This window comes from Microcaecilia unicolor, chromosome 1, assembly GCF_901765095.1.
Source record: "Microcaecilia unicolor chromosome 1, aMicUni1.1, whole genome shotgun sequence".
Classification (NCBI taxonomy): domain Eukaryota; kingdom Metazoa; phylum Chordata; class Amphibia; order Gymnophiona; family Siphonopidae; genus Microcaecilia; species Microcaecilia unicolor.
Window position 1 is genome coordinate 188769844 of NC_044031.1, and position 288358 is coordinate 189058201.

The 288358-nt window shown below is 42.6% G+C and overlaps 1 protein-coding gene across 3 annotated transcripts; it reads right to left on the reverse strand.

Annotated features, from left to right (window-relative positions):
* Positions 1 to 37569: 37569 nt before the first annotated feature.
* TRAK1 (trafficking kinesin protein 1) lies at positions 37570 to 178494 on the reverse strand. Of its 3 annotated transcripts, none has more exons than XM_030203331.1 (15): positions 178257 to 178494; positions 145124 to 145200; positions 130220 to 130336; positions 118912 to 119012; positions 114757 to 114865; positions 109819 to 109897; positions 108051 to 108181; positions 106146 to 106220; positions 102945 to 103082; positions 100850 to 100926; positions 100060 to 100290; positions 91637 to 91953; positions 87351 to 87506; positions 65455 to 65557; positions 37570 to 38863 (listed from the first exon to the last, which is right to left on the reverse strand). In XM_030203331.1, the coding sequence occupies exons 1-15, from the start codon at positions 178363 to 178365 to the stop codon at positions 38071 to 38073; spliced, it is 2613 nt and encodes an 870-aa protein (XP_030059191.1). In that variant the 5' UTR covers positions 178366 to 178494; the 3' UTR covers positions 37570 to 38070. The 3 variants fall into 3 exon arrangements, with proteins under 3 accessions (XP_030059191.1, XP_030059180.1, XP_030059169.1); XM_030203320.1 differs by having other exon boundaries at positions 87300 to 87506; XM_030203309.1 differs by having other exon boundaries at positions 87186 to 87506.
* Between the last annotated feature and the right edge of the window lie 109864 nt (positions 178495 to 288358).

Consider the following 288358-nt stretch of genomic DNA (forward strand, 5'->3'; position numbering starts at 1 on the left):
TTCTTATAAAGTAAAGTTGAGTGATATGTGATGTGTGTTAAGAGGTTGACCAGACTCAAGTCTACTATAACGGTAAAGTTTAAGTTATGGAATAATACAACTTCATTTAAAAATGTCAGTGTTTCCAAGATTTCCATAAGTGTGCATGTGGTATGTTGATGAAGTCAGGCTGTTACTTAGAAATTCGTTATCAAGTACACTCTAAGGAATTATTTAGGAGTATACCAAGCACTACTCATGCCTATATGCCTAGTGCTCCCCCCCCCCCCCCATGTTAACTCTGCCCCCCCCCAAAAAAAAATGTCAGGTCTAGCTATAACCCTGGTGTACAGTACGAATAAATCAAACAGAAGCAATAGACGTAAAAATATTCAAATAACAATACAAAGTATGGCATAGTATACTTCTTACAATGTCAACACAATACATAATAAAACATTTTAATAAACAGCATAGGGTAAAATCAAAGATGGAAAATATAGATAGGTAAGAGAGTAGGAGGAGTTAGAAAATAAGGGGACTAATTTAAAGAGAGTTGCACTTGAGGTCCGAGAGGTGATTAAATATTATCTCAGCTAGGGTAGGAGTGGATAAATATGTCCTGCTGCTGTATGTGCAGCCCATGTCACTCCTTGTTTGTGTGTGTGAGACTATTGTATTTCATGGAAAAAATACATTACAATTTCTACAGAAGGCAGGTGCACAGGCCAGTACCTCTGGAACTGATACCTTCATTAGTACTTTATTTTTTTTTTAAGTTCCTCAGACTTGAAAGCTTCCTGTTCTGCCACAGGCAGCTTTTAAAAAAAAACATTCCTCAGATTAATTACAAAGCTATCAGTGATTTTCCAGTCAAATGACTAGTGACAACAGCCAAACAGGAGTCTCCACAGTAGCCTTAAGGGTTAATACAACTACCAGTTACCAGGTGGTGTTTGTTAAAGCATCAGCTTCAATCATTAATTATTTGGATTCTGTTTTCACAAGCCTTTTGCCCTAGGCAGGGAGCCTTTTGAAACAGCATCCACATGTAACAAGGCATCCCTCTGGGACAGAGCACCACCTCCTTATTTTAATAAATGTCTATTTTAACTGTGATGCCAACCAAAGACAAGAAAGATACTGTAAGAAGATGCTTAAGAAGTTGCAATAGTTTGTGAAGTCATAATGTGTCACAGCGTTTTCGACTATGTCCTGAACTGTGACATTCTAATCTGGTATGAATGTAACACATGGGAGCAGAGCCCAATATTTCTAGAACATTGTACAGATACAATGTTCTGTCTCGCTGAAGGCGTACAGATACGCCTTCTGTCTCGCTGCACCCTACGCCTGGAATAAACTTCCTGAGCCCCTACGTCTTGCCCCATCCTTGGCCATCTTTAAATCTAGACTGAAAGCCCACCTCTTTAACATTGCTTTTGACTCGTAACCACTTGTAACCACTTGCCTCCACCTACCCTCCTCTCCTCCTTCCTATACACATTAATTGATTTGATTTGCTTACTTTATTTTTTGTCTATTAGATTGTAAGCTCTTTGAGCAGGGACTGTCTTTCTTCTATGTTTGTGCAGCGCTGCGTACGCCTTGTAGCGCTATAGAAATGCTAAATACTAGTAGTAGTAGTAGTAGTAGATAACTAACACGGAGCTCATTTACTAACGGATAGAAAAGAACATAAAGGAGTCAATGGCTGGATAGGAGCAGCTCCTGCCTGGTTAACTCCCAATGACCCAGTCCTGGTCATATAGGGGCCCTTTTACTAAACTGCGTAGATGCCTATGCACGCCAATTCGAAACTACTGCCTGGCTACCACGTGGCCCGGGCAGTAATTTCATTTTTTATGTGCATTCACTACGTGCGACAGTAGTCAGCAGTGTACGCGTGTGCTGATGATTGCTGCCTGGTTAACGTGTGAGACCTTACTGCTAAGTCAATGGGTGGATGTAAGGTCTCAGGCCCAAAATGAACATGTGCCAGTTTTTAATTTGTTGCACGTCTATTTTCGGCCCCCCTCCCCCCCCAAAAAAGGGCCTTTTATGCAGGTGCGCTGAAAAATGGACCTGTTTGCATCCAATACACATGTCTACACCAGTGCAGGCCATTTTTCAGCGCACCTTAGTAAAAGGACCCCATATTTAGTTGCATTTAACTGGATAGTGCTGCTGAATACCTGATGAGACCACTCAGGCATTATTCGGGTAATGCCAGGGCAGACTGGTGATCGAGCAAAAGCAGAGCCAGAAAGTATCCAGGCAGTTTGGGGGTGAAGCTAAGGCAGAGCCATAAGTTATACAGACCAAGGAGGTTGAAGAAAACAGGGGTTGGGATGACGTTGAAAAGTTTAAGCCAATTTGGTTAGTCGCTGTTTCTCAGTCCCCACGCACAGTCGTCATGTAGTACACTCAAAACAAACCAAGCAAACCTATGAGCTGCTGCATCTGTGTTGTCATTCTTTATTGTTGGTAGCATTTTTATTGAATCTCACTTATGTTTTCAAATATGCCAGTTTGTGCAGCATACAGATTTGCACAGAGGAAGTATAATAACAAAATTACTTTTCATAGGTAGAGTAGTGATTTGTTATAAATTCTAATCAGTGTGTCATTTGGAAGGGCTGGATATAGGGACACCCTAGCACGCGTTGTATTCATGAAGAGATTTTTTTCTCCTTGTAAAGAGCCACTAAAACAGACATCATGTTATGAGAATCAGGTGCTCAACATTCAGAGTTTCTATCTATTTATTTATTTACTTATCTATGACAGTTATATCCCACACTAAACATGAATTAGGTTGAAACCTGCAAGCATTTAAAATCTTTTTTTTTCCCCTGTGGCTAGATCAAAAGAGAAAGATGGTTTGTGGAAACTTGCTCCTTTTGTTTTGTGGAATGCAGTGGTATATTATACAAATGCACTTAATACTGTTTATTACTACTATTTGTAAGAAAGATATCAAATAATGTATATAGATGCGTCCTGGGAATAATGATGGCTAAGGGAAAGCAGCACTGACAGTTTGCTGATGCTCTATGACTTGCTGATTGGTAAACCTGAATATAAAATGAAATTCCTGTATGCCTTTAAAGTAAGCCAAGATCATTTGGAGAGTTCTTTTTTTTCTTTTGGATAATCAATAGAAATAAAATAAAACGTAGAAAAGAAAATAAGATGATACCTTTTTTATTGGACTAACTTAGTACATTTTTTGATTAGCTTTTGAAGGTAACCTTTCTTCATCAGATCCGAAATAAAAATTTGGTACCTCGGGGGCAGTAACAACAACCCATCAGCTAGGCAGTTCATTGCTGCTTATAGAAAAATACTTGTGCATAACGATCTGCAGGTTATTCTCTGAGGTAAGTGCCTGCCTTTGGAAAATGTTCCCATTTTAACTGTATCAACCAATTATATAGCCGAAGTAACACCCTCAGCATCAGTCCTTAACAATCCTACCAGTAGAAGTCTCATTGATCCTGTTGAAAGTGTAATACCAGGACCATGATCTGGCCTATATTTCAAGACCTGACCATCTGGTCATGTGTTCAGAAAATATTGTGTTATATATTGCTTGATTTGTTGGTTTTAAGTTGCAAACATCTCTACATTGTGAACCCTGCATAAATGCTTTGAGTGATGATAGTGACGGCGAATTATGTTCATTGATAACAGAATAGGAAAGGTGGCCATTTATCCCTCAACATATGTTATTGAAATTTGTATGAAGTGTGAAAAAATTTTTAGATGCTATGTCTCCAATCCAGCAGTTTACTTTTCTTGAGTTTCTTGTTTTGAAATAGTGCAGTCTGTGTTAACAAGCTTCTCAAAGAGAACTATCTTCCCAGTTTTACCAGGTCACATGTATAAATATGATCCAGTAGGAAATCGTGTGCTTTTTTTAATTAAAGCTGTTGCAGAAAACTATTTGCAAGTCTGATTTTATTATGCAGGCAAACAATACACCATCAAAATACAAAATAGCAGCCACAGAACAGAAAATAACTGTCTTTTAGAACAAAATGTGAACTTTGCTATAATCCTTTTTAATGTTCTTTGGCTGTTAAGTTTCTACATGTAGAAAAAGTTTCAGTTTAAAACTATGGGAAAAGTGACTACCTCTAGAGAAAATTTCAGTTTAAAGCTATAGGAAAAGGGTTGTACACTATCCAGCTTATAATTGAAAAAGAAAAACGCCTGCTGGTCGTGGGCGTTTCCAAGATGGCGGATCTGTGACCGCGTCTGGGAAGGGAGCTCCCTGCTGCACGAGTGAGACAGATTCCCCTACTGCAAAATGCCGCATACAAAGCGGAAAGGAGCGGTGAGGCTTCCTCCGCGACCCGCAGCTTCTTCCTCCCCACTTCAAGGCAGCATCGAGCCCTTCCTTTCGCGTTCATCTCAAAGATTAGAGACGGGGCTGCCTGCTTCAGGGGTATCCGGTGGAGCGGATCCCCTATTGGGCCTTGAAACATCATTATCCCCGCCTCTGGAATCAAGTTGCCCTCCGTGTCCGGCTTCTGTGATGGTAGAGGGAGCAGGCGTCCGAGATCCCATGGAGGAGATTAAGGAGCCAGTGCGCGGAGACCCCTTGCCACAAGAAAGAAGCCGAGAAAGAGAAGTCCCTGTGTCTGAGGGTCCCGGAATAACTCCGGAGGTGAACCTGGAGAGGATATAGCTGATGCTGGGTAAAATTGATTCAAGTCTTCAAAATACCTCTGAAAAGGTAAATACTTTATCCCTGAAATTTGAAGATATGGTGAAAAATTTAGAAACGGTGAAAGAAGATTTGACTATACAAGTTAAAGACTTAAAAAAAGATGTTGTACAATTGCAAGAATTTAAAATGACGGTGATAAAAAATCAGTTGGCAATGCAAAAAAAAATTGAACAGATTGAGAACTTCAATAGAAGACTAAACCTCCGAGTACTGAATTTTCCTAAAATTCCTGGTAAAACACCTATTGACCTATTCAAAAAATACTTGCTGGAAAATTTGAAAATACCTCAAGAACTTATTCCTCCTATAAGTAAAATATATTATTTGCCAACAAGACCTGGCGCAAAAGAAGGAAATAAAGACGGTCTTGGAGTGGATGGTATAGATCTTAACAATCTGTCAGCAATTCTAGAACAATCTATTGAAATAGTTCCGGAAAGGGCTACCCTTTTGGTTTCCCTGGTATTTGAATAGGACTTACAATATTGAAGTTGTACTTTAAATATTCAAAAGAACTGTTTTATGGAACTAAATTGTGGATATTCCCGGATGTTACCAAGGTAACTCAGGAACGAAGGAAATTATTCTTGATAATGAAACAGGATGTCCTTAAGTTAGGTGGCTCATTTCTGTTAGCATATCCTTGCAAATGCCTGGTCAAGCTCAATGGGATAAAGTATGCATTTTATGACCCAGAACAGCTGAAATCCTTTCTGGATATGAATCAACTGCATGTAGATTTAGTAAAATGATGTGAGACGAATTTGTACACATAAACCGCATTACGTATAATTTTGTAATAGTATCTTTAAATCTCCACAGATTTGTAACTCCCCCCTCTTATTTGAGGTCTAAGAAAGCTGTTAAATTTACTTCTTGTTTAAATTTGTTGCTTTAAATATTTAGGATTGGCTGTTTTTCTGTAACAAGTGTTATACTTGTAAGAAATTGAAAAATTCATAAATAAATAAAAAAAAAAAAGAAAAAGAAAAACGCCTATATTGCAACCCAAATTGGGAGATAGACGTTTATCTCACAAAAGTAATAAAGCGGTATAATCGAAAGCCGAATTTGGACGTTTTCAACTACACTCCGTCACGGATGCGGACAAAGTTGATGGGGCGTGTCAAAGGCGTGGTGAAGGCGTAACTGGGGCGTGGTTATCGGCCGATCAGAGATAGGCGCCTTTCGCCGATAATGGAAAACAAATATGCGTTTTTAGCGAGAATTTAGGGCACTTTTCCTGGACCCTGTTTTTCCACGAATAGGGCCCCAAAAAGTGCCCTAAATGACCAGATGACCACTGGAGGGAGTCGGGGATGACCTCCCTTGACTCCCCCAGTGGTCACAAAACCCCTCCCACCACAAAAATATTCCGTTTCACAACTTTTTATGTTCACCCTCAAATGTCATACCCACCTCCCTGGCAGCAGTATGCAGGTCACTGGAGCAGTTATTAGGGGGTGCAGTGGACTTCAGGCAGGTAGACCCAGGCCCATCCCCCCCACCTGTTACACTTGTGCTGGTAAATGGGAGCCCTCCAAACCGCCCCCCAAACCCACTGTACCCACATGTAGGTGCCCCCCTTCACCCCTTAGGGCTATAGTAATGGTGTAGACTTGTGGGCGGTGGGTTTTGAGGGGGATTTGGGGGGCTCAACACCCAAGGGAAGGGTGCTATGCACCTGGGAGCTCTTTTACCTTTTTGTTTTTTTAAAGTGCCACCTAGGGTGCCCGGTTGGTGTCCTGGCATGTGCACTACGAATCCTGGCCCCTCCCACGAACAAATGCCTTGGATTTATTCGTTTTTGAGCTGGGCGCTTTCATTTTCCATTATCACTGAAAAACAAAAACGCCCAGCTCACAAATTGTCGAATTAAACATGGACGTCTATTTTTTTTGAAAATACGGTTCGGTCCGCCCCTTCACGGACCCGTTCTCGGAGATAAACGCCCATGGAGATAGACGTTTTTGTTCAATTATGCCCCTCTATGGAAACTAATTAATAATGCTTGCTTTTCTCATTCTATTACACAAGGCCAAGAATAGCTTTCACCATTCCTGGGTCTCCCTGCATACATCAGGAAAACATCATACATTCTTTCCTATAAACATTTCAGCTCTATGCTGAAAAAATGAAGTAAGAACATGATTTCTATCAACTTCAAAAGCAAATGTAACAAGCAGAGTTGTCCGATTTTCCATACAATCCAATGATGTTTTTAATAGATCAGTAACATTCAAGCTATTGGGTGAAACACCTGATAATTCCCCATCCAAGAGCTGTTCAGTACTTATCCACTTCTTATAGGGTAGATAAAACACTTTGCTCATTGGTAGGAGAGCTTCTATGGGTATTTCTTAGGATTTCCAGCATATATTTCTTACTAAGATGTGTTAGCGTTTTTAACGAACCAGTAAATTTAAGGCACGTTAAATGCTAATGTGCCTACACATTTCTATGGGCATGTTAGTGCTTAATGCGCATAAACCATTTACGTGCGTTAAAAATGCTAATGCGTGCATAGCGCCGCTTAGTAAACCTAGCCTTAGGTGACATAGAGGGGCATTTTTGAAAGGTCATCAAAGTATGAATTAGGGCGTCCTCGCAAAGTTGGCCAAAATCAGGTAGGTATAATCAAAAAATAGTATGGACGTCCTTAGACATTCCATTATCGCTGTGCGAAAAGTCTAAATCAGGGATGCCCAAAGTATAGTAAAAAAGGACGACCATCTTCCAGAACCGTGAAAGGACATCCCTACAACATTCACTGTACAACATTCAATGTCCTTCAACGGGTCTACAAGAAAGACGTCCTTATTACTATACTTTGGAGTTCTCTGATGTATCTGGTGTGAGGAACCCTTGAGGGTCAGGGAAGAAGGGATCTGGGAGAGGAGCAAAATTGGTAGGTTCCATACCCGTGATTCCAACTACAAGGCCCAGGATCCTAGGGGCTGAGAAGCCATGCCCCCACTGAGGCATAAGGTTCCCAAGAACCAGAGAAGGGAGGAAGACTACAGTTCCCAAGAACCCCTGCAAATTCCTTGGGGGCAAGCAAAGGGAGCAGCAAGGGAACTACAAGTCCCAGGATCCCGAGGGAGAGGAGGGAGATTGGCTGAGGAAGAATAATCAGGAGGGAGAGGACCAGCTGGGGACCATAAAGGGAGAGGAGCCCATGGAATGGGAGGTGGAGAAAGAGGTTGGAGAGGAGATCCAAGCCCAAGATGACTGGGGAAGTGAGCCCATGGAGAATGCTGCTCTAGCTCAGGTACAAGGGAAGAAGTTGAAAGGCTTCATAATAAACCTTCTTCAAGGCTGGGGAAAGCTTGGAGGAAAAGTTAAGCAGCTGTTCCACTCAAGGGGGAGAGAGGTGCCGTGCTGTAAAGCAGTGAATGATTTCAGCTGTGGCCAGAAGTCAGACCAAATTATACAGAATTTTAACAAAAATCATACCATCATCCATATCACAACAAACATAATCCAGTCCATATTTTAAAATTTAAAACCCATTTTCTAGTACCAAAGTACATAATTTTACCCCAAAATCACAACTCAAATCCACCTAAAATTCACCAAATGTTCCACACAATTTAAAATAAATTTACTCTTGTGGACACCACCATCAGATTCTAAAAATCTGCATCCCGTGTGGCATAAGGCGCTCTGCACTACAACTAACCAAAACAGCAAAATATAATTTTTTTAACCACAGACCACCTAAAGGGAACCTCAGGATCCCCTCAACTCGACCACAAAAAGAAAAATGTTAAAACAGTTCTAGAAGACCTGAAAAATAACCCATTAAAAAAAGCTGAAATAAAACAAAATAAAGTTAAATCAAGGCAAAGAGACCTCCTACCTTACTCCCCAGGGACCTTCCAGGTTGCTCCTGTCCTTCTTCAGGGTCCCCCGGTGCCAGCAACATGGCACTGCGAAGACCCATGGAAGCCCACCGGGAAACCTCAAAAATCAAGACCCCAGCTTCAAATGCAGTCTACCAGAGCTTTCAAAGCCTCTTCTGCACATACACTGGATCCGGTGGACTCAGTGCACATGTGTTGAAGCTCCAGGTCCAAAACCAGGTTTTTCCCTGCCGGGCTGCCCTCTTCATATGCAGTGGCGCTTCCAGTTTCGCCAGCCGCGTTTGTCCTCCCCACTTCCCTGGGACCTGGACTAGACCCGAAACGGGTTCCAATGAGATGGAAGTTGGCCCAGGGCAATGCCACAATACCAAAGTCCAGCTCACACACCACCAGAGGCTCCAAACTGGCCATTGGCCAGCAACAGAAAGCTAAGGGGGTCTTTTGCAAAGCGACAGTAAGCCCAATGCGGCTTACCACTCACTAATCTGGAATTACCACCGCGCTACCGCAGCAGCCTGGTGGTAGTTCCCACCTCCAGTGCACGCCACTTCTGGCTATACAAAAATATTTGTCTTTTTTTAGCGTCAGTGTTTACCCGGCGGTAATTACCACCGGGTTAGTGTTGGAGCCCTTACTGCCACCTCAATGGGTGGCGGTAAGTGCTCCCCCAACCCCAGAAATTGCCATATGGCCATTTCTTTAAAAAAAAAAAAAAAAAAGATAGCTATTTACCCACTGCGGTAAAAGGAGGCCTCAGCACACATCAAAAACACGTGCTGAGGCCAGTACAGGCTCCCTTTTACCTCAGCTTGGTAAAAGGACCCCTAAAATGGGCCAAAATACCTCCAGACCCACAAAGCTGGGGTACATCTAGGCCAGCCGCAAAGTGGACCACCCCAGAGCTCAGGTAAGCCCCGGAGAAGGGCAGACCTTTTTTTAAAAAAAAATTTTAACACCACTTTACATTGGTATAGATGGTGAACTTAAAGGGTGAAAATGGTTGATAAGAGTTGGCAGTCCTAAAAGTGACCACCTTCTGCTTCATCTCCTCCCTCCCCCAAACAAGAGAGTCATCAAACTCATTAATGCAGGTAAAACACTTTTTACCCATGTGAATTGCTTTGAAGATTAACCTCTTGGGATGACAGTGATCAATCATTTGGAAATAACCTCCCTAAACTAATAGATTATGTCATCTTTCTGGCAGTGACCCATTAATCATGAGATTTATTTTGTACAGTACTATATTAAATATCATATTATTTTTGTTAATTTTGCTATTTATCTTACCTGTGATATAAGTATAACATATTAGAATTTTAGATGAGACAGTTAAAGGAAAATGGAGATATACAATAATTACTGTCATAGTCAAATATAGTAGTTTTCATTAAGTTCAGCATGAAGAAGTCGTCTTTGGTGTCTGGGTTTAATTAATTATGTATACTTCTTTTGTTCAGTCTTCCTTGTATGTGAGAAACATTTTCTGATTTTCTGCAAGGTGGTCCATGAGTGCCCTCTATTGGAAAGAAGGGCACAGTGGCTATAATTTAATCAGTGAATATGTTTGAAAGTTTTTCTGGGGATGGGAGTTTGCATGTGGCAGGATTCTGAGTTTGGAATGCAGTATGGGTACAGCTACCATGTACCACGTGGCTGCAGAACATTAAATGGAGAAATTTCACATATTCTGTATGTTTCTAAACAATTTATAGAAAACATTTGTGAAGGTGCTCAGAATCTTGCAATTGTTTCAGCTATATGCTGAAAGCTAGAAATTTAACCATCACACCAGTAACAGGATCATAGCTAAAGTTCTTCTTAAATATCTAACAGTATATAACAAGAATTTTGAACCAATCACTTAGCTGAAATATGTGTTCCCGGTACCAAGTGCTTCTATTGGCTTGAATCCCCACTGAAACAAACTTTTAAACTGTTGATCCTCAAAGTGCTCGTGAAGTTCATCATCCCAAATTGAAACAAAGGGGCCCTTTTACTAAGCCACTTAGGCACCTATGCGCACCCAATGCACATCAATTTTTAGTTACCGCATGGCCTTTTTTTTTTTTAGCCAAAAATGGACCTGTGGCAAAATAAAAATTGGCGCATGTCCATTTGGGGCCTGAGACCTTACCACCACCCACTGACTTAGTGGTAAGGTCTCATGCGTTAACCATGCGGTAATCGTCAGCATGCATACACTGCCGATTACCACACGGTTAGCACCACACGCCAGTCAGGTTTCTAGGATATCCACAATGAATATTCATGAGAGAAATCTGCATGCACTGCCTCCACTGCATACAAATCTCTCTTATTAATATTCATTGTGAATATCCTAAAAACCTGGCTGACTGGGTTGCCTCCAGGACCAGGTTTGGTAACCGCTGCTATATAGAGAGCTTGTTGGGAATAAGGTAATATGAAGATAGGATGTATATCTTGTTTCTTATTTCGGAGTTGAAATAACCAATCTCTATGGGCATTATAAGTCCATTTATACATCCTACATACTATTTTGGGGGGCGTCCCTGCTGTAAAAACCAAGTGGGCATCAAATAGGAATGTTGTAGAAATTCTACTGGAGTGGAACACAATTGTTTCAAATGTGAAAATTGACCTGTGGGTATACTATTCCACAAAATACGTGAATGAAAACTTTTATAATTTAGACAGAATTTCTATCTGTGGCTTTCCTAAATATGGTAGTATCAAACTCATAATGCAAATTAATATCAAGGTCTATAAAATCTGCTTCCTAGCCTCCTATATTAGATGTAAAAGTGATGTTTGAATCACAACTATTTAAATGCTGTGTAAACTAATTCAAAAGATTATCATCTCCCGCCCAAATGAAAGTGTCACCAATAAATCTTTTCCAGCTTATGATGGCTTGCATATACTGGGAATGTATATATGGTGGCTCATTTTTGAAAGAGAAAAGCATCTAAAAATTGACATAAAGCAGCATTTGGATGTTTGTCAAAACATCCAAATCAGTATTTTCAAAACCCATTTTCCAGATGTTTTTCTATGCTGTTCATCTGCATTGCTTCCAAATCTCAAGGGGGTGTGTTGGGGGTAAGTTAAGGGCAGGATTTGGGCATTTCTAAGCTCTGGACATTTTGTTTTGTTTCATTATGGCTGAAAAATGTCCAGGACTAAAACTAAGATGTTTTGAGCTAGACCTCTTTTAATAACAGCTAAGCCACAAAAAAATGCCCTAAATGACCAGATGACCACTGGAGGAATAAAGGAATGACCTCCCCTTACACCCCCCCCCCCCGTGGTCACTGACCCCCTCCCACCCCCCAATTGTGAGAACATACTGAAGTTTCTGTCAGCCAATCACAGCTCATTTAGCTGACATCTGTGTCAGCTAAACAGCGGTGATTGGCTGACAGAAACTTGGAGGGACTTAATGGAAAGGGAAGGACGTCTAATCAGTGGTACACTGGCTAGAGCACTGAGCTTGCAATCAAAAGGTTGCTGGTTCAATTCCCTCTTTTACTATCTTTTAATTTGGACGTCCCTGACTGCACTTGCTTGCTTGTTTTTTCTTCTTCCGATTTTTCCTCTCTGCATGGGTCCCGCACAGCACTAACTAAACTAAAATTACTTCGGGGACCTGCATACTGCTGTCATGGAGCTGGGGATGACATTTGAGGCTGGCTTACAAGTTGTGAAAAAAGTGTTTAACATTCGTTTTTTTTTGGTGGGAGGGGGTTAGTGACCACTGGGGGAGTCAGGGGAGGTCATCCCCGGTTCCCTCCGGTGGTCATCTGGTCATTTAGGGCACTTTTTTGGGACCTGTTCGTGAAAAAAACGGGTCCAACAAAAGTGACCTAAATTCTCTCTGAAAACGCCCTTCTTTTTTCCATTATCGGCCGAGCACGCACATCTCTGCTCAGCCGATAACCACGCCTCAGTCCCGCCTTCACCACGCCTCTGACATGCCCCCGTCAACTTTATGCGTTCCCGCGACGGAGTGCAGTTGGAAACGCCCAAAATCGGCTTTCGATTATACCGATTTGGGCACCCACAAGAGAAAGACGTCCATCTCCCGATTTAGGTCGGAATTTGGGCGTTTTTCTCTTTTGAAAATAAGCCTCTTTGTGTACTAGGGAGCAGGTTTTAAATGTGATGCGATCCTTGACAGGAAGCCAATGCAATATCTCTCGGAGCGGTTTAGCACTCTCAAATTTGCTTTTACCATAAATTAATCTTGCCGCTGTGTTTTGGGCGGTCTGCAGTTTCTTAATAAGTTGCTCTTTACAACCTGCGTATACTCCGTTACAATAATGCAAATGACATAAAACGATTGACTGTATCAGATGACGAAATACCTCTCTCAAGAAAAAAGGTTTTAACCATTTTAGCTTCCACAGCGAGAAGAACATCTTCTTTGCAGTGGAGTTTATTTGGCTTTCAAGTGAAAGGTTGCGATCAAGTGTTACTCCCAATAATTTTAGGCTGTCCAAAATGGGAAGGTTAAGGGTGGAGGTGTTTAAGGTTGAAGGTCTGTACTTGTTGTGTTGTGATGATAGGATAAGGCAGTGCGTTTTTTCAGTATTCAGTTTTAGTTTGAAAGAGGTTGCCCAAAAGTACATCGTGTTTAGTCCGTGATTGATTTCATTAGAGATCTCGGACAAATCATATCTGAAGGGAATATAAATTGTAACATCATCAGCATATATAAACGGGTTAAGTCCTAACTTACTTAAGGTCTTGGCCAATGGAATCATCATTATATTGAAGAGTGTGGGAGATAGTGGTGAGCCTTGAGGTACTCCGCAAGTTGATTTCCACGGAGGTGATAAATCCGAGTTGGTGGTTACTCGGTAAGATCTTGATGATATATGCCACATTTAGTATTGTTGGTTGAAAAGATATAAAATCGAATACTATACAAAAGGAGGAAGAGGAATTTGAATAGGACTGGAGGTTTTCAGCCAATGAAGAAGTCTTGCTCGGTGAGTCTGCAAATACAATTAACTCAGATCGCTGACATACAGAGGCATTTTCCTCCTGAATACCTTTGTTTCTCCTGTGTATCATATAAAAGTTACAAAGTACTAACACAGTTACTACTGATATCACTACCCATGTATGAGTTTTGATTATTTGATCTGTTTTTTTTGGTGGAGTAGTTCTTGATTTTTTTAAGTGCACATATCTTGTCCCATAGATTGTAATTCTGCTATGACTAGTCATTGAGATGTATCTATTGCTGGATCTACTGGCCCCAGTGGTAACAGTAAGGATTGGGATTTATGATATTTCTGTTCAAATGTCTTTTCAGACATATAAGAGCTGGTACCAAAAAATAATCTCAACCTAAATTTTCTGAAAAATATTTGTAAATATAACTGTGTTGAAAAAGAATTATAATATATGGCTGGAACAAATGATAAGCCCAATTCCAATACAGAAATCTGTTGTAAAGTGAATACCATACTTAACAATTGTACTTAACAATTGTGCGCTTGGTGGCATCCTTTGCTCTTATTTGGCTGATGATTGAATCTTTGGATTCATTTCTGGGAGATGAAAAAAAGATGCAGGCAATACTGTTTGATCTATAACCTGATTATTCTCTGTGCTAAAAGTGACTGATTCTTCTCCGGAGGAATCACTTGAAGAATTAATGAAACCTACTTTCTTATTGAACTTGCGATTTTTCCAGGATCTACAGTTTTTATCCATCCAGTCATATGCGTATCCCTTATTGTAATCCATATCATCTCAACGATATTTGGCTATCTTTTGAGTTCAAATTTGCTGTTCATAAAGTTCCATTTCTTTTTGAAGTTGTACAAGTTGCTGCTGATATGTCACCAGATCCACTGATTGATTGAATCTAAATTGTAATTGAATTTAATCTGAAGCTCTAGTATTTTTTTATTTAATTTATCTATTGTCAACAACATAAGATCTAGTGAACATCTTGAAATAGTCTCATTCCATTGTGTCATATATTCTGGATCATCCAAAAAATGAGGTTCCTTGTTCAATCGTAATCCCCTGGGAATTTCTGTACATGAAAGTAGTCTACCAAAGTTGCTGAGTGCATCTCAGTTCTAATGAGGAACTCGTTTAATCTTGAAATCTCTGCCCACTCTAGCACAGGAATATCCTGCACTGAAGAAAATAATCTATGCTGAAATCTCAGCCAAGAATCCCAGTTTGGAATCCAAACCAGCCGTAGCCATCCTACCCCTACACCCTTTGATCAGTGGTGTGCTGGTAAATTTTTAACAACAGGCTCTCTCCCCAGGTATAGCCAGCCCTCAATTTGGGGGGGGAGGCACAGAGGTGAACTGGGGGCCCCAGTCCATCTATGTGCCCCCCAAATTGCAGGGCTGGCTATACCTGGGGAGAGAGCCTGGGGGGGGGGCAATGTATTACTCTCTCTAGAAAAAAAAAAGATTTTAAATGCTCCCAGGTTCCAATTTAATTCATGTTTAATGTGGGATAAAATGCCATAAATAAGTAAATAAATAGACAGATAGAAACTCTGAATGTTGAGCACCTGATTCTCATAACATGATGTCCATGGGCGTAGTTTGAGGGGGCGAGGAGGGCAGTGCCCCCCCCCCCCCCAGATGAGCTGAGCTGCCACACCATCCTCCAATCCCCTAAGCTGCCAGTAACTTCTCCAATAAAGCAGCATGCACGCTGCTTTAGACCTGCCCCCAGAAGCCTTTCTTTCTCCTTCAACTTCCTGTTCCCGCATAGGCAGGAAGCTGTAGGAGAGAGAAGGGCTTCCAGGGCAGGTCTAAAGCAGCATGCATGCTGCTTTCGCTGAGGCTGCCAGCGGATCAAGGGATTGGAAGACTGGGAGGGGGGGCAATACAGGGTGCCACTGGAAGACACCAGTGCTGTGCTGGCGGTGGCGGCAGGTGGAGGGGCTTGAAAGAGATTCAGAGAGACAAGGGAGAGCCTGGGCAGGAAGGGTAAAAAATATGAGACGGGAGTGAGTAAGAGAGAGAGATGGAGAAGGAGCAGAAGATGGATGGGATGAGGGGGTGTGGGGGAGGGAGAGAGAGCAGAAGATGGATGGGACTAAGGGGGTGGGTGGAAGGGAGAAGGAGCAGAAGATGGATGGGACTAGGGATGTGGGGGGAAGGGGAACAGAGAAGAAGATGAGTGGGGCTTGGTGGGGGAGGGAGAGAGAGCAGAAGATGAATGGGACTAGACAGTGTGGGGGAGCAAGAGGGAGCAGATGATGGATGGGACTAGAGGGTGTGGGTGGGGGAGGAGAGAGAAGGAGCAGAAGATGGATGCAACTAGGGGGGGAAGGGGAACAGAGCAGAAGATGAGTGGGACTACTTGGTGCTTGAATGGGAAAGGAAGACAACAAGAGGAGAGAGAAGAAATGGAAAAGCCAACCTGGAAAAGAATTTAGAAGACTGACACATGGAAAGCTGAAGAGAGTGGGACCAGCCCAATCAGAAAAATAAAAGTGCTCAGACAACAAAGATAGAAAAGAAAAAGAAAATTAATTTAATATTTTTAAAAGATTGAGATGTGCCTGCTTTGTGAAATGTACATTTATTTATTTATTTATTTATTTATTAGTTTTCTATTTTGCAGAGTACAGGAGAAAAAAAAATATTTCTGTTTCTCTCTAACCAGTATTGCACTGCTGATCTCCTATTTATATACACATTTTTATATATATGCTGACTTCATATTCAGTGTTCTAGGCTTATGTGTGTGTTTTGAATAACTATAATGAATATGTATAAGATGTATGTATGCAAATGAATATGCTAATGTGCCATGCCCTACCCTTTGTCCCCCCCCCCCCCAAATGAAACTGTTAACCTAGGCCTATCTGTTTTAGTGGCTCTTTACCAGGAGAAAAAAATCTATGCAAGAATATAACACGTACTAGGATGTCCCTATAACCAGCCCCTCCAAATGACACACTGATTATGATTTATAACAAATTACTACTCTATTTATGAAACGTTATTCCATTATTATACTTCCTCTATGTACATCCTTATGCACAAACCGGAATGTTTGAAAATATACGTGAGATTAAATACAAATTTTAAAAAACATATTTATAGTATCCTCCCCACCACACCCACCTACGTACCTAACTATTCTGAACCTCCTCCCCGCTCCCCTGGACCCCGGAGCAGCAGGGTCCCGGCACATATCTGAACTGAAGCCACCCTGGTGGTCTAGTGGATTCTTCGGGGCAGGAAAGATCCCCAGTCTTTCCTGCCCGCTGCTGCACCTTCTTTAAATTATCTGCCGAGACTTATAATGGCGGCCTCGCAAGACTTCAGTGGAAGTTTCACGGGGCCGGCGCTAGAAGTCTCAGCAGCCATTTTTAAAGAGTGATGTGGCTGCAGGAGGGACAGCACCAGCAGCAGGTAGGAAAGACTGGGGATCTTTCCTGCCCAGAAGAATCCATTAGACCACCAGGGTGGTTGCCTTCAGGTATGTGCCAGGACCCTGCGGCTTGGGGGAGGGAGAGCCCTGCCTGAACAACAACAACCAGCTCACCCTGGCTGAACAACCGGCTCACAAATGTTAAAAAATTTAACAACTGGCTCTTGGGAGCCAGCTCCAGCACATCACTGCCTTTGATGATCAACAGTTTAAACATTGTTTCAGTGGGATGCAAGACAATAGAAGCACCTGGTATCAGGAACACATATTTCAGCTAAGTGATTGGTTCAAAATTCTTGTTATATACAATTAGATGTTTAAGAAGAACTTTAGCAATAATCCTGTTACCAGCACAATGACTGAATTTCTAGTTCTCAACATATAGCTGAAACAACTGCAAGGGTCTGAGCACCTTCACAAATATTTTATATAAATTGTTTAGAAACATACAGAGTATGTAAAATTTCTCCATTGTTTGGCATTCATTAAATATAGGGAGAACATTTATTATTTATTAATACCCCAGTATGTTTACAGTTTGATAATGTCCAGAACATTAAAACCAGTTCTGGACTGAGATGGAGATCCAACTGCAGAGTCTGATTTCTTGTCCTGGTTTTCATAATGAAATCATATACTATGCAAGTTCTTAAACATTGGGCTGTTCTGTGCACTTTATACTTTGAGGTGTGCTATGAATTTGCAAAGAATTGTCATGACAACCTATGATTAGGTCTATTGAACTCAATTTGCTTTGCCACCGCAGCCTGCAAAGAGCAATCAGTGCAAGCAATGAGGGAAAAAAATGAAACATTCTCAGCCTCTTTCAACAGCAAGGAGCCATCTCATAAATCCAAGCATTTATTGGCTGTTCCAAATAGTGTGTGAAGGGAGAATGCCATCCCCTTATTTAAGGACCTTCATTGGCTACCGCTGACACTCTAATTACATTTTAACTCTGAAGCTTCAAGGCCTGAGAGTTCCAGATTCTTTATACCTGTCTGATATCTTCATACCACGGAAAGGATATGCAGAAGTGTAGCTTAAGAATATTTGTGGGCTGGGATCATGCATTTTCTCTACCCCCTACCCCTCCTCCCATCTTAACAATTTATATTTTGGCTGGTAGAAATCTCCATGCTCTGCCAGCTAAAGACATCCTCTTGGAGTGAGCACCCAAGAAAAGGATCTAAGTGTCATCATTGATGGTACGTTGAAACTCTCTGCTCAGTGTGCAGTGGTGTCTAAGAAAGCAAATAGAATGTTTAGGAATTAATAGGAAAGGAATGAAAACCAAAAATGAAAATGTTGTAATGCCTTTGCATCACTCCATGGTGCGACCACACCTCTTATACTGTGTGCAATTCTGGCCACCGCATCTCAAAGAAGAATATAGCAGAATTAGAAAAGGTACAGAGGAGGACGATGAAAATGATAAAAGGGATGGGACGACTTCCTTATAAGGAAAGGCTAATGTGGCCAGAGCTTTTCCGCTTGGAGAAGAGGTAGCTGAGAGGAGATATGATAAGAGGTCTATAAAATACTGAGTGGAGTGGAATGTGTAGATGTGAATCACTTGATTACTCTTTCCAAAAATACTAGGACTAGGGGGCACGCTATGAAGCTACTAAGTAGTAAATTTTTAAAAATCTGGAAAAAATATTTGTTCACTCAACATGTAATTAAGCTCTGGAATTTGTTGCCAAAGAATATAGTAAAAGCAGTTAGCTTAGCAGGGTTTAAAAAAGATTTGGATAATTTCCTAACAGAAAAGTCCATAAGCCATTATTAAGATGGACTTGGTAAAATCCACTGCTTATTTCTAGGATAAGAAGCATAAAATCTGTTTTACTGTTCTGTGACCTGGACTGGCCACTATTGGAAACAGGATACTGGGCACTATGGACCTTCGGTCTGTCCCAGTATGGCATCACTTATGCTCTTATAATCCCCTTGAGCCGCCTAAACAGGGGGAGAAGCTGGTGCCATGAATTGAGCCTGCACAGGAGGAAGGGGAGTGTGCAAGTGTTGGCAGCTGAAAACATGCCACCAATGTCTCCACTGGCCCAAGGGGCTCCAAGAGGATGTATTCAGCTAGTGGGGCTTGAGGATCTCCACCAGCAACACCAACAAGGTGCACCACTTCTGGGTGGGCCTGAACACAAGTGGGATGGTCCCTGCCTGCACAAGGCCACCCATGGCTAAGCCATTGAAAATCCTATAGATGCTGTATTTTGCGCAGTCTTAAAACATACCAGAATTAAGCCCTACATTTTGTTATCAACAGGCGCTGAACTCTGGAATCAGTTTCCACATGATTTAAGAGTCCAGTTATAGTGCTTTTAGAAAACATCTCAAAACTTGGGGTTCAGTTTACTAACATGCGTTAACCAGTTAAGACATTTTAATGTGATTTAACGCAAGCTACACAAATCAATCTCCATTATTATCCATAAAGCCTATTCTCTAACTATGGGGGAAATTCTGTAACTTGCCACCTCAAGGCCCAGATACACAAAACCTAATGAGCCAGCAATGTGGTTTTTACACTGGTTCTAGCCAGTTTAGCGAGCAAGGAGAAAAGCAAGACGTGCACAAAAGGTTTCTCTAAGCTCTTTTCCTGTCACAGTAGCAGCTAACGAAAATTGTAAGCAAAGCTATTACAATGAGCTAATTACTATACAAATGTACATGCAAAGTGATGCACAGCCATTTTCCCAGCGATGCACTGAAGCAGCTCCTACCTTTACAGTGGAAAATTTAATGGGTGGTCAGGAGCTGGCAGAGCTGTGTACCAGCCAGTTGTGCTGAAGGAAGACAATTTCTCCTTGATCTCCCACCACTGCCCCTGCTCCTGCCACACTAGTATCTCTCTCCCCCCCCCCCCCCAACAAAGAAACGGCTGTGCATGAGACAGATCCGAGAAACACTGCCAAAAATAAATAAAGCAAGACTCCCCTACTACTATACTACTACTATAAATCACTTCTATAGCGCTTTACAATTGAACATGAAGAAGACAGTCCCTGCTCAAAAGAGCTTACAATCTAAATCAGGACAAACAGAAAACATCAGACCAGAAAAACAAAACACAGAAGGATACAGCCGCTTTTTCTCTTACCTACAACCAGCTCCCGTGTTGAGCAGGATGTAAAAGACAAATCAGGCAGGCACGTTCACTAAAGCAGCAACTCAGCCTCGTCCCTACCCCCTATATGACTTCCTGGCCTCCTGCAGACACCAGAGGTACAAGAGCAACAAAAGTGTAGCCAAAGCCATCAAGAAACACTGGAAGGCACCCCTATACAGCTCCTGGCATCAGCAACATGGCCACGGTAAAAAACAAACACAAAAGCTACGCCAGCTTTCCTACAGGCAGCTTGTCTGTGTGTAGGAAAGCCGTCTGTAACATGTGCAGAGCAGCCACGCATGCTCAGCTAGCTTCCCGCCTTATCTCACACAAATGAACTAATCAGGTCATTTGCATGCGATTTGAGAAACCCTCTGTATTTCCAAATTGGTAATTTTTTACCGAGGTGGAAATACAGAGGGGACCTTTGTGCATCTGGGCCAAGATAGGTGCCGTGGAGGGGCATTTTTGATATGCACAAAGCTTCCAAAATCCAAATAAGAAAGAAGATCATTTTCAAAAAAGAAAAATTTATCTTTTTTTCTTGTTTTTAAATACTCTTTCAAACAAGGTTTTGTGCTTTGGAATTTTTGTTTTTTGATCCATTTTCAAAAATAAAACTGCAAAACATAGAGATTCATGCCATTGGGATGTAGGAGGAGCTAGCATTTTTAGTAGACTGGTCCCCCAGACATCCCAGAAGAGCAATGGGGCACCCTAGAGGGCACTTCAGTGCACTTCATAAAAATGCTTCCAGGTAAACATCTCACCTTTTCTTCCTTATCTTGTCCCCCGAGCCCTCCAAAACCCACCCAAAACACACTCTCCCCACTGTATACTAGTCCTTATGGATGAAGGGGGCACCTATATGTGGGTACAGTAGGGTTTTGGTGACTTTGGGAGGGGTCACAGCTTCCACCAGAAGTATAGCAGGTAGAGGGAGATAGGGACCTGAGTCCCTCACGTCATAGTGCACTGCACCGACCACTATACTACACCAGGGACCTGCATGCTGCTCTAATAGGCCTGACTTAAATAACTGAGGCTGTCATAGAGGCTGATAAGTCATATTTTTAATCACAGATTTGGGGGGGGGGGTGAGAGGGGGTCAGGGACCACTGGGGGGGGGGGGTCAATCCCTCTAGTGGTAGTCATTTAGTGCACTTTTTTGTGCCTTATTCGTTCTGAAGACAGGTCTGGACCAAAATGTTTTAGATTTAGTCCTGAATATTTTTGTTTTGTTCCATTATGGCTGTATAACATCCAAATGTTAGACATGCCCTAATCCTGCCTTCGCAACTCCCCTGACATGACCCCTTGTGATTAGGCATTGCTTATACAGTACCCTTAGTCAGAAATGTTTACCACACTGATTTTTTAGGTGCCATATATAGAATCTGGCCTGTAGTACCCTTGCATGCGTAAATGTCAATTAAGGCACCACTTATGTACACAAGGCACATGTAACTGCACATGCCCGGTTATAGAATTGCCCTTCATGAGCTTAACTTAAATTCATGTGCTCTAATGTGTATTAAGGCATGTTATCTAGTTAACACACATTAGTAAATAGAGCCCTTGCATGATGTAGCACTGTTTAAGCTTTGTACAACGTAGAAAATTGTTATTACAGGTTTTTTGTTCTTGATCATATTTATCTTACTTTCTGCTCTATTATTTATTACTTATATATATATTTAATATGTTTCCTCATTTTGGATGGCATATGTCTTGACATTTGAGATATTTTGCACTATGTGTTAGAGTTGTTAATGGGGTTTTTTTTTTGCATACAATCTCAGTACATTTTGGGGGGACGTGGAAATGTATACGTTAATTTATTATTATTATTATTACTACTATATCTTCATGAGTAGCACATCAAAGCCATTGCTGACTAGGCTGAACTCCATTAATTCAGGTCCAACTCAAGGAACTAGGAATTTCAGAGATTTCGATGTAAAATGTATGTTGTTCTGCGTAGGCTCCTCTTTATAGAGCAACACTCTTTCCCCTAAATACTGTATATGATGCCTTACGTTGTGCGCACTAATTTGGCCATATGACCAGGTATTTAGGCCTGGTTTTAGGTGACCTAAATGGCTTGCACCTAAGTTTTACTCACAAGAATGGCACGTGTGCTTAGTTTATAGAACTTTCCAATTCGCATCTGGAAGTTTGAAATCTCCCAGCAACAGTACCTCTCTTTTCTTTCACAACTTTTGGCTATCTGTAATCAGATCTTTATCTAGTTCCTCCAATTGTGTTGGAGGTCCGTAGACAACACCCATGTGGACAGAGGTTCCATTATCTCTTTTCAAGGTGATCCATATTGCTTCTTCCTTTCCCAAGGACCCTGGCATTTCAGACACTGCAATATCATTTCCCAAATACAGAGTTACTCCTCCACCTTTACGACTATATCCAGTGCTTTTTTTGTGCTGGTACACACTGGAACGGCGTACTGGCATCTTTTCCCCCTCCAGTGAGTCCTGCACCCTTCCTCTCACTCCCCTACTTACTACTACGTTGGACTCGGCAGCGCGATCGGTGCAGGCAGTGATTGAGAGAGGCTGGCAGCATCGGAGCTTCCCTCTGCGAGTCCCGCCTACGTTGTTTTAACTTCCTGTTTCTGTATAGGCAGGACTCGCAGAGGGAAGCTCCGATGCTGCCAGCCTCTCTCAATCTCTGCCTGCACCGTTCGTGCTGCTGAGTCCGACACTGGCAGGCAGTGGAGAAGGACGGGCTGGGAGAAGAAGAATGGGCTGGGTGAAGAAGAATCACTGGACATGGGAGAGGGGAGGGTAGGGGAGAAAGGAGAATTGCTGGACATCATGGGAAGGGAGGGCAGGGAAGAGAGAACTGCTGGACATCGATGGGATGGGAGGAGAGGACAGAAAAGAGAAAATTGCTGGGCATGGAGGGGAGAGAGGAGAATTGCTGGACATGGATGAGAGGGGACGGCAGGGAAGAGAGAATTGCTGGGCATCATGGGAGGGTAGGGGAGAGAGGAGAATCGCTGGGCATGGATGGGAGGGGAGGGCAGGGAAGAAAGAATTGCTGGACATCGATGGGAGGGCAGGGTAGAGAGGAGAATCGCTGGACATGGATGAGAGGGGAGGGCAGGGAAGAGAGAATTGCTGGACATGAATAGGAGGGGGAGGGCAAGGAGAGAGAATCGCTGGACATGGATAGGAGGGCAGGGGAGAGAGGAGAATCGCTGGGCATGGTTGGCAGGGCAGGGGAGAGAGGAGAATCGCTGGGCATGGATGGCAGAGGAGGACAAGGGGGCAGAGAAGAATCGCTGGACTTGGATGGAGGAGAGGGGAGAGAGAATTATTGCTGGACATGGATGGAGGGGAGGAGATAGGAGAAGTGCTGGACATGGATGGAGGGGAAGAAAGAAAAAAGAAGAAGATGCACATGGATGAAGATGAGGGAAAGGGAAGAAAGAAGAAAAACTGCACATGGATGGAGAAAATAGGCAAAAGCTGGATCGAAGTTATACCTCCTCCAGTCAATTCCATGGAGGAGGACCCAGCTTTTACTTATGGATGGAGGGCAAGAAATGAAGAAGAAAGTAAAGAAATAAATGGAAAGGAAGCCCTGGAAACGGAGTTAAGGGAACAGATAGAGAGCAGCAGAATCAGAGACTGGGACCAATAAGGATAGAAAAACGAAGTCACCAGACAACAAAAGTAGAAAAATCATTTTATTTTCATTTTAGTGTTTGAAATATGTCCAATTTGAGAATTTACATCTGCCGTCTTATTTTGCACTGGGTATACTGGAGCTGTAACAGCTTACAAAAATTATTTATAATGAAAAAAAATCACATTATTTTTTTCCTATGCTAGTATAATATTTTCAATGATGTCTGTTTATATGCGCCATGGCTGGTATAAGGGGTGTGGCTATCATAGGGGTGGAGCCATATGTGGCGACCCCACTCATAATGAATACCAGCACCTTTTTTTCTAAAAAAAAAAAGCACTGACCACATCTATCGTTCCTAAATAGATTGTAGCCTAGTATGTTTCATCCCATTCATGGAAATCATTGAACCATGTCTCTGTGATAGCAACCATGTCTAAGTCTGCATCTAACATCAGGGCTTGAATGACTGAGTTTGAGCAGCCTGTCCTAAAAAAAGAAAAGGTCCAAAAGGTTTGCAGTCTGGTCTTCACCATACATGTTAGTAGGAACTAATCATGTCGTAATTAAAAGAAATTTCAGAGATCTTCTGCCAAAGAGTGAATGATGCTCATCTGTGGACAGGGCTACATGATCGTTTCTAAATATTTGGGCTCCATTCACCGTCAGATATACAAATAGGAAAAGTCTAAGATTTAGGGATGGGTAGATGAAAAAGTTTGTTTTTGTTGTTTCCTGTGAGTTTTCTTAGCCATTTTGTTGTAGCAGTGCACACTCTTTCCTGAAAGGGCACATATGCCTGCTCTAATTAGCGCATGCGTGATGGTTTGCACATGCATGTACTTTTGGGAAAGAGTCCACACTCTTTCCATAACAGTGTGTCCTATGAGCTAAGAGTGTGCCGTATTATCAGCAAATGAAAAAAAAATACACAAATGTTTTTTTCTGTATGTTGGTATGCAACAATATATGATATGTCATTCACATTTCCTATGTCATTGCAAATGACAGCACATACCTGATAAAATTACAGTGACTCTCTGCTGGTAGCTGTAAATACGAGAAACTGGGATCGTACTGTGCAAATGCTGGCGGTAGCGAGGTTCATTACTGTTACCATGTACACAAGACTAACACATTTAGGAAACTAGCATCGAATGCTAAGACAAAGTTAACAATTCACTTATCTTAGCAAGTATTCAAAATGTGTTAGTTTTCTGCACATAATAATCTGCATTTTGAGTTATTGTGGAAAGACGAGGAAGAATTTCACCAGTGTGAAATGACCAGGCATGTTTCTGAAAAATTTAAAGCACAGAATCTATGCATTGTAGCAGACACCTGTGTTACACAGAGAGGTGTATTTTCAAAGCACTTAAACATACAAAGTTCCATAGTTACTATAGGGTTCATTTTCAAAAGAGAAAAATGTCCAAAAAGTGGCATAAATCTGAATTTGGACGTTTTTCTCAGAAAACACCCCAATTGGTATTTTCAAGACCAAGTTTTAAAAGTTTTTCTATGAAGTCCATCAGAAGTGTATTCAAATCACAAAGGGCATGTTAAGGGTAGGATCTGGGATTTCCTAATACTTGGATGTTTTTTTGTTTGTTTTTTAATTATTATTTATTTATAAATTTTACATTTTTAAACCAAGGATTTACACTTGTATAGAAAAATGTTGTTTAAGAAAATTATTACTTCTCATAAAGAATCAAGAAACAAAAACATTATAAACACTCAAGTCCACATTATTAAGATCCAAGATTAATGAAAAATGAGAAGATATAAAGAAATAGATTTTTTAAGGCAATATTATACCTAAGAATTAAAGGTTGGCAATGATCTAAACAAGCTTATTTATTCTCCTAATGATCTTTAGTTGCTATAAAAGCTGATAAATGAGAGGGCTCTGTAAATACATATTTAACTGCATTACATCTAATAATACATTTGCAAGGATATCTTAAGAAGAAAGTTCCCCCCTAATTGTAGAACTCCAGGCTTTAATATCAAAAACTGTTTACGTCTTCGTTGGGTTTCCCTTAAAACATCAGGAAATAATTGAATTTTGAAGCCTAAGAATAACTTTTCTCTGTTTTTGAAAAACATGCGAAATAACCATTGTTTATCAGGTGTTAGTGCCACTGATGCTACCAAAGACGCTGCAGTGGCTAAGTCTGAGTCTGGGGTATCCAGTAAAGCAGAAACATCCAAAGAATTTTGCTGTTGTTCCGATACTTTCTTCGGTAAATAATACGCTTGCGTGAAAGGAAGAGATTTATCTTCTGGGATTCCCAAAATTTCTTTCAAATAACGTTTCAACATTTCCAATGGCCTCACCAAAGTGACCCTTGGAAAGTTTATAAAGCGAAGATTATTATTCCTCAAGTAATTTTCAAAAGTTTCAGATTTGTTCCTCAAATTAGACAAATCCTTGATCATTGAAGTCTGTATATTTTGAATGTTTGAGATATTCTTATCAACTTGTTCGAGTCACTCAATTATAGTTTTAACTTCAGTCTTGGTTTTACCCATTCTCTGTTCAATACGAGAAAATTTCTGTGTGAGAATAGTAGTTTGTGTAAGAAAAGTCTTACCTAATTCAGAAATTAGTACTCCATAGAGAATCTAAGGTTACCTCTTCAGGCTTCTTACTCAGGAATTTGGGTAACATTACCAACATTGAATCAGTTGTCCTCTCATGCTCAGTAACACTTTGATCCCCCACTTCAATCCCTACAGGCTTGATCTCTCGGGAGGATACTCCTTGTCCTTCTCTAATCTTGCCCTGTTGTAATAGAACCTCACTCGATCTGGTGCCTGCTTCCCAGAGGCGGCCCCATCAATTCTGGGAGAGGACAGCTTGAGCCTTGTGGTTGCACGGGAGATCTGTAGTTTGGGCTGAGCGTCGTCTCAAGCCCAGAGGGTGCCAAAAACTCCTCTCTCAAGCCGGCATCTTCTATGGGACCACTCCCGACTTCTTTAGCCCCCAGAGTCCTCACATGTTGATCCATAGGACCTGCGATTGGGGATACCGGCAGCAGGGAGGCTTGAACCACTTCTCTACCCCATCGTTTAGGCATAATTGTAGAAGTAATAAAAGAGGACTTCTGCTATTTCTCAGATATGTGCGGCCATCTTGGATCCCTGTCCCACATTTTTCAGCTATAATGGAACAAAACGAAACCGTTCAGAACTAAAACTAAGACGTTTTGAGCTAGACCTGTTTTTATAATGAATAAGGTACAAAAAGATGCCTTAAATGACCAGATGACCACTGGAGAGAATCAGGGATGACCTCCCATTACTCCCCCAGTGGTCAATGACCCCCCTCCCACCCCAAATGTGATTAAAAACATTACTTGCCAGCCTCAAATGTTATACTCAAGTCCATTAGAGCAGCATGCAGGTCCCAGGAGTAGTCTAGTGGTGGATGTAGTACACTGCAGACAGGTGGACCCAAGCCCATACAACCCCCTACCTGTTACACTTGTGGTGGAAACTGTGAGCCCTCCAAAACTCACTGTACCAACATATAGGTGCCCCCTTCACCCATGAGGGATATTGTTGTGGTGTACAGTTGGGGATGGTGGGTTCTGGGGGGGGGGGGCTCAGCAAATGTGAGATATGTACCTGAGAGCATTTATTTGAAGTATCCCCTAGGGTGCCCCACTGCTCTCCTGGGTTTTGTGTGTGGCCAATCTACTAAGAATGCTGGCTCCTCCTACATCCAAATAGCTCAATTTTGTGCATTTTTCACTTGGACTTTTTTTTTTTTTTCGAAAATGGACCAAAAAGAAAAATGCACAGAGCACTATTTTTTGTGAGAAGTAAACATTTTCAAAAGTAAGAACCTCATTCTGTCACTCAAGGTGGTGGAAGCATCATCATATGGTATTTTCGATCAGAAAATCCTAGAGAAAAGTGCCAGGTCATTCATCCGTGAGCAAAAACTGAGTCAAAAATGGATCGTGTAGCAGACAACAACCATAAATTTTCAAATAAATTTACTACACAATGGCTGAAGAGATTTTATGTATTGGATTGGCCAAATTAAAATCTCAACCTGAACATTATGGAAATGTTACGGCAAGACCCAAAGTGAGTGTCATGGCTCCACCATGGCTCAGTCCGAGACCCCAATGGACTTAACGGAGTGGCCTGTGCGATGGCGTTCTCCCAGCGTCCAGCACCCATGCACATCCTCCTACGGCATGTGCGCCACAGCCTGCTGGACATAGGGCTAGCAGTGAGATGTCGGGACACATCTTTGTGTCATCACAGGGCTGGTGTTTCCTGGTTCCTGTTTGCCAATTCCAGCTTGTCTCCTAGTTCCTGCTTTCCAAGTTCTGCTTGTCTCATGATTCCTGCTTTGCCAAGTTCCAATTGTCTCTTGGTTCCTGCTTTGCCAAGTTCCACTTGTCTTCTGGTTCCTGCTTTGCAAGTTTTGCGTGTCTCCTGGTTCCTGCTTACCAAGTCCAGCTTGCCATCTGGCTCCAGCTTTGCCAAGTTCCACTTGTCTCCTGGCTCCTGCTTTGCCAAACGCAATTTGTCTCCTGGTTCCTGCTTGCCAAGTCCAGCTTACGTCCTGGTTCCTGCTTTGCAAGTTCCGCTTGTCTCCTGGTTCCTGCTTTCCAAGTCCAGCTGGTCTCCTGGTTCCTGCTTGGCCAAGCATCAGCCTTGTCTCCTAGCTTCCTGCTGTGCCAAGCTCTTGTCCCTGCCTCCTCTCCTTCTACTCCAGAAGTGACCTGTCTTCCATATCTGGAAATCCTGCTATGGTCCTAGGGCTCACCATCCAGGATCACAACATAGCTCTTCTCATAGAAGGAAGCCCTAAAATGTCACAGAGCTGAAACAGTTCTGTAGAGAATAATAGACCAAAATTCCTCAAGTGCAATGTGAGAGACTGATCAACAATTACATGTGGGCTATGATCGGGGTATTTATGTAAGCTCTATGTTAATAAAGTTTGTCTGATTCTTTATTATACATGTTTTTATGCATTATTTTATAACCTACTACAAACTTTGGATCAGCAATATAAACATGTTTTCAAAAAATAAAAGTGATATCTGCTTAGCAGATGCCAGTTACAGAATAAAGGGTTCACATACTTTTTCACACAAAGGTACATACTATTGAATCCTTTTGTTATATAATCAAAAGATAACTGCACTGAATAAATTACTCAGACCAAAAAAGACAAAGAATTTCTATTCCTTTTCTCTGGGTTTAGATTAGAATCATTTTTTGGACATACTTTGTGCTAAAACACAGATTATTCATTGGTTCTCAGAAATGTTCCCTCATTCCTTTAGCCAGCTACACTAAAAATAATCAGCTTAGTATCAGGGAACCTAGGCAGGATGTGGGTAGCCATCAAAAAGTGGCAACTTAATAAGGAAAGAAAGCAGCCTGCAGACCGATATATGTTAGCCCTTTCATGCTCATAAATGCTTATTTCATATGGCAACAAAGGACATAAAAGGGTTAATGTGACCCCATTTCCAAAAGCTGATCATCTGCCCTACTGTTAAAAGCCATGGTGGCTAATTTACCTCAGACAGGTTTTCTCTCTAGAAAAGGGGTGGAGGTTCAATATAAAAACTAACCTCACTCCAAATCCTCAAAGAAAATAGGAGGAAATAGATTTTAATCTAAATATAGGTTTCAGCGCAAGAATGTTACCGTTTTGTGTCTATAACAGAAAAGCTAAAATAAGAAATTACGAAAGTATCCTTCACCAAATATAAATTGTTATTACACCAGATGATATTCAACTGTTAAAATTTAAATTGAACAGGTTCTAGTTAACATATGTATTAGGATAAATTCAGCAGAAGTTTTACAAAATAAAAGTACCTCAAACAAATTTTCACTGTAAACAGAGCTAAAAGCTAAACAGTCAACTCTCTTTTCATAGGAACACATTATGAGGAATAAACTAAACATTTTTCAAGTTAGCAATGCAATACCTCAAACATCAGACAAGTAATCTTAGTAAAACTAGTTTATTCTTTAACTTTCAATTTTAAAGTATCTATATAGAAAGAACTGAGTCTTTTCTTTTTCAAGCTCTCCTAGAATTTTCAGCTGAATTAGGTATACCAGGTAAGCATTCTTTATTTTTTCTATTCTCTCAAATTACATTTAAGTATTTTTCTAGTGTATCAAATAATGCTACTTAACCTTCCCACAGATCATTTTTCTTGAGTTCAATTCTTCATCTTTCTTAAGGTGGGTGCCTTGCAGAGATGATGGTTCCAATTAGTAGCCAAGGTAATGGTAGCAGTACCTACTACCTATCTTTACAAATTAATAAAGAAGACTGTGTGTGTAAAACATTTCTTTGTATTTCTCAGAATTCATTTTTTTTTTTTTTACTAAAATGGGAAAACTAACCCCAAAAATGAAAGGATAATTGTAAGTCTCTGATTATACCCCTCCCTCAAGTAGGGTACTCTCACTCAAAACAGTCAACAACTGAGTAGGTATAGATTGGAATTGCAGTGTCCACAGTACCTTGTTCTGATCGTAAGTTGCTGTTATTTACGTTGTTACTGCAGGATGTAGACGTGCCTATTTTGAATGTGGCTGTAGTACGTAAGCAATTACCATTTCAGTTGAAGGATTTGCACACAGCTTTACTTCCTGCTTTGTGTGAGTTTGAATCTCAAGCGGATCTTTCCATTGATGAGATAGTAGCTACATGGCATGGTACTTTGGAGAATGCTTTGAATCATGTTGCACCTGTACAGGCTTGTGAAGTTAGGCAGAGAGTGTGCCACACTTGGTATACATGGAAATTGTGTGAACAAAAGTGTGTTTTGTGGAGGAAAGAGCATGTTTGCCTGTGTAAATCACCAAGACAACTTCTCCAGATTATCTTGGTTGTTTGGAGGAATATAAGCAGGCAGTTGTCTTGGCGAAGTGCTTTTTTATTTAACAGTTGGATTGAGCAGGCGCCTTCTCAAAAAGAGTTTTTTTCCATGGAGTCATTAATAGTTCCGCGTGTTAATGAGGACTGTTTTCCTTCGAGTGAGGATTTAGCTGACTTTTTTCAGACAAGACTGTGTGCAATTGTTCCATCTAATGTGACAGATTCTAGCTCTAATACAGGTGTTGAACTTTAGACCGAGTTCCAATCTGTGGAATTGCAGCAAGTAATCAGGGTCATTCAGGCACTTCTTTTTGTGCACTGGATTCATGTTCTACTGTTATATTTAAGGCTTTGAGATCAGATATTAATCGGATGATGGCTCAGGCTATAGTTCCTGAGACTTTGAAGAAAGCAGTTGTGCATCCTATATTGAAGAAGCCAACATTGTGTGTGGATAGAGTTGATAGTTTTTGCCCTATTTCTAATTTGAGTTTTCTTGCGAAGGTGCTTAAGAAGATTGTGTTATTTCAGCTCAATGATTTTGTAAAGGAACAATCTTTGTTGGATGCATGCCAGTTTGGCTTTTGAGCTAAGCATAATACGGAAACTTTACTTCTTATAATGACTGATGAAATTTGTCTTGGTTTTGAGTAGGGGCAACAGTATTTGGTGATCATGTTGCAGCTGCTATTGATATGGTCATTCATGCTATGCTGTTAGAATGTCTAGAATGGTTTTGGTCCTTTTTGACAGGCCGTTTTTTTCAGGTGGTTCAGTGTATTTCTGTTTTGAGGTGGGTACCTGTGGTTTCTGGAGTGCCGCAAGACTCCTACTTGTTGGTAATTTTGTTTAATTTGTATATGCATCCTGTGTATCAGGTGCTGGTTGATCTGGGGTTTAGATATTGTCTTTATGTGGATGATCTTCAATTTTTTTCCAGTTCCTTCTATGAAAGATGATGTTATTGCATTGGTGACTTCCTTTCAGAGAATGCAACTTTGGATGCATGCGAATGGTCTTTCTTTGAACGTAGTAAAGACGCAAGTTTTGTGATTGTCCCATTTAGGGGAACCATGTCCTGTTTCTGGACTTGAGTTAGATTCTGTTTTTGTGCCAGTGGTTTTCTTGCTTCATGGTTTAGGGGTGATTTAGACTCGAGGCAGTCTTTTAAACCATAGGTGGCTGCTATGGTTAAGGTTATTTTCTTTAAACTGAGGATGATATCTAGACTTCAGACACTTTTTTCCATGGAGAACTTTCATACTGTGCTGCAGAGCTATGTGTCACCTTCTATTGATTATTGTAATGCATTGTTGTGCGGTTTGCCGTGTACAACTTTGCGGCCCTACAGGTTGCACAGAACTCTGCTGCACGGGTTCTTTTGAGTTTGGGTCGGGAGGCGCATATTATGCCTCAATTGAGGTTGTTGCATTGGTTACCTGTGGCACAGTATATTGAATTTAAACTTTGGTATTGGTGTTTAAAGCATGGCAGGGTGTCACGACCAAGGCCTTAGTGTGCAGTCTTATTGTCCTTCTCGGGCATTACAGTCTCAAAACCAGAATTTATTGGTCGTTCTATCTTTTCATCTGGTATGTTTGGAGGAAGTTCGCAGTCGAGTTTTTTTTTTTATTGCTGGTCCTTGTTTATGGAATTCGTTATCATTGGTTATGTGCCAGTTGGCATCTGTTCCCCAGTTCAAGAAATTGCTAAAAAAACCTGGCACTATTTTCTAGGGCCTTTGGTTGATGAGGGTTCTGAGATTTTAGAGTTTGTACTTTGTAAGACTGTGCATTGTTTGTGTTTTTTAATGAATGTTTTATTGTACATCACCTAGATGTTTGGATACGTGGGTTATAAATGTAATAAATAAATAACTCAAACAGCACAGAACTACTTTTGTTCTACTGTCTCACAATTTTGGTTAACTTGTACAGGAGCTTCTCTCAGTTTTCCTCTTATAAAAGAAATCACTTCAAGTCTCCCATAGAAAAACTTTAATGTCTGTTAAGCTGACCCTTGTAGGACTACTCAGCCTACAAGGGTGACTACATTTTAGTTCTGAAATACAACTTCACTAAGAAGAATCAATCTTGCACATAAGCTGTTCAAATACACAGCAGTTTCAAACGCCAGTGTTTACATACCAAACATTTCAAAGTTTCAAAATTTAGAATACTTTTCTTTTCTCACACTTCTTAAAATACCAAATATATTTCTTCTATTTTTTTTTTTTACTGAAAGAGAAATAATACAAAATATGACTTTGCCTTTTCAGTACCAGTTTACAAATTTCCTGAATTTTCTCAGGGCTTAGAAGTAAGGTTCATTCCTTTCCTGGCATGCAAAAACTGACCCATTTAGAGAAATTGCCCCCAGGACATATTGAGGCAGAAGATATCAGAAAATACACCCACACCAGAAAGATTCAAAAGGAAGGGAGTCTTTGCTGAAGGAGTGGAGGCACATGTTCTTCACAGCAGAAGTCTATACCTTGTGCAGTGCCTTATGGTCAGCTGGTGTATCATTGTGTTACCACAGCAACTTGTCAGTCTTCTACTATCCAACTTCATTGTGACAAGTAAAGTCATCTGTAACATGCATAGGTTTGCTGTCTTAAATCAAATATCTATTCAAAACTGCAGCCAACTTAGCTCACACTCTGCTATACAATACATGAATAGTCTGACTGGCTACATCTTCTTCAGGTTCTACCTTGTCTTGAGCCTGAGCCATTCTGCCTTCTGAGAGACAAAAGCAGGCAGCCCAAGGCACACTCTGCGGACACTAATTCCATTTAAGATCTCATTGCAACACGTGCAGGAAACCTGCATCCTATACTTGCTTGAGAAGTTGCTCCCAAATTTGCCATGGGCCATTCAAATATTGACCAATTATCAATTGCACTGTCACAGCCTTAGCTTTATATTCCTCATTCATGGTATAGAAATCAGTCAAAAGAGAGCTGTTTCAGGAGCAATCAGGAATGTAAGCACAGGGGTTGCCAGCCTTTCAGCTGTCCCCTGGTCTGAGCAGGAGCTGTCACATCCTGATTTACAGCTGCCCTCTGAAGTATAAAGGGTGCTCAAAGGAAAAGAGATCTGGTCATGGGGAGACTGGATCCTGAACCTCTTGTCAGGAAGAAGTCAAAAGAGTAAAGCTCCTGACAACATTGTCTCCTACCAGGGATAAAAAAGACCTGCTGGTTGGAGGCAGTGCAGCTGCTGTTACACTTTCCACTAAGAATCAAAGGGATAATACACCACTCAGGTGCTTATTCTTAAACTGGCCATTTCAGAAGAAACCACAGTACTCAACAGACCTAAGGCTAAGGAGGGTAGCTAGAGGGACCACCTACATAGCAGAGAACAGAAATGCTATTTGCTACTTAGAGAGAGATGGAAGACATTTGACTAAACCTTTGCCTACAGAGATCAAATACATCTGAAAGGAGACAAGGACTACAGAACAATAGAGAGAGAGAGGAAGGCATCATCTTAAGCAGTAAGGAGCTATTTTGTAAACTATTCAATTTGAAAAGGCATATGAATGATGTAGAGTTGGAAGTGGAAAAAAGAAATCTGTACCCTGGACACTAGGATCTTCCCATTTAAGTTATTTGATTCTTTTTGTAACTATGACCTTGTTATTATGGACATTCTCTCATTGTTTTGATGATTCTTCTTTTCTACATAGTGGTTCATTATGGTGTGCCAGCTAAAAGGAGATTTTTTTTTTTTTGAATGCAAAGATTGATTCCAGTTCTCTTTTTGCCTTTTATCGTTATCATGCCTAATAATTTGTACTCACTTTAAACTTTTAAAATTACTAGGGGGGCACCCTTTACAGTTTGTGTGCCTGTGGGTGTATATTTTTGTCCACAGACACCTTTTATAATTACTGTACCTACCTCTAAAGTAACCCTTAGTTGCTTTATACAAGGTGGCTGCTACACATAGAGATGTACACATACACAAAGATATAAAAATGCTCAACTCTTTCATTTCATTTTGGTTTTATTGATATTTGTAAGTGGAGAAATGTTTTGTGTCTTTTGATGTCCTATGATCTACTGTATTGTAGCACATTGTCTACTACATAAGTCATACATTATGATAATGAGATTGATTCCAATTGTTTGTCACTTTTGACAAAGTTATTTATTGGAGGGGAAGCTTTTTCTATATCAGGGTACACAAACTGGTCCATAAGAGTCCATGATTCTCAGCTTTCATTGCTACTCTGCTGTTTTAAGATACATTCAGATAAAAATATATTTAAGTTTGTTGCAAAGAGTCTATACATAAAACAGCAAAGAGGGTAGATGGCAATATTAGGTAAAACATTTCATGTTCTGAAAACAAGCAGACATCACAAAACTCATGCAATTGCTCATGTATTGTCTCTAAATATGTCCTTTGTGACCATAATGCTGAATTTTAACTTATTCAAAGAATAATGGTTCTAATGATTTCCCAACTCATTTTTGTCTCAGATTGAGACAATAACACACAAACATAGAAGTGCTGATGATTTAGAAACAGTATGGTACAGATTAAATGTAGTGCAGTATGCAGTTCTCAAACTTACCCATTTGTGGAAATTTTCACAGGTTTAATGTTATGTAGGTGAGGCTGTAAGTTTACAGGTATCTATAAAGTGCTCTCGTTGCTTGGCTTTAAAGGATCAAAACTCTTGTGAAAACAACTAGGAGGTTTAGATGTATGGTTTGGCAATCTAATAGTAGTCAAGACATTTTCTGTGAATGCATTGGCCCAATGGCTCAGTGGCACTGCTGTGAACTGCCATGTGGGAGATCTGGATATGATTCCTCAGCCCTGTAGGTTACATTCACAACCCCTTGGAACGAGATCCCCAGCCATGATACACATGCACTGGGTTCAAAGGGTGCCTTGACTTGTTCCTCCAGCACAGTCACAACAATGACCTGGCTAAACAAGAAGTGTTAAAATGAGGGGGGCTCTCCCCAGTAGTCAAAAAATAAAAGCTCATAGTGCTGTGTTCCCAGTGCAGGCTAGTTCCAAATAAACTGGAAGGTCAAAGGAGGTACCAGCTCAAAAATTGATTGCTTGGATTAAGGATTGCATGATAGGTGGTATGTGAATGAGGGTCAGTATTGGGGATAAGGGCACCAACCCATAAGCTTATTAAAAGATCAAATATGCCTTGAGCAGTCAACTTCATTCAGCTTTTTTGTAAGCAGTTACAAGTGCTTGTGCATACAGATCTCTCTGGAAAGATATATCATATTTCCATGCTCTACCACATGAAATTATTCATTATCCTACCTTAAAGTCATGTCATAATCCCCATAAATAATCTACTAGTAATAAAACTAATTTCAAAATTTAAATTAATGCCACAAGAAAAACATTTTAGCATTGATAATGCCAAAGACTAAAGTAATAGTTCTTAGGCTACTGTTCACAACTCAAAGGTGAAGCTGGAAAGAGTAGTGAGCTTACCACACATCTCAGTAAGAAGGAAGACTAGAAGATCATCATTCACAGAATGACTGGCTTTGCTACATTTGTACTGTGAAAATTTGTTGTGCATTTGTGGAGGAGGATGGCCTGTTAAAAATGGGGTTAGGACGTGAATGGGATTTGATGCTGGGTTTGGTCACTATCCATGCCTTTAAAGTGGATTCCTCAACTGTAAAGGGTTGGGAATGAAAGTGATAACTCTCAAGTTGTTTAGAAAGAAAAATATTTTCTCAGAAATCACAATGGCCATCTCTACACATACAGCAATAAGACTTGTAAATAAAGTAGCAAAATATATAAGATAAAGAGCAGTGCAAGTTTTATTGTGACCAACATTTCATCTGTACCATTCTGTTGCTAAATTCAATTGTGGTTCATCCCCTCATGTACACACCTCTCATTAACACTGCATACAATCTTCTCCTTGTTAAAGAACTTTCATTTTCACCCCTTCCCTTAAAAGAAGGATGTCATGATCCCTTCTGACACATGAAAACCACCTGAATGCCTCTTGAAAATAACAGTCAAGAACAGTGTTTTCATTGTAAGTGGATTAACTCTGTGATAAAGCTTTTCCTCCACAGTCCAGTGTACAGTCTAAATACAACATGGAACAGGGCTGTGCAAGCAGCTAGCACTGCAATGAAGAGCAGGCCATTTTTCTATCTGGGCAGCAAAAGGCACTAACTCTCTCACTGCAAAGCACAAAGATTTTTCCTTGTAGCAGGACTTTCATTTGGCTTCATGATTCCATCTGTGTTCAACACTGAAAGAGTATAGTATGGTATGGTATATATGCATGTGGTTCCTTATACTACAGTGATCTCTCTCATTTATAAATAGTTTAGCTGTAAAGTATGGGTACATGTAAGACCTCGCTCTAATTACCTGCCTTCTTGATTTGTATGGAATATTGCCCAAGTTATTTGAAATGCTTTAAGAAAACAACTCTTTGCAAACATATCCTATATAATAATTTGCACCTCCAACGTTCCATCGCTGTCTGGCTACCTGGGTTTGTAACATCTCATGACGTCAGCCAGCCTCCAGCGTTCCATTCCCGCTCACTGCCCCGCCCTCGCATCAAAATGTAATGACATCAAAGGGTGGAACAGTGAGAGGGAAGGGAACGCTGGAGGGTGGCTGACGTCATGAGATGTTACCAACGGAAGGGAAGCCAGCCAGGCCAGCCAGAAAACAATGAGGTACAAAGGAAGAATCGCGGCACATCGAGGGGAGGGCAGGGCAGAGCAGAATCGATGGACATGGATGGGATGGGAGGAGAGGAGAGAAGAGAAGAGAATCGTGGGACACGGATGGGAGGGCAGGGAAGAGGAGAATCGCTAGAAATGGAGGGGAGGGGAGGGAAGAATCACTGGACATGGAGGGGAGGGCAGGGGAGAGACAAACAATCGCTTACAAGAGAGCCTTTCTAGGGCCCATTTCATTGTTGAGGAAACGGGCTGGATTCCACTAGTAGTATATAAATTTAGTCCTGACTGTACAAAGGTGACCCCTGCCTATGAAGAGGGCTACATTACCATGTCTAAGCCTTCAGCAGCTGAGAGTCCATCTTGCTGGGCTACTACTGGTAACCCTCTCTATAAACAATAATGTTACATTCCGTCTATCAAATCATAATTTATTCAGTGCATCTTAAAAAAATATGCTACCCTTCAAAAGTTTAGCATCTAGTACGGCAAGTGCTTCTTACTCCCATTTTAGGCAGTAAAATAATCAAGTTTAGTTACATTATGTCTGAAACTTATTTACATAATTATACAAAGTGTACACTATTTCAATTAGGCACAAAGTTGATTTGTCGAACACAGAGGGATGGGGAGAAAGAGAAGGGGGGTTATTGGTTTCTTAAAATAGCATGTATAAAACTATGCCTTTCATCGCAAGCTAGTTTGTTTGGGCAACTTGGTTCCTATTAGTATGTCCGAAGTTAGTACCGCAGCACCTTTCATTTGCATGCTGGAACCCACCATGGTTGGAAAACTGCGATTCCGGCGAATGCCAGTGTTCAACTGAAGGCCTCCAATAGCAGTAGTTACAACAGGGCAGCCTAAAGGAAGGCCTTCTTGTATGTGCACACCAGAAGCAAAGCCCCTCACAGGTCCCTGTGCTGCACAGAGAACAGGCCCCTGGTCGCCATGGATGGTGGGAGCTTGTGCTAGCCCAGACACTTTGGCAATTCCAAATTTCTTCACTTTGTCCACTAGGTTAAGGTTGTTGACGGACACATCAGTCTGACTCTCACTGCTCCTTTTACTCTTCTTTTCTCTGACCTCTTTTAAAATGGAACTGGCAGGTTTTGAGGCCAGAAAGTTGTCATAAAGTGGACTGGTGCACTTAAATTCATATGAAGGAGGGGAAGAGCTTGGAGTCTGCATAGGTGAGTTTGGAGGAGTGGATGGGATTATGGCCATTTTAGGGAGATATGGATTCAAGATGGCACCCTTGTTGGCCCTGTCCCAGGTTTGTGGGGTATAGACTGCTGCTGAAATTCCCCGTTCCTTCAGAAGTCGCACTAGTCCCAAAGATGTGCTCATAGTGGTAGTAGAGTCTCTGAGATTAGTAAAGGATTCAGCCAAGCTTAAACGTCGAGGGGTGCATGGTGTAGCTACTGGAGTAGATTTCAAATTGTTAATGTTGCCACAAGCTGCCGTAGGAGCTGAGTTAAGGCTATAAGAAAATAAGATGCATTAATATTTGCATTCACATTTCAAAAATTAAAACTATATTGACAAATAGAAGGCATAACTTATACAAAAGACAATTCATTTTAGTAATGTATGCATTTAGTAAACATCTCAAAAGTACAAGAAAACATGCAACTGTATTAAACATCTAATGCTTGTGCTATACCTATTAAGAAATATCATTTAATAGCAATGATATAGTAAATTATATATTAGAAATATGTATAGCTAATGATTGGAGTAAAAACTAAGGTAGAAAATGACAGAACTGGTAAGTTTATGCCAGTTCAAAGCAATTAATTGACTTCTTGTGCTACAATTTTAACTCTCTCCACAATGCAAAAACATTCTAAGAAAGCATACTTTGCAGTTAAAATGTGTGTTGATCCAATGGCCTAACAGCAGCTGGTGAATCTTGCTCCTTAGAGCAATACTATGGAGGCACAGCACCAATGAGTAACACCTTCTGACCAAGCTGTTGAGCAGCATGAGTAAAACCCTGTAGAGGACTGTGGATCACCCTGGACATTCCCATTCAAACCAAAAAAGTTTATGTAAGAAAACTGACCATAGCGATAAAGAAGAAACACACGAGCATGACATTGATAATAGAAGTGTCAGTGCCAAGTGATTATTCAGTATATTGCTTGGAGAGATCTTGAAGTTATCGAGAAATGCAATCAGATACCACTTGGAAATACCAATGATTCTGATTATACCCCCTAATTCTATAAAAGTCATAAAAAATTGCACTCCCAATTTAATTGAGCAGCCAATTAGTGCCAATAATTGGCTTTTTAATAAAAGGACGTGGAAATGGGAGGGTCATGGGTGTTTTGGGGTGGAGCGTGGACGTAGATTCCAGTCATGTGCACAATTATAGAACAAGAGAGCTTCACGTGTAAATTCAGGAGGGTCATTTGCACTTTAGGCGTGGTTTATAGAATAGTGCTTAAGCGGGTTCTTGTGCTGATTTTTTGGCACAATTTATAGAATTCATCCCATAATATTATTGCAATTTATATGCTTTTATTTGGATTTACATTATTTTATGTGTAACTTCATATTTACAAATGTTATTCTATTTTATAAGGTCATTATTCTGTGGTGTGGCTGCCATTTAACTTTAAAATGAATAACTTCTACGTTTACTATATGTATTATCATCAGCATTATTTGTATAAGGACTGGTATTAAAAATCCAAGTATAAATTTAAATCAGTAGTTTTCTAGTCTCTACCCAGTCCTCGAGGCATACCCTGCCAGTCAAGTTTTCAGGATAGCCATAATGACTATATGTAAGATATATTTGCATATAATGGAGGCAGTATATGTAAATTTTTCTCATTAATATTCATTCTGGGAACCCTGGAAACCTGACTGAATGGGTGTGCCCCAAGGACTGGGTTGAGAACCACTGATTTAAATGGAGTTATTTGTTTAAAGGTAGGCAATGCTAGACCACAATAAACTAATTTTAAGTACTGAATTTAACGCAGAAATTCTCTTTTCACAACCTCTTTAGCTGTTGACCCTACTCAGCTACCAGAGAGGTGGTTTGGAAGAAACTAAGGAAATGCATCTTCAGACAAGGCACAATTAATTTGCACAGCTCGCTTGCAGCCAAAAGATGTTGTAGAGGAAAAAAAAAGGTGTACCTTGGCTCATGAGAGGAACTGGAAAAATTAATGGAAAAGGCACCAAGCATAGGCTATTTAAAACAGTCCAAGATGTCACCCTAACCTCAGGGAACTGGAGGAGTTTTGCCCAGTAAATTGACATCATGTTTCTGATAAAGTGGATTCCTGTTCTTGAAAATTTAAGTCTCAATAAATCGGTTCTTTATCCTTCATGTCCTATTTTATGGTCTTTCCTTAAGCCTTAAGTATTCGCTGTTTGCCACTGTCAGACATGCTGCAGGACTAGACAGATCTCTGCAATGACTAAGGGGGTCTTTTACAAAGGCATGCTAGCATTTTTAGCACACACTTATTTTTAGCGTGACATCTTAAGTTCTACTAGCATTACACAACATTATCTACCAATGTACAGCCTGTTCTCAAATATATGGAGAAATGAATATTTTTATGCATCAGTTAGGTGCAGCATGAACATCCATTTTAGATAAACGTCTAAAACATCCATGGGTCAAGACAGGCACATAAATGTTCATGTTGCAGAATAGCAACATCAATTTTTGAGTGACTGAACATAAATATTTATCTTGGCCATTTTTGAAACATAAAAGGTGTAAATCTTCACATGGATCTCCTAGGACATAGATGTTCATTCCCTTTCTGAAACAGGGAATAAATATTGATTTTTTTTACCCCCCCCCCCCCCCCCACCAGTCCCACCCAAAATATGCCCGAACCACGTTTTCTTGCTATTTGCATGTTCTTCAGTTTTAGATGTATCCTGATATAGGGCCCTGTTTACTAAGCCGCGTTACAGGCGCGTTAACATTTTTAATGCGTGTAAACTGTGTACACCACCTACAATATCTCTATAGTTGCCTACATGGTTAACGCGCATGCGCTAATTGTAGATGCGTTAAAAACGCTAACGCGCCTTAGTAAACAGGGCCCATACTGTCTAAAAATCAGAGCTAAGTGGTTTACAATCCATTACTATAATAGTTAAAAACAGAATAATGACAAAACACAAATAAAAGTTACATATCCTGATAGAAAAAATAAAAGATAAAATTTATTTCAACATGGGCCCATATCCAAAACCTGTCACCATTTTTTAAACTTCTTTGCTGATGCGTCTGTAGTAGTCAAAAACTTCTTCAAAAAAAGGGCCTATAATTTTTCATAGGAGGCTTCTAGGTGTAGACAGATTGGTAATGAGTTCAATAACACTGGGCCTACTAACTAAAAGGTGGCCTATGCTATTACTAGCGCATGGGTTTCCTGATCGCTGAGGCCACCTTTTAACACTAGGTAAAATGGCCAATTTTTGTATATCGGTAATAATGGCCATGCCCTAATTTTTCCATTAGCACATGGCATTAGCGCATGAACCCTTAACTACACCCATTTTCTAAGCAGTAAGGTCTCATGCACTAATTGCGGGATTATGGGTTAGCATGTGTCAACGCCCACATGCTAATCCACTACCACTGAACATGCCCCCCAGCGTATAGATGCCAAATCTACCTTGGGAAGCCTCACCTTGCCCCATGGTAGGCATTTTTAACCTGTGCTAAGCATGCGTTAGTGCTTACCACAGCTTAGTAAAAGGGCCCCTTAATGTGAGAAAAACACAAACAAAATGAAAGTACTACTGTGGGATTCCTATTATCATTTGCTAGCAAAGAGGATGAAGGAAAAAAATGAATCTGTGAGCAAGGAGCTAAGCAGTCAAGAGGAAGATCTCATGTAGACAAGCCCTACTTGTTCCTACACTTGTTTGCTTTCTCTTTCAGTCTTATTCCTGGTTCCCCTTTCTTTACCTATTTTTTTGTCCTATTTAGACTACATTGCTTCCACTTTTACATTATTCCTGCAACAACTATGGCTTCAAGTCATTCAAAGACCTACATGGAGACTGACCTTGAGACAGCCAGTGGCGAAACATGAATTCATGTTGGTGTGATGTGTCTCCTCAGTGATTTTTTGAGTGCCTCTTATGAAGGCTTTTGATGAAGCTAGCTAAGAAGAAGCTACACTGAGCTAAGTACTTGGATTTATTATACATGCTATATATAAGAAGGAAATGCAACTGAAAATGAAGGTGAAAATATATTTAAAAATCTACACTGGATTGATGACGATTACATGCTCACACTTATTTATGCCAGGCTCAAAAGAAACTAGTCTTGTGGTTGAAGCATGCATACCTGATTTGTTGATAAGAAATAGCGATAGGAACCGGGCTTATTATTTTGGTGAATTTTTTGCCTCCTCCTTTATAAATATCGTTGGTGCTTGGTTTACTATGATAGAATACAGGCATAAATCCGCATTTGTGCACACAAAGTAGGGTGCGCTCACTTGCACCAAATCAATGGCAGACATAACTGGGCACGTCTATGTGGTACAGTGTTTCCCAAGTCTGGTCCTGGAGTACTCTTTGCCAGTCAGGTTTTCAGGATTTCCACAATGAATATGCATGAAAGAGATTTGCATGTAATGGAGGCAGTGTATGCAAATCAAGTTAATGCATATTCATTACGGATATCCTAAAAACCTGACCGGGCAAGGGGTACTCCAGGACTAGACTTGGAAAACACTGATGTGGTATATGCCATGTGTGTAACTTACAGAATAAGTTATGCATGTAAAATGGGAGCCCTATCCATGCTCTGCCCACATATACATCTCTATACAAATATGCACTAATGTGCTACTTTATAGAATAGTCATTAGTGCACATACGCATGTTCCAATGATCTGAGCACTTAGGTGCACATGGTGTGCACAGTTATGGGATTGCCCTTTAAGGCTCAAAATCTTTGTGAAAAGGAGAGGCTTGGGTTCTATTTGGTATTATTCTCTGGCTAAGATCTGCTCTGTATTCTGTGTAAAATCAAATGATTACCCTCAAGCTACTGATCAAGGACAAAGGACTATTTAAGTCTGTGCTCCTCCTCCTCAACTAAAATATACATTATGTTGAAAGCCCAAGAAGATGCCTATTTTATTGAACACAACATAGGTGAATCTTGGTTTATACTCAAGTCTGCTGTCATTCTTCCACTTCCATCCTCCCCTGTACTGTCTGGTATTATTTTCCTCCCTCCCCTGTGCTGTGCCTCTTCCTGAACAAAGAGAGTTCTCCTCCTGACATGCTCGTAGACCCGCCCAGCAGTAGCTCCACCCCCGAAATGGCCGAGATGACCTGTAAGAGCAATCTTGTGAAACTGCTGCTGGAAGTCATGACAGACATTTTCAGTGAGGAAGACAGCATGGGCAGGAGTGTGTTTGAGAATAGCTCTTGCCCCAACTGTCCACTAGACCACCAGGCAAAATGGTAGACTGAGGGGGAAAGCAGTGGGCAGGTCTATGGGTGTGTTGGGAGGTGGGGTGGGGAGGAAGGAGGAAAGGAAGGGGAGGAATTCCGGACACCACAGAGGGGGAGGAGAACATAGTAACATAGTAGATGACGGCAGAAAAAGACCTGCACGGTCCATCCAGTCTGCCCAACAAGATAAACTCACATGTGCCATTTTTTGTGTATACCTTACCTTGATTTGTACCTGTCTTTTTCAGGGCACAGACCGTATAAGTCTGCCCAGCACTATCCCTGTCCCCCAACCACCTGCCCCGCCTCCCACCACCGGCTCTGGCACAGACCGTATAAGTCTGCCCAGCACTATCCCCGCCTTCCAACCACCAGCCCCGCCTCCAACCACCGGCTGTGGCACAGACCGTATAAGTCTGCCCAGCACTATCCCCACCTTCCAACCACCAGCCCCGCCTCCAACCACCGGCTCTGGCACAGACCGTATAAATCTGCCCAGCACCATCCCCGCCTCCCACCACCGGCTCTGGCACAGACCGTATAAGTCTGCCCAGCACTATCCCCACCTCCCAACCACTACTTGAATTTAAACCCTTGGTTTACATCTGAGTTAACATTTATCTTGGTTTATATTCAGATGGGTTTATATTCGAGTATATACGGTACTCTGAAGATGTGCTGGGAATGCAAAATGCATTTTTAACTGTCCATGTGAAAGTACAAGTGATCTTTTGCAACATCTACTTTTTATGCATAACAACTGCCGGGCAAGTTTATAAAAAGTCTCCTTTAACAAACTTTATACAAGGAAACTACTTTATAAAATCACCTTATTACCTGCTTATTGTCAGAAAATATCAAGAATAGGGAAAATATGGCTTAAAGCAAAAGTACAAGCTATAGTGCCGAAAATATCAAATTTTTCTTTAACTCTTATTTCTAAGTCTTCTTCCTTTATGTCCTACTATATTTTATTTCTGATATATTCAGGTTTTCTTGGGCTTGGTTTTATTACAGGACACCTATATTTTAAGTCCAAAAAGGCGCTTCTTTTATAAAGGAAACATAGGTGCATATATACCTTTATAAAATAGGCTCTCAGATCGAGACCTAATGGCACACAAATGCTGACACATGCATTTACAGCTACTCTGAGACAGGCATAAATGTGTGTGCATATACAATAACCCGCCTCCCGGATTCTATAAAGCTCACCCAAATTTGGGTGCCCACAATAATTAATGGGCTCCAATGGTTTAAATTGTTGGAGCTAACAAGCACTAATTATGATTTGGGGGGTCAATCTAGCTACATGCTATTCTGTAACAATGAGCGCCTAAATTGGATTGTGTGCAACTCAAAGCGAGTATGGCGTGGGAGGGCATGAATGGATCTGGGGCGTTCACAGAAGATGAGTACAGTGCTAAAGAATCGCGGAATTACACGCCCAGTTTGCACACCAGGATTTATATATAAAGGTATATAGGCGAGTAGAGGAGTGGCCTAGTGGTTAGGGTGGTGGACTTTGGTCCTAGGGAACTGAGTTCGATTCCCGGCACAGGCAGCTCCTTGTGACTCTGGGCAATTCACTTAACCCTCCATTGCCCGCAGCATTGAGCCTGCCATGAGTGGGAAAGCGCGGGGTACAAATGTAAAAAAAACAAAAATAAAATAAATACCAGGTTTCAGCTGGCCTTAATCCCTGGAACTAAAGTTGAGTGCTGAATTCAGAACTCAGTCCTACTCCATAAAGAGTGACCAACTCGAAGCATCCTTTACAGAATGGCATTGAGCGTTGAATTTTCAGTACCGTGTATAGAATCTGGCCCTACATGTGTATTTTATACAATATGCACATACATTGGAAATCTGCTTCACTCTGCGCAAATTCACCCCAGGGAACACAGACTACTACTACTTATCATTTCTATAGTGCTACTAGACGTATACAGCGCTGTACACTGAACACAAAGAGACAGTCCCTGCTTGACAGAGGTTATAATTTAATCAGAATAGACAAACAGGGCAAATAAGAGATAAGGGAATTAACTAAGGTGGGAATAATAAAACAGACATGGGTACTGAACAAATGAACAGGAGTTAGGAGTTAATAGTAGCCTCAAAAAGGTGGGCTTTTAGCCTAGATTTGAAGACAGCCAGAGCTGTACTTTGACGCACTGCTTCAGGAAGTCTATTCCTGGCGTATGGTGCAGCAAAATAAAGGAACAGAGTCTGGAGTTCGCAATTTGTGCTATCTTGTCAGTGTGCATACTTATACACACATATATCGCTAAACCCTTTACACAACAAAAACCAAGTTACTTATCTGTAGTAGGCAATCTCCACAGACAGCAGGATATATGTCCACCCAGATGAGTAATGTCATCTGGCAGATTTCACATGGAGAAGTTTCCCCAGCTTAAATAACTCTAGTAGCTTTAAAAAAGCAGCATTATTCATGCATGTACTTTCCTGCTCATTGCTGTCATGTGGGACCTCCCTCAGTCTCTAATAAAGCTAGGGCAGGTACTTCAGGTGGGAGGTATCAAATGGCTCAAAGGGAGCTTGCATCAGCTGGCTAAGGACAATGCTGAGATCCCATGTCACTGTGGAGGGCTTGATGGTAAGTTTTAGTAAAAGCAAGCCCCTCGTGAAGCGAACAACTAAAGGCTGAGCAGAGATGGGCTTACCCTCTACATGACAAGCTTTACTGAACTGGCCGAGGCCTGACTGATAGGTGTAGAAGGTATTCAAAGCAGTTTTTGTATAGTGCAGGTAAAGTGATCTAGGGCCTTGCCTTCACACCAAATGTCAAAACTCTTCAATTTGAAACCATATGATTTCCTAATGTAATCTCTCCTGGAAGCAAGCAATACCTGAGAGACACCCTCTGATAAGTTCAAGGAATCCACCACCCCTCTCAACATCCAAGCTGTGAGGACTAGGGACTGGAGGTCGGGATGTAAGAGGGATCCCTTATACTAAGTGATGAGGGTCAGAAAGCATTCCAATCTCCATGGTTCTTCAAAGGCTAGCTCCAGAAGTAGGCTGAACAAGATCTGCTGCGGCCAGTATGTCACAAGCTGTGGGAGGGAATATGTCCTTCACTGCTCCACAGAAAACAAAAGATTTGAGCTTGCCCAATGCAAGGAGGTGCATGTATGTTTGGGGAATCACTTCCAAAGGCTTCTGGAATAGACACTGGGAAGCACTTTCTGTGCCAGGATCCATTGGATGACATCAGTCATTAGTGAGAACACTTCATCCTGCAAATTGGGCAATGCTATAATAACGGGTGATTTCAATTACCCTGATATTGACTGGATAAATGTTACATCAGGGAGTGCCAGGGAGATAAAATTTCTAGATGTAATAAACGACTGCTTCTTCGAGCAGCTGGTCCAGGAACTGACAAGAAGGGGAGCCATTTTGGATCTAGTCCTTGGTGGCGTACAGGGCATAGTGCGAGAGGTGGCGGTGTTGGGTCCCCTGGGAAACAGTGATCATAACATGATCAATTTTGAGTTACTATCAGGGATGAACCCGCAAAGGAAATCTACTGCAGCAGCATTTCATTTTCAAAAGGGCGACTATAATAAAATGAGGAAAATGGTTAAAAAGAAACAAAGGATCGGCTGCAAAGGTTAGGACACTAAATCAGGCGTGGATGTTATTCAAAAATACCATCTTGGAAGCACAGTCCAGCTGCATTCCACATATTTGCAAAGGTGGAAAGAAGAGAAAATGTCAGCCAGCATGGTTAAAAGATGAAGTAAAAGAGGCCATTACAGCCAAAAGATTGTCCTTCAAAGAATGGAAAAAGGACCCAAACAAAGAAAATAAGAAGCAACATAAGCACTGGCAAGTCAGATGCAAAACATTAATAAATAAGGCTAAAAGAGAATATGAAGAGAAACTTGCCACAGAGGCTAAAACTCACAGTAACAACTTTTTCAGGTACATCAGAAGCAGAAAGCCTGTGAGGGAATCCGTGGGACTGTTAGATCATGAAGGAGCAAAAGGAGCACTCAGGGAGGACAAGGCCAAAGCAGAGAAACTGAATGAATTCTTAGCTTCTATCTTTACAGAAAAAGATGTAAGAGATCAAGATGTAAGAGATCAGCCTGTATTGGAATTGGTTTTCAAGGGTGATGATGCAGAGGAACTACAAGAAATCTCGGTGAATCTGGAAAATGTACTGAGCCAAATTGACAAATTAAAGAGTAGTAAATCACCTGGACCGGATGGCATACATCCAAGGGTACCCAAAGAACTCAAGCTTGAAATTCTGCTCTGAGGTTAGTAATATGTAACCTGTCGTTATAATTGTCCGTAGTACCCGAAAATAGGAGGGTGGCCAATGTTAACGCCGATTTTTAAAAAGGGTTCTAGGGGTGATCGGGGAAATTATAGACTGGTAAGGCCTGATGTCAGTGCCAGGCAAAATAGTGGAAACTGTTATAAAGAATAAAATTATTGAACACATAGACAAATATGGCTTCATGGGACAGAATCAGTATGGGTTCAGCCGAGAGAAGTCCTGCCTCACCAATTTGCTTCATTTCTTTAAAGACATGAATAAGCATGTGGATAAAGTTGAGCCGGTTTATGTAGTGTATCTAGATTTTCAGAAAGTTTTTGATAAAGTTCCTCATGAGAGACTCCTGAGAAAATTAGAGTCATGGGATAGGAAACAAGGTTCTGGTGTGAATGAGGAATTGGTTATTGGAAAGAAAACAGACAGTAGGGTTAAATGGTCATTTATCTCAATGGAGGAGGGTGAACAGTACTGGGACTGGTACTATTTAACATATTTATATATGATATGGAAATCAGAATGACAAGTTAGATGATCAAATCTGCAGATGATACAAAACTATTCAAGGTTGCTAAAACACATGCAGATAGTAAAATATTGCAGGAAGACCTTAGGAAATTGGAAGACTGGGTGTCTAAATGGCAGATGAAATATAATGTGGACAAATGCAAGGTGATGCACATTGGAAAGAATAATCCGAATCATAGTTACCTGATGCTAGGGTCCACCTTAGGGGTCAGCGCTCAAGAAAAAGATCTGGGTGGTGGTGTAGATAATACACTGAAATCTTCTGCTCAGTGTGCGGCAGGGGTCAAAAAAGCAAACAGGATGCTAGGAATTATTAGGAAAGGGATGGTGAATAAGACCAAAAGCACTGTAATGACTTTATATCACTCCATGGTGCATCAGCACCTTGAGTATTGCTTTTAGTTCTGGTCGCCGTATCTCAAAAAAGATATAGCAGAATTAGAAAAGGTTCAAAGAAGAGCAACCAAAATGATAAAGGGGATGGAACTCCTCTTGTATGAGGAAAGGCTAAAGAGGTTAGGGCCCTTCAGCCTGGAAAAGAGAAGGATGAGAGGAGATTTGATTGAGGTCTACAAAATCCTGAGTGGTGTAGAACAAGTAGAAGTAAATCGATTTTTTACTCATTCTAAATGTACAAAGACTAGGGGACACTCAAGGAAGTTACATGGAAATACTTTTAAAAAAACAGAAGGAAATATTTTTTCAATCAAAGAATAGTTAAGCTCTGGAACTCTTTGCTGGAGGATGTAGTAACAATGATTAGCGTATCTGGGTTTAAAAAAGGTTTGGACAAATTCCTGGAGGATTTGTAGTATGGAGTGTTGCCAGATTTGGGTTTCTGCCAGGTACTTGTAAACTGGCTTGGCCACTATTCAGAAAACAGGATACTGGGCTAGATGGACCACTGGTCTGACCTAGGATGGCTACTCTTATGCTATGTTCTTACACTCTTGTTCTCAGAGAAAATCTTTTATAAAATTACCCCTTATGAGGGTAATTTTCAAAGCTGTAACCACATAGAAGGGAAGAGAAGAGATTTAGGATTTAGCTCATACCTTCTTCAGTAATAGCTCAAGGCGAGTTACACTCAGATACTGTAGGTACTTTCTTGTCCCCAGACAGTTTATAATCCAAGCTTGTACCTGAGGTAATGTAGAGTTAAGTGACATGCACAAGATCACAATGCACTTCTATAGAACTGCACTTCGCACCCCACATTACCTACCTACCCTCCCTCATCTGGAGCTTCCAAACTCTACATCTCAGGTAGACTGCTACTATTTGTGATGTTCTCCCCTACTGTCCAATCCCAGCATTGCACCTTTTATCTTGCTTCACCAAATGCCTGGTCTGACTTTCCTGCATCAGAGCATCTGGCTCGCACCTAGCCACTTTGATATTCAAAAACCCACCTTATTGACACTGCTTTCAATTCCTAACTTGCCTCTCCCATCACTCCCAAAATTTCATGATTGTCACAGTTATGTGTCTTGGCCAAATCGTGAGCTCCAAGGGTTGAAGGGTAGTGGTAATAGTCACTGTCTTCCATCATCGTTTGATCTATTTCTCCTGAAATATAGTTCCTATTATAGTGATTCCATTGTGTTCTACTGTGATCTAGTCATCTGTAATTGGTTGATATTGAATGAGAAAGGTTGGGAAACGTTGGTCTAACAGCCACACTACATTTCTCCAGCAGTGATGCTATCATTGAATGAGCCTGGCAAAGTGCCCAGGGCCACCCAATAATAGGGGCTGCCTGCGATTGATCACTCCCCTCCCCCCCAGCAATTCTAGCATCCCTCCCTTGGCTCCCCCCCCAGGGTCCTTCCTCTGCCACATTCTACCCACAGGAATCTACATCAGAGAGGAAAAACGCAGCAAAGGAAAGATCCTGGCAGGCATTTGTTTCAAGGACTAGGGGGAGGAGGGAGAGAGAGGTTAGAGAGATGCTGCACCTATGGGGGGGGGGGGGGGGAAGAGAGAGAGAGACTGAGACCCAAAGCAAAGCGGAGGGAGAGAGAGAGAGAAGAAATGCTGGACCAGAGGGATGCAGGAAACAGAGGGATGAGGGAGAGACCTGGAACAAAGGGAAGAGATAGACTTGAAGCAAAGGGAGGGAGGAGAGATACTATATTGGGAAGGGGAAGCAGAAGGAAAAGAGAGAGAAAGAACAAAGGGCTGCTGGAGACTTGGGGGAAGGGGAGACAGAGATAGAGACATGACCAAGGGAGAGATGCTGGCTCAATGGAGAGAGAGAGAGAGATGCTGGACTATGAGGGGCCATCCAGGAGGAAGGGAACAGAAAGAGTAGAAGCTGGACATGGGGAAGGAAAGGTACACAGAGAAGAAACGTTGGACATGGAGGCAGCAAAGGGACACAGACACAGAAGGGCAATGCTGGACAAAAGAGGAGGAGGATAAGGACACAGAGAAAGGATGTTGGAGGGAGGATGGGGCACAGAGGACAGTTGCTGAACATAGGAAGGGAAAGGACAGAGACGGGGGATAGGATGGGAGACACTGGACAGGATGGACATGGACGCAGAGAAAAGATGGATAGTGGACAAAGAGAAGAAATGTCAAAATGACAGGAGACCCTAGAGAAAAAAAAACGGAGAAAAAAAGAAGAGACACTGGGACCAAAACAATGCTTAGAGAACAAAGGTAGAAAAGGCTTTTTTTTCTTAATAATTAGGGCTGTACCAAATACTTGTTTCGATTTGATTCAGCCCTGAATAGTGCCCCAAATACATTATTTGTATTTGTCCGAACAGTGATTTAAATTCAAATACGAATAATCCGAGGCTCTACTGTGCTAAATACTACTGAAATAAACATGATCTCCACTTTCGTGTTGCTTCTTTTATTATTTGTTATGTTAAAGCTCAATGCCCATTATTCATACTCAGTATTCATATTCAGCCGAATAATACTATTCATTATTCGTATTTGGCCCAATAGTAAAATATGCTATTCGGTACAGCTCTAATTGTAATATGTTGATTTGGGGAAATGTGCATCCCTGATATCTTGATTTCCAGTTTCTATTTCTATGACAGGTTTCCTATGTAAGTCTGGAATGTAATTTATTTCTGCAGTGCTTGTTTAATGGCGCTGTGAAGGGATCCCTCCTTCCCTACCCCCCAGTCCTTACTACCTTGGGTGAGTTGACATTATAGGGATCCTTTATTATTTTTTCTGCTCAGGGCCCCTGCAGTCCTAGTTATGCCACTGCATTTTACCATGTTTCTTCTTTATTGTCTATCTGTGCTCAGAGTCTGTTCACTGACTAGACTGTAAACTTCACTGTGTGTCTGTAAAGTTCCGCATACATCTTATAATCCCATATTTAATAGCAGTAGTACTTCATAGTAACAGGCTTGGAAGTGTATTCCAGAAAACTAAAAATTGGGCTAGTCTATTGGTTTAATGACAGTGAAGCATGCTACTAATGGAGAAGATCGGGAGGGGTTGGATCTCGGTCCAGTTCCTGAACATATCTTCTTTTTAAGCTGGCCAGATAGCAGGATGTTGCATAAAAACATATGCACTTATAAAACACACTTATGTTTTCTTCCTCCTCTTTGTATTCTGGCATTTTATTTTCTTGTTAAATCAGTCTCATGTTTATGGCCCAATGTTAGACTTACTTTGTTCCTTTGTAAGCAGTGTAAGCTCTCCACTTGTCTATTGTTTGGATATTTTCTGGTAGTAATCAAAGTGAAGACTACTTCAATCAATATTCATTTCTGTTTCATTACAGAGCCAAACAGAGTGACACCAAACAGAAAGAACCACAAGAACTCCATGCACAAGCAATAACCCGTGAGGAAAATGAGGCATACATAGTAAAAGCGCAGGCAACAAAGATTTTTTTAAAAAGTCAAACAAGCAAGGCATGCAAGAAATCAGGATGCTGCCTAATGGAAAGGAACAGAGGGCATTTGACTATAGCAGCTCTCCTGCATTCCATTGTTACTGTGGAATGAAATTGGTTTGTGAAAAAAAGATGGTGAAATTAAATTTTGAAAAAAAGTAAAAATAAAAATGAGAGTTATTTCTGCTTAAATAGATCTGGAAATATATTTATTGAGAAAAAAAAAGTTGGAATTAGATCACACAGAACACACATAAAAACGAGATAGTGTAGGTGGCATTACGACATCACAAATAACACTGACCAATCAGGTTCACTAAGTGCAATATCACTCCCAGTGCATAAGAGCTGCATCAGTCCTGGCATTGTGACATCACAAATAATATTGACCAAAGTGCAATATCACTCCCAGTGCAGAGTTCTAAAAGCTGCATCAGTCCTGGAGGATTGTGGCATGTTTTAAAGACGCAGTTTTCTACCTGGTCCTCAAGTACATTTGCAGGCACTCAGGATCCCACACTACCCACTAGATATGCGTGTAGTAGTTTTCCACGCATGGCCTCCTGAAAACCAGATTACCTAGAAGGCTACTCAAAAAATGGGTTTGAAATCCCCTACTTAAAAGAACCATAAAGAAGACGTTTCACACTGGGGCAGACTGACAGTGGTCTGGGCCCCAGAGCAGTAAGGGTCATTGTGCCCCCCCCCCCCCCTAGCCACTTACTGCTGCCCCACCGCTGCAATTGCAGCCCTCCTCCCCCACACTACAGACCTCTGCAAGTGGGTCCTACCTTGAAGGAAACTGGTGGTCTAGTGACTTCTTCGGGGGCAGGAAAGAATCCCACTCCTTCCTGCCTGCTGACGCTAGTGTGCCTGGGGCTGGCGCCGGTGTGTTTTCAAAATGGCTGCTGAAACTTCCCGCAGCAGTCTTGCGGGTCTTGGCAGCATCAAGAGACTGCTGCAGGAAGTCTCGGCAGCCATTTTTAAAACACAGCAGCACCAGCCCTGGCACACTAGCAGCAGCGGGCAGGAAAGAGTGGGATTCTTTCCTGCCCCCGAAGAAGCCACTAGACCACTAGGACCCTTCATGGTAGGACCGCCGGCGGGCAACCGGGCAGAGCCTCTGGGCCTCCTTGAGACTCTTAGCCCTCAGTCACTGCCCAGTTGCCCAAATGGTCAGTCTGCCCCGTATCACATGAGCTTTCAAGACCACTTCTGTACCATCCCTTAGATGATGCAAGGCGCAACTCTCTTCCAAACTGACCATGTTTGGAGACACTTAAGAAAAGAGCTACCCATTAGTAAAACCTGTTCTGTTCAGTGTTAGCTTTATTACTCTCTATCTACTTTTTACACACAATTTTATGTTTGAAGGCACAACTGGTAGTACACTGGATTATGCCCATGGAGTACTGATTTATCACGTCTATGCATTTCTGTCATAGATACTGAATAGAAGAAAAGCTTTAGTAACAGCAGCCCTTAGGTCTATACTGTGTCAGCTAAGTTAAACATCTTTTATTTTCTTTTAAAAATAGTAAACTTTTTGGCTTCAGTCCAAGGCTAATAAATGTAGCATTTTGCTTTGATATTTTAAATTACAAGAAAGAGGCGGTGGGAGTGAGGTACCTCTAAGACTCCATTTGTCACTTTCCCTTTGGGAGACACCAAACGATGCTAAGGTATGAATAATGCTGCTCAAAACAGTATTTGGTTTTTTTTTTGTTTTTTTTAGTCCCCACTGCATGTTTCAGCCTTAAATTCATGCCACTTAATTTTATTCTTAACCCCTTTCACATTTTAAACACCTCTCTCTCATTTTGTTAAATGAAAAGTGATTACGGCCATGCTGCTTATTTTTTTTTTTTTCAAAACTGACACCTTTCATCCGGTTCCATTAATCCCTCACATATATCAGCATGATGCCTTTATAAGAGTCTGATGAAGACAGATGGCACAACAGCATGACTTAAACCATGATTCAGAAAGATAATAGCAATCAAATAAAAACTTTCAGAAACTTTCAAAACATTTAGCTTTCCAAAGGAAGTTAAATAAATCCAGAACTCTCTTAATAGTCTTCTTTGTTGTAAATGCTAGTATTGCTATTTTAAACCCTAGGGTAAATGAGCAGCAGTACCAGGACGCTGCAGAAGCTATGAGCAGCCGCTGCAGCATGCGGAGAAAGAGTAACATAGTAACACAGTAAATGATGTGATACTTTATAGGTATACTCGAGTTCGATTTGTCATTGCCATTCTCAGGACACAGACCATAGAAGTCTGCCCAGCACTGTTCTTGTACTAAGAGTTCTGAAGCTAACATCAAAGCCCCTTACAATTTACACTTCAGCCCATCCATATCTATTCAGTCACAATCAAGGCACAGACCGTAGAAGTCTACCCATAACTGGTTTTGCTTCCCATCTGCCAGTGTTGCCACTCAATCTCCGCTAAGATTCCGTAGATCCATTCCTTCTAAAAAGGTACCATTTTCATCTCCACTACCTCCCGCAGGAGGGTATTCCAAGTATCCACCACCCTTTCCGTGATACTTCCTAACATTACTCCTGAGTCTGGCCCCCCTTCAACCTCAATTCATGCCCTCTAGTTCTACCGCCTTCCCGTCTCCGGAAAAGATTTGTTGGCGGATTAATACCTTTCAAATATTTGAACGTTTGAAGAGGAACTTAGAACAGCAATGGTTTCTCTGTACAGTAGAGGTAGTGTTTCTCAACTCAGCCCTAAAACATATCTAACCAAATTAGTTTCTGGGCAGCCACAATGAGAACACCGATGTATTCATTGGGGACATCCTGAAAACCACAGCAGTCAGGGTGCTTCTGGAAGACGTTTACGAATCACCATGGTAGATAACTTTACTGGTCTGAATGAGGTTAACACATTCCTCCTAGCAGAATTAGCTCTGTGCTTCACTTGCAGCCTCAAGGTTAGCTGTCTTGATAGTGACACCTTGCTGCTACATGAAATTTAGTCAGGTTAGAATGATGACCTTGTGTAAATGGCTAGTCTGCTGGGGTTAGCTGGTTTCACACACACTAAGCATTCCTTCTACGTGACCCTGCCAGCGCCGAGGCACCACTGGCAGCATTGCTCACCCCCTGCCATGTTGAATCATAGTTTCTGCCCTACATCGCCTGGCATCAAAGTGTGATACAATTCAGTTTCATCCTCCTGCTCACATGACCTGTGAAGAATCATTCATAGTTAAGAAGTTCCTCTTCACCAGCTAAGATGTTATAATTCACATTTTCTGAAACAGACCCATGCAGATCAGGGTGTCAAGTCATATTAACACTGCATCACATCTATCTGAATTTAAAGGAAAAGCATAGTGGTGACTTTGAGAGAAAGAAAAAAAAAAGGATTTTACCCCCAAGATTAGACTTATACAAATCTGTATACTGCTCCAGTAAAACTTATGGCAATAAGGATTGAAATTACAAAGACAGGCTTTTACCACATCTTGATTTACCATGGGAACTACCAACCTGTGGTATTGCAGTACTGCAGGTTCCTGACTCCCGTGGTAAAAGAATAACACTGCTTGCAAGCCTCACAAACAGAATTCTGGTACCACACAGAAGCACCGAGTCACCAAGGTGAAGCTTGATGCTCTCAGGCCACATGTTAAAGAGGTCAGCGCTCAGAAAAACAGAGAGGGGTTTGCACTCTCCACAGCAATCGAACACAGCAAAAAAATGGAGTGGAGAGGACCAAATATCAAGAGATCAGTCACCACACACAAGGGTAAGATGCTCCAGAAAAACCTTTATTAGAACCCAACACGGTCCGTGTTTCGGCTATATCAGCCTTCTTCAGGGGTCAATCGATGGATGTTCGTTAGTATATCAATTGATGGAGCATTAGATAGTCAACTGATTGAAATCACAAAAACCTTTAGTTTAGCCAGCTCCTCTTGAACACAATCCTCTGATAATCGTTCAGGGACTACCACCCCTCCATTCTTATTTGTGTTTGTCTTCTGCAGTCCTGCTCCCGGCCCTTCAGCCGGTTAAGTGGCTTTTGAAATTGCACTCTCTTGGCATTTTGTTCAAGAGGAGCTGGCTAAAGGTTTTTGTGATTTCAATCAGTTGACTATCTAATGCTCCATCAATCGATATACTATCGAACATCCATCGATTGACCCCTGAAGAAGGCTGATATAGCTGAAACACGGATCGTGTTGGGTCCTAATAAAGGTTTTTCTGGAGCATCTTACCCTTGTGTGTGGCGACTGATCTCTTGATATTTGGTCCTCTCCACTCCATTTTCTTGCTGTGAAAGAGGTCAGCACTCTTCATCAATAGTGGTGACCTCATACAGGAAAATGACCCCTAGCGGTAGTACCACTGCTAGGGGTCGCTGACACCATTTTGGAAGAAGATGCTGGCAAGGGCAGGAGCAACTGCGGAATAGTTTACTGCCTTGGGGAGGATCTTCACTGGTAGGAAGGGGCATTTGCAGGTGGGGGCTGCCCTTTCGATTGTAGGGGGGGGAGGGTCCAGGTTGGGGTGGAACAAGGGAGGATCCTTGATTGGGAAGGAGTCTCAGCTAGGGGAGAAGGAAGCATTCTGGGCTGGTCACAGCTATAGATGAATGGTATTCCTCCGTTAATATGTGGCCTGAAAACGTTGGGATGTGGCACAGTGGCCCAATGCTTTAGGTTGGTAAAATAACCCCAGATTTTAGCTGGGGTTATTTTACCGACTATAATGCAACTTGCAGTATGCACTAGTGCACACTGCAAGCCTCAATATAGTGCTTACACAGAAATGAGCTGCTTTACTTGCATTTGTTCATTTTGCATCTCGGTACTATGTAACGCAGGGTGACCTAATTATCATTGCATAAGGGCACAGCAACAAGCATTAGAGCCCTTTAGCACGCATTAAGGGGCAAATTGTACAGGTTAGTACCCTAACTGAACTTGATAACTGACAATTACATTTTTGAATATGTCAAATATTCTAGCTACTTAGTCAAACTTCAGTCTTTTTCCCAGTTAGAATGGGACAGTAAAGATTACGTTCTACTACACAAAGAAGGCCCCAAACAGTTTTGCACATGCTGTGACTTTTGTTGTGGCAAAGCTCCTGCCCTAGCTACACACAGGATGAGATATGGCACTTGCAGCTGGCACAAGGAACATCCTAATATTGGAACGTGGAGTCTGTGGTTAGGCAGCAGAGAAAAGATGACAGTGGATGGAATTACGCTGCATGCTGACACTGGGAAATGGAATCTGGATGGCAACAGGAAGGACAAGATTCCCCCTTCTATTCTTTTGGTTACGAAAGAAAAACAACTTGTAACCTGCTGAGCAAAAAGGTACCAAAAGTGGGGTTACAAATAACACAGATAAAAAAGGGCCAACTTTCATTTTTGAAAGTTTTGTGTAACAGAGTCAGTAGAATAGGACTATGTATTTTTTTTTCACAATTTTGATTCTTTTTATGTTTTACAGCCTAAATACTGCAGGTATCCAAAGAGGGGTATGATTTCTGGGGTTAATTACTTTTTTAAACTGATAAACATATCTTATTTTTTAAAGATGTAATTAGTCCATACCTGAGGCTGAAATTATGCAAGATTAGCAGTTGATATCCCTCTATCTTGTGGTATAAATAAGTCACATGCCCCACATTTGGTACCTTTTTGCTCAGTGGGTCACATTTGTGTTGTAAAAGAACTCAAAAGTCATTTAAGAGAGCTGGGAAGTGGGGGGGGGGGGGGGGGGGGGGGGGGGGGATATAGGCCAAAATGGACTCCTATGACAGCAATGATAAATGTCTAGATATTGGTGCAGAGATTGTACAAATTATTACATCATGGACAGAACATCCCTAATGAGTAATAAGAGACTGTAAAATGTGACTTTTTTTTAAGTGGTAAATGAAGGGTACTGTATTGAAAGTCACAGAATAGACATTTACAAGACCAAGGTGATTATAAAGCAAAGTTACTTACCTGTAGTAGGTATTCTCCGAGGACAGCAGACATACATTCTCACATGGGGGTGACATCATCCAGAGCTCGGTGCAGAGGACACTGTCACTTTAATCACTTTGAGGCAGTGTCCTCCCATCACGCATACATGGGTGCCTTCTCGATACTTGAGTACGGAACCAGCAGTATAATACGAAAGCTAACAAGACAACTCCAAGTGCAGGTAGGAGGGATGTGAGAATATATGCCTGTTCTCCTCAGAGAACACCTGCTACAAGTAAGTAACTTTGCTTTCTCTGAGGACAAGCAGGCATAGTATTCTCACATGTGGGACTTACTAGCTGCCAGGCTCACAATGTTAATAATGAACTTAGTAACTGAAGCAGAAAGTGAGCCTGGTGGAAAGAAAGAGCTGGAAGGTAGAGTTAACATTCAAATAGTAAAAAGATTTTGCAAGACTACTGCTCCAGACAGTAGTGAGCAGTGAAGGTGTGGAAAGAAGACCATGTTGCTGCTTTGCAAATTTCTTCAATGGAGACAGAGCGGAAACGGGCTACTGAAGCCGCCATGGCTCTTACATTATGAGTGAAGATATGGCCTTGAAGGGTCAGCCCAGCCTCAGCATATAAGTAGGAGATACAGTCAGCCAACCAAGTCAAGATAGTACATTTAGTGATGGGAATCCCCAATCTGTTAGGGTCAAATCATAAATTACGAATAGCATATAGCCGTGATAGGAACTTGAAAGAACTTTTGCAAGAACATGGAAGACCAGTAGAGAGGATTAAAGGTCATACCTATTGTGGGAAATGTAGTTTTTGTCCGAATATGCTAACCACTTATCGATTTATGAATCCTATTGACAACAAATGTCATGAATTAAAGTGTAATACAACTTGTGAATCCACTTATGTTGTGTATATTATGATGTGCACCTGTCCTAAATTGTATGTAGGAAAAACTACTCGCCAACTTAAACAGCGGTTATCTGACCATAAACATAATTTAAAGGTGTCACGTATGGAAGCCCCTTTAGTTAGACACAGTATAGATAAGACCCATAAATTTGAGGACTATAAATGCATAGCGATAGATCATGTCCCTATGTCTAGCCGAGGCGGAGATAGGGACAAGTCACTTATCCGCAAAGAACAAAGATGGATACATAGATTGTAAACTTTGAGTCCCATGGGGCTCAATACAAGAGTAGACTGGAAAGTTTTTTTCTAGTTTTTCCAGTTTTCTTCAGCCTAATTGATTACTTAGCTCTTTAAATAGCAAAGAGCAGATGACTGGACAGACGTCGACGGCGTCATGATAAATAGCGTCCGCCATTTTAGAAAGATAGGACGCTGCATCTTGCTAGTACAGGAAGATCTCAAGTAAGTCTCCTAGCTGTTAGTAAATGATTTCTTCTACCCTCTTTGGGATCATAATAATCTGCTTGTTATATATTCTTAGAGATAAGCGGTACTGCTCCTTAAGAAGCTGTTGGCGAAACGGGAGCTCGTTGTAGGGCGTGCCGGGAGTCCTGTATGAGAAAGCAGCAGAAGATAAGTGTACCTTTTAATGTTGATTGAAATAAAGCGACACTATTAAGGGTTAAAAAGTTAAAAAAGTACACAGAGGTTTTTTGGCTAATGAGGATGCTCGTGGTAGGCTAAGTTTGCAGAGAAATTGAAGCCGCCAAACGAGTCAGTGAGCCCATAAATTTTTAAAAAATCGGCTCACTGAGTGTCTGAAGCCTTTTCCACTATTATTTTTGAGCAAGGCATTTTCTATCCATTTTATTTTCGCTGCAATTTACTTCCTAATGATGTCCCTGCAGCGTCACAGTAAAACTGAAGTCGCTTTCTCGGTGATAAGGCTAGTAAACAACAGAAGTCGGACCTGGGCTGCCCGAGCAAAGAACCTTGCAGCACAGAGGAAGCGTGTGCAACAGTTCCAATGGGCATCAGCTCACAACTAGTACTCATAACAACTTTACTCATCGAAAACAACTCTAATTTCTGAAGAACGCTTAGTGGAAGCGAACTGCCATATTAGTAGCCTGGAGGACAGCCGTGCAATTTGTAAAGTAAAACAAAAGATGGCGCCTGAACTGAAAACCATCTTTGAAGACGCAGATAATCATAACAGACGCAACAACATTCGTATACTCGAAATAACAGAGGGTATGGAGGGCGAAAATACTCTCAAGGTTTTTTGAATTTTTCATTCCTTCATTATTGCAACTTTCCTTCGAAAGGCCATTCGAGATAGAAAGAGCGCACAGGGCTCCTTCACAGAGAAGTCCTAATCAAAAATATCGTAGACCAGCAATTTTAAAAGTGCTACAATATTCACAAGTGCATACTATTCTGCAGGCAGCAAAATCCAAAGGTTGGATTAATTGTAATTACAACTTCATCACTATCACTCCAGATTTTGCAAAATACACGGCTTTCACTAGGAAAGCTTTTCTCGCTCTTACACCGTGTCTACAGTCACTGAATACAGAATTTGTATTATTTGCCCCTGCTATCATGAAAATTACACACAACAACAAAACAAAATCATATACCGAACCTAAAGAGCTGGAGAAATACATAGCTTAGCATGAATCTACTCAATCATAAGTACATAAGTATTGCCATACTGGGACAGACCGAAGGTCCATGAAGCCCAGCATCCTGTTTCCAACAGTGGCAAATCCAGGTCACAAGTACCTGGCAAGATCCCAAAACTGTACAATACATTTTATGCTGCTTATTCTAGAAATTAGAAGTGAATTTTCCCCAAGTTCATTTTAATAATGGTCTATGGACTTTTCCTTTAGGAAGCCAACTGCTTTTACTACATTCTCTGGCAATGAATTCCAGAGTTTAATTACACGTTGAGTGAAGAAAAATTTTCTCCGATTCGTTTTAAATTTACTATTTTGTAGCTTCATCGCGTGCCCCCTAATTCTAGTATTTTTGGAAAAAGTAAACAAATGATTCACGCCCACCCGTTCCACTCCACTCATTATTTTATAGACCCCTATCATATCTCCCCTCAGCCGTCTCTTCTCCAAGTTGAAGAGCCCTAGCTGCTTTAGCCTTTCCTCATAAGGAAGTCGTCCCATTCCTCTTTAGCATTTTCGTCGCCCTCCTCTGTACCTTTTCTAATTCCACTATATCTTTTTTGAGATGCAGCAACCAGAATTGAACACAATATTCGAGGTGCGGTCGCACCATGGACTGATACAAAGGCATTATAATGTCCTCATTTTTGTTTTCCATTCCTTTCCTAATAATACTTAGCATTACATTTGCTTTCTTAGCAGCCGCAGCACACTGAGCAGAGGGTTTCAACATTTCATCAACGATGACGCCTAGATTCCTTTCTTGTTCAGTGACTCCTAATGTGGAACCTTGCATTACATAGGTATAATTTGGGTTCCTCTTTCCCACATGTATCACTTTGCACTTGCTCACACTGCCATTTAGACGCCCAGACTCCCAGTTTTGAAAGGTCCTCTTGTAATTTTTCACAATCCTCTTGCGATTTAACAACTTTGATAACTTTGTGTCATAAGGAAATTTAATTACCTCACTAGTTACTCCCATCTCTAAATCATTTATAAACATGATAAAAAGCAGCTGTCCTAGCACAGACCCCTGGGGAACCCCATTATCTACCCTTCTCTATTGAGAATACTGACCATTTAACTATACTTTCTGTTTTCTATCTTGTAACCAGTTTTTAATCCACAATAGGACACTACCTCCTATCCCATGACTCTCCAATTTGCTTTGGTGTCATTCATGATGTACTTTGTCAAACATCTTTTGAAAATCCAGATACACAATATCAACTGGCTCACCTTTATCCACGTTTGTTCACCCCTTCAAAGAAATGTAAAAGATTGGTGAGACAAGATTTCCCTTCACTAAATCCATGTTGGCTTTGTCTCATTAATCCATACTTTTGAATATGTTCTGTAACTTTGTTCTTCATAATAGTCTCTACCATTTTGCCTGGCATTGACGTCAGGCTCACCGGTCTATAATTTCCCGGATCTCCTGTGGAACCTTTTTAAAATATCAGTGTTACATTGGCTTCCCTCCAATCTTCCGGTACCACGCTCGATTTTAAGGATAAATTACATATTACTAACAATAGTTCCACAAGTTCATTTTTCAATTCTATCGATAGTCTGGGATGTATAACATCTGGTCCAGGAGATTTGCTACTCTTCAATTTGTCAAATTGCCCCATTACATCCTCTAGGTTTATAGAGATTTCATTCAGTTTCTCCAATTCATCAGCTTTGAATACCATTTCTGAAACTGGTATCTCTCTCAAATGTACCTCGGTGAAGACCGAAGCAAAGAATTCATTTAATCTCTCTGCTATGGCTTGTCTTCCCTGATTGGCCCTTGTACCCCCCCCCCCCCCCCCTTGGTCATCTAGCAGTCCAACCGATTCTTTTGCTGGCTTCTTGCTTTTAATATATCTAAAAAAAAAAATTACTATGTGTTTTTTTTTCTCCAACGCATTCTTTTTTTCAAAGTCCCTCTTTTCCTTCCTTATCAGCGCTTTGCATTTCACTTGACATTCCTTATGCTGTTTCTTATTATTTTCAGTCGGTTCCTTCTTCCATTTTCTGAAGGATTTTCTTTTAGCTCTAATAGCTTCCTTCACCTCACTTTTTAACCATGCCGCCTGTAGTTTGGTCTTCCTCCCTCCTTTTTTAATACACGGAATATATTTGGCCTGGGCTTCCAGGATGGTATTTTTGAAAAGCATCCATGCCTGATGTAAATTTTTGACCCTCGCAGTTGCTCCTGTAAGTTGCAAGTTGTTTTTTCACTGTTCTTCTCATTTTATCATACTATCAGGCATTTTGTGAAAACATGAAGAGCTGAGGCCAAGCCAGATGGCAAGACTTTGTCCTGATAATGCAGAGTCCAACCGCAGAAAAGCAGACACTTCCTATTACCAGGAAGAATGGATTTGTAGGTCTAGAGAGCAAAGCCAGTCATTGAATTAGATCATGGGAGAAGGAACCTTCGGAAACCATGCAAAACTTTTGTCCGAGTTGGTTATTTGTTCATAACCCTGAAGTGAGAATCAGTCTTTTTTGGTATGAGAAGTATCAGGAGTAAAACAACCCCCTCATTAGCAGCGAGACGTCTTCTTTCTCAATGCAAAGTGTAACTACACTGAAAGTACCCCATGTTCAAAAGTTATGAAGGGCCACCTCTCTAGAAGAAGCAGCGTTAGAGAGCTGTGGCCTGGAGTTTTAATGGGATCTGTATGTTTTTTAATCAGATTGGCCACTTTCTCAACTTTGTCACCAAATAAACTGTCTCCACGACATGGGACATCTGCTAACTGTCCTTATAAGCAAATTTGAGATTGGAAACTCTGAGCCAAGAAAAAATGTCTCATTGCTACTTCTAAAGCGGGAGATGCGAAAAGAGACGTTCAAAGTGAATGCAAAGGCCTTGTCTGCCAGATATTTGCGATAATCTAGAAGCTTCCTGTGGATTTTAAAAAACTCAGCAGCCTTGTTTGTAAAGTTTGTAAAGAAAAGAGCACTCTGTACTAGAGACTTCAAGTGGATTGTGGAAGTTGATAATCTAATATGCAGCTGGTTAGCACAGAGGCTTGAAATGTTCGCCTGCCGAAAGTATCTAAGGTTCCAGCTTCTCTGCCTGGAGGAACAGAGGCATGAGATCTCGCACCAGCATTAGCGCTTTAAAGTGGATTCCACAACTAAAGAACGATGGGGTAATTGTGTTTTTCAAACTCAGTGCATGTCTGTATCTTGTACCTGGGTATCAATTTTCTTTGAAGCAACCTGAACTATTAGTGGAGCTTCCCGGTTTTTTTTAAAAGAGCATTCTTAATAACTGTATGAAGGGGAACAATGATTCCCTCTTTAGAAGGAGAGTCATAATCTAGATCAGGGGTGTCTAATCTCAGCCTTCACCAGATTAGGTTTTCAAATTTCCACTGAGTATGCATGAGATCTATTTGCATATAGTGGAAGCAGTGCATACAAATAGATCTCTTGCATATTCATTGGGGAAATCTGGTGCTGAATCCCGTGCCATGCTCAATGCCAATGCAGAACTAAAGAGTGTTTCAGGTTGGACTCTGTGTGCTTTAAGTGTCCTCGATTGCATGTGCTGACAGAGGTCACACTGTATGTCCTGGTGCTCCAAACCCAGAATTGAACACACAGTTACGGGGGTCTGTGCCTGAGATAGTCTTATCGCACACCAAGTACACTTTTAAAACCACTCGCCACCCTCTGACATGGAGGGAAAAATGGCCGACACAAGGTCAAAAGGCTCAGTGGTCTGAGGAGTGTGAGTAAATCTCTAACCAATCCTCAGTCAAAAAAAGGCCTCAGAGGCCCCAAAGGCCGAAAAATGAAAAAGAAAAGAATTTGAAAAAAATATATATTTTGGTTGAACTTAGAAATGAGAAAAGAAAATATGACAGAAAAAATATCCCAAAAAGGGAAGGCACCAAACAGAGACAGTTTGACGCGCTGAGGAGAAATTAGAAATCCAACCTCTCTGCTCTGCGGAAAATGAAAGACTGCTGGTTCCATGCTCAAGCTTTGGGTGGGAAGGCACCTGCACAGCGGGGGCACTTTTAAAGGAACAGAGCAATAGAGCAGTGTCCGCAGCGGGCTCCATGGATGATGTCACCACCCATATGAGAATATTATGCCTGCTTGCCCTCAGAGAAGCTATAAGGCAGAAGTTCTCATGTGATATGGAAAAAAAATCCTTGAAAGCTAATTCATTTTGGAGACAATAAGATTGTTTCCCTCTAGAATGATTTTGCAGTTGTGTCATCCTTCCTCCTGGAACAAAGAGGTTTACAGTTAGCAATGCTCTCTGTGCAGGATTAAAGCCCCTTACCTTGGAGTGACTCGAGTCAGCTCATCAGAAGGATGCAGGATGCGGCAGGTGGTGAAGGTGAAAGTGGAGCTGGTTTGTGACATACACTTCCCAGGATGAGGAACTAAATTGCAAAAATAAAAAAATAAAAATAAAAAAAAATCTTGGTGAAGGCACAAGAGGCTCTGTTTTGCAAAAGCAGATGTAGCAAATGATGGAATACCCTTTTTCTGCGATATGTGTACAACACATGAAATACACTAGCAATTCTGGGCTGCCACACTAACTTCCTTCCTCCAGCTATAACCACACGTTTCTAAGTGCCATGTTTGGAGGTCCCAGAAGCACATGTATTTCAGTGTTCACTTAACTCTGTGTCACTGAACTACAAATCCCAATATCTCACTTAGGCTTGGAGGGCTCAGTGGTGGGCAGAACTTCCATGAATCTGTTGGAAGTAGCAGGGTAGGGTTATTTTGCAACCTTCAATAGACTACTACATCATATTGGTGAGGTGGGGGTGGGGGGGGGGGGGTTGTTGCTTTTTTTTTTTTTTTTAACCCTAGGACTTTCTCATGTCCACAAAGGCTCTCTTTTATAAAATTCTGGATTCACCACTTGACCCACCATAACAAACTTTCCTTTCTCAGCTGCAGTTTATAACAAGTTTTAATGGGTATTTACATACAACCATATTTGTAGGTATAAATGGCCTGAATGGCAAGGGAAGACACTCTCAGGGACAAACGGTGGTTTTGTTAAAGTGTGGGCAAAGATTGGACCTTGGTGGAATTATCAATGAAGAGTCAGTCTATTTTACACCAAATTATATTTGCCCTCATCAACATTAAAGTTATACAGTAGCTGCTGCTCCAGCAACTCAACATAATCCATCCCCTGCTCAAAGTCTGATTTTTGTTTGCAAAAGTTTACAAATTACATTGTTATAAAATGCAGCTCCCTAACACAGGGCATTCCAAATTAACTTTAAATATGTGAAGTCATGCATAATTAAAGCTTATTGAGAGAAACAAAGGAAGAACAGAATCACACAGTGCCATGATTGCATAGGTTTTCTGGCTTGAGAGTTGCCTTCACAGTGTTAGCCCACACGATCCAAATAAAACACCTGTCACATGCCACCTGGTCCTTCTCTCAGGAGAGTTTAAAACTTATTATGTGATTACTACTGTCAAACGGTAAATCATTTTTAGCAGGCAGAGAGTCAAAATGGTCATAAATGTTATATGCTTATTATAAGGTGGCATGCCCTAATTTGTTTCAAATTTTATTTAATTAATCAGAATCAAGATGGAATCAGGTGATTTTTAGTAAATTGGTGACAATTTAACAATCAGCTATTTTCATGTGTTAATTACAACATATACTTACTATTACTGATTCATGACCACCGACCTAGTGATAAAGTGATAAATCATATAACTAATTTTCAATAGAGGGGTTGATATTTAAAAGATGTAAGATGTAAAAGTGGGCCTCTTTTACTAAACCATGCTAGCAATTCCCGGTGCAGCAATGCCAACAAAGCCCATTCACTTTGAATAGGCTTTGTTGGCATTCCCGCGTGGGAATCGCTAGTGCAGTTTGGTAAAAGAGGCCGTAACTGGCTTATAAATGTTGTCATTTGCTGTGCACACAAATTTTTCAAGACAAAAGAAACTGGGCAAGAGATTCAAACTTAGCCAATTAATACTGTGTTAATTCATCTATCTACTTTACAAACCATCCTTCTGAGACTGAAACCAATACTCACTCAAGGCAGTAAACAAAAACTGACTCAAACACTAACTAGCTAAATTTGTTTTCCTAAATATGATTGCACAGCTGGCTGCCTTGTTTTTAAGTTTTGTGTAGTTAAAGAATACTCATAAGCAACTTTATCTTTTAAACTTTAGCTAAATAACTTGACAGCATTAAATTGGTTAAAATTCACTCATATTGGCTCTTTGAATACCTATCACAGAGTAAATCCCTGGTACCATGAACACCAGGAACATTGGCTCTAGTCCAGTGCTTCCCATACTTAACAGATATGACCCCATTTTAATAAAGATTCATGTGACACCAGATGAAAACAAAATGGCCAACTCCTGCTTTCCTCCCTCTCTCATCCATTTCTCCTCTCCCCATTTATCCAAAGCATGAAGGCAGCAGCATCAGTGGTGATGGCAACAGTAGCATTACTTAGCACAGGGCCCTGTGTCACTGTGTGCTCACAAACCTCAATGCTCTGCATGGGGTTTCCAATCTTACAGGAACCCACACAGGACGAGGGAGAAGGTCCTATGAACATTTGCTGACTCACAGGCTGACTGGGCATAGATCACAGTGGAGCTTGAGAGAAGCCCTGCGTCTGTGACCCTATCTACTGGTCATGTGACCCCTTTTGGGGTCTTTACCTACAGTTTGGGAACTACTGCTCTAGTCCTTAATGATCTTCTGTAGTTTTGTTTTTTAAATATCCAATGCCAAAATATTCCCCAAATGAAGGTCACAGCCCTATTATCACAAGAGCATTCAAAAAAAAGTTTGGATAAGTTCCTGGAAGAAAAGTACATAAACTGTTATTAAGGTGGACTTAGGGTTAACTCCACTGCTTTTTCCTGGGATAAGCAGCACGAATTCTATTTACTCTTTTGGGAACCTGTCAGATTCTTGTGACCTGGCTTAGCCACTGCTGGAAACAGGATACTGTGCTCAACGGACCTTTGGCTTGACCCAATGCAGCAATGCTTATATACTAACAAGAAAATCAAAAACAAGCTCAGAATGATTTTTGATACGGGAATTATAATATATCATGACTAAAAATAAATGCATAAACAATTAAGGCTTCAAAGAGGCCTAGCTATCTTTCAAATGTGATATAGAAACTAAAGAGATGGAAAAATCATGAACCAAAAGCATAGATTCTCCAGGTTTCAAGTTACGCATCTTCTTTTCTACAACATATTCTATGTTGACACAGATGGAGCATCGCCAGGGCAAACATAAAACCAAGTGCAAATATGTTTACCATGAAAAACAGAAGCATTTAACACTTAAAATCCTGAAGAATCCCACAGCAGCAGCCAATAAAGCTCTGCAAATGGGCAAAACTTGATGAACTATTACTAAGAATGGGCAGTTTTCAAAGTGAAAGTGAATGCATGATTTCACTGTGCAAAATAATGCAAAATCTGCTGAAAAAATATCCAAATCATTTCTATCTATGAGGGCAGTAAGAAAATTGCCCCAGGAGAGAGGGACAGTTTGTAAGTAATTATGGACATGTGTAGTAAGAGACAGACCCGGATTTACACATAAGCATTTGTCTCTGTTGCCAAATTTTCAAAGCCATCAGAGTGCAGTCAATGCTGCCCTATTGCCATCTTGGCCTGCCATTGTGCTGCTGTCCTTCATACTGGCATCTACCCTGTAGAAGCAGTAACTTCTAGAAGGAAATTCAGTGTGTGGCCTTGTAAACCCTCACTTGCTGACAGGTCTCGTGATGCACCATGTTGTACAGGTTTCCATGGTAACAAGATGCCCTTGTGGAAGAAAGGGGTCAGTCTTCCATAGGCACTGTCAACATGAGAAGGCTTGCAGGCCCTGAATTTAATTTCCATTAGGAATTACTGCTGTGACAGTGTAAAGTACAGAGGACTTGAAGTTGAGGGGAGATGCCATAACAAGCAAAAATCTTGGAAGGAGTGATCGGGGGAGGGGAGTTGCCCCCATCCAATTGCCTCAAGTGAGATGTCCTGTTCCAGACCGCTAGGTGCACCACTACTGGTACTGTAGAGGTCAAAAGAATTGAAGGTAATTTTTTTTAATGGGGGAGCCATTTGTATCAGAGAACTAGTAATTCATGCAGGGAAAGATTGGGTTTTTAGTGGATTTTTGCTGGGAGTTTTGAGAATTGAACACGCGATGACAAAAAAAGCTTACCAAATTGTTATCTTGCAGACACATTACATCAACTTTGTGTATTTGCTGAACAAAGGTAGGGTGGTCTATGTTTGCAGCGACGGTGCCCTATTTGTGTTTTCTTGGAAAAGGACAGCCAAACCAAGGGCCCCGTTTACTAAGGTGTGCTAGTGTTTTTAGCATGCACTAATTTTTAGCACATGCTAAAAACGCTAGCATGCCTATAGCATGGCTTAGTAAACAGGGCCCCAAGACTAAAAATGTAGAAAAAATAAATAAATAAAAATTTTAACTAAGGTGGTGGTGGTAGTTGGGGGGGGGGGGGGTAGCAACTGTTTCCTACTGAGCCATTTTAAGGTGAAATCTTTGTGATCAAACAGCATATAGTGGGCCTTTGACAAAGGCAAGCTAGTGTTCTTTACATGCCCTAAACCCTAGAGATGCCCATATATTGCAATCATTAGCGCATGCTAAAAATGCTAGCGCCTTTGTAAAAAAAAAACCCAAATGCCACAACTCTAATTCTTCCTGGTTTGTTATTCTTATTATTCTTATCTCTGCTTTCTTTGGGTCATTTTTAAAGTATGTTATTTAGCTTGTGAATTCAGGGCATGGTTTAATGTAGCGGTCTTTAAATGTGAACACTTTTTATACATTTTTACAAATTTGATAAACACAAAATTATTTTACAAAAAGATATAGCATGTTTAAAAATCTATCTCCTAACTGAAATATGATCATGTAGAATTTAAATCAGATGTTTCTGAGGTTATAATTTGGAGAGGATGCAAAGAGCATCCCATGAGTTGCCACCTAGCAATCATGGTTCAGTTTCATGTTAAAACAGCTTAAGAAAGTTGAAAAAGAAATGCAGGACATATCAGTTCTGGTTAGAAGATGAACGGACACAAAGCAGTACAGTGCTGCTTCTGAAATGCCTCCATTCCCTTATACACACTGTGAGACATGTTTGGCTCACACCCTTCACCCACAAACATGTGAATAGTAGCATCAATTTTTTTGAAGAAACCTGGTTTTCATCAGGTTCTAATCTAGGAATTGTAAAGATGTTGCATGCATTAGCAAAAGCAAAATCCAGTCTCTTGTGAGCAAGTCTTTGTGACATGTAAAGGCTGCTAAAAGTACAGAAGACACTTTCCTAGCAAAAGCAAACAACTTTAGAAGATCAGAAGGACAATGAACTCCAAGCAACAGACTGAACAAAATGTACAACTTGAACCTACTTCACCGTATCATCCATTGAGTCAGTAAGGTAGCATCTGGAATACTGCTGTAGCATTTACAACAACGCCATGCAAACAGAACAGCCTGTCTTTAAAATAATTCAGCACGTTTCATAATTTTGAAAATGGCCAGAGGATAGTTTTGGAGTGCATCTGATTGTATGTGCATGTTCAAGAAGTTTGCATTCACAAAGATAATCCAATGTGAATATACACAACTCCTCCACATACATTCAGAATTGTCTTATAGTATCTACTTGTTATACCACTATCATGTTTTTCTTTTCATTATCATGTTACCCAAGATCCTTCTGTAACACTAAATGTCTATTTTCTAATATATTTCCACCACTCATGATGTATTGTAAGTCACATTGAGCCTGCAAAGAGGTGGGAAAATGTGGGATACAAATGCAATAAATAAATAAATATCATGGTCTTCAATTAAAATAAGAAGTCCAAATAAGATGCATTTAAGCTGCAGGGGACTGCCCTGCCTAGGCTAAACACCCAACTATAAATGAATGCTGAGGAGGGATGTGCGTGTTTCTGTGCTCTTTGTTTTAAAGGTTGGTTATATGATCATTTCAAATGGTGACGCTCAATGATTTTGAACTGCTTTTGGTGAGCTTCTGAGACTAGTGATGTATGAGTATACTCCCTATTCCTAAACTCTACCAATACTGTCACAGTTTGCTTATTAAATCATGCAGAGGCAGAATTCAAATTAGGGACCCACAAGCAAAATATTAGAAAAGTCCCCTTAGCAGGGGGATCCGCATCAGAAGATACAGAAACAGCTATAAATGGGGTCCCTCCTTCCCTAGGCCTCCCTGCAATGTAATGGGCAACTTGGTTGGAATTTGCACCACTGAAGGTAAGGCATTATCTTCTTTCACTGATTTAATACTCTTGGGGAGCCAGAAACAAATTTAAAACCTTGATATATACAAACATGAACATGAAAGGGGGTGGACCTCCCCCCAAGATAATTTGTTATACCTTGTTTATATTTCAAGATAGCCTATAAAGTTCAACATGGTTTACAAAATATCAAGAAGTTGAATAAAATAAATTCAAGAATTAAAGCTCAGAAAACCATACAAAATATAACATTACAAAAAACAAGATTGAATACAATAAATCCAGAATTACAATGTAAGTATCTATCACTTCTCCTTCTGTTGAGGTGACAGAAAAAATTGGAAGGAAGTCAGCATGGGGTCTATGGACCACCATGGCAACCAGTTCAAGAAGCAGAGCTACCACAGAGACTGTGCTTTCATTTTGGCTTGCAGGTCCCATGCTGAGTCTTCAAGTTGTTGCTACTATTGCTAACAGGGCAGAATCAAGAGGAGTGCTGCAAGCAGACCCAAATGGTAGCATGACACTAGCATTCTAGCTTCTATCAAAATTTGGTGTTAGAAGGTGGCTGCCTACACTGCCTATGCCAAACCAAAACCCAGGCCTGGGACTTACAACTTTCTTTCCATTCTGATACCAATACTAACTGTACTTAAACTATTTATTTGTGGATGACGTTGGCAGAGTCCAATGCTCACAAAGTAAGAAGCTGAAAGTAATGAGGGAAGGCAGAACACACCTATTTGAGCACTGCACCGTGCTATTTCAGATTTCAACTTTGACTTCCTGAGTCCTACCCAAGGAGGTTTAATAACAGGAAATGGCATGAGCCTATCTGGCCTATAATCTGGGCTGAAGGGAAAGGGAATTGATATACCGCCTATCTGTGGTTTTTGCAACTATATTCAAACCTGGGGCAATGGAGGGTTAAGTGACTTGCCCAGAGTAAGTGGGCGGAGCTTTCCACCATATTGGGTCACTGAAAACAATAGCAAACTTGTGAGGGTTATACTGTTTTGCTTTCTTTCGGTTAAGAGGTGATCAGAGGGGGAAGGTGTAAGGGGAGTTAGGCAGAGTTGGGGGGGGGGAATGTTATATTCAAAATCTTGTAGACATTGCTGAAGAGCTTGCTTTATTTGCAATGCTGTATTGTACATTTCAGTGCTGTACTGTATGCCTTTATTTTTGCTTATGATGACAATAAAGATATGAAACCTCGTTGGGTGGGACGCCTCAGAAAGAGGGAAGTTGTGTCATAGGGGACGGGGCACCAGAAAAGGAAAGCTGCAGGACTGTTGGTGGGCCCACCTCTGGCACAAGTCTGACCCGGGGGGGGGGGTGCTTGAGGGAGAGTTGCCGGATCGTAGACAGGGATACATGCTAGACGGAGGAGACAGGAAGACTCGAGAGGGAGAGATAGCAGACAACAGGGAGGGGAGATCGATGCCTGAATGTGTGTGTGAAGGGGGAGAAGGGGAAAATCACTCTACCAATCAGGAAAACCAGGCAGCTTTTTTTCACTTCTCCACAGCGGGGACTCTACACACAAGAGGCCATGCTGAGACTGAAAGAGGGCAGCAGTGTCTCTCTCAGTGAGAAGCCATGGGGATGGAGAAGTCTGGTCAAGAGGTGCCAGATCCTGGTGTTGCTCTGTCCCTGAAGGCCGGCCCGGATGGAAGGATGACTGGACTCCTGAGACTTGAATGCTTATGACAGTGTGAGGTAGGTGGTCATCGAGAGGCTCAGTATACTCCCACAAGAACTCCAAAGGAACTACTTTCATCCCTGCAAACACCGTTCCCAAGCAGGAGTTGATAGTTTGTTTTGGGAGTACCAAGATGGTGGCTGCTGGTGACACCAGCTTCAACTTTTTGATGCCACATCGTCTCCTGTCATTAAACCTCCTTGGTTCTACCTGCAAACACAGGTTGCCAACTGTGGCAGCCAACAAAGAGTTTTCATGCAGCAGATAAAGTCTACTGGGGGGGGGGGGGGGGGGGGGGGGGGGGGGGGGGGGGGAACCACTAAATTCAAATTGCTCTTTTAAATCAGCTTTAAATGCAGATCTCTAAACTATGATCCCTGGGTGTCAGCTACCCCTTTCCTATGATTTCTTTTGGAACATTCTTATTTGTATAAAATAAATCAAATCAGAATAAATAATATTTTGAAAACTTATTTTATTTTACAAAGTGTTTTTATGATAAACAAAATAAAAGCTAATTTGTTATTATACATTTATTACTTCACCTTGTTTTTCAGTGCAAGTGTATTTATAAAAGTGCTTTGGGATGGCATAAAACTAACCCCCCAGAAATGAACATTACATACCAAAGTAGAGGCCAACTTGGTAAATAATTATGAAATTGGGAGGTGTATACAACCTAGGGGCAGAAAATGAGCCCCTAGGTTGTGTACCTTGCTTACCCATGCTGCAAAAATTATATACCTGGTGTGCAAGATTCCAGTGTGTTTGTAAGGCCTTTATTTATTGCTTTACAATTACATTCTTTTTCCTTCCATTCCCACACATGTAAACACGTGTGTTGCTGGACCACTTTATTCGGTTAGTCATCTTAAGGAACCAGCAAATGTTTGACCAGAGTATTCAAAAGCCCTCAATATTTCCAAAAAGCATCAGCTTCCCGAACACATTCTATAGTGAAAATCTTACAATGATTTACTGAAAAAATATCTATACATAAACATATACATTTTATCAGCCAAGTATTTAAAGTGTTTTTATGTTAAGTGGTAGCCGCCAAGATGGCAATTTTATAAAAGGGCACTGTGGATAGGCACCTACTTATATTCAACATTTAACTGGCTAAGTGTTAACTCTACCCTCTGAATGCCCACGAAGTAGCTATTTTTGGCTTAGGAACTAACCGGACATTTTCAGCAGTGTTGCTGAATATGCCTGGCTAGACTCAGACAAGTGATTTAAACGGTCAGGAGTCATTTCTGGCAGTTTAAATTGCTTTGAATATTGACCCCAAAATTACCTCCTAAATGTATAAACCCCATTCATGAATTTCCTGTGCCACTTTGAGGGTAATTTTATTAACCATTTCATAAAGGTGAATGATTAGGTCACATTTAAAATGACGTGCAGTGCATGCATAGGGATAAAGTTTAGACAGACCATGGGCAGAGCCACAATTTGCATGTATATTTTATAAAATACTGCAAAATACGTGCTGGTCTTTTCTTGTTTAAGAGATGTTTGTAGTCAGGAACAGGAGAAATAACAACTAGGGGTGAGAAAAGTTGTGGCTTTTAATGATGTATCTGTATATAATTTTTAAATTATTTTTGACTTTGTGTATGTCTTATTTATCAACAGCCTTGAACAAATAATAGTTTGACAGTTGGTATAAGAAGCATATAAATGTTTAAATAAAAATCAAGATCTGCTCTCAAGCACACATAATGGGCCTTATTCTAAATGTTGCTAAATTTATACTCCTGAAATGTATGCTCCTAATTTAGGAACATAATCTATTTTGGAGTATAGAGTATGCTCCTAATTTAGGAGCATAAATTACACTCATAAATTTAGGAGCATAAAACTTTAGGAGGGTAAATTTAGGAACATACCCTTTATAGAATAAGGCCCAATATCCATACCTTGAATGTAGGCATTACTGCTGATTTGAGCTAGATTTTTTTTTTATCAATCACATAGGTGTCTATGGAACTCATTTTCAAAGCACTTAGACTTACAAAGTTCCATAGGTTACTAAGCAACTGAAGTCTAAGGGGTCCTTTTACTAAGCCATGGTAGAAAGTGGCCTGCGGAACGTAGTGTAGGCGCATGTTTTGGGAGTGCGTCGGGCCAGTTTTTATCACATCTACAAAAAAAGGTCTGTTTTTAATGGGATGGGAAAAGGGCATGCGGTAAAACTGAAACCAGCGGGTGCCTAAAACCAGCCTGAGCCCTTAACGCCACCATCTTGCTGAATTACCGCTGGAAACGCCGTGCGTGGAAGGAAATAAATAAATCATACAGGCATTATGGGTGCATGGTACAATCTGAAATTACCACAGGTGGGGGTGCGGTAGCTTCATTTTGGCACTCGCTGCACATGCGTAGAATCTAACGTGTCTTTGTACAAGGGCCAGAAATGTGCTTTGAAAATATACCCTCCATGTGTCTTTAAAAACAATGCACAAAAACTGGTGGCTTCCTGCTCGCTTAGGGGTCCTTTTACAAAGGTACGCAGGCTCTACTCACAGTGCCAAAATGAGACTACTGACAGGCTTCCGCACCATATGGCAGTAATTTCAGATTTCCACGCGCTCATAACGCATTGATTTCGATTTATTTCTCCCCCTTTTCCACGCGCATCATGTCCGGGTGGTAATTGGAATCTGGCACCACGCCAGTCACCACACGTGTAGTGTGCGAGCCCTTACCACTACATCAATTGTTGGCGTTAAGGGCTCATGCCTGTTTTAGGCGTGAATTGGTTTCAGTTTTACCGCATGCCTTTTTCCCATCCCATTAAAATAAAGCCTTTTCAGAAGTGGTAAAAACACACGCCTACACTACCGCAGGCCACTTTTTACCACGGAACAGTAAAAGGACCCCTTAATCTAGGTGCCCTTTATGTAGTGTGCCACTAAAAATTCTTACAGACTGCCCCATCACTATGCTGACAGTGCCAGGGCTAAGCAAGGACAGAGTGTAGGAATTCTGCCTAACTCTATGGATAGTTGCCAATATTCAGCCCCTACCTGTATAGCTATGTGGTTTAATTTAGGACAGCACAAAAGCTAGCTGAAATCAAACTGCTTAGCTATATGGATAGTGGCTGAATATCACTAGCTGTATGTGTATATTGAGTACCACCATCTCTACTGCTTGAATTCATGTAATATATTTAAAGACCAGGACCAGCATTTAAAAACAAATGCTGATTGTGGGATTTAAATATTGACCTATATATATATATATATATATATATATATATATATATATATATATTTATTTATTTAATGTGTGTGTGGGTGGGTGTCTGTATATTATACATGTATGATACACACATGCATCTCTTTCTCTCTCTCTGAGAAGTTATCAGTGGTTTCAACTAAGTCCCTAGGGCACATATATCCATATATCCAGTTGAATGTTTAGGCTATCCAAAGTGGATATGTATAAAATAGATTTACCTAACATGGAAGCCAAGCACACAAATGTATATCATGCATATTCATTTTGGACATCCTGAAGTGTGTTCTGAAGCCTGGGTGGAGAACCTCAGCTCTCTCTCTATCTATATAGTTTATACAGATATGCACAAACATACATATATATCCCCCTGTTTACAAAACCATGCTAGAGGCTGTCGGTGCGGGTGTGGTAATGCCAACACAGCCCATTCAAAGTGGAAGGGCTGTGTCGGCATGTCCGCATTGACAGTCACTAGCGTGGCTTTGCAAATAGGGGTGGAGGTACTCTTCTACACATACACAAATATTACTGTCTACTCACTTCCAGGGGCTTAAAAAAAATACACAAATCACTTTACATTTTGGTTGATACAATAAAAAATATAGCAAAATGTCAGGTTTCCTCCGAGTCAAAAATGGCAACATAAATTTGAATTAATTTCTATGCATGCAACAGATAGATAAAGAGAGAGAAAGAAGATAGGGAGAGAAAAAGGAGAGATATTTTATGGCATTATGAAATTTATCCTGAAGAGATACTGGAAGTCTCTTGAATCAACACAGTGACTACCAATCAAATTGCCTACAGAGGATATGGTTAATTTAAAACTATTAGAATTATGACAACACAAAGCTGATCTATTTTGCTCCAAAATAAATCACTTGTGTGCAGGTCTTTTTTTGCCGTCATCTACTATGTTACTAGTGCTCAGAATCTAACAGATCTGGAAGGGGGGAGCAACTCTTGATCAAAGCAAAATTATTCTAAAAGACACTCGGTAATTTCAACATTCAGTAGGATGAGCTGAACTACCTATCTTGAAAGCTTTTCCTCTCAGGCTTATAAAATGCATGGCAATCTACTGTTACTGCCCCCTCAAACCTAGTTTTTAAAAAGCCACAGAATCTTACATAACATGATAGTTAGGGTGGGCTTTGGTATCTAATTAACAGATTATAACTTCAAAATATCTCATTTTGTCATCTTCTTCAACCTTTCTGCCACCTCTATGATAGCAAAGGAATAAATAGCTTACTGACCTCGTAGTTTCCCCCCATATACTGATCCCGTTTCTCTCCTGTTGGGTATATTCCACTACCAGTAAACAACTTGCTGCTTGCAGATGGTACACTGACAAATAATGCTAACAAAGTTTATGGACAACTTGAAAAACTGAAAACAGACAATGTCATGGGGCCAAATGAGCCACATCTCAGGATACTGAGGGAGTTCAGAAAGGGTTTAACCACCTACACAACCTTCTGTTAACAAACAGTAACTAGAGGAAAGATAAATGTCGATGATTTTTGGTAATTGATTTTAAGACAACGTCCTGATTTTAAATTAGAACCACAATATTCACTAAATGATTGGCTACAAAAGCAAACCATAATTTTAGATGATATAGCACCGATAAGAACATGCTCTATTTCAAAACGGAAAAGAAATCCCTGGTATAACGATCATCTACTTGAGATGAAACAGCAATGCAGGAACTTGGAAAATGAAGTGAAAAAAATGAGAATGTCACTAAATCTCTCTGGAGATAATGTTTTAAGTCCCATCATAATACTGTTATTATTAAGGCTAAAAGGGATTATTATACAGATTTAATTATTAAAAATTCATTTACTTCACACTTGGAGGCATATTTTCAAAGCATTTAGACTACAAGTTACATGGAGGGGCATTTTCGATATGACGTCTAAGTCCAACTTTGGACTTTTTGCAAAAAAAAATCCAAAATCTGAATAGGAAAGGAGGTCATTTTCAAAAAAGAAAAACATCCATCTTTTGTTTTCAAAAATACTGTTTTCAACAAGGTTTTGTTGGACGTTTTGTTTTTTGGTCCATTTTCAAACAAAAAAACATCCAAGTACAAAACACACAAAATCATGTCATTGGGATGTAGGAGAAGCCAGCATTTTTAATAGACGGGTCCCCCAGACATTCCAGGAAAGCAATAGGGCACCCTAGGGGGCACTGCAGTGGACTTCATAAAATGCACCCAGGTACTCATTTCACAATTGCTCCCTTATCTTGTCTGCTGAGCTCCCCAAAACACACCTAAAACCCACTACGCCCAACTGTACAGCACTACCATTGCCCTTAAGAGTAAAAGGGGGCACCTATATGTGGGTACAGTGGGTTTCTGGTGAGTTTTGGAGGGCTCATAGTTTCCTCCACAAGTGTAACAGGTAGGAAGAGGTATGGGCCTGGGTCCACCTGTCTGCAGTGCACTGTACCCGCCACTAGACTATTCCAGGGATCTGCATGTTGTTCTAATGGACCTGAGTATAACATCTGAGGTTGGCATAGAGGCTGGCAAGTAATGTTTTAAATCACATTTTTTGGGGGGTGGGAGGGAGTTAATGACCACTGGGAGAGTAAAGGGAAGCCACCCCTGATTCCTTCCAGTGATCATGTGGTCATTTAGGGCACCATTTTGTGCCTTATTCGTTATAAAAACAGGTCTAGCTCAAAACGTCTTAGTGTTAATCCTGGAAGGTTTTGTACTGCTCCATTATGGCTGAAAAACGGCTAAGTGTTAAGAACGCCCAAATCCCACCCTTAACACTTCCCCTTGTGATTTGAATGCACTTCTGACGGACTTCATAGAAAATGTCTAAAAACTGGTTTTGAAAATTCCAATTTGGACATTTTTTTAGAAAAATGTCCAAAGGTAGATTTATGCCACTTTTTGGACATTTTTCTCTTTTGAAAATGAGCCCAATAGTAACCTATGAATCTTTGTAACATAGTAGATGACGACAGAAAAAGACCCGCACGGTCCATCCAGTCTGCCCAACAAGACAACTCATATGTGCTACTTTTTGTGTATACCCTACTTTGATTTGTACCTGTCCTCTTCAGGGCACAGACCGTATAAGTCTGCCCAGCACTATCCCCGCCTCCCAACCACCAGCCCCGCCTCCCACCACCGGCTCTGGCACAGACCGTATAAGTCTACCCAGCATTATCCCTGCCTCCCAACCACCAGCCCCGCAAGGGGTCCTTTTACTAAGCCATGGTAAAAAGTGGCCTGTGGTAGTGTGGGTGCATATTTTTGGCACGCGCTGGGACAGTTTTTACTGCATCTGCAAAAAAAAGGGCTTTTTTTTTTTTAAGGGTATGGGAAAAGGGCACATAGTAAAACTGAAACCAGTGTGCACCTAAAAACGGCCGGAGCCTTTAACACCACCCATTGATCTAGCGGTAAGGGCTCATGTGCTACATGCGTGGTGACCGGTTGGCGTGCGCCAACTGCCAATTACCACTGGAAATGCTGTGCGTGGGAAGAAATAATCATCCAGGCGTTATGGGCACAAGGCAAATATGAAATTACCACCAGGGGGTGAAGTAGTTTGGCAGTGGTCTCGTTTTGGTGTGCACTCAATGCGGATAGAACCAAAAGCGCATCTGGGCCCCAGTGCTTTGAAAATTAGCCCATTTGTCAAACAACAGAATTACCTTACCATTCTCTCTGAGTCTATGCCATTGGCTTCACAGTTAGCCACTTCTTTTGAAAAAAGGCTTGTCTCCTTAAGTATGTCAGCATGTATTCAGAAAGTAATATAGCAAAATCAACATATAGCATATAGGCAGAATTTCTTCCTATCTCGACCGAAGATATTCAAAGCTCATTGAAATTATTATCAAAATTGAATTGTTTGTTAGATATACGTCCCTCTTAATTTTAAAATCTCCACCTTCTGATTTTATTTTCTGGTTATAGACTGAATTTTGTGAAAGTGGATTATTTCCCCAGTGACTAGGAGAAATTTTATTGACTTCTATTCTGAAAAAAGTCAATCTGCTGACTGTAAGAACCATCAAATTATATAGGCCAGTAGCCAACTCCTTTTTTTTTTTTCAAAATTAAAAGAATGAATAGTGGCACAACAATTAACATATTCTTTATGTGAGCTTTTATATAAGCACCAGTCAGGTTCTTGTAGGGGATACAGACCCAAGACATTATTGGGTATACTAATTTCAAAGATGATCAATTTTGCTACTGGATCATCAGATATTCTTTTACAATGTGACTTATCATTGGTTTTTGATCTGGTGGATCATGATATCATGTTACACTTGTTAAGTGACATAGGTATTACTGGAAATGTGCTAAATTGATTTAAAGGTTTTCTTACTTATCATTCATATAGTGTAAAATTAGTTGGAAACTTTTCAAATTCTTGGAAATCAGACTAGGGAGTCCCACGAGGCTCTCCACTTTCTCAGATCATATTTAATATCTTGATGTCAACGCTAGATAATTTCTTATCTTATGAAAAAATTAATTTATTTTCTTATGCTGATAATATAACGATTATCTTACCGGTCTCCACTAAATGTTCTGGTTTTGAGATAAGATGTAAATTTGATATTTACTAAAATAAGACATTGGGCCTCTTCTTAGTTACTGAAGTTTAATAAGGATAAAATGAAACTTTTATGGCTTGGTGCTTCCTTACCTGAGTTATCTCAGGGAAAATTAACTACACATGGTAAAGAATTTACTTTGGAATCACCTTTAAAATATTTGATATTTTCTTTCATACACATTTAACAATGGAAGTACAAGTCAATGCTCTAGTGAAAAAAGTGTTTTTTACGATGAGGATATTACAGCGTATAAAAGAAGTATTTGTTGTTACAAGATCATTATTCAAGTCTTAATATTTTTACACTTTGATTATTCCAATCTACTTCATATGGGATCCTGAGATAAATTGGTCAAGTGATTACAAACACTTCAAAATACTGGTGCTTGGTTGGCTTGCAATGCGTATAAATTTGATTGTGTGCCCCCCCTTCCTCAGTAAAAGTGTGTATAGAATTTTAAATATATACACTGATATTTCAAATCTCATCAGGTCTAGCTCCAAGTTATATTGGATCTTTGATTACTTGACCCTCTACACATAGACCAATACGATCAACTGAGTCACTGCATTTGTATTTCCCGCCAATACATGGGATAGAATCTAAGACCAAAACTAAGTCGCTGTTTTCTTATCAGGCTGTTTTACATTGGAATTCTCTTGCACAATCACCCAGAGGTCCATCCTTTACTCCATAAACATCAACCTCTCCTGTGGATTTCTGCAGAAATGAAGATTTGCAATTGACGTGGGTCCCTGGAGGGAGTGGACAACATGAGAAGGGATCTCCAAAAAGTACAAGCATGGGCTAATGCTTGGCAGTTAAGTTTTAATGCAAAGAAATGCAGTGTAATTTTGGGTACAGAAATCCAAAGGAAGAGGCTGATGTGCACAGAGCAAGAGAGGGATCTCTGGGTGATATGTAAAAGGACCTCAAAGTAGTGAAACAATATGACAAGTTAGTGGCCAAAACCAGAAAGATAATCAGCAGAAGAGAGGAAGTGATAATACCCTTGAGCAAGTCACTGGTGCAGTTCTCTGTTCAGTGTTGGAGGCCATATCTTGCGTAAAAGATATAAAAAGACTTCAGGCAGATCTGAAGAGAGCAACAAAAATGATATGGGATCTAAGACAGAAGACATATGTGAAGAGATTTTAGACCTGAATTTGTACACACTAAATGAAAGGAGGGACAGGGGAGATGCAATATAGACATATAAATACTTAGAATTATGCAAGGTACCACATTAGGAATCACCGACCAAGAAAGGGATCTAGGTGTCGTCGTTGATGATACGTTGAAACCCTCTAATCAGTGTGCTGCAGTGGCTAAGAAAGCAAATAGAATGTTAGGTATTTTTAGGAAAGGAATGGAAAACAAAAATGAGAATGTTATAATGCCTTTGTATCGGTCCACGGTGCGACCGCACCTCAAATATTGTGTTCAATTCTGGTCACCGCATCTCAAAAAAGATATAGTGGAATTAGAAAAGGTACAGAGAAGGGTGACAAAAATGATAAAGGGGATGAGACAATTTCCCTATGAGGAAAGGCTGAAGCGGCTAGGGCTCTTCAGCTTTGAGAAAAGACAGCTGAGGGGAGATATGATAGAGGCCTATAAAATAATGAGTGGAGTAGAACAGGTAGACGTGAATCATTTGTTTACTTTTTCCAAAAATACTAGGACTAGGGGTCATGCGATGAAGCTACAGAATAGTAAGTTTAAAACGAATCGAAGGAAAGTTTTCTTCACTCAACATGTAATTAAATTCTGGAATTTGCTGCCAGAGAATGTGGTAAAGGTGGTTAGTTTACCGGGGTTTAAAAAAGGGGTTGGACAGCTTCCTAAAGGAAACGTCCATAGACCATTATTAAAATGAGTTGGGGAAAATCCACTGCTTATTTTTCGGATAAGCAGCATAAAATGTATTGCGCTTTTTTGGGATCTTGCAAGGTATTTGTAACCTGGATTGGCCACTGTTGGAAACAGGACACTGGGCTTTATGGTCCTTTGGTCTGTACCAGTGTGGCAATACGTATGTACTTATGTAATGAACAAACCTTTAGCAAAGATGGGGGGAAGCTGAAGAACCAAATGACATGAAATGAAACTGCAAGGAGATAAGCTTAAGAGCAACATCAGGACAAACTTTTCTATGGAAAGGATGGTAAATACATGGTGACAGAAATAGGGTTAAAAAAAAAGCAGTGAAGGGATTCAAAAAGGCATGGGATAGATACAGAGGATCCCTATATAGCAAGAGGATAGAATTGAAGTAAAACTTGAATGACTTACACAGCTCAACAAAGGCACAGAGAGGTGTAACCTGCACAGAGTGGCTAGTAAAACTCTAGTCGCCTTATTGAGCAGACTAGATGGACCACTATGATATTAGAGAAAAGAAACCCTTCCCCAAGTAAGAATTTAGGGAGATCTCCCAGTTTTCCCCTTTCTCTGTCTTGTCTTTATCGACTGCCATTCCAAACCAGAATAAAGCTTGAGAAGGATTTGATTGCCACCTACACAGGAAATTGCTTGTACGTATTGCTGGTGGACAGCAACCCATAATATTCAGTTTTAAGTTCCCAATGGTATGAGATAGTACAAATGAAGTGGGAATATCAGCCATCAGTGCATTTTCTGCACTACCCCAAATATTGGGAAAGCAGTAGGACCAAGCAGCAGAACACCAATACAGAGGTACTGGGACTCTTTATCATGAGTCTCTTGCCACAGCTATTAGGCAAGGACTCCTCTAAATTCCCAGATAGCTTGCTCAAGGTTATACCGGAGCTGCCGAAAATGGGGGCCGGGAGGGGGCAAGAATCCCCTGGGTCCAGCCTCCAAAGGGAGCCCAGCACCGGGGTCTGTCTCTCTCCTGCTCTTGTGATTGCATAGGATGTGGGAAGAGGAGGAAATATTCCTATAACTAAAAAATATTTATTTACTTCAGTTCCTTCATCTGTATTCTCCTTCTAGTGGCAGTCTACCAGCAAGAGAAAGTTTTACAAAACACTATTCTATTCTATATGCCGTGTTTGTGGATCCAAAATGGCACAAAAATCCCCTAAAGACACATTTTATAACCTTCCTCCAAATCAAAGCTATAATTTATAGTGAGGCCTGCTCTTTTTTTTTTTTTTAAATAACATTAAAAAGATTTATATTCATAAACCAGCACCCATTCATACACACACAAAAACTGTACCCAGAGAAGAAACAACTAGCATAGGGCACTTAAATCACAGAGGATTTCTGCTCATAGTAACGTGATTACACCTATTTAACCTGAAAAAAGAGGGATTTTCTATGGCATCTAGCTCTTAAAACTGGCAAGCCTCAAATTTTATTCTAGTTTACAGAAATTCTACAAAAATAACTCTCAGATGTCAAAGTCTGTTTCAGCTCTGTAACAAACAGCTGAAGAACTAAAGCTGCCTCTATTTTAATTTCCTTTTAATAACCTAATCTGTTTAAATATGCAGGTCTTGGGATCTAAGATGGCACCTGGAGCAGACGTGCGCTTTTAGAGCTCCTGAGGCCCCGTGAGAAAACCAAGCGTTTGGCTCTCCCCGTGGTGATAATGGGGAAAAGGAAAGGGAAAACCAACGCTCTTACCTCTTTGAGCCAGGTTGTAGTCCCTACCACATGCCAGGCTACGCTTGACAACTTTGGAGTTCGAGCGCTGGGAGCGCTGACACACACGCTTCAAGGGGATCTGCAGTTGCAGACGCAGACCATAGCATTGAGGGAGTTACATTCAAGCCCTCCCTCGAGCACAGCCCCTCTGCGACCCGGAAGCAGTTTTGAGACAACGGCACGACAGCATGCTGAGGAACCCAAGCTGGGACAAGCTTCATTTGCTGCCCGAGGAGGGCCCATCGCCACATCGTCCCCAGGTGTTATAACATCAGAAGACAGACAGGCTAACCAGCCTCTCTCTTCATTTACACAGGGTACTGCTTCCAGAGGGTACGGAGGTTCAATAAGACCAGCTGTGGTAACAATGGAAGTGCTGTGGGACGCAATTCAAGGTTTGAACTCCTCCCTTCAGCAGATATCCAACTCTTTTAGGGGAGAGGTAAACTTAACAACTGTCTGGTAAGATTGAAGCTCAAGTAAATAAGACTGAATCACTAGAATGTGAAGTTAAATGTCTTCAGAACTTTGCATCAACAGTTGTAAAGGATAATAATATTCAAGCTCGTAAGCTTGAATATCTGGAAAATCAGGCTAGAAGGAATAATCTAAGATTCTTAAATTTTCCTAAATCACCGCTTATTCCAGCACTGGAGATGTTAAAAAAATACTTTTGTGACGTACTGGACATTCCAGCTGAAGGCTATCCGCCTATAGTTAGAGCCCAGTATATAATGGGATTTCCAAGAGTAACAACAGATCAACCCCCGCCGGATTTAAATTTGACTGAATTCTTAGAAAGTTCTTTAGAAGTTATATCAGAATGGACTACTCTTCTGGTGACTTTTGCTTTAGAGCCAGGCAGAAACAATACATTTTGCTCTTATTTTCGCCATATTAATGCTCTTTTTCTGGGATCAAAAATTCAAATATTCCCTGATTTAGCCAGGGACACACGAAAAAAGAAGGAGAATTCCTGGTCTTAAAACCAAGAGTTCTCAACCTAGGTGGTGTATTCTTGTTAAAATTTCTTAGTAGACATATTGTGTCTCTAATGTTTTTTTTGACCCTAAGAAACTACAGGAACTTGTTACCAATAAGGAGGGAGAAAGCGAGCTTTCCTTGGCTGCACCCATTAGTTAAAGAATGCTATATCTTGACTGCGAGTATTAGCAGCTCCTTCTGCTCCATTAAAATGAGTTTTATTTTACATTTTACCTTTTTCTTTTTATCTATTTTCCCAGTATCTGGATCACGATTTGTGGACAAAGTTGACTAAGAAAGTTTCTGTTTATTAAATCGCTTATATTGTAATTATTGCTCACATTGCCATACATTTATGTTTATTATGTGAATGTAAAATTAAAATCTATAAATAAATAAAAAATATGCACATCTTGCCACATAACTTGCCAAGTTAAAGAGATACTTGAAAATTTACCTCCTTATATTTTACAGTATATGAAATCATGCCTTAAAAAAGTATCGCACATTAAAATGAAAAAAAAAAACCACACTGTAAGTTGGTAGCATCTTGGCTTCTTTTTGGTTAAGAGTTGAACCATGAGCAAAGCAGAATAACCCCGGAATGAGGGTAGAGAGTTATTGCTCTGCCACCCAACACCTTTAGGCACATTAAACTACAACCATGGCCAAATCAACTTAAAAGGAAGATAGAATATAACATTTCTTTCTAACCAATCAAAAAGCTTTCCTACGGACATGCTACTGACTTACTTGGCACCGAGAAGAAACCAAGCTCATTAAACATCTGCAAATACACTTGCAGCAGATAAAGGACTTAAAGTATTCAAAACCTGGAACGTTTCCTTATCTCCAGCAACATTCAAAAAAGCTGAAAACGCTTTATAAATCTATTTCTGTTCTTTAAAGCTAATGTCCTGGTATATTCAGTACCAATAACGTAATAAAACACAGCTTCCACATCTACACATATGGAATATCTAAGACAGAAGACTTTCAACCAGTTTCTCCTTATCAGGGGGTGGTAAATGCATCTCATCTTTCAGTGCTCATAGGCAAAAAAACATGAATATGATTCTGCAGCCTCTTTTCTCACGTATGAGGTACTATAAATAATTTAACCACTTTGGGCCTCTTTTACTAATGCTTAGTGAGTGCACAAGCATCAGCATGTGATATCTACTGCCACACTCATAGAAATAAAATGGGCCATAGTGGCAGATAGCAGGCATTAAGAGTTAGTAAAAGAGGAGATTTGTTTTAGCAGCCTTCCCTGTCAGAACAAAGACCAAACACACAAAAAAAAATGCCATGGGCAGAATGGGAGAAAAGGAAAATGAAGAGATTAGGGTGAATGAGAGGCATTTACGTATTTGTGTTAAGACTGGCACATTGTGATTACGAGTGTGCAGAAGCTGCATGTAAAGTGCCAGTATGGATTTTGCTGTGTGATGATGAAACAATGGCCCAGTATTCAAGATCCTGTATACGTAGCCATTTCACAGGACTTAACAAGGATCTCTCACCAGACCCTTCATCACCGGCTGCCGCAGGCTCCTGTGTCTCCTCTGTGCATGACTGAGACTGGCTCGGACAATTCTTGGTGTCTGAAATAGTCACTTGTGCTTGTGACCTCTCACCTGAGGTCTGAACTGGTGTTGAGGTAGTTAGGCTCTTGAAAGAAATGTCACCTGTCTCATCTTCCTCATAGTCAGTGAGGCAGTACACGTCCTCCAAGTCAAGGTCCAGGGTCCTGAAACCCTTGGTCATGACCCCAGGCCTTGGGTCCAAGATCCCCCCCAGGTGGGGCTGAGCAAGCTGCTGCCAGTGATGTAACGTGACGGAACCTGGCATGAACAGAAGCAGAAACAGAAAGAATTAGCAAAAGTTCTCCTAGTTGACCTTTCACCCCAGCTCATCTCAGCTGGGGCTGGGACAGAGAAAAGAGGGTGGAGATGCCTAACTGGGTCAATGGACTACTCTACTGTTAATACTTCAACCATGTCATTTTTTAAAAATCTGTAATGAAAATTATAATTTGAATTTTCAAAAGCAGTATACGCACAAGTGTATCCCAACCTTACTCTCAGAAACACCTTTTCAAACTGTGAGCAAGCTTAAACAGAAACAGACTGGAGTTCAAGTTCAATTTACTATAGTAATCTGAGACTAAAAAAACTGATTGATCGGTTGGTCATTATAATACAAAGCTCACCAGAATTCAAAAAAATACAGAAAAGGCAGATTTAAATTCTTATCATGTACGACCTTGGGCCAACACAGCATTAGCCTTTTCTGATAAAGCATAAGAAGCTAGGACAGTAACAGAATATAATAGGATTTAATGACAGATATCCATGTTATAACAACACTCTCGTCATGATTTTTTTTTCCTTTTGGCAAATTGCTCTGTTGCAGTAGGCAATCAAAGTTCAGATATAACGAACAGTTTAGGCCAACATGTTCAAGTTTCTACGTCAAATAGCAGTAGTATACTATTTATTACTGCTAACAGCATTACCTACTAAAAAGCCATCCAAAGAGGAGTAGTCTAGTAGTCAGAGCAGCTGGCTGAAAGCTAGGGAAAACCAGGATTCAAATTCCACTTCGTCAATGGGCGCACCTTATGACCCTGGGCAAGACACTGAACCTTCCCTTATCTGATTTTATTTATTGACTTGATATACTGCATTACACAATCTCAACTACAAACTAAGGTGCCTGGCTACTAAGTCATCCTATGGGATTAATGTGCATTAAAAGTCAGTAATGTATGTTAATTGATATTTAATCCATATTTTGTCAAAACATGGCAAAAATCAGGCCCAATGTGCATTAAAACAAATGAGTTGCATCAGCTGTGAATGCATGCAAATCAGATGATGAGTTTCTAAACGTAAAACCTTACAAGTTGCATTATTCCAGGAATGTTACCACCACCTCCCAAAAATAAATTCATAAGCTATTCTTGAATGCAAAATATGGTTTTATATACATAAAAGAACTTTTATAAATTATTTCATGCCTAAAAGTATGCATGGTGCAGGCTGGCATGTACTTTATAGTGGCTGTGCTCAGGGTGGAGCTGCAATTTACACACACAGGGGGAGATTCTATATATGGCACCTGGAAAATCCAGGTGGAAATAATTTTCGCCTAAGCATATTCTATAAAATTTCCACACAGTTTAAAGAATAGGCTGATGGCCATCCACGCGACAGTATTTATTAGTGAGGAATTATGCCAAGTAGAACCTGGTGTAAATCCTGACGCCTAAATTAAGCACAGAGCAGGTATATTCTATAACACTGCGCATGAACTGTCAGAATGTCCATGATACACCCATGAGCATGCCCCCTTTTTGACAACACACATTACAATTTACGCGCACCAGGTTATAGAATGAGATTAGAGAGTTCTGCGCTTAAGTTCTAATTAATACCAATTAATGCTCCTAATTGCTTATCATCCAATTAACAGCACTGATTGGCTTGTTAACCAATTAAGTTATGCAAACTGTTATGGAATACGCTTGGATTTCCATGTGCAAATCTAGGTGCAATATATAGAATTTGGAGAAAAGACCTTATTCTATAAAGGTTATGGTCCTAAATTTATGGTCCTAAATTATGAGCGTAATCTATTTTGGAGTATAGATTATGCTAGAAATTTAGGAGCGTAAATTTAGCAGCATAAATTATGGGCCTTATTCTATACAGATTATGCTCCTAAATGAACGCTTCTAAATTACAAGCATTTGGGGCCTTATTCTACAAAGGTTATGCTCCTAAATTTGCTCTCCTAAAATTTATGCTCCTAAATTAGGAGCATACACTATGCTCCAAAATAGATTATGCTCATAATTTAGGAGTGTAAATTATGCTCATAAATTAGGAGCATAAATTTTAGGAGTGCAAATTTAGGAGCATAAACTTTATAAAATAAGGCCCATAATCTATGCTCCAAAACAGATTATGCTCGTAATTTAGGAGCATAAATTTTAGGAGTGCAAATTTAGGAGCATAAACTTTATAAAATAAGGCCCATAATCTATGCTCCAAAACAGATTATGCTCGTAATTTAGGAGCATAAATTCAGGAGTGTAAATTTAGGAGCATAACCTTTATAGAATAAGGCCCACTAGCATAAGTCCACATGTATGCCCCTAACTTTAGGCACCAGCACTTATGCCGGTGAAAAGGCTGAAGTAAATACTCATGTCTAATTGTAGGTAGTTAGGTGCGTAAATGCTAGTATTCTATAATCCGTGCATATAATTGCTAACGTGCCCCTGAACACCATGCCTCTTCCTGATCCATGTCCCGTCCCCCCCTCCTTTGCAATTGCGTGCTCTGGAATTTCAATGCGCAATTTATAGAATACCGCCTAAGGTATTAACACCAATTACAGCCAATAGCATCTAATTAATCTATTCAGTTATAAGTGCAAATGACCTTATTATATACATTGTGTGCACAAATTTGCATGCTAGTAGGACATTTGGGTGCACAAAATTTTAGAATTATGGAGATACTGTACAAAATATTTCTATCCACTCTCGAGGGCAAAAATTTAACATATGTGACCATCTTGGGGAAAAAGTGACTAAAGTCTCCAGAAACAAACAAAAAAAGGTTATACTGAATTCTGTTGGAGCAAACAATTTATAATACAGCAGTTCAAACTCCATTCTTTGAGGTGAAAAAAATAAAAAAAAATAAAGTTACAGAAGTTCAAACACATAACTTTTACAGACCACTTATGGATTCCTGACACGAAAAATCTGCCACTCTCAATATTTGCATCTGCTACTTAAGTCACCTTTTCCCACAGGTGGTCAAATATTGTCCCCAGCTCATCACCTCCTTTCTAGTGGCGTAGCTATGGGGGGCCATGGGGGCCTGACTCCCCCCCCCCCCCCCACAAAAAAAAAAAAATTGGCTCTGGGCCCCAGGTTGGGCTAGCGGGGGTCGCCAACCTCTGCCAGCTGAATCCTTTGTCCAGCGCAGGGCAGGCAATGTGGCGGTGCCGGAGACAAGTGCTGGACAAAGGCTTCAGATGGCGGGGGCTAGGTACCCCCGCCAGCCAAGGCATGTGAAGCGGCGGCAGTGGGTGGGGAGCGGCAGGGTGGTGGACCAAAATGTGCCCCCACCCCCACACACTTTGGGCTCTAGCCCTCTCCCACCTCAAGGTCTGGTTACACCCGTGCTCCTTTCAAATCTCTCTCTTCATCATCCCCATCAAACATTCCTACCCCCAACCCCGCCTTTTAACTTCCCCGAATATGTTCCTTCCCCAGCTTATCTCTCTCCCGATGTGTCCTGTGGACTTTCTTTCCTCTTCATCTCCTGAGCTCCAAGCACCCTTCCTTCCATCATATTCTTTCTCTTCCTACACTGTACAGCTCTCTTAGTGCGACTCCCATGGTTCCTGAAATGCAGTGCTGTGCTCAAAGTGTAAAATAGCATTTTTATGCACAGAAATAACCTATCATAACACTTCTCAGACTATAGGCGTGTACAAGTTCATCCAACGTGAGCAGAGGTGTTCCCGGGTGGTGGGGTTGGGGAGAGGTTAGTGTTTACATGCACACTTTAGATTATGTGTGTTTGCATGTACTATTAAGTAGCAGGTGGAACTGTGTGTGAGTAATTCCCATTGGCTAATTTTAAAGGGAAAGTTAGACAGGTGGTTATAAAACTACCCTCCCTACATAGTATAATGAGAGATGCTCATTCTAATCTACATTTGTTCTGGAAGTTATCTCACCAAAGAAAAGAACTTGTATACGGCAACATACTATTTCTAAAATGCTTAGGACATAAGTATCAGACTACTTCAAACCACCAATAGGGCAAGCTGTCTTTAAAATAAAAGAAATGCATATTAAAAAGTCTTCCTGACTTCTGCTGGTAAATCAGAGCCCATAGAGAGGCACTAGGAAGAATAGACAAAGGCTGGGGCCCTTTGCTGTCACCTTCGAGTGGCTTCACTATCTGCAGCTTCTCTGGCAGGTATGAGCGGCTGCTGATGGACATTCCCGAAAACCCCGTAAACTCCGATAACCTCGAGTGAGTCCCGAGCGACATGATGCTTTCCGTTGGTGTGATGGAGCCGCTGCGAAATTCGCCCTTTTCAGCCAAGTCCTGCAGCTTCCTTTCCCGCTCATCCTCAAAGAACTTCCTCTCTGACAAGTAATTCTCTCGCCGGAGGGACAGTCTTCGAAGGGCTGTCTCCAGGTCACTAGAGCCGGGCGTGCCTGGCGTTCCAGGCTTCTTGTTCTTCTCACTGATGCTGAAAAAAGCGGCAAAACTATTAAAGAACGTTTCAGCTTTGTTGCCATTAAGAAAGCCTTACTACAAGTCTGTTCTTCCAAAGAAGCACCATGAAGCACGGACACCTACACAACATAGAAAAGCAGATGGCATATATGTTAACAGCTACAGCAACGGACACAGAACAGTTGTTGTTGTTACATTTGTACCCCGCGCTTTCCCACTCATGGCAGGCTCAATGTGGCTTACATGGGGCAATGGAGGGTTAAGTGACTTGCCCAGAGTCACAAGGAGCTGCCTGTGCCTGAAGAGGGAATCGAACTCAGTTCCTCAGGACCAAAGTCCACCACCCTAACCACTAGGTCACTCCTCCACTCATTGCAACAGGTAACCCAAAGTGTTGTTGAAAAAGGAGACCCAGGAGACTCAGAAAATTACTGTGTTCAATTTTGCAGCCTTTTGCAGAACTTACTAAGTCAATTCAGAAGAGGATACAAAATTTCTTTTCTGTGCCCTGCCAGTGTGTATATTTTAATAAACACATTTTTAAGCTTGTTTAAACAGCACTACCCCCAATAAGCCTTAACTTGTCAAATTTTGGAAGTTAAGCTAGGTCAAGCTTGGCCGACACAGGGATGGAAGGCCCCTGGAACTGGATACTGTGGGTTGCAGAAAGCAATGGAAAACTACTGTGTATCCAGTCAAGAAAACATGAATCATGAGGGTGGGCCATGATGGGGCAACTTTCAGTCATTTCAGCAAATAAAGTAGGCATTTATACACAGAAAGGGCCTATTTGAAAACTGCCCACACTATGAAGGCAATTCTATAACTAAATGCTAACATTTATGTTTAGAATACTAGCATATATGCCTGTATGTGTGCATTTATGTGTGCAAACTAAATGCTATGTACTAACACTAGGGATACCAGAGATCCTCGATTTTCAGGGAGTGCTCACGATTTCAGATCCCTGTCCCTGATTCCTTCTTGTTTGGTAATCATCTGTTTCCAATTTTAGTAATGGGGATAGAGATGCTGTATGGTGGTCTGCCATTATCCTGCTTGCCTCCCTCAAAAGGTCCAGCACCTTCCCCTCTTGCTACCCTCCCCCCATGCTCATGGAATCAGTCCCTCCCCTCAAACTTCCCTTTGAGGTTTCCAGCTTCTTCTCCCCAGTGCCAGCATTACAAAAACACAGTGCAATGAGGAGCCTCTGTGTGTCTCTGCAAGGTCCTGCCCTCATGGCAACAGGACGTGTACATCAGAGGGGGTGGAATCCAGAAGAGATGCACAGCATGCTTGAGCATAGGCTACACATCACACCACTGTACTTTGTAGTGCTGACACTGGAGGAAAGATGGTGGGAGCCACAAAGGGAGGTTTGAGGGACCAGAGACTGGGGGGACAGACAGAATTAGATGCTGTGTAGGAATGGGAAGAAAGAGAAGAGAAAGGTGCAAGTACTGGACTGGGTCAGAAGGTAGAGAGAGAGATGAAGATGGTTAAGATGGACGGGGTGGGAAGAGAGAGATGGAGATGGCTGGGCTTAGTGGAAAGGCAAAGGAGAGAGAGAGAGAGAGAGGTGGAGATGGATGGACTGGAAGGGGGGAAGAAGAGAGAAAGAATTGGAAATGGCTGAACTGGAAAGGCAGAGGAAAGAGAGGTGGAGATTATAATTTTATGGTGGAAAATTGCCATGGGAAGGCCCTGCCCCTGCCTAGCCCCACCCACCCCACTTGGCCCTGCACAGGTGTCAGCAAGCCAAAATTCTGGTAACCTTAAATAACGTGTGCAACTTGCATAATGTGTCAGTGCAAGAAGGCATGGTCAGGATATAAGTGGGCTCCTATTTACATGCATCACTTACCAAATAGCATAAGTTATGCACATAGGCACTCGCATTTACATCAGCTCTACAGCTGCTGCAGGTGCAAGTGCTTAAATATCAGGTATATATATATACTGCATTAAGTTAATATTATATAATGATGCCTAAGTTCATGTATAGAATAGGCTTTTATCATGTGCCCAGTTAAAGAATGCATGCATGCAAACCTATGCACATAGTACCATCACTCACACAAGTTCAAGCACATATAAGAGAAGTGCTCCTGTGCATACTTACGTGCAAATGTTTGAAATTTCTAAAGTATGCGTTTAAGTTTATATGAGAAAAGTATCCACACCAATAATGGGTGCAAGTGTGTGAACATATTTTTCACAAGTCAATTTTCAAAAACACAATATTTTATTTTCCTCTGAAAACTGAAGTACAGAGGTGTGGTGCAAGTGTGTGAACATATTTTTCACAAGTCAATTTTCAAAAACACAATATTTTATTTTCCTCTGAAAACTGAAGTACAGAGGTGTGGGTGAAAAATATCAATAAACGTCATGTTATTTATAAAGTCTGAAAATTACCCCCATATAACCCACCTTTATCATTTACCATTTCTTCAGTTTTTTTCAGTGCTGAAAAAAAGTGATGACCACAATAGATGTAGTTCTGTAACAGTGTACCCATATTTAGGTGTCTTGTGGATGCTTATTTTAAAAGGAATATAATACAATACTAGCATAACTACGGACATATGCAATTAGGAATAAGCAATTATGCCAGCCACAGAGCTACTCTGTTTGCACCTACATGTCACGTATGTGTATGTTAGAGGTTTATAAAATCCTGAGTGGAGTGGATGGGTAGATATAAACCGTTGTTTCTCTTTCCAAAAACACAAGGACTAGGAGGTATGCAATGAATATAGTAAGTAGTAAATTTAAAACAAATAGGAGAAAATATTTCTTCACTCAGTGTGTAATTAAGCTCTGAAATTTGATGCAAGAGAAAGCAGTTAGCTTAGTAGGATTTAAAAAACGTTTGGAGAAGTTTCTACAAGAAATGAACTTGGTAAAATCCACTGTTAAACATCCATTTTACTCTTTTAGGATCTTGCCAGGTACTTGTGACCTGGATTAGCTACTGCTGGAAACTGGATACTGGGCTTGATGGACCTTTGGTCTGTCTCAGGCAATGCTTATGTTCTTATGTAATTTACAGCATTTTATAAGTCATGCACATAAGTGCATGTCCCACTCAGGTTCTGCCTAATGGTTAGTGCAGTGGGCTGAAAACCTGGGGAACTCACTTCCATTCCCACTGCAGCTCCTTGTGACCCTGTGCAAGTAACTTAACCCTCCATTGCCCCAGGTACAAACTTATATTGTGAGCCCGCTAGGGACAGAAAAGTACTTGCATATAGTATATGTAAACCGTTTTGGATGTACCCACAGAAAGGCGGTATATCAAATCCATGACCCTTTACCAGTAAAATATGTATTATGTATTTGTGTATTTACAGAATAGCGCTTAGGCAAATTTTTGGCATCTACACGTAAGCATGTATATGATATTATTCTAAACATTTATGTGCATAATCAGGCATAAATGTTGGCATCTGATTTACAGAATTACTCCCATAATGAATGGATAAATCTGTTTTTAATTGTATTACATTGTATTACATAAATATGGAAAATGCACTTTCTACCCAGTGGATTGCTGTCTCTTAGCACAAAGTAATGATACTTGAAGCATCAGGGTTTACTGCTGGCAACCTGGCTGCTCATTCTCCAAACACGAACAAGAAAGCTCAGCTATAAACAGAAACAGCAAAGTGGCAGAAGTGGAGGACACAACAAAGTGAAATTCAACCCTCTCAGATATTTATCTACACTGACAAAATCAGCTGATGGTACTAGATTTCCAGCTACCCTCCTTACAACTCAGGTCTAGCAGTCCAGAAGAGGGATCTTGGGAGTTTCACTTGAGCCATCAGCCTCCATATTAAGGACTCTGTCACTATGTTGGACACACATTTCCCATACAGAGATAGCAGGAGACATACAAAACCTAGGATCACTTTTTCTCTAAACCCAGTGCCTAAAGTATCTACTGAAGCCTTCAACATTTAAATTACTAATCTCACTGTCATATTACACATATGTACTGAACTTTGTAAATTGTTTGGATTGCTTTGTGGGTGTTCTGAAGCATTTGTACTATCAGCAATTTTATTTAATATTTACTTGTTCCCAGTATGTAAATTATTATGACAGTTAGAGATCATATTTGTGAACTATGCTATTTGCTACTTTTTCAGTTCAAAGTGGATTTATATTATCTGAGTTTTCAAAAATGATGGAGTGCCTGAGAGATAATGAACTTTTAATTAATTTTCAGAAAATAGAAGCGATGGTGGCTTGCTGGAATAAAAAGGTTAGTTGGCCTTCGTCAATGATGCCAGGGAGGAATAATAAAGAAATAACTACAGAAGTGAAATATTTAGGGGTCGTTGGATTCAGATTTATCAATTAAGCCACAAATACAAAAGGTAATTCAGGCAATGTTTTTAGAGTGAGAACGGTTTGTTGTTTAAAGCTGCTTTTGAATCTGGAGAATTTTAGAAAGGAAGTGCAAGTTATAACATACTGGTAATCATTTTTAGGCGTATTTCATCCAAGTGATAGCATCTACTGGGGAAACTCCATTCATCTATCTGTCTATTTGTACACAAAGACATTCACACACATGCACGCACACATCCACTGTCACCCTAATAAGACACACTTTACCATGTGCATTCTTGCCGTGTCATTTAACAGACATGCATGAGTTTGCAAATATAGGAAGGGGAAACACATCATTTTGTCATACTATCCCCTGGATTCTATATAGCGTGCCTAGTGTTCCACACCAAAATCCAAGCGTATTCTGTAACAGTGCACATAACTTAATTGGCTTAAACTAATTAGCATTGATAGCAGCACTTAAGCAATAATGAGCACTAATTGGCACTAATTAGAATTTACGCTAAGCATATTCTGTAATGCAGTGTGCCTAACTTCTAACCCGAGCAGGCAAACTAGGGTGTGGTTATAGGCGGGGGGATATGGGTGTTTAGTGGGTGTTCTGAAATTTATGCGTGTTGTTATAGAATGTGGCCCTCTGCACCTAAATCTCCACGCCAGGATTTATGCCATGTTTTCGTTGGTATAAATGGAGGCACACAGTTTTAGGCACTGGAATATCAACTAATTGTATTATATATACCATGCCTAAATCTAGGTGCCAGTTACATAATACACTTAGGCAGAAATGCTTTCTGCGCTGATTTATTTAAGCACCATATATAGAATATGGCCCTATAGGGGCAACTCTATTTGTGAGCACCTCACTTTAGGCTATGTGGTGGGAACCTATGCTATAAGCGCACCCAGGTGCCCACATTCCATTACAGAATACTAGCGTAACCTGACATTGGCATACCTTACATTTAGGCACCCCCAGTAGTCATAGACCTAATGTAACTGCAGGCACCACCTATCTGTGCCAAGGGCTCACATAACTTACACTATATGCCAGTCGCTGTTCAGGATTTCCACTATAAATAAGCATGAGATCTATTTGCATACAGTAGAGGCAGTGCATGCAGATAGATCTCATGCATATTCATTGGGACATTCCTAAAAACCCAATTAGGTTGCAACCCTTGAGGACCGATATTCAACTCTAAGATACACATGTAAGTGGCAGCACTGTACAAGCCACTCCTATGCTCCACCCCTTGCATTTACACATTATGGCTAGATTCCACATATGGCGCCTGAAAAATCCAAGTGGAATAAATTTTTTCCCAAGCGTATTCTATAAACGGCACCTAGATTTAAGCACAGTACACAGAATATGCTTAGTTGATATCCCAGCACCTGGAACTACATACGTCCGTTTACACCAAGAGAAACGTGGCGTAAATACCAGAGCGCAGATTTAGACACAGAGGGGCATATTCTATAACAGTGCATATAAAGTTTGGAACAGCCATGAAATGCACATTACCCCGCCCTTTTGGGGGTCTGCACATTAAAATTTAGGTGCTGTGCATTTAAGAATATACTTAGCGAGTTATGTGCATAAACTCTAATTATTGCCAATTAGTGCTCATTATTGCTTATGTGCTGTTAAAAACACTGATTGGTTTGTTAAGCCAATTAAGTTTCACACACTGTTATGGAATACGCTTGGATTTTGGCACAGAACGCTAGGTGCGGTATATAGAATATGGCGGTATGTCACTTACATGCCTATTGCTTTTCTTCCATTTAAGTATATAAGTATACATTTACTTGTAAAAGTGCTAGTATTCTGTACATTTATGCGCACAAGTGGCATGTAAACGTGGGTGTTCAGTTATAGAATAGTCCTTTTAAGCGTGCACTTCTCAACTTGATTATTGTACTGTTGTATATGTCAGGTTTCCTACCACACTGATATATTTTTACAAATAGCTTAGAATGCAGTTGCACGGTAATATGATATAAAAGAAAAATTAAACATTATTACCCTGCACTGCTCAAAGAGTGAGAATATACATACAAGATTTCAGACTTACAATCCTACTTGTGCTCTTCATTCTTATAAAAATAACGTTAACTTCTCATGAAAGATTAAAAACCTTTTTCTCCTGCTGCAAATCTAAAGGTTTTGTTTCAAAGTTGTGGACTGACTAACGATAGTGCAAGAGCACAAGTTGTAACTTGTTGAGCAATTGTTACCTATGGAAGTTGTAGTAACCTTTTTATTTGCAGTACCACATGCCTGAAATGATTTTAATACTTTGGAAATTTTATGCAGATTTAGATTATTGTGAAAATATATTCTATAACTCAAGTACTCCCGTTTACTAAGCCATGCTTCGCGTGGCTTACTAAACAGGGGGGGGGGGGGGGTTAGAAATATTACACAAAACCAAACCCCCAGTGACAGATGGACTCTATTAGGCTCGTTGAAAACACCTCACCATCTGCAGCAGCTGGAATGACTGATCTAAAATGTACAAAACTAAGCAGAGTATGAAATCCAAGAAGGTTCAGGGCAATCACTTTTAATAATAGCTGGCATATGCACAAGGTAATACTGGTCCATGTAAACACGGCAAAATGGAAATCCCAAACTCTGCTACAACTCCAGTTCCTGGCCAGCAGTGTCATGTGAATGCCACCAGCAGCGCAGAGCATGGAAAGAGAAGGCAAATGACTCAGAACTGCTGGCAAGGGGGAAGGAAGAAGTGGGAGAGTGTCAAAGCTGATGATTACGTGTTAACATTTTGTTAGCCAACAAATTCTCTCCACTTACCGCCTTAACAGCCAAGTAAAAGTTTAGATGAAATTTAATCATTGCTAACCTAGTGACAGATGTAGATCGTTAATCCTACTACTACTACTACTACTTAACATTTCTAGAGCGCTACTAGGGTTACGCAGCGCTGTACAATTTAACAAAATGTCCATCAGATGGACATTACTAACTGCCCCGATAGTACAGTACTAGCATTGGATGACATGTTCACTACTAGGAGGGTGGAGAGTGAGAAACGGATAATGGCTCTTCACAGACAAACCATGTAACTCCCAAATATAGAAGCACTCTTTATTGACGGTAGATAAAGACTCGACACGGCACCGTGTTTCGGCTAAGAGAGCCTCAGGAGTCTAGTGGTTGTTTATAATAGGGATATCAAGTGTCAGAAGTTCAATATACCAAAGAAGGCAATAGTATGATGGTCTTTACAAAGGACCTTTCAACAGTAATTTTTGAAAAGATTCAAATGAATGGACTGTGAGTAATGCCGTGTTGAGTCTTCAATAAAGAGTGCTTCTCCTACGTTTGGGTGTTCAATGGTTGGTCTGTGAAGAGCCGTTATCCGTTTCCCATTCTTCACCCTCCTTGTGTTCCACTGTGGGATTCTGTTGTTCCTCCTGTGGTTTCTCTGTTTGTGTTCAGTACTAGCCCAGGACTGGTAATCAATATCACAGAACAGCATGTGTGGTAAAGAGTTTCATGGACACCAAAGCAAAGGTGGTTTTTGCTACAGCATGTCAACAATATATTGAAATCCTGACTTGTTTCACTGCACTTGTTCAATGTCTTAGCAACCAAAATATGTTTGCTCTTATAATTAGTGTGTGTGTGGGGGGGGGGGGGGGGGGGATAAACACCAAGGAAAATAAAAATGGAATCTTTTTAACCTTTACTGTTGCCAACTATTTCATTGAAAGCACTGACCCAGTGTCCAATGCATCTGTTTGGAGGATGATGGTGTTGGTTTTGTTGTCTATTACAATGTTGGAGATATCACCACCATAGAAGCTGGAGCGTGGTGTGCTGGCACAGCTGGAAACCACCGAGGACTGGTTAGAGCCAGGGATGTTCATGGGGGATGGGGCAAGGGATCTCTGTTTAACCACATGGTTTATGTTGCGCACTGTCTCAAAGATCCGCCGTTGCTGCGTGAGGCTGAAAAACACCGAGAACAAGCGAACCCATAAGTAAAATGTAAAAATCACATTTAAAACTACCTGTCTTCACTGGACTGTGCAGCCTATACATAAATTTATCTAATGGCTCTACACTGTCAGCAACAAAAAGATTTGCCTAAGAGAACACACGACTCACTCAGCACCATGTTGCCATAGCTTCAGATTATAGCTTTCTGTATAATTTTTAAGACAGTGATAGTGTTCACAAGCGACTTCATTCTGCTGGCTCTTCATGTCCCATGTTAATAGCCAGTGGGTTTTTTTTAGGTACTATGGGGTCCAAAGAACTTATCAATAACCTTTGGGAGGTTTTGGTTTTCATATTTATTTCTCATATTCACTCAACTCTCCACAACATTAACTTATTCCAGATAAACAGTAAGAGAGGAGGTAGAACACAGGATAAGGATTCATGAGAGAGAAAGAGGAAAACAAAGTAGAAGAAATCAAGTAGTATAAACATGCTTTAGAGTTTTTTTAATCTCCATCACAATGACTAATAGTGCTGGGTCTTTCATAGAGTAGGAAGTGCATACTTCAGTTCAGGAGAGTCAGGTTCATCCATATGCAGTTCTTTACGCATCGATCCTTCGATTTCTGCTGCCAGAGAGTCCTAAGACACAGAAAATATACAAGCCAACAAATTCCTGGGCAAAATTAAAACAATTAGGAGCCGACAGAAACCTCTAGGCCCTTTGTATTCCACTCCAGTCTCGGAGGGCTACCAATAGCACAGGTTTTCAGGATATCCCTAATGAATATGCATCAGAGAAGTCTGTATGCAAATCTCTCTTATGCATATTCATTAGGAATGTTCTTACCTGTACGAGGCCCTTCAGGACTGGGAGTGAAGAGCAAGACTGTAGGCCAATCATTCAATCTGACTGCATACATTTTCTTTTTACAGCTAGCTAGTTCATGCATTTCCTCTAGAAAGAGTTAGATTGGCCTACTAACTTAGTCTTTAAGGTGTGTTAATATTTTTTTTTAATAGTGAAATTCTAAATTACACATAGGTAAACTGATTTAATTTATTCTGCTATGTAGCTTGCTCACTAACCTGTACTCTCAAATCTGTAATGTACCTCAAACATTACTAAGCTCTAAAAATACAGTCATGTTTGGCATGTTATTTTTCATGAAATCCCCAGGTTGAGGAATACCTGCAACTGTGACAGAAATATACGTTTCACAAGCAAGGCAAGGAAAATATTCCACTGGCCAAATAATGGCAGAAGGACATAATGTGAAGGGGATGTAAGTTGATAAAAGTCACACTACCAAAATGAGGAACATGGGCTCTTCAGGCGTTACTACTTAACGGTTACCTGGCAATAACCAATTGGTTAACTGAATAAAAGTCACTGTGGAGTGAGGGCTGTCTTTCTTGCACAGCTGTCAAAATACTTCTGGGCACTACCAGAGAGCAAGTATGGCTCACAAAGTCAGTTACATTACGGCCCAACTCTAGATAACAGAAGGGCTTGAGTAAAGCTCAATACTAAATAATCCCACAATCCCTTAGGAATAAGATTCAGTTAACATGCTGCCAGTTTGACTAGACGATGTCCCCCCCATAATGCTTACACTATAAAGTAGTCACTGGTGTCCATTTAGCTATGTCAGGTTTTCTATGCACAAAACACTGATTTATACATGTGGATAAGGCTTCCCACAAAATTAGGTCACATTTAAAAGTGCCATGGTCCAAGGGAAGAGTAAAGAAATGCATGGATAGAGTTACAATTTATGTACATATTTTCTAAAAGATGGAGTAACATTTACAGCCGTTTTAGAGTAGATGAACTGCTGCACCTTCAATCGGCATGAGATTTCTACATGATTTGTGCTAGTGTTTTATAAAGATGCATAGATGCCTGTGGGCCTTTAGAAGATGACCTAGGCACCCAGCTATAAAATTACTCTCATCTTGTTAAGGATCAAGTTGCTTCTTGGTTTTTCTGCTGGCTATTTCAGTAATGATCCCTCAGCCAGTAAAGAATACTCTCATAACCATAAGCATCATAACCAAGTATACCTTCCATTATAGCCTGTTAATATTCAGTTTTTACTGACAATGGGATGAAAACATTGTATAGCACATCAAAGTACAATGATGTGTAAGGCACATCTTATGATTAATCAAGATACACAAAGCCCAGTTCTGCTATGTCTTTAGGATTCCGACTGGGTCCCTGTGAGGAAAACTTTCAGGATCCTGTACCTTGTCTGTATTAAGTTAACTCACAAACCTACACAATACTGCTTACATTATTCTGATTTTCACAGCATAGCAACTACATATCAAAATTATGATTGTAACCTAGCAATTAAGAAGACAAGCCTAGAAAACATATCTTCGAATCAGTACAATAGAACACAATAGGCATTCCTGGAAGATTAATTAGATCCATAAATTCCACATTATCTTACCACACACAAGCCACCTGCAGCTGGCTACAAAGTGCACAATTCACAGTTCACACACAGAAACCAAGAAGCTTCCACAGAGAGGAGGGTCATGGTGTATGTGGAAAAGCATGGGTGAAATAGGAGAAGTTTCCCCAACAGCTGCCCAACAATCAATGTGAAGCACAATGACATTCCCTTGCCTTGGGCGAATCCTCTTACCATGGGGAAGAGGCCCAGGGAGTGGTAGCGCCGTGAAATGGCATTGGGCATGGTCTTGTTTCGGAGGTTCTTCAGCTCTTCCTGCGTCTCATGAAGCATTTCCATGCATTCTGCATACTTGTCCTCCAGCTCCCGCAGCTTGAATACACAAAGACAGGAGAGAGGTGCCATGACAGAGACAACACAAACATTGGGTGGACAGGCTTTACGGCTTTTTCAAATTTTTAATCAACATTTACATGACAACGGTCTAGGAAAAACTGGAGTACTTTCACTTGTTAATGTGGGTCAGAGAAACAGCCAGAAAACCCCTATTCTTTACATCATTTCCAAAAACATAATCTTGTGATGTCTTATCCAGCGAGTTTCACAAATGCCCTTCTCACAACATTGAAATTCACGCTCTACTTCATTCTGTATCTTTTAGGGCTGCATTTTGATTACAATTTTTAATTGTGATTAATTATGCTATAAGATAGATATCAGAACCAAGCCGAGTCTACAGTCCAACATATCTCCTTCCCTCTTTCCCCACCCTGGTCCAATATGTCTCTCTCCCTCCCCTCTGTTCCCCTCCACCAGTCCAATAGTGCTCTCTCTCTGCTCCCCTGCTTCCCTCCCACCCCCAGTTCAACATCTCTCCCTCTCTCCTTCTCCACCTCCACACTGGGTCCAACACTGCGCTATTTCTGCTCCCCTGCCCCCTCCCAGGTCCACCATTGTGTTCTCATGCTCCCCACCCTCCCGTACCTTCCAAGTTGCTTAGAGATCAGCAACAATGCAGCAATATCTATACGCTGTCTACATAAGTACATAAGTAGTGCCATACTGGGAAAGACCAAAGGTCCATCTAGCCCAGCATCCTGTCACCGACAGTGGCCAATCCAGGTCAAGGGCACCTGGCACGCTCCCCAAACGTAAAAACATTCCAGACAAGTTATACCTAAAAATGCGGAATTTTTCCAAGTCCATTTAATAGCGGTCTATGGACTTGTCCTTTAGGAATCTATCTAACCCCTTTTTAAACTCCGTCAAGCTAACCGCCCGTACCACGTTCTCCGGCAACGAATTCCAGAGTCTAATTACACGTTGGGTGAAGAAAAATTTTCTCCGATTCGTTTTAAATTTACCACACTGTAGCTTCAACTCATGCCCTCTAGTCCTAGTATTTTTGGATAGCGTGAAACAGTCGCTTCACATCCACCCGATCCATTCCACTCATTATTTTATACACTTCTATCATATCTCCCCTCAGCCGTCTCTTCTCCAAGCTAAAAAGCCCTAGCCTTCTCAGCCTCTCTTCATAGGAAAGTCGTCCCATCCCCACTATCATTTTCGTCGCCCTTCGCTGTACCTTTTCCAATTCTACTATATCTTTTTTGAGATACGGAGACCAGTACTGAACACAATACTCCAGGTGCGGTCGCACCATGGAGCGATACAACGGCATTATAACATCCGCACACCTGGACTCCATACCCTTCCTAATAACACCCAACATTCTATTCGCTTTCCTAGCCGCAGCAGCACACTGAGCAGAAGGTTTCAGCGTATCATCGACGACGACACCCAGATCCCTTTCTTGATCCGTAACTCCTAACGCGGAACCTTGCAAGACGTAGCTATAATTCGGGTTCCTCTTACCCACATGCATCACTTTGCACTTGTCAACATTGAACTTCATCTGCCACTTGCACGCCCAATCTCCCAGTCTCGCAAGGTCCTCCTGTAATCGTTCACATTCCTCCTGCGACTTGACGACCCTGAATAATTTTGTGTCATCGGCGAATTTAATTACCTCACTAGTTATTCCCATCTCTAGGTCATTTATAAATACATTAAAAAGCAACGGATCCAGCACAGACCCCTGCGGGACCCCACTAACTACCCTCCTCCACTGAGAATACTGGCCACGCAATCCTACTCTCTGCTTCCTATCTTTCAACCAGTTCTTAATCCATAATAATACCCTACCTCCGATTCCATGACTCTGCAATTTCTTCAGGAGTCTTTCGTGCGGCACTTTGTCAAACGCCTTCTGAAAATCCAGATATACAATATCAACCGGCTCCCCAGTGTCCACATGTTTGCTTACCCCCTCAAAAAAATGCATTAGATTGGTGAGGCAAGACTTCCCTTCACTAAATCCGTGCTGACTTTGTCTCATCAGTCCATGTCTGCTCCTGAGGCTCCCTCTGACCCGTCCTGCCCCTCTCCAATGCAATATTAAAGGCTGTATTTTGCTCCCATCACTTTCACGTGAAAGTAACATTTGCAAACAAAACGATAAATTATCATGAACCTGAAAAATTACAAGACTTTATTAACAATTATAAAATGAATAATAATCTTGACCTTAATACATGTACTGTTCTACTTAAAATTTCAGAAAAATTCAGTCTATCGAGGTTGCTATACTTTGTGTCTGAGGGAACCTTCTCGATCCAGTTATTTGGATTTCTACAATTTATTAGAGTTGAAGAACTCCATACACTTCTTCACATCAAACCTGTTTTTCAGTAGATTGTGATCGATGCTGTGTGGAAGACCTCTATGTTAAAAATTTATTGGGCACTTTTTTTTGAAGTCTCCTCTAAAGACCACCAGGCCTTCCCTGCTCTTTATGGTGACATCTTTGGACACATACTGACTGCTATTGAACCCTCACGTGGTTGCTCTGTTTGGCTACAATTGAATTTAATAGAGCGATCCTCATGACTTTCTGTGCTTTATTTTTCATTCTGGACCTGATGCAATGTACTTCAATATTTACAGCACTACCTGAATCACTTTCAGGCAAAACAAAATGGTGCTTAACCTGCTCCACACACCGTTAATGCATACTTTGTTCATTTCCTATCTTGCTTGTCACCACATGGTGAGAATATACTACTGAACTGGTTTTGTCCATGATAATTAAGATCAACTGCAATTTGATGAAATTTATTCTATTATATTGCATGACCTTAAGATATACTTATATTCAACTGATTTCTGATCACTTATTTTGGTGCATTCTTATTAATGTGATTTTCTTTCCATCCTATAGAAATGATTTGAAATAACTTTACTGCCATTCAGGTCAAAGCTTTTCTATCAGGTTTAGCAAACTTTGTTGAAACTGTGTTATTCTTACTTCCAAGCATGCTATGCCTGGTTATCTGTTGTGTTTTATGCTAGCTGAATATTGTTAGTTTGTACCTCTGCAGTGAGCTGCCGCTGGGCATCTTTAGCTGCTCCCAAATGCTGAACAAGTTCTTCATTTTCAACTGCGTACTGAAAAATGAAAATTAATTAATGGACCTGACAGACAAGAAGAGTACATTGGTCTTTATCTGCCACCCTCTACTATGTTACTAGGAAGCCTATTTACTAAACATTTTCTTCCATTTTGTATTTACAAGGAAAATGCTACCAACATGACCCTAAATTACAAAAGAAACAAAAAATATGAGCTGATTGTTATAATTATTTCACAAACTTTACATAACAAAAATAGGCTAATTTTTTATGAATATGTAATTCAGATAAACCAAGTGCTTATTCCCTAATTCCATAAACTTGCACGTAGAATTTTGCGTTAGGGCCTTAATCTATAAAGGTTATGCTCCTAAATTATGAGCGTAACCTATTTTGGAGCATAGATTTTGTTTGTAATTTAGGAGCATAACCTTTATAGACTAAGGCCCTTATGGGGTCTTTTACAAAGGTGTGCTGATGATTAGTACGCACTAAATGTTAGAGACGCCCATAGGAATATATGGGCGTCTCTAGTGTTTGGCACGTTTATTTTTCGCGCATGCTAAAAACACTAGTGCGCCTTTGTAAAAGGACCCCTTAGTGCGCAATGTTGTGTGCTCAAGCTAAATAACAGTGTCAGGTACAGACATAACTCAATTTAATGGTCAGCAGCTAATTGGTGTTAATTGGAGCTAAATATCTTTGGGCGTATGTAAATTGCAAACATAAAATTCATAGAGAGAGTGGATCTGCGGGGGGGGGGGGGGGGGGACATGTTTAGCACTTACATGCATGTCTTACACTCTAAAATATTAGCATTTAAATGTGCACTTACGCTATCAAACATATAAATGGCAAGAGGCATACTCACTCGCAAATGCGCAGTACAGACCCTCTCTGTCCCGCCCCCGCGTCAATACGTGATGACGGGGGCGTGACAGAGAGGGAACCTGCACACCTGCGAGTGAGGGAACCGCTGTCGCCACCGCTCCCCCCCCCAGGGTTGCCGCTACCGCTCCCCCCACCCACCTAGAGTCGTCGCCGCCACCCACCCTCCACCCGGCCCGGGTACCTGGCTTCACTATTCAAACCGCCGGAACGCAGCACACAGCTCATCTGAGCTGCCGTTGGCCCTCCTTACCTGCCTGTGTCCCGCCTTCGCCGACGTTACATCACACGAGGGCGGAACACAGGCAGAGAAGAAGGAAGGCCGACGGCAGCTCAGATGAGCTGTGTGCTGCGTTCTGGCGGTTTGAATAGTGAAGCCAGGTACCCGGCCTGGGTGGAGGGGTGGCGGAGGGGACTCCGGGGAGGGGGGGGGGCGGCGGCGGCGACTCCGGGGGGAAGGGGCGGCGGCGACCTATCCGGGGGGGGGGGGCCTTTCAACCCCCCCTTCCTTTACTAGCCCGTTTTTACGGGCTCAACAGCTAGTTATTCTATAACAATTGCCGAAATAAAATTTGCGCTTGGTGCCTAACTTTAGGCAATCTACAGTTAAATTACTCCAATTATGGGAAACACCTCATAGGACTGCACAGGCCAGAATCAGTCAGTCACATACTGCACAACAGCACATGTCACTGTTAGCCGCTAACTGCTAACATTTTCAACCCAAGGAGTTTACCCAGCTAACAAGTTACCTGTGCAAATTCCTTTGAAAAATGTCCTAAAAATCGCCTTCATTTTGACTAAAACGTTTCAATAAATTGCCTCAGAATTCAAGACTCTTCCCTGCACCCTGTTTGACCTCTTCCTGACATCACTGGTTAAGAACCTCTAGTCTAGGCCTCAGATACCCTTGGGCAGCCCTGCTACTTATGAGCAGTATACATTCACATCATCGCCTTTAATACACAGACTCCTTACAACTTTAGCCTTTTTCTGCAGATCCACTATCTGAGACAGGAGGTGCGTGATCTCTTCTTGCTGACGTGCAGCATCTTCGGTCTTCTTTGCCAGCTCCTCTGAGATGCTGGCAATCTGGATGTTTGCATCCCCTTGAACAAGATACAAGCAATGAGAAACAGAGGCAAAATTACTGGTATGTGAATGCAGACTCAGGACACCTGCAAAGAGAACTTCTAAGTGTGAGGTTCCTTAGAAAAGCTCTCAGTTTGGAATTTCCACCACTAATTTGGCATTAGTAAAAGTCCTACAAGCAGAGAGTCCCCCACTAAACCAGCATCTGGAGTCATCAGGGTTTATTTATACTTGTCAAACGTGAAATATAAATATGAAATTACATTTTCAAGGCTATCTCTTTTTAGAGATCTTCCAGCTGCCCTCTGCAGCCACTCTGATCAGTAATGTACTGCCATATCCATACCCATTAGAAACCATTAGGCTCATGAAATCATCCATTTTTAAATGCCCAACCTTGCTGTTGAAGCAACTCCTCTAGGCCCATGATTCTATAAACTGACTTAAAACTCTTACTTCATTTTCTGTAGCCTGAATTGGTTAAATATGTTATGTTACTCAGACCACAAATATGGGTGGCTGGGAAAGTGCTTGAAAGCAATGGGGGAAGAACAGTTAATTATAGTCAGATGAGGGGCAAAAGATGAATAATAATAATATTAATAAGTAAATATGTATTAACATGTCCTTGGTGGTAGATGCTGCTTGGGTACAATTTGGGTTGCGGTTAAATGTGTGGTTATTTACTTTTTAAAAATTTTTTACAGAGTTTTCAAAATACACACAAAGAACACTTTTTTTTAAAGCTATTTCTGCCTAATATAAATAAGAAAACAACAAATAAAGAAAAAGAATTATTACATCAGTAGTCCACAAACATGGGGGCAGGCCTATCCTAATATCCAACTATTATACTATCAAATTTAAATAAACACACATCAAGAGTCTAAAAAAGAGCGCAACTGAGATGGTTCAAAGAAATAAGTCACATTATTTAAGCTTACCACACATTTACATGGAAATCTCAACTGATATCCGGCACCATGTGACAATACTTAGGCTCTCATAAAAAGAAATTTCTTCCTCCTCGTGAGTACTTCCAGATAAGTCAGGGAACGTCAGTATCCTATCTCCCATAAAAGTTACAGTAGACTGACTGTCTACAATATAGAGTCGTAGGAAGTTATTTATTTAATCAATCCCGTATTTTAGTTGTTAGCTTGACCCATTTACTCTACTGCTGTAATATTGTGTTGCTAAAATGTTTTTTAATGAAACTTGGCTGAGTTATTTGGAAAGGGGTGGAGGTGGAAAGAATGGGGAACAGGGGAGGGGAGGGGTGCTGCAGTGTGGCTTCGCTCATGTAATTCTTGTATTTCTAACTGGATACTCAAATGCAGAAAAGTACAGTCAGATTAATCCTGTGTACCCAAGGCTAGTAGACATTCAGGGGCCCAGGGCAGAAACCGAGGAGGGGGCCCAAAAGCTGGCCTTCAGCCTATGTCTCCTTTAACTTGAGGAAGGTTTTGGGTCCCCTATAGTATGGGGGCCCAGGGCAACTGCCCTATTTGCCACCACTTCACGAAAGCCCTGTGTGTACCAGGTCACTTTACATGACTACTGCTACTAGGGGAGAGACAAAAGTAGAGAAATAAATGACAGCCAATGCTCCAGATGTAGTTGAATTTAAAGGAAACATTACAAAGGAACTTACTCAGCTCCTTCACACAATCGTTTACAAGCTGTTGCTCCTTCTCTTCATAGGTGATGGTTTCTGTCTGCAGATGGCATGCCTGTTGGAAAGTCCAAAATTACATGATCCAGGTTAATCTGATTCTATATAAGCCAGCAAATGGGCTTGTGTGTTTGAAATAGTCAGGTTAGTTTTACGGTATCTGTACAATAAAGGAAAACAAATCTCACAGTCAGTAATCACAGAAAAGAAAGTAGATCAGAGAATATGATATAAAATGGCTTTTATTAAAATGAGCCCCATCTTCTGTGATTCACTTTCTTTTCTGCAGGCTAGTGTTACACCATGGTCACAAGGACACACAAAAATACTTAAGCAGCTGTGAATAAATGCCTACAGTTAACAGATCTTTGTAGTGATTTGATCTCTTTATGACCACTAGGTGTCGCCATAAGTCTGTGGCATGGATGATAAACTTTTAGGAATGCAAGAAAGATAGAGAACTGAAGATGTACCATGTCTACTGCTGCACAAACACTGCGCTGGCAAACTAACGCAACATACTTCTGGTATACAAATTAGAAAACAATTATTGATAGACAAGAATTTTAATAATCTCTTTGGATTTAATTACCTTTTTCCAAACTTGAACTCAAGGCTTGTTATAATCCAATACACTATGTAGTTTGTACTCAAGGCAATGAGAGATAAGGTGATTTGTTTAAGGCAGAAATCTTCACTATTTTTCAAGCTGGGGTTAGTTTGTCAAAAAAGCTCAACATAAAAGGCAAGATCATCAGACACTCTGTCCATCTTCACCATCCTGTCTCCACCTCTATGCCCTTCAAGCTGGCTCACTCCCCTATACTTTCTCTGGAGATCTGTTTGTGGTGCCACCTTTTGAACAGCTATTGTTTCCTTCCAGCACCACACACTTGCAATAAGTATAAACTACAGAATTCCATAGATTACCATCAGGCTCATTTTCAAAAGAGATAGACGTCCAAAAAGTGACATGTCAGCATTTCGACGTTTATCTCACAGAAACGTCCACATCAGTATTATTGACACCTCTTTTTGGACGTCTTTCTCTGGAGTTTATCAGAAGGACATCCAAATCTCAAGGGGGCGTGCCAAGGGCATGTTTAAGGCTGGACTTGGGCATTCCTAAGACATGGAACAAAACAAAGACATCCAAGACCAAAACTTAAGACGTTTTGAGCTAGACCTGTTTTTATACCAAATAGTTGCAGTGGGAATTGAGCCCACTTCCCCAGGATCAAAGCCTGCTGCACTAACCACTAAGCTACTCCTCTGCTCCACACAAGAGGTGCCCCAAATGATCAGATGACTGCTGGAGGGACTCGGGGATCACCTACCCTTACTCGCCTAAATCACAAAACATTTTTCCAAACAACACTTTCAAAAGGAAAAGATAGACTTATTTTTTTTGTAGAAAATGACCTTTCCTGTTCTGATTTTGGATGTTTTACAAAAAACGTCCAAATTCAGACTTAGATGTTATATCCAAAAGTGCCCCTTGTGCGTTTGACTTGCCCAAAGTCACAAGGAGCAGCAGTGAAAATTGAACCCATATTGCCAGGATCAAAGCCCACTGCATTAACCATTAAGCCACTCCTCCTCTGTTTTGGACATCTTGCATTTGGACGTCCTTTTGTTCGAAAATGGACCTCCAAAAAAGGATGTCCAAATCCCAAATGTCCAAATCACAGGACATCCATAGTATTTTCGAACACAAAAGATAGACGTCCATCTTTTTCGAAAATGACCTTCTTTCCTGTTCGGAATTTGGACGTCTTTGTAAAAACGTCCAAATTCTGATTTAGACGTTTCTTTTGAAAATGCCCCTCCATGTAACTTTGTAAGTCTAAGTGCTTTGAAAATGCACCTCCACGTGGCACAGGTATCACAGTTTCTATACTGCGCTATCAAACTTTCTAGGCAGTTTAGAATTTTCACATACACAATAAAAACAGATCAACTTGCTCTTCCAGCAAAACAAACAAAAATCACAGATAGCAAACATCTCTAAGCCTCCAGATCAGTACCAAAGGCCTCCCTAAAAAGGAATGCCTTTAAACATTTTCTAAACTGACTATACATCTTCAACAGGCGAATTTGATCTGGGAGCTGATTCCACAGCCTCGCTCCTTCCACATAAAACATTCTCAATCTATGATCTTCCAATCGTATATACAGTAACAATTTGTTATTAGCGCGAAGGGACCTTTATGGACAATAAATTCATAATAGAATAACCAAACTGACAGGAGCCTCATTGTTCAGATAGTTATAAGCTAGTGTCAGAATCTTAAATTGTGAGCATCATGGTCACTATTCTTGCTAAAGCACTGAGGATGCAACAGGGTCCTTGAAGCATTACAGTAGTCAAATAGTGGAGTGATATGAGCAAAGAAAACAGACCTAAAGTTATCCTCTGACAAACTGGCCCTTAATCTACTCAAAAGCTTAATTTTAAAGAAAATTTGTCTGACCAGGCTCCAAACATGGCCTGAAAAAGACAGAAGAGTCCCTGAGTAACCCAAGATATTTCATTTCTTGTTTAATGTCAATCATTAAGCCTCCTAAATTGATTTGTACAGGAAAAAATAAATCAGATCTGACAAAATCATTATTTGAGTCTTAGCCATATTAAGTTTTAATCTATTGGCCAGCATACAGCTCTTCACTGTTGACAAAAAAAAAAAAAAAAAAAGACGCGGGCAATAAAATGCCTCTGTAACAGAATTCTCAATAGGAAAAAAAGAACTGGATGTTGTCGGAATAAAGCCGGTAGGAAACTCCCAAACCTTTTAGAAGTTTACATAAAGATAACATATAGATGTGAAACAAAGCAGGCGAAAGATCCAAACCCAGGGCACTCCTGAATGAATTTCTAGCCAACTAGATGTAGTCTGATTAGTTTATACTTGAAAAAAAATCAATTACTCAAAAAGGAGCCAAACCAATACAGAACCCTACCCCCCACTTCCAAATCTTCTAGGCGTCCCAGCAGCAATCCATGACAAAGTATCAAAAGCCGCTGAGATGTCGAGTCACCATAATGTAGCTCAAGCCCCTATCAAATCCAGCCCTAATACTGTCACACACTATGGTAAGCAATGTTTCTATGGAGAACTTTGGATGAAATCCAAACTGAAAATCATCCAAGATTTGATACTGGTCTTTAATTTCCCACCATAGAATTAACTAAATAAACATCCTTTAATAAATTTTTCTGGAACACCACCTTCTTCAAAAGATTTATTAACCAATTGTGTCAAAAATGGAGAACTATTTTTTTTAAAAGCTTTTACCATTTTAGTTTAACATACATCCAAAGCATTTGTGGAATCATTAACCACTTTCCCTACAGTCACTGGAGAAAAATCACACCATCTTAATTGTTCTATATCAATCCTTTCTACTTTAGGAAGAGGATAGGCCAGAAAAGAGACTCTGACCTCTTCAACATTTTAAAAGAAAACATCTGGAAATTGCTGACTTGAAATTAAATTATCCATAGATTCTCTCTTCTGATCTAACTCAGCAAAATTATTCACTGTCTTAAATAACTCCCTAGGAGTTGAATCTGCCTCTTTAATTTTCTTATTATAGAAAGATTTCTTTTCCAATAACGTTTTCCTCTGATAGACCGCTAAAGAATTCTTATACTCTGAGTATAATAATCAGGAAATTTCCTCCACTTTCGTTCAACCTTTCTTAACTCCTGTTTCATCTTAATCAATTCTTCTGAAAATCAGGGGGCTACATAGAGTCTATGAAATGATTTCTTCTCTAAAAGAGAAGTCCTTCTATTTTTCATTACATCCACAACAAACAAATCCTCCTTAAGGTCCACTATTTCCATCTGTGCAAATCTAGGCAGGAGGAGAAATGGAGATCCTGCCTAGGTTTGCATGGATGGAGATATTTATCTCCCAGCCAGTGCTGATTCAGCTGGATCAGTTGTAGTGGGCAGTCAGTAAACAATTTCCAGACCTTTGTAGTTTAAATCTATCCTCGTTCTCGGCTTGCATTCTCTCTCTTCATCCTACTTTTTTAAAATTTATTTTTCTTTCTTTTCATTTTCCTCCATGCGTGTTTCTATTTAAATATGCAGGTGATCTCTGCCTCTCCACAGCTTGTTGCCTTCTCTCACCTCCTCCTAGTGTCACTACTTTTGCCATTTTCATCAGTCTCCTCACCTCTTCATGTCTCTTTTCGCCACCACGATCTCACAACCCTTTTCTCACCTTTCTTCTTCTACCAGTCCCCTTCACTTGCCTCAACTGCTCCTTCTCTCTCAAAACCTTTTTGCCAAACCCCACATCCTCTTCTCTAACATAGCTTATACCCCCTCTCCCAGCTCCTCTGCCTCTCTCCAAGCTTGAATTCCCTTATTTCCTCTTCATTCTCTCTCACAACCCATGTCTTTCTCTTCCAGTTCTCATAGTGTGTGCTTACTCTTCCCTCTCTCTCACGGACATCTATCCTCTCTCCACCCCTTCTCATCAGTTCTTTCCCTCATCTCCCAGCCATAAATCCCCCTTTTAATTCCTTTGGCAGACCCTCACAACAATATGATACTTTCTTGTCAGTACCATCTTTTCCTGCTAGCCTGCTCTTTCTCCCTGTACCTCTTCCACCTCTGCCCTCTCTCAGCTCCTTCACTTTCCTCGTATCTCTATCAGCAGTTCACCCTCTCTCTATGGCAGATCAAAGCCAGAAAACTTGTCTGTCCTACACTGCAGCTGCTGTCTCATCCCCCTGCAGTTCATTGGTCAGTCATTCCTTAGCCAGCCAATAGGCTGCAAGAGGAGGCAGGAGCAGCAGAAGGAAGAGAAATACTGCAGTGCCTACAGTATGACGTTCTCAGCTCTTCACCCCAGATGAGGGACTATCGAGCCACAGCCAGTGCTTGTGTGCATTTTTCACCTCTGATCGAAGCACAATATTCTCATCTTCAAGGTCCTTCAATTTCTTCTGGAGAGAATCAAAGTGGAAATAGTTTTGGACTGAGGAGTTGGACTCATTCCTCTTCAACCTGGCAAAATAAAAACATTCACAAAATACTGTACATTGCATATAATAACAGAAAAAGATAGAAAAGAAGTCTTCTACTGTACACCTCTGACACCTAAGTGCCCTCTGCTCATGTCTCAATATCACAAGACCTGAACATAGACAGAGGGGTCACCAATAGCAAAACATATAGTTTTAGGATATAGAAATAAATAAAAACAAAACAAATAAGACATGAAAGCCAGTGTGTAGGCCGGTGTTCTTCACCGTAAGATCCAAAAGCCAGCAGTGGCCCCTCTTGACCCTATATGTGGCTGCCCAACTCTCTTCCTTAATATATGTCCTCCATCGCCTTCTCTGAAGATTTGCTAGTGATCAAAAACAACACAGATGAAACCTAAAGTCCAAGCACAACAAAAAAACAGCAAAGGCAACAAAAAGGAATCCAAATGATGAACGTGTAAAGATGTGATGCTAGTACTGATGTTCAATACCAGTATACACAGGATCGTTTTCCTCAGCGTCTCTTTGAGAGAGGCATTGTTTTTATCTGCCAAACTGTTTGTATCCCTGATGAATGTGTATGAGCATGTTTTTGATGACATTGGTTTATTGTGAGATGAGGTTTTAAAATCAGACTCCTGATGAAGAATTTTTTAGCCAAAAGATGAATTTGTGTTGAGTTGCTCCCTGAACATAATAAAGCATCACATCTTTACAGGTTCATCATTTGGACTCCTTTTTGTTGCCTTTGCTGTTGGGTTTGTTAGTGATACCATCTGTAGAACAGCTGCTCTGGGTTGTTTTTTTTTTTTCCTGCACTCTGCCGCTTCCAGATATTTTGAGCTACATACCTATTCTCAGGAGACTGAGAACAGTACAGTAGTTCAGGCAGTGTATGGTTCAAACTTACAGGGAGCCTACTACTACTACTATAAATCACTTCTATAGCGCTACCAGTCATACGCAGCGCTTTACAATATCTACTGCCAAAACAAAACAGAACTGCTGTTCCAGAGGTGGAAATAGCAGCAAACCTCCAGAGAAAATGGGGGAGAACAGAGCTTAAAATTGGGGAGGAGCTGGTTTGGAGGAGATGGGGGAAGACAGGATGAGGTAAGCTGACTGGTGGGAGAGGCAGGTGGGAATTAGGAATGGCTAGGATGGGGTTAGAGGAATGTGTGCACTAGGAAAAGAGTATGTGTTGGGGGAATGTTGGTCTTGGGGAGATAAGTGTATTGAGGTAAAAAAAAACAAAAAAAACTGAAGAAGTGTATGTGTGTGGGGCCCACGGGCAGCGGGAGAGAAAGAAAGAGTGAGGAGAGATAAGCTAAGGTGGAAAGTATATGTGCAGGAGACAACCTGGTTTCCTCCTGTATTATGTCCTGTGCTTTGAGGAAGCACACTAGCAGAGAAGCAACATAGCCATAAGAAATTATCACTTATGTTCACTGAACACTGCAAAGCTGACACTCCTTTACCATTTCTCAACATCTCACATACCATATCTTTCAAAGATTAGTTATCAACTATTTTCTATTCTAACAACTCATATATGCATCTCAGTCACAAAGAAGACTGCATTTATTTCAAACTGCAGCCTGCAGTGAAAGAAGCCCCCGCAAACTGCAAATAAGCAACATGAAAAGCTGATGAATTAAGGAACCTTATCCGAGATCAATAGCTTTGTGGCAATGCCCTATCACAGAAAAGGTAAGATGGGCTCTGACCTAAAAGGGGCAAAGGGAGAGGAAAGACAGCCCTATACATAGGAAGGGTAACTCATGCTGGCTTTCCAGGAAACACAGAACTTCATTTCTGAGACTCCCCTACAGCCTTGAGGAGGGTACCTGCCTTAAAAAATATCAGAAGATGGAAAAAGGATGGATGAGAAATTGATCTGAAAATCTGGTTAAAACCCCCAAATCATTGGGGCTCTTTTAAAAAGCTGCATCAAGCACTAATGTGTGCTTACCACGGGGCTTGCGCACGTTACTCACGTGCTAGAAAAATGCAATTTATTTTTTAGATCTGCAGATGAAAAGTGGGCATGTGCTAACAGTTAGTGCATGGGCATTGCCACATGCTAACCAATTAGCGCAGGTTTAGCGCATAAGTCCCTACTGCCTATGAAATAGGTGATGGTAGGGGCCCATGTGTTAATGGGAAAATCAGCGCGTAGCCATTGATATAAAAAAAAAAAATCTGAAATATCAGCCGTTTTACTCCAATGGTAAAATGACTTTAGCGCGTGGGAATGACCTGTGTAAGGGCGTGCTAAGGCCAGTTTGTAACCGCTGTTTGGTAAAAGGGCCCCTGTAGTGGGGTAACCTACAGAAAATCTCTTCCCCAACACATTCTAAACACTCAATATCCAGTTACCTCCTTTCTATTGACAGCTCTTGAATCTTTCACCTATGTCTTCCAGAAAGGCATTTGCTTTTTTTTTTTTTTTTTTTGTTTGTTTGTTTTGTACTGCTAGCCCCATCATTCAAAGCACCTGGTCTAAACCAAGAATTGAGCTTTGTGTGTCCTCATCTCCCCAGAGTTCCTGTGACAGAACTGGTCTGCACAAGCAGCTTTGGGCTACCAGTCACTTCCTCTGAGTTGTTTCTTTTGGAAGTGAAAACTATCCTTTCTGACAGGAAATGAATATCTCCTCAAGGGCTTCAGTGCCATCATTACAGCAGCCGTAGTAAAACAATGGAGAGCTCTACTAACCACTGGTCACCGCATCTCAAAAAAGATATAGTGGAACTAAAAAAAGGTACAGAGAAGGGCAATGAAAATGATAAAGGGGATTGGACAACTTCCCTATGAGGAAAGGCTAAAGTGGCTAGGGCTTTTTAGCTTGGAGAAAAGATGGCCGAGGGAAGATATGATAGAGGTCTATAAAATAATGAGTGGAGTGGAACGAGTAGATGCAAATCACTTGTTTACTCTTTCCAAAAATAGTAGAACTAGGGGGCACACAAAGAAGCATCAAAGTAGTAAATTTAAAACAAATCAAAGAAAATATTTCTTCACTCAACGTGTAATTAAACTCTGGAATTCATTGCCAGAGAATGTAGTAAAAGCAAGTAGCTTAGCAGGGTTTAAAAAAAGGTTTGGATGGCTTCCTAAAGGAAAAGTCCATAGACCATTATTAAAATGGACTTAGGGAAAATCCACTGCTTATAGCAACATTAAAATATATTGTACTGTTTTGGGATCTTGCTAGGTACTTGTGACCTGAATTGACCACTGTTGGAAACAGGATGCTGGGCTTGATGGACTTCCGGTCTGTCCCAGTATGACAATACTTATGTACTTATGCATACCAATACAGGAGCTCGAGGGTTACCAAAATATGGTCTGGAAAACGTATAATGCTTTATAAATCTGGATAGCATAACAGTTAAAATTTTATTTTTCCAGAACTAACTTTGAAACCTAATAAAAATAGCATCAGCAAATTTTGGGATGTATTGGCTCCAGTTGAACCAACATAGAGCACATATGGACAAGGAAGCTGCTCTCTGAAACTCAGAGCTTCCAAGGGGTGGGAGAAGTAGACATGCACAGCACTACTAGGGTACAGAAGGATTTTTGTAGGTGTCCAGCACTGCTTGTCCCACTACGAGATAACAGGATGCAGGGAAAATGAGGTTAGAGATAGGAAGGAGAAGCAGGGGAATGAAAGAAATGGGGAGTCAGGAAACTCAGAGGATGACATGACTGGATACAGAGAGGTTGTGGTAGAAAAGGGGATAAGTATTAAAACTCCTGCCCATCCTTCCACTCACTTTTACCTACCCTATCCCAAATAGGTAATATAGGTAAACATATTTAGATTTTTTAGAAAAATTGCTAAAACCAATTTGTAAATAGGAAAAGCATTTAGGAGGTGCTGTCTCCAAGGATTGAGATTGGTCATGAGGTAGCACACTGCTTTCACCAATCCAGCCACTAGTGTCAGATAGTAGCTTCAACATTTTGTAAGTTTCTTTCTAGAGATAAACACCCCCACTGGTGCCCATCTGAATAAGAAGTACAGAGTAAAGAGGCCAACTGGTTTTGCTGCCTTACGGCGTTGAGCAGATGGATTCGGGCTCGCTTTCTTCAGCAGCACTGGTGTAGAACTGAAGCAACTCATCCTTCATGGAAAGCTCATGACGCAACTGGGACACCTGCGCAAATACAAACAACACAGTCACATTCAGCACCAAGGCCACCAGTTCCTGCTCTCTTCTGTGGCCTAGCAAGCACAGCATCAAAAAACCTAGGTACCTAACTAAGAGTCCCTTTTACTAAGCCACATAAGCATCTATGCGTGCCAAAATGGAGTTACTGTATGGCTACCGCATGGCTCTTGCGGTAATTCCATTTTTGGCACGTGGCCGATACACGTGTCTGAAAAATTATTTTTATTTTCTGCCGCGCATATCAGACACGCGCCAAGTGGCATTTGACGTGCGTAGATCATTGCCACCCGGTTACCTTACGAGACTTTACCACTTGGTCAATGGCTGGCGGTAAGGTCTCAGACCCAAAATGGACGTGCAGCAATTTTCATTTTGTCACATGTCCATTTCCGGCAAAAATTTTAAAAAGGCCTTTTTTACAGGTGCGGTGAAAAATGATTCTGCGCACGCCCAAAACTGGCAGGACATTTTTTTAGCGCACCTTAGTAAAAGGACCCCTCAAAGAGCTAGGTGCCTAGATCTGGCAAACTGAATATTTTCTAGGAGTATCTAAATTTAAAACACCTAAAAAGTTGGAGGGCAAGGTTAGGGAAATGAAGCTAAGAGTTCAAGCTGATCAGGTGAACAGCAGGCCTCTGTTATAGGCACTTCTTTGCAATGAGCTCACACATCTGTCTGAAAATAGGGGCCTAATTTACTTTCACATATTAAACTCTGTAAACATCATTTGTGAATGTTGTATGAGTTTCTCAGTCAGAACCTTCATCAGCAGCAATGTAATGCAGGAAACCCACCACTCACGACAATCCCAAAGTTTCAGAAGCACTAATCTTATTACACAAGCACCACTTTCACATAATTTAATGCAGGACAAACAAAACATTACAGACTTAATATTCAAAAGGGTTTAACCAGCCAGGAGAGGCTCCTGCCTCAATAAGTCCTACTGAGCTGGCTGCCCCCCCCCCCCCCTCCCACACTGATATTTAGCACCTCGTAACCGAGTACTGCCCAACCAGCTATGTGCAAACCCACTAGCCAAGGTGTGGTCCATGGGCGGAGTTTGGGCAGAGCTGCCACTTAACCGATTAGCAGCAATGTTCAGTTCACTAGATGCTTAAGTAAGCGGATACAGTTAAGACAGGAAAAAGGCTGTCCCATCTTTATCTGCTAAGCAAACACTGGTCTAAATATCGACCAGTGCCCAGTTAACATCTAGATGATCACATGGCCTGGCATTGAATATCCAGGGTTAATACTGCCCATGGCAGTCAGCGGCTTAAAAACCACTGAGCCAAATAAATGAGGGAACTCTATTTTTTACAGCTTTATTCCCCATTGCAATATGGTGTTTTACAACAATCTATAAACTGGAGGTAGACAGTAGCAACAACAAACAGATGTTAATGATGTTGCAACAGAGCAAGAGAACATGAGAACAACTGAAGAAAAGGTGGGAGAAACAGACTTCTCAGTTTGGATTTGGGAGGTAGAGTGACAGGGTATGCTGTCTGACAAGAGACATACATTTTAAAGGAATGGAGCAAGGAGAGAAAACAATCAGAAGGAGCTGGGGGAGAAGGGTCCACTTAGTAGGACAAAATGACTACAGCAATTTATGCATTATCTATCTTCAGAAAATGATACTGTATAAGTACAAAGGCCCTGATGCTCAGAAGTAAATGCAGGTGCTAAAGGCCAGCAACGCTGGACTAGTGCTAGCATTTACCAGTGTACAATGCACAGAAGTCCTTACTGCAGGAAAGAAGAAGCTCGCAAAAGAACAGAGCAAATAGGATGCTAATGTAGTCAAACGGATGCAAACAGGGGCATTTCCTATTTCCTCTGATGATCAGAGAACAGAACTAATCACAAGGGTGGCCTTACCACTCAAAACCTTATGCCAGCTCAGAGATGACATTAGGTGACTGGACAGCAGCAAACCAGCAGCTTGTCAGAAGCAGAAGATAGGGAGTAGGTAGGGGATCTGCCAGACATGGACCGAAGTTCAATGAGTGTCGGCTCACTCGCTTCCTCCTTGGGGAAACTTTCCTTCCTGTTCTCTTTCACTCCTGTTCGCTGTTTCTCTGCCATCCTGTTTGCTGTTTCTCTTCCAGGCCAGGGATGGGGAGGGATAGTAAATCTTACCCCAGTCAGGAGGGGACTTCTTCCTCTACAGCCAGACTAGATCTCAACCTTCTGTGCGAGAAGGCGGCGAGAGTAGCACTTTCTGGAGGAATTTTAAAAGTGGTTCACATCCACCTCTTTCCCCTGGCCAGGGCTCCCTGCTCCCCAATTTGACTGCGCATGAGCACAAGAGCTGTGCTTATTACCAGTCAGGTTTTGAGGATATCCACAATGAACATGCATGAACTTGATTTGCATACACTGCCTCCATTATATGCAAATCTCTTTCATGTATATTCATTGTGGATATCCTCAAAACCTGACTTGACTGGCAAGGGGTACTCCAGGACCAGACTTAAACAACGCATTAGGGAGCTGTTTTGCCATGCTATTCTGGCATTATTTTTCTGGCGCTGTTCTGTACAGTGCAGGAGTTTTGAACAGAATAATTACAGCACAGTAGGTACCCATCAACCACCAGGGGGAGGTGTTCTAAACCTAAAAGGCAGAGCAATGGCTTACAAGTACACACTTCATAATCCACAGCATTTATACCATGGGTAGCAACAACCTTGTTAATTTTACAATGGCATTTCATTTGTTTGGTTTTAAATTTCCTTTAAAAACAATAAACCGCTGGTGTTTCCACTGTAAGTCATTTCTCTTATGGTTGTACAAGATGTTTGCTTATTTTCATTGCAAGTTTTTTTGTTTTTAATAAACCAAACATTTTCAATAAAACAAAAAACTCTGGGGTAAAGTTCTTTGTATGGAAAACAGAATTCAAGCTGTTACTAACTTAACCTATGACAGTGTGCCAAATTTCTGAAAATTTGATTTGGTGATTTTTAAGAGACAAAGGGCATGTGTTTTGGGGTGGAGGAGAAGAAATCTGTAAATATTTCATTAAGACCTTTTTGCAATATAAAACTATGGGCATACAAAATACCCTGTCAAGGAAGTGTGACGTTTTGAAAAGCAGTAACAGCATTGGAAGGCAGAACAGGATGATAGCATGCTTAGGCACTCTGTCACCATGAAGTCTAAAAGTGGAAAAAGAAATGCTTCCCTTGTGGCTGGGATGTTCATATTGCCAATAGGATTGCTGTGGACAGAGTTTAACATTTATATTTATTTATTTGTTACATTTGTATCCCACATCAATAATATGATGGTACTGCAGTGAAATTCAATAGCAATGCCATGAGAAATAATTTAAGACTCCCACTGTGTGACAAGGGAAAATTAGGTTCTTACCTTGGTAATTTTCTTTCCTTTAGTCATAGCAGATGAAGCCATTACGTATGGGTTATGTCCATCAACCAGCAGGAGAGATAGAGAGCACTCAAACTTTCACAGTGCCCTCTTGGCCAGCTAGCTCCACTGCCTCTTCAGTATTTGAAGCTTCCAAAGCAGTATGGCAAACCGCAATGGGAATCACAAGAGCTTTCCTCACAGCGAACGATGGCCCATCACAAGGGCATGAACTCATAAAGGAGGGGATGCACATCCTCCTGGAGGGAATAAACTCATCCTCCTTATTGTATAAGTGGAGGGGAACACACGCGCCTCCTGGAGGGAATCACACATCCTCCCAACACACTGGAGGGAATGAACTCATCCTCCTATTCATAGAACTGGAGGGGAACACACGCGCCTCCTGGAGAGAATCAACACATCCTCCAAAAAAAACATGCTGGAGGGAATGAACACATCCTCCTAAATTTAAACTGAACATGAATCCTGAAGATTGTTTTCCAACTTTCTCCCAAGGAAGGAACTTCAGGAAATTAGAACAGAACCTGAAAAACAGATTCACAGCATACAGACAATCATACAGGGAGGGCTCATGGCTTCATCTGCTATGACTAAAGGAAAGAAAATTACCAAGGTAAGAACCTAATTTTTCCTTCCTTGTCATCAAGCAGATGAAGCCATTACGTATGGGATGTAACAAAGCAATCCCTAGATAGGGTGGGAACAAGCCACACCACGCGCTAGCACTTGTGCACCAAAACGCGCATCCCTCCTGGCAGCCACATCCAGCCTGTAATGTCGGGCAAAGGAGAGCTTAGAAGCCCATGTTGCCGCACTGCATATCTCTTGAAGAGAGAGTGCTCCAGTTTCAGCCCAAGAGGAAGAAATCGCTCTAGTAGAATGTGCCTTAAAGGCTACAGGCGGAACCCTGCCTGCCAGCAGATAAGCTGAAAAGATAGTTTCTTTGAGCCAGCGGGCAATAGTGGCTTTAGACGCTGGAGACCCTCTGCGAGAACCGGATAGCAAAACAAACAGATGATCAGAAGTCCTGAAAGAGTTAGTAACTCACAGATACTGCAGCAGAGTCCTGCGCACATCCAAAAGGTGCAGCTGCCCAAAAGATTCTGGAAACTCTTCCTCTGAAAAAGAGGGCAAGAAAATAGGCTGGTTTAAGTGAAAGGCTGAAACCACCTTAGGCATAAAGGAAGGCACGGTCCGAACCGTGACTCCGGACTCTGAAAATTGCAGAAATGGGTCTCTACAGGACAGCGCCTGGAGCTCAGACACCCGTCTCGCCGAGGTAATGGCCACCAGAAAAACGGCCTTTAGTGTCAAGTCTTTCTCCGATGCTCGCCGAAGCGGCTCAAAAGGAGATGCCTGCAGGGTTTTCAAAACTAGCCCCAGGTTCCAAGCTGGACAGGGTGCTCGCACTGGAGGTCGGAGCCGAAGCACCCCTCTAAGAAACCGTGCCACATCTGGGTGAGCAGCCAAAGACACGCCTTCCACCTTACCACGAAGGGAGGCCAATGCTGCCACCTGCACCCGCAGGGAATTATAGGCCAAGCCTTTTTGTACACCTTCCTGCAGAAAGTCCAGAATCGGCGAGACAGGAGCCCGCATTGGAACAATGGCTCTGGAAGCACACCAAGACTCAAACAGGCACCAAATCCTGGCATAAGCCACGGAAGTGGACCACTTGCGGGCTTGCAGGAGAGTGGAAATAACTTTTATCCCTCAATTGCGCCCTCTCAATAGCCATGCCGTAAGACCAAAGCGGCCGGCGTCCTCCATGGCTACCGGTCCCTGAGTCAACAGGTTCGGTACCAGAGGTAACAGCAGAGGAGCCTCCAGGAGCATCTGTCGGAGGTCTGCATACCAAGGTCTCCTTGGCCAATCCGGGGCGATGAGGACCACTTCTCCTGGGTGCAGCCGAATCCGCAAGAGCAGACGCCCTATCAAGGGCCATGGGGGAAACACATAAAGTAGACCCGGAGGCCAGGGTTGAGCCAAGGCATCCAACCCCGCCGAGCGAGGATCTCTCCGTCTGCTGAAGAAGCACGGGACTTTGGTATTGGCACTTGTCGCCATTAGATCCATCACGGGCTTGCCCCATTTGGCACAGATCTGTAGGAATACTTCATCTGCCAGATTCCATTCTGCTGGATCGATCTGATGCCTGCTCAGATAATCGGCCTGCACATTGCTCTGACCTGCAATATGAGCTGCCGACAGACACTGAAAATGCAGCTCGGCCCAGTGGCAAATCAGTTCGGCCTGCGTGGCTAGTGCTCTGCACCTTGTTCCGCCTTGTCGATTTATATAGGCCACCGTTGTCGTGTTGTCCGACATCACTCTGACAGCCAATCCTTCCAGGGTCACTTGACAGGCCAGAAGCGCCTGAAACACCGCTTTCAACTCTAGGCGGTTGATGGACCACTCCAACTCCTCGGGTGTCCATAGACCCTGGGCATGCTTCCCCTTGCAGTGTGCGCCCCAGCCCTTCAGGCTGGCATCTGTTACCACTAGGCACCAAACGGGGAGCGTCAGCAACATTCCTCGCCGCAGCATGCTGTCCGAGAGCCACCACTCCATGCTGAGACGGGCCGCAGGGAGCCAAGTAAGTCTGCATTGGTAATCCTGAGAAATAGGAGACCATCTCCGGAGTAGGGAATACTGTAGAGGTCTCAGGTGCGCTCTCGCCCAGGGAACCACTTCCATCGTGGCTGTCATCGATCCCAGCAGCTGGACAATGTCCCAAGCTCGCGGGTGGGGCATCCTCAGGAGCAGACGGACCTGATTCTGAAGCTTGCACCGCCTTAGCTCAGGTAGGAACACATAGCCCAAGACTGTGTCGAACCTGGCCCCCAAAAACTCTAGAGATTGTGAAGGGGACAGGTGACTTTTGGCCATATTGACGACCCAGCCTAGAGATTGCAGTACTGAGACCACTCTGGCTGTAGCTTGTAAGCTCTCTGTTGCAGAGTCTGCTCTGATGAGCCAGTCGTCTAGGTATGGGTGAACCCTGATACCTTCTCGCCTGAGAAAAGCAGCTACTACCACCATTACCTTCGAAAAGGTTCGGGGAGCTGTGGCGAGGCCAAAAGGCAAGGCCCTGAACTGGAAATGTTTTCCCAACATCGCAAACCTCAGAAACGTCTGGTGCGGGGGCCAAATCGGTATGTGCAAGTAAGCTTCTTTCAGGTCTAGAGACGTGAGAAACTCTCCTGGCTGAACCGCCGCAATGACGGAGCGCAGGGATTCCATGTGGAAATGCCGCACTCTCAGGGACTTGTTCACTTCTTTTAAGTCCAGAATAGGGCGAAAGGACCCACCTTTTCGCGGCACCACAAAGTAGATGGAGTATCGCCCGCAGCCTTGCTCAGCGGGAGGCACCAGGGTCACTGCCCCTAACTGAATCAGACCTTGTAAAGTCTCCTCCACCGCCGCCCGTTTGACGGCAGAACCGCATCGGGACTCCACAAACACGTCTCTTACTGGGGCGTTGAATTCTATTCTGTATCCATCTCTGATCAGGTCCAGAACCCACTGATCTGAGGAAATCTTGGCCCACTCCTCGACAAAGAGGGAAAGCCGTCCTCCGATGACAGGCATCGAGGAGAGGGCCGGCGCACCATCATTGAGAGGGTCGCCCCTGAACTCCTGGTCTTGAGCCACCGGCTGCGGAACGCTTGTCCGAGCGAAAGGAGTTCCTCTGCTGACCACGGGCACGTGAAGTGAACCCAGCAGAACGCCCCGGGCGGTACCTTCTAGCTTCACGGAAGCGAGGTCTGTACGAGGAGTGGACCGCCTGGCCCTTAGAGGAAGGCCTCTGCCTATCTTTGGGCAAGCGCTGGGGTTTTGGATCACCCAGGCCTTTCACAATTTTCTCTAACTCCTCACCAAATAGGAGAAGTCCTTGAAAAGGCAACTTCACCAACCTTTGCTTAGAGGCCATGTCCGCTGCCCAGTGTCGTAGCCACAGACGACGGCGAGCCACCACTGCTACTGCCATTTGTTTAGCCGAAGCTCTGACAAGGTCATAAAGGGCATCAGCCAGAAAGGACAAGGCCACCTCCATCCGCGGAGCCACATCCAAGAAGGGCTCCGCTCCATCTCCGGGCTGAGCCACTGCCTGTTGCAGCCAAGCTAGGCAGGCTCTCACACCATAACAGCTGCATGCAGACGCCCGAACAGTGAGACCTGCAATTTCAAAGGACCGTTTCAACGCTGTTTCCAGCCTACGGTCTTGAACGTCCTTCAGGGCAACACCTCCTTGAACAGGGAGGGTACTTCTCTTTGTCACCGCAGTGACTAGGGCATCCACTGTAGGCATTTGAAAACGAGCCATATGTCCCTCACGCAGAGGGTATAACTGCCCCATAGCCCTGAAAACTCTCAAAGGTCCCTCGGGGTCAGCCCACTGAGCCGAAACAAGCTCTAGGATGGAGTCATGCAAAGGGAAGGCCCGAGCAGCTATCTTGGTACAAGCCATCCTGGGATTACCCGAGGAGGCCATGCCACTGTCAGGATCTTCAATCGAGAGGGCCTGCAGGGTATCTGAAATAAGCGCTGGCAGCTCATCACGGTGGAAAATCCTCACCGCGGAGGGATCATCCAGATCCTGTGGTAAATCCGCACCTGACTCTGGTTCCTCAGACCAAGAACGTCTGTCAGAGTTCTCCGAATCCTCACACCCCGACCACGGGGGGGGGAAAAAGGTGCACCACAATCTGAAGGGGAATTAACCCTTCTGCGCTTATCTTTAGGCCAAGCATCCGGGAAAAAAGCCTCACTGGGCAGTCCCAGGCCAGAATCCATCGGGGGGGGGGGGGGGGGGGGGGCAATCAGAGGAGCCTCAGGCGACCCTTGAGGAAAGGCTCTTTTCATCATGTATGCTTTATGCAGCAAAAGCACAAAATCCGGGGAGAAAATCTCAACCTGGGCACCCAAATCCTGTCCGGTGCTAGCCACTCCTGAAATAACCTCATCTCGAGGTGCCCCACCCGGCTCAGGTCTCCCCGTGTCCACGGAGGCCGCGCCATGCGGTGTAAGCAAAATGGCGCCCGCTGCCAGCTCAGAGCGGGAAGAAACATCGCTCGCCATGCTCAGGGCCGGCTCCTACGCCAATACAGCACGATTTACAGAGCCCTGCTGCTGATTTGCGCTTGCCACAAGTGGAACAGCGCTTTACATTGTCCGCAGCCATCGCCAAAAAACGGCGGTAAAATCCAAAATGGCGGTTCGTGCCAAAATCGCCCCGATCGCGGGCCCACCCCAGAGGAGTTGGAAAACACTCTTACCTCAAAGGATCTAGTGTACAACTACGATCCTGCTGAAAATCAGGTCAAAAAACCTCTGTTCCAGCGTCTCTGCGTTTAAAAACGCGACACAACTTTTTTTTTTTTAAGCTGTGAGGAAAGCAGAGGTATTGAAGACTCCGGAGGCTCAGATGAGTGGGAAAGGCAGGGAAAGGGCGAACCTATATGCCTGCATCCACTGTTGGTGGGTAAGGACAGGGAAAGCAAGGCAATATGTCCACATCCACAGAGGTATGGGTAAGGCAGGGAAAGGGCTAACCTATGTGCCTTTAAAGTGAAGCTGCTATAGCCTCCAACACACCGGTTAACAACTGGCAAGCCAGGAACCACCTCCCGGCAGATTTTTCTGGAGCTCAAACAAGCTGCAGCCACCCTGCTAAGGGAGATAGAGAATACTGAAGAGGCAGTGGAGCTAGCTGGCCAAGAGGGCACTGTGAAAGTTTGAGTGCTCTCTATCTCCCCTGCTGGTTGATGGACATAACCCATACGTAATGGCTTCATCTGCTTGATGACAAGGAATTTGAGCCAATTCAGCTCTGACTTGGAGAATAAATTAGCCACGCTTGGAAAAACAAGCTACACTTCTGCTTTATATGGCTACTGTCTCTTTCTCTTTCCAAAACTGATGGAAAGATGTAAAAGATTTGTCTAGCGATCTTCAGAAAACTGATGCATTGCAACCCTGTGATTCAGTGTAAGAAGGCAGTGCAAATCACACTGCAGTGCTTCAGGAGGGAGAGAGGGGGCAACAGTGGTGTTAAGAATTGAATATATAGAGAAGGGCTCCTAGGATGGGAAAAGCCAAGAGGGGGGGGGGGGGGGGGGATGGGGAGGGAAGGGAAGAGAGGAAAAGTTAAACCTGCTGAGCAAGAAATATTTACATTCACTGGAAGACAAGTAAAAACTGCAAAAATGTGCTGGAGTGGGGGAGGTGGGAGCTCAGGAAGTCCAGAACTAAATGTGAGAAAAAAGAGATGAGGAGGGGGAAAAAAAAGGGAGATAAGAAAGTGGTACAATAAATACAAAAAAGCCAACAAAGTTAGAGGAATACAAATTAGAATAAGAAAGAGTAGAAGTGGTTAAGAAACAGAGAACCTCCCCCCCCCCCCGCCCCCAATTATTTGGGACAAATAAGAAACAAAACTTAAGTCAATAATAGTATGCAAAGTCTGTGGAAAGCAAGTGATGATGTGGAAAGAAAACTATAAACAGGGGAGAAAATCTGGGAGATTTAAAAAATGATGTTCACATATAGGGATAGATTCTATATATGGCACCTGAAAAATTCGCACAGTTAAAAAAAAAATACACCTAAGCATAGTCTCTAAATTGTATAGAATCAGCCTAAATCTCCTTGCGGTATATAGAATACGCCTCTCCATGTGACCACATTTAGTAACGTCAATTTAGGCAATATTTTACTTGGGTAAATCCAGATGCCTAAATTAGGTGCAGAGCCAATGTATTCTATAATAGTACGCATAGATTTTTGAAACACCCCTGACCCGCCCATTCAACACCCATAACCATGCCCCCTTTTCAACTATGCGACTTGGAATTTAGGCACATCTAAATTAATGCAAATTTGATGCTTAACATCCAATTAACAGTGCTGATTAGCTAGTTAACCAATTAAGTTCCACGCACTGTTGTAGAATATGCTTCACGTTCTGCATGGAAATTAAAGCATAATATATAGAATTTTGGGGATAGTGACAGTGTTCGCCCCAGAAATCTCTGCCAGCCCAACGGCATGAGAGTTACCAGGTGGGAACAGGGGAGTACCGTATTGTATTTTGAAAGTTTCTGTTACGTTAATAGGGGGGGGGGGGGCATTCAAAAGGTCCTGGGAAGAACACTGCATTGGAGAGCCAGGAACATTGCTCATGTCTTTTGTGACAAAGATGCCAAACTCTACATTTACAGATTTGCTGATCTACAACATAAACAAAAGCTAAAAAATCATTTCAAGTCTATTTCTTTGCATCTTAAAATTACATTATTAGACTTTCAGTAAAACAGGGCTTGCTGGTCTGTGTCCAGATTGGCCAAGTTACCCATTTCCAGAAAGGAAGCTCTTTGGCCAATCCTGGTTTTCAACGTGCGTCACAGTGCCCGACCCTATTCATTGAATCCAGTGTTACAGGTCTCTTAATGCATCAGAATGAGGTTTCCGAAATCTAAGACTAACCTAAAAGCTCACCCCAGGAACCGGTCAAATTGGCAGCTCTGTACTGTATACTTGTGAAGTCTAGATTTTTTTGTTTGGGGTTAATGATTATTATTTTTTTTTAACCTATGTGACGTTTGCACGAAGAAGCAGGAATGGAGGAAGGAGTTTCAAAACACTTAAGTCTCCAGAGTCTCCTCAGAAATTAAAATCAAGTGTTTCTCTTGTTTTATTCAGATTTTATCTATTATTATAATAACATTTACTGGTACCAATTGTAGAAAAACAGCAAAAACAGAGAATAGAGGAAAGACAATTACCTCTTCCCTGATGTGCTCTACTTGTTCCTCCAAGAATTCGTTTCGCTCGGTTAGAGTTTTATTCTTCTTTAGCAATGACTGGCCAATGCGTGCAGCTAACTCTAGGTCCCGCTCTTTCTGCAGAAGGTAAAGAAAAATAAAAACACATAGATGCTTTCGTTTATCCTGAGAAATCTTGTTTGCCAGCCCCTGACAAAGGAAGAGTGGAGGAGTGGCCTAGTGGTTAGGGTGGTGGACTTTGGTCCTGGGGAACTGAGGAACTGAGTTCGATTCCCACTTCAGGCACAGGCAGCTTCTTGTGACTCCATTGCCCCAAGTACAAATAAGTACCTGTATACAATATGTAAGCTGCATTGAGCCTGCCATGAGTGGGAAAGCACGGGGTACAAATGTAACAAAGAGAAAAGAGTCAAACAGAGCAAACCCCTTAAATTCAGTGATGGACACATTAGAAGGCTTCAGAGTAGGGTGAAAAAAGCTTATGCATCAAGAGTGATAGCCCATGTCCAACACTGAACCACTGCTGCAGGGGCTGCCATTAGAAAAAAATATGGCCAGGGTATTTATTGGGGCTGTAGCGAGCTATGTGTAGGCAGTGTGGCCGCACAGGGTACAAGGGGCTTCAAAATTGTGTCCTCTCCATTGCCTTTTCTGCTTAGCTGTGATGCAGTGGGTGAGATAGGAGCTCTAGGGAGCATATTTGTGGCTCAGGATGGTCCTAGTGTTTATTTATGGATTTATTTAGAATATTTATACATCATCTATATACAATTCTACAACATTAGACATAAAACATAAGTGCAATACAAAATGAAAATACAAACACAAATAACCCATTAATGTAACTACTGTATTTTCATGAATCTAACTTGTGGGGTGTACACGTTTTATGTCCCGAAGTGCCTGGTGCGGGTTATGCTGATCTTTACATCTCAAGGGACACTCAACGTTGCCCTCCCCCCCCCCCCCCGCCCAACACCAAAAAAAACCCCACTCCCAAATGATTTGCATAAAATATAGATATATATATATTTTTATTATATATTTTTATTTTACATTTACATAATAAACATAAATGCGTAAGCAATATCTGCATCAAATAAAAAGAAAAATGAAATCTTCCTATAGTAATTGTCTATCAACTTTGTCCACATACATTTAGATCAGATACCAGGGGGGGGGAAAAAGGGAAAAGAATACTACATCAGTGGAGCAGTAGAGAGCCTATAAAACACTTGCAGCCGATATATAGCATAGTTTTAACTAGTGGATGCAGCCAAGGCGACTAACACCTTCTTTAGAATTAATAAATTCCAGCAGTTTCTTTGGGTCAAAAATTACATAGTTAATTAAATCTAGAGACACTAAGCACCTGCAGGGAAATTTCAATACAAACAATCCACCTAGGTTGAGAATTCTTGGTTTTAAAGCCAAGAATTCTCTCCTTCTTCTTTGTGTGTCCCTTGCTAAATCAGGAAAAATTTGGATTTTACATCCCAGAAAAAGAGCATTTATATGGTGGAAATAAGAGCGAAAAATATTATTTCTGTCCGGGTCTAGGGCAAAAGTCATTGGAAGGGTAGTCCGTTCTGTTACTACTTCTAAAGAACTTTCCAGAAATTCAGTCAAATTTAAATCTGGTTGAGGTTGCTCAATTGAAGATCTAGAAGTTCCCATTATATATTGGGCTCTGACTATGGGCGGATAGCCCTCAGCCAGAATTCTCAATATTTCACCAAAGTATTTTTTTAACATATCAAGAGCTGCAATAAGCGGTGACTTAGGAAAATTTAAAAACCTCAAGTTATTCCTTCCTCCTTGATTTTCTAAGTACTCAAGCTTGCGAGCTTGAATATCTTTGTCCTTGATAACTGTTGAGGCAAAATTCTGTAACTGCATGATTTCACCTTCTAGTGCATTAATTTTGTTTGTTTGGACTTCAATCTTGCCTGACTTAGATTGATAAGATTGTTTTAGCTCCAAAATCTCTCCCTTAAAGGAGTTAGAAACCCGTAGAAGGGAGGAATTCAAACCTTGGATCGCATCTCATAGCAACTCCATCATCACCACAGCCGGTCTCTCCAAACCACCACTCCCTCTGGGTCCTCCTCACTCAGCAGGAGAAGCTTAATCCACTTTGGGCGCTTCAACGTGCTGTAGCTCCGTCAACATAGAACTGCTTCCGGGTCGTGGGGAGTCTGTGCTAGAGGGAGGACTAAGTGAAACTCCCTCGATGCTGCGGTCCACCTCAGCAATTGTGGAACCCACGTCGGCTCTCCTAGCGTTCGAACACCAAAACTCTCCAGAGTAGCCTGACGTGAGGTGGGGGTTTCTACCAGGCTCAAGGAGGTAAAAGCCTTGGTTTTACCCATCACCAGCATGGGGAAAGTTCCTAACGATAGGCTTGCTCACGGATGTTCAGGAGCACAAAAAAAAAACACAACTGCTCCAGTCGCCATCTTGGATCCAGAAACAGGAAGTTGGTTGCATCCTCAGCATAAATATTTTTATTACGAGAAGCATTTAGTAAAGTCTCCATAGTTTGGATGACCGGTAATTACAGTAAAACTTTCCTTCATATTGGTTACCTTGCTTTTCCTCCAGTCTAGCATTTTTGGCATGCCCAGCTCAGCACCATAAACTGAGCATGCATGGGGAAATACAAAGGTGTGGGTAATGCCAAAACAATTTTTACACACTGTTCCTTCTTTTCTGTGGGATATACAAATGTGCAGATTGTAATCCGTGTACGGGGTATATATGCAAAACTAAGGTGTCTGTGGCATCCATGAAGCAACAAATTCAGACACAACTGGAAAGATGTATGAAAACAATGCTGTTTTCAACTTTCATCCATGAGACACAAAAGCACTCTGCATTCAAGAACTGGGGACTAAACCATATCCAAGTCAGAGAAAGGAAAATTTGGTTTCTTCTCAATATGTTACTATTTGCATCTACCTAATATCAGTATTTCTAAATACTATAATGTCTTAACACACTGATCAAGTATACCAGTGGTCCCCCATCCATATTCATATCTATATGACCCTTGTGGTATGAGAGGCTTTTCAAACATCTTGTCCCTAGACGGAAATGCATGTTTATATAACCATACTGGGGGGAGGGGTTGGGTGTCTACTATGATTTCTCTATTTCAGCACAAACCAGTCCATACATGGTCTTAAATTCCTCAAGGGTCTGTACTTCAAACAGAAGATCACAATGTCAGTCACAGTCCCTGACTACAGGCAAAAGTTGTCTGTATAAACACTTCTTAAGGTTGTTGAAGGTGTGAATGCATGTTGTTACCAGTCACAGACCAGGAATGAATATATAACCTCAGGTATAATGGGTATCTTCTAACTGGCACTTGGGACTTGCCACTGCAATACAAGATTTAACTAGGTATACATCTTTCTCTCATGGGTAATGCTTTAATACCAGAGGCATATCACTACTGGAACATCAGATTTCTAAATTAGCCAAGACCCATCCCAAGGACCTCACACACAGGTTACGTTTGACGAGAAAGGCAATTTTAATACTGTGCCTCACAAGAAAAAAAAAAAGAGGAGTCAATCTGTGTACTTGACATTGGCCTTGCACTAAAGGAGCGGGTTCTGGTGAATTCTAGGAAAGCAGCACAAATATGCCTTGCATGTGTTAAGTGCAAAGCAAAATGTCATGTGCGTAAGTGCATTATATGCACTATTCTATAAGGGTGCCCGTAAGCGCAACAGCGTATAACCTTAAGAGAGGTGTACATTTGGGCAAAGCACGAGAGGGGCACTGGTGGGGCTCCCACTTACATACACAACTTAGGTGTGCTCATTTACACCTACCACTGGCCTAGATTAAATCTGCATACTTATACTTAAGTGTGCCAATGCAGATTTACACTAATACACAAGATGCCATTATAGATCAGAACTTACCCCCTGCAGCATTGGGGCACCCCCAGTTATAGAAATGCCCCAAATACAGGCACACTCTGCCAACGTGCTGGCAAGACATCACAGTCAGGAATTTAGGAAGAAAAAAAAATGTATAAATTGAAATCATCCACTTTTCTGAGACCGGCTTCTGCAGCTCTTCACTGACTCAGTTGTTCCACAGGCAGCTTCCCAGAAACACTTCTCACGTTTCTCTGAGAATGGCCATATTCGGAAAGCATCACAAGGAGAGTGATGTCATTTATATTATAGCCAATTTGGGCTTGACAGGTCACATGAGTGCAAGATAACTGTGCCTTCATTTTTTGCCTAGGATAACTTTGGAAGAGAATTTACAGGAATTACATTATGACATGCTTTAAAAAATGAAGAAGTAATAGATACAGAGTGAGGATTTACTACTTAGTATCTGTATGCTGCATAGGAAGCAGGGGGTACAACTTCTTTCCATTTACATTCGGTTGCCGCTCCTCCTTCAGTTGATTGCAAAGAGCTAACATTTCCTTTTCTCTCAAGGCTTGTCAGATATTAAACTCCTATAAAGATTTGCAAACTACCTCCCGTAAAGCAAGAAGCGTTGTACTGAATAGGTTTCACAGTGTTTCCTAGGTTGATGCTGTTCTATTAGGGGTTGTTTTGGGGTTCTCTGCTTGAGCGGGGGAAGGTGGACTGGGACGAATGGACGCTTGTCTTTCAATAGATGACCTGGGGTCATAAGAGTCCAGGCGCCAGGTCATCTCTGTTGTCTGTTTAAGATATTGGTAAAGATAGAGTTGGGGGGAGGGGGTCATTCTGCATACAACCATTAAACTTGAATGGAAAATAGTGGACTGGGAAGAATGGACACTTGTCTTTCAATAGATGACCTGGGGTCATAAGAGTCCAGGCGCCGGGTCATCTCTGTTGTTTAAGATATTGGTAAAGATAGGGTTGGGGGAGGGGGTCATTCTGCATACAACCGTTAACTTGAATGGAAAATAAGGTAATGGGGTAGGTAGGGTAGTGGGAGGTTTCTCACAAAATAAAAAGGGATCATGATATACAGTTTTTTTGCTGTAGATGTTACTTGTTCTTGTTATTCTTGCACATTGTAGTGTAACAGCTTGATGTCTTTGTCTAGACTTGTTGTTTTGTTAGTTTGATGTTGGGTGTTTTGATCCTGAATAAAAAAAACATTAAACCTTAAACTCCTATAAAGAATGCCGTGAAATATATATCATTCTAACTGCTGTAAGAATCAACAAGCTGTACCCACCCAAGAGGCATCTACCATGCTGAGGTTAAGCAGCAGTCACTTCCACTCTACCAAAGCCTCTGCTAGGGAGAAAAAAGTATATAAACTGATCCTGGTCTGTAAAAAAAAATATTTTAGAAATGTTACACAGATAGGGAAAAGTCATTTAAAAGTAAGGGCCTTTTTGTGTTTACAAGGTCTTCATGATTCAATAGTTTCTACAACTGGATGCCAACTCCAGTGTTCCCAGGAAAAATGAGTTTGGTGGTATCAACCTACACCAGACATTTGTCTGTCACAAACAATTCTGTACAACTGCAAGCATTTAGAAGAGTTTCTAGAAGTTCTATTGATTTTAGTGTTATGCCACACAAGAAAAAAAAAGTCAAATCTGTTTAACGTGGCAAAGGCATTGCACTGGAAAAGACGCGCCACGGTGAGTTCCAGTAAAGCAACACATTACTCCAGGGGAGAAGAGCACACTGTCGCTCTCATTTTCAGTTTCTCTCCCATAAAGACAGAGAATATGGTGATAAAAAAAGACCATAAGGACTATCTAGCCTGTCCAATTTCATTTCTAGTACAATGCTATTGATCCTAGTTGATCTCCAAATTTCCCTCTCACTTCGCAGCAGTTGGAGATCATCTACACTTCCTTCACGCTTTCTTAGCTTCCGCTACCGTTTTTTGCCTCTGTCACCCTCCACTAGGAGGTTGGCCTCATGGGCCATTTCTCTGAGCTGCATTGTCATCTACTGAAAAAATAGTTTTGCTGTCAATCTTATGGTCACAGTTCCTCGAATGGCACCTTCCATCACTTTGTTTTCTTGCCAGCAAAGACCTTGCATCTGGAGAGTGTTTCTTCAGGCCCATATTTTTAAACACAACTCTGTAAGAAAACTTGTCTCTTCAGGTTTGCTGTTAGGCAGGTTGTTGTTTTTTTTTCCTAAATCATTGTTATCCATAGTTGATCTTTGTCTCCAGGGTTCACCATATCCTGAAATATTAACTCATGATATTCAACCAGAGGTGGGCAACGCTTTTAATGTCTGCCGCCAACATTAAACCTAGATGTTTAGTCTAGGCCTATATCCGGGCCACCGGCATTGAATATCAGGTTTTATTTGTTGGCCATTAAAACTTAACTGGTTAAGGCAATATTCAGCACCTGACCACTTAAGTTAAACTGGTCAAAGACAGGACTGCAATTTATGCAGTCCGATTTAACAGGTTATCTTATGCGGTCAGGCGCTGAATATTAGCGCCTATCCACATGAGTCCCCTGAGTTAGCCGGTTTAATGGTAGGCGCTAACCATGAACATTCAGCAGCGATAACCAATTAAGTTCCGCTGAATATTCGCTGTAAACCGCAAACAAGCTATTTAACCAGTCAGCAGCCATTTCTGGCCAGTTAAATAGCTTTGAATATCAGCTGAAAAGTATTTTGTGCCAAGTGCTGCAGTTGGAAGTTAGAAAATAATCACAATGGAGCTTAAGAATCAAGAGGTGACTGCTGAACTTCCGTGAAAATAAAATTTGCAAAGCTATGCAAATCAACATAAAAGAACCCAGGCACCAGAGATATAATAAAACGCTAGCAAGGAATAAAGACACTAAACTATGCTGCTCAAGTCAACCATCAAACATATAAATTGCGAGTGACCATACTCACCCGCAAATGCGCAATAGAGACCGAATGTTCAAGGAGCAACACTCCAAACCGTGCCTCCACCAGCAGCTCCTGTACCGAACGTAATGCAGCCAATAGGGAGGGAAGGAGGGGGCGTGGAAATCGGAGGAGGACGTAATGCAGCCAATAGGGAGGTGGAGGGGGCGTAGAAATCGAAGGAGGACGTAATGCAGCCAAAAGGGAGGGAAGGAGGAGGCGGGGAAATCGGAGGACGTAATGCAGCCAATAGGGAGGGAAGGAGGGGGCATGGAAATCGGAGAAGGACATAATGCAGCCAATAGGGAGGGGAGGGGGCGTGGAAAACGGAAGAGGACGTAATGCAGCAATAGGGAGAGAAGGAGGGGGCGTGGACATCGGTGGGGGGAGGGAGGGAGGGAGGATGGAGAAGAGAACCACGATGTACAAGGGCAGAGCAGGAACGATGAAGTGGCCGAAGCAACAAAAAAAAAACCTGCAGCAGAAACCAAGCAGGGATCAAAAAACGTTCTGGGGCCCAACAGAAAAAGGTAAACAGGTGCATTCACTCGCAGCACACACACACACAAGTCCTGCTTTGCAGCGTGAAGCAAAGGCATAGCTGTCCCGCCCCTTTGGCTCACTGAACAGCACGAGTCAGTTCCCATGAATCGATGGAGGGGAGGGCAGGGAACAGAGGACGGTGGCTTGACATGGGGTGAGGGAAGAGGACAGAGGAGAGTTGCTGGACATGGGGGAGGGGCAGGGGACAGAGCAGAGTTGCTGCACATGGAGGTGAAATTTAAAAAAACTCACCCGTTTTAAACCACAGCAGTAGGACATATTCAAAACCAAACCAGCATTCACAAGACTTCTATGTATTCTTCTTTGGATTCATGTCTGTTCCAGTCCATTGGATTATGAACAGTCAGGGTTTCTTAGATATCTATTTGACCTCTAGTTCAGGTCTGATTTTCTGCCTTGGTAATGGTGATCTGCAGAAATTCCAATTGCTAGTTACTGATCCTGTTCACCTCCTGTTCTTGTGTTTGTCCTATCTTCATGACTTTGACCTTGGTTAGGGTCTCACTTATATCTCTGCCTGCTGCTTCTGTTGAGCCAAAACCTCAGGCAGATCATGATGTCATGACCCTGCTTGTTTTAACTCTTCTTGAAAGCGGGTTTTGTATAGAGTGTGCAGTGTGTGGTGATGATTGTTGTAGTGTGAAGGGGAAGAATGAGTAATGTCCTTCCTCTGGCCCACATCTAAAATAAGATACGTTGCTTTCATAAGAGAAACAAGAATATGTAGGCTCAAAATATAATGGGATAAATACGGGAGTTATTTAGTTTGTTATACAGGAGCTAGTTCAGTTCATTGCTCCTATGCCGACGGTAATGCTATGTTTTCTGCTCTTGGGCAGCAGGCCCTAAGCACTATGAGATGTCTGTTGGTAGACACTCTTTATTTATGTATTTGTTACATTTGTATTCCCACATTTTCCCACCTATTTGCAGGCTCAATGTGGCTTACATAGTACCGTAGAGGCGATCGCCAATACCGGTTATAACAATACAAGTGAGGTTGTGTAAAGTAAAGTTCACGTGTGACGGAAACATTCTCTTAATGAAGAAACTGTTAAACCATTGTTAAAGAACCAACATTTGACATCAAAGTGATGAAAAACTTAGACCTATATCTGTTTTACCATTTTTAGCAAAAGCTACTGAGAAGGCTATTAAGTATCAATTAATGGAATTTATAGAAGAAAATCATTTGTTGGGTGATTTCCAGCATGGTTTTAGAGCTAACCATAGTGTTGAATTCTTCCTTTTGTCAATGTTGGATGAACTAAGAATTGGTATGGATCAAAATATTAGTTTTCGTGTTGTTACACTTGATATGCTTCAGCATTTGACAACATTGATTCATCAGCTTTTACTTATTACTTTGCCAAATTTTGGTACTGGTGGACAAATGTTATCTTGGTTTCATTCTTATTTACAAGAGAGAAAATTTAATGTTACAGTAATTTGGTTTCCACATGTTTTCCAATTACTGGAGGGGTACCACAGGGCTCTACACTTTTAGCAGTATTGTTCAATTTATTTATGGTGTCCCTGGGGGAAGGTGTTTCAGAATTACAAGTCTCAATAGAATATATGCAGATGATGTACAATTCTTCTTTCCGATTAAGAAACTCGCTCATGATTTAGTATTGCAGTTGATGATATTTGTGGATAAAATTGTAGATTGGATGGGACAAACATAATATGTCTTTGAATGTTGCAAAGACAGAAATAATGTATGTGGGTAGAACTCTTGATTCATCTTTGTTGATGACAGTTGAAAATCAGGGAGAAAACCTTATTGTAAAACCATTTATATATAGTCTTGGAGTTCTCTGGATAACAATTTGACAATGCAAAAACATGTAGATCACATTATTTCTACATCTCTTTTCCAACTTCGATTTTGAGTAAACCAAAAGATATGGTAACTCTTATGACTTTTGGACGATAGTACAGAGCTTGGTGTTAACTAAAATTGATCATTGTAATTCTTTATTTTTGGGTATATCATCTACCCAGTGCCAAGCTCTGCAGGTCATCCAAAATGCAACTGCTTGGCTGATTACAGGAATTCCAGAGTCTGAACATATCACTCCAATATTAAAAAAAAACTACATTGGCTTCTAGTAATTTATAGAATTCAATTTAAGCTTCTTGTATTGATTCATCAATGTATATATTGGAGAGTTCCAGTATATTTTCGTAATGTTTTATGATTATATAAACCGGGACGGATATTAAGATCTGAGACATCTACTCAACTTTGCCTACCTTCTCTAAAATCATATCATTATATAGAGACTCAGATGCGAGACTTTTCAATTGCTGGTCCATTTGCATGGAATGCCTTCTTGGATATTGAAGATCATGTAACAATATTCAACAGTTTAACGTTTTTTTGGAGAAATACTTTTTTGTAAAGAACTTCTTGGAAGAATGAAGCGTAATTGTTTTTTCTTTTCTAGGAAAATTTTATTGATCATTGTTTTTTTAATTAATTATGTTTTTATTGGTTACTAGTAAAAAAAGGCCCGTTTCTGACACAAATGAAACGGGCGCTAGCAAGGTTTTTCTCGGCTCCCCTGCAGCCACCCATGTCCAGCGACCCTCCTCTCCCCCTGCAGCCACCCATGTCCAGCGACCCTCCTCTCCCCCTGCAGCCACCCATGTCCAGCAACCCTCCTCTCCCCTTGCGCCCACTGCAGCCACCCATATCCAGCGACCCCTGCCCCCTGCAGCCACCCATGTCCAGCGACCCTCCTCTCTCCCCTGCCCCCCCCCCTCCAGCCACCCATGTCCAGCGACCCACTGCCCCCCCTGCAGCCACCCATGTCCAGCCACCCTCCTCTCTCCCCTGCCCCCCCTGCAGCCACCCATGTCCAGCGACCCTCCTCTCTCCCCTGCTCCCCCCTCCAGCCACCCATGTCCAGCGACCCTCCTCTGGACATGAATCAGCTGAGAGGCATGTTTTTTCCCCCCCCCCTGGTTCTGAAGTTGACATCATAATGGCTACGTGATGTCAGCCTGATCTACGGAGCCTAGCAGACCAACTCAGAATGAGCCACGGTCCCAGGCAAGTCAGAACGTTGGAGGTGAGAGTTATTATATAGGATGCGTCATAATGGGTCTGGTGACATCAGCTAGGGCTTTGGAGCCCATCTGTGAAGAAAGTTATGGACACAGGCAGGCAGACGCATAGAATGTTTGGAGGTGAGAATTATTATATAGTATGTCGTTGACTTTTTGTTACCCACTTTGGATAAAGGCAGAATACAAATAAAGTAAATAAAATAAAATCATGTGCTAAAGATGGCTTAAGGTGTAACTTGGGTCTTTGAAGTCCCCTGTTCCTTAGTAATTAGGTGTGCCTTCAGAAATGCAGAAGAAAGAGGGTGTAATGATTTCACGGGCTTGTTGTGACTGGAGGTGTCTTGCAGAGTAAAGGGTTTTAGAAGCTTTTTGCTCTTCTCCATGGAAAGTGGATGGGTGGAAGGGTGGCGTCTCCAGCCACTTTCCATGTAGAAGAGCAAAAAGCTTCTAAACACCTTTACTCTGCAAGACACCTCCAGTCACAGCAAGCCCGTGAAATCATTACACCCTCTTCTTCTGCATTCTGAAGGCACAGCTAATTTCAAAGGGAGAGAATAAGCCTGGAGTACAGGATGATCCTGAGTGAGAGAGAAACCAGAGGTGATCCGTAACTGAGGGGAGTGGGAACTAAACTACTTGCCTTCACTGGAGATGCTTATTTCTTTTTCAAGAAATGGATATTCAGTCTGGAATAGAGAAAGACAGCCACACATGGAAAATTGAGAAATTCCTACACTACAGACTATTATTGGAAGCTCATAGAGGTAATTTTACCAAATGAGTTAATTTTGCATATACTATGACAGAAATGAACCTCACTTCTGCGTCACAATATGTTGGAGATTCTCAGCCCCTCGGATTCACAGCTAATGCTCACCTCAACACTTCCACTGTTGCAAAAGATGCCTCCTTCTGGAGTTTATAAGGTGTAATATACACAGGAAAATATCAAAGTGGGCTTGGACATTCTTTTTGATCAGGTTCATGGCACCCAATACAACTCGTATAATTTTCTCTCTTTTCACCACATCTTCTTGGTTACTGACTACATTTGTTAGTGCTTGAGGATCTTCTCTTTCTCCACATGTAGTGCATAATAGTCATCTGACAGCAAAGATGATTCTCTAAGAGACCTCAGAGTTGAAAGGAATACTGAAATTCCAGTAAGAAGAATCCAGTTCCTGCTTACATAGTAACACAGTAGATGACGGCAGAAAAAGACCTGCACGGTCCATCCAGTCTGCCCAACAAGATAAACTCATATGTGCTACTTTTTGTGTATACCTTACCTTGATTTGTATCTGTCATTTTCAGGGCACAGACCGTAGCAGTCTGCCCAGCACTCAGCTAAGCTTCTGAGGATCCATTCCTTCTGAACAGGATTTCTTTATGCTTATCCCACGCATGTTTGAATTCTGTTACCGTTTTCATTTCCACCACCTCCTGCAGGAGGGCATTCCAAGCATCCATCACTCTCTCCGTGAAAAAATACTTTCTGACATTTTTCTTGAGTCTGCCCCCCTTCAATCTCATTTCATGTCCTCTCGTTCTACCGCATTCCCATCTCAGGAAAAGGTTTGTTTGCGGATTAATACCTTTCAAATATTTGAATGTCTGTATCATATCACCCCTGTTTCTCTTTTCCTCCAGGGTATATATGTTCAGGTCAGCAAGTCTCTCCTCATACGTCTTGTAACGCAAATCCCATGCCATTCTCGTAGCTTTTCTTTGCACCGCTTCAATTCTTTTTACATCCTTAGTAAGATACGGCCTCCAAAACTGAACACAATACTCCAGGTGGGGCCTCACCAACGACTTGAACAGGGGCATCCACACCTCTCTCTATACAGCCTAGCAACCTTCTAGCTAGGGCCACCGCCTTGTCACACTGTTTCGTCGCCTTCAGATCCTCAGATACTATCACCCCAAGATCCCTCTCCCCGTCCGTACATATCAGACTCTCCCCGCCTAACACATATGTCTCTTGTGGATTTCTACCTCCTAAGTGCATCATTTTGCATTAAATTTTAATTGCCAAACCTTAGGCCACTCTTCAAGCTTCCGCAGTTTAGACTCAACAACAGTACCCATGGAGTGTTCCAGGGAAAATGGCTAAAGAGTACACTGCTAAGGGACAGGCCTCTTAGCGCTGCTGTCAGTTGATTGAACTGTTGTGGAATTTGTTTCTGTTTCTGCACAGATACCATGGGATCTAAATGGATGAATTCACATTATTTACCCTTCTGCAATATTTCAGTAAACTTTTTTCTTCTGGAACAATCCCTACCTGTTGATGCTAGGTGGTTTCTTCAACCGTATTCTAAAGAATGGTTTTCCAGGGCCTTAGGCTTAAACCAACTTCACCCCACCACCACTACTGTTTTAGAAAGGATCCAAGAGTCCCTGAAGGTCAGAAGTGGCCCCACAGCTCCCAGATGTGCCCCATGAGTCTGTTGACAAGGTGAATCAGGAGCTAAACAGACTAAAACAATCTAATCTGATACTAAATCACAAATTTCATCACAATTTACAAAACGTTGAAGCAGCTCATCTCTGTCAGTGTACTTTAAACCAAGATACAACATTTTAAACAAGTTTCAATTCATATTTAATACTCAGAAAATGTTATTAGCAACTGAAAGTCTGATCAAGACAGCAGAAGCATTGAACAGAAAATATGTAAACAGATACAGAAATGTATCTCACCAGTCTGGCTCTAGGGAAGTGCTGTGTAATGGTCAGACAGGTTGCGGCTGCTGTGGTGCAGCATTTATAGCCCCCATATCCCTGGTGCATGGCTCCTGGCCTAGGAGATAAATCTGGATGGCTGCAAATAACCCAGACCTAGTACCCATTCAGGTGGCAGTGCAAAGAAATAGGAGGAAACTGCCAAATCCAAAAAGAAAATATTCTCCTCAGGAAGCCACTTCTGAGAAGATCAGGAAAAAGACAGAAAAGAAAGCATTTCAATACTGAACATACAATTTACCAGATTAGCATTTCATATATTAGCGAGGCTTATAGACCAAGGATACCCAAGGTTATGTTCTTCCTTGTGAGAATTCGCCATTAACAGGATGAGGAAAGGATCAACATTTATGAATCAAACTAGATGTGGCAGCTACTCTTTAGTATTTTCAGGATATCTTAAACAGGTCATTTGTAAAGAATGCAATGTTCTATAATATTACATTTTACAAGTAAAAAGCAAAACAGGATGTTGGGAATTATTTGGAAAGGGATGGTAAATAAGACCGAAGATACAATAATGCCTCTGTATCACTCCACGTATCACTCAAAAAAGCTATAGCTGAATTAGAAAAGGTTTAAAGAAGAGCGAACCAAAATGATAAAGAGGATGGAACTCCTCTCATATGAGGAAAGGCTAAAGAGGTTAGGGCTTTTCAGCTTGGAAAAGAGATGGAAGAGGGGAGATAGATTGAGGTCTACAAAATCCTGAGTGGTGTAGAACGAGTAGAAGTAAATCGATTTTTTACTCATTCCAAAAGTACAAGCACTAGGGGACACTCAAGGAACTTACATGGAAATACTTTTAAAACAATAGGACAAAATATTTTTTAACTCAACAAATAGTTAGCTCTGGAACTCTGCTGGAGGATGTGGTAACAGTGGTTAGCGTAACTGAGTTTAAAAAAGGTTTCGGACAAGTTCCTGGAGGAAAAGTCCATAGTTTGCTATTGAGAGAGACATGGGGAAGCAACTGCTTGCCCTGGGATTTTTAGCATGGAATGTTGTCACGATTTGGGTTTCTGCCAGGCACTTGTGTCCAGGCTTAGCCACTGTTGGAAACAGCATACTAGGCTAGATGGACCACTGGTCTGACCCAGTATGGCTACTCTTATGTTCTTATGTATGATCTAAGAAAGCACAGTACAGTCTCAATTATCCAACATAACTGGAACTGACTGTCAGATAACTGAAAAGTCAGATAATATGGAAAATACTGCATAAACCCCTCAAACAACAAATAAAGAAAGGCATAGAGTTCCTGATTTTCAAAAGCTGTTCTACAACAAAGGTTTTTAATTGAAATAATTGCAATGATGTCACTGGGGGGGTCTCTCGGATACATCAGATGTTCAGATTAGTGAGGGTCGGATAATGAGACTGAACTGTAATGTTTGCATGTGACTCTAGAAATCATAAATAGCAGCACCTTGATAGAACATTGAGAAATCTGAAATTGGTCAAGTAGATAAAATCTTCAAAAAACATCACCCTTTTCAGAAAAATGAAATGAAAATCAGAACCAGCTTAGAATGAGTTCCTACTGCTCACTGAGGTATCTAAACCATGGTTCCTTGTACCGTTTCTTTACTTTGAAGAACCCAGTAATGAGGTTCTTATAGATGTTTTTAAATCCCCCAAAGCGAAAAATACTTACCTCTTCAAGCAGACGTGTAACAGCATCTATGTCATTGTATGTTTTAGTCATCTGGCCCACTCTTTCCGCACAGAGAACTGCAAAAGAATTTATGGATATATTAGTAACAAATGTATAGAATACGTAAGCTAACATCATGTCAAAATATTCATCAAGATAGTAAACAAATTCTGAAGTATTCATATATTAGTGGCACAAGATCCTGCTATGCCTCAGTCAAGAACTTCATTCAGTACTGTCTGACTTTTCTGGGGTGCAGGTGAGGGAGGGAAATTAATTCAATCCACATCAAGCCAAAAGAGCACTAGAAGCAATAAAATAACCCCACCTTCTGCTCTCATCTTTGAATGGAGATTGAAATCTAATCCAGATCGGTTTGCTCATTCCTACTCTAACTGGTAAGATGATTTTATGCACATATGGATGCACAGTGTTTTAAAATGCTCAATGTCATGCATAAAACACTGATTTACAAGTAAAGCAGCTTTTAAAATCGGTCTCAGTATGCTCAAACTGAACAATTCATGCTGTTTTAAAAAAAAATTCTTACATTGGTCTTGAGATAAATTTATCTCATTGCATTTGATTTATAATGGGTTGACGATGTAAGAAATTCCAAAGAGCCACCTATTTTAAGCCTATGTTACATAAAGGTGCCTATGTGCTTGTATAGAAAAGGTTCCCAGATTCAGTTCCAATAATGCACCAATGCTCTGGTGTAGGTGTAAATGAACACATGTGCTCTGCATGGAGGAGTAGCTTAAAGCGCAATGACTTCAGAACCAGGCGAACCGGGTTCAATTCCCACTGCAGTCCTTGCAACTCTGGGCAGCTCACTCAACCCTCCATTGCTCCAGGTACAAAATGAGGTCCTGTATATAATATGTAAAGTGCCTGATTGTAACCACAGAAAGGTGGTACATGAATCCCATTCTCTTATAATGGGTATTTTATAAAATACATACATACATCACAAATCTGCCTCCGCTCTACCCAAACTATGCCCCTGGGAAAATCGTCATGCAGATCACATAAAAGCAGGCACACACTTTTTACACATCTTTATAAAAGCCCCATTCTTTGTATACAACAGGCTGTACACACAGAAAAACCTTTGTAAAATTACCCAATAATAATTACATCAAAACAGATTAAGAACAGGCATCCACAAATGCTAAGGATCTGATCTGAAACTGCAAATCAATATACATATAAACATATGAAAAGCAATGGATATTTATATAAAATAAAGGCATAAAATGAATTAGACAAAGAAATGCAAACCTTGGATTAATTTTAAAATGTAACAGAGAAAGTGAGTCATAAAATCCCACACTACCACCCCCTTTGAGTTCAAATTCATAATTCACCTATATTTGATATACTGCAAGTAATAAATATCTAAGCGGTTTTACTAAGAATAAAGACAGAGGGGGGGGGGGGGGAGAAATGGAGGACACAAAATTTAACCTAAGTTACCATTAACCTTAGACTGGTAAAAAGAAATAAGACAGCACTGACAGCATCTGTTCCTGATGTGGTGATTCAATTGCAGCCTTTGATGCTGTATTGGGCTGGTGAACCAACAATCATTACCTTAAAACATTACAAAACTGTCTTGATGTGTACTGCCTCTGACTCCACCACATTTCCTAAGAGTGTTCTTTTGTTAGGAACTCCTGTGAAACTTTCTGGTCAGGACAGAGTCTGAGGATTCTCTTGGACTCCCATCTCTCTTTTAAATCACAGGTTCAACTGGTGATTTGAAACTTTTAAGCTGCACTCGTTAAGCTGTGACCCTTTTTTACTTTGTAATGGAGTTTTACAAGCCATAGTACTGAGTTGTTTGAACTAGTGTAAAATCGTTTATTTGGATTTGCAGCTTCACTCATTACAAATTGTACAAAATTCTGCAGTGCTTCTATTATACGGCTTCAAAAGTTTGAACATGTTACAGCTTATCTTATGCGATTGCAATGGTTGCCCGTTGCTTACTGCATAAAATTTAAAGTACTGTTAATTCATTGTGCTCTTCTTTTATTGTATAATACTGTGCAGCGTTATGTGCCATCACGGGTGATGTGGTTGGCAACGGCCTGTGATCTTGTGGTGCCTGCTTTCAAATCATTGTAACTGGAATAAACCAGGAAAGGAGTTATTTTTTCTGTGACTGGGCCATATGAGTGGAACAAAACTGCCTTGGGGGGGGGGGGGGGGGGCACCTCACTTGACTGCATTTAAGCACCAGTGAAGAATTACTTGTTTTGTTCAGTTTATAATTTGACTCATGAATCAAGAATTCCTTGATTTACTATGTGTTCGTTAGTTGGAGGACATATTGCCATGTCTGAATTACTAGTTGCCCTGCTGTGCCTGGGATTTTGGGTCTTGAGTCGTGATGTTTTTTTATATTGTTATATATTATATTTTTCTTGTCTTTGTTTTTATTATGTATGTATATTATTGTTCTGCACCCTGGAGAAGTGGACTATAATAATAAATCTAAATAAAAGGTTAAAAGAGCAAAATAAGTAACAATTAGAAGTTAAAATTAAAAACCATTTTACACAATAGAAGTGGAGGAAGTGTAAGAAGGACGTGACAAATGTGAAGCTGCAGAAGAGGGGCAACATTTACGCATTAAAAAAAAAATTTACTTAAGATAGAGAAGAAAGTTTGAGTGAAATAATTCTCTCTATCCCCTGTGCATCCACCAAGCCGTGAATGGCTTCTGGGGGTTGCCACAAGTGTGACGGTTTCCATGACAGCCCCTAAGTGGGGTGAGATTGCCAGCACCACCTCCACCTCCACCCAACCCAAGGCAATGGAGGATTAAATGGTTTCCTCAAGGCCACAAGGAGTTGCTATAAAACTTGAACCTAGGCCACCTGCTCCAACCATTAGGCTACTCCTCCACCTGGTTTAAATTACTGTAGGTTCAATTCTAAGTTGTGACAGAAGGTTTAGTTTTTATTGATGACATTGTTCAAAACTGTCACCTTGAATACAAATCGCTACTGATGACAATACGATGTGATGGCAACAGTGAACTGCAATCAGGAGTGGCCTAGTGGTTAGGGTGGTGGACTTTGGTCCTGGGGAACTGAGGAACTGAGTTCGATTCCCACTTCAGGCACAGGCAGCTCCTTGTGACTCTGGGCAAGGTCACTTAACCCTCCATTGCCCCATGTAAGCCGCATTGAGCCTGCCATGAGTGGGAAAGTGCGGGGTACAAATGTACAAAAATAAAAAATAAATAAAATAAATATGATGTGATGGCACAGTGAACTGCAATCAGGTTTCAAATGCACACTCTTTATTCTACTGTTCCGCCAATCACAATGGGTTCCTTTTACCAAGCTGCGGGAAAAAGGTCCCTACGCTAGCAGGAGTTGCTTTTTTCCGCACCCGGTAAAAGCCCCCCCCCCCCCCAATGGCCACACCCATGTGAGATGGCAATAAGGCTCCTGTGCTAACCCCTACTGGCAGGTTAGCATCGCACAAGCCATTTCCATGGGTTTTCTTTTTCCTCTGGAAATGATGACGCTCGGGGCGGGGACTACCACCAGCAGCCGCTTGGGCCAGCTGTAGTCCCAGAAGAGCGAGCAGTAAGCCTGTGTTGGGCTTACTGCCACTCTGTAAAGGACCCCCTGTAATGGCAATATACTCCTGAGGAATTCTGCACAACTGCATAATTCAGAATTTAAGTCTTGCTCACAAAATAATGAGTTTGCTCCATGGCTGCTGAAAGAGGAAGTGAAAGCAACCACCTGGTTTACTTGATGAGCAAGTTCATGGGTCCACCAGCAGAGAAGGTGGAGAAGCAGCTGTATGATCTATATGACCATGGGGCTCATTTTCAAAGCACTTGGATTTACAAAGTTCCGTAGGTTAAAATGTAACTTTATAATTCTAAGTGCTTTTAAAATAAGCCTCTATGTCTCTTGAAAGTGTCAGCTTAAAGGACACGGAGGAGTGTCAGATGGTAGAGTTCAGGGAGGAGGAGCTAGCGCAGTTTACTGATAGCTGGAGACAACAGAGAGAGAGATGACGAGATTGCTAGAGGGTCATCATGCTTGATGGAGTTTTGATAGAGGCCTGGAAAGGGTTAAACTAACTGGGGGTGTCACAGCATAGAGAGGGGGAGAAGGGGCTGGAGGAGTGGCTGAATTCTGGAATGTAAGAGAACTCATGAGCATGGAATCCATAAAAGATACCTCTGGACATGCAAGTGTACATAGCAGGAGAGAATGTGGAGATGAGAGAGAGAGAGAGAGAGAGACAGCTGGGGTTGAAGTGGGGCTTAGGCTTGACTAGATTGAGAAAACTAACTCAAGGAAAGATCTCAGGAGACAGAACTGGAGGTGGGATTGATTATGTAGGAGTTAAGTCTGAGGGGGGGGGGGGTAGGACATTGAGGTGGGAATGACAACACTGGGGGCTATGGAGGAAGAGGGATTTACAGAATTAAATCTGGATGGGGGAGGGAAAAACAGAGGGGTCAATACTGGGGTGGAAGAGCCTGTGGAAGGGATGGAGAGAGGAATAGAAAAAGGGGGCAGGTGTTCAGCCTTACAGATAACCTAAGGGAATTTTGCACAAAACTAACATTTTGCGCCTTTTGGTAATTGTGTTTTTTTTCCCTGCATTATTTTTTAAAAGATAAAACTCAAAAACAATAGATTATGATTTTGACAAAGCATGTATAAATTTTGAAATTTCTGAACACAGAACTCCCCAGGAGTAACAGTAGCAAATCTAGATAGGATTGCATCAAACCCCTAAGCATTTTAGTAACTTATAACATCACACAGCTATTGAAGGTTGCTTGGATTTGGGAATCAGAGTAAGTGTTGAATCTAACTGTATTCTGAGGTTCCTGACTTGTGATTTGAGGGGGAGTTCTTACTTCCCAAAAGGGATTTTGATGTCAGGTATGTATCCACTTGTGTTAGGAACCCAGAGAAGAACGGTTTACTTGGGTTCAGGCAAACTTTGTTGTGTTTAGCCCATTCTTGAATTGAAGTTAGACAGATAATCAGTTTATTCAAGGCTATAAGTAAGTCAGGTTCAATGAGTATGAGTAGACACACATCATCCTCATAGATGTAGAACTGAGTGTCCATTGACCGAATCAGCTCAGCTTGTGGCTTGAGATAAATATTGAACAGAATAGGTGACAGTATCGATCCTTGTGGTACCCCGCAGGTCAGTGTCCACGGTGGTGGTGGTGAGTTGCTGTCAAACATTTTGGATTGTTGCCTCTCAGATAGGATCTGAACCAAGCAAGCACTGTTCCATTGATACCTGTTTCTGTCAGTCGTGCTAGCATAATATCATGATCCACAGTATCAAAAGCTGCTGAGAAGTCAAGCAGTACTAACATTGAGGGGAATCTTTTGTCTTGGTTTTCTGTGAAGATCATCTAAGTAGGGATATGAGGACCATTTCTGTACCATAATCAGGTCTGAATCCAGAATGACATGGATCTAGCCAGTTATTAAGTTGAACACAGACTGTTTGTTCTATGAGTTTTCCTAGACACGGGATGTTGGACACTGGCCTGTAACTTTCAAGTTTGTCCTGGTCAAGGTTGTTTTCTGCAGCAGATGACTGACCGCTGCCCTTTTAATGGCTGTTGGTAGTTGCCCACTAGAAAGAGAGGTGTTCACAATTTTTGTGGCGCCTTCTATAAGGGCCCATTCTTGACTGCTCCACTATCTTTGATGGGCAGGGAACGAGGGAGCAGGTAGCTGGTCGAAGGTCTCAGGATTTGTCAAGGCTCTCCTCTGTCATTGGGTTAAAAGAGTCCAATCTGTGTCAAGATGGGGGCGAGTTTGTGCACCCCCTGGTTGACTGGTGGTGGGATTGCCTGTAAATCCTGGCGGAGACTTTTAATTTTGTTGGCAAAGTATGCAGCAAATCATTGCAGTTCAATTTAGACTGGGGAGGCTGGTTCTGTTGTGGGGGCTGCAGTAGGCTGTTTACTATACTGAGCAACTGCTTGGTTGAATTGGCAGCCTGTACAATGCATTGTGAGAAATACAGTTTTTTGGTTGCTGTTAATGCTTGGCGGTTTTGATGTGTAGATTGAAGTCTCCCATGATCACCAGCCTAGGGTAATTCAGGGTCACTTGAGTAATCAGGTGTAGGAGTTCTTGCACAGATAATGTGTTGTTATGAGGTGCTCTGTATAACATGAGCAGCCAGATCGGCTTCTCCTCTTCAAGTTGTATTGAAGAGATTCAGATTCATGTAGCTGGGGGATGGATATTGTAAGCAGTTTGATTGTATCCTGAATCAAGACTGCTACCCCTCCACCCCATCTCCTGGTCTTGGTTGATGTTGGATGTTGAAACCTGTTGGGCATAGTTCGGCCAGTGGTAACCCCCCCCCCCCCCCACACACACACACACACTTTCATCTAGACAGGTTTCACTTTTCCTAGGATGTCCAAGATGCTGTTCATTTATGGCATCATGGATCACCGAGGATTTCTTTGCAGCTGATCTGGCATTCATCAGTCCTATAGTTCCCAAGGGTGGGTCTGGGGGGTAGCTTTGGTGTGGCAATGGGGTGTTCTTTTAAGTACTGTTATGTAGGTGTTTGACCTCTTGCACTTTTGCCTTCTCTTTGGTGGTGGAGATTATTGTTTCCTCTCCCACACACCACTGGGATACTTGCATGATCTTTGGGCCCAATGCACATTTTGGTCAGAAACTAGTTAGGCAAAATTTCACTGGATGGCACTAAACCAGGCAGTCATTTAAACCTGCAGCAACTGCATTCAATATTACTGTATAATTGTTTTGAGAAGCAGGACAACAGAATAAGTGTTTTCACAGCCTTCACTTACAGACTGTGACACAAGAAAATTTTAAATTTTCAATAGGGAATGGGATGCTTTATTTTTCTTAATGTGCAGAAAACACGGAATAGATTGTTGCTGAATAATAAGGCAGACACTTAGACAATTAGTTTGGTTTCAACTCAAACTAATGAACACTCCTCTCACATATTAGATACGCCTGGCCACTATTACATATTTATTCTTTTAAGATGTTTTCTTTCCTACTGGCTTGAGAAATAAAGCAACATCACTGACAAGTATAACCACCCTTTAAATGGAACAGAAAAATGATGAGGCAACAAAAACTCCTTTCCTGCTGGAGTTTCATAACAGGGACAGGTGTACCTGGCAGAAGAAAAACACATAATTAAAATTAGTTTTTAAATCTACCTTTTCTAAGAGAGAGACAGTACAAAGGAAATTACAGTTTGTCTATTGAGGGTCCAGAGTACCTTGATATTGAACCATGCCAAGCCATATAAAGATTAAGAACAAAAGAGTAGTCATACTCGGTCAGGACCAATGGAATTTTTATAAACCATCTAAATGTAAAATCCTAGATTGCTCAAGTGGTCAGGAGAACCTTGTACAAGCTTTGTATGAAATAAAATTTAAATGAAAATCATCTCATACATATTCACTGTAGATATCCTGAAAACAACCTGCCTGGGGGGACACTACAGGAACAGCTGAGAAATACTGGCATAGACTGATACAGTCTTGGCAAATGATGAGTTTTATACCATATTACAGCAAATGGTGTAGGTCTCCTTAATTAGATCAACTATTTAATTTGGCTCACACCTTTCCAACTGTAGTTCAAGAGGAGACACATTCAGGTACAGTAAGTATTTTCTTGTCCCCAGCGGACAGCTTATCTTAGGCAGTGGAGGGTTAAGTGACTTGCCTAAGGCACAAGGAACATCAATGGGATCTGACCCCTGGTCTCTCTGGGTCAAAGCCCTAATGCTCTAAGCACTAGGCTACTCCTCTACTGGATCTCCCCTTAGAGCTCTACAGCTGGTGCAGAGAATGGTCATGAACGTATAATTGGCTGTGGACCTTGTGAACACATTACATTAGATGAGTTACATGGGTTGCATTATGAGTGGTGAGTTAAGTGTAAGGTCTGTGTTAATTTTTAAAGTGTTTAGGTGATCATTTTCTTTATATAAGCTATTGCCTGTCATTTTAAGGATACTTCATTTCAGGATTAAAGTCTGCTTGCATTACCTTCCATTTATGTGATTGTTAGAATTGAAACTCGCAGTGCGCTGTTTCACTCACCGGCTTTAACCTTTGGAATTCTTTACCTGCTACTTTCAGACTCAAAGCCAATATATTTAGCTTTCTTTAAACTTTGGTTTTAAAGAAAGATGTTGCCTTTTTTTTTTCCAATGATGCGTTGCTGATGCCTGTTTCAGTTCTCTGTGTTTATCATGGATTATGTTAATATGCCACCCACCTAGTACTGTAAGAAGCAGTCAGAATGCAAATGTTTAAAAAGACTAGGTATTTAAGATTTAAGAGCTAGCATCCACTAGCTCTTAAATGCTCATTTTAGCGAAAAGGTCCTGAGAAGCTTGCAAATACCCTTTAAAAGGGGATACCCTTTCCTAACTGCTGAGGACCTGCAAAACCTGAGCAGTTAAAACAGGGTGGCTCCTGTCTGTGAAAATGTGGGACCACCGAGGGATCCTCTCCCAAGGGAACCTCCAAATTTTCCTCCTGAATATCCCCTGTACAGTCCTCTTCGCCAAGTTTTTATTCAGTAGAGCCAAGGGCGATCAAAGAATCCCAATCTTACTGCTCTAGAGCAGCAAAACACTGCCTCTTGGCCCCAGAGGGCCCATCTAAACTCCCCAAAGATAGCAAAGCATTGGGGACAGGCAAACCTTGCTTCATGCAGAAAGCTTGATGCAGTAGAAGAACAAACTCTGGAGGAAAGGGCGCCTGAGCCCCCCCCCCCCCCCCCCCCCCCCCCCACAACACAGTGCTTAAACAGCACCGGAGGCTCATCAGTAAGCACAGGATCTCCTGCAAGAGACCCTAAATGGCATTTGTATCTGCTAAAACTGCATCCCCAGGACTCCTCTGTGGCTGAGTCACTCGCCCCAGACAGCCCTTCTGCAGCCAGCCACACCACAGGAGAGGAAGCCAGCAGCTGTTCCCAGGGATACGGCATCCCCCAAACTCGACTCTGCACAAGCTGCTGACGGTGAGAAAACAATGCGATGAAGGCACCAGAATGATTTCTGAGCAGGAGCTACCATGGTAAAATTAGAGAGCCTCCAAGGAGGCCAGCCAATGGCTTCCCTCCAGAACAAAGGGGGCTAAACAACCCCCCCAAAACTGAGTGGTACCAGCAGCAGTACTCTGAAGAGCTCTGCTGAAGATCTTAGCAAGTTCCAATTTTTTTGTTCTTTTTTTTTTTTTTGAACTGCTAGCAGTTGTTTCTTCTCTCTGGGGGAAGGGGGCACTCAAGAAACATTTCCCAGTGAATTTGAGGGGGGGGGGGGAACCAAAGCACAATTCCAACTCTAGACTCAAGATCAGGTGGGGGAGGGGGTGACCCGAGATTGAAGTGTGCACCCTTGGGGCTCAAATAGCAATGTGCCTGCTGCTGATCTGCTTTATTTACATATTTTATATGTTATATATATATATATATTTTTTTTTTTTTTGTTAAAAACGACAATCGAAGTCCTAAACTGCACAGGCACTCATCTACCATCTGTTGAGGAGACTGAGAAATACCGAGAAAGGTGAAATTGCTTAGTAGTTCTCAGTCTCCCTCATCTGCTGGTAGGAGGTCATAAGGAATAGTCTAGAATAGATGATGAGGAATATATGATTTAAACCTCAGCACAAACTCTTACAGCACTGGGGATGAGGAAACACAGTATTTTAGGGCAAGGCAGAGACTACTGACTCTGAGCTATATGCGGCTCTTAGACATTTGAAGACACATAGACCATTATCAAATTGGGAAAAATCCACTGCTTATTTCTGGGATAAGCAACATAAAATGTATTGAACTTTTTCGGGATCTTGCCAGGTATTTGTGACCTCGACTGCCACTGTTGGAAACAGGATGCTGGGCTTGATGAACCTTTGGTCTGTCCCAGTGTGGCAATACTTATGTACTTATGTACTCATACTCCTACACTGCTCTCATGACAATTGGCCAGAAACATGGGATTATGGATACAGTACACAGCTCCAAGTTCTGAAGAACTAATGGGCTGATGCTCAAAACTTAACACTGGCGCTAGACGCAATTAGGTCAAGACTAGAACCAGCATTAGTGAGGGCAAGGAGATCATGTGTGCACCAAAGATTAGCGCAAATAGTATGCAAACGTAAAGTCAAACTGATGTTAAGGTAATTTCCAATTCCCTCCCAATGCTCAGAGAACAGCGCATAAAACAAAACTGCTCTTACTGCAGAAAACCTAACACCAGCTCGGAGCACGAATTGGGGTGTTTGAAGAGAAGATTTCTTATGATTTTTTCTTTAAAAGCTGCGTTGCCGTTTTTATTTAATTTGAAAGCAGAAAGAAGTCCATGCAAGGACTCTAAGCACAGGTAGTGAGAGATGAATGTATGTGAGTCAGAAAGTGAAAGAACACATTGGCGCCTGTTTTCTGCACTTAAATATAAGTTTTTCAGGTGATAAAAAATGTGACATGTTTATATTTAAAGGCACAGAAGAACAGTGCCGATGCATGCTTTGCTTCCAAGTTTGCCTGGTGCATGCGTACAAGACCTGTGCTTATCAAAAATCTCTTGTGCTCATGCACCAGGCATGTTTCCTCCCCCTTGCTTTCGGTCAAACAGCGTGAATATCATTGCATCTTCTTACAGTTGAGCACTGGGGAGCTATTTTCAGCGCTGCTCCAGACAGCGCCGAGATCTGAGGAACTGGCTCACAACAGAATCAGCCAGGAGTTGGCAGGCACTAGGAGTGAGGCTATGCATGTGGGTAGGGAGATTGACCCAATAGAGGCTCAGGCAATAGAGAGGCCGAGAGTAAGCAACAGGAGTTGTGGATAGTGAGTGCCAGAGGCACCCTGTGGAAGCAGTGTTTGGCAGACTGTCAGGACCCCACCTGTTCCCATAGTAACATAGTAAACAATGGCAGATAAGAGCGGCATGGTCCATCCGTCTGTCCACAGTCACATTCAGTATCAAATTGTTATGAGCCAACAAGAGGGCCGCAGGAGGGCTACATTTGGGAAACATGTTTAATAAACAGAACCTATGGTTAGGGTCATTAAAGACCTGCACATTCAATGCAAACATTATGTGCTCATGGTTTTTAGCATCAGAATACCAAAGTAACAGCCGATTGAAAGAAAATTGTTATTCTGAATGCTAAAAACCATGAGCACATAATTGTTTGCATTGAATGTGCAGGTCTTTTAATAACCTAATTATTTCAAGAAATTCCTGAGAAAACTAAACTACTGTACAAATGAAAATGAAGGTTCATAGCAGTATTTAAGCTTTATTTGTGGAAGCATGACACTTGAGGTTTGATGAAGGTCAGCTCTTATTCACAGTTATGGAAGTTTTCAGGAAATTAATCACTATGGGGGCCCTTTAACTAAAGCTTAGTATACGATAATTCCGTTAGTGTGCACTAAGTGCTAAGAAGTCCATAGGTATAAAATGGGCTTCGTAACAGTTAACGAGTGCTAAGTTTTAGTAAAAGGGACCCTAAAATAAGACTGTGGGATTATGTAACAATCAGGGAGGAAAAGTGAATGGATGGATATCTGGTGTAAAATAAAGGAACCATAAATGAAGGATAAAGATTTTTTTTTTTGTAAGACAACAAATGATGCTGTAAAATATTAACTAGATGGAGAGGCACTAAAACTAATTAAGTTTAGCAAACAAAAAATGAGCTGGGCAACAGAAGGAATACTTAAATGGACAACAAAGAGTTTCTTCATTAAAAATGGCATAGAAAAAGATGAAATATTATTTTATTTACTTTAAGAAGCACACTCCTCTAAGTAGTGTTATTAAAGTAAACAATATGTTCCTCATGCAATAGAACACAGCACAGGCATAACCTGCAAAATAATTTTTCGGAACAATACTTCCCTTAACCATTCCTTTAGTTACCACATTTCTCAGCTCTGCAGGGAGTGGGAGGGGGCAGGGGTTGGCAGAACAGCTTAAGGGATTGCCAAAATATTCTTGCTGGCTGAAGACCCAGCTCCCCTGCCATAACTGCATTGAGCCTGCCATGAGTGGGAAAGCGCGGGGTACAAATGTAACAAAAATAAATAAAAATACTGTTTGCACCCACAGCAACTATCCTACCTTAATAACAGGAACATTGTGTCACTGTCCTTTTTCTAACCTCATCAATGATAAAAGACACACCTAAAGGATGATAAATGGCTGAAATGTGGCCTTCCAAAAAAGCTGAAACAGAATCCTTCCTTCTCTGCAGGACTCTTCCAGACTCTTACTTCAAGGGCAGCAGTGTGTGCTTTGGCCCAGGGCCCTTCTCTGAAAGACTGTTTCACAAAAGCTGGTATGGTGGTGGATGTACAAGAGACATTAACTACTCAATTCAGTCCAGCCCTGTCCTCATCACCCCCTTTCATTTGCATACTGGAGAATTTTCAGGAAATTTGTTGGGACATTTACCAGTTTTGCACAGATTAAGATACACTAAATGGAACTTCAGATTCCAACTATAATGCAGAAAACATGGAATAAAAACTGTTGATATCTCAATTTACACTATAGCCTTCTTTCGCTACTGAAAAAAGCTTAGCAGGCCTGCAGCCTTCTACAGAAGCGCCAACGAATAAAATCAACTGTTTCCCCCCCCCCCCAACCCCGTGTTCTCCAGAGTAGAAATTATGAATGTTATGCACCACTGTACTAACGTGTTTTCCATATTCTTCCAGTATCACATGAGTTTCAACCAGCAGGAGACTGTTGGTGTAACACTGTAGGGAAGAAAGGGCAAACCAAGGACAATATAGAGTTGGCCCAGAACCATCTGAAGCACTTTTCTATTCTTGTAAATGTCACAGTGTTTTTTTTTTTTCTTCTTCTGCAGTATCCAGAGAGAGAAAGTGAGAGATCACATTAAGGGATCTATATCAGTGCTTATCAAACTCTGTTAACTACAACCCCAGAACGCACGAGGCTCCCAGCATCCTACTTTCTTCTGCGTGACCACTCTCAGCCCTGCTACAATGCCATAGCGGATACTGCCATCATCCCCAAATGAATTTTGTTCCCCAGCCTACTCAGCTCGCAACTCCAAACAGATTTTGCGACACCAAAAAGTTTGGGAAATCCTGATTTAAACATTTATATACACATTACCACCAGACCTGGAGGACCCCTAATCAAAATTACAAGCTAAGCAAGATCAGGTCTGGAAACTAGTTGGAGGGGGTCCACCAAGTAAGGCCAGGTGCTCTGGGCTGCAGATAGCAATTGCCAACTTCTCTCCTATTCTGCCATAAAAAGTTCATAAGCACAATGGTCGGGGCTATGATCTCCCACAATGGATAGAAAGAGCATAGGAAAAACAATGCAAACACAAGAACACAACACAGAGCAAAAAGACAGCTAGGGTTATATAAGCAGGAGTAAGAAAAGCCTCTTCACCAAATCCTAATTTCCTTGGATTCTGGCTTCAAACAATATGCCAATATCTGATGGCTGTAGTGTTTCTGGTAGCATTGTGACATATTATGTGGGATTCTACACACAGATTATGATGTCATGTAAAAGCATATAACTCAGAGAGCTAGGGGAATTTTAACCTTTTCAGATGCAACAAGTTCAGGAGAGGAATTCATGGTCTTACAGGAGTTGGATTCCAGCCAATTTAAATTCACAAAAAGAAGCCTAGTCTAATTTCCCCTCTTCTCAGTCAGGGTAAGTTTTTATCAGTGGTGTTTCAAGGGCGGGGCAGTGGAGGCGGTACACCCCAGGTATAAATAAAAAGGGGGTGCTCCGCTCCTGCTGCTCCAGTCCCTCTATTCAGGTCACCGCTGTTGCCTTTCCTCCGCAGTCCCCAGTCTCCACCTGCCCATCCTCAGCTTCCTCCACAGCTCCCTTCTTGTTTCTGCCACTAGCACCCTGCCACAGAGCAGACAGTGGTTGGAAGAGGAAGAGAGAGAGGGCAGACATGGGCAGAAGGTGGATGGAAGGAGCAGAGATAGAGGGGCAGATGGTGGATGGAAGGGAGAGAGAGGGCAGACAGTGGATAGAAGGGGTAGGTGAGAGGAAGAGAGCAGACACTGGATGGAGGAGGCAGGGAAAGACAGAGAAGGCAGACACTGGATGGCAGGGCAGGATGACAGAGAAGGCAGACACTGGATGGCAGGGAGAGAGAGAAGGCAGATGCTGGATAGAAGGGGGAGAGTGAAGAGAAGATGAGGAAGCAGAAACCAGAGCCAACAAACTGTAAATAAATATTTTTTGTCTTTTTTTTACTTTAGGATAAAGTAGTATTGTAGCTGTGTTAATGTTTATAAATAGAAAATGGAAATAAGGTCATCTTTTTATTGGAGTAATTTTAAGACTTATGGTATGGTAGAATTGCTCTGTAGGTCATGAGTGTTTTGTATTCTCAGTATGCCTAGTACTGGATTTTGTAAGGGAGTGTTAAAAAATGATCACTACTACTACTACTATAAATCATTTCTATAGCGCTACCAGTCATAAGCAGCGCTTCACAATTGAACATGAAGAAAAGACAGTCCCTGCTCAAAAGAGCTTACAATCTAAATCACGACAGACAGACAGGACCAATAAGGATAATGGTAAGACAGACAGAAGGACACATAAGGAAAGGGACTATTGAAGAGAGGAAGACAAGATAAAGGTTACGAGCAAGATAGTGACAAGTTAGGAGTCAAAAGCAGCATCAACAGGTAGGCCTTTAGCCCAGATTTGAAGGCGGCCAGGGATGGAGCTAGTCGTAACGGCTCAGGAAGCCCATTCAGGCATAAGGGCGGCGAGACAAAAGGAACAGAGTCTGGAGTTAGCGATGGACGAGAAGGGTGCAATTAGGAGAGATTTGCCTATGAATGGAGTTCCTGGGAGGGAGTGTAGGGAGAGATGAGGGTGGAGAGGTAGTGAGGGGCTGCAGAGGAATGCACTTATAAGTCCATAAGAGGAGCTTGAATTTTATAAGGAAACGGATAGGGAGCCAGTGAAGTGACTTCAGGAGAGGGCTGATATGGGCATAACGAAATATAGTCGTGCAGCCAGAATTTTAGAACTGAAGTTTGATCAGCCCAGGTTTTGCATTCACATTTGGAGCTGTCAAGATATAATTGTAGTGAGGTCCTGTAGCCAGGGGGAAGCTGCTAGTTAGAAGATGTTCTTGAGCTTGGAAGTTTTGTCTGCTCTGAAAACCTTTTGAGCAGGGTTTGCATTCAGGGTCAGTTTGACTAGAATTTACAGCATAGTAAGGGATTGAATAAAAAAGGCTAAGATTTCGGAGACCTTTGGAGCTTATGTCCCTCACTGACCCTAGTTCATAAGTCTGAGAAGAAAAAAATGAAATTTTGAGGAAACTGTAAACCTAGGTTTACAGAACCCAAAGGAGGGGAGGAGTCGAGATTGACTTGCTGAGATTGGAGCACCCACAAGAGAGAACACCAAAGAAGAACAATGGATATCATCAGCCTGCCCAAACAGGAGTGCACTCTGTTTCAAGCTACAGAGAAGAGTTACTGAAATTTTCCAAGAAGACAAAAGCTTCAAAAGTAAAAATAGAGACCAAGAACCCAGAGGGTTTCAATATTTATTAATTGAATTTTAATCCCTGTGATGTTAACAGTGTGCCAACCCAACAGAAATTGCATTCGATTTAGTTGCCCATTCACTTCTACTATCCCACCTCGCTTCCATTGGAGTAACAGGGATAGTCTTTGCCTGGTTCTCCTCTTTTCTATCAAATAGTTCATTCAGGGTGTCCACCCCCTCCTATATATCCTCCTCGTGCTCTCTTTCATGTGGGGTTCCACAGGGTTCCATCCTATCTCCCCTCTCTTCAATCTCTTTCTTAGCCCTCTCGCCAATCTCATTCAGACTTCTGGGACCTCAACTTATTTCTAAGCAGAAGACATTCTCCTAACCCATTCTCACCTTCCATTGGCTCTCTACAAGCATGTCTTACATCAGTATCAAACTGGCTCTGTGACCATAGCCTGTTGCTTTACCGAGATCTTCCTACGCCTACAATTCCTCTCAGCCTCTTTGGTAGCTCCATCGCCCCTGTTTACGCCCTTCGTTATTTTAGGTATCATTCTCGACTCTAAAGATTGTTTTTTCATTTATAATTTTTTATTGTTAAACCTATACATTCCACAACTTGCGAAGGTGCCAATCTCCAAACATTGACCTAATCACATGAACTAAATTGAGGTCATCCACCATAGTTTAACACATATAATCTATACATATCTTCCCAACTTCCCCCCCTCTCATCCCCTCCCCCCCACTCCCCCCCCCTGCATTACCCACTCTTCCCTGCCCCTGCATTGGCTGTCATAGTCCATGTTTATATGCTATGTACAAAAGTTCGATCAGTGTTTCCACTCTTCTGCTTCCATGTTCAATCGTCCTTTTCGATGATCTGTCAATTTTTCCAATGAAGATATTGCTTTAAGTTTCAATAACCAAGTCTGTACGGTAGGGCCCGATTTCTGTTTCCAGTTTGCAGCAATAAGTGTTTTTGCTGCTGCCAGGCTTATCCTCTTAAGTCTGCATTGCCATCTCTTCCCCTTCCCATTACCCCAACCCAACAAGCACCATTTAGGGTCACACGGGAACAACATCCCCAGGGTCTTGGAAAGTAGATTTGTTATCTCTCCCCAAAATTTCTTCAATGGTTCACACTCCCACCATATATGATAATACGTGCCTATTGCTTGCTCACATCTCCAGCATTAATCAGAGGCCCCTGGGAACATCCTTTTCAACCTATCCGGAGTATAATACCATCTACTTAAGATCTTATAAGCATTCTCTTTAATTAACACACAGATCAAAGTCTTTTTGACTTCCTTACACACTCTTTTCCATTCCAGGTTACTGAGTTCTTCCCCTATATCCCTTTCCCACGCCCTCATATATGGCAATTTCTCCATGTCTTGGCCTCTCAGATATGTATAGAATCGGGAAATCCCCCTTCCACTTCCTACTATCTCCCCCCACATATTCTCAAAGCTTTCCCGTTCCAATGCCCTTGCCCAATTTTCTGTAACTAGATAATGCTTAATTTGGAGATAGGCAAAACGATCTGTCTCCGGAAGCTCATAATCAGATTGGAGTTCCTCAAAGGTCTTAATAGTCCCTACTCCCATCAGTTCTCGAAAGCGAATCAATCCTTTTTGTGCCCAGGTCTTAAAAATCCCACTCTCACCTCCCACTGGGAACCCCAGTTCCTGAGTAATCCAGGCAAATGTAGAGCTTTTCTGAGGTCCACGCACTTTCTGTTTCAGAGTACCCCAGAGTTCTAATAAGTGGGAGACAAAAGGATTTAGTGACAATTTCTTATAATTGCTCTCTGGGATGAAAGCCCACAGTAATCCGTCTAATTGTCCCTCTCATACAAACATCTGCTCTAGCCTGGTCACTGGTGATAGATCCACCTTACTCCATTCCCCAATCTGCTTTAATTGAGCTGCCCAGTAGTACCAAAGTACGTTAGGCACTCCCCTGCCCCCTTGTTCCACCCCTTTCCACATAACCCTTCGAGATATTCTAGCCGGACGTCCCTCCCAGGTGAACCTTCCTAATTCTGATTGAATTCTTAATATCTCCCCTTTGGGAACCTGTACTGGTAAGGTCTGGAAGAGGAACAGCAACCTGGGCAGAATGTTCATTTTAGTAACGGCAATCCTCCCCCACCATGATAACCACCCTTTCCTCCATCTATTTAAATTTTCTCGAATGTTTTTAAGCAGAGGCACATAATTCAAGAGGTATATTTTCTCTAATTCCACCGGAATCCAAATTCCGAGATAATGGATCTTTGTGGGTGTCATCTTAAAAGAAAATCGCTCTGCCATCCTCCTTGTCTCTTGTTCCGAAGCTGTCACTCCCATAAACTCAGATTTACTAATATTAATTTGAAAGCCTGATAAATCTCCAAAGCTCTTAAGTGTTTTAATTATGTTTGGTAAGGTCGTAAGTGGGGATGCCACATAAAATAATATGTCGTCCGCAAATAGCGCTACCTTATGCTCTCTGCCTCCCATCCGAACCCCTTTGATATCTTCTAGGGACCTAATTCTCTGCGCCAATGGTTCTATTGAAATGGCAAACAACAGTGGTGATAGTGGGCAGCCCTGTCTTGTCCCTCTTTGAATAGCGAATTGTTCCGACCAACTCCCATTCACCTTAATTCTGGCCACTGGCGTCTTATATAGCCCTTTCACCCAACCCACAGAGGCTCTCCCAAACCCCATTTCAACCATAACCTCCCACAAGTAGTCCCACTCCACCCTGTCAAATGCCTTTTCTGAGTCAACTGTGAGCATTGTCAGCGACTCCCCCCTCCTTTGTGCCCCCCAGATTATATTCAGCGCACGCCTAATGTTGTCCGCTACTTGTCTATGTTCAATGAATCCCGATTGATCCTCATGTATGATATGTGGCAACATTTTTTTCAGTCTATTGGCCATCACTTTTGCTAGTATTTTTACATCAGTATTTATCAGGGATATCGGACGGTAAGATCCGCACAATGTCGGATCTCTTCCTGGTTTTAACAATACCGATATCCCTGCCTCATACATACTAGTGGGCAGTGTTTCATCCTTAGTGCGTGCATTCCCTATCCTTACTAGTAGCGGTCCTAACTCCTGGCCATAAAGTTTGTAATATTTAGCTGTAAATCCATCTAAACCTGGCGCCTTTCCCCCTTTTAAACCCTTAATGACGATTAATATTTCCTCCAATGTGATGGCCGCCTCCATCTCCCCCCTTTGCTGTTCAGTAATCCTCTGTAGACCCAGCCCTCGGATATAACTTTGTATCTCTGTCGTGGTGGCCCTAGTCTCCTTGGAGTATAATCCCTTATAATACCTCATGAATTGTTCCTTTATCTCCTCATCCTGGTGCAGTAATGTATCCCTTGGCCCTTTTACCTTCACTACTGTATGTTTTACTCGCCGCTGACGCAAATTTCTGGCCAGCATACTACCCGCTCTATTGCTAAATTTGTAAACTTTTTGTTGTAATAGACTTCTGTGAAATTCCATTCTTACCACTTGTATCTTCTGCAGTTCTGTTCTCCATTTTAGCATTTCTATTAAACTACTAGAGTCTCCCTCTCGCTGATGTTCTGCTGTATAATAAGCTAAATTTTGGCGCACTTCGAGCTCTCTAGCTAACTCCTCTTTTTTCCGTCTGGCACCTTTACTAATAAGATGACCTCTCACCACAGCTTTCAATGCATCCCAAAGGGTGCCATCCGAGACGTCTCCTGTATCATTGAGGCCTAGTTATTCCAGAATAACCTCTCGCAATTCCCTGCATTCCTGCTCCCCATCCAACAATGATTCATTAAGGCGCCAGGTTGTACCTCTTCTCCCATTTCCCATGCCCCTTAATGCCAGTCATATAGGCGCGTGGTCTGATGTATGTATACTTTCAACCTCCGTTTCAATAACCTCCTCCCAAAGTGCCCGACTACACCAAAGTGCATCTATCCTAGCATAGGTCTGCTGCGCATGTGAGTAATATGTAAAAGTTTTCTGCCCAGGATGCTGTAGTCTCCACGCATCCACCACATCCATTTCCCTCATTAATTTATGAAATTGCTTCCTCATCTTAGTATTCCCCTCCCCGCTTCCTTTAGAATGATCTATCACCTCAACTGGGAAATTAAAATCCCCTCCTACAATCACTCTCTGTCCTACAAAGGCCCCTAATTCCTCCCGCAGGGACTCAAAATACCCCCCTTGTCCTATGTTTGGGGCATATACATTTACAAATGTAATAGGTGTATTGTGGATTTTCCCTTTCAATGCTATACACCTCCCCACCTTGTCCTTATATATTGCTTCCTTTACAAATTGTAAGCCTTCCCTAATATAGATGATTAAACCCCCTGTTTTACCCCCTTTCGGGTCCTCCACAGAGTAGCCCTCCCCTATTACTTTATTCAATTTTAAGGAAACATCCTGTTTTCGGATATGTGTCTCTTGTAACATTACAACATCCCATTTCAACCTTCTCAATTCCCGAAATACAATACTTCGTTTTCCCGGACTATTTAAGCCATTAACATTCCATGATCCCACTCTAATCTCATCCCTCCCTCCCATCCCTCCCCATCCCAGCTGCCTCCCTCCCCCCACTTCCCCCCTCCCTCCCCCCTAGCCCCTTTAACTGGCCGCCAAGCCCACCAGCCAGTTTGTGCTCCGAGGAAGTTAGTCTTCGCCAGAGACCATTCTTGTCGAATATATCCCCTTCAACATTCCCCCCCCCCCCCATTCCTTTACCCCTTAATTCCCCCACCAGCAGGTTTCTCAACTCTTTAACATACAACCATAATTCACAATATTTCAAAACTTTTCCATGCAATACACCTTCCTACAGGTACCTCGACCCTAAGTTTAAGAACTCAGTTCCTTTATTCCTTCAGGTCTCGGAGTCTTTCTGGGGAGATCTCCATTTTGCTCTGTCCACCTTCTCCCAGCTCGAGGTACTTCTACTTCCACCTCCTTGGTGGTGTCCCGATGTTGATCTTAATTCATCAGGTAAATTTGTACATCCCATTTCTGCCAGGTTCTTCCAGGATCCTTCCGGTTTTAGTAGCCTGCGAGATTTGTCACCGACCATGACCTGTAGTCCAAAGGGGTACAACCACTTGTATCTCAATCCTTCCTTCTGCAGATAGGTGGTGACCTCTTTAAATCCACGTCTCTTTGCAGGGTCATTTTTGCCAAATCTTGATAAATCTGTGGTTTGCATCCTTTCCAATGGATCTCTCCAAGAATTCTGGCTTTTTTCCAAATCTTAACTTTCATTGAGAATTCATGGAAGCACACTACAATATCTCTGGGTATATTCCCTCTTTGTGGACCCAGGCTCCTGTGTGCTCGATCAATATTGATAGCTGCTAACTCCTGCTCTTCCCCTGCTGCTGCACCAGACTGCAAGATGTACTCACTAAGCTCTTTCACCACCGTCACTGCATCTTTAAATTGTTCATCTTCAGGAACTCCTTTGATTCGCAGGTTACACCTCCGTGTTCTATTTTCTAAATCTTCAATTGCTCTCTCAAGCTCTTTCCTGTGCTGCTGCTCATTCGTTATTCCAGCCTGGAGCGTGCCCACCTCCTCCATCAGTGTTTCTACCTTCTCTTCAGTCTCTGCCATCCGACCACCAAATTCTTTCACCTCCGCATGCAGTTCCACTACTGCTGTTTGTATACTCTTTCGGGTCTCTACCAACTCAGACTTCATCTCCTTGAACCAGCGGGATATCTCTTTCATATTTACCGCCATGTCGCCAGCCTCTGCAGGTTCAGGTTCGTGGTCCATGTCGGATTCCGACTCTTCAGGCACCATTTTCGCTCTCGTGTCGATACTCTCTGGAGGAATATTTGAATGGCGACAGTTTTCTCCTTGCTGCCATCAGTGCCCAATACTTAGCGCTGCTCTGTATTTGCATTTTTTTTCTCGTCTGACTCGGGGATTTTGGTGCTTTTATTCGGACTCCAACGGAGCTCCGGTTTCAAGTGGCCATTCGCTAGCTCCGACGTCACTTCCTCTCTCTAAAGATTTTTTTTTTCTCCCCCCAAATTTCTTCCTGTAAAATTGGTTTCCATACTCTACGTCAATTTTGATCAGTTAGAAAATGCTTTGATTGAGATACTTTCCATTCCCTTATTCTGTCACTTTTAGTTACCAGGCTATTACAATAGTCTACCTGGGATGCACCAAGTCTAATCCTAAGAAGTTGCAATCCCTTCAAAATATGGCGATCAAACTCCTTTGTCATGCGCGCACATTTGGCCATGTCATTCCCCTACTATATCAGCTCCACTGGCTACCAATAGAGAAATGGTTAATTTTTAAAACTCTTATCCTTACATTTAAGGCTTTTAGAGTGGACCTCCCTCCCCATTTATCCACTCTAACCATTCCCTACACCCCAATACTTTTCCAGTCCCTCAACAATCACCGGCTTTGTCTTCCCAGCCCTAGATTTGCCCAACTGGAATCCACCAGGCATTGAGATTTTTATTTTACAGCCTCCTATTTCTGGAATTTTGTGCAGACCTATCATTCAAATCCACCTTGAACGCTTGGCTTTTTCATCAAGCATCTGACTCAAGGTGGCTGTTTGGGTAATATCACTGCTCCCCTCCCTTGATTTTTTTTTTAAACCCTTGACCCTATATCTTGTTTTCCATGGTGATTGAAATTTGTATGTATGTTTCTCTTTTGTATCATTGAAACTGAAGTTCCTTTTCCTATTTCTGTTTACCTATCTTCCTCGGTAGGTTTGCTGTACATCACTATTACAAATGCAAATAAATAAATCGGAACAAGAATGTCCACCCGTCTATTCATTAGGGGCAAAATAAATCTCTGAAAATTTTATGGCATGGGATGAAAACTGGCATAAAGGAAAAACTGGTGATATGAAAACATCAAAAATGGGCCAAACCAGACCTGGGGGGGGGGGGGGGGGAGAAATAAGCTCTCCCTCTCTCCCCCCTGAATGGCCCCATGCATTTCTACTGGAGAAGGAGCTCCAGCTTCTGGAGCATGGAAAAATTAATGGAATGGAATGAAATTTGCCTTGTGAGAAAGTCAAGACACAAAGACACAATGAATTTGAAAATGGCCAAAATCTGACTAGGGGTTCTTGAAAAATAAGCCCAGAAAATATGGCTAAATGCATTTCTATACGAAAAGAAGTTCCAACTTATGTGGCATAGAAACTTAGAATGAAATGTTGCAGTTAAGAGAACAGGGCAAGGTAGTTTAAAGGTGGAATTCCCTAGTCTTCCAAACCCCACACTACCCCTTACCCTCCATCATCAAAGTCACTCTCCACTGTCCCACACCCGCAAATTTACCCCCTCCAAACATACAACTGACATACCACCCCGCCCCTCAACTGCCACACTACTCTGCAAACTGCCCCATCCCCAAAACCTGTCTCCTGAAACTGCTCCACACACAAAAAGTACCCCCTGTAACTGCCACACTACCCTAAATACTGCCCGCGTCCAAAAAGATACCATCCAGAAACTCCCCCATCATAGAGCAAACTACCTCACTCACATAAAATTCCCTATCTGCAACTGATACACCAACCCACAAACTACTTCACCCACAAAAGCAGTCCCCCACAAGTGTCCTTACATGACATGGCCAGGGCCAGATTAAGAAATTGGGAAACTACATATGGGAAAATTAGGTTCTTACCTTAGTAATTTTCTTTCCTTTAGTCACAGCAGATGAATCCATTACGAATGGGTTGTGTCCACCTACCAGCAGGGGGAGATAGAGAACACTGAAAACCATAGTGCCTCTGGACGGCTAGCTCCATCTGCCTCTCAGTATTTTGAAGCTTCCAAAGCAGTGTTAAACCGCAAAGTAGCATAACATGAACTTTCCTCACAGCGAACGAATGCCCCAGAACAGGAGCAATAACACAAAGGAGGGACGAACTCAACCTCCTGTAGTAGAACAGAAATCCTGAAGACTGTTTTCCAACTTCTCCCAATGAGGGAACATGTCTGCAGGAAAAACTGAACACAAAACAGAGTCAATCAGGGAGGGATCATGGATTCATCTGCTGTGACTAAAGGAAAGAAAATTACCAAGGTAAGAACCTAATTTTCCCTTCCTTGACACCAGCAGCAGATGAATCCATTACGAATGGGATGTATCAAAGCAATCCCTAGATAGAGCGGGAACAAGCCACACCACGCGCAAGCACTTGTGCTCCAAAAAGCGCGTCCCTGCTGGCAGCCACATCCAGCCTGTAATGACGGGCAAAGGAGAGCTTAGAAGCCCAAGTAGCTGCACTACATATCTCTTGAAGAGAGAGTGCTCCCGTCTCAGCCCAAGAGGAAGAAATCGCTCTTGTGGAATGTGCCTTAAAGGCGTCAGGCGGAGGCCGGCCAGATAGCAGATATGCAGAAAAAATGGCTTCCTTAAGCCAACGGGCTACAGTGGCTTTAGACGCTGGAGACCCTCTGCGAGGACCTGATAACAATACAAAAAGGTGATCAGAGGTCCTGAAAGCATTAGACATCTGCAGATACTGCAACAGAGCCCTGCGCTCATCCAGAAGGTGCAACTGCCCAAAAGATTCCGGAAACTCCTCCCTAGTACAAGAGGGCAGATAAATAGGCTGGTTTAGGTGAAACACTGAAACCACCTTAGGCAGGAAGGAAGGCACAGTATGTACCGTTACTCTGGACTCTGAGAATTTCAGAAATGGGTCTCGACAGGACAGCGCCTGGAGCTCAGACACCCGTCTCGCCATTGTAATGGCCACCAAAAACACTGTCTTTAGAGTCACATCCTTCTCCGAAGCTCGCCTCAGCGGCTCGAAGGGCGAACACTGGTTCCAAGCCGGACAAGGGGCCCGATCGGGAGGCCGGAGCCGAAGCACCCCTCTAAGAAACTGTGCAATGTCCGGATGTGAAGCCAGGGAGAGGCCAGCAACCTTCCCCCGAAAACATGCCAAGGCTGCCACTTGAACACGCAGGGAATTATAGGCCAAGCCTTTTTGTATACCATCCTGCAAAAGGTCAAGTATCGGCGAGACAGAAGCCCACATGGGTGTGATCGCTTTAGAAAAACAGCAAGCCTCAAACTGGCGCCAGATCTGAGCATAGGCAACGGAAGTGGAACGCTTGCAGGCCTGCAAGAGAGTGGAGATGACCTTGTTAGAATAGCCCTTGCCTCTCAATTGCGCCCTCTCAATAGCCATGCCGTAAGACCAAAGCGGCTTGGATCCTCCATGGTCACCGGACCCTGCGTCAACAGGTTCGGTACCAGAGACAAAGGAAGGGGAGCCTCCACCAGCATCCGCCGGAGGTCCGCATACCACGGCCGCCTGGGCCAATCCGTGGCAATGAGGATCACCACTCCTTGATGCAGCCGAATTCGTAGGAAGAGCCGCCCTATTAAGGGCCAAAAAGGGAACACATACAGGAGGCCTGGGGGCCAGGGGTGAGCCAAGGCATCCAACCCCGCCGAGCGAGGATCTCTCCGTCTGCTGAAAAAGGACGGGACTTTGGCATTTGTGCTTGACGCCATAAGATCCGCTACGGGCGTTCCCCATTTGGTACAGATCTGAAGGAACACTTTGTCTGCCAGTTCCCACTCCGCAGAGTCGATTTGATACCTGCTTAGAAAGTCGGCTTGCACGTTGCTCTGACCTGCTATGTGAGCTGCTGACATAGTAACAGAGTAGATGACGGCAGAAAAAGACCTGCACAGTCCATCCAGTCTGCCCAACAAGATAAACTCATATGTGCTACTTTTGTGTATACCTTACCTTGATTTGTACCTGTCCTTTTCAGGGCACAGACCGTATAAGTCTGCCCAGCACTATCCCCGCCTCCCAACCACCAGTCCCCGCCTCCCACTACCGGCTCTGGCACAGACCGTATAAATCTGCCCAGCACTATCCCCGCCTCCCACCATCGGCTCTGGCACAGACCGTAGAAGTCTGCCCAGCACCACCCCCGCCTCCCGCCACCGGCTCTGCCACCCAATCTCAGCTAAGCTCCTTAGGATCCATTTCTTCTGAACAAAAGCTGCAGATGTAGCTCGGCCCAGTGGCATATCTGAGCGGCCTCTGCGGCCAGTGTTTGACACTGAGTGCTGCCTTGTTGATTTATGTAGGCAACTGCTGGCGTGTTGTCCGACAGAACTCTGACAACCAGTCCCTCCAGAGTCCAGCCAGAAGAGCCTGGAATATCGCTCTCAGTTTCAAGCGATTGATGGACCACACCGTTTCCTCGGGTGTCCACAGACCCTGGGCATAGCTTATTTGTACCCCGTGCTTTCCCACTCATGGCAGGCTCAATGTGGCTTAGGTACTTATTTGTACCTGGGGCAATGGAGGGTTAAGTGACTTGCCCAGAGTCACAAGGAGCTGCCTGTGCCTGCAGTGGGAATCGAACCCAGTTCCCCAGGACCAAAGTCCACCACTCTAACCACTAGGCCACTCCTCTACTCCAGCTTCCCTGGCAATGTGCTCCCCAGTCCTTCAGGCTGGCATCCGTCACAACCAGGCACCAATCAGGAAGCGCTAGCGGCATTCCTCGCTGCAGCATGCTGTCTGAGAGCCACCACTCCATACTGAGCCTGGCCGCAGGGAGCCAAGTGAGTCTGCGTTGATAATCCTGGGACATAGGAGACCATCGTTGAAACAGGGCAATCTGCAGAGGTCTCATGTGCGTTCTCGCCCATGGCACCACTTCCAAGGTGGCCGTCATCGACCTCAACAGCTGGACAAAGTCCCAAGCTCTCGGGCGAGGCATCCTCAGGAGCAGACGGACCCGATTCTGAAGCTTGCACCGCCTTTGGTCGGGTAGAAAGACAAACCCCGAGGCCGTGTCGAACCGGACCCCCAAATATTCTAGAGATTGAGAGACCCACCCACCCCTAGAGTGACATGTCTTATATAACCTCCCTATCAACCCACTCATTACTTTACCTCACCCATTTCTATTCTTCTATCACCTTCTCCCACTACTCTAACCAGAGTTACACTTAATCACACTGACCACCCTTCAACATCTTCAGTCCTTCTGTGACTGTTCTCTTGTGCTTGACTGCTTAAATATTTTAAATTTAAATGCTTTACTTTTTGTCTATTAGATTGTAAGCTCTTTGAGCAGGGACTGTCTTTATTCTGTGTTTGTACAGCGCTGCATACACTTTGTAGCGCTCTAGAAATGTTAAATAGTAGTAGTAGTAGTAGGGTCAGGTGACTTTTGGGTATATTGACGACCCAGTCCAGAGATTGCAGTACTGAAACCACTCTGGCTTTTACATGACGACTCTCTTCTGCAGAGTCCGCTCTGATGAGCCAGTCGTCGAGGTACGGGTGAACCCGGATACCCTCCCGCCTGAGAAAAGCAGCTACTACCACCATTACCTTGGAAAAGGTTCGGGGAGCTGTGGAGAGGCCAAAAGGCAAGGCCCGAAACTGGAAATGGTTTCCCAACACCTCAAACCGGAGGAACCGTTGGTGCGGGGGCCATATAGGAATGTGCAAGTAAGCTTCTTTTAGGTCCAGAGACATGAGGAATTCTCCTGGCTGTACCGCCGCAATGACGGAGCGCAGGGTTTCCATGTGAAAATGCCGCACTCTTAGTGACTCGTTGACTTTAAGTCAAGAATGGACCAAAAAGACCCACCTTTTCACGGCACTACAAAATACACGGAGTAACGACTGCAGCCGTGTTCGGCAGGAGGCACAGGGATCACCGCTCCAAGGTGCAACAAGACTTGTAAGGTCTCCTCTACCGCCACCCATTTGACAGCAGTACCGCATCGGGACTCCACAAACACGTCTCTCACCGGGGCACCGAATTCCAATCAGTAACCTTCTCTGATCAGGTCCAGGACCCACTGATCTGAGGTAATCTTGGTCCACTCCTCAAGAGGGAAAGGCATCCTCCTACAGATGTAAAGGAGAAGTGGACTGGCGTCCCATCATTGTGAAGAACGGCCCTGAACTCCTGGCCTTGAGCCTGCCGCTGCGGAGCGTTTGTCCGAGCGAAAGGAGTTCCTCTGCTGAAAGCGGGCACGTTGAGTAAACCCAGCAGAGCGCCCCGGGCGATACCTTCTAGCTTCATGGAAGCGAGGTCTGGAGAAGGAGGGAACCACTTGACCCTTGGAAGAAGGTCGCGGCCTATCCTCAGGTAACCGCTGGGGTTTAGCATCCCCCAGGTCTTTAACAATCTTCTCCAACTCCTCCCCAAATAACAGAAGGCCCCGAAAGGGCAACTTCACCAGCCTTTGCTTAGAGGGCAATGCCGTAGCCATAGAAGGCGGCGGGTGGACACCGCCACAGACATCTGTTTAGGCGAAGCTCTGACCAGATTATAGAGGGCGTCAGCTAAAAATGACAAGGCCAACTCCATGCGCGGTGCAACCTCAGCGAGGGACTCCGCACCATCCACAGGCTGTTCCACTGCCTGTTGTAACCAAGAGAGGCAGGCTCGAGCAGCATAAGAACTGCAAACAGACGCCCTTAAGGCTAGGCCCGAAATCTCATAGGACCGTTTTAGCGCTGATTCCAGCCACCGGTCCTGAATGTCCTTCAGGGCAACCCCTCCCTCTACTGGGAGGGTGGTCATTTTTGTCACCAACATGACTAAGGCATCCACTTTAGGCATCCCAAAACGGGCCAAGTGCTCCTCACTCAGAGGGTAAAGATGCCCCATCGCCCTGGCCACTTTCAAGAGACCCTCGGGGTCAGCCCATTGAGCAGAAATAATCTCTTGGATGGAGTCATGCAAAGGAAAGGCACGAGCAGGCTTCTTAGTACTCGCCATCCTCGGATTGCCAGAGGAGGCCTTGCCTTGAACAGGGTCATCAATAGAGAGGGCCTGTAAGGCATCAGAGGTAAGTGCTGGCAGCTCATCGCGGTGGAAAATCCGAACCACAGTGGGATCATCCAGATCCAGTGGCAAACCGGCTCCTTCCTCTGGCTCTTCAGACCACGAAGGCCTGCCAGATCCCTCAGAGTCCCCACAGCGCGACCAGGTGGGGGAAAGGGGGGAGCGTCACTCTCCGACGGGGAATTTACCCGTTTATGCTTAGCGTGCATCCAACGCTCAGGGGCATCCACGTCTGGCATCAGCCCCAGGCCATCATCAGTCGGAGGGGAACCAGGTAGCAACGCAGTGTCAGACACCTGCGGCAGAGCTCTTTTCAGCATGAAGGCTTTATGTAAAATAAGCAGAGAGGTGTGGTAGCCATGTTAGTCCACTCTTAAGGTTATCAATAGAAATCAAACAAAATAAAACATGGAAAAGAAAATAAGATGATACCTTTTTATTGGACATAACTTAATACATTTCTTGATTAGCTTTCGAAGGTTGCCCTTCTTCATCAGATCGGAAATAGGCAAATGTGGTAGCAGATAGTATATATGAGTGAGACATCCAAGCATTACTTTGACAGTCTGACAGGGTGGGAGGGTGGGGGTGGGTAGGAGGCATGCATGGGGACATCAAAGCATTTCATTGATATTCTTACAAACTCAGAGGAAAAAAACTCACCCTGACCTCCCGTCTCCGAATTAGGAGCCACTAGTGCAGGGCCCTTTTTCCCCACAGATTGGTAAAAGGACCCCTTAATTCTTTAGGCTCTTTCTTTTGGAATTTATTTATGATGTACATAGTTTCTTTTGCTATGGAGTATACTATATTTGTATGGTCACTCCAGTTCCTTTCATCATGGGGGTAAGCAATGCCATGCATGGGAAAGTCTTTTGGTCTGTAAACAAGATTTATTATTTGCTCATATTGCTGGTAACATTTATTGGAATCAACAGATTAGGTACTTTCAATATAAGTATAGAGTGTTTTTCAGAGATTCTATTTGCTCAATTGTATGTATTCCATTCAGGTTTACAATACCACAAATTTGTTTTATTCTAAAATTCACTATTTGTCCATGTCATTTTTATTATGATGAGTGTAAGCACTGCTATCTACGGGGAAAGTCTTTTGGTCTGTAAGCAAAAATCATTTTCCCATATTTTCAACAATTAATGGGATTTTATAGATATTTACAGTGTAGTAGCGCTACAGAAATGATTTGTAGTAGTATAGTAAGTACAGTGTGCCAGAGATTTTATTTGCTGAATTGTATGTTTTCTCTTTGGTGTTGCAATTTTATTATTTACTAGTAACGAAGGCCCGTTTCAAATCGCAATGAAACGGGCGCTAGCAAGGCTCCCCTTCGTCCCTTTGTGTCTCCGTGTGTCGCCGGCCCCCCTGCAGCCTCCGTGCGAATGTGCTGCGACCCTGGCCCTTTTGGCACGCCCCCCCAGCGTCCGTGACCGTTCCGTTCCCCCCCATGTGTGTGTTGCCAGTGCACCCCCTTCCACCCCCACCGATGTTGTCGCTGCCGGCGCTCCCCCCTCTCCGAAGGCCCCCCCACCCCACTGACCCGCCGAAGTAACGTGTGCTCCGCCCTCGACGTCATCGCGTTTTGACGCTAGGGCGGAGCAGAGCTACAGTGCAGTACAACGTTGGAGCTGAGAATGTGCTCTGCCCTCAACGTCATAACGTTTGACGCGAGGGAGGGGCCCACAGACTGTGATTTTGTGTGGCTTCAGAGCTTCGAACTTACGAACCTGGCTTCAGTGACGTCAGTGCAAATAGAACCTTGAGGGTGAGTTTTATATATATAGATTAGGATTTATTTACCACCTTTTTGAAAGAATTCACTCGAGGCAGCGTACAGTAAGAATAAGTCAAGCATCAGTAAAAATATTCAAACAATACAAAGTGTGGCATAGTATGCTATATTACAATGTCAACACAATGCAGAATAAAACATTTTAATAGACAGCATAGGGTGTAAGCAAAGATGGGACATATAGATAGATAAGACAGAGAAACAGGAGTAAGAAAATAAGGTGACTAATTTAAAGCAAGTTACACATAGGTCAGAATGGTGCTTGAAAATTATCTGAGCTAAGGTAGAAGTGAATAAACATGTCCTCCTATAGTATGTACAGCCAGTGTCACTCCTTGTGTAACTAGCAGGTTAAATACTTCTTCCATTAAAGATCTGGTTGAAGAGCCAAGCTTTCACCTGCTCCCAGAAGTACAGATAGTTTTGTGTTAAGCAAAGCCTTTAGGGACTGCATTCCAGAGTGTGGGGGCTACTACGGAGAAGGCTCACTGAAGGGTATCACATTGTGTGATGCCCTTTGGAGAGGGTGTAGTTAAGGATATGACTTGTGAGGACCTTAGTGACCTTGGAGGACTTTGAAGATCAGACATAGAGGCCCTTTTACAAAGGAAAGCTGAAAAATGGCCTGCGGTAATATAGACGTGTGTTTTAGGTGCATGCAGAATCATTTTTCAGCACACCTGTAAAAAATGCCTTTTTTTATTTTTGCCGAAAATGGACATGCGACAAAATGAAAATTGCAGCGCGTCCATTTTGGGTCTGAGACCTTACTGCTAGCCATTGATCTAGCAGTAAAGTCTCATGCAGTAACCAAGCGGTAATGACCTGCGCGCGTCAAATGCCACTTGGTGTGTGACCAATATGCGCGTCCAAAAATACGAATTATTTTTCGTACACAAGTATTGGACGCACACCAAAAATGAAATTACCGCAAGAGCCACGCAGTAGCCGGGCAGTAACTACATTTTGGCGCACGTTGGGTGCGCGTAGACACACGGCTTAGTACAAGAGACCCATAGAGTTTTAAATTTAGATCTGTATTGTAATGGTAGCCAGTGATGTTTTTGAAAAAATGGTGTAAAGTGGTCAGTTGCTTATTGTTTTATACTAATTTTTGTCTATGTCACTTCCATTAATTGTATGTGTTTCAACAAGTTCGATACCTACGCTGGTTTACTAAGCCGCTAGCGTGGCTGGCTGTGCACTAGTGCCGACACAGCCCATTCACTTGGAATGGGCTGTGTCTGCAATGCCACACAGCTTAATAAACAGACCCACTAGAGTATTAGTATTGCGAGTGCTCCAGATGTATTTTATTTGTTGTCACTAGTTCTTATCATGGACCCACAGTTTTTTTTCTAATAGGATGCCTTGTCTTCCCATTAGATATAATTCAAGTTGTTATGCATTTGTTATACTATCTATGTTATTTTATTATTTTTAGATTCCTGATGCAGGCCTAGTGGTCAAAAAAATGGCCCGTGTCAAGTCTTGAATAATATTAAACCTTTGAACCTATAGAGTGTCGACCTGTAATTATTCGTCACCTTCACTGTGTTGGGCTATTCGCTAGGATTGTGAGGGTTTGTTCTTCTGTGTGTTCATCTAAAGATAAACATGTAATAATCAACAGGAAACAAATCATTTTTTAAAATAAACTACGCCACTTGGGGTGGGGAGTGAAGGAAGAGGTAATGTGATTGTTTCAGAGGGTTAGTGAAATGAGGGCAGTGATGTGATTATGCCAGGGGAATGAAGTCTAATGTACTGAGATTCACAAGTTTGTGGAGGTAAAAAACATATGTATTGTTACAGTGATGGGACTCTCAACACACATGTGATTGGGAGCCATTCTAGGTTAGAGATCTTTTTGTCTTCAGGGAGAGTCAGTGACCCTGTTTGTCGCATAATACTTGCTAAAGGTCCATCACAGGCTAAATCCTATTCTGTCCATAAAGACGGTTGATACATCCCAATAAAATAGGCTTCCAATGCATGAAATAGCCAATAGGTCAGCCAGCTGTGCTTGAAGAACAAATCCTTAGTAAAGAGACTTGCTGAAAACCATGCTGCTACCATCCAATCTAAAAAGAGTAGGGTCTTCACAGTTTGGGACCTGGAGCAAACTTAAAAGACAAACCACCACACCATAAAATCACACCCTGTCAACACTGAAAGTCTATATGCTCTATTCAGGAAAGCCACAGTACTAACATTAAAGGAACAGTACTGCACACTGCGAGATCTGTAAGTACTGGAACAAGAATTTAACAGCTTAGTGTTTCTGAATATTTATCAAATTTAGTTTAACTCAATTGTTCAGTCCTGAATTTAACCATGCAGAGCTACTCATGTAAACACACCTGCATCAAATACTGTAGGAAACTGCAAAAAGTGATTTAAAAGATGACAGGCTTCAACAGTAGCATTTTTAAAGAAATTAAGTTCTGCCATATAATCTTAACACATAAAACAATACTTGAGCCAGCTGTTTTCAGCAGAAAGCTGCACTGTCTCTCCTCATCACCAAAGTGTACACTTGTTTCAGCAACTAAGGTCAGCAAGATGTGATAGCGGGGAAACTACAAACTAAAACTAACCTGAGCAGGACCCAAAATGTCCCCTTACCACATGGAAGGCAAATAAAATCGTAATATTTCCAGAGTACAACTTTTAGGTTCAGTATGATAACATCGGAACTGCTTTTTCTTTTATGCATGACACACATGTAAACAGAAATAATCAACACATACGGGTTTTTTTCATGTCTGTATGTATAGATATATCATATGCATCACGTACATACACAGAGGCTTTCTTTTTTTTAATCTATATGTCCGTATTACCTTCTTCCACAAAATCCAGCTGTTCAGTGGTATCTTGCACTTCCCTGCGATCACTGTGACAGTCATACTCAAAGCTTTCTTCATCATTTACAGAGTCCACTAAGGACATTCTGATAATTATTCCAGTGTGAGCAATAAAAATAGGTCACCACATCCTAGTACGGGAGAGGAGGGGGCTCCACCATCCCTGTGGGGCTGCATCAGAGCCGGGATCAAGGGGCTGAAGACTCCCACTGACAAAGCCACCATCCTGGGCAGCCGCAGTCACATACCTGCAGGAAAACATGTCACTGAGCTGACTGTTTGTGTGCATTGCCACTGCCTTCAACACTTCTGTCCTGGCATGGGAACTGAGGGAGTCGCCCTGGGCACTAGCAAAATGCTGCAATTAAGCACCATGACTCAATAAACAGCCCCTGGTTAAAGAAATATTTTGAATAAATGTGGTTTGATTACTGCAGGCCTGGTTTTTGGTTAATTTTTGTGGTTAATGATTATTCATTTCCTCAGCACCCCTAAGTGCAGGGTGAATGGTAGCTTCCTACAAGGTTTCATAGCAACTGCAGAAACAGGTACTGGAAGACCTGGGTGGGGACTGGGTGCATTCCAAAGTACTGCAAAAGTCACCTTTGTCAATTATACATTAACCCTTCAGGTATCAGATTTTACAAGTGCTCTAAACAAAGCTTCTAAGGAAATGCAATGCCAGACAGCACCAAGACGGCAAGTTTGGCTTCTGCAGAATACAAATAATTCAGAAGCTGAAAGAAGCCACATGCAGAGAGGAAAACTGTGAGAGAGAGAGAGAGAGAGAGAGAGAGAGAGAGAGAGAGAGAGAGAGAGAGAGAGAGAATATTCAAAAGACAGCTGTATTGCCTCACTCCCAAATCTAACAGAGAACTGAACAATGATAACTAAAGATAAGCACCCACCCAAGGCCAGAACTAGAGACGCTGGCGCCCCAGCGAAAAAAAAAAAACTGTGAAGTGGCTCAGATGGCCAATAGCCATGCTTGCCCCTCCCTTCCCAAGAAAACCAGTTCCTGAAAGCACTGCCTTTGCATACACCTGTTAAGTGACACATCCGATGTACTTTTAAATCTACCATACAATGCTGGCCATTCAAAAGCAAGCCAGAAAATCAGGCGTCCAAACCATGGAAAGTCCTAAAACCTGTCATCAATTTCATTTTTATTTTTAATTGAAACAAGTTTTCAAACTTACTACATCCAAGAAACACTTGAAGATTAGGAGCTACAAAAGAAAAAATAATAATTCAAAAAAAGGAATTCTGAAGGTTTTATAGCTCCTGAATCTATAAACTACGTTAGGTCAGAATAAAGAAAAATGTTCCCACCATATAAAATCAAACTTCAACAACGAAATTTCCAGAACAACTGTATTCCCCGGACCCAGGGCTTTTGGTTTTAAGGTTTGGAGTGGACCATCCTACAGAAATCAGAAAATCTACAAATATGGGAACAAAGAAACCCTGCGCCTGAATACAGTATTGCAGTCTGGCTCAAGCACAAAAGTGACCAGAAGAGAGGTTCTTCCCATAACAAACTCAACAGACTTCTCAATAAACCCAGTTAAATTCAAACAGTCCACTTGATACCTTTCATGACCACTGGCTGCCATTAAGCTCACTTATGGAAGTCAGAGACAAATATACAGTTCATGCAAAAGGAGTTAAGACCGTCTGCTGATAATCCCAAAACCTCCATACCATATCCACTGGAGACATCAAGATGTTTTAAGGAAGTTCAAAAATCTAATATCATAATTTGCTCCTCCAACATTCCAATGTGTGTCACTGGGATTGTAACCACCTGCTGATGTCACTCCTCCAATGTTCTCCGTCCCCCTCCCTCCCAGTTCCATGGGACCCTGGAACTGGGAGGGATAGAGGGACAGAGGTAGGGGGGACCCTGGTAATGGGAGGGAGGGGGTCACTGGAACTCGGAGGGGGGAGGGAGGGAGGGGATCACTGGAACTCGGAGGGGGGGGAGGGAGGGGGGCCTGGAGGGAGGTGGAGGGGCAGGGGAGAGATGCTGCACATGGATGGATGGAGGGGGCAGGGCACAGAGGACGTTGCCTGCATATGGATGAATGCAGGGGAAAGAGCATAATGCAGGGGAGGGAGGGGACCCTGAAACTCAGAGGGAGGCAGGGAGAGGACGACCCTGGAACTTGGAGGGAGGGAGGGGGACAACAACCCTGAAACTCGGAGGGAGGGAGGGGGGATGACCCTGGAACTGAGAGGGAGGGAGGGGGGGGGACGACCCTGGAACTCAGAGGGCGGGAGGGAGGGGGGACCCTGGAACACACTCTCATGCTCACACACACACTCTCTCTCTCTCTCACAGACACACTCTTACCCAGTCTCACTCTGTCTCTGTCACACACACTCGCACATTCACTCTCTCTCACATAGTCACTCTCACACACACTCTCTCAAACATACACACTCCAAGGAAAACCTTGCTAGCGCCCATTTCATTTGTGTCAGAAACGAGCCTTTTTTACTAGTCTCAAATAATTTCTTCTGCTTTGATTTTCCAAATACAACATTTGTCCTGCCATTCTCTTAACAGCTGAGGCAGTTCAGGAGAGCCATCCTTCTCAATATATGCTCCTGCCAGACAGTTGTCTTCCTTGGTCACCCACAATGGTATCTGTACTTTGTATCTCCAGTCTCCATCTTCTTCTGTACAACCCGAATCACCCAACTCTTGATGCAATCTCTCTACTCAAAAGCCCTCAAGAACTATTCTGACTTCTACAATAACAAGTACTGGAATTTGGATATGATGACTTGTATCCTGGCAAACCAGTATAAATGTGTCATGGTCTGATATAGTGGGAAATATTCTCACGTCAGGCTAAATTCTCAATGTGATTGGCATTACTTCTGATTGGTTAGATGCACTAAGTATTGATAGGCTGATTTTGGTCCTTATCTTTGACACAATCCCATATTTGCTTTTAACATCATGTAATTACCTATAAGTCTACCCAAAACAGTGCAAGATGATGACACAAATGAATGCAAACTGAATTTGTATAAATGTAGGGTAATGTTTGCCACAAAATTATATATATAACTAACATATATTTCATCAAGCTATAAAATACAAATGATAAACTACAACAAAAAGCGGTAACTTACGCAAGCAATGCAGGACTTATCACACCACTGTAGACACCCAAACACTAAGTACTAACATTTCTAAAGCGCTACTAGGGTTACGCAGCGCTGTACAATTTAAACATAGAAGGACAGTCCCTGTTCAAAGAGCTTACAATCTAAAAGACAAGAGAACAATCTAAAGACAAGTGTACAATCTAGAGGACAAGTGAACAGTTAATCTAATAGGGTGGATAGATTACTACTACTACTATTTAGCATTTCTATAGCGCTACAAGGCGTATGCAGCGTTCTATATTTCTCAAGCGGTTAGGCGCCGAAGGCAGCATTGAAGAGGTGAGTTTTAAGCAGAGATTTGAAGATGGGTAGGGAGGGGGCATGGCGTATGGGTAAAGGAAGATTGTTCCAGGCATAGGGTGAGGCAAGGCAGAATGAGCGGAGCCTGGAGTTGGCAGTGGTGGAGAAGGGTACAGAGAGAAGGGCTTTGTCCTGTGAGCGGAGGTTACGGGTGGGAACATAGGGGGAGATGAGGGTGAAGAGGTAGTGAGGAGCCGCAGACTGAGTGTATTTGTAGGTAAGGAGGAGGAGCTTGAACTGTATGCGATATCTGATCGGAAGCCAATGAAGTGATTGGAGGAGAGGGGTGATATGAGTATATCGGTTCTGGCGGAATATAAGACGTGCGGCAGCGTTCTGAACGGATTGAAGGGGGGATAGATGGCTGAGTGGGAGGCTGGTGAGCAGTAAGTTGCAGTAATCGAGGCGAGAGGTAATGAGAGCGTGGACGAGAGTTCTGGTGGTGTGCTCAGAGAGGAAAGGGCGAATTTTGCTGATGTTGAAGAGGAAGAAGCGACAGGTCTTGGCAGTCTGTTGGATATGCGCAGAGAAGGAGAGGGAGGAGTCCAAGATGACTCCGAGGTTGCGGGCAGATGGGACGAGGAGGATGAGGGTGTTATCAACTGAGATAGAGAGTGGAGGAAGAGGAGAAGTGGGTTTAGGAGGAAAGACGAGGAGCTCAGTCTTGGACATGTTCAGTTTAAGGCAGGGGCGTATCTGCGTGGGGCCTCAGGGGCCTGGGCCCCCGCAGATTTTGCCCTGGCCCCCCCTACCGCCATCAACCCTCCCCCGCTGCCGTTCTTACTTTTGCTGGCGGGGGACCCCAACCCCCGCCAGCCGAGGTCTGCTTCCACCTGCCGCTGCCTTCACAACTTCTTCTTCAGCCGGCGGGGGACCCCAAACCCCCGCCAGCCGCCCCGCGCTGTTTATAATTCATCTTCGGCCTCCGTGGCCGTGCTGCTGGGATAGGCGGCGCTGTTGAAATCCACTTCGGAGTCTGACGTCGTTGTACGTTGTACGTGCTGCGACGTCAGACTCCGAAGTGGATTTCAACAGCGCCGCCTATCCCAGCAGCACGGCCACGGAGGCCGAAGATGAATTTTAAACAGCGCGGGGCGGCTGGCGGGGGTTTGGGGTCCCCCGCCGGCTGAAGAAGAAGTTTTGAAGGCAGCGGCAGGTGGAAGCAGACCTCGGCTGGCGGGGGTTGGGGTCCCCCGCCAGCAAAAGTAAGAACGGCAGCGGGGGAGGGTTGGCGGCGGGAGGGGGGTGGAGAGACTAAGTTATTGGTGGCGGTGGGGGCTCGGCGGCGGCGGCGGCGGGGGGGGCGGGGGGGGGGGGCGCTAAAATGTGCCCCCTCCCTCTGGCTCTGGCCCCCCCTACCGCCGGAGTCCAGATACGCCCCTGGTTTAAGGTGACGGTTGGCTTTTACCACTGCCTTAACCATTTATTTGGCTACCTTCAGATTGTCTAGTATGATTACTTCCAGATCTCTCTTTTGTGCAAATCAGAACCTCATTCTCTATACTGTACGGTTTGGAATTTTCCAACCTAAACACACGATTTTGCATTTTTTGTATCAATTTTCAGTTGTCAAACTCTAGACCAAACTTGCTAAATTGATCTTCCTATTATTCATGCCTACCTAATTAAGCATACAATAAATCTTTAAATATATCTTCAATAAATACACACCTTTTCTGATAGCCCACTCACAGTATCGCTTACGAAAATGTTGAACTGAACAGAACTTATTCCTGTAGCATATCACTAACAGCCACCCTTTCTTTTTGCTTCAGTTTACTGCTACCCTACTCCTGGGGAATTCTGTACCACTGCATACTGCAGAATTTCACACTTTCCAAGCCTAATTCTGCACAAGGACCAGGTGGCACTGGCAACTTGCACTGTTGCCCATCTTCTCCTGCTTTCACATCTTGTTCTTCTATCTTCCTCCATCCATCCCCTGAAACATGTCATATTTATGAGAGAGATTTGCATGCACTGCCTCCACTGCATGCAAATCTCTCTCATGAATATTCATTGTGGATATCCCGAAAACCTGACTGGCTGGGGTGCCTCCAGGATCAGGTTTGGGAACCACTGCTATACACTAACAGCTCTGCAGGCATGAAATAAAAATCAGTAAAGGGGCAAAAAAACAGATCATGACTGTCAACTTGCAAGTTAAATGTAAAAACAGAAGTGTTAGGTCTTGCTATACTAAAAGCTAATCTGAAATAGCAAGTACAATCTATGTACATCTGGTACAGTACAGCACACCAAGGGGGTGGCTTTCTACTAAAGGTTTGGAAAGTTCTTGAGTATCATCGAAAAACAAGCTAAAAATGATGAGAAGAGCAGGAAATGAGGGACAGAGCCAGGGACTTTTTGCCACTTACTATGGCCCAGATGCACGAACTCCACAGAAAAAGCCCTTCCCTTACCGAACCCTGGTTGCTGTTTAGCGATTCGGAAAAAACGGGCATGCATGAAGGAAATCGAATGCAAATGAGCTGCTCGTTGTTAGCTCATTTGCATGCAATTTCCTTCCGGGGGGGGGGGGGGGGGGGGGGGGGGGAAGCCAGTCAGTCAGCTGAGCATGCTCTGAGCATGACAAAGACGGCTTCATACACACAAACAAACTGCATGTATAATAGCCATCTACAGACTCCAATAAATTGCCACAGAAATGTTATGTTCTTGTATAAAAAAAAAAAAAAAGAAGAAGTGCTTGCCAATCACAGCGCATTTAGCTGACACTGGTGTCAGATAATCATGCTGTGATTGGCTGAGAGAGACCTGGGTCTCCCTCGGATCTTCGCTCTCTACCTCTGCGTAAGGGGGAAAGTTCTCTCTCTTTCCAGGGTCCCGCTCTCTCTCCCTCTGCTGCACAATGCCAAAGACGGCTTCATACATGAAGACAAGCTGCGTGTAAAATAGCCATCTACAGCCTCCAATACATTTCTACAGAAGTGCCTGTTATGCTTCTTGCACAGCTCACAACAGCCCCAGCCAGGCACTAATGAGAGGTGCAGACCTCCTGTTAGGTTTTCTACGGTAAAGGTAGGGACTGCTTTTGTGCATGGGGTCGGAAAACGGCTGTGCATCGCCTTGCATGCACATTATAATACTAATTAGCTCATAACAGCTTTTAGATCATTTGCATTCCATTTTCGTTAGCTGCTACCGTGACAGGAAAATGGCTCGGAGAACCCTTTTGTGCATGTCTCATTTTACTACTTGCTCGCTAGACCGGCTAGAACTGGTTTAAAAACCACGTTGCTGGCTCATTAGGTTTAGTGCATCTGGCTCTATGTTTGGAGCAGAATTTCCACAATGCTTACATGTACTCTACTATAGTGGGGTTGTCATCTGGTTGGTAATTGGCTATCTTGGCAATTTTCTTAATGGTAAGATAGTAAGAGCAGACAAGCAGGCAGTTTAAGTGCTGGTTTTCTGCAGAGTGCTGGCCTCTGGACCAAAATGTACTTCCCATGGTTCCTCGCCCCTGCAAAACTTATTTTTGAATTAGGAGCTGCCCAAGCTTCAGGACCTCTGTCTGTCTCTCATGTCATCCTCAGATTCAGTGGACGTAGAGGGCTGAATAATTCAAAATTCATATCACAGCAGGTAGAGGAGTGTGGTAGCCGTGTTAGTCCACTCTTAAGGTTATCAATAGAAATCAAACAAAATAAAACATGGAAAAGAAAATAAGATGATACCTTCTTTATTGGACATAACTTAATACATTTCTTGATTAGCTTTCGAAGGTTGCCCTTCTTCGTCAGATCGGAAATAAGCAAATGTGCTAGCTGACAGTGTATATAAGTGAAAACATTCAAGCATTACTATGACAGTCTGACAGGGTGGGAGGATGGGGGTGGGTAGGAGGTATGCATGGGGACATCAAAGCATATCATTGATATTCTAACAGGATGGGTGTGGATAGGTGAGGGGTGGGGGGCAGAGACAGACACCTTAAAAGCCTGACTGCATCCTTCAAACAGAAAGGCTACAACCCCAAAATAATCTCCAAGAATATTGCCTCCTCCCTCAAAACACCCAGTGAGAATCTGCTACAGTACAAGGAGAAAAAATCCACAGACAGAATCCCCCTTGTAGTGACATACAATCCAGAGCTGGAAAAACTGAGGAAAACCATAAGAGATCTACAACCTATACTCCAGGAGGATGAATTACTGAAAGAGATATTCCCATCCCCACCAGTACTGGCCTTCCGACAGCCACCCAACTTAAAACACAAGCTAATCAGAAGTAAACTTCCATCACAGACTGAAAAGGAACAGAAGGGCACACTTCCCTGTAATTTATCCAGTTGCAAACTATGCCAAAATATTTCACAGGACCCCACAGTCATCCACAAAGGAAAGATATTCAACATAAAGGAATCTTTCACTTGCTCATCTTCCAATGTGGTATATATCATTCAGTGTAAAAAAATGTAACGAAGAATGCTATATTGGAGAAACAGGCCAGATGCTTAAGACAAGATTCAATTTACATAGACATCACATGAACAATACTGTTGGTCAGCATTTTACAGGACCAGGACACTGTACCAGTGACTTCACAGTGAGAATCCTGAAAGGTAACTTTAAAACCATACAAGAACATAAGACCTTTGAAGTCAGAATGATTGACTATTTTAACACCCAACAGAAAGGACTTAACAAGGATCTGGGGTTCCTAGCCCATTATAAACCATAAAGCTATATTTCTCTATTGATCACCCCACCCCTCACCTATCCACACCCATCCTGTTAGAATATCAATGATATGCTTTGATGTCCCCATGCATACCTCCTACCCACCCCCATCCTCCCACCCTGTCAGACTGTCATAGTAATGCTTGAATGTTTTCACTTATATACACTGTCAGCTAGCACATTTGCTTATTTCCGATCTGACGAAGAAGGGCAACCTTCGAAAGCTAATCAAGAAATGTATTAAGTTATGTCCAATAAAAAAGGTATCATCTTATTTTCTTTTCCATGTTTTATTTTGTTTGATTTCTATTGATATCACAGCAGGAAAATCTGAAAGCAGACGATCTATCTGATCACTTGCCTGTTGATGAAAGCAGGTTCACAATTTTAGTTTCCGGCACCAGACCCTAAACATAATAAAAACTTACTGATAACAGAGACACTGTCAGCATCTTATGCACAGATAAACGATTCAAAATCTATCTAGTACAACTGCTTTACTTTATAAAGTCATTCCAGAACAGAATTAATTTCCACAAACAGCTATCACCATTAGGCTCCACCTACATAAAGAAAAATTCAACTAAGAAACTGCTAATTATGATTAATTAATTCCCCCCAACCTTAAGACTTTTTATTCATTAACATGACTGTAGGACACATTTTCTCCATTTGTAAGCCTAGCCTTCTGTTGTATACCAAGCCTTGTTCTCCACAGCCCCCTCCCCCCCCCCCCCCCCCCCCACTAAATTCTGCAAAGAATGGGAAATGAATCAGAATTCACAGTGCAATGGCTTTGTTCCACAGTTAATAGCTGTATACAGAGGACCCAATTCAGAACACACCACTGTATATGTGGAGAATCCAATGAATCTCATTAAATCTATATAGGATTAGCGATTCCAAAACATAAATCTAACAAACTTATCACAAGCATACCACGCCTGCTATTTTTTATTACATACTTAACCATCCTTATCTGTAATTGCTTAAAGGCCAGCATAGAAAAAAATCCAATGCACTGTACAGAACCCTTAATCTGACCTTTCCTATGGCCCCATGAGGCTCCTTACCCACCAACCAAATTACAGCAGTCTTCATCTGGAACCTAATTTTATGTAAACCTGAAGCACAAATAGTGGGTCCTGACCTTCCTTTTCCTCACATGTAAGGTATGCAACACGGGTATCCTCAGTGAGGGCAGGGAATAAGACCATCCCTCAAGTCAGACATCTCAGCTTCTGCCCAACAAGTGCACAAATACACACAAACCCACCCACCCACCCCACGTTCTAATGCAGAATGAAACAAAAGCTTGGCAGACCTTGACAGAATCCAACTGGGTCATGCACCAACTCACCCCATGTTCTAATGCAGAATGAAACAAAAGCTTGGTGGACACTGACAGAATCCAAATGGGAACGTGACCCATAGTCAGCCCTGCTTCAAGTGGGAAGAAAAAATTAGTGCAGCTCTATGAGAAGCCTGCCTGTGCGGCCTTAAAGCAGAGGCCCCCTACTGCTTCATTCTGATTAAAGCGCAACGCCACACAAAGGTTCTGCATCCAAGAGTATACCGTCACATCCAGGAATGCTCGAGCTGTCTTGTTAAAATACCATGAGTCAATTACTAAAAAGTCAATAGCTGTAAGAGCACAACTCACACTCCTGGCATAACAAGATTACATTAGACACACGAAAGACAGGCAATGGAGAACAAAAGCTATCTATAATCAGGCAGGCCTGCCATTACATCTCATAAAGCTCTGCTTAGATCCCATATTCTGTACAATCACAGCTCATAGGTGCACTGCTGCAGCCTTCTTGCTACTGCTCAGGCCTCCTTGCCGTTACAAACTGATTGAATTCTATTGCCCCATAATTTACATTGGATCTGAAAATTTTACATTATATCTACTTATATACTTTTAGCTATACATATACAAATGATACATAGATAAGTCAGAGATATTTTACCAAAATTACTGGTTAATATATACAGACACAATTTAATTCATCCAAATGTGGAGTTGATTGATCTGAGTACACTTACTCATCTGTTACGTTATCTAGCTGCACCAGCATGGTAGAGGCTTAAGTCTACTTGAATTAGCTATTGCTAATATATATATATATATACACACATACACCTAGAGTGAACTGAAATAGCCTTTTCAAGAGAAAATGAAATATTTATTAGGACTGGCTACTTAATGTTAAATTGCAGTTGTTCTACAAACATAGATTGTTTTGCAGTCTTAGTTTGCTTTGTATGCAATGATATGCAAGATTGAGAGTCTGTAGACAGGCATGCAAGGTGCTCATTGCTGCCCTGATATAACAGGCCATGTAGTGCGCTCTATAAAACCCACTGTCACCTTTGTACGTGTCTCCCAAATGGAGAGAGGTAGGCACTAGCCTGACAAGTTACACACATCTCCCCACTGTGGCATGACAGAACTAAACATTTGTTACCGTCAGAACATTCTTCATAGTACCAGTCTAGTTCATAGTAATCTGCTTCGATAAATTTCTGCATAGTCGGTATCCCTTTGTGCAATGGAGAAAACAGCTTTCACTTTGCCGAGGTCAGGTAAGACGCAGCCATGCCTCCAATCCTTTGCAACGGTCTGGATTACAAACAAGCCCACAAAATGCAGGAACACAGCTACACATTTTTGACGAGATGCTGGAGCCAAGGAGGAGGAGTGGTGGACAAGAAAACAAGAAAGGGAAAAAGGGAAGAGGTGCAGTTTTACAGCAGATGCTGTGGCAGCATGCTCTAATAAAAAAGCACTGGCGAGGAGTCCAAGGTGGGAGTCAACGGAGCCATCCTATCAAGAGGCCGAGTGGTTGACGTCAGAGACACACACACCCCATTGCCTGCCTGCCTTCAACTCCTTCCTTTCCAGCTGGATCCTGCACATCTTTCATTCTCACATGTTACCATGGAGACCAGCTGGCATGGAAAGGATGCAGACATTGTCTCTGATCAGTGCCGGGTTTCTATAACTAATAAGTGCCTTATCCACAATAAGAAGCCATTTCCAAGACGTACATGATGACTGGAGAAATATGACTTCTTCTAAAAGATGCTTTATAACTGATGCTTTTATCCTTCTGCTGTTGGATATTATCTTGTTGACTTACTAACAGTTTTGTTTTCAACAGCACCCTTATTGTAGCTGGATTTAGTACAGGCCTCTTATTGTTAGGAGAACTTGCCACAGCCCATACACAAATGTTCATTTCTGTATAAAGTCCTCGGACTGGAAAAAACAAAACAAAACCTATTCAGTGGGACACAAAGAAACTTGTATCCTTCTGACTACTTTGTTTAACACTTCCCTGTGCGGTCCTTTGTGATAAAATACCACAAGCAATTCACCAACTTGATGCAAATTACATTTCATTATACTCTGTGCCTGGGAATTTACCCCCGAGTCGCAGATATCTTATGGCACACACATTAAGAAAACATCTCCTCGAAATACCACTCAAAAAAACTGGTCTGAATGTCAATGATGATTTAAGAAATTTTTGACTCACTGCAACATTAGGATTTATAGGCCTTCATGGATACACGCTCTTACATCAGCATTGCAGATGGATTACTGCAAAATGAGATGTCAAATCTATGTAACCAAAAAGGAATAACCTGCAGAACTTGTGTGCTAAAAATCAAAGATGTATCTAGAAGAAATAGATTGAACACAATTTGAATATGTATTATGATTCCTGCCGAATCATGAGAAAACATTAATATTGAAACATTAATCCAGTTTACTCAGGGCCTTGAGGAAGAAGAACATTGTACAAGTGATCACTGTACCCTCAAAACAGGCCTGCTAAAGCTTGCAGATTTTAAAAAACAGCAGCAATATTTCTAATAAGGTTGGATTTGTCTAAAAATAACTAAAAAATATCAACAACTAGCTACTCCAACTAAGGAGAAATTTTATTGAGAAATAATCACCACATTCACAATTTGGATATGTGTGATTTCTAAAGAACCTATACACAACATACCTTGGGCTAAACTTACTTAACATATACTGCCATGTTACATGTGCTAAATCGCATCAGCATAGGTCCTATTTTTTTGTAATCAGACCTGTTTACTAATAGCGTATGTTAACTGCATTAACATGTGCTTAACAAGGTAGCGCACTTCCATCTTTACAGACGTAGTCTACAAACCTCTGACTCAATCAGAAGAACTGGACAGAGATCAGTGAACTTGGGCGGGAATAAAAGGTGAAATGATAACACCAGGTGAATTTAATCTACTTGATGTGTATTGTAGTATCCTGTCTGCAAATCTGGAAAGAAGTAGAAAGGTGGTGGATACCTAACAAAGGGCTTTGCTCAGATAAATGGTGATAGAACCCACTGGAAAAGCGTTAACATTGGATCTAATACTCACAAATGGAGAAAGTATGTCTAATGCAGGGGGGGGCTGACAGTGATCTGGGCACCCAGGCAGTAAAGTTCATTGGGCCCCCAGCCACTGCCACTGCCCCCCTCCCACACACTACAGTCCCCTCTCTCCTCCTGCATACTACAGTGCCCAAGCCTCAGTGGGCCCTTCCCGGTACTACCTTGAAGTGCCCTGGTGGTCTAGTGGCTTCTTCAGGGGCAGGAAAGAAACCCACTCTTTCCTGCCCACTACCACTATTCTTCCCGGTGCTGCTGTGTTTTCAAAATGGATGCCGAGACTTCCCGCATAGTCTCGTGGGTACTGACAGTCTCGCGAGGATGCCGAAGGGAGTCTCGACAGCCATTCTTAAACACGGTGGCATCAGGCAGAATAGCAGCAACAGGCAGGAAAGAGTGCTGTTCTTTCCTGCCCCCCATAGAGGCCACTAGATCACTAGGACTCTTCAAGGTCGGACTGAGGAGAGCCCACTGAGACTCGGAGGGTTTTAGTGTGTGGCAGTGGTGGCAGCAGAGAGCTTCTGGGCCCTCGGGCACTGCCCAGTTGCCCGAAAGGTCAGCCAAACCCTGGTCTAATGTCTGGGTGGGCATCCACTTGAGCGCCAGTAATCAATACACAATGTGGTTTGCTATGTAAGCTAAGGTGGAGTCCAGTCACATCAAACTCATGCCCAGATGATGAAAAGCCCTGTGCTGTTCCAAACAATGCTCTAGAAATAGCCTCTAGCACCCGCTTTTGCTTCTGATCATTGGCACATCGAAGAGCTAGATTTCAAACATGCTGATTTCAGCAAAATGGGGAAATACCTGAAAAAGGAACTGGAAGTGGGGAGGGGAGAGAGGAGAAGGGAAGTGGCAAAACTGCAGGCTAACCTAAAAAGAGCTCTAAAAAGGGCAACAGATCTTCATGGAAGGAAAGTAAATAAAATCTAGAGAAAAAGGAAACTGAACAGGTGCACAAATAAAGGCAAAACAGGTGTAGCATTCACAAGGCGAGTACAGAAAAGAACACCAGGCAAAACTGAGAGAATAGTAATCAGGAGGGTAAAAGTGCACGCAAAAAAGTGGCTAAAAAATATAAATTATCAAAAATTCAAAAATCTGCTTAGAGCAATAATATCAGAAACTAATATGTTGTTTGCTCTAAAAAAAACTGGTATTACTTGTGCACCTATATTAGAAGTCACTTCTTATGATTTAAACAAATAAGCCTCATTAGCCCAGGGTACCAACACTGTGGACACAACCTGAAGTGGCTTTCATCACAGGCCCCTCCCACCTCCAAAAACACCTGCAGAGCAAAACAACTCTATATAGAGAGAATAAAGATCTGCAGTTAAAAAAACGGAGGGGTTTAATTGTGTCAAATCTATTTTCAAAGTGCACAAGCAAAACCCAAATATACTACTACCCGAAAACGTATTACTATCGAAAGAACAATTTTCAAAAATTAATAGTGCATAAATAGTAACCAAAAGGAAAGATTACTTAGCTTCATCAGGGAAAAAACCAAACGCTTTCCTGGAGCTGCTTCTCAGTTTGGTGTAACATCTATATCTATGCTGTAACATCTCTAATCGATAGTGGCTTCTCCCGGCATCAACCAAATCAAAAACATGGTCATAGTCAGTCTCTCTCGACAGATAAAGAATTCCTTCTGTTTCGCTACTTTATCAGGAGAGGATGTAAAAAAAAAAACAAAAACACTCTTTTTCCTTATTACATACACTCGGTGCCAAAATGGCGACTGCCTATATAGGCGCTTTCACGACTTACTCCTCCTTACTCTGACGTCATTACCTTATACAACCAAACGTCAATAAAACGCTTCCCATTCCATCGGGCCATTAAATCTCTTCGGAAATGCCGTCTGCAATCAGTATATCCACCTTTGTTCTTTCTGATGTAAAACTCGTGAGATATCACCCCTTCTACCATTATCTTTTAGTTGTTCAATCACAGTACAACGCAGTTCATTAAATGTATGACTGTTATTGACGCAATGTTTTACTAGGGGCATGTACAATTTCTCTTTCTGGATAGCATGTTTGTGTTCTACTAAACGTGTTTTATACATCCATTTAGTTTGTCCGATATATCTTAAACCACAGGGGCAAGTGATCATATATATCACTGCCTTAGAAGTACAGCTTGTTGCACATTTCACATAGATCCAATTATTCCGTATATAGTCCCAGATTTTATTGGTTTCCTCCATAATATCACACGTTACAATTTCCACATTTCACATGTCCCAATGTACTAATTTCTTTCCTTGACCAGACACCTGAATGACATAAAACATCTGACAAATTGGCCCGTCTAGAATAAGACACCATACACTTTTGTTCAGCAAAAATCTCATGTGATGTTAAGATATTCCAGTGTTTATAGACAATCCTAGCAATCTTTGGAGATAGAGATGTGTATTGCATTATACATGGAATATTCCGCTTCAGAGGTTTCTGTTATTTAGGTTCCAGCAAAAATTCACGATGATTAAACAACGCTCTCTTATAAGCATGTTTAACAATTTTGTTGGGATAGCCTCTATCACTCAATTTATCCTTCAATTGGCTAGCAGCTTGATTGTATTTCTGCGAAGAATCACAAATACGTCTATAATGTAAAAACTATGCAAATGGTAAATTATTTTGGATATAAATAGGATGCATACTATCATATGTTAATAAAGTGTTACGGTCCATTGTTTTAGTAAAAAAGTCCGTTTCCAGTTTTCCAAAAATATAAATGCAGTACCACTGGTACAGATCATATATTTCAAAATCCCAAATACACATAAGTAAAATGCAAAATAAACTGTGTTATATAATTAATGTGCTCAGTTCACAAAGTGCAGTCAACACAACATGACCTTACTATTTTTGTCTCTGATCATAAGACATTGTCCATGACTGTATACTGTAAGGAAATGGATCAAAATACGCTGTTATTACACCAGCTATCTTCTTCGGAGCTTGTGCAACATTCCTTTGAGTCAATCTGGGTCCATTTCTTTGAGTGAAACAATTATGTTCTTCCCAGTGCTTTTTTTGTAGAAAAAAAGGTGCCGGTACTCATTGTGGGCGGGGTCACCACACATGGCACCGCCCCTATTATAGCCACACCCACATTAGTCACACCCCTTATACCAGCCATGGCGCATATAAACAGACATCATTGAAAATATTAAACTAGTATAGGAGAAAAAATAATGTGATTTCTTTTCATTATAAATAATTTCTGTAAGCTGTTACAGCTCCAGTATACCCAATGCAAAATAAGACAAATTCCAAACACTAAAATGAAAATAAAATGATTTTTTCTACCTTTGTTGTCTGGTGACTTTGTTTTTCTATCCATATTGGTCCCAGTCTCTGATTCTGCTGCTATCTGTTCTCTTAACTCCATTTCCAGGGCTTCCTTTCCATTTATTTCTTTACTTTCTTCCTTTCTTCTTCTTTTGTTGCCCTGCATCCATAAGTAAAAGCTGGGTCCTCCTCCATGGAATTGACTGGAGGAGGTATAACATGGATCCAGCTTTTGCCTATTTTCTCCATCCATGTGCAGTTTTTCTCCTCTTCCCTTTCCCTCATCTCCATCCATGTCCATCTTCTTTTTTCTTTCCTCCCCTCCATTCATGTCCAGCACTTCTCCTCTCTCCGTCCCTCTATCCATGTCCAGCATTTCTCATCTCTCTTCCCTCCTCTGTATCCATATAAAGCAATAATTCTCTCTCCCCTCTCCTCCATCCAAGTCAGCATTTCTCCTCTCTCCTAGCCAACTCCTCCATCCATCCATGTCCAGCAATTCTCCTCTATCTCCTGCTCTGCTCTCCATCCATTTCTAGCATTTCTCCTCTCTCCCCTCTCATCCATGTCCAGCAATTCTCTCTTCCCTGTCCTCCCCTCCCTGTCCAGCGATTCTCCTCTCTCCCCTCCATGTCCAGCAATTCTCTCTTCCCTGTCCTCCCCTCCCCATCCAGCGATTCTCCTCTCTCCCCTCCATGTCCAGCAATTCTCTCTTCCCTGCCCTCCCATCCCATGTCCAGCAATTCTTTCTCCCCTGCCCTTCCCTCCCATCCCATGTCCAGCAATTCTCTCTCCCTTGCCCTTCCCTCCCATGTCCAGCAATTCTCTCTTCCCTGCCCTTCCCATGTCCAGCAATTCTCTCTCCCCTGCCCTTCCCTCCCATGTCCAGCAATTCTCTCTCCCTTGCCCTTCCCTCCCATCCCATGTCCAGCAATTCTCTCTCCCCTGCCCTTCCCATGTCCAGCAATTCTCTCTCCCCTGCCCTTCCCTCCCATGTCCAGCAATTCTCTCTCTCTTGCCCTTCCCTCCCATCCCATCAATTCTCTCTCCCCTGCCCTTCCCTCCCATCCCATGTCCAGCAATTCTCTCTCCCCTGCCCTTCCCATGTCCAGCAATTCTCTCTCCCCTGCCCTTCCCTCCCATGTCCAGCAATTCTCTCTCCCCTGCCCTTCCCATGTCCAGCAATTCTCTCTCCCCTGCCCTTCCCATGTCCAGCAATTCTCTCTCCCTTGCCCTTCCCTCCCATCCCATCCCATGTCCAGCAATTCTCTCTCCCCTGCCCTTCCCTCCCATCCCATGTCCAGCAATTCTCTCTCCCTTGCCCTTCCCTCCCATCCCATGTCCAGCAATTCTCTCTCCCCTGCCCTTCCCATGTCCAGCAATTCTCTCTCCCTTGCCCTTCCCTCCCATCCCATCCCATGTCCAGCAATTCTCTCTCCCCTGCCCTTCCCTCCCCTCCCATCCCATGTCCAGCAATTCTCTCTCCCTTGCCCTTCCCTCCCATCCCATGTCCAGCAATTCTCTCTCCCCTGCCCTTCCCATGTCCAGCACTTCTCTCTCCCTTGCCCTTCCCTCCCATCCCATGTCCAGCAATTCTCTCTCCCCTGCCCTTCCCATGTCCAGCACTTCTCTCTCCCTTGCCCTTCCCTCTCATCCCATGTCCAGCAATTCTCTCTCCCCTGCCCTTCCCTCCCATTATTTCCAGCGATTCTCTGCCTCTCCCCTGCCCTCCCATCGACGTGCGATTTTTCCGTCCCTCCCCTGCCCTCACCTCTCCCATATCCAGCGATTCTTCGTCCCCCAGCGTCCTCCTTCACCGCCTGCCAGCCAGCGTCGGATGCAGAAGTGAACGGTGCAGGCAGCGATTGGCTGGCAGCGTCGTAGCTTCCCTCTGCAAGTCCCGCCTACAACTTCCTGTTTACGCATAGGCGGGACTTGCAGAGGGAAGCTACGACGCTGCCAGCCAATCGCTTCGCTGCCTGCACCGTTCGCTTCTGACTCCGACGCTGGCTGGCAGGCGGTGAAGGAGGACGCTGGGGGACGAAGAATCGCTGGATATGGGAGAGGTGAGGGCAGGGGAGGGACGGAAAAATCGCTGCACGTCGATGGGAGGGCAGGAGAGAGGCGGAGAATCGCTGGAAATAATGGGAGGGGAGGGGAGGAGGAGAAAAAGGTGCCGGTACGCCGTACCGTTGCGTACCGGCACAAAAAAAGCACTGGTTCTTCCACTTTTCAATTTAAAATGCATCCAGCTAAAATGTTTTTTTTAGATTTGTTCAGCGGGGATACCTTTCATCTATTTTGAAGAAGACATATACAGTCGTTCTCGCCATCCACATGTTCAGTATTCATGCATTCGTTTGCAAGTGTTAATGCAGGTACTTGGAGCATCTCCTGATAAGCAACTTAAGACAATATTGGCATTTTATTATATCTGATAAGCAAACAACTTTTTGATGGATTTGAATTAAAAAAAAGATTTTTTATGTTTTGCTCAGTTTTGTTACATTTATTTTCGATGAACTTCACCCTAATGAAGCTTTGGTGAAACTCACTCTGGGTTGAGGAAGAGGGTTTGATTATTTTGGCACTATGTTGTTTTTTTGTTTTTTTTTTTTGCATTGGGAAAGAACAGAAGAACCTCACACAGGTTTTTTGCACTGGGATCATCGTGAACTAACTGGAATGTTTGTGAGCCAACTGGATTTTTTTGTTATTATTTTCACCACAGACTGAGATAAGTACAGTTGTTATTTATTTTGTTTTACTGCTGTTATTTTTGAACTTGAGGTTTGAGACATGGATTGATGTTGGGAAATATTATGGAACTTTGCTCAGTTGTCATAGGACACAATGGAACATCAAATGTGCTATGATGGTTCCAGTTCAGTTAGTCTCACATTGTGGCAACTGTGAATTCAGCACATTAATTACATTACACAATTTATTCTGCATTTTATTTATGCGTATTTGGGATTCTGAAATATATGGCCTGTATCAGTGATACTGCATTTTGAGTTGAGAACAGCAGACTGTCATAATTTACTCCTTGTGATAATATACTTGTTTAAAAAATATAAAGCAAGGCAACAAGACTTTTCAGGTATATTGGCCAGAAGAGAAAAGCCAGCGGTGGAACTGCAAGACACAAGATTCTAAAGAACGTATGGAGAGTGATGAGAGAAAAGCAGAGATGCTAAACAAATGCTTCTGCTCAGTAATTACACAAGAAAATCCTTGAGAAGGATAGTTGAGAAAGGCACGCATGGGAATAAAGTAGATACCAACCCTTCATGGAATGTGAATGTGAACGATTACAGGAGGACCTTGCGAGACTGGGAGAATGGGCGTGCAAGTGGCAGATGAAGTTCAATGTTGACAAGTGCAAAGTGATGCATGTGGGTAAGAGGAACCCGAATTATAGCTACGTCTTGCAAGGTTCCGCGTTAGGAGTTACAGATCAAGAAAGGGATCTGGGTGTCGTCGTCGATGATACGCTGAAACCTTCTGCTCAGTGTGCTGCTGCGGCTAGGAAAGCGAATAGAATGTTGGGTGTTATTAAGAAGGGTATGGAGTCCAGGTGTGCGGATGTTATAATGCCGTTGTATCGCTCCATGGTGCGACCGCACCTGGAGTATTGTGTTCAGTACTGGTCTCCGTATCTCAAAAAAGATATAGTAGAATTGGAAAAGGTACAGCAAAGGGCGACGAAAATGATAGTGGGGATGGGACGACTTTCCTATGAAGAGAGGCTGAGAAGGCTAGGGCTTTTCAGCTTGGAGAAGAGACGGCTGAGGGGAGATATGATAGAAGTGTATAAAATAATGAGTGGAATGGATCGGGTGGATGTGAAGCGACTGTTGACGCTATCCAAAAATACTAGGACTAGAGGGCATGAGTTGAAGCTACAGTGTGGTAAATTTAAAACGAATCGGAGAAAATTTTTCTTCACCCAACGTGTAATTAGACTCTGGAATTCATTGCCGGAGAACGTGGTACGGGCGGTTAGCTTGACGGAGTTTAAAAAGGGGTTAGATAGATTCCTAAAGGACAAGTCCATAGACCGCTATTAAATGGACTGGAAAAATTCCTCATTTTTAGGTATAACTTGTCTGGAATGTTTTTACGTTTGGGGAGCGTGCCAGGTGCCCTTGACCTGGATTGGCCACTGTCGGTGACAGGATGCTGGGCTAGATGGACCTTTGGTCTTTCCCAGTATGGCACTACTTATGTACTTATGTACTTCACAGAAGAAAATGTTTATGAACAATTTGCAAAACTAAAAGTGGACAAAGTCATGGGACCGGATGAGATATATTATAGAATGCAGAGCTGCAAAAAATTCTGACGGGTCCTCTAAAGGATCCTTGGAGATAGAGAGGTTGAATATGGTCCCTCTTCATAAAGGTGGTAACAGAGAAGAGGTGGAAAACTACAGATGCTGCTAAAGGAAATAGTGAACTTTCTAGAATCTAATGGATTGCAAAGGTCATGGTAACATGGTTTTACCGAAGGAAGACATAACAAAAAATGATACCCTTTAATAATCCTGATGAATTTTTTAATAGGAGGAAAAACCTCAAATTATAAGGGAACACTCTTTCGTTGATACCACCAACATTAGGGAGGTCCCTTAAATCATCATGGGTAAAAAACCTCCTTCTATTTTTCTGTTGTTTCAAAAAAATATATGTTGGCTTTTGCTCTAATACTTCAAACAACAAAACCGTCTATAAATATAGTACGGATCGATTGCACTTATCTTTTCAATCTACAGTCAACTGGACACGTTCCACGGCCCGACTTTGGCCTCAGTTTCGAATCCTTCCTCAGGGTCCGTGGTGTCTGACTGATCAAATCTGTAGAAAAAGCGCAAAGTAACATCAGCTTGATTTCTCAATAACATGGCTCCACAAATCGATATTCAGCTCCATGGTCCTTACAAAGTGCTCTATCCTCGGTCTGCTTATGCTTTCACAACACTCCAAAAGATGGCTGTGATTTATCTATGTTGACGTCAGACGCCCACACAGTAAACCCCTCCCTTACAAATGTCAATCAAGTGCAGCCATTCTACATTCGCGCTAGATTCAAAAAAATGTATTCCATTCTATCTTAGTGTTCATCCCGAATGGATCTAATGTATGTAATTGAAAAATCGAATGACTGCACTTGATTGACATTTGTAAGGGAGGGGTTTACTGTGTGGGCATCTGACGTCAACATACATAAATCACAGCCATCTTTTGGAGTGTTGTGAAAGCGTAAGCAGACCGAGGATAGAGCACTTTGTAAGGACCATGGAGCTGAATATCGATTTGTGGAGCCATGTTATTGAGAAATCAAGCTGATGTTACTTTGCGCTTTTTCTACAGATTTGATCAGTCAGACACCACGGACCCTGAGGAAGGATTCGAAACTGAGGCCAAAGTCGGGCTGTGGAAGGTGTCCAGTTGACTGTAGATTGAAAAGATAAGTGCAATCGATTCTTACTATATTTATAGACGGTTTTGTTGTTTGAAGTATTAGAGCAAAAGCCAACATATATTTTTTGAAACAACAGAAAAATAGGAGGAGGTTTTTTTACCCATGATGATTTAAGGGACCGCCCTAATGTTGGTGGTATCAACGGAGTGTTCCCTTATAATTTGAGGTTTTTTCCTCCTATTAAAAAATTCATCAGGATTATTAAAGGGTATCATTTTTTTGTTATGTGTACCATTGATGTGTTTAGATATCCAATTGAGCTCTCTCTTTAGATTTAGATTGGTCTATTTACCAAAAGAAGATCATGTCAAATAAATCTGATTTCTTTCTTTGACTGGGTGACCAGAGAACTAGATCAAAGGCATGCATTGGATGTGGAATACTTAGATTTCACCAAAGTCTTTGCCACTGTTCCTTATAGAAGGTGCCCTAGGAGTAGGTTCCAAGAGGGTGAACTGGACCAGAAATTAGTTGACAGACAAATGATACAGGGTGGTGGTAAATGGAACTTACTCAGAAGAAAGAAAGGTGAGTAATGGTCTGCCCTCAGGGGTCTGTCCTGGGACCAATTTTGTTCCTTATCTTTATGAGCAATATTACTGAAGGGTTAGGAGGAAAAATTTGCCTTTTTATGGCTGGCAAAAGATTTGCAACAAAGTAGACATCCCGAGGGAGTACACAACACGAAAAGTAATATACAAGAATTAGAAATGTAGGCAAAAGCCTGACACTTCAGCTTTAATGCTAAATAATGCAGAACAATGCATTTTGGGTGCAGAAATCCAGAGGAGCTATATAAGATAGGAAGCGACAGGCTGATGTGCACAGATCAGGAGAGGTTACCTCAGAGCGGTAGCGTCTGAAGATCTCAAGGTGGCAAAACAATGTGACGAGGCAGTGGCCAAAGCCAGAAGGGTGCTAGGCTGCACAGTTTTTAAGGCTGCATTTGGCTAAATTAAAGACCTTTTTTTTGGAGGCTTATGGGCACTAGCCAGAATTGCATGTATCATCAATAGTCATATTTCCCTATTGTTCCCCCCCCCCCCTTCTTTCTTTCTTTCTTTCCTAGTGTAGTTCTTCCCTTGGTCCTTTTGTATCAGTATGTCTTGTCAGTTTACAATGAACATGTTTTAATTTTCTCCCTATTAGACTGTAAGCCGCCTAGATATATGATTGATGGTTGGGGTAGAAAGTCTTTATACTAAAAAGACTTAAAGGCGTTTTCTACCACCCCATGCTACCATTCAGAGGAAGATGACCAAAATGGTATGACATCTGTGCCAGAAGATATATGAAGACAGACTTGAAGACCTTGAATATGTACAACCTAAAGGAGAGAAGAGACAGGGGTGATGTAATACAGATGTTTAAATATTTGAAAGGCATTACTGAGCAAACCAATCTTCTGAAAGACAGGGAAGCTACAGAACTATTCCCACTACAGCTCCATGCTACTCTGGGCAAGTCCCAGGTTCAACATAAGTACCTGTATATATTATGTAAACCGTTTAAGACTGTAACTACAGAAAAGTGGTATATCAAATCCCATTCCCTTTCCTATTAAACTAGAGGACAGGAAATGGAGCTGCAAGGAGGTAAGTTTAAAAGCAACCTCAGGAAAGGGTTAATGGAAAGGGTGATGAATGCCTAGAATACCCTCCTGGTGGAGGTGGTGGGGACAAAAACAGTACAGAATTCAAAAAGATGTGATATAAACACAGATGATCCCTATGTAACAAGATGATGGGATCAAAGCAGAACAAATGACAGGGGTGTGTGTAACATGCACAGTGCAGCAGGTATGACTTCAGCCACCTTGTCAGGCAAACTACCTGGATCATGCTGGTATTTACCTGCCATCTGTTTCTGCCTTACTATGCTAGTAAAATCTAGCTCTCTACATGATATGACGTACTGCAACAGTTCACTAAATGGTGTGGCACGAGGGAGATATTCCTGTTAGGAGTACAAAGAAGCAAGTGGAAAAGATACAGGGCAACTTGAAACAAGCTTAATTCATTTCAGTCAATGCTTTACTTTCTTCTACATGTCAGCAGTGCCCTGCAATGTACAGTGGTGGAAATAAGTATTTGATCCCTTGCTGATTTTGTAAGTTTGCCCACTGACAAAGACATGAGCAGCCCATAATTGAAGGGTAACAGTGAGAGATAGCACATCACAAATTAAATCCGGAAAATCACATTGTGGAAAGTATATGAATTTATTTGCATTCTGCAGAGGGAAATAAGTATTTGATCCCCTACCAACCAGTAAGAGATCTGGCCCCTACAGACCAGGTAGATGCTCCAAATCAACTCGTTACCTGCATGACAGACAGCTGTCGGCAATGGTCACCTGTATGAAAGACACCTGTCCACAGACTCAGTGAATCAGTCAGACTCTAACCTCTACAAAATGGCCAAGAGCAAGGAGCTGTCTAAGGATGTCAGGGACAAGATCATACACCTGCACAAGGCTGGAATGGGCTACAAAACCATCAGTAAGACGCTGGGCGAGAAGGAGACAACTGTTGGTGCCATAGTAAGAAAATGGAAGAAGTACAAAATGACTGTCAATCGACAAAGATCTGGGGCTCCACGCAAAATCTCACCTCGTGGGGTATCCTTGATCATGAGGAAGGTTAGAAATCAGCCTACAACTACAAGGGGGGAACTTGTCAATGATCTCAAGGCAGCTGGGACCACTGTCACCACGAAAACCATTGGTAACACATTACGACATAACGGATTGCAATCCTGCAGTGCCCGCAAGGTCCCCCTGCTCCGGAAGGCACATGTGACGGCCCATCTGAAGTTTGCCAGTGAACACCTGGATGATGCCGAGAGTGATTGGGAGAAGGTGCTGTGGTCAGATGAGACAAAAATTGAGCTCTTTGGCATGAACTCAACTCGCCGTGTTTGGAGGAAGAGAAATGCTGCCTATGACCCAAAGAACACCGTCCCCACTGTCAAGCATGGAGGTGGAAATGTTATGTTTTGGGGGTGTTTCTCTGCTAAGGGCACAGGACTACTTCACCGCATCAATGGGAGAATGGATGGGGCCATGTACCGTACAATTCTGAGTGACAACCTCCTTCCCTCCGCCAGGGCCTTAAAAATGGGTCGTGGCTGGGTCTTCCAGCACGACAATGACCCAAAACATACAGCCAAGGCAACAAAGGAGTGGCTCAGGAAGAAGCACATTAGGGTCATGGAGTGGCCTAGCCAGTCACCAGACCTTAATCCCATTGAAAACTTATGGAGGGAGCTGAAGCTGCGAGTTGCCAAGCGACAGCCCAGAACTCTTAATGATTTAGAGATGATCTGCAAAGAGGAGTGGACCAAAATTCCTCCTGACATGTGTGCAAACCTCATCATCAACTACAGAAGACGTCTGACCGCTGTGCTTGCCAACAAGGGTTTTGCCACCAAGTATTAGGTCTTGTTTGCCAGAGGGATTAAATACTTATTTCCCTCTGCAGAATGCAAATAAATTCATATACTTTCCACAATGTGATTTTCCGGATTTAATTTGTGATGTGCTATCTCTCACTGTTACCAATAACCTACCCTTCAATTATGGGCTGCTCATGTCTTTGTCAGTGGGCAAACTTACAAAATCAGCAAGGGATCAAATACTTATTTCCACCACTGTACCTGCACTCAGGAACTTCTTTCAGTATGTGACTAAGGACAAAGATCCTAAACATTATTATGCCCAAACACACCAATAAGAAGGTGCAAACTACCTTCATTTAAATCTTTGACAAATGGAGGTAGACAATAAGCCTAGGCAACTGAAACCAAGAAGAAAGTGTACCCAATTCATTTGAGGGGAAGTTACATATAAACTGTTTTGCAGGGAAGGCGGTTCTCTCAATCCAAGGTGTCTACAGGTTTTTACTTCTGATCACGTGTGTGCCCCCCCCTCTTCTCTCAAACTCTTGCTTGCAAAGGAGATACAGATTTGCTAAAAATTATCACGTGTAGACACCCATAGGAATATTATGGTCATCTACACATTTAGCATGCTAGAAACACTAACGGGTTCTAGTGCGGCTTAGTAAACAGACCCCTTAAATATCAAAATTTTTCCCCAAAATCCATTTGAATAACAAATCATCACTTCTTTTATTTAACAGGAAGGCTAAAATCCTTCCCCTCCAACTCTAATCTTCCTTCTCTTTTAAGTATCAAAGAATTACTTATGTATCAACTGGAACAGCTATTATTATTGCCTTTTTAAAAATATATATATCATTAACCAACTAAAATAAATTTTTATTTGTTTTTGTTTACAGGAAACACCATTTTACTGTTACAAGAACAGTTATTAAAATAAATAAATCAGAGAAAGAAAACAAATCAAAGCAAGGTATATTCTCCAGTCAAAACTAATATTGGGAGGGGGGGGCAGTTACTAACATGCATTAAGGGAATAAAGCATGATTGGTACCTGACTGGTAACCAGCTATCCAGTAATATTCAACAGGGGATAACTGGCTATCTCTGCTGAATATTGTCAGTCAATGGCTAGCAGATAGGCCGGTTAGATAGGCTCCACTTTACTGGCTATACGTGGCCACATGAATACGTGGGACTATTATTAGCATTTGTATCCCACATTTTCCCACCAATTAACAGGCTCAATGTGGCTTACATTTGCCGTAATGGCGATTGCCATTTCCGGGTCACAGATATCTTTGGCCGGTTAGAAGATAACCAGCTGGCTGGATATCGACATGCACAAATAATTTCCACCAAATGAAAATGTCTTAAACAGTGTTATAAGTATAGCAATGTTGGTCCCATCATGCATAAATCCTAGAACGCTAGTTCTTTAAATCCTGAATCTACCTGGAAGGAAAAAGGCCTCACAGAGCTCCTAGATCGTGAAAATCTACCAGAGCTAACTAGATCACAACGATCTTCTCTTCATCACTGGCCAGAAAAAAACCTTCCAATTGCTAAGTCCTTCACGCAATTTTTTAGATGATTTTTACTACTTTCTTTAACACTTAAAAAAAAAAAGTCTGCAATAGTGCATATCAAAAATATTCACCAAAAAGGAAACAAAATGGGACTACATTGATACGTTATGGTAATATTGGTAGTACTGTGCAGACACTTATCTTTCTTTGTCAGCACTCTCTGTTGTTGTCACTGAAAGAAACTGTGCTGGACCGTATTTTCTTCATCCCCCTCACCCAAAGCCGACGATGGCCAGCGTTTCGTGCTACTGCTTCAGGGTCTTGGTGGCGGGGCTACTTTTAGAACAGTCACAGATCTGCTTCTCCGTGCCTCACTCAACTTCCAGGTAGATTCAGGATTTAAAGAACTAGTGTTCTAGGATTTATGCATGAAAGGAACAAAATTGCTTGTTTAAGACATTTTCATTTGGTGGAAATTATTTGTGTTTGTAATTCAGCGATTTCATATTTCCACACCCTATTTATTTTGTGATTTAGTGAATATCAACATAGCCAGTTATCTTTTAACCAGCCACAAATAAACCGGATATTCAAAGCTGGTCACCGGAAATGGCCCAGCATTGAATATCCAGGTTTAGCGGTGACCACAGGAGTTAGCCGGGCCAACTCCTGCAGTCTGAATATCAGCCTTACTATGTCACTTTTGTTCCAGAGAACTGAATAAACTGGAGCAGGCTAGTGTGTATCATGCTTTTGTCGCTCACCAACTTTTACCTTTTTTTCTCCTTTTTAAATTTAACAAAGCTTTTTAATCTTAAGTGGAGTGGAGGAGTAGCCTAGTGGTTAGTGCAGCAGACTTTGATCCTGGGGAACTGGGTTTGATTCCCACTGCAGCTCATTGTGACTGTGGGCAAGTCACTTAACCCTCCATTGCCCCAGGTACAAAATAAATACCTGGATATATATAAACCGCTTTGAATGTAGTTGCAAAATACCACAGAAAGGCGGTATATCAAGTCCCATTTCCCATTATATCATTAAAGAGCTTCCCCTTCCAGTTAGGATGCTAAGGCAGAACCAATATTTCTGCTGTTTATTTTGGATTGGCTAATTAAAGCTTTATTGCTAGAGATTCTTATTAAAATACTGGTATTAGTTATCTGAGTGCATTGGCTTTCAACATGAAAGCACTGCTAGATTTTCTATAAACAAGAGTTTCTTTACTGTAAGCAAAAACCATACTGCGGGCTGAAAAGCTGAAAGGTGTGGTCAAAATTCTGGCTTGAGAAATCTTTTAAAAACAAAATTCTTCTAACTGCCAGCCTAACCACCCTTCTGTCCTGGTGGTCTAGCAGTCAACCCACCCCCCTTGTACATCCACATTGGAGAAGGGAGCACTCCCTCCTCTTCTAGTGCCGCCTTCAAATTGGCAATGCCCTGCGCATCCTTATATGGTAGGGAAGCCCCACTCAGCGTATCCCAGGAAGCACTGGGCAAGGCGCCTGGGGTGTGGGGACGGTTAGGGGGACTGGAGATCCAGCAGACCTCCAGCCCCTCGGGCCCTCATGTTGAGGGGGGGGGGGGGGGGGAAGAACTAGACTACCATGGGGGTGTGGGCTTTTGAGAGCCTGGACCTGTCAAACAAGTGTGAGAGAATTATCCTCCCATACAGTACCCCTATGATCAGAGCTAATAGCGTACTTAAATTTGCATGCTGTTAGCTCTGATCATAGTACTGTTTATGTCCCACGTCGTTCCAGAGCTAATTTTAGAGTGCTGTTTGGAATAGTGTGGGGCTTCTAACTATCTGGGCGTGAGTGGAGGGCACTTTTCAGTCTGGAAATTTTAACTGCTTAGTTACCTGGGCAAATTCCTTTGAAAATTATCTCATTGTCTCTAACTTTTCAGAGGCACCAAGGAAAGACAAATACTATTTTATGCTGCTTTTTCCATTTGCAAAGCAACATGATGCTTATTTATTTATTATTTTTTAAATTTATTTACTTGTATCCAGGGGCGTATCTGCGTGGGGCCTCAGGGGCCTGGGCCCCCGCAGATTTCGCCCTGGACCCCCCTACCGCTGCCAACCCTCCCCCTCCGTTGCTCGCCTACCTTCGCTGGCGGGGGACCCCAACCCCCGCCAGCCGAGGTCCGCGTCCTCCTGCCATTGCCGGCTGCCTTTGGTCCTTTAATTCTTCCATTGAAGCTGGCGCCGACGAAAGTTTCTTTTGAGTCTGACGTCGCTGCACGTTGTACGTGCAGGACGTCAGACTCAGAAATTGTTTCTGAGTCTGACGTCCTGCACGTACAACGTGCAGCGACGTCAGATTCAAAAGAAACTTTTTCGTCGGCGCCAGCTTCAGTGAAAAAATGAAAGGACCAAAGGCAGCCGGCAGCAGCAGGAGGACGCGGACCTCGGCTGGCGGGGGTTGGGGTCCCCCGCCAGCGAAGGTAGGCGAGCAACGGAGGGGGAGGGTTAGCAATGGCAGCGGCTGGGGGGAGGGGGATCGGCAATGGCGGCGGGGGGGGGGGGGCTATAATGTGCCCCCCCTCTCTGGCCCTGGCCCCCCCTACCGCCGCAGTTCAGATACGCCCCTGCTTGTATCATTTACTAACCCGCACAATCCAAAATGTTCTTGGCGGCTTACAATAATGAAGTTCATAATTAAAAACATACACCATAAAACACATACTTTTAACAAAAGACTAAACAAAATCAACTTTAATGAAAATCAGGCAAATCCCCCCTCAGAAAAAAAAAAACAACAGTAACTGAACATTACTATCTAAAAGCTTGTTGAAATAAGAAAAGGTCTAGACCTTATGGAAAATTGGGCCACAATTTTTTTTTTTTTTCATTTTCAAACTTAGGGCTAGGTTTACTAAGCCGCACTATGGTGTACGCGCATTAAATACAACGTGCCCACAGAAATGTATAGGTGTGTTAGCATTTAACATGCCTTAAATTTACAGGCGCGTTAAAAACGCTAACGCACCTTAGTAATCATACCCCTTAAACTAAAAGAGAGAGAAAACCAAATTCCTGGATTTATCCAGCTCGCATAATCCCACTTCTTACCAAAATTTCACAATCGACCAACAAACGTACCCAATTGAAATACAACTAAAAATATTAGGTATTATTTTTGATAAACATCTGTCTCTTGAAAATCAAGTTTCAGCAGTCATATCAAAGAGTTTCAAAACTCTATGGAAACTGAAAAGGATTAGAGATTATGTTCCCCAGACAATCATTTTGTCTGATAATACAATCATTGATACTGTCCTAATTAGATTATTGCAATGCAAATAAAACATAAGAAAAAATCACTGCAGACCGTTCAAAACACAAAAGCGAGACTGATATTCGAAAAGTCAAAATACGAAAGAATAACCCTATTGCATGTAATACTACACTGACTCCCAAATAAAGCCAGATTATTATTTTTTTAAACTAGCACTCACATTTTAAAACTATTGTTTGGAATGTCTCCTGATTACATGCTAGACTTGACTGAACTATTACCAAGAAATAGGAGCCCAGGAATCAGAGGTTACTTATTACTTCACTTACCCAACTAGTTATCTGGGTTCTAAATTATGAAACTCAATTCCCAAGGGACACAAGACGCATTACAAACTATCTTCAGTTGAAACGAATTAAAAACCTAACTTTTCAAGAAATACTACTACTACAAGTGTTACTAATGTTCTATAGTGCTTTTTAATTGTAAAACATTACTGTAATTTCTCCTAACTGTAAACCACATTGAACCGAAACTTGTTTTTGGATAATTGTGAGACATAAGAATGAATAAATAAATAAGAATGTCTTAAGTCCTATCTTGAATAAAACAATACTCGGAACCAACCTTAAAGGTGCAGGCAAGGAGTTCCACCAAACTGGACACATTCAACCTTATTTTGTGTACAGTGGGAATATCCAACAAAAATTGGAAGGAAGATCTCACCGGATTATGAATTTTCAGCACAGCACAATTCTTTGATCGAAAGGCAACCAGTGAAGCTGCTGTAAGATGGGTGAAATATGTTCACACCGTGAGCAACCTACAATAACTCTAGCTACTGAATTTTGTGCAACTTGTAGTGCTCTCAAAATATGTTTTGGCAATCCCACCAATAATCCATTACAATAGTGAAAATGAAAAATTATCCAACTCTGAACCATAGTTCGAAAATCTGAAAGTAATAATTCACACAATCTGCAAACACTCATCAATTTACAAAAAAAACCAGTCTACAATTTTCATAACTTGAGAATTAATACTCAATGAGGAGTCCAGAATAACTCCAAGATTTCTAACTTGGTTCAGGATTGGAACTGAAACAGCACCCATTTTACAACAGTTAGGAATATCTTCCGATGGATAACTAGATAACCAAATAACTTGTGTTTTACTTAAAATCTTTCTAGATGTATATCCCAGAAACTGCCCAAACAATTCCACTCCCTGACCTTCACTCTCATTCTTTGGGGTGGTAAATCTCACTCTTTGGGATGGTTCACCCTTGGCATCTCTACTCACCCTAAATTTCAACAGTAAAGTTACAAGCATCTGAAGATCAGAGATGGGTAGTACTTTGTTATAGTACTTAAGTACAATTGATGGTACTTTTACTTGTAATGAGTTACATTTTTTTGCCATACTTTTTACTTCTAACTTGTAACTTATAAACTGTACTTTTGTACGCCAGGGGCAAAGAAAACCAGCTGGTGTAAAATCTTAGACTTCATTAACACTGGGGCCGAGGAGTCACACTTGTTACTAGCGTTAATGAAGTCTAAGGCTTTACACCAGCTGGTTTTCTTTGCACCTGATACAGCCGTTTTTTGACGAAACATGGCCATGTTGGGCATTTGTATGCGAATCCTTGGAGTACTGATGAACCAATAAAGACCGATCATAAGATCTGCTTCTCTTTCTGTTCCAATCAGATGCAAGCCATCTTAGAAACCTTAGCCCCCCCGCCCACTCCCCCATCGAGTATTACTGGCCGTGCAAGTGCATCATCACCCTCTCACCTACCCAGAGTCCTCTGAGGTGGTGTATTATTGTGCTTGTTACTGTGCGCCTGTGTGTGTTGTGTTTCGTTATCATATGTGTGTATGTTGTGTTTCATTTTGTGTGTGTGTGTACGTGTGTTGGTGGTTGTTTCGTATTGTGTATGTGTGTTGTTTATTGTATGTGTTATTGTGTGTTATTGTGTGTGTGTGTGTGTGTGTGTGTGTGTGTGTGTGTGTGTGTGTGAAAACAAAAAAAGGGGTGGGGAAAATAGGCTCTATTCAAACAATGGGGCAGACGTATAAATTAGTTAAAACAATGATTTTTATTGTGAATAGGTGAATCAACACAGCCGTGTTTCGGCGCCATAGCGCCTTCCTCAGGAGTCTATAAAAACAAATATAATGACAGAAATAATACATAAATACTGCATACAAAATAAATATATCAGTGTACATATATACTAAATGAACATCTCAAAACATATATATGAGTTAAAACCAAATGAACATATATAGATGTAAAAAACAGAGCAAAATTATAACCAATTTCAAATCCATAAAAGTAATATTAAATGTAATATTAAAATAACAGTCATGTAATCTCAAAGAATTAAAAGTGAAAAAATGGTGTTGCAGAGTAAATGCATGCACCAGTAATGCAAAAACAAATGCTTATACAGGGAGTAACGTAAGGTGTGTTATTGTGTGTATTTGTGCTGTGTTTCGTATTGTATGTGCTATTGTGTGAGTGTATGTATGTGTGTTGTGTTTCTTATTGTGTGTATGTGTTATGTGTGTGTGCGCGTATGTGTGTTGTGTTTCTTCTTGTTTGTATGTGTTGTATGTGTGAGTGTGTGTTTGTGTTTCTTATTGTGTGTGTTTTTGAGTGTGTATGTGTGTTTTTGCGTGTGTGTGTGTGTGTTTCGTATTGTGTGTGTTTTTGCATGTGTGTGTGTGTGTTTTTGCGTGTGTATGTGTGTTTCTGCGTGTGTATGTGTGTTTTTGCGTGTGTATGTGTGTTTGTGTTTCGTATTGTGTGTGTTTTTGCGTGTGTGTTTTTGCGTGTGTATGTGTGTTTGTGTTTCGTATTGTGTGTGTTTCTGCGTGTGTGTGTGTGTTTTTGCGTGTGTATGTGTTTGTGTTTCGTATTGTGTGTGTTTCTGCGTGTGTGTTTTTGCGTGTGTATGTGTTTGTGTTTCGTATTGTGTGTGTTTCTGCGTGTGTGTGTGTGTTTCTGCGTGTGTGTGTGTGTTTCTGCGTGTGTGTGTGTTTTTGCGTGTGTATGTGTGTTTGTGTTTCGTATTGTGTGTTTTTGCGTGTGTGTGTGTGTTTTTGCGTGTGTGTTTGTGTTTCGTATTGTGTGTGTTTTTGCGTGTGTATGTGTGTTTCGTATTGTGTGTGTTTTTGCGTGTGTATGTGTGTTTCGTATTGTGTGTGTTTTTGCGTGTGTATGTGTGTTTCGTATTGTGTGTGTTTTTGCGTGTGTATGTGTGTTTCGTATTGTGTGTGTTTTTGCGTGTGTATGTGTGTTTCGTATTGTGTGTGTTTTTGCGTGTGTGTGTTTCGTATTGTGTGTGTTTTTGCGTGTGTATGTGTGTTTCGTATTGTGTGTGTTTTTGCGTGTGTATGTGTGTTTCGTATTGTGTGTGTTTTTGCGTGTGTATGTGTGTTTCGTATTGTGTGTGTTTTTGCATGTGTATGTGTGTTTCGTATTGTGTGTGTTTTGCGTGTGTGTGTTTCGTATTGTGTGTTTTTGCGTGTGTATGTGTGTTTCGTATTGTATGTGTTTTTGCGTGTGTATGTGTGTTTTGTATTGTGTGTGTTTTTGCATGTGTATGTGTGTTTCGTATTGTGTGTGTTTTGCGTGTGTGTGTTTCGTATTGTGTGTTTTTGCGTGTGTATGTGTGTTTCGTATTGTGTGTGTTTTTGCGTGTGTATGTGTGTTTCGTATTGTGTGTTTTTGCGTGTGTATGTGTGTTTCGTATTGTGTGTGTTTTTGCGTGTGTATGTGTGTTTCGTATTGTGTGTTTTTGCGTGTGTATGTGTGTTTCGTATTGTGTGTGTTTTGCGTGTGTATGTGTGTTTCGTATTGTGTGTGTTTTGCGTGTGTATGTGTGTTCCGTATTGTGTGTTTTTGCGTGTGTGTTTGTGTTTCGTATTGTGTGTGTTTGCGTGTGTGTTTGTGTTTCGTATTGTATGTGTGTTTGCATGTGTGTTTGTGTTTCGTATTGTATGTGTGTTTGCGTGTGTGTTTGTGTTTCGTATTGTATGTGTGTTTGCGTGTGTGTTTGTGTTTCGTATTGTGTGTATGTGTTATTGTGTGTGTGTGCGTGTGTGTGTCTTACGAGTCTGCTATTGCGTGTGTATGCGGGATTGTGTGTGCGTGTGTGTGTCTTACGAGTCTGCTATTGCGTGTGTATGCGGGATTGTGTGTGCGTGTGTGTCTTACGAGTCTGCTATTGCGTGTGTATGCGGGATTGTGTGTGTGTATGTGTGATTGTGTGTGTGTTATGAGTTTGTGATTGTGTGTGTGTGTGTGTGTTATGAGTTTGTGATTGTGTGTGTGTGTTATGAGTTTGTGATTGTGTGTGTGTGTGTGATTGTGTGTTATGAGTTTGTGATTGTGTGTGTGTGTGATTGTGTGTGTGTGTTATGAGTTTGTGAGTGTGTGTGTGATTGTGTGTGTGTGTTATGAGTTTGTGTGTGTGTTATGAGTTTGTGTGTGTGTGATTGTGTGTGTGTGTTATGTGTGTAATTGTGTGTGTGTGTATGTGTGATTGTGTGCGTGTGTTATGTGTGTAATTGTGTGTGTGTGTATGTGTGATTGTGTGCGTGTGTTATGTGTGTAATTGTGTGTGTGTATGTGTGATTGTGTGCGTGTGTTATGAGTTTGTGATTGTGTGTGTGTGTGATTGTGTGTGTGTGTGATTGTGTGCGTGTGTTATGAGTTTGTGATTGTGTGTGTGTGTGATTGTGTGCGTGTGTTATGAGTTTGTGATTGTGTGTGTGTGTGTGTGTGTGTGTGTGATTGTGTGCGTGTGTTATGAGTTTGTGATTGTGTGTGTGTGTGTGTGTGTGTGTGATTGTGTGCGTGTGTTATGAGTTTGTGATTGTGTGTGTGTGTGTGTGTGTGATTGTGTGCGTGTGTTATGAGTTTGTGATTGTGTGTGTGTGTGTGTGTGTGATTGTGTGCGTGTGTTATGAGTTTGTGATTGTGTGTGTGTGTGTGTGATTGTGTGCGTGTGTTATGAGTTTGTGGTTGTGTGTGTGTGTGTGTGATTGTGTGCGTGTGTTATGAGTTTGTGATTGTGTGTGTGTTGTGTGTGTGTGTGTGTGTGATTGTGTGAGTGTGTTATGAGTTTGTGATTGTGTGTGTGTGTGTGTGTGTGATTGTGTGAGTGTGTTATGAGTTTGTGATTGTGTGTGTGTGTGTGTGTGTGTGTATGTGTGATTGTGTGAGTGTGTTATGAGTTTGTGATTGTGTGTGTGTATGTGTGAGTGTGTTATGAGTTTGTGATTGTGTGTGTGTGTGTATGTGTGATTGTGTGAGTGTGTTATGAGTTTGTGATTGTGTGTGTGTGTGTATGTGTGAGTGTGTTATGAGTTTGTGATTGTGTGTGTATGTGTGATTGTGTGAGTGTGTTATGAGTTTGTGATTGTGTGTGTGTGTGTATGTGTGAGTGTGTTATGAGTTTGTGATTGTGTGTGTGTGTGTATGTGTGATTGTGTGAGTGTGTTATGAGTTTGTGATTGTGTGTGTGTGATTGTGTGTGATTGTGTGAGTGTGTTATGAGTTTGTGATTGTGTGTGTGTGATTGTGTGTGTGTGTGTGATTGTGTGATTGTGTTATGAGTTTGTGATTGTGTGTGTGTGTGATTGTGTGATTGTGTTATGAGTTTGTGATTGTGTGTGTGTGTGTGTATGTGTGATTGTGTGAGTGTGTTATTGTGTGTGTGTATGTGTGATTGTGTGAGTGTGTTATGAGTTTGTGATTGTGTGTGTGATTGTGTGTGTGTGTATGTGTGATTGTGTGTGTGTGTATGTGTGATTGTGTGTGTGTGTGTTATGAGTTTGTGATTGTGTGTGTGTATGTGTGATTGTGTGCGTGTGTTATGAGTTTGTGATTGTGTGTGTGTATGTGTGATTGTGTGCGTGTGTTATGAGTTTGTGATTGTGTGTGTGTGTGTGATTGTGTGCGTGTGTTATGAGTTTGTGATTGTGTGCGTGTGTTATGAGTTTGTGATTGTGTGTGTGTGTGTGTGTGTGTGATTGTGTGCGTGTGTTATGAGTTTGTGATTGTGTGTGTGTGATTGTGTGCGTGTGTTATGAGTTTGTGATTGTGTGTGTGTGTGTGTGTGTGTGATTGTGTGCGTGTGTTATGAGTTTGTGATTGTGTGTGTGTGTATGTGTGACTGTGTGTGTGTATGAGTCTGCTATTGTGTGTGTATGTGTGATTGTGTGTGTGTGTGTTATGAGTTTGTGATTGTGTGTGCATGTGTGATTGTGTGTGTGTGCATGTGTGATTGTGTGTGTGTTATGAGTTTGTGATTGTGTGTGTTATGAGTGTGTGATTGTGTGTGTGTGTATGTGTGATTGTGTGTGTGTGTTATGAGTTTGTGATTGTGTGTGTGTGTTATGAGTTTGTGATTGTGTGTGTGTATGTGTGATTGTGTGTGTGTGTGTTATGAGTTTGTGATTGTGTGTGTGTATGTGTGATTGTGTGTATGTGTTTATGAGTTTGTGATTGTGTGTGTGTATGTGTGATTGTGTGTGTGTGTGTTATGAGTTTGTGATTGTGTGTGTGTGTTACGAGTGTGTGTGTGATTGTGTGTGTGTGTTACGAGTTTGTGATTGTGTGTGTGTGTTACGAGTTTGTGATTGTGTGTGTGTGTTACGAGTTTGTGATTGTGTGTGTGTGTTACGAGTTTGTGATTGTGTGTGTGTGTTACGAGTTTGTGATTGTGTGTGTGTGTATGTGTGATTGTGTGTGTGTGTTATGAGTTTGTGATTGTGTGTGTGTGTGTGATTGTGTGTGTGTGTATGTGTGATTGTGTGTGTGTGTGTTATGAGTTTGTGATTGTGTGTGTGTGTGATTGTGTGCGTGTGTTATGAGTTTGTGATTGTGTGTGTGTGTGTGATTGTGTGCGTTATGAGTTTGTGATTGTGTGTGTGTGTGTGATTGTGTGCGTGTGTTATGAGTTTGTGTGATTGTGTGTGTGTGTTATGAGTTTGTGATTGTGTGTGTGTGATTGTGTGCATGTGTTATGAGTTTGTGATTGTGTGTGTGTGTGTGTGTGTGTGTGTGATTGTGTGCGTGTGTTATGAGTTTGTGATTGTGATTGTGTGTTATGAGTTTGTGATTGTGTGTTATGAGTTTGTGATTGTGTGTGTTATGTGTGTGATTGTGTGTGTGTGTATGCGTGATTGTGTGTGTCTTACGAGTCTGCTATTGCGTGTGTATGCGTGATTGTGTGTGTCTTACGAGTCTGCTATTGCGTGTGTATGCGTGATTGTGTGTGTCTTACGAGTCTGCTATTGCGTGTGTATGCGTGATTTTGTGTGTCTTACGAGTCTGCTATTGCGTGTGTATGCGTGATTGTGTGTGTCTTACGAGTCTGCTATTGCGTGTGTATGCGTGATTTTGTGTGTCTTACGAGTTTGCTATTGCGTGTGTATGCGTGATTGTGTGTGTCTTACGAGTCTGCTATTGCGTGTGTATGCGTGATTGTGTGTGTGTCTTACGAGTCTGCTATTGTGTGTGTATGCGTGATTTTGTGTGTCTTACGAGTTTGCTATTGCGTGTGTATGCGTGATTGTGTGTGTCTTACGAGTCTGCTATTGCGTGTGTATGCGTGATTGTGTGTGTGTCTTACGAGTCTGCTATTGTGTGTGTGTATGTGTGATTGTGTGTGTCTTACGAGTCTGCTATTGCGTGTGTATGCGTGATTGTGTGTGTGTTATGAGTTTGTTATTGTGTGTGTGTATGTGTGATTGTGTGTGTGTTATGAGTTTGTTATTGTGTGTGTGTATGTGTGATTGTGTGTGTGTTATGAGTTTGTTATTGTGTGTGTGTATGTGTGATTGTGTGTGTGTTATGAGTCTGTTATTGTGTGTGTGTATGTGTGATTGTGTGTGTGTGTTATGAGTCTGCTATTGTGTGTGTGTATGTGTGATTGTGTGCGTGTGTTATGAGTTTGTGATTGTGTGTGTGTGTGTGATTGTGTGCGTTATGAGTTTGTGATTGTGTGTGTGTGTGTGATTGTGTGCGTGTGTTATGAGTTTGTGTGATTGTGTGTGTGTGTTATGAGTTTGTGATTGTGTGTGTGTGATTGTGTGCATGTGTTATGAGTTTGTGATTGTGTGTGTGTGTGTGTGTGTGTGTGTGATTGTGTGCGTGTGTTATGAGTTTGTGATTGTGATTGTGTGTTATGAGTTTGTGATTGTGTGTTATGAGTTTGTGATTGTGTGTGTTATGTGTGTGATTGTGTGTGTGTGTATGTGTGATTGTGTGTGTCTTACGAGTCTGCTATTGCGTGTGTATGCGTGATTGTGTGTGTCTTATGAGTCTGCTATTGCGTGTGTATGCGTGATTTTGTGTGTCTTACGAGTTTGCTATTGCGTGTGTATGCGTGATTGTGTGTGTCTTACGAGTCTGCTATTGCGTGTGTATGCGTGATTGTGTGTGTGTCTTACGAGTCTGCTATTGTGTGTGTGTATGTGTGATTGTGTGTGTCTTACGAGTCTGCTATTGCGTGTGTATGCGTGATTGTGTGTGTGTTATGAGTTTGTTATTGTGTGTGTGTGTATGTGTGATTGTGTGTGTGTTATGAGTTTGTTATTGTGTGTGTGTATGTGTGATTGTGTGTGTGTTATGAGTTTGTTATTGTGTGTGTGTGTATGTGTGATTGTGTGTGTGTTATGAGTCTGTTATTGTGTGTGTGTATGTGTGATTGGTGTGTGTGTTATGAGTTGCTATTGTGTGTGTGTATGTGTGATTGTGTGTGTGTTATGAGTTTGTTATTGTGTGTGTGTGTATGTGTGATTGTGTGTGTGTGTTATGAGTTTGTTATTGTGTGTGTGTGTATGTGTGATTGTGTGTGTGTGTTATGAGTTTGTTATTGTGTGTGTATGTGTGATTGTGTGTGTGTGTGTGTGTATGTGTTATGAGTCTGTTATTGTGTGTGTATGTGTGATTGTGTGTGTTATGAGTCTGTTATTGTGTGTGTATGTGTGATTGTGTGTGTGTGTTATGAGTCTGTTATTGTGTGTGTATGTGTGATTGTGTGTGTGTGTTATGAGTCTGTTATTGTGTGTGTGTATGTGTGATTGTGTGCGTGTGTTATGAGTCTGTTATTGTGTGTGTATGTGTGATTGTGTGTGTGTGTTATGAGTCTGTTATTGTGTGTGTGTATGTGTGATTGTGTGCGTGTGTTATGAGTTTGTGATTGTGTGTGTGTGTGTGTGTGATTGTGTGTGTGTATGTGTGATTGTGTGTGTGTGTGTTATGAGTTTGTGATTGTGTGTGTGTATGTGTGATTGTGTGTGTGTGTGTTATGAGTTTGTGATTGTGTGTGTGTATGTGTGATTGTGTGTGTGTGTGTTATGAGTTGTGATTGTGTGTGTGTGTATGTGTGATTGTGTGTGTGTGTGTTATGAGTTTGTGATTGTGTGTGTGTATGTGTGATTGTGTGTGTGTGTGTTATGAGTTTGTGATTGTGTGTGTGTATGTGTGATTGTGTGTGTGTGTGTTATGAGTTTGTGATTGTGTGTGTGTGTATGTGTGATTGTGTGTGTGTGTGTTATGAGTTTGTGATTGTGTGTGTGTATGTGTGATTGTGTGTGTGTGTGTTATGAGTTTGTGATTGTGTGTGTGTATGTGTGATTGTGTGTGTGTGTGTGTTATGAGTTTGTGATTGTGTGTGTGTATGTGTGATTGTGTGTGTGTGTTATGAGTTTGTGATTGTGTGTGTGTATGTGATTGTGTGTGTGTGTGTTATGAGTTTGTGATTGTGTGTGTATGTGTGATTGTGTGTGTGTGTGTTATGAGTTTGTGATTGTGTGTGTGTATGTGTGATTGTGTGTGTGTTATGAGTTTGTGATTGTGTGTGTGTATGTGTGATTGTGTGTGTGTGTGTGTGTGTGTGTGTGTGATTGTGTGTGTGTGATTGTGTGTGTGTGTTATGAGTTTGTGATTGTGTGTGTGTGATTGTGTGTGTGTGTTATGAGTTTGTGTTGTGTGTATGTGTGATTGTTTGTGTGTGTGTGTGTTTGTGTGTGTATGTGTGATTGTGTGTGTGTATGTGTGATTGTGTGTGTGTGTTATGAGTTTGTGATTGTGTGTGTGTGTGTGTGTGATTGTGTGTGTGTGTATGTGTGATTGTGTGTGTTATGAGTTTGTGATTTGTGGTGTGTGTGTGATTGTGTGTGTGTATGTGTGATTGTGTGTGTGTGTATGAGTTTGTGATTGTGTGTGTGTGTGTGTGTGTGATGTGTGTGTGTGTGTATGTGTGATTGTGTGTGTGTGTTATGAGTTTGTGATTCTGTGTGTGTGTGTGTGATTGTGTGTGTGTGTGTGTTGTGATTGTGTGTGTGTGTGTGTGTGTGTGTTTGGTGGGTGTGTGTGTGTGTGATTGTGGTTGTGTGTGATTGTGTGTGTGTGTGTGTGTGATTGTGTGTGTGTGTGTTGTGATTGTGTGTGTGTGTGTGTGTGATTGTGTGTGTGTGTATGTGTGATTGTGTGTGTTATGAGTTTGTGATTGTGTGGGTTTGTGATTGTGTGCGTGTGTTATGAGTTTGTGATTGTGTGCGTGTGTTATGAGTTTGTGATTGTGTGCGTGTGTTATGAGTTTGTGATTGTGTGTGTGTGATTGTGTGCGTGTGTTATGAGTTTGTGATTGTGTGTGTGTGATTGTGTGTGTGTTATGAGTTTGTGATTGTGTGTTATGAGTTTGTGATTGTGTGTGTTATGTGTGTGATTGTGTGTGTGTGTATGCGTGATTGTGTGTGTCTTACGAGTCTGCTATTGCATGTGTATGCGGGATTGTGTGTGTCTTACGAGTCTGCTATTGCGTGTGTATGCGTGATTGTGTGTGTCTTACGAGTCTGCTATTGCGTGTGTATGCGTGATTTTGTGTGTCTTACGAGTCTGCTATTGCGTGTGTATGCGTGATTGTGTGTGTCCTACGAGTTTGCTATTGCGTGTGTATGCGTGATTGTGTGTGTCTTACGAGTTTGCTATTGCGTGTGTATGCGTGATTGTGTGTGTCTTACGAGTTTGCTATTGCGTGTGTATGCGTGATTGTGTGTGTCTTACGAGTTTGCTATTGCGTGTGTATGCGTGATTGTGAGTGTCTTACGAGTCTGCTATTGCGTGTGTATGCGTGATTGTGTGTGTGTCTTACGAGTCTGCTATTGTGTGTGTGTATGTGTGATTGTGTGTGTCTTACGAGTCTGCTATTGCGTGTGTATGCGTGATTGTGTGTGTGTCTTATGAGTCTGCTATTGTGTGTGTGTATGTGTGATTGTGTGTGTGTTATGAGTCTGTTATTGTGTGTGTGTATGTGTGATTGTGTGTGTGTTATGAGTTTGTTATTGTGTGTGTGTATGTGTGATTGTGTGTGTGTTATGAGTTTGTTATTGTGTGTGTGTATGTGTGATTGTGTGTGTGTATGAGTTTGTTATTGTGTGTGTGTATGTGTGATTGTGTGTGTGTTATGAGTTTGTTATTGTGTGTGTGTATGTGTGATTGTGTGTGTGTTATGAGTTTGTTATTGTGTGTGTGTATGTGTGATTGTGTGTGTGTGTGTATGTGTTATGAGTTTGTTATTGTGTGTGTGTATGTGTGATTGTGTGTGTGTTATGAGTTTGTTATTGTGTGTGTGTATGTGTGATTGTGTGTGTGTGTGTATGTGTTATGAGTCTGTTATTGTGTGTGTATGTGTGATTGTGTGTGTGTATGTGTGTGTGTGTGATTGTGTGTGTGTGTGTATGTGTTATGAGTCTGTTATTGTGTGTGTATGTGTGATTGTGTGTTATGAGTCTGTTATTGTGTGTGTATGTGTAATTGTGTGTGTGTGTTATGAGTCTGTTATTGTGTGTGTGTATGTGTGATTGTGTGTGTGTTATGAGTTTGTGATTGTGTGTGTGTGTGTGATTGTGTGTGTGTGTGTTATGAGTTTGTGATTGTGTGTGTGTGTGATTGTGTGTGTGTTGTGATTGTGTGTGTGTGTGTGTGTGTGATTGTGTGTGTGTGTTACGAGTTTGTGATTGTGTGTGTGTGTGTTATGAGTTTGTGATTGTGTGTGTGTGTGTGATTGTGTGTGTGTGTGTGATTGTGTGTGTGTGTATGTGATTGTGTGTGTTATGAGTTTGTGATTGTGTGTGTGTGTGTGATTGTGTGCGTGTGTTATGAGTTTGTGATTGTGTGTGTGTGTGTGATTGTGTGCGTGTGTTATGAGTTTGTGATTGTGTGTGTGTGTGTGATTGTGTGCGTGTGTTATGAGTTTGTGATTGTGTGTGTGTGTGTGATTGTGTGTGTGTGTATGTGTGATTGTGTGTGTGTGTTATGAGTTTGTGATTGTGTGTGTGTGTGTGATTGTGTGCGTGTGTTATGAGTTTGTGATTGTGTGTGTGTGTGTGATTGTGTGTGTGTGTGTATGTGTGATTGTGTGCGTGTGTTATGAGTTTGTGATTGTGTGTGTGTGTGTGATTGTGTGCGTGTGTTATGAGTTTGTGATTGTGTGTGTGTGTGTGTGATTGTGTGTGTGTGTGTGTGTGATTGTGTGTGTGTGTATGTGTGATTGTGTGTGTGTGTTATGAGTTTGTGATTGTGTGTGTGTTATGAGTTTGTGATTGTGTGTGTATGTGTGATTGTGTGTGTGTGTGTTATGAGTTTGTGATTGTGTGTGTGTATGTGTGATTGTGTGTGTGTTATGAGTTTGTGATTGTGTGTGTGTGTGTGATTGTGTGTGTTACGAGTTTGTGATTGTGTGTGTGTGTGTTATGAGTTTGTGATTGTGTGTGTATGTGTGATTGTGTGTGTGTGTGTTATGAGTTTGTGATTGTGTGTGTGTGTGTGATTGTGTGTGTGTTATGAGTTTGTGATTGTGTGTGTGTGTGTGATTGTGTGTGTGTACGAGTTTGTGATTGTGTGTGTATGTGTGATTGTGTGTGTGTACGAGTTTGTGATTGTGTGTGTGTGTTACGAGTTGTGTGATTGTGTGTGTGTATGTGATTGTGTGTGTGTGTATGAGTTTGTGATTGTGTGTGTGTGTGTGATTGTGTGTGTGTATGTGTGATTGTGTGTGTGTGTTATGAGTTTGTGATTGTGTGTGTGTGTGTGATTGTGTGGTGTGTTATGAGTTTGTGATTGTGTGGGTGTGTGTGATTGGTGTGTGTGTGGTTGTTGTGGTGTGTGTGTGTGTGTGATTGTGTGTGTGTGATTGTGTGTGTGTGTTATGAGTTTGTGATGTGTGTTATGAGTTTGTGATTGTGTGTGTATGTGTGTGATTGTGTGTGTGTGTATGTGTGATTGTGTGTGTCTTACGAGTCTGCTATTGCGTGTGTATGCGTGATTGTGTGTGTGTCTTACGAGTCTGCTATTGCGTGTGTATGCGTGATTTTGTGTGTCTTACGAGTCTGCTATTGTGTGTGTATGCGTGTTTGTGATTTTGTGTGTCTTACGAGTCTGCTATTGCGTGTGTATGCGTGATTTTGTGTGTCTTACGAGTCTGCTATTGCGTGTGTATGCGTGATTGTGTGTGTCTTACGAGTTTGCTATTGCGTGTGTATGCGTGATTGTGTGTGTCTTACAAGTCTGCTATTGCGTGTGTATGCGTGATTGTGTGTGTGTCTTACGAGTCTGCTATGTGTGTGTGTGATTGTGTGTGTTACGAGTCTGCTATTGCGTGTGTATGCGTGATTGTGTGTGTGTCTTATGAGTCTGCTATTGTGTGTGTGTATGTGTGATTGTGTGTGTGTTATGAGTCTGCTATTGTGGGTGTGTGTATGTGTGATTGTGTGTGTGTTATGAGTTTGTTATTGTGTGTGTATGTGTGATTGTGTGTGTGTTATGAGTTTGTTATTGTGTGTGTATGTGTGATTGTGTGTGTGTTATGAGTTTGTTATTGTGTGTGTATGTGTGATTGTGTGTGTGTTATGAGTTTGTTATTGTGTGTGTATGTGTGATTGTGTGTGTCTTACGAGTCTGCTATTGCGTGTGTATGCGTGATTGTGTGTGTGTCTTATGAGTCTGCTATTTGTGTGTGTGTATGTGTGATTGTGTGTGTGTTATGAGTCTGTTATTGTGTGTGTATGTGTGATTGTGTGTGTTATGAGTCTGTTATTGTGTGTGTATGTGTGATTGTGTGTGTTATGAGTCTGTTATTGTGTGTGTGTATGTGTGATTGTGTGTGTGTGTGTGTTATGAGTCTGCTATTGTGTGTGTATGTGTGATTGTGTGTGTGTGTGTGTTATGAGTCTGCTATTGTGTGTGTATGTGTGATTGTGTGTGTGTTATGAGTCTGCTATTGTGTGTGTATGTGTGATTGTGTGTGTGTGTGTTATGAGTCTGTATTGTGTGTGTGTGTGTGTATGAGTCTGCTATTGTGTGTGTGTGTGTGTATGAGTCTGCTATTGTGTGTGTGTGTGTGTGTTATGAGTCTGCTATTGTGTGTGTGTGTGTGTGTTATGAGTCTGCTATTGTGTGTGTGTGTGTGTGTTATGAGTCTGCTATTGTGTGTGTGTGTGATTGTGTGTGTTATGAGTCTGCTATTGTGTGTGTATGTGTTATTGTGTGTTATGAGTTTGTTATTGTATGTTGTGTATGCGTGTTATAAGTTTGTTATTGTATGTGTTATTGTGTATGTGTTATTGTGTGTGTTATGAGTTTGTTATTGTGTATGTGTTATTGTGTGTGTTATGAGCTTGTTATTGTATGTGTTATTGTGTATGTGTTATTGTGTGTGTTATGAGCTTGTTATTGTGTATGTGTTATTGTGTATGTGTTATTGTGTGTGTTATGAGTTTGTTATTGTGTATGTGTTATTGTGTGTGTTATGAGTTTGTTATTGTGTATGTGTTATTGTGTGTGTTATGAGCTTGTTATTGTATGTGTTATTGTGTATGTGTTATTGTGTGTGTTATGAGCTTGTTATTGTATGTTATTGTGTATGCGTGTTATAAGTTTGTTATTGTGTGTGTGTTATGAGCTTGTTATTGTATGTTATTGTGTATGCGTGTTATAAGTTTGTTATTGTGTGTGTGTTATGTTTGTTATTGTGTACGCATGTTATGTTTGTTATTGTGTACGCATATTATGTTTGTTATTGTGTATGCATGTTATGTTTGTTGTGTGTGTACGCGTATTGTGTTTGTTATTGTGTGTGTATGCGTGTTGTGTTTGTTATTGTGTGTGTATGCGTGTTTGTTATTGTGTGCATGCATATGTTTTTGTTATTGTGTGCATGCATGTTATGTGTTTATTGTGTGTATGTGTGTTGTGTTTGTTGTGTGTATGCATATTATGTGTTTGTTATTGTGTGTTATTGTTTGTGTGAATATGTTAGTGTTGTGTGTATATTTTTGTGTATGTTATTGTGGGTTTATTTTATGTATGTGTATTGTATATGTTACAATAACACACACACCAAATATGAACACAATAACACACAACACACAGAATAACAATTTCTGTGTGTGTTATTCTGTATATGTATGTGTTATTGTATGTTTATGTGCTATTGTGTGTTTATTATTATGTTATTGTGTGTGTTACTGTATGTTTATGTGCTACTGTGTGTTTATTATTATTGTGTTATTGTGTGTTTTATTGTATATTTATGTGCTATTGTGTGTTTATTATTCTGTGTTATTGTTTGTGTGTTAGCGTATGTTTAGGTGCTATTGTGTGTTTATTATGTGTTATTGTTTGTGTGTTAGCGTATGTTTAGGTGCTATTGTGTTGTGTGTTATTGTGTGTGTGTTGTATTTTTATGTGCTATTCTGTTTATTATGTGTTATTGTGTGTGTGTAGTATGTCTATGTGCTATTGTGTGTTTATGTTATTGTGTGTGTTCTTGTATGTTTGTGTGTTATTGTGTGTTTATTATTGTGTCATGTTTATGTTGTATGTTTGTGCTATTGTGTATTTATTATTGTGCATGTGTTATTGTACGTTTATGTGCTATTGTGGGTGTGTGCGTGATTGTGGGTGTGTTATTGTGCAAGATTGTGATTGTGTTGAGTGTGTTGTGTGCAGGTGATATTGTGGGTGTGTTATTTTGTGTGCATGAATCTGTGTGTTATTGTGTGTGTGATATTGTGTATTATTGTGGGGTATATGTATGTGACTGTGTTATGTGTGATTGCTTTTGTGTGTGTTAGTGACTATGATTTTGCTGTGTGTGAGTGTGTGTGAGAGTGAGTGTGAGTTCGGGTGATTGAGAATCCACAGATACCCACATGTACACAAACATCACAGTGTGTTTGCGTGTTTATATATGTAATAGTGCTGCATGCTTCTTTCTTCCTTCCTCTCGCCCCAATAAGCACTCTCCTCTTTTTACGCATGGCTAGTGATGATATCAGACACTTACCAAATGCTGCATGACTGATAACACTCCAGTCCATCCTCCATGTACTGCCTCTTCCTTCAGCCAGTAAAGCCCATATGGGATCTGGAACAGTCACCCCAATTCTCACCCTCAGGTTGGCCCTACTCAGATAACTTTCTGTCATTTAAAGGAAAAATTCCTGCTTGCCAAAGTCACCTTCCCTGTGAAAAATTGTGATCTTATTTCTCTCTAATAGTTTAGAAGAATATTTAGAAAACAGACCTCAATGTATGTCAGATAATTGGTTTCCTACCTCTGAAAATTGTGGATCCAACTCTGTATTTTCCTGTCATGATTCAGGGACCTAGGGAAGCGCATCTTCTTACCAGCTCTCCCTGAATATCTAAGTGTATAAATTTTTTCTACTGATTTTCTTTAATATAAACAGTCTTCTGAATCACCTTGGACACCAGACACAACTTGCTATTCATGAATGCCACAGCAACGTATTTTTATAGAATTTTGCAAGAACATTCTCAAAATACAGTATCATAATATTCCTTAGAAGACAATTTCCAAAATGATGTATCCAGTTAACTATGGAGTTCCTTAGCTGATCACTTGGGTCATCTTTTCCCATAGCTCACTAAACTGATTTACTTGTCCACTTCAAGCAAGCGGGTGAAGCATGTGAATTCAAAGTCTGTGACTGGGTATCTGTATGTCTTAAACCAGGGGGAGTGGCACACAAAAACATGCTGTTGGTTTGGAAATAATAATAAAATGAAAAAGTGTGACAACATATCAAACCATTAAATGTCAAAGTCAACAGATTTAGAAGCATGGATTTCTTAATTTAACCAGTGTGTGCCTCTCATGTTTATCCGCAACTAGTTGGTATTACACAAAGTATATAAAGAATAACATTATAACAACACATAATAAATAAACATGGTTTAATGGGACAGAGTCAGCATGGTTTCAGCCAAGGGAAGTCTTGCCTCACCAATTTGCTTCATTTTTTTGAAGGCATGAATAAACACGTGGATAAAGGTGAGCCAGTTGATGTAGTATGTCTAGATTTTCAGAAAGCTTTTGACAAAGCTCCTTATGAGAGACTTCTGAGAAAATTAAAGAGTCATGGGATAGGAGGCAAGGTTCTGGTGTGGATTAGGAATTGGTTATAGGACAGAAAACAGAGGGTAGGGTTAAATGGTAATTTCTCTCAATGGAGGAGGGTGAACAGTGGAGTGCCACAGGGATCTGTAGTGGGACCGGTACTATTTAAAATATTTACAAATGATATGGAAATCGGACAAGTGAGGTGATCAAATATGCAGATGATACAAAACTATTCAAGGTTGTTAAAACACATGCAGACAGTAAAATATTTAAAAAAGCCCTTCAGGCGTCCAAATGGCATATGAAATTTAAGGTGGACAAATGCAAGGTGATGCAGATTGGAAAGAACAATCCGAATCATAGTTGCCTGATGCTAGGGTCCACCTTGAGGGTCAGTGCTCAAGAAAAAGATCTACATGACCAGCCTAATTGATCTACCAATCCGTAACACAACCAAAAGTGAGAGATCATACCTTAGCTTCCATTTCCTGAGATGCCAAGGCCTAAAATACAAACATATACAACCAGCTTCCAATATGTCTGCACCAAAATATGGAATACACTACCGAAAGACCTCATCCACACTCTTATCACCTCTCGCTTAGACTATTGAAACTTGCTTCTCACAGGTCTCCCACTTAGCCATCTCTCTCCTCTTCAATCTGTTCAAAATTCTGCTGCACGACTAATATTCCGCCAGTGTCGTTATGCTCATATTAGCCCTCTCCTCAAGTCACTTCACTGGCTTCCTATCCGTTTCCGCATACAGTTCAAACTCCTCTTATTGACCTATAAGTGCATTCACTCTGCAGCTCCTCAGTATCTCTCCAATCTCATCTCTCCCTACATTCCTCCCCGGGAACTCTGTTCACTGGGTAAATCTCTCTTATCTGCACTCCTCTCCTCCACTGCTAACTCCAGACTCCGTTCCTTGTTTGTCCTGTTTGTCTGTCCTAATTAGATTGTAAACTCTGTCGAGCAGGGACTGTCTCTTCATGTTAAAGTATACAGCGCTGTATATGTCTAGTAGCACTTTAGAAATGATAAGTAGTAGTAGTAGAAAGACCTACAATTCATAAACAATTACCTAACATTCCAAAAACACCTGAAAGCCCATTTATTCAGAAACCCAAGTAAACCACTGGACAACACTCCACTATCACGACCACAGACAGAACTGAACCAAGTTACAGACGTTTGGTCTGATTCAATCACATTCAACAGGTCTTTTACAAGATAACTGCAAACCCCATTGAACCTATATAACTGTAAACTCTTCACATAAAGATAACTGTAAGCCAACAGGCTGGAAAATGTGGGGTACAAATGCAGAAATAAATTTTTAAAAAACCCAAAAATCTGAAGAACACTACCCTATTAGCGGTTCTTCTCTAAATATTTACCAGCTCTGCTTATAGTCTGTCTGACAAGCAGTGACCAGAACTGCACACAATACTCAAGGTGTGGTCACACTGTATTTAAATAGAGGCACAATAATATTTAGTTTTGGCATTCATTCCTTTTCAAATAATCTCTAATATTGTTTGCTTTTTTTTTTTTTTTGGGGGGGGGGGGGGGGGGTAGCTTGACACACTAGTCTGAGAACTTCAACAATGACTCCAAACTCAGAAACCAAAATGTTGTAGCTGTAATTGAGATTATTTTTCCCTATTGCATCACTTTTCACTTATCCAAATTAAATTACATCTGCCATCTAGCTGCCAAGTCTCCCACAAGATCTTTCTGCAATTCCTCATAATTCTCTGCTGTTTAACAGTTTTGAATAATTTTGGGCCCTGTTTACTAAGCTGCACTAGCGTTTCTAGCATGCGTTAAACGCTAGAGACACCCATAGGAATAGGCTAAAAACGCTAGCGCACCTTAGTAACTGGGCCGTTTGTGTTATCTGAAAATTCAGTCACCTTGCGGCTTATCATAGCATAAAATGGTGTACTGTGGGGTGCTCTGAGGCATCTTATGGTACTTTTGACATGCACGCGCACTACCAGCATGCTAAAATATAAAATGTATTTTTTCACCAAGAGGTCATGTCTGGAGACACAGTGGGTGTGTCTGCACTAATCAGCACAGCTACATTACCATGCACTAACTAATTAGCGCAGGTGTGATGGAAAATATTAAAAATTGCTTTTGAGTCTTGCTTTAATCGATAATACATTTTTAAAATCCCCTGCCTTTGACCAAAAGTGACTTTCCTGCTATATCTCAAAGAACAGGCTGGAATGTAAGGCACATCTCAAGAACGATGTATGAGATAAGGCACACTCAAGAAAAATGTATAAGATAAAGCACATCTTAAGAATATCCTATATAATAAAACGCACCTCCAACGTTCTGAAGCCGAGAAAGTGAAGCTTTCAAGCCTTGAAGCACTCCTGCAACGTTCCAGAACTACGTGTCGTCAATTAAGGAGATGGAGCCTTACAGAGCGCACGAATGCTTCAAGGCTTGAAGGCTTCACTTTCTCGGCTTCAGAACGTTGGAGGTGCATTTTATTATATAAGATGTGCTTGGTGCTTTTCTGTAGCACATGGGGGGAATTTAATATATGCTGATTAAAGTGGAGGAGTGGCTGGAGGGGGGTCAGGGGAGATAGGACAATTGCTGGGTGGCTGGAGGGGGGGCAGGGGACACAGGAGAATCGCTGGGTGGCTGGAGGGGGAGCAAGGGAAAAAGGAGAATCGCTGGGTGGCTGGAGGGGGAGCAGGGGAAAGAGGAGAATCGCTGGGTTGCTGGAGGGGGGACAGAGGAGACACACTCGCACCCAGCAGTCTCACTCTGTCACAAACACTCGTACATTCACTCTCTCTCTCACACACACACAGTCAATCTCACACACACTCTCTCAAACATACACGCTCTGAGGAAAACCTTGCTAGCACCCGTTTTATTTGTGTCAGAAACGGGCCTGTTTTACTAGTATGAGATAAGGCACATCTCAAGAACAGGTTGGAATGCCTCTGAAGCCAGCTTGTGCAGGAGGTAGACAGGGTATGCTTGAGGTTCGGGAGATAAGCCACCTGGCCAGTGGTTTGTTTACCTGAACTGAGATCATATGATTGAAACCTCATGTACATTCCTGGATAAGTTTTGGCTTAATAAAACGTGGGCTTTTTGCAGCAGAGCCTTGGGGCTCATTCTGTGGTTGGACACATCGTGCAGAAAAGACTTGTTCCTGGTCATATGGAGACCTTGGGCTTTCGCTGCAATGGGCCCCCCAGCTGATGAGATAATGGCCTGAAATTCCTGACCAGTGATGTTGTGTGTGTGTATCCCCACATACACACACACAACATGTGGCAGTTGTATAAAAAGCGAGGATTAAATGGGGGCAAGGTAGTACGCAGTCAGTGAGCTCAGGTAAATATCGACAGATCAGTTTCTCCTCCTCCTGAGGCCAGAACCCCTAGTGCTAGAGGTAGTGCTAGCGTGCCCCCACAAGAGGAAGAGGAATGGCAGGGTTATGAGGATTTGTATCCCTGGAAAGAAGTGCAGCATCTTAAAAAAGCAGGAAAATATGATTGACAGAATGGCCAGGTTTCCACCCACTTAGCGCATTTAGATTTGCGGCCCCATGTAAATATAGAAATTTGTTGGAAAAATAGGTCCTGTCAAAAAGTGCGTGCTCTAGTGGATACTGGAGCTGAGGCCACTTTATTATATGGGAATCCACGTAAATTTAAGGGTCAGAGAGCTGTCATTACCGGGTTGGGGGGAAAACAAATTGAAGCTGTACAGACCTGGGTGGAATTAAAAATTGGAAATTTACCTAAAATGGAATACAAAGTTATGATTGTGCCTGTGCCTGAATATATACTGGGTACAGATATATTAAAAGGATTGACATTAACATTAGATGATGGGGTGATATCAATTTGGAGTTAAACCTTACACCCAATCTCGCTAAATTACTGTGGGAAAGGTGAAAATGACCCCAATGGAGATTCCCCCAGCCACACAGACTATTCATTTGAAACAGTATAGAATACCAGGGGGGCACCTTGAGATCTGTAAAACTATAAAAGAGTTAATGGAGAAGGGGGTGATTAAAACTACCACCACAGATTGGAATAATCCGGTCTGGCCAGTCCGAAAACGTGACTGTTCCTGGCATATGACCGTGGATTATAGGGAACTAAACAAAGTTACACCCGCTTTAACTGCTGCAGTCCCAGATACTATTACTTTGATAGAGAGAATACAGACACATTCTGGCAGATGGTATGCTGTAATAGATTTGGCTAATGCCTTTTTCACAATACCAGTAAATAAGAAATATTGGGATCAATTTGCTTTCAGTTGGCAGAGCAGGCAATATACATTCACTTGACTACCACAGGGCTGGAATCATAGCCCCACTATCTGTCACCGAACGGTGGCAGATCATTTAGATGAGTTTCCTCTAGCTGATCAAATGCAAATTGTGCATTATATTGATGATATGATTCAAGGGAAAACACAGGAAGATGTTCAGACTCTGTTGTTAATTGTACATTTAAAGGAAAAAAGGATGGGGAAAAAATCCTGATAAGATACAAGGGCCATCCTAAACAGTGAAATTTCTAGACATCCAGTGGCATCATAATGGTCTGAGGGAAATTTTGCCAACAGCTAAACAGAAAATTTTAGAATTGGTTCCTCCTTGTAATAAAAAGGAGGCACAACGTTTTATTGGATTATTTGGCCTTTGGAGACAACACATACCCCACCTGGGGCAAATTTTAACACCATTATATAAAGTGACTAGGGAAAAATATAATTTTGAGTGGGGAGAAAAAGAACAACAAGCTTTTGAAGCAGCGCAGCAAGCAATACAAACTGCCTTAGATCTGTGGCCAGTGCAGTCAGGAGAGGTAGAGCTCAGTGTCTCAGTGAATGAATATTATGCTAATTGGAGCCTTTGGCAGAAACAAAAGACTCGAGTGCCATTAGGATTTTGGAGTCACAAGTTACCAGAGGCAGGAATTAATATACTCCTTTTGAAAAACAGTTATTAGCATGTTATTGGGCTCTAGTATATACGGAGCAGTTAACTATAGGACATGTAGTTGTCCTGAGAGCTGAAATACCAATAATGCAATGGATCCATAGTTCCCCGAAAACCCATAGGATAGGGCATGCACAGGAAGTCAGCATAATTAAGTGGAAATGGTATATTTAGGAGAGAACGAAATCAGGAATTAGAGGAATTCCCTTACTGCATGAAAAAGTGGCAGCACTTCCAGCAACAGGACAAACTGGGCTAGAACCCCTGGGGTGGAGAGCCCAGTTAGGTGGAGAAAAACCTATGATCAATTAACTAATGAAGAGCAGCAGCATGCTTGGTTTACTGATGGTTCTGCTAAGTATGTCGGAGGAAAGAGGATGTGGAAAGCAGTAGCTTATAATCCCAAAATAACACGTTCACTGGAATACAGTGGGGAAGGAGCAAGTAGTCAATATGCAGAGTTGTATGCTGCCTATATGGCTCTGAAAACAGAAAATTTAGGACAATGTTACATTTATACTGACTCATGGTCTGTGGCAAATGGATTAACCATGTGGCTACCTACCTGGTACAAGAACAATTGGAAGATTAATACCAAAACTTTGTTGGGTAAAGAATTGTGGCAAGACATATGGAATTATGTACAGAATACTAATGTTACTGTTTTTCATGTAGATGCTCATTGCTGGGGTGATACTCTAGAATGCCTTTACAATGCAGTGGCTGATGAACAAAGCAAAATTTCACCTCTCAAGGTGGAAACTTTGGAAGAACCGGATAATTGCTCAGGTTTGGCGACATGGGCACACCAGAAATGTGGACATTTGGGAAAGTTACCTGGACAGATTTGGCAAATGGATTATATAGGACCTTTACCCAATTCACAGGGATGTCAATATGTATGCACAGCAGTAGATACTTATTCTGGATATTTAATTGCATATCCTTGCAGACGAGCTACCCAGATTAATACCATCAAAACTTTAGAACTAATATCCCTTTACTATGGTATTCCCCTTCAAATTCAGACTGATAATGGTTCCCCATTTTAGAGGTCAATTAGTACATTACGCTTCAGACCATAATATATATTGAATTTTTCATATCCCTTATTATCCACAGGCAACAACAGGTTTAATTGAACGCATGAATGGTCTGCTGAAACAACCAATACGTAAAATAGGGGGCTCATTAAAGAATTGGAAAATAAATTTGGTAGAGGCCTTAAGGATACTTAACAATCGGCCTATTGAGGAGGCAGAAACACCCCTAATGCAAATGGTTATTCCTAATCTACAAGTCTTGACTACCAAACATGACCAATTAGGATATTGGGAAATTACAGCTGGAGCTATGATGCCACTCCAGGAGCAGCAGGGTTGGTTTTATATGCTCTACAAATGATTAATTATAAAGAGATATTCAAATAATAAATACAGGAATAGGAGTGGCTATCCCAACCGGATATTTTGGGTTAATAGTCCCCTACTCAAGCCTGGCAGTGAAAGGAATACAGGTTTTGGGAGGGGTGATTGATACAGACTATCAAGGAGAAATAAAGGTTATACTTAATAACCAAGGTCCACATGATGTGTTACTTCAGGCTAATGATAGAATTGCTCAATTATTGATCTTACCTGTGTTAGCTGATTTGGCAATGGAAGAATCAGAGTGAAATTCAAAAACAAGACAATTACACATGCACGGCATATCGAGCATGCTCCGTGGTAACTATGGTTTTCACAGGAACAAAGATACGATTATGGAAAGGAGTTCAGCCACATGAACGAGCTTATGTTCAACCGCAAAATAAACAATTACTTTCTGCTCGGGTTACTAATAACACCCAGATCCGGTGTTGTCGATTTAATATGACTTGCACAGCTAAGTTTCGCTCAAACCAAAGACAGACAATACAACGATGCTGTCCTAAAATTGCAACTCTTAAGAATAACTCACCCTATTCATATAATGTGGGGACCAAAAAGTTATCAATGTTCATCTATGTCCCAAACATTTCATATCAGATGTAAAATATGGACAACTCAACAATTTTTTCTTTTTATTGGGAAAATCAGATTAGCTGCATATCACAACCATATGAATAGTCTTATTCTTTCGCTCAGGCGAAATGGTGTGTAGCAAATCCTCATATATCTCCCATCAATCCATATTTTTTTATATACAAAGTTTTGTTCTTAAAGATTGTGCATATATATATATTTCACTCCCAAAGGCTGTGTAAGTATGCCCAGAGCATCACATATAGTTTTTACAATCCTTCACTTATCTGTGAAACGGCAATCTAGCAGTAACAGGGAACCCCCGCCGACATGGCCAGGTTTCGCATAGCGCTTTTTCAAGGAAGAGGCTCTCTTAACATCCTGCTTTACTCCTGTATACATCCTGTATGGTTGTGATATGCAGCTAATCTGATTTTCCCAATAAAAAGAAAAAATTGTTGAGTTGTCCATATTTTACGTCCTAAAATTGCAAGCATTGTGGACATTTATACTACTAATGTATCATTAGCAAATGTCTACACACTTTTTTGTGTAAATGCTACACCTATAAAGAACCGTACTTGGTGGGTTGATTATGTTACTATACTTGACTCAAATCCAGGGGTACAAACTAACAGCCTAGTAGGTGTACCTTCTACCTGTATAAATACTGCTATAAATCATCAGAAGAATGTTACTCATTTCAATATTACTTTTCCTCAACTACCCAAATGTAGAGTTAAACGAGCTTGGTATGACACATTATTGAGAGCTTTTGGTGCAAATGCAGGAGTAATAAATGCTATTGATTCTGGGACTTTAGCTTATAAAGCTAAGCATATCGGAACTGATATTAATCAGCTTATTACTTTGCAAGCTCAGTGGATGCCAACGGTGTTTAAACCACAACAGATAACTTTACAATATGATAAAAGTTTTCTAAACCTTTTCAGTTATACTCAAAATAGCCCAATTACAAGTAGATATCAATATAACATATTTTGTGAATTGGACTACATGCACGTTGCAGTATTTATTTGCCCTCATACAAAGGAATAAGGCTCAGGATGATTTAATGCCTAATCTGAATATTTGAGAAGGCGAATCTTTCACCAGTGGATTCCTTCCGCAAATTGGATTTTAGTGACTCCAAATACTGTAATATGTACTGACCTCTTTTGTTCTGGGCAAATTGTGCATTTCAATGTAACCAAGCACGTGTTTTGTGTAAATTTATAATTTTGTCCATTGTTTTTGCTAATGAGTTTTGGTTACCACATTTTCTGGAAATTATATTGGGACAGATAATATTACTTATAACTTAGAATTTTGCCAACATACCATTAATGGGGCTATTTGTGGACAACATTCTCCTTTATATGAACCGTGTTTATTACATCATTCTAATAATGTTTGCACTTGGACCATACTCCCTACTAATTTTAGTATGTTTAATTGAAATTAATGCTCAATACATTTGTTTAGCTTCTTATGATGTCAATGTAACCCGTTTATATAATTTATCTTAACCTTGTTCTGGTTGTTTTACCAACGTCACTCATTTATGGTGGCATGGACAATTATACCTTTGTACCGGATATGGAACAAGTGAACCTATATTGGTATCCACAAGTACTGAATATGGCCGACATTAAGTTTACAGCCTTTGAGAGATGCTATACAAAAAACTGAACTTTTACAACAATATTTGCAGAAGCGCAATAAAACTTTGATTCAACACTATATTGATACAACTTTCACTGAAGATACACTTGTGGACATTTCTTCACGCTTGCAAAAAGCTACCGCCCATAATTGGTGGGACATTTTCTCTGGACATTCACCTTCAGCTACCAAAGCATTAAATTTGTTATTTCATCCTATCTTAATCATACTCTGCATAATCATTATTTTGACTATATGGAACTGTTATCTTACTCATTATATGCAAAAAATATCTCATAGTTATTCTATTATACCATTATCGTATAAGTAAAATTGAAAAGCAAAGAACCGAATGTGATGGAAAATATTAAAAATTGCTTTTCAGTCTTGCTTTAATCGATAATACATTTTTAAAATCCCCCGTCTTTGACCAAAAGTGACTTTCCTGGTATATCTCAAAGAACAGGCTAGAATGTAAGACACAATGTATGAGATAAGGCACACTCAAGAAAAATGTATAAGATAAAGCACATCTTAAGAATATATGAGATAAGGCACATCTCAAGAACAGGTTGGAATGCCTCTTAAGCCAGCTTGTGCAGGAGGGAGGCGGGGTATGCTTGAGGTTCAGGAGATAAGCCACCTGGCCAGTGGTTTATTTACCTGAACTGAGAGCATATGAATGAAACCTCATGAACATTCCTGGATAAGTTTTAGCTTAATAAAAAGGGGGCTTTTTGCAGCAGAGCCTTGGGGCTCATTCTGTGGATGGACGCATCATGCAGAAAAGACTTGTTCCTGGTCATATGGAGACTTTGGGCTTTCGCTGCAACGGACCCCCCCCCCCCCCCCAGCTGATGAGATAAGGGCCTGAAATTCCTGACCGGTGATGTTGTATGTATATATATCTTTCTTATTTTACTTTTCTATAGCCTTCCTTTAGTAATGTACTCGATTACTGTGTTTATTTCTTAATCATTGTGATGCAGTAACAATAATGACTTATACACTCTCCATTTAAAGTACTAATAAAGAGTTTCATTTACCCAATACGAATCCAAAAGAATTTGTAGAATTTTATTCTGTGAGCAGTCTGTGGTGATCAAGTGAGCAAGCTGCAATACCAAAGCAATACACGCAGGATTAGTATGAGTTCTTACCTCCTACAAAATAGGTGGCAGTAAGGGCTCACGTGCAAATTTTTGTTAATGGCTATGTGCAAAAAGCACAAAAAGTGGAATTAGCATGTACAAAAGACCCTCATAAAAGTGCACTAAGGCCACTTTTGGACGCTGCTTTATAAAAGGACCCCCACGTTTGCTGTTTTCAAATTAACCTGGGGACTTAAAGAGCAATAACACTCACCCCCCCCCCCAACCAAAAAAAATGGCACAGTGCATTTCTATAGAAGAAATAATTCCAGCTTTTACAACAGAAAACATTTGGTTCAGTGAAACACAGCAGCTAGAAAATTGCTCTTTTCAAACTTTCTCACTCCTCTTTTCTACTATTCCAGCATAGACTAGTGCACACATTTGTGCACAAACATACACAGAGGGATAGAAAATAATTCAGGGGGGTCTTTACAAAGTGGCGGTAAGCCCAACACAGGCTTACTGCACTCTAAAAACGGAACTACCACCAACCCAATGCAGCCGCCAGTGGTAGTTCTGGCTTGAGCATGTGCCGTTTCAAGAGCTCTGGGAAACGTTTTTCCTAGCATAGCGCTGACCCAGCAGTAATCGGGTGTCACAGTGTGCTAAACGGTTACTGCAGGAGCCGCTACCACCACCTCAGTGGGTGATGGTAAGTGCTCATGCTGTATGGTCATGCGGTAAGCGTGATCTTACTGTGTGGCTATTTTTTATGGAGGGGTATTTTACCGGCTATGGTAAAAAGGGCCCTGGCCCATGGGAAAAATGAACCCCACCACTACCGGAGAGCCCTTTTTCCCGCAGCTTAGTAAAGGACCCCTCAGTGAAGCAGTTTTTGCCTGCCACTAGCACTGAGACCACGCCCCGTGCTACTAGCACTGAGACCACGCCCCATGCTACTAGCACACCCCGTCTCACTAGCGCTGAGACCACGCCCCGTGCTACTAACGCCTTCCCAAGACAGAGAGGAACTCGAGGGAAAGCTCAGGGCCCCCAAACCTCCGAGGCCTCGAAGGCCCCTATCCTTGGTACGGGAGAGGCATACGAGGAGGAACCTGAACTAGCGCCCCCTCCTTATAGTCCTATATATCCTAACCTCGCGAACTTGACGGAGGACCCGGGCAACGCCGAAGCCTCCGCCTCGGAGTCGGAAGCCGAAGATTCTTCCGAGGCGGCAGCGCCCGGGACATCCCGTAAGAGCCAGAGGGTTACCAAACCGATCACTCGTTTTCCCCCCAATCAAGTCCGATAAGCACCTCCCTCCAAATCAGCAAGGCGAAAGTCACCGATCTGTTTCTTATTCGACAATCAACTACTTATACTCCGACCCCGGAAGGCCAGCCCATTGAGGTCAATGGTTTACAATGCACGTCCCATTTTCTAGTGCTGATTGTATAACTGGAAGGTACATGGACCTTCTTACGAACAGAAACCTGAACAGCTCGTAGAACTGGTGGAAGGAATAATATACAGTTACAACCCAAACTGGGGTGACCTCCGGCAGTTGAGTGCCCACATCCTAACCACGGAAAGAGCGCCGTTTTGTTGCAACAGAATATGGAAGAAGCAGTCAGAAGAGCCACCCGGACGAAGCGCAGATAGAAGACCGCTTAAGAAGGGAAGTGCCCATCGCAGCTTCCCGATTGGGGATTACCGGACCGAGGATGGTCAGAACCGCACCCGTCAATATCAGCAGGCCTATCTAACCGCTTTAAAAAAAGGAAAGCAGAGAATCACTACCATGGGGAAAATTTACAATATTGTCCAACAGAAAAACGAGAGTCCAGGGGATTTCCTCGAACGCCTCATGGAAGCGTACAGAAGACATAGTCCAATAAATCCCGAAGATCCAAAAAATCTCCCCACAGTGGTCATGAGCTTCGTTAGCCAGGCGGCAACCAGACATCAGAAAGAAACTTCAGAAAAACTGAAGGATTTGAAGGAATGAGCATAAGCCAGCTGAAGGCTATAGCCGATCGCGTGTTCGGACTACCGCGATCAGGAGGAGAAATCCGAGGCTCGCAAGGAGGCCAGCAGACGGATGCGGGAAAATGCAGATGTATTGGCTTGCTGTCCTGGAAGAGCGATTGGGATCAAGACCACGGGCAGGGGCAGAGGCCGAAGGGGTAGGGATCGAGGGTCCCCTATCGGACGGAATCAGTGCGCCAACTGCCGACAGGAAGGACACTGGTGGGCTGATTGCCCGGAAAAGCCATGAGACCAGAGTCAGAGGAGGTAAATGAACGACCAGCCAGAGGCCCCGGGCAAGGACAGCGAGGCCGAGGCCGGGGACACATTGAATCACAGGAGTGGCAGATGGCCCTAGATGCAGCTCAGGGCTATTCTGCATGAAGCGGCCGGGAGGGCAGAGTCCCCACTGACCCTCTGGTGGAAATTCGAGTGGGGACGCACCAAATGAGGGCCCTATTAGACACAGGAGCCCAACGATCTGTCATCACCACGGCTATTGCTCCTCCCACAAAACAAACTATACCAATTGTGGGAGCCTCAGGAAAGTCCCTCACGGCCCCGCTCCTCAAGGAACGACATGTCCAAATCGGAGGAACAATGGTGTCTCATCAGTTCATACATATCCCCGAGTGTCCAGTCCCCCTGATTGGTCGGGACCTGCTGTGCAAGCTCCAAGCCACCTTGAGATTTAAGCCCACAGGGGAAGTAGAAGCCCAGTTCAAAGGCCAGCCAGTGACACTTATCTGCCCTGTCCAAGAAGAATGGAGACTACATGCCCCCCTGCTCACGGGCCTCGACGACTGTCGGTACTCCCAGGACACCCCCTTCACACGACAAAGAAGAACCCTCATGGCTGGGGTGCCCGGTGTGTGGGCAGAAGTGAACCCTGGCGGACTTGCTGTCAATGCCATCCCCATCTGGGTCGAACTCAAACCAAATGCCCAGATTGTCAATCAAGGACAGTACCACATTCCCTATGCAGCCCGACACAGCATGCAAACGCATCTACAGAAACTCCGTGAACAAGGGGTCCTCAAACTTACCAGATCTGCTTGGAATACCCCACTGCTGCCCGTTAAGAAGCCAGGAACATCAGAGTACAGACCCGTCCAGGACCTGAGGAAGGTCAACAACCAGGTGGCCGACATAGTTGCCCTAGTACCCAACCCATACTCTATCTTAGCCCAAGTGCCAGCCCAAACCAAGTGGTATAGTGTCATTGATCTGAAGGATGCTTTCTTCTCCATTCCCCTTGCTGCCGACAGTCAGCAGTTGTTTGCCTTCACGTGGGAAGACTTACAGACTGGGAGTAAGCAGCAATTCACCTGGACCCGGTTCCCCCAGGGATTCAAGAATTCACCTACCCTTTTCAGTGACCAACTTGCCCAGGACTTGAAGATCTACCAGGACGAGTATGGGCCTGTCGTTCAGTACGTGGACGACCTGTTGGTAGCCCGGGAAACATACACGGATTGTGCAGCAGCTCTCCTATATCTCTTGAAAACCCTGGAAGCTCAGGGGTACCGAGCCAGCCGTAAGAAAGCCCAGATATGCGAGATCGAAGTCGAGTATCTGGGATTCCGCCTCCGAGAAGGAACCCGAAGGCTCGGTACACCCCATACCCAAGCTATCCGCAACCAACCCGTTCCTACAAATAAGAAAGAATTGCGTGCGCTATTAGGAGCAGCTGGATATTGCCGGATCTGGATCATTAACTTCGCAGTGTTGACCCAGGTCTTATACACCAAGCTGAAAGGACCTGAACTCGAGGGCCAAACTCTCCATGTGGGAGAAACACGAACTGAAGGCCCTTCAGGACCTCAAGGAGGCCCTCGTGGCCCCCCCAGCGCTCGGATTGCCAGATGTGACTAAATCATTCCACTTGTTCGTCGACGAAAAGAAGGGATTGGCACTTGGGGTCCTCACCAAATGGTCGGCACCTGGCAACGACCCGTGGCGTACCTTTCCAAGGGCATGGACAACGTGGCCAGGGGTTGGCCGGGATGTCTCCGAAGCATCGCAGCGGCATGCCTGTTGATACATGAAGCCAACAAGCTTACCTTCGGCCAAACGCTTCTGGTAACTACACCCCATACCATTCGTGGCCTCCTCGAGAGTCATGGGCCCCGATGGATGACCAACTCCCGACTAGTCAAGTATCAGGCCCTCCCTATGCGAGAATCCGGAGGTGCAGATATCCAAGACACCATCAACTTAAACCCTGCCACCCTCCTTCCGGCCCCAGAATCACCCCTTCACGACTGTGACGAAGTAATGGCCACTGTAACATTCCAGCCGACCCGATCTTAAAGACCAGCCCTGGCAGGGAGGAATCGCCTTGTTCATGGACGGAAGCCAAGGTGCTTGAAGGGACCCGGAAAGCCGGCTATGCCGTTGTATCTGAGGACCATGTGATTGAGGCTATGGCCTTGCCACCCGGAACGTTAGCCCAGAAAGCTGAACTGATCGCCCTCACTCTGGCTCTCCTCTGGGCAGAAGGAAAGATTGTGAACATCTACACTGATTCCAAATATGCCTTCCTCACCCTTCAAGTGCATGGGGACTTGTACAAAGAAAGGGGCTTCCTAACCGCTGAGGGAAAAGGGCTCGCAAACGCCACTGAGATCTGCCAACTACTCGAGGCTGTATGGAAACCAAGGAAAGGTAGCCGTGATACATGCAGGGCCCATACAGGACGGAACGGATCCCATTGCCCGGGGAAATCACGGCACATGAAGCAGCCAAAAGGGCGAGTCAGCTCCCTCATTGCCCCTGACCCTGTGCTATTCGTCCATCTCACCAACAGAACCCCCCATCTATGCCCCCCAAGAAATCGAGTGGGCCAGGCCAGGAGGGCCTGGAATCGCGAAATGGATGATGGCTACTGCAGGATGGCCAAATATGGATACCCGAAGCCCTGGCCTGGACGTGTGGTCAGGGAAGCACACAACCGTACCCCACTTGGCAGGGGACGCCTTGGGGCGCCTACTCGAGAAGACTACTATGTTAACAAACTATCCCTCTGGACCAAGAATGCTTCCAGTCGGTGCTCAACTTGCGCCGAACAACCCCCAAACAGGACCAGGTCCTGCGCCTGGCCACCTCCTACGGGGCCCAAGCCCCATTCCAAGTCTGCCAGGGTTGATTTCACCCACATGCCATCCGGCCCGCGGCTACAAAGCTATCCCCTCGTGGCAGTGTGTACATACACCGGCTGGATTGAAGCCATGCCCACCAGAACGGAGATGGCTAAAGAGGTTACCTCCTTGCTCATACACTACATCCTGCCTCGCTATGGCCTTCCTAGACAAATCAACTCGGATAATGGGCCTGCCTTTGCTGGTGAAGTAACCCAGCAACTCAGAACGAGATTGGGCCCTCGATTGGAAGCTACATTGTGCCTGGAGACCTCAGAGCAGTGGGGTAGTGGAAGAGCCAACTGCTCCCTGAAGAATCAGCTAGCCAAACTATGCCAAGAACCAAAGCTAAATGGCCTGATCTACTTCCCTTGGCGTTACTACACCTTAGATGCACCCCCAAGGCTACTGGCCTCACCCATAACGAAATGATGTACGCCAGACCGCCTCCACTGCCATCTTTTCCCAATTCTTTGCAAGTACAGGGTGAGAGTTCCTTAGTAAAGCAGTTAAGGGCCCTACGGGAGGTAGTGCAGGATATTCAACAGTACACAGAGAGCATGGGCCCCTTGGTCCTCACTAGCCCTACACACCAGGTTAAGGTGGGAGATGAAGTATGGGTGAAAGAATGGGACGAGTGATTGCTTGAAGCCCAAATGGAAGGGACCATCTCTTGTCCTCCTAACCACCCCAACCGCTGTTAAAATTGCAGGGAACCCTGTGTGGATACATTGGACCAGGCTGAAGCCGGCCTGCGCCCACCGGTGACGCATCCAGAGCCTGGAACAGGCCTACAGCCACCCGATGCACCCCTGCGGCTTACCCTAAAGAGAAAGTGAACCAGGTTAATGCCCGGCCAGCACGTCTAGCCAGCAACTCAGTTTTTTGACATATTGTACCTTCAGATCATTGGTTATTCCCCATCATGATATTCCGGCCGATCTCCATCCTCCACCTCTGTCCTATCTCAGTGGGACCGCCGGCCCTTAGTTTGAACTGTACTGAGTGTTTGCGCCTGGTGCGCCACCGAACGGATGGAGGGTATAATCTCGTTACTACCCTCATTCACCAGTCTCAACCCCAGAGAAGGACTGTCATCCCCTTCCTCCATGTGTCATTACTACACCGGACGGCCCTCACCAGTTTCACAGATGTCTTGAAAACAAGAACCGCACTGTCTGCCATTCCCCCTCAGCCCCCAGATATTATAATGTCACTCTGAGCGTTGGACTTTCTCAGTACAAAATCCCAGCGTATCGAGGGCGTATCGTCACGTCGTCTACTGGGGTTGATGGAGATGGCCTCCTATATTAGGTTAACTCCACCCGCGTCCTGGTTGCTGGTGCCCAGACAGTGGCCATCCTCATCTTCGACGTCTGTACCGCTATGGATAAGCATCCTTTGTCTCACAAGTGTGGAAGCCAAAGTTGGCGGAAGACCTATGCAAACAACCACAAATATGTTTGTCCCCTAACCTTAGATTGGAGATATGGTTCCCCCTGGACCTGGCTCCCATGTGCCGCAGACACCCGGGCCTCGGGATGGAAACGAGTATGCGCTTATACGGGAGGAGGATTGTTACAGTGGGCCTGTTTCTGCTGTCTTGTTTATTAATCCCTTTGTCTCTCCCCTTCGTTTTCAGGTGTCTCCGGTCCACCATGGAAACCATTGCTGATTGGCGTGTGGCCGCTCAGATTCTGGCCCTACAGAGGTACTCTCCCCTATCGCAATCCGAGGTTGATGACGTTGAAGCTGACCTCTCTTTTCCTGAGGTGATCGATGGGCTGCCCTCCTTGTGACAGCAAAGTCCGGCTACAAAGGGGGGGGGGGCACCACTAGGGACCCTCCATCTCAAACCCGGCGAAGTACCCAACGGCTGCGCAAGGACCTAGGGCCCACTTATTGCCTCCTTACGCTAACTTTTCTTGTCTTTCTCTTCCTTTCAGGATTCTTGGAGGTGATACTCTCCACCGGACCGGATGTTCAAGTATCAAAAGGGGGGAATTGTAGGAGTGAACGACTCTGTAATGTAGCATCTAAGGGGCTGCCAAGATGACCTCCGCCCTTGTGCATAACACTTATGAACTTTTGCCTTACCTGTGGCATGCTCCACATTTGAATAACTACTGGACTTTTGTGAACTTTTGTTCTAACAGGATTTTCTATTTGGACCTTGCATTCACATTTGCACTTTTGCTTTGTATCAAGATCTCAGTTCCATATAATGAGCCTAGATTAAGACCTGAACCTGTGCAGTTTGAACTTTTACTAGTAGTGTGTATTTGTTAACTAGCAGCTAGATAACAAATAGTAGTAGTCAGCAAGTTAGGAGTGTAGGGAAGGCAGCAGGCTCTGCCAAAGCAGTCTCGTGATCTATGCATAGAGGCTGTATTGTGCGAACGTGCTGGAAACACTGCAATAAGTTACATTTCCTTGCAAAGTAACAATTTCTGTGAAAGCTATGAAACTGACGTATCTTTTCTCTGTGAGAACTACAGAACTACTAATGTACTGCGCATGTGCAATTACTGCGCATGTGTATGTGTGACGTATGGTGTGTTTATGCGCATGATCACTATTTGTATAAGACCGAATGTCAGATGACGCTCAGGAGGCAGTATCCTGAGACTGAACTCAGTACTGTTCATTGCTAGCAAATAAAGGTGTCCTGCTTTCGGAATCATTTGCCTCTTGTCTCCTGATTTACTAGCCGAGGGCCTGTTTCAAAACCAACAATTGGAAAGATCAGATTAGAAGACCATATAGGAGACATGTCCAGAACTGGTTAAAAATATCTATTGATCGATAAATACGTATTTTCTTTTTATTTAGATATTATTTCTGTAATATAGTTCAGATGCATCAGGTGTACGTTTTAATTGGAAGGCCTTTAAAAAACCAGTAGAAAAATAATATTTTAAATTATACAACAGTTCATGTCAGTATGTTAACACAGGGGTTCAAGGTTTAACTACAGGGCATATATGGCCACTAAAAAGCATTTGGAAGTAGGCCCAGGCTCTTATTCAGCTTGGTATGTCAACCATTTCACAGTCTGACGAATCCTTTGGGCCTAGGAACTAAATCTGGCATTAAGAATGTGAACTCGTGCAGCAGAGCCTTTCCACATCATCCCTAAGAGCATGCTCCAGTAGTCACTCTTTAAAAAGATGTAATTCTTTTAGCTGGCAAGTCTCTAAGGACATAAATCTAGGACCAAAGGGGTACTCAGACAACTAGCCTGGCTACTATTTCAGTCATTTTTTTTTTATTATCAACCAAATGGGGCTTATGTCCAGGCTTTCTGCAACCTGTTCAGAAACGTCCTGTTATCAGTACACAAAGGCCTGGTTTACAAAAGCTTTTCTCTGTCTATGCAGGGAGGAGGAAGCTTAGTAAATTGAGCCCTTTACATTCTGGAAAATGGCTCCGTTACAGAACTCAAATCATTTGCTCACAACTGGACAGTGGCCAAATCAATGCCCTTGACGGGACAGAGCACTCTATACCTTTGCCAACCTGTCATTTGGAAAGTGGCCTAGGAAACTCTGCTTTTCAAAACTGCACTGAAACAAATCTTTTACATTCTCATTTGACCACAAACTATGACAGTAAAAACATAGCCAAAATGACATGCTAGTTTTCCAGAAAGGGGAAATTGAGCAGTTTCAATACATAAGCCTGCAGCCTGAGTATATTCACCGACTGTACTGTCTCTGTTTTGGGGCTTTATATCCTTGTGGGAATGCAGCAAACAAGAAGGCTTTACCGCCAGCAATGCCACTCATTAATAAAAGCCACTGGGAGATTCAGATACTGTGGACCAGAATCCCATAGCTCAGCAACTTCATATAGCGTCATTACAGCATGACCACCATCCGAACATTTCACATGATGTTAGCCCACAATTAACAAAGAAGAAACCTGAGCAGCTTGCATCTTGAAATATCCACTCACATTCTAATAGTAACACTTCTCCCAACCCACTTTGATGGGTTTCTTTTAGTTAAACCTTCCACCACCATGTTGTTTGCAGCATTCATGATCACAATAATTTTACTTTTCATTGCAACAAGTTTTATATTTTTCTTGCACATGTATCTAAGTAAATCATATTTCTTAGGTTTCTATAATTTTTTCCAGCACAAGAGCTTTCCTTCTAGTGTAAAATCTATACTATTTGCTGTTCACATTTATTGATAACTAGTAAAAAAAAGGCCCGTTTCTGACAGAAATGAAACGGGCACTAGCAAGGTTTTCCTCGGAGTGTGTATGTTTGAGAGAGAGTGTGTGTGTGAGAGATGGAGTGTGTGTGTCAGAGAGAGAATGAGAGACAGACAGAGTGTGTGTGGGTTTGTGAGAGAGAGAGTGTGTGAGAGACAGAGTGTCTGTGTGTGAGAGAGAGATAGAGTGTGATAGACAGAGAGTGTGTCAGAGAGAGTGCATGTGAGAGACAGTGAGTGTGTGCCCCCCCTCGCAGGTCCCCCACCCCCCTCTCAAAGGTCCCCCCTCCCCACCCCCACCTCTCTGGTCTCAGGACCCCCTCCCTACCTCCCTCTGCCCTGCCCCCCTCCAGCCACCCATGTCCAGCGACCCTCCTCTCCCCCTGCCCCCCTCCAACCACCCATGTCCAGCGTCCCTCCCCTCCTCTTTCCCCCTCCAGCCACCCATGTCCAGCGACCCTCCCCTCCCCCTGCCCCCCCTCCAGCCACCCATGTCCAGTGACCCTCCCCTCCCCTTCCCCTCCGGCGCATCAAACTCCCTCGCCACCCGCAGCTGCCACTGGTAACGCTGTCCAGCCGCTGCTGCTTCTCCTGTTGAGCAGCAGCGGCCGCTACGAAAGAAAAAAAGCAATAAATGTTTTCAAACCTCAAACGCGGCACCATAGACAGCCATCAGGCATTGGCTGTCGGCTCTGCAGCCGCTCCTCCTCTCGCCTCTCACGTCACTGCGCTCCTCCGGGGTCTTACTCCAGGGGCAGTGACGTGGAGGCGAGAGGAGGAGCGGCTGCAGAGCCGACAGCCAATGCCTGATGGCTGTCTATGGTTACCAGTGGCAGCTGCGGGTGGCGAGGGGGTTGATGTGCCGGGGGGGGGGGGGGAGGAGGGTGTTTGATGTGCCGGGGGGGGGCTTGGGTGATGCGCCGAGGGGGGTGTTTGAGCAGCGCACTCACAGCTGATTCCCAGGCTCCTCCCCTTGCCTGGGAATCAGCTGTGAGTGACGTCAGCCTGGCTACGGAGCCTAGCTCAGTAACTCCAGGAGCCATGGACACAGGCAGCTACTTTAGAATGTTGGAGGTGAGAATTATTATATAGGATTATTTTGCAACTAGACCAATTCTATGGAGTTACAGTATCTTTTAAAGTCAAAATGTTCCACTGCAGATGAAAATATTTATACATTTCTGAAGCCTCTGTTTTGTTTTATTTGAGAAGAAATGTTTGTGGCAAGATGCTGCATTGTATTTACCAGCTCCAAAAGGAATGATAAATAGGAATTATCATATAGTCCACACCACCTAGGGCATGTTGGGGACTGGATCACTCCCATATGGTATAACTGCAATTGGGCAAAGTAAGCTCTACTAAGCACTCTGAAGTAAAATTCCCTCAGTCGCGCACAGGCATAAGGATCGGGGTACTCTGCAGATTTTTCAAAATATCCCAGTCTAATAGAGATGCACCCAAGTCTCCCTCCCATTTATATCACAGAGAAGTTAGGTCTTTTTTAGACTCTCGTTGAATAACAGCCTGGTGCAGTCTGGAAACCGATAACCTCTCTTCAGAAATGTCATTAAAAAAAAAAAAAAAACTCTTTGCACCCGGTCTCCTATCCTAGAGGTTAAAAGTCAGGTGCCAAAGAGGTAATATAATGTTTAATCTGACAGCAGGCAAACCTGTTCCCCCAGGTTGCTCCAAGCAGAGCCTGCAGCTCCTCAAAGGTAATCAAAGTCCCTTCTCCGCCCAGCATATGCTTCAGTAATACAATTCATTTTTGTTCCCAAATAGTAAAAATAGGATTTTCCATCCCTGGTTCAAAGGCCACGTTCCCCCTTATCAGAATCTGTCCGTGAGAGTAGGTTCCCCACCCAAAGATTTTACCACGACGCTCCACACAACATGCAAAGGATCGAGCAATAAACTGCATTTAAAGACCTGTGGAATTCGGATATGCGGAAGATGGAGCAACAAATAGAAGTTATAGGGCTCATAACATGCACTCTCAAGCTCCAAAGCGGTATAGTCAGAGGTGTGATGAACCAGTACCTAAGGTGGCATAATAAGCAAGTGTGGTTGTATAGCTTCACATTAGGCAAGCCTAAACCCCCCTGTCGCCACCCTCCCCCCACTAAAAAGGAAAATCTCATCTTTGGCTTCCTATGGGCCCAATAAAATTCAATAACACATCACCATTGTGCTTGAAATGTGATCAGCAGGAAAACACGTTTTACCATGCATTTTGGGAATGTGTAAAGATAAAGAGATTTTGGCAACGCATAGTGGAGTTTCTATCTTCTATATTGCCAACACAGATAAGAGGCACACCACATCAATTAGTTTTGGATTGCCCGGGGGCATTTAGAGGCTTGTTAGCGGATAATATACTTTTGTGCCGCAAATTGAGCTTGGTGGCCCGGAAGTGCATATTGCAGGCCTGGGTCTCGAAAACCAGAGTATTGGCACTGGCGCAATCAAGTACACCAATTGATGACCTGGGAAGCGCGAGAAGCAAGAGGCTCGTGCAGACGCAAAAAGAGCTTTCTAAATATCTGGGGACCATTTTTGGGGACATTAACACAGAGAGGTAGAAGCCATATTCTTAATACGCTGTGAACATGGGCTGGTAACACATGCCATATGGAAGTCTATAATGCTGCCCACACTTACGCACACACACGTTTATATACCTGACCATTCCTAGAGGGGAGGTAGGGTAAGATGGGAGGGAACTATGGGGGTGGGAGGGAGGGTGGGATAGGGAAGGGGGGAAAAGGGTTATACATGCTCGCAGTCTAATGTTAATACAAGGAAAATGGGTCTTATGGGATTTGATGGGGACCCGACTTATATGGATTTCATGGGATTTATGATGCACGGTAAGGTACCATTAACACCCTAGGAAGGGGCGGTGGGTATATATAATATAGTTGGATGACGGTTTATACTGTTGGGCCTTGATGGCCAACGTTCCTGTTTGATTCGGTTACATTTAGGGGTGGTGATGACAGATTTGCTTAATGAAAATAAACTCTTGACAATGTATACTCTGTGGGGAGGGAGGGAGAAAAATGTTATAAACTTAATGACGAAAAGCTTTCCCAGAAGGTTCTGTTGTGGACTTTTAGCTTGTATGAATATTAATGCTGATAGTTGGTCCATCTGTATCATTGGTGATGTCATTAATAAAACATTGTTGACTACTAAAATTCAATAACGCATAGTTAAGCAGTACAGATATTCAGTAAGTTGTTACTTTTTTCTTCTAACTTTTGCTTTTGCCATACTTCTACTATAACTAATAAAAAAGGCCCATTTCTGGAACGAATGAAATGGGCACTAGCAAGGTTTTCCTGGGAGTGTGTATGTTTGAGAGAGAGAGCCAGAGTGAATGTGCGGGTGTGTGACAGAGTGAGACTGTGTGACAGTGTGTGTGTGAGAATGAGAGTGTGTGACAGGGCCCCCTCCCCTGTTCCTAATGGCCCTCACCCCGTTCCCTCCCCTCCTTTTCCTCCTCCTTCCCACACTTTGGGTTCCTTAAGGCTTTCAAAAGTCTATGTACCCCCGTGGCCCTAACGCCCAGTATCCGGATACCCCACCGCTTTCCTCCTCACCCCTCCCCCAAGATGTAATACTTTGACGTCCTTCATTTAAAAAAAAAAGTGTCCTATCTACCCTGTATACAAATGCCCGGCATTCAGATTGTGTTCCTCTTGTAAATTTTCATTTCTTTCATTCATTCAGAACTTCCCCGCCCCCCCCCCCCCCCCCCCCCCCCCCCGAACACTTTTGGTTCCTTCAGTCTCTTAAAACTCTCCTATGTACCCTGTGTGCTAATGGCCAGCATTGAGATTGTTTTCCTGTCCCAAATTTGCATGTCTTTCAGTCATTCACAACTCCCCCCCCCCCCCTTCTCCAGTTTAACACTTTCGTTTCCTTCAGTCTTTTAAAACTCTCCTATCTACCCTGTGTCCTAATGGCCAGCATTCAGATTGTTTTCCTTTCCCAAATGTTCATGTCTTTCAGTCGTTCACAACTCCCCCCTCCCCCCATTTAACACTTTCGTTTCCTTCAGTCTTTTAAAACTCTCCTATGAACCCTGTGTCCTAATGGCCAGCACTCAGATTGTTTTGCTTTGCCAAATTGTCTGTCACTGATGTCACTGAGGTCAGTGCCTGCCTGCCTAGCAGACCACTTCCGACAGGCACGGTCCCAAGCACATCCTGTTGGAGGTGAGAATTATTATATAGGAAGGACATTATTCATGCTTTATGGTTATTTACAGAGATATCTCTTTGTTTAGCACTCAACACTGTGCATATTTTGATTCACTACCCAATGAAAGAAATAAAGTACATGCACCCACAATAAACCCAAGAGTTTACAGGGTAGACACTTGGGTGATCTATAAGTATCAGGGTATCCTTCATTTATATATTACTTTTGCTTATATATTACTTTTGCAGCAAAACAAACTGTGTGAAAAATAAAAATATTTTTTTTTTTTTTTTTTTTATTGTAACCTCTGAGTTTTTATTTTGGATTATACCACCCAGTAGCCCTTAACAATTTGCTTGCTTTCATTAGCATATGCTCCTACAGTCTGGAAAGTTTATGAAATACCAGACAACTCCAGGTCATCATGGGCCATCCAAACTAGTCCTGGTTTTCTCCCAATGTATACAATGAGGAATGGTTCAGTTTGTCCCGGAATGACCCAAATGTGCCAGGTAGATTTGCTTTTTATAGCATTAATTTCATACTAGCTGCACTCCTTTCCAGGTCGTGGCAGCAACTAACATTTTTTGTGATTTTACTTACTACTACTACTACTTATCATTTCTATAGAGCTACTAGACGTACGTAGCGCTATACACTTGAACATGAAGAGACAGTCCCTGCTCGACAGAGCTTACAATCTAATTTTACTTCTGGTGCAAGTTGCTGTTTTAAGGCTATGTAGTATCAATGTTCTGTGTATATGTGACCAAGGTGAGATATTCTGTTTATATGTAGTTCCTGTGTAGAAAATCATGTTTGTTGTGTAGAAAATCCTGTTTTACCAATATGAGATGTACTGGTATTCTAGGGACTGGAGTAATATTTGCAATGACGCCTTTTATATGATGCATGGCTGATGGCAAGGGCATGGCTAATATGGGGGCTAATGAATGGGGGCTAATGAATGGGAGGAATCATGGATACTCAACCCACCCACCCACCCCCCCTACTCTGCATGAGTACCGGTACCTTTTCTCCTAGAAAACAAAGCACTGCTTATATATAATTGAATAATGGATAATCCCACAGTGTGCCCACAATTTTCATTTATAAATCAACATTATGTAGTGAACGGGGATCCTCAGAGTTTTAAACAACATACACCATCATTTAATGTAGTAATGGTGCTGTTTATATCGTCAACGTGAAGATGTTGACTTAAGAAGAAACAAATGTTGAAAAATTTGTTTAAAAAAATATGGGTGGATCAATGACAATATAATAAACAGCACCATTACTACACTGAAATGATGGTGTATGTTGTTTAAAACTCTGAGGATCCCCGTTCACTACATAATGTTGATTTATAAATGAAGATTGTGGGCACACTGTGGGATTATCCATTATTTATAAAAGTAATGTGTTTGGGATAAGATGGCAGCTTTACATTGAATTAATCCCCACACTAAAAAAATATAAGGTCGCTTTAAGTAGATTGTTTATATATAATTGAAAACATCTTCCATTCCAAAAAATACTGTTGTATCCATAACTACATGCAAACTGCATTTCAATATACATTTTTAAATGTTAAACAAGAAACTGTCATCAATCATTATGTAAATCTGTAAGAAAAAATATCAATACTTAAAAAAGTAGTCAAAATAACATTTTTACCAATAATATTAACATAGTAACATAGTAGATGACGGCCGAAAAAGACCTGCACGGTCCACCCAGTCTGCCCAACAAGATAAACTCACATGTGCCATTTTTTGTGTATACCTTACCTTGATTTGTACCTGTCTTTTTCAGGGCACAGACCGTATAAGTCTGCCCAGCACTATCCCCACCTCCCAACCACCAGCCCTGCCTCCCACCACCAGCTAAGCTTCTGGGGATCCCTTCCTTCTGAGCAGGATTCCTTTATGTTTATCCCACGCATGTTTGAATTCCGTTACCGTTTTCCTCTCCACCACCTCCCACGGGGGGGCATTCCAAGCATCCACCACTCTCTCCGTGAAAAAATACTTCCTGACATTTTTGTTGAGTCTGCCCCCCTTCAATCTCATTTCATGTCCTCTCGTTCTACCGCCTTCTCATCTCCGGAAAAGGTTCGTTTGCGGATTCATACCTTTCAAATATTTGAACGTCTGTATCATAGCACCCGTTTCTCCTTTCCTCCAGGGTATACATGTTCAGGTCAACAAGTCTCTCCTCATACGTCTTAAACGCAAATCCCATACCATTCTCGTACCTTTTCTTTGCACCGCTTCCATTTTTTTACATCCTTCACAAGATACGGCCTCCAAAACTGAACACAATACTCCAGGTGGGGCCTCACCAATGTCTTATACAGGGGTATTAAAACCTCTTTTCTTCTGCTGGTCACACCTCTCTCTATACAGTCTAGCAATCTAAATTATGTTTAGAATTAAGGATCATACCTTAATTCTAAACATAATTTATCCACAAGCAATAGCTATATTCCAGACAGACAGGGAAGACTATGAATTTCAATACATAACATCCATATTGTCAACACTTTTAATCTAAAGCGGCAATGAATTCTATGCTACACAAACGCACACATACAAACACAAACAAATGGCCTGCAAATAATCCCTTCTCCACCAACCCCCCCCCCCCCCCCTCTCCAACACTCTCATACCTGCAGGGCTTGCTCTTAGTGATTCAGATATCTATTTCATGTTCTTTGTAGTACATTTTACTATTAAACAGAATGACCACCATATAGCTTTCATAATGTTTGCTATGCTTCTAGTGCAGCTGAGTAAATAGGACTCTTGTAAAAAAAACTTATATATATATATATATACACACACACATAGATTTATAGATATATCCTACTAGAGGCTGAGAGCTTAACAATAACAACAGCAACATCATCCAAACACACTTGGCACAGATAAAATCATCATCCGTCAGCTACAGAAAGCTGTGCTGCTTGGAACTGCCCACATCCTTCATCGATACCTCTGAATATCCTAGGTTCTTGGGAAAGACTCTATTTTGCGCCAAACCCAGCCAAAAGCAACTGGAAAACTATATGAAATGATGATGCTAATGGATTACTATTATTATATAGATACATGAAATACTGACGTACTATATACACTCATGAATAAGTTGAGAAATTTCAACTCCAAAATACCTTAAAAAAAGCAGGGTAGCCTTATCTATGGGCTATTCCCCCTAGCAGCAAATAAAATTAATTACCTCCCCCCTCCATCAGTGGCATGATATGGCATCTCTCCCTCAACTTCCCTCCCTCTGCCAGCCTACAGTTTGGCATATCAATACCCCACTACCATCATTGTGTACCTTCAATCCATAGAGCAGTGGCAGTGCTGTAATACAGCTAGGCCACATGTGCCTTGATATGGAGCACTTTCTTTGACCTGTCTCGCCCATGCAGAAACAGGAAATTAAATCAGAGGGGGCAGGATAGGTGAGAAGAAGCGCTTTGGAGAAGGCTGCAGGTGGCCTGCGTGTATCACTGCACTTTTGTTGTCCTATAGAAGCCAAGATTGCAGGTACATGGTGGGGAGGGGAGGTGGGGGTAGAGGGATAGAGATGCCAAACTGTGGGCTGGCAGAGAGAAGGATAAGCCAGACCGCACTGGAGTGAAGGGGGAGTTGTAGAGAAAGATTAATGTTGATAATGGGAGGGAAGGATGGAAGGGAAGCAGTGTTGGACCAAGAGGTGGAGGGGAGGTAGAAAGGAGTGCAGGGCCAGATGAGTGAAGGAGGGTTGGAGAGAGGAGCTTTGACTAATACTTGAGTCAGCATTTTTAATCCCCAAACTGCCCTTGACTTATACATGAGACTGACTTATACACAAGTATATGCAGTATGTTAAATAAAAATACACATTTCAACCTACATGGAGCTTACAATGTACCTCTGACCATTTGACGCACACTATCACTATGGTGACAGAATCGCCTTTGCATAATTTGTGTCTAAACATAACTAGTGTGCTGGTAGCAATGGGCCTGTGAGACCCAAGAGCCTGCAAGGGTCCTAAAGCCCATTCTAAAAAGCTGTTTGATTTCTTCCTCAAAGGAGTTCTAGCATCAGAGACCTGAAACAAGCAGTTGGGCACCTGCAAGCTTATACGTACAGGACTGAATCATCAAGCTGGTCTCTCAGGGACTCTTGAGCTCTGCTGGAATGAAAACAAGAACATGCATCTCTGAGAGGCCTGCAGAGCATTTCTTATCTTCCACACACCTTTCCGCAGAAGTGACTCACTCCTCCCACTCATTTGACTAGCAACTACCAAGCAGTCTCTGGGCAGAGACAAAAAAAAAAGGAAGTTTCACTTACGGAAATACTTGAGCGTCTCCTCGATCTGCTCAGTAGTTAAGTCGATACTAGCATCAGGAGAAATGAGAGGTGTTAGGAGCCAGTCGTCGTGGTCATAACCGTAGATGGTGTCTGCCCTTAGCTTGTACAGAGGCAGCTGCTCTTCCAGCAGACTAATGATTTCAACCTCTGGAAGATCAGTACTGTTGCACACATCTGCAGAGAACAGGAGAATGCACAAATGAAAAGCAGTGAACTAAAGCTCGCTTTAAATGCAGGTGAGCCTTGTCATCACAAGATATAGAGACATTAATTAATTTGACGTGAGAGTATAAGACATTTGTATAAGCCAGGAGGACATTAATTTTTGCTACTTCTTCCATTTCTGTCTTAATTTCAGACACCCTTACAATACAATACAATATAAAAACTTATATGCTGCAAAATACCAAATACGTGGTTCAATGTGGTTTACAATAAAGAGAGAACAGGCAGTTCCTGCGAGTTAAATTTACTTTCATCAAATTTTATTGACAACACAAACATAACCAATACAAATACAATTGTTTCATAGCAAAGAATATTTGACCATGCAAGATATAGTACAGAAACATGAAGCCATTAAGCCAGGCCACCAACAAATATTTCTCGTTTATCTCCCTTCACCCATGCCCCACCCCTATGCTGTATAACTACAATCCAGCAATAGGTATAGTAACAAACCCCTCCTCCCTTAATACCCACTAACCTTCCGTTCCCCACCAATCCCCAAATGCAAAAACAACACAAAGACCCCCCTCCATGTCCCAAAAGGTCTGGTTTCTTATGATCCCTGGAGACACAGGAAGAGGGAAAGAAATAACTTCATAGTACCGTACCCTCTACCCCCCCCCCCCCCAGGTACCTGTGATTAATTAATGATCCCATATGAAGTCGAAGCTCAGGTAGTAAGTCATTCAGCCAGCCAGACCCTTCACATCACATTAATCACCAAATTCCTACCTCTGGGAGACAGAGAAGACAGGTAGGGTCCCCAAAGCTTCAAAAAGCGAATTTTACATTTATGTGAACATCCCTTGCCTCCCATGTTACCAAGTGATGCAGCTGGTTGCACCAGTGCCAATACTCAGGTGGTGCATCCGAAACCCAAGTCTGCAAGATATATTTCTGTGCCAGCAAGGAGGCTTTCCGAAGCATCATCCTCGACTCACTGGAGGCACCCCCCCACCCCGACCCAGAGCAGTCTAGCAGCAAAAGGGACGGAGACCATGCCACCCGGCGCCAAATAATCAACGATAGGTACACAATATCCTGATCCCAAAAGCAGCGGACCTTTTCACAAGTCCAAAAGGCATGGTAAAAAGTATTATCTGACTTGTTGCATTTGGGACACACTGAAGAGGACAAACCCCCCCCCCCCCCCCACACACACACACACACTCGGACCACCTGAACCCTAGTAAAATAAGCCCTCAGTAGGACCCGAAAATAACACTCTCTATATGAAGCACTATGAGCCTAGAAATACTCCATATGGTGGAGAGCATATCCCACGATCTCATATTCAATCCCGTGTCAGATTCCCAGCGATGTCCAGGGAGATCAAGTCATAAGAAGCAAAGTAACCTTGTTCAAAATAGAGTGGCGTAAAACAACTTTCTGAGTAAAGCCAGTGCCATACAATGAGCAAAAGGCATGCATAGTTATATAACTGTAAATTGGGCAACCCCATCCCCCTTTCACCCAACAATCCAGTAACAACTGGTAGCGCACTTTCCTGGCCCAACAAAATTTACTAACCAGCTGATTAAAACGTTGTACATCTTTTTATTTAACATCCATAGGGGCAAGGTTTGTAAAAGATACAGCCACTAGGCAGTATCACCATGCGGATAAGGCTAATCCTCCCCGCAAGGGAGAGAGGCAGACCCTGCCACTTATCCAACTGTTCTTCCATCCCATGAAACATCCACTGCATATTGAGATTATAAAGATCGTTTACCTGGGGCGGAAGAAGGACTCCCAAATATTTAAAGGAACCTTGAGCCCATTTCAGCGGGAAATTCCCCCTCCATAGCAGTGGTATACCTGCTGAGGTCACCAAGGCCACAGACATCAAAATTAAGGTGAAAGCCTGCAAAGTCTCCATATTCCAAAAAGGACTCAAGTAATGCATTCAATGAAATTTGAGGATCTGTTAAGAGCACCAAAAGATCATCCGCAAAGGCTGCTAGTTTGAATTGTTTATCCACAATAACCACTCCCCTTATATCAGGATTAGAATGGATATCTCGAATCATTGGGTCTAGGGATAACGCAAATAGAAGAGGTGACATTGGACATCCCTGCCATGTCCCCTGACAGATCTCAAACTCAGTAGATATCATCTCATTCACCATAACCCGTGCCTTGGGATGGGTATAGAGCACTCTAATCGCAGACACAAACCAGCCATCGAACCCACAGGCAGCCAAGGTTGAAAAGAGAAAATCCCAAGACACATGATCAAATGCTTTTTCAGCGTTAAAACTAATCAGTATCGCTGGCAGTGCCCACTCAGCCACAACCTCCAAGGATGTCAAAATTCATCTAATATTTTTAGTCACAAACCCTACCTGTGACTCATGGATGAGCGAGAGTAGTATCCTTCCCAGTCAACTGGCTAAACTTTTTGCGAACATCTTCACCTCAAGGTTGATAAGTGATACGGGTCTATAGGATTCAGGCAACATAGGGTCCCGGCCCGGTTTCGGCACGACAACAATTTGTGCCACATTTAAATGTTCAGATATTCTACCCGCCTCTACCCATGAATTAAATAAGGCAGTCAGCGGGTCAACGATAGCCTCCCCTAACAATTTGTAGAGCTCGGCCCTTAGACCATTCGAGCCGGGAGCCTTACCCAATATACTCTTACTTATCGCCCACAAAACTTCATCCGCTAGAATAGGAGCATTGAGGAATGCACGGTCAGACTGCGACAAGTGTGGGAGGTCCAAACCCTCCAAGTAGAGGTGACCTGGCAAATCAACAGATTCTGGAGGGGCATATAAAGTTTGATAAAAGGTTCAAAAAACTTTACAGATGGCTTTATCAGTATGTACTGCCCTACCTTGAGCATTTTTGACAGTGATTATAGACTTTGAAGCCTGCTTTTGAGCGATTAGATTCGCTAACAACTTTCCACACTTATTCCCATGTCTGTACAATTGAAATTTATAGTAAATTTGTGACTTAACTGAATGTTCATGAAGGAGTGAGTTAATCGCCGTTTGCACCGACAGAAGCTCTTGTTTCAGTGTAGTAGTGGGCGGCATGCCATATTTATGGCGCAAGACCAGCAGCCTCTGCTCCAGACGGAGAAGCTCCCTATCCGTCACTTTTTTTAAACGACTTACATAACTAATAGTTTCGCTCCTCAAGACAGTTTTTGCAGCCTCCCAAAATGTGGTCTTATTGGGAACACTATCCCGATTAAACTGTGTATATTCAGTCCACCCGTGCATTAAACGCTCCCTGAATTCTGCATTTTGATACAAGTAAGCCGGGAAGGTCCAGGATTGGACCAGCTGTTCAGCCCCAGCAGTCAGCCACTCCAAACAAACAGTCGAATGATCCGAAATAACACATGGACCTATCTGAGAGTCTGTTACAGAATTTAAAAGGGAACGGGAGATGAGCAAATAATCGATCTGTGATTGTATACCATGTGCCCGAGATAGGTATGTGTAATCTTTATCAAGCGGATGCAAAACGTGCCAAATGTCTAAAAGATCCAGCAGCTCGCACAGACCAGGTAACCCCCTCGTTGACTAGACCTTTGGATTTGGAGACGGGCGAGATTTGTCCAATTCAGGGTCCCAGGCCATATTAAAGTCACCTACCAATATCATGGGCATAGAGGAGAATTCAAAAAGTGTGTTTGTAAGGCGTTTATAAAAGCACTATCCCATTGGCTGGGGGCATAAATACTGCCCAGCACAACTGGTCGTCGGGCTATTAGGGCCTGGCAAAAAACAAAGCGTCCCCAGTGTCTTTAACAACCTTTTGGAGCTGAGCGCCCAATCCTGCCCTAAAGAGAATGGCCACTCCCCCTTTCTTCCCATCAGCTGGTGACGACACAAAATTACTCACCCACCAGCGAGCCAATTTAGCATGCTCCCTTTCAGATAAATGGGTTTCCTGAAGAAAGCCCACATCAGCCTTGATACGCTTCAGATATTGCAAAAGTTTTGAACGCTTAATAGGAGATTGAATGCCCCCAACATTCCAAATTACTACTTTAACCATAATAGCAGAGAATGTAAGATAAGTTCATAGATAAGCATTTTAGTATGAAATAGAGAGACCACCCCAGCACACGGCCTCCCTCCACATAGAATGCACCATGTTCATTAAAGAAGACTACAGTATTATAGTTGGTCAAGATACAAATTTTGAGCCACCCAAGCTCCGATTCCACTGCAAGACAAAACTGGCACCTGCTCCCCCCCCCAACCCGCGTACCCCATCCCCCTTACACCACTACCCCCTTCCATACTGTTCCCTTAGGAACTGGTCACTGTTAAACACCTCCCTCCCCATTCAACCCCCTAACAGCCAGATAATCCTAACTCCAACCTTATAGCTTACATTCATACTGATCCGTTTATGTTCTTTCACTGAATCAACTTGCTGTGTATTATATATATATATATATATATATATATATATATATATATATATATATATATATATATATATATATATTGTAAGGAGTATGGTAAGGAGTCTGGAGAAAGAAAGGGGATGGGGAGGAAACCCAGCTACCAAAAAGGGAAAGAAGGCCCGGTGGGGGTTCCGATCCTGCCCAAAAGGGACATAAGAGTAGAACACTACAAGTCCCAGAAAGCCCCAGGAGAACCCCGGGTAAGGAGAAATAGGGTGCAAAACCAAGAAGCTCCAGAAGAGGGCTGCCCGAAAAGGGGAAAAGCTGAGTCACCACCCTGGTGGAGGAGGTGGCTGAACCGAGGGTGGGGGAAGGAAAAGCAGCCTAGCCCGGTTAATGAGGAAAAGAGAGATCAGCTGGAAAAGGGGTGGGGAGAGGAGAAAATGGACTGGGCTCCAGAGGAGAGAGGAGGAGAGGAGCCAGAGGCAATGGAACAAGGAGAGCCAGAGGAGGTCCCTGAGGAACCGATGGAGCTGTTGGCTCTGACTCAGTCAGAGCAGGAGGTATAAGGGGCTGTCCGGGTCAAGCGGGAGGAGGTCAGGAGAAAAGGCTGACCAAGAGGGTGGGACCCGGAGGCTTTGAGCCCACGCAAAGCCTTGCTACTTTGTGATACTGTGTTTGAAAAGCCAGGCTACATTTAGGGCTGTGTTTGGAAAGGCCCTGCTGCAAGTGGAACTGTGTTTAAAAGCCTTGCTACTTTGTGATACTGTGTTTGAAAAGCCTGGCTACATTTAGGGCTGTGATTGGAAAAGCCCTGCTGCAAGTGGAACTGTGTTTAAAAGCCTTGCTACTTTTTGAGACTGTGTTTGAAAAGCCAGGCTACATTTAGGGCTGTGTTTGGAAAGGCCCTGCTGCAAGTGGAACTGTGTTTAAAAGCCTTGCTACCTTTTTGAGACTGTGTTTGAAAAGCCAGGTTACATTTAGGGCTGTGTTTGGAAAAGCCCTGCTGCAAGTGGAACTGTGTTTAAAAGCCTTGCTACTTTTTGAGACTGTGTTTGAAAAGCCAGGCTACATTTAGGGCTGTGTTTGGAAAGGCCCTGCTGCAAGTGGAACTGTGTTTAAAAGCCTTGCTACCTTTTTGAGACTGTGTTTGAAAAGCCAGGTTACATTTAGGGCTGTGTTTGGAAAGGCCCTGCTGCAAGTGGAACTGTGTTTAAAAGCCTTGCTACTTTGTGAGACTGTGTTTGAAAAGCCAGGCTACATTTAGGGCTGTGTTTGGAAAGGCCCTGCTGCAAGTGGAACTGTGTTTAAAGGCCTTGCTACTTTTTGAGACTGTGTTTGGAAAGCCAGGCTACATTTAGGGCTGTGTTTGGAAAAGCCCTGCTGCAAGTGGGACTGTGTTTAAAGGCCTTGCTACTTTTTGAGACTGTGTTTGAAAAGCCGGGCTACATTTAGGGCTGTGTTTGGAAAGGCCCTGATGCCATTGGAACTAGGTGTAAAAGCCTTGCTGTAAATTGAAAGGTGCTGGAAACAGCCTGTCTCCCCAGGGAGCCGGGTTTTGAGTTGAAAGATCCCTAAGGAAGTGGGACAACAGAGGAAAAAGGCTCTGAGCTGAGGACCAGCAGGTTCTTTTCTACAATATATATATTAAAAAAAAACACGACCCTTGATACATTACATAGTACTCAAGCCTTTATAGTTTGTCCTATCTGTGCAAGGCTTAAAATAACTGGAAAGCATTATAAGCTAATGAAAACAACAATATACCCACTCAAACCTCCTCTACCCAAACTCCCGCCCTAGGCATGTTAACCGCTGCACATATGACCATTTGACATGCAAAAAAAAAAGTGAAGCTAGAAATTCCAATTACACCACTATCCTTATTGGAAATGTTCAAAGCGTCCTAAGGCCCAACGCAGGATCGATAGCGCCATGATAGATGGTAACCAGGCCCAAATCAGCAGTGTAACAGTCAGCGACAGCAGTCTTCAGCTCCAATGTCGGACAAATTAACTGCCAAAAACCGGCAGCCAACTATAAGCCATGGTTACAACCACACAAGCATTAAGATTCCAAAAGTCTGCAGGTTTTCCAAGCAAAGCCCCAGCCAGCACATCTTCAGTAGTTATATCACCATTTAGGACTTCCACCATTCTGCTCCGGAGAGCCCAGCAGCTGGAGAAAATTCTGGGCCTTTGCCACCGAAAGACAAAGTTTTGTTTCACCTTGATATGAGATGCATAGTTTCGCAGGATATGAGAGTGAATTTGATCTTCCGGTTATATAATTGCAAGCAGATTGGCAAAAAATTCCTTCTTAGCTTGGCCACAGCCGATGAATAATCTTGAAAACACAATATTTTTTAGCTCTCATAGCGTAACTCTTTGCCATATGCATCGCTTGCAAAATTGCAGTTTTATGAGCAAAAATAAGGAGACGACATATCACTACTCTGGGCCTGGAGGACCCCTCTTGCCTTAGGCCTATCTGATGGGCTCTTTCTACCACCAGCGGGCCCGCCAACTCTGATAGAGATAATTGCTGCGGTAGCCAGCATTCCAAAAAGCCCCAAAGATCTCTCTCATCTACTGATTCTGCCAATCCCACAAATCACAAGTTATTTCTGCGAGATCTATTTTCCAAGTCCTCTAACTTATCTTCGTAAGCATCCAACACTTTTTGCATAAGAGTCTGGGCTTCCTCCACCTTTGTCATCTTGTCTTCCAGCTCCCCAGTGCGGTGACGGTAGGTTGCTAATTCTGCAGTGATACGGTCGAGATTACTTTGAAGTTGTTCTAACTTTGAGACTATGGGGCCCAGCCGAATATCCAATACATGCTCCATTGCTCCAATTACTTCCGTTGTTACTTCTGCTACCCACGCGGAGCCGACAGTAGAGTTGGGCGAGCTAGCAGGCACCACCACCTTGTCCCCCTGTAATTTCTGTTTGTCTTTCTCTTTCCGGAGGTTTTTAGTTGCCATTAGTTGTTAATAATCGCTAATTCCTGGAATCTCACCCCTCAAAGACTCTTATCGAACAGGAACAGCTGAAACTTCGACAGGACAAGGCAAGACTTGGAACTGGATTACAACTGGGACTGGGACCCAGAAATGAAAGACAAGGCAAAACACGGAAGTAGATTAAAACTGGGTCCAGAAAAGGGCAAGACAAGGACAAGGCAAGGACTGGATCCGGACAGGACTGAAAAAGAAAAGACAAAGCACAACTAGACAGGCAAGACAGGGTAGGAGCTAGGCAGCAAGAATAACAGAAGCAAGACAATAAACAAGGCAGGCACAGGATTCAGGATTCTCAAACAGGCTTGGCTGGGACAGGATTCAGGATTCTCAAACAGGCTTGGCTGGGACAGGATTCTCAAACAGGCTTGGCTGGAACAGGATGCTGGAACGGGCTTGACTGGAACAGGATGCTGGAACGGGCTTGGCTGGAACAGGATGCTGGAACGGGCTTGGCTGGAACAAGAGTCTGAAAGGGACTTGGCTTCACTGGAACAGGATACTGAAAGGGAGATGGCTTGACAGAGAGCAGGGACAGAAACTAGCTCAAACACATAGCAGGGGCAGAACTGGCTCAAACACACAACAGGAACAGAACTTAGCAGAAACAGAGCTCAAGAGCCAGGAAGCAAACATAGCAGGCAAAGAATTAAGCAGACTAAGGGAAGACAAACAAACAAAGAAGCAATGTGCTTACCAGCATCCACAGCTGGAAGGGACAGTGAATTAATCAGGTACGATGCTGGCTTCTACAGACTCAGAATAAACAGACAAGAACCATACACACAGGAAACAGAACAGGGAATACAAAAACAGTGCTTGGCAAAACACAGAGCGTAACTATAGCAAGAGTCAAAAGCAAGGCTAGACTAAAAGCAGGAGCCAAGGGTAGAATCAAACATTTACAGACACCAAGGGCAGGGTGTGGCTCTACAGCCAGGCTTTCGGGGAAACAGGATTCAAAAGCAAACTCACAGAATCAAAGGAAAGCATTGAAACACAAGACTCAAACACAGCACAAACCATAGGGAGGCAAACACTCAGGAACAAAGCCAAGCATGGATATGATCTAAACAGGTAACGCAGGATTAAGAGACCTCTTGCAAAGGCCATGTAGGAAAGCTCCCTGGGTCTTTATAAAGAAGTAGGATGATGTCACAAGTAGGAAAAGAAGCAGAAGCAGGGAGACCAAAGCGAGGCTTGGCTAACAGGAAGAAGAACAGGAAATGAAGCAGAAGCAGGGAGACCAAAGTGATACTTGGCTAACAGAAAGAACAACAATAGGAAATGAAGCAGAAGCAGGGAGACCAAAGTGATACTTGGCTAACAGAAAGAACAACAATAGGAACTGAAGCAGACTGGAGAGATCACAGAGCTAGATAGAGAGAAACAGTAGGTCTGAACATAAAGGGCACGACCACAACCATGACACTAGCTTTTAGCACATACTAAAAACGCTAGAGTGCCTTAGTACACAGGGTCTTTAATAAGCAACTCAATAGAACATTCAAATAGCATAGATATGATGATAATGTTTTTCTATATAGCTGAGGGGCCAAGTGCAGATATACAGATAGGGACAAGATGGGTAGAACAGTGTCAATTGTTTTGAAAATGTTCCAAATGAAAATACATTCTAATTCTGCAAAGCTGTTTGAGTTTTCAAAACTAATCTTTTTCTCACGAGGTTAACCTGGGGTTTTAGAGATAACATGGTATCAATTGTTATACCTAGAAGTTTTAAAGTGGATTCAATGGGAAAAGAGATAGTATTGAGAGTTAATACCTTACTTGGAGGAGAAGTTAAGATTGGCCTAACCATAACATTTTAGTTTTTCTCAGTATTTAATTTTAGGCAATATTGAATAGCCCAAGTTTCCACTAAGTACTGCTGCCCACCTGTCTGACATAACTTCCTGTTTCCTCGGAGGCGGGCCGCAGTATAGAGAAGACAGTGGTGCCAGTGGCTTAGTAGCGTATGAGGATTGCTGTCACTTTTGACTTTTGAAAACAGCAGCAACAAAAAAGAAGGTAAACTCGGGGTGGGAAGAAGAGATGCTAGACCATAGCTTGGGGGGGGGGGGCAGGCAGGAGTTGGTGGGGAATGGGTGCGATGCTGAGGTGCCAGGGCACCATTTCATCCCTGCCTCAGACTGCTCCTGTCTCATGTCAGAGTAGCGGGCCACAAACCAGGGAAAGTAGGATTCAAATTCTGCTTTTCCCAGTGATGTTACTTGTGGCCTCAGGTTAGTTACTTCAACCTCCTTAGATTGTAAGTCCTCTATAACTGAAATTATGTGTCACCTGGAGCTCAGATCTGGAACGATGAGTAATTAAATCTAAAGTACAAATCTAGAAATCAGTACCTATGAAGGACACAAAGTATGCTAGTAAAGATGGCCTGGAAAATGGTCCCTTTTAAAATCCATTTCTGTTTCCATGTACCAGCAGCTTACTTTTCACTTGTATGCACCTTTCCTCACCAACTTCCTCTTGGCACAGGCTAATATCTAGTACTCTGAATCCTGCTGCCAACAGGCTTCATTGTGACTGAGACATGAATCCCAGTTCTTGAGTTCCTTAAGAAACTGTCCTCACACTGCCAGAACCAGCATGAAGCATAAAACAGACAGAGAGGAGACAGACAAGCAGGGCAGAAAACCCCAGACCACCTGTTTACAGAAACCTCATTTTACAGGAAGACAATTAGCATATTGGAGTCTATTATATCCTGAAAAGACAAACATGGGAGAGTTCTGCAAAGCAAGATTTTGTTTTCTTTCAAAGTAATAATCTCACAAGCACATTTCTAGTAGTGATGAACTGTAAAATTAAATAGAAATAAAGAAGCACAGTTAACAGCTGCAAGAGCAATAGCCCCCAGCACAAGGAAGCACCAAATTATTTTGGGCTCAAAAACCAAGTTAAAATATCTATTTTGATATGTTCTGCATATCTAGTTCCTCTGTAATTTGGCAAACTATACAGATTCCCTATTCAGGAAGAGCTCAGAAAATATAAATATTACTTAAAATGAACCCCCCCCCCTCCCAATCTAAACAAAAAAAAAAACAGAAGATAGTAAAGAAGAAAGTAGTCAAATTTCATGTTCCATCATTTTCCATTTTGCATGGGAGGTTTTACTTACTCATTCTGCCTGTTTTTCTCCCACTTCTGTGACTGCTACATAGTCACATTGGCTGCAATCTACACTGTAAGGACAGGAGCGGACAGCATGTGTTATCAAGCGATGATGCCGAGGCTCACCGCCTCATGAAGTTCCTGACTAAACATAGACTGAATAAAGCCAGACCTGCTGATCCATCACTTCAAGTTCACCTAAATAGGGTTGCCCTTTCGAACAGCCTCAGCCTTCTATCCCTGCCACAATTGTAAGCCCTGCACCAAATACATGTAAAGTAACTCTCTTGTGCAAAAAAAAGTCACCATGCAGCAATGGGACTTTGCCCACATGGTTACTCTGTGGAACACTATTTTTCAACAATTATTTTGAACACTTAAAATGCAATTCTATAACCGAACACATACAGTTTTGCACATCTAATGTACATAAGTGCAGTATACGTTAGCTGCTATAGTGTGTACCTGCAAGGGAGTGCATGTAGGCGGAGCATAGGAGGGGCTACTACTTACCAAAAACTGTAGGTTATGAATGTCGCATGCTGCACTTAGGAGCACCAATTTACGCCTGCCATTGACCTGGTGTCACACTTACTTTCAGACATACCGATGTGTTTTTACGCTAGCATTCTGTAATAGAATCCAGATGCCCAGATGCTATTGTAGAATAGGTGTTTCCCTTGCAGTATCAAAGAGTCTACAAGAGGAGCCCAGTTACATAATTGCCCCCTTGATGCACTGCACACAGAATACCAGGTGCAAAGGAATATTTTCCTGTAATGGATCTCATGCATACATTTACTAGAAAAGAAAAGGAGAGGGAATCCAAAGTACAGAAAAACATAGATGCATACAAGAAACACAATGAGCCTCAAGAAGGGTGGGTAGTGTCAAATGTTGGATCTGACGTGGCCGTGTTTTGGCAAATGCCTGCGTCAAGGAGTCGTAAATATAAAGATCAGGATCTTAGTCCTTGTTCCTTCACAGTACAGACATGATTATAGTGATCCTATAATGGGATACTGAATTCAAACAGATGTATCTGATCTGGACTGGGTGTCACGATTGTGAATGTATTCCATGCCTACACTCACCTCGCCTCCAGGTGACCAGGCCCTAAGGCTGCTGTGGACTGTCTTCTTCCTGTTTCCCAGACATGTTCCAGAGTTCATTCCAGTCCTGATGTTCCAGCACTCCAGACTTGCCCTGGTGTTTCTGCTGCCAAGCCTCACCTGTGACCTCATCTGTAATTGCCTTTATTAAGCACCTGGGAACTTTCAGACTTGCCTTTGCAACAGAGGTCTTCAGATGAGCTTTCATCTGAGTGCTTGTTGCAGTTCTAGCCCTGCTAGTTCTTGTTTTGTTTGTCTTTAGCTTCTGTTCCCCTCCTGTCTGTATCTGCCCTGGTTGTCTTTAGCTTCAGTTCCCTTCCTGCTGGTGGCTGCCCTGTTTGTTTTCTGCTCTCAGTCTCACCTAGCCTGTTTCAGTATCCTGAGTCCGTTCCAGCATCTGGTTTCAGCCAAGCCAAACCAAGTCCATTCCAGCATCTGGTTCCAGCCAAGCCAAGTCCGTTCCAGCATCCGGCTCCAGCCAAGCCAAGTCCGTTCCAGCATCCGGCTCCAGCCAAGCCAAGTTCGTTCCAGCATCTGGCCCCAGCCAAGCCATTCCAGCATCTGGTCCCAGCCAAGCCAAGTCCATTCCAGCATCTGGTCCCAGCCAAGCCAAGCCAAGCCAAGCCCGTTCCTGCATCCACTTTCAGCCAAGCCAAGTCCGTTCCAGCATCCGGCTCCAGTCAAGCCCATTCCAGCATCTGGCTCCAGCCAAACCACGCCAAGTCCATTCCAGCATCTGGTTCCAGCCAAGTCCAACCAAGTTCGTTCCTACATCCGGGTCCAGCCAAGTCAAGCCCATTCCAGAATTCTGCCCTGCCAAGCCTGTTTGAGAGTCCTGAATCTTGTACCAGTCTCTCTGTGTTTAGTTGCTTCCTGTTAGATGGTTCACCTGCTGCTGCTGGTCCCCGGCAGCGGCCCAAGGGCTCACTACTCCGGATCATTCCTCACAGTCGTGACACTGGGCCTGTAAAAAACCATTTTATCAGACTTTATGAAACTGTTTCATTATCTAAATCAGAGTTTCATTTTGCCCATTACTAATGCTGGGGTTAGGATTAGAAGAAATCCCTCATAAGACATTAACCCCCAAAATTCTATATATGGTGCTATGAATTGCAAATGCAATTTAACTGAATAAGCTAATTAGCGCTGATAATTGGGTCCTATCAATTATTGGTGCTAATTGGCATTAAAATTTTTTGCATTCATTTTTATGCACCTGATCTGGTCCAAAATAGGGGGCGTTGCCATGGGAGAGTAATGGGCATATCGGGGCATTCCTTTAATTTACACTCATTATAGAAAAAAAGGAATCTGTGCCTAATTTAGGCACAGAGGTTTACACCAAGGTTTCATTGGTGTAAATGGTCACACCTAAATGTAGTCATGTTTCCTGCCACTAAGCGCTATTCTATAAACAGCGCCTAACTTTAAGCACCATTTATAGAATTTAGTCCTAGTTGACTATGAGGCATATTTTCAAAGCACTTAGACTTACAAAGTTCCATAGTAACCTAAGGAAATTTGTGAATCTAAGTGTTTTGAAAATGAGCCCATATGTTACTGTGAAAACAAAACAGTTTCAGCAAGTCTGATAAAAAGGTCTTTTACCAGCCCAGATACATCCATTTGAAAGCAGTATCTCACCATAGGATCACTATAATCATGTCTGTACTGTTTGCTGATCAGTGAAGGAACAAGGTCTAAGATCCTGATCTTTATATTTATGATCCCTGATGCAGGCGTTTGTCAAACACGGCCATGTCGGGTTCTTCAATAAACTTTTGATGCTACCCAATTCTTGAGGCTCATTGTGCTTCTTGCATGCATCCGTCCATTTACTTGACATCACCAAAACTGTTCAGACTGATAAACTAAGGATGATTTTATTCTTAGATGATGTTTCTTTTTCTCAAAAGCAACTTTCAGAGATGGAACCAGAAGCCTCTATTTTACTGTTTTATTTATCCTGTGTATGTGATGGACATTTTATTTTAAATTTGTGTGTGCAGTTATATTGCCCAATTGTAACAATATCTGTTAACCTAAAAAGGGAAATGGGACTTGATATAGCGCCTTTCTGTGGTTATACATTTAAAGTGGTTTACATAGTATATACAGGTACTTATTTGTACCTGGGGCAATGGAGGGTTAAGTGACTTGCCCAGAGTACATGGAGCTGCAGTGGGAATTGAACCCAGTTCACCAGGATCAAAGTCTGCTGCACTAACCACTAGGCCACTCCTCCACTAAAAACTACCTAGCATTTGGAAAGATTTCTCTTATTTGTTGGCCCCCACAATTTCATTTCAAAGACTGTCAGAAAAACACAGGTAAAATGATCAGAGTTCCAATAGTTAAAAAAAAAAAAAAAAAACATTCACAACAGCGCCATCTAATGGTCATAAAGCAGAATGCTAGAAGTTATGAAAAACAGAGGACAAGTTTTCATTAACAAAACAACAAAACCACCAATGCCAGTGCCGAGATCTCCTCTGTCAATTTAATCAAGTCATGTCTGTCTCCAGTAGCCTGCGCAGTACCCAGAAATGCCTCATATCTAATGCATCCAAGCGCCCCCCATTCTTAATAGAATGTGAATGCTGACATCCACATCATCTATGAATAGTGAACATTCCGGCTGGCTCCAGACTTTCAGGACAGGCGAATCCAGTCCAGATTTTACTCCACGGCATAAAGAGATTTATAGCCCTGGCTTTCTTAGAGAATACAATAAGGAAACTAGACATACATTTCCTTGCATGCAACAGGGTAAAGTCAGGACTGGAAAAATCTGTCCCAAAAAGCTAGAGCCAGCTTCATCCCAAAAGGCTGAATATTTCCATGCACGTCGCAGATACATGTGCCTTTATTTTTTTCACAGAGGAAGAAACATTAAAGGGTTAATTTAATAAACCACACACGCTTATCAGAGTGTTTATTTACACCAGCAAAGGTCTCCCTAGTAACAACCACAGCAGGGGCAGACTGATAGTGATTGGGGCCCCTTGGTACTAAAGGTCATTGAGCCCCCCCAGCCACTGCCCACCACCCCACTGCTGCACTGCCGCCTCCTTCCCGCATACTACAGCTCCACACCACCACTGCAGTTGCTGCCCCCCTCCAACATACGGAAAAAAAAAAAAAAGATGCGAATCGCCAATGACAATGTTGAGAAAAAAAATTTATTCACCACATTATTTAAAATAGGCCTAGCACAGCCACATTTCGCTCTCCTGGTTGAAAGATAGGAAGCAGAGAGTAGGATTGCGTGGCCAGTATTCTCAGTGGAGGAGGGTAGTTAGTGGGGTCCCGCAGGGGTCTGTGCTGGGTCCGTTGCTTTTTAATGTATTTATAAATGACCTAGAGATGGGAATAACTAGTGAGGTAATTAAATTCGCCGATGACACAAAATTATTCAGGGTCGTCAAGTCGCAGGAGGAATGTGAACGATTACAGGAGGACCTTGCGAGACTGGGAGAATGGGCATGCAAGTGGCAGATGAAGTTCAATGTTGACAAGTGCAAAGTGATGCATGTGGGTAAGAGGAACCCGAATTATAGCTACGTCTTGCAAGGTTCCGCGTTAGGAATTACGGATCAAGAAAGGGATCTGGGTGTCGTCGTCGATGATACGCTGAAACCTTCTGCTCAGTGTGCTGCTGCGGCTAGGAAAGCAAATAGAATGTTGGGTGTTATTAGGAAGGGTATGGAGTCCAGGTGTGCGGATGTTATAATGCCGTTGTATCGCTCCATGGTGCGACCGCACCTGGAGTATTGTGTTCAGTACTGGTCTCCGTATCTCAAAAAAGATATAGTAGAATTGGAAAAGGTACAGCGAAGGGCGACGAAAATGATAGTGGGGATGGGACGACTTTCCTATGAAGAGAGGCTGAGAAGGCTAGGGCTTTTCAGCTTGGAGAAGAGACGGCTGAGGGGAGATATGATAGAAGTGTATAAAATAATGAGTGGAATGGATCGGGTGGATGTGAAGCGACTGTTCACGCTATCCAAAAATACTAGGACTAGAGGGCATGAGTTGAAGCTACAGTGTGGTAAATTTAAAACGAATCGGAGAAAATTTTTCTTCACCCAACGTGTAATTAGACTCTGGAATTCGTTGCCGGAGAACGTGGTACGGGCGGTTAGCTTGACGGAGTTTAAAAAGGGGTTAGATAGATTCCTAAAGGACAAGTCCATAGACCGCTATTAAATGGACTTGGAAAAATTCCGCATTTTTAGGTATAACTTGTCTGGAATGTTTTTACGTTTGGAGAGCGTGCCAGGTGCCCTTGACCTGGATTGGCCACTGTCGGTGACAGGATGCTGGGCTAGATGGACCTTTGGTCTTTCCCAGTATGGCACTACTTATGTACTTATGTACTTATGCGTCAGTGGCTAGAATATAACAACCCAGTGGTGCAGTAAAACCAATTCCACCTGCTGGATTAATACAACTCCTCTTCTGAGAAGCAGCAAAATATTCACCACAAAATGCTGCTGCTGCTTCTTCTCAGGAGAGGAGTTGTATTAATCCAGCAGGTGGAATTGGTTTTACTGCACCACTGGGTTGTTATATTCTAGCCACTGACGCAGCCCTTTAGGAGAGCAAAATGTGGCCGTGCTAGGCCTATTTTAAATAATGTGGTGAATAAATTATTTATCTCAACATTGCCATTGGTGATTCGCATTTTTTTCTATTCCGTGCTAGATCTTTGTTTTCTTGGCCCCTCCCACACACTACAGATCCCTGAACCAAAGTGAGCCCTCCCCGGGTCCTACCTTGAAGGGCCCTGGTGATCAAGTGACTTTTTTTGGGGGGGGGCAGGAAGAACCCTACTCTTTCCTGCCCGTTATTGCTACCGTGCCCGGCGTCACTGTGTTTTTAAAATGGCTAACAAGACTTCCCGCAGTAGTCTCGCGGGTCTCAGCAGTCTTGCGAGACTGCTGCAGGAAGTCTCGGCAGCCATTTTAAAAAACGGTGGTGCCACCAGGCACAGTAGCGGCAGCAGACAGGAAAGAGTGGGATTCCTTCCTGCCCCTGCAGAGGCCACTAGACCACCAGGGCCTTTCAAGGTAGGACCGGGGAGGGGCTGTAATGTGCAGTGGCGGGCAACCGGGCAGAGCCTCTGGACCCCCAGGTACTGCCTAGTTGCCTGAATGGTCAGTCTGCCCCTGCACAACAGCCTTATAAAGGCAGGCTAATCCCCTGGATGTAAACACACTCCACATCTGCACATCTGAAAGGGCAATTCTATAACATGGAGCTTAACAGCCAAGTGTCATTTTTATGTAAATGGACTGGAAAACCAGCATATATGTGCATAAGTGGCAGCCAAACACCTAAGCTCTATTCTATAAGGGTGCACGTATATAGAACTGCATGTAAATTTCACAGGGCAAAGCATGGGAGGGGCTGCTAGTTACATGCACAATTTACAGAATACTGAAAGTTGCACGCACCCTTGAGGAATTTAGATATATAGTAACATAGTAGATGACGGCAGAAAAAGACCTGCACGGTCAACCCAGTCTGCCCAACAAGATAAACTCACATGTGCCATTTTATGTGTATACCTTACCTTGATTTGTACCAGTCTTTTTCAGGGCACAGACCGTATAAGTCTGCCCAGCACTATCCCCACCTCCCAACCACCAGCCCCGTCACCCACCACCGGCTCTGGCACAGACCGTATAAGTCTGCCCAGCACTATCCCCACCTCCCAACCACCAGCCCTGCCTCCCACCGCTGGCTAAGCTTCTGGGGATCCCTTCCTTCTGAGGCTAGGGCTGGTGTAACTGCAGGAGCCCAAATATTTGTTGTGTCGATGCTGAGTCATATTAATATTCTATAATGGGATCTGGATGCCCACATGCTGTTATGCAATAGACTCTTACTTTGAAACTAGGGAGTCTAAAGGGAGACCCCCACTTATACAACTAACTTCTAACTGTGCAAATGAATAATTTTGCATGCCACTAAAAGTTGTGCGTTGTTCACTGGAAAAGCATGCAAATTTACACAACCATTTTGAAAACCTGACCAGCTGGTGTGGATTAGGAATTGGTTATTAGACCGAAAACAGAGGGTAGGTTAAGTGGTCATTTCTCTCAATGGAGGAGGATGAACAGTGAAGTGCCACAAGGATCTGTACTATTTAACATATTTATAAATGGTATGGAAATCGGAACGACGAGTGAGGTGATCAAATTTGCAGATGATACAAAACTATTCAAGGCTGTTAAAACACGTGCGGACTATGAAATAATGCAGGAAGACCTTAGGAAATTGGAATACTGGTCATCCAAATGGCAGATGAAATTTAATGTGGACAAATGCACATTGGAAAGAATTATCTGAATCACAGTTACCTGATGCTAGGGTCCACCTTGGGGGTCAGCGCTCAAGAAAAATATCTGAGTGCCATTGTAGATAATATGCTGAAATCTTCTGATCAGTGTGCGGTGGCATCCAGAAAAAGCAAACAGGATGCTAGAAATTATTAGGAAAGGGATAGTGAATAAGACCAAAAATTCTATAATGCCTTTATATTGCTCCATGGTGGAGGAGTGGCCTAGTGGTTATGGTGGTGGACTTTGGTCCTGGGGAACTGAGGAACTGAGTTCGATTCCCGGCACAGGCAGCTCCTTGTGATTCTGGGCAAGTCACTTAACCCTCCATTGCCTGCCGCATTGAGCCTGCCATGAGTGGGAAAGCGTGGGGTACAAATGTAACAAAAATAATAAAATAAATCCGTACCTTGCATTCAGTTCTGATCATCGTATCTCAACAAAAGATATAGCGGAATTAGAAAAGGTTCAAAGAAGAGCAACCAAAATGATAAAGGGAATGGAACTCCTCTCGTATGAAGAAAGGCTAAAGAGGTTAGAGCTCTTCAGCTTGAAAAAGAGATGGATAAGGGGAGATATGATTGAGGTCTACAAAATCCTGAATGGTGTAGAACGAGTAGAAGTAAATCAATTTTTTACTCGTTCCAAAAGTTCGAAGACTAGGGGACACTCGAGGAAGTTACATGGAATACTTTTAAGACAAATAGAAGGAAAGAGTTTTTCACTCAACTAATAGTTAAGCTCTGGAACTCTTTGATGGAGGATGTGATTACAGCAGTTAGCGTATCTGGGTTTAAAAAGGTTTGGACAAATTCCTGGAGGAAGAGTCCATAGTCTGCTATTGAGACAGACATGGAAAGCAACTGTTTGCCCTGGGATTTGTAGTATGGAGTGTTGCCACGATTTGGGTTTCTGCCAGGTACTTGTGATCTGGCTTGGCCACTGTTTGGAAAACAGGATACTAGGCTAGATGGACCATTGGTCTGACCCAGTATGGCTACTCTTATGTTCACTATCTCAGAACTTGGCAGTCATGTTCTCCTGCTTGGCTGAGAAAAGCAGTGACTACAGAAGCACAACTACAGAAAGGAAGAGCATCCTGTCACCTGGTTTTGTAGATATGTAGAGGCCTTCTGGTCAGTGGTATCTCCAGACACAAGCACATGGAGGGAAATGGGGAGTTAGGAGAGAGAGAGGGGCGAGCTAGGTATGCAAGGGTGCAAGTCAAAATGACATTTCCACACATCAAGCCCAAACTTTACAACATAGACCCCCCCCCCCCCAACCCTTAAAGTGAGTACAAAAAGACACTACAAGAAGGAGTTTCAAGACCTTCTATGCAATCCAGGGGAAGGCAACTCCGGTCCTCGAGAGCCACAGGCAGGTCAGGTTTTCAGGATATCCACAATGAATATGCAGGAGATAGATTTGCAAGCACTGCCTCCATGGTATGCAAATCTATCTTCTGCATATTCATTGTGGATATCCTGAAAACCTGACCTGCCTGCAGCTCTCGAGGACCGGAGTTGCCTACCCCTGAACTAACCCTTCGCCAATCTGAATCACTCAATAAAACTCTCAGTAAATTAAACATTAGTATTTGTCAAGTAATTTTTCTATGTAAAAGTCTGGAGTCTGCAGAGGATAGGATAGATTAGCAATATAAACTGTGTACCTCCAGTTCTATAACCTACTCTGCATCCACAAAAATTCCCCCACCTAAGAAAACAGATCAAAACTTGGATGCTTCCCCTTACAAATTTTTCAGTAACAGCAACACCAGCTACCTCCACTGAGCGACACTTTGTGAAATAAAACGTGCCAAAAAAGGCACGTCAAATCTATATCTCAAAAAAGCCATACCACAACAGCACTAACTTCCGAGACTCAAACAGCAAGAAGAACCATACCAATGAAAAAAAAGAACACTAGAAATATTACAATGGGTCCTGGAAACACCAGTGCACCTGTTCTTGAGAGGGGGGGTGGGGAGAACAAAAACAAAAAGCAAGGCAGGTTCTTAAAGATTCAGCCACAGGAACTAAACACTAGTGAAATATCTGACTTCAATCTTACACACACAGCACAAACTGACCCTTGCTTACCACTGAGCAAAAGTGCAGAAATCACTAACACTTGCAGACAAAAACCAAAATGGAAGTCCCAAAAAGCTGAACTCTGCAGAAATGCACTTCTGCTTACACTGAACAAATACAAGACACTCGCTGATGTATGTGGAACTTCTCCCAGTAATGCTGTATATAACTGGGCAAGTTTTGACAGATGCGTGTGTACTAATTAGATAAAAGCAATATGGGTTTGCTTGTATTTGTGTCTGTTATTTTTGTAATAGTATGCTAGTGACTGTACGTATGGCAGTGGTTCCCAAACCTGATCCTGGAGGCACCCCAGCCAGTCAGGTTTTCAGAACAAGTCACAGATGATGGAGCATTAAATGTTATTTTATTAGCATTCCTCTAAACACAGGTGAATGCACACTGTTGTATCACAGCATTTGAACACAGCAACTACTGCATATAAATTGATGTTGCACAGTATTGACTAGGTGTCGACTGTAGATGTAGCTGAAATTGTAAACCATATGTAGGTGCCTTGCATGTGTGCTGTGTGGGGCACTGCAGTCGTGTGTAACTTGCATAGAATGCTGGTGTTTTGCCTGCTGTGCTGACACATACTCACTGAAAGACAAAGACCTGTTCTTAATGATGGAAATTGTTGCAGGCATCTTAGAGGGTCTTTTACTAAGGCGCACTCACATTTTTAGCGCGCGATAAAAATAGGCATGCGCTAGAGACGCCAATGCATTCCTATGGGTGTCTCTAATGTTTAGCGCATGCCCAATTTTAGTGTGCGCTTAAAATGCGAGCACACCTTAGTAAAAGACCGCCTCAGTGTTTTGTGCCGAATATGCAGGTGTTGATCGCAAAACTTAAAAGCAAGTTATGCAAGCATATAGAGCTGCCAGAGCTGTCAGGTGAGTTGCCTCTCGGTTCCGTCCCAATGATGTATGCAGATGTGTACACGCATACCTACACCTTTGTGCATTGGGTGGATTCTTAGTTGCTGGGCTTACAGACACCGTTTGTGCAGTGAACGCTCCTGTCACGTAATCTTGCAACACCTGTCAGTATCTTTGGCATCTGAAGCAGGTGTGCAGCAGCTGGGCTGGCACAGAGTGCTGCCATCAGTATCAGCAGCTAAGTACATGGCCAGCAAGGTCTCTGTGCTTTTTGTGTTTTACATGTTTTGTGGTTGGTTCTATTAGCAGGACGAGTGAGATATCTGTCAATATATGGTGATTTTGGCAGCCAGCATCTTTACATGTGTGGGGAAGGGGGACTCACAGGTTGTGTCAGATTTCAGGGTTAGTGAGCTTGATCATACCAGCCTCAAACTGCCCTCTAGTGGCCAGTTTGATCTCTGCAGCCAGGAGAGTCCCAGTGGTCCATGTCATGGAGCATTTCTGCAGTGCCCATCCTGCCACTTGTCAACAGACACCATATCTGGTCTAAGCACATTGTATGTACTGATAAGAAATGCATATTCCTGGAGTCAAAATATTCCAGTCACTAAACCTTGAAAATAAAATGTTTTCTTCTACTTCTGATATCTAGACATTTTATGTTTCTAAAGAAAATTGAACCTAGTCTCTCTCTCACTTTCTCCTATGTTATTTTCCGTGTCTTCATTTCTTCCTTCTCTTCCTTTCCTGCATCTAAGATAAATCTTTCCCATTCTTTACTCCATTTCCCTCCCATGCTGCTCAATCAACTCAGCCCCCTTCTTATCCTCTCCCTCACCCTTCAGTCCTCAGTCTCCTTCTTATTACTTAACCTATAAACCTGACTTACACCACTCCCTATTTCACACCTTCACCTATTTCCTTTGTCTTTCACCCATTTGTTAGCCTCCAATTTTACCTTCTGTTTACCCACATCTTCCCCATTCTTCACCTACCCTTCTCTGCCTAAGCTCCCTTTATCGTCCTCAGCCTCTTCCTGTCACTCATCTTGGTCTCCAGCCCCTTTGTCATGCCGACTACACAACCTTCTCTATTTCCATCCTCTCCTGCACTCTTTAGAAACCTGTCCCACCACCCACTACTCTTCCTCACCCAGTCTTACACCCCCTAACCATCTATCACATCTCCATTCATATCACGCAACCTATCACCAAATACTTGAATGCTCATCCTATTAATACATTTATTTAAATTCTCTCTGCAGCTTTATGTATAACTAGTAAAAAAGGCCCGTTTCTGGAACAAATAAAACGGGCGCTAGCAAGTTTTTCCTGGGAGTGGGTATGTTTGAGAGAGTGTGTGTGAGAGTGAGCCAGAGTGAATGTGCGGGTGTGTGACAGAGTGAGACTGTGTGTGAGCCTCCCCTCCCCCTCCACATCCCCTGTTCCTTAGGCCACTCACCCCCTTCCATCCTCCTTCCTCCCCCTTCCCCCCTCCCAGTTCCAGCGTGGCCCCCCTTCCTCTGTCTTTACATGGTCTGTAGCCCCGCCCAGTGCATCCCAGGATGCACTGGGCGGTGCTGGGCGCCGCCATTTTGGGCTTCGACTGACTGGAAGAGGAGGGAGGCAGGCAGGCTGCCTCCCTCCTCCAACACAAGGTAGGAGGGCCGGGACGGGGCCAGGGGGGTGTCATGACACCACAGCACACCACGGACCACTAGGGAATCTAAGGACAATGCTAGGGGGAGGATTTGGGGTGGGCTGGAGGTCCACCGGACCTCCAGCCCCCCCCCCCCCCCCCCCCCCCGTCGATGGAGCAATGATTTCTGGGGGTTTCGGGGGCTGGAGACCCACCGGACCTCCAGCCCCCCGTTCGCGTTTGCCTTGGGGGGGAAGGGGTGCCTGCCAGCATGCAACTGCATGCTGGACAGGGCTCACCATTCCTCCCCAATGATCCGCAAAATCTAACGCCAGCTCGGAGCTGGCGTTGATTTTGCTGCGGCCAGCGACCCAATCTTTGGCGCGATGGTCGCTGATCATTGGGGATGAATGTGTTAAGCACCAATTAGCATGCATTTGCAAGCTAATTGCGCTAGAAGCCCTATTTAGCATGCATGTGCATGCTACTTGCGCTGAGAGCCCTCGAGTGCGCTGTTTCAGGCGCTCGAGGGCTCTGATCAGGCTCTGATCATGGGTCGGCTGCAAACTCTGGCGCTAGTATGGCGTTAACAGCCTCTAGCGCCAGAGTTTGCTTTTGATCATGAGGGCCTTAGTGAGAAAAGATAGATAGATTTTTTTATTTTATTTGTAGCATTTGTATCCCACATTTTCCCACCTATTTGCAGGCTCCCAATGTGGCTTACATTATGCCGTGATGGCAATCGCCATTCCGGGTACAGAATTTCAGATAGGCTGTACTCCTTTCTTACACTTAATGAGAAAAGATAGATAGATAGATAGATAGATAGATAGATAGATAGATAGATAGATAGATAGATAGATAGATAGATAGATAGAATTAATTTCTGGAAAAACGAAAGCTCAAGTTTTAACATCTCCATATTTTGGAAGAACTGAAGATCCTCAGTGTAGATTCATTATGTTACTTGTGTGTTATTTATTTTGTTGCCTTTGTATCCAACATTTTCCCACCTTTTTGCAGGCTCAATGTGGCTTACATAGTATCGTAAACGGCATTAGCCAATTGATCTGCTACAGACAGTGGAGGGGTAGCCTCGTAGTTAGAGTACAAGGCTTCCCTGGTTCAAGTCCCACTGCTGCTCCTGGTGATCTTGGGCAAGTCACTTAACCCTCCATTGCCTCAGGTATAAAATTAGGAGATCTTTTACTAAAGTTTAGCTCAAGTTATCTGCAGCAGGGCCCATTTTGTTGCCATGGGCCCTGCTGCAGATAACTCCAGTTTCCTTGTTAAAGGGAATGCAACTGGGTCAAACTGCTGCAACTCAGTCTGTGACTGGAAATACAAAGAGAGCTACTTTGGCTATTAATTTTTTTATTTTTATTTTTTGTTACATTTGTACCCCGCGCTTTCCCACTCATGGCAGGCTCAATGCGGCTTACATGGGGCAATGGAGGGTTAAGTGACTTGCCCAGAGTCACAAGGAGCTGCCTGTGCCTGAAGTGGGAATCGAACTCAGTTCCTCAGTTCCCCAGGACCAAAGTCCACCACCCTAACCACTAGGCCACTCTTCCACTCCAAATATGATATAAAGATTTTTGTTTTTCTCATTGTTAAATTTCAATAATATTAAAAAAAACAAGAAAACAATGCAATGGCATATAACATACTGTAGTTCTTCAGTACCTGGCCATTTAACATCATGAAAAGTCTACCACCTAAACATTAAAACCCCCTAACAACTCATCAACCTCCCTACCCCTCCCCAAAACCAATCTAAGAAAACAAAGGTTGGTGCTTAAGCCCTTTCTCAGCTATGCAGAAAATGAGAGAAGGATTGTGTAACTCATGAGGTCCCAGTGGTCTGGGCAACCAATATCCTGTGAATTATAATGTGCAAGTGGTTATCTTTAAGGCTCTGCATTCCATGGGGCCTTCTTATTTGCAGGCAGTAATTTCCTTTTATCAGCCATGATGTTCTTTATGGCCAGCAGGGTCATGGCTTTTAGACAGCTGGAATTTGTTCATGCATTGCAGCACTTTTATGCACTGGAACAGTAGCAATTTTATGATCTCGTATTAGGAAAGGATGCCTCCCCAGTTAAGCTAAGTACTTGTGGGACTTTATTTTGATATATGTCATGAACTATCAGTAGTGTTTATTGGAACTTCAGGGACTTGACATGGATATTATTTTTTTTGTTTGTTTGTTTTGAGGGGGGATTAAATGACTAAAACAGATTGTTGTGTGGATGTTGGTTATTTTTCTCTGGGGGATTTTTTGGTGAACAACTTTTTTCCCATTTTTGTAGGCTTTTTGTTGCTCTCTCTTTTTTTTTCTGGAGACAGATAATTTAATGAGGCCAATCTGGAAATCCCTTTGGGAAAGGCTGACACATTTGGTCAGACAAATGCTACTTGAGCTTTGAGGCCTCGCTTATTTAGATTTTGAGCTTTTTTTTTTTATAGCCCCTCACAATCTGGGTTAGCCAACTCATTAGCAAACTGCATGTTTCATGCTTTTTTGGGGATATCTTAGCTATGTCTGCTATTCAGGCTTTATCTAGAGGCTTTTACAAATACTGCTCTGCTATTATGGAATGCCTTACCGAATCAATTGCAATCAAAGACTGATATCTTAACTTTCCAAAAGCAGGTCAAAAGTATCCTTTCTGCACAAGTATTTGCAACAAAAATTTAAAGTGGCTTTACCTTTTCTTGGCTATTTAATTATTTTGCATTATGCAGACTTATCTAACTGAATTTTTTTAAAATTATGTCTGGTGTTTCCTGTACTCTGCTTAGAATACAAAATGGGTGGATTACAAATTACGTCAAATAAATAAATAAAATTATAAACAGACAGACAATGCACAGAAATGCAATGCAAGAAAGGAATCCTGTTCAGAAGGAATGGATCCTAAGGAGCTTAACCGAGATTGGGTGGCAGAGCCGGTGGCGGGAGGCGGGGATGGTGCTGGGCAGACTTATACGGTCTGTGCCAGAGCCGGTGGTGGGAGGCGGGACTGGTGGTTGGGAGGCAGGGATAGTGCTGGGCAGACTTATACGGTCTGTGCCAGAACCAGTGGTGGGAGGCGGGGATAGTGCCGGGCAGACTTATTCGGTCTGTGCACTGAAAAGGACAGGTACAAATCAAGGTAAGGTATACACAAAAAGTTGATGGGCAGACTGGATGGACACTGCAGGTCTTTTTCTGCCGTCATCTACTATGTTACTATCCAGCTTATAATCGAAAGTGATCGCCGGCCATCTTCCGACACAAATCGGGAGATGGCCGGCGATTTCTTAAAAGCGGCGAAATCGGTATAATCGAAAGCGGCATTTTTGACAGCATCGCCGCTTTCCAGTCGCTTCGCCAGCGAAAGTTCAAGGGGGCGTGTCGGTAGATTACTGAAGGCGGGATATGGGCGGGCATGGGTGTGGCTACCAGATGGCCGGCTTTCGCTGATAATGGAAAAAAAAAAAGCGGCATTAAGCAGTATTTTGCCGGGTTTACTTGGTCCTTTTATTTTCACGACCAAGCCTCAAAAAGGTGCCCCAACTGATCAGATGACCACTGGAGGGAATGGGGGATGACCTCCCCATACTCCCCCAGTGGTCACCAACCCCCTTCCATACTAAAAAAATAAAACTAAAAACCTTTTTTGCCAGCCTCAAATGCTTTACCCACCTCCAGGACAGCAAAATGTGTTGTATCCTCCGACAACCTTTCCCTGGTTGCGATGTGGCTCTCGGGTGAGTGTGACACCTTTTCTGTTAGGTGCCCTGCAGAGTCACATTAGCAATGCACTGTGGTGGGTGTAGGGTACTGGGCTCTACTCCCATGGTGCTTTTCCCCCCTGCTAACTGGGTCAGAGTGCGCCCTGTTTTGTTTCCTGTTGTAGTCATAAGTACATAAGTAATGCCATACTGGGAAAAGACCAAGGGTCCATCGAGCCCAGCATCCTGTCCACGACAGCGGCCAATCCAGGCCAAGGGCACCTGGCAAGCTTCCCAAACGTACAAACATTCTATACATGTTATTCCTGGAATTTTGGATTTTTCCAAGTCCGTTTAGTAGCGGTTTATGGACTTGTCCTTTAGGAATCCGTCCAACCCCTTTTTAAACTCTGCTAAGCTAACCGCCTTCACCACTTTCTCCGGCAACGAATTCCAGAGTTTAGTTACACGTTGGGTGAAGAAAAATTTTCTCTGATTTGTTTTAAATTTACTACACTGTAGTTTCATCGCATGCCCCCTAGTCCTAGTATTTTTGGAAAGCGTGAACAGACGCTTCACATCCACCTGTTCCACTCCACTCATTATTTTATATACCTCTATCATGTCTCCCCTCAGCCGTCTCTTCTCCAAGCTGTATAGCCCTAGCCTCCTTAGTCTTTCTTCATAGGGAAGTCGTCCCATCCCCGCTATCATTTTAGTCGCCCTTCGCTGCACCTTTTCCAATTCTACTATATCTTTCTTGAGATGCGGCGACCAGAATTGAACACAATACTCAAGGTGCGGTAGTGGCCATTTTTGTAAGACAGTTTTAGTTCCCTTTCCTGTGTTACCCACGTTAGAGAACGTAGTTCTTACCTTGAATGGTTGCTGAAAGAGGGCATTGTACACCATTGTGCCAGCTCTGACCTACTGCTAATCTTAGTACCAGGGGACTCTGCCAGTGGGGCACAACCTCTGATCTGCAGTTAACTGTGAGTAAACGTGGTTATTTCAAGAAAGGACTTTTTCAGAGAGATTAGTCTTCAGGTGTGAACTGGTGTGCCAAAGTTATACAGCAGCAAAAAGTCCTAGAGGCTGTATGCAGGCCCCTGGAGCAATTTTAGTGGGTGCAGTACATTTGTGGGTAGTGGGTTTGGGGGGGGGGGGGTTGGGGGGGGCTCAGCTCCCAAAGTAAGGGAGCTATACACGTGGGAGCTTTTCTGAAGTCCACCGCAGTGACCCCTAGGGTGGCTGGGTTGGTGTCCTGGCATGTCAGGGAGGCCAGTGCACTAAAAATGCTGGCTCTTCCCACGGCCAAATGCCTTGAATTTGGCCGGGGTTTGAGATGGCCGACATAACTTTCCATTATCGCTGAAAAACAAACACGGCCATCTCAAACCCGGCGAACTCCAAGGCATTTGGCTGGGCTAAACCGTATTATCGAAAAAAAAGATGGCCGGCCATCTTTTTCGATAATACGGTTCCGGCCAGCTGTAGCGCCGCCGCCAACATAGATCGCCGGCGATCGATTATGCCCCTCCATGTTACTTGTATTTCAGTATCAATGCGTTACAAAATTTGAACTTCTTGATGACTTTCCTAGTTTGATGGGGGAGGGGGGAGAACACACCACTGGTATTGCCAGTAAACACAGAAATTACCAACTTGCTGGAGATCATCTCCATAACAAAGAGAGAAGCACAAACACAGTAATATAGAAATTTGGCAGATAAATACATCTTTGTTAATTGATCTGCCCAACATATCACTGCAGGCCCTAGTTGTCTCCATCCTTCTTCCCTGCCACAGCCCAAGCATGCTTGAATCCTGCCACTTTTCTAGTTTTTACTATTACTACTGGAAGGCTAATCAACAATCACCAGGCCTCCCTCCCAGGCAAACTAGTCACATGCCTAGAGCACAAATGTCTAGGAGATGCCCCCTCAGATTGGCAAATTCAGTAGCACCCAAGACATATGTGTTTGTGTGTGGGTGGAGGTTAGAGCCATCAATATCCAAAGGCATCTGTTACCCCCACTCCCCTGTGCACTGCTCTCCAGTGCTTCATACCTGCTGCTTTTCCTCTGTACTCAGAATCATACAGGGCCTCATTTGTGGAAGTTTTATAATGTATTTATATTATTATAAAGTGGAGGAGTAGCCTAGTGGTTAGTGCAGTGGACTCTGATCCTGGGGAATTGAGTTTGATTCCCACTGCAGCTCCTTGTGACTCTAGGCAAGTCACTTAACACTCCATTGCCCCTGGTACAAAATAAGTACCTAAATATATGTAAACTGCTTTGAATGTAGTTGCAAAAACCTCAGAAAGGCGGTATATCAAGTCCCATTTTCCTTTCCCATTACTGGGGGGGAGGGGGGTGATCATGCTTGTCTGTCTTCATATATTCTGCTGAAGTCCGCCAGATAGTGGGATATTCTTATTTTTATCCCCCTGTACAGAGATGGCAACCCAGGGTTCCAGGAGGGAAACATTCTCACCAGTCCTGGTTTTAAGCTTACACCTTCTTGTACTCCCCAATCCTACCCCTTTAAAGCACTGCTGCAGATCCCATGCATCAGGACCAGGTTGTCAGACCTCCAAGACCTTCCTAAACTCTGCCTCTCGGAAGATTTACCTCTCAGAAGATTTACCTGCTGTTTTCCTTATGCAGGCTGTACCAATTTGAAAGTCCCTAAAAAGGCAGTTCTAGAAGCTGGCACCTGAATTTAGACACCAAGGGGTGAATTCTATATAACACAACTAAATCGTTGCCGAATAAAAAAGTGCTATTCTATAAGCTGCACCTAAAGTTAGGCGCGGTTTATAGAATAGCTCTTAAGTCCCGGGGGTTGTGTATAAATTTAGACATGTCCCATTTGAACAAAAACGTGCTGCAGAACCCCCTTATTCGATAATTGCACATGTAAACCAAAACCAAAACCATACCCTTAATCCTCCAGAACCATCCATGACCTTCCCACTTCCATGCCCCCTTTTTAGGGACACATAAAATTTAGGCATGGATCACATGCCTAAATTTATGTGCATACATCTTACCTGATTCCAATTAGCACCAATAAATGCTTGCCAACAAGCCAGTTATTGGTACTAATTGGCTTGTTATTCAATTAAATTGCACATACAAACAGGATCCCCAAATGTAGCTTAATTTTTTTTTTATTGTTTTTTTATACCCTGCACTTTCCCACTCATGGCAGGCTCAATGCAGCTTAGGTACTTATTTGTACCTGGGGCAATGGAGGGTTAAGTGACTTGCCCAGAGTCACAAGGAGCTGCCTGTGCCTGAAGTGGGAATTGAACTCAGGTCCTCAGGACCAGAGTCCACCACCCTAACCACTAGGCCACTCCTCCACAATTCCATGTCACCTCCCCCCCCCCCCCCCCCCCCCCCCCAAGATAAACTGTGTATTTCTCCATCTGTAATATTAATGTTCTACAGCAGGAGTTCTTTTTTTTTTTTTTTTTTTATTTATTGCAATTTTAATTTTTATAAGAAAACTTGCAATGAAATACAGAGAAATATTAAAGAAGAAATGAAAAAATTCACAGTTAAACTGTATAGCTACACTCTTCCTTAGACCACAAAACTACAGTAGCAGTTCTTAACCAGTGATGCCCGCAAACAGAGTGCAGAGAGATGTCATGAAATCTAAGACAATTTGTTGAAACTTTCTAGACAGAAGGAAGGCAGTTATTATGACAGTTAGTGGTAGTACAACTGTACTACTGTAATTTTAGTGACATATGTAAATGTCAATAGTCACTAGTGGACATGTGGTTTAGGAAGAGTTTCATTGATCAGTTAAAGGGGTACAGAAATCATTTCTGCAGTGCTGTTTTAAAGTGTACATTGTACATTATTAACACTATCATTTCTGCTATTGGCTTAATTTAATTTCCCTATTTCCAAGTTTAACTCATTGTTCTAATTGTGAATTATGCTGACATTTGGTCACTTAACTATTGCTTTGCTTTTACCATAATGTAAATTGTCTCAAGCTACATCTGTTGTACACTGCCTTCAGTGAATCTCTTCACACAAGTGATTAAGAAATCTTACTTTATTTATTGATCCTTTGCAAATGCTAAACACATATCATATGGCTTTTCTTCAGCAGTGGCTTCCTTCATGCCACCCTCAATACAGGTCCTATTTGTGGCACTGAAATTGCTAAAGTCAATATTTTCCACAGTCTCAGCCAGACTGATATTTTACAGTAGGTCTTCTTAGCCTCACAGCGACCTTCCTCAGCTGGTTCCATAAACCATGGTTATAGATGTTGGAGGAACAACCTGATCAAGGAAGTATCTTCATAATGCCAAACTGTTGCCACTTTACAATGATGGATGACAGTATCCCAAGTAGTATTCAAATACATTGACATTTTCTGATAGCCTTCCCCTAACTTGTACCTTTGAAGAACTTTATCCCAGAGTTCTTTAGGCAGCTCCGTGTTTAGCATGTCTAGGCCTTTGCTTCAAATACAAGTAATGCATATAGCTTGATTCTTCTTCTAGGAGTATTCAAATCAGCTCAATTACTGTGACTGAAAACACCGGGGGAGGGGGGGGGGGCAACTTATGGGCCTTGTTAAGACAATGTCTAGTGATAGTTTCTAACAAACTAAAGGTGGCAAAACGGGTAGAAAGGGCAATGGCCAAAGTCAGAAGAATGTTTGGGTGCACAGGAAGAGTGAGGCCTCATTTAGAGTACTATGTACAATTCTGGAGATCACATCTTCAAAAAGATATAAATAGGATGAGGACAGTTATTAAAATGGTCACAGACTCATAGACCTCAATATGTATACTTTGGAAGAAAAACAAGAGAGAGGAGATATGATTGTATATTTAAATATCTCTGTGGCATAAAAGCACAGGAGGCAGATCTCTTACAACTGAAAGGAAGCTCTGAAATGAAAGGGAATAAAATGAAGTTAAAGGAGAATAGATTCCAAAGTAATCTAAGGAAATACTTCTTTATGGAAAGAGAGCTGGATGCGGAGGCAGTGGATACAGGGACTGTGTCTGAGTTCAAGAAAGCATGGGAGAAGCATGTAGGATCTCTTAGATGGAGGAAGAGATAGTGGCAGTGCTTTTTTTGTGCCAGTACACGCCAGTACGGTGTACCAGCACCTTTTTTGTAGGTCCGACGTTGTGCTGGAGCCGGCTCTCCTCCCTCCCTCCCCCGAGCTAGCCTACAGGGTCCCTCTGCGTACTCCATGCCGCCAGACGACCCTTCTGCCACCGGGCCCGGTCGGCACCTGACCCAGCATTTAAAAAAAATCTACGAAGCGGGTCAGGTGCCGGCCGGGTCGGGTGGCAGAAGAGGGTCATCTGGTGGCACAGAGCTGGTAGGCAGGTGGGGACTGGGTCGGGGAGGGGGAGCTCAGATGGGTATGGGTGGCTGGAGGGAGGGGGAGCAGGGGAACGAGGAGAGTCACAGGACACGGGTGGAGGACGGGGGGGTTGCTGGACATGGGTGGATGGAGGGGGTTTCTGGACATAGGTGGATGGCAGGGGGGACAGAAGGGTCACTGGACATGGGTGGATGGAGGGGAGGGGGTTGCTGGACATGGGTGGATGGAGGGGAGGGCAGAGGAGGGTTGCTGGACATGGGTGGATGGAGGGGGTTTCTGGACATAGGTGGATGGCAGGGGGGACAGAAGGGTCACTGGACATGGGTGGATGGAGGGGAGGGAGTTGCTTGACATGGGTGGATGGAGGGGAGGGGGTTGCTGGACATGGGTGGATGGAGGGGAGGGGGTTGCTGGACATGGGTGGATGGAGGGGAGGGCACAGGAGGGTTGCTGGACATGGGTGGATGGAGGAGAGGGAAGGGAGAGAGAAGAAATGCTTAACATGGGTGGACGGAGGGGAGGGCAGGGGGGAGAGGACAGTTGCTGGACATGGGTGGACGGAGGAGAGGGCAGGGGAGAGAGGAGGGTTGCTGGACATGGGTGGACAGAGGAGAGGGCAGGGGAGAGAGGAGGGTTGCTGGACATGGGTGGACGGAGGGGAGGGCAGGGGAGAGAGGAGGGTTGCTGGACATGGGTGGATGGAGGAGAGAGAAGAAATGCTGGACATGGATGGAGGCGAGGGAAGAGTGAGGAAGGAGATGAGGTGAGGGAAAAGGAAGAGAGGAGAAAAACTGCACATGGTGTAGAAAATAGGCAGAAGCTGGATCCACTGGACAGTCAAGTCTGCGGAGGACCCAGCTTTTACTTACGGATGTAGGGCAAGAAATGACGAAGAAAGGCAGAAAACAAAGAAATAAATGGAAAGGAAGCCCTGGAAATGGAGTTAAAAGGACAGATAGCAGCATAATCGGATACTGAGCCAGCATGATCAGAAAAACAAAGCCACCAGACAACAAAGGTAGAAAAAATCCTTTTATTTTCATTTTAGTGTCTGGAATATGTCCAATTTGAGAATTTACATCTGCTGTCTTATTTAGCCCTGGGTATACTGGAGCTGTAACAGCTTACAGAAATTATTTATAATGAAAAAAAAAAAATCACATTATTTTTTTCTCCTATACTAGAATAATATTTTCAATGATGTCTGTTTATATGCGCTATGGCTGGTTTAAGGGGTGTGGCTATACTAGGGGTGGAGTCATATGTGGTGACTCCGCCTGCAATGAGTACTGGGCACCTTTTTTTCTACAAAAAAAGCACTGGATAGTGGATGATATGGATGGGCAGACTGAATGGGCCCGTGTGGCCTTTATCGACCATTATTTTCTATGTTTAATTTTTTTGAACCAGAGCTTATCAGGATTTGCTATGACTAAGCGTGTGAGGACTTGTTCAATCAAGACTTTTTAGTTTATTATTGTCAATTACGTTTTGAATATTTCTGTAAGTATGATTTCATTCTGTACATTGAGCAGATCTATGAAACAAGCTTTTACTTTAATGCATTCTGACCACTGCATTTTAGAAGCAACTTTGAAAAATGTGCAAGGGTATAAAGACTTTATTTGGTACTATAAAGTTGCACTACGGCAGAAATTATTTCTTCTACAATAATTCCTAATTGCAGAACCCAAAGTTCTGCCATTCAAACACACTAGTGAAGGGTAAGGATGAAAAAGACATGTGATGCCATCAGCATCCTCTAGATGGAGATGCAGGAATGTTATACATTTTATACAGTTACATTGAACAGATTCCCTCTATAGTGACACACAATTTACTTCTATGAGAAACAATTGAAGGACAATTCTATAAACTAGGTGGTAATACCCATTGGGCTAGATTCTATAAATGGCACCTAAAAAAAATTAGCATCGAAAAAAAAAAAAACACTGAGCGCAATTCTATAAGCTGTGCCTAATGTTAGGCTTGGTTTACAGAATAGTGCTTAAGTCCCGGGGTTGCGCTTAAATTTAGGCATGTTCATTTGCACCAATGAAAACATGGTGCAAATACCCGTGTCTAAATTTAGATGCAGAGCCCCATCCTATATAATAATTCTCACCTCCAACGTTCTATTGGTCTTGCTGCCTGTGTTCGTGACTTCTTCGGAGTTGGTCTGCTAGGCTCCATAGCACAGGCTGACGCCAGCAAACGCATTGTGACGTCAACATCAGAACCCAGGGTAAAAAAAAAAAAAAAAAAAAAAAAAAAGCCTCACAGCTGATCCAATCCCCCCCCCCTTCTTAAACTGCCATACTGCTTGACATCAACACAAACAAAAAAAAGGCTCAAGCCTGCCTGACGCCACTGACGCACTCAACAGCCGCCCTCCCGAAACACCTGGGGGGGGGGGTACAGCATGACACCACCCCTCGGCGCATTACCCAAGCCCCCCCCCCCCGAGTGCACGCCGCTGGGGGGGAGGGGGGTGTCGGTTCCGCTGGTTCCCTGCGCCTTCTGCCCCGGAACAGGAAGTAACCTGTTCTGGGGCAGAGGGAGCACGGAACCAGCAGAGCCGACACCCTCCCCAACGGCGTGCACCCGGGATGGACCACCCCCACCGCCCCGCCCTTGCTACGCCACTGGTAGGAGAAGATGCTGGATAGAGGAGTAGAGACGATAGGGAAGACAGGAGATACTGGATCAAGGAAGGATGGAAAGAAAGGAAATATGCTTGCTCAGGGAGAGAAGGGTAGATAGTAGACATGGTGGGAGTAGGGTGACAGAAGGGAGATGCAGAATTGGGATGGAAAAGAGAGGAAGGGAGGGGGGACCCTGAAACTCGGAGGAAGGGAGACCCTGAACCTCGGAGGGAGGGAGGGGGGACGACCCTGGCACTGGGAGGGAGGGAGGGAGGGCCCCCCCCCCCCCCCGGCACACACTCATTCTCACACACACACACACTCGCACCCAGTCTCATTCTCTGTCACACACACACACACTCGCACATTCACTCTCTCTCTCAGAGTCACTCTCACGCACACTCTCTCTCTCAAACATACACACTCTGAGGAAAACCTTGCTAGCGCCCGTTTCATTTGTGTCAGAAACGGGCCTTTTTTTTTACTAGTTATTCTATAATTATGCATGTAACCAAAAACCATTCCCACAATCTGCACTGAACAGCCCATGACCCTCCCATTTCCATGCACTATTTTTCAGGACTTGACTAAATTTACGTGTGTATATCTTCATTCCAATTAGCGCAAATAACAGCTTGTTAAAAAGTCAATTATTGGCGCCAATTGGCTAATTATTCA

Bases quoted from the DNA above. Each gene is read 5' to 3' on its own strand.
- TRAK1 (XM_030203309.1), bottom strand. From the start codon at position 178,365: ATGTCCTTAGTGGACTCTGTAAATGATGAAGAAAGCTTTGAGTATGAC. The intron at 130,337-145,123 runs GTAAGTATTTTT...TACCTTCTGCAG, and splicing joins TTACACGTCTGCTTGAAGAG to AAAGAGCGGGACCTAGAGTT. The intron at 119,013-130,219 runs GTAATTGTCTTT...GTATTTGCGCAG, and splicing joins TAGAGCACATCAGGGAAGAG to GTGTCCCAGTTGCGTCATGA.